A 249,134-nucleotide genomic window follows, 5' to 3' on the forward strand; every position below is an offset into this window, starting at 1 on the left:
AAACCTTTTTACACAAACCAATTTTCTCTAAAGGGAGTAATGGAATATGAGTAACTTTGTATGCTTGTTTCACTTGAAGTGTGTACGATCTCACAGGAGCCACTGGCCCTCGGGCAGCGGAAGTGCGTGATGCAATCTCGCAGCTTCCGCCCGGCATTGACTCCAAGCTTCATTTGCAGCGAGGCCGACCAGACGTGTTGTCACTTTCGACGTTCACCGTCAAATAGACCTTAAGCACTAGGAAGAAAATTTACTGTATATTTAATAAACATCCATACTATTAATATATAGCCAGCGGATGTCCGTAACCAAAAAAATATAGTCGATTTTTTTCTCCGCATCACCTCTAAATACAACTAAGTCCCATCACGTATTGCACGATCTAAGAGAATACCGGCTAAAAGCGCATAAAAATCTACCTACTAAGTAGTTTCGGAGGTTAGAGAGAAGACCGTGAAGTGGATCACATTAAGATTCTAAGATTTTAAACGACTTCCAAAAAGTAGGAGGTACTACGCTACTAGCTAATATAAAGCGTGTAAAAACAATTTTCATGATATAATTATATTCTGAACTGCATCAGATTTAAACAAGTTTTTTTTTTAAACTCTTGAAACTTGTTTATGGAAATTCGATTAACAGCACCAGCAATTTAATACATTTTATACTTACCAAGGTTTTTCTCGTGTTTTTATATTGAAGTTTACCATGGATATGACATTCATAAGGAATGTACAAGTCGATCAATGTTTAATTAGGGCAAGTTTACTTACCATTTACTAAACCATATATTTTATTAATATAAAGTAAGTATAAAGTAAGCATCAGTGGTTTGTATCTCTATGTTGTGTCTATGTATGTTTGTCTATGATATTGAGGCCCCAAAATAGATGAATCCATTTGGATTCCATTTTTAAACGAAAATTTATCATATTAAGAATCTCGTGTTTAAAAGGAGGATCGAACCATTTCGAATTGTTTCATTATCAGTGTTTTTCCACTATAATTAATGTTATTTATTGGTGACACAAAAGTTATCATTCCCGGCTAAGTATTATTACCATTTTTATGGTATGATTATTTAAATTTTTTTCGCCTCACGTATGTAATTATTAATAAAATTTTCTCTGGGCAACCGACAGCCCGAATTATTAAATAGATAATAGATACCTAAAAGTTGCTTTTGCGATTGCGGATTCTACACGACATCGTACCAGCACGCTAAATCGCCTAGCGATACGTCTTTGCCGGTGGGGTGGTCACTACCCACGGCCGAAGTAGAACTTATTTATTATCCATAAAGTACTGTTTTGAATACTTTCACCATCATTCAATGTTTCAAACAAGTATTTTCGTCTACATCGTACATCCCGTATGGTCTAGTGGCTAGGATACCTGGCTTTCACCCAGGAGGCTCGGGTTCGATTCCCGGTACGGGAATATCCTTTTATCATACTGTATTTATATTTCACAGTACCTACAGCAATTTATATTTGTTATATAAAAGATTTTTATATAAAATTCAAGGCACGTTTTTTATATAACGTTGGAAAAGTGCAACTATGTGGTGGATGATGCATTTATAAGTGACAATTCAAAGTTCAGCAGCGTGCCTAACAGGATACTGCTTTTAAGACGAGGAAGTGGGCTTTAGTACACCAAGTAGCGTTGCGGTACAGTTGCATCCCTCGCTGCGTTGAATGTTAATAAATAACGAGAAATTATACACACCAGAGGGCCTAGTGGCAGTTTGATAATGTTACTGTCACGTAACGTCAACGAATTTCTAAAGAATTGAAACAGCGCCATCTAGTGGCACTACTGCACAACTGTTTCAATTCCATATTGCGTTTACGTCAACGTGATAGTAACTGTATGAAAATATTAAAAACTCCCACTAGGCACACTGATAACGTTGCATTCGAGTATACGTAGACGTACTTATTTTACGTAGAGAACACCCATTTTGGAGTCTTTCACGGTGTGGTGCGATGCCGTGAAGGTGGTCTCCGGTTTGTAGATTGATACTCAACTTACCGTGGAGCTTTTTTTGGCTTTTTCTAATTTGGGTTTAAATTAGTTAACCACCAGTGACTCTACTCTTCGACATGACGCATTGCCATTCACAAAAGCAATTGGTACTTACCTATAACTATTACAGATTTTAAAAGGAAATTAAGAAGCAGTTGTTACAATAAATGGCATATCCGTAACTAGCTGGTATAATCACCACTCATGATCGATTACTCATTAATTACTGGTCATAAAATATTTGTAACATGACTAACGTAATATCAAGGCCTGGTTTTTTTGGACTTATGTAGGTATTTGGATCAATTTGATAACCAAGGTCGATTGTTTGTCAATTAATCATTATTATACATTCGTTTTACGTAACGATGCACAGTAATGATTTTGATGAAATTATGTCTTCAACGCTTTTGGAAAAATTAACAACTTTTATATAATAGTTTACTAAAACCTTCCGTAATTAAAATCGAATTTTTAATTTTTGAGAAATATACAAAAATCCATAATAACTCCTAATTCATCCTGCATAGATAATATGGAATGCTTATCCTGCTTCCATTCTCCCCTACCGCACTTATGACGTTGGTTAAAAGCAAACTGCATCTTATTTATATACTGTAATATAATAAGGTAATATATAGTCTGTAGTCTTTGACTTAATGGCGAAGAGACAGACAATGAAAGGGAGAGGAAGACTTTGTTTTACCTATAATAGTAGATACTCGTATGTATTGTTAATTGCAGATATTAGACCAACACCAAGCGATTGTTATTCTGTAAACCTAGGCGTTATCCAAAAACTAGTTAGAGAGCTGTTTGAAACGGAGAAAGTCGTTCGCGAACTGCGAAAACTGGAGGTATTACAGAAGGATTTATCTGTCGGTACATAATGTAGTGATAGTGAAACTTATTTGCTTAAATAAGATCTCCAAAGTCATATTCTAAAATACTAAATATCAATACAGTCATATTGTAAAACATAATCTTCTGCCACGTCTGTCCGTCTGTTTGCGATGAACTCGAAAACTATCGAACAGATTTTCATGCGGTTTCACCAATAGATAGGTAGATGCGGAATGTTATATAAGGTTTTGTGTAAATTGGCCTAAAATATTATGATGATAATTGGTGGAAGTATCTGAAAAATCAATTTGTCTGGGAGCTTTAGGTAATTGAAAACGATGCCTAATCCCTTTGAGATATAAATAACAACACATGGTGGAATATTTTTCATTTGTTAAAAATTGCGCGATGGCGTAAATCTGTATTTTTAGGACATTTTATATTCTATTGAAAAGCAGACCAGCTCTGTCACAAAAAGCTCATATAATACGAGTAGGTCAGTACAATCACACTTTTTTTTTTATTCTTTACAAGTTAGCCCTTGACTACAATCTCACCTGATGGTAAGTGATGATGCAGTCTAAGATGGAAGCGGGTTAACTTGTTAGGTGGAGGATGAAAATCCACACCCCTTTCGGTTTCAACACTACAGTAGGGTGGTAACTAGCCACGGCCGAAGCCTCCCACCAGCCAGACCTGGACAAATTAAGAAAATCTCAATCTGCCCAGCCGGGGATCGAACCCAGGACCTCCGTCTTGTAAATCGGAGGCTGTCAATATATATTATAAAGGCGAAAGTTTGTGTGTGTGTGTGTGGGTAAATGTGTGTGTTTGTTTTTCCTTTGTGCTGCGGCTACTCAAGCGATAAGGCTGAAATTTTAAATGAAAATAGATTTTTTTCTGGATTTACACATAGCCTAATTTTAATCCCGGAAAAATTAATGGTTCCCGCGGAAATTGTAAAAAATTGCAAGCGGAAAAAGTCACGGGCGTCCGCTACTCAATTCATAAAATGCAGCATAAATATATACTGCATTTTATGCGATTTTCACCGATAGATAGAATGATTTGTGAGGAATAATTTTTCAAGATTTTGTGTAAATTATTTGAAATATGAAGCGAATTGTTGAAAGCGTCAGAGAAAGCCAATCTGTTGGAGCTATAACAAAAACGTGCATGTTGGGATATTTCTGTTATATAGACCCATTTTAATTTCTAAATAATGTCATGTGTAAAGAAAGTTTATTGTTCGAAAATTACAAAAGTGAGTAGACATAAAGTGTACGAAAATTTTCATTCTTCATCTCCTATATATAAATTTATTATATACCTATGTATAAAACATGAATTGTTATTCGATGATCACGCTGAAACTCAAAAAACAGCTAGATCTATTTAATTTTTTTTTGTTTTACTTGCACTTAAATATAATAGAATTGGTTAATTCAATCATAAAACAAATAAGAAAAAGCCGACGGAACGAAATAATGACAATTAGACAATTTTTTACAATAAAACGAAGTGAACCGTTTCAAAACAGTAAAAGAAAACTTTGTATTAAATCTTTTGTGTCCCTTAGAGGAAACTCACTAATTTAATAACTACTGAGTTAATAAATATTAATATTAGTTTAATTATTCACTACAGTCACCTACAGTCTTATAATCAACTACGAAAGAATAGGTAAAATGAAATGTAACTGTTCAAAGCGCCTTCGTTTATTAACGAGCAATTGCATGTTGGACTACTACACAATCCAATTTTTTATTCGACATAATAAATATTGACTGTTTCTCGGCATTAGGTATAATATTACTATAATGAGTATTCTAAATAATATAATTATGTGCCGATAAGACTAGCATGGAAAAGTGCAAACCCGTTATAAAAGCTTAGAACCAATTTTAAATGCAATATCTCATTAAATATCTAAAGATAATCAAAAAGCTTTACGTACCTACAAATACCGGTTCTACCATTATATTATACTAGATTTTTTAATTCAATTACAAGTTAGTCCTTGACTCGGAACTTACCTAATGTTAAGTGACAATGCAGTCTAAGAGAGGGACAACTTGGAGGAGGTACCTACTTTATTCTATCTATGAGTAGATTATAGCTGACGCCGCGCGGTTTCACATGCGTGGTTCCCGTTCCCGTAAGAATACGGGGATATTATATAGTTTATAGCCTTCCTCGATAAGTGGGCTATCTAACACTAAAATATTTTTTTTAATTGGACCAGTAGTTCCTGATATTAACGCGTTCAATCAAACAAACTCTTCAGCTTTATACTCGTAATATTAGTATAGATTGGCGGCTTCTACTCGGCTATGAAATCTATTTACATGACGGAGGTCCTGGGTTCGATCCCCGGCTGGACCGATTGAGGTTTTCTTAAATGGTCCAAGTCTAGCTGGTGGGAGGCTTCGCCTGTGGCTAGTTACCACCCTACCGACAAAGACGTAGCGCCAAGCAATTTAGCGTTTCGGTACGATGTCGCGTAGAAACCGAAAAGTTAGCCCATGACTACAATCTCACCTGACGGTAAGTGATGTTGCAATCTAAGATGGAAATAGGCTAACTTTTTTTGTGGAGTATGATTTTCATACTCCTTTCAAGAACAAATTGTGTTGTGTGGCATAATTCACTAATAAAACATTTTTCTTTCTTTCTTTCTTTTCTATTGGTTCCACACCCCTATTGGTTTCTACACAACGTAGTACCGGAACGCTTATAAAAAGAAATCAGCTAATGTAAGTAGATACATAATAATATTACGTTTACTCAAGTGTATAGTGATTAGTGATATTTCATTCAGTAATATTGTTCTACAATAAATCTAACAGCAGCAGAGAACGCCACAGCAGCCACGGCAGTCGTATGTTCAACGCATCCGCCTTTCAGGATATTCTTGAAATTATACACTCGAGTCCATACGAGTGATCGGCGTATATCCTCTATGTTCTCCTTTTTATAATATACTTCTTGGAAACAACCATCTGGTGTTTGAAATGTCATCATATTATCTAGCCAAATACGATGAAGAAATTGGGCGTGACCGTCGATAGAGCAGAGACCAACTGAAACAATATTGTTTTAAGGTCATTACTCATTTTCAATGTTAAGATGTCAATGCCTTGATAAGGTAGTAGTAAGCTCATTATTCGCAGGGGATACGTTCTCTAAATGTGTCGCGAATACAGAAACCGTGAATATGGAATGGTATTTTATATGGAATTCTATGGGATATGTTCTTGGGTGACAAAATAAAAAACAAATATTATTGAAGTTATTCATTAACTATTATCTTCAGTCTTAGACAATGATTTGAAGAGTTTGAAATTTTTTCTTGCTTGACATTTTTTAAAAGCTTCTATTCAGAGTGATTTTAAGCAGTGGCATTCTTAAACCATCCATTCGCAATTTCGGCAATAGGTATTTGCAAGTTAAAGTTTAAATTTGCAGATTTTACGTCAGTTTCGTCAGTCAGATGCGCGAATAACGAAATATTTAGCCGCGAGTATAGGTATTGGGACGCAACATTTTAATCCGCGAGTAGTGAAAACGTAAATAAAGGAAGCGCGAATAAGGAGCTTTTACTGTACTATACTTCGTCATCAGTATCTGACTATTTTAACGGTTCACAAAAGGCCAGCCCCTGTAGCCAAGTGGCCCGACAATTCTCTTTCTACGATCGCAAACGCTTCGACAACTAGAAAAATGTATGGGAATGACAGATCTTAACTTTTTTCACGTGACATGTCGATATCAAATGTCTTTCTAATCACTGGACCTCTGACTGATATCAGCAGTTATCACTAGTTAGTAATAACTAAGCAGTTATCACTAGTTAGTAACCAGAAGGTAAGTAGGTAAGTAAGTCCTTTCCCGAGTGTGAAAAATATTCGTCAATAACAGAGCATCAACGGACGGGAAATATACCCTAAAATGCGTTACTTTACGCCTGTCACGACTTTATTTACCATCACCACCATTATTAGTCGATGAACAGACTGCCGGACACAGGCCTCTTCTAAGAACGTCCAAACACAACAATCTTGAGCCGCCTGCATCCAGCGGCTCCCTGTAACCTGCTTGATGTCGTCTACCAAGTAGGGGTCGACCAACATTCAAAGAAATCTAAATCAAAATTCATTTATTTCAAATAGGCTTAGTTTACAAGTTTGACTATTTGTAAAAACTCTACCACCGATTCGAAAGGCACGCTTCCAGTGCAGGGTCGCCATTCCACCTTGGGACCCCATCGTCCAACGGCTCTTTAAAATATATGCTGCGGCATGGTTATCACTTTATCTTTCTTAATAAATAATGAAGCCTTTTCTGATTTAATCTAATATTATGAAGCTGAAGAATTCGTTTGTTATTTATTTGTTTGTTTAAATCTCAGAAATCAGGGTTGGTCATAGACGTGGAGAATCAATGAAAATGTGGGAAAATCGGCAAAATTGAGAGATTTGAGAGCTTCCGTTGCGTGCGCTGCATTTGTGCGCGAAGACATTGGGTTATCTAGTATATAAAATCTACTTACTGATTTCCATAAATAGATCGATAAATCCGTAGTTATTTTCAGCAATGTAAGCCGCTTCAGCATGGGCCATAGAACAGAACTGTTTTACCAGTGCTCTATCTTCGTGCTGAGAGAAAACTGTGCAACCGCGCCCAAGACGAGCAGCTAGTAAGATCAAGAGTCTGGAATATATGGGCTTTAAGTAATTAATCTAATTATTAAGTGGATATGGAGGGTATGGGTTCGAATCCGGTCCGGGGCATGCACCTCCAACTTTTCAGTTGTGTGCATTTTAAGAAATTGAATATCACGTGTCTCAATCGGTGAAGGAAAACATCGTGAGGAAAACTGCATACCCGAGAATTATCTTAATTCTCTGCGTGTGTGAAGTCTGCCAATCCGCATAGGGCCAGCGTGGTGGACTATTGGCCTTACCCCTCTCTTTCTGAGAGGAGACTCAGCAGTGAGCCGAATATGGGTTGATGACGACGAATATTTTGACAGTTGTCAAACAATATTACGAGGTATTTTAATGTGTAACTATTTTTTTAAGTTATTGACTTCTCTAGCGCAGTTTAGGTTGGGTAGGCAGTGTTGTGGTTCTCAGCAGGGAGGTCGTGGGTTCGATACCCGGCTTGAGTCAGTTTAGGATATTTAATTTTTATTTTTTGTACATATTCCATTTACCGCGCGCTTATTACAGGACGCTAATGTATTGATTACACCCAGGCGCTATTATGTTACAGATGCATCTGATGTGTACAATAAACTTGTACCTCTTCCAAGTATGTCCACTACCATCCTTGACTGCATCGTCACACACACAATAAGCCCTCATTCGCACGGGAGCTTTTTTAAAGGACGTTAAAAAAGCGTTTAAATACAGCAAATGCGTTACTAAGTATAAGTTCACACAACGCATTTTTTCGAGCAGTGTTGCATTTTTAATTTTGGGCGTTGGAAATAGACTTTCATTTAACTTTATATTATATTGAACGTCCGTTAAAAAACTATCGCAATGCGAATGAGGGCTAACATTTAGGGCTAGTACTATACAAAGCCAAGCCGTCTTTCAAAAATATAATAAAATATTCTGTTTTCAAAAACTTAATAATTTTAATTACTAAAAGATTATCTAATTCTTTTAGTTTTACCTGTGTGCTAAAGCATAACCAAAGTCCGTCCCTCTCTTTACAATATCGTAACAAGACTTCCTGATGTCACATCTCTTGGAAAAAGGACTCCGATTTGTTGGGTTTTTAGCCAGAGACTCCATACACTCATCTGAAATTTATGCAAAAAAACATATATTAATAATCAGTAGGTAGACCATAAAAATTTCGTGCAGCGAAAATCCTATTTTAACGGCCCATTATAGGGCCTTCCTTGTGGGAGAGGGAATATGGAATTAGGTTTGGGTTAGGTTGATAGTGTTAAATTCATTAACGCCTACTATTAGATGTTAATGATAATGATCGGGACCGGCGGCTTATCGTGCTCTGAGGGAAGGCTTCCAAACTACGGGCTGAAAATTTCAGTCAAATTCTTAGCTCAGCAGAAATAAAAACTCAGTATCTCATATTGAAGGCCATTCAAAATCAGGGTCTCGTGATCCGAAACCACATAGGCTAACCACTGGATCCTACTGAAAGAACTATTACTATTACGTAGGTAAATAATGTAACCCTAAATAAAGAGGCTAATATATTGGGTTCAGATGCAAAAAGCTTCTCTTAAACGGTAAACCCCTCCCACACTTTCTCTGTATTATAGTAATTAAGCTATAGAACTTACCTGTTTTTTTTTTAATTCTTTTACAAGTTACGTAAGACCACAATCTTACCTGATGCTGGTAAGTGATGATACAACCTAAGCTGGAAGCGGGCTAACTTGTTAGGAGGAGGATGAAAATCCAAATGAAAATCCCCTTTCTGTTTCTACGTGGCAATCGTTTGGCGACGGATTTTGACGGTAAGGTTGTAACTATAGCCACGGCCGAAGTCTCCCACCAGCCAGACCTGGACCAAAGAAGAAACCTCAATCGGTTCAGCCGGGGCTCGAACCCAGGCCTTGTAAAACCACCGCGCACCAGCGAAAGTTAACTTAGTAATTAAATAATAATTACTCACCAGAAGATTCAGGAGACGGGACCCACATAAAATATTTGTCTGCTTTTTCCAAGTACAGATTAAAAGGGGAATACATTTCTTCTAATTGGGCAAGTGGATATTGCATTTCTACCGTATAGTCAAATTTGGAAAGGTTTTCACCCCAATTTGTTGCATTGTTGAATAGACTCATTAAATTCAATGCTGAAATGTGTTAACTAGAATTATATACAGAATTAGCGGACGCCCGCGACTTCGTCCGCGTAAAAATCGATGTCAACTTTCAACCCCTATTTCACAACCTTCTATTTATATTTTTGCAAGTTTTATAACGTATACCTAATAAATAATCCACTAATCATTTTACATTTATCTACAAAGGTACCTAGGAAATCGAAAGACTTTTCATACAAACTTTCTTCGAGTGTCATAGGCTATGTTTTATCCCCATATTCACACGGAAACGCGAACTACGTAATTGAAACCGCGGGGCGTCATATAGCAGCATTGTATTATCTCCGAAACTATATAACTAATTAATATACTGTAAAGGGAAAATCTTATATTAAAAGAGCGGACCAATATTAAAAGAGCTTGTTTGTGTTTTAGTATTGTTTAAATAACTATATGCATAGTTATATTTAAAATCTCGGACAGGAATTTCAATTTTATTCATATATATTGATAAAGTAAAATATGTACTTAATCTTCTACTACTAGGTAATAGTTCGACTTACCCCTGACCTTTCTACTCACTTCATATTTCCTCTTGATTACATTCAAAATCTCATCGGTTTTCAGTGTAAGTGTTATTAGTCTTTTATCCATATTTTTTGGAAGATCTCTTCCCTTTCGACGAACATGAGCCAGATTTACTATAATAAAAAAAAATTAGCGCATAGATACTAGAGCTTGTCCATAGCGTTTGTGGAGGATTTTGGAGAGTCCAAACCACAGGGAGACGCGTATAAATAAAACACGTAATTTCTTGATAATCGAGTAGATGCGTTCGCTTGTCGCTTCGAGAGAGAAGTGGCGTACAAAGGCTCGGTTTGGCCGTGTTTTATAAGCTTCGAAGCGCTCGCATTCTCTTACGTTTATTAGAGCATTATACAACGAAGTGAAAGGGATGGACTTATGAGTAAGACAGAGATAGTTATAGAAAAGGAAAGCAAATCAGATAGAGATAGCAATAATCTAAGCTTATTATTTACATGGGTGTTGAGCCGTATAGAGCTAACAAATATGTGTATGAGCTTATAGCTAAAGGAAGTAAAACTCTAATAATGTAAACGTTTATTTGCTACTTATTAGTAAAGACGTGATTTGAAAGGTTTTAATTACGATTGTTGTACATTACTCGCGCAAATATACTCATTATCTAAGTGTAATTGTTTACGCTAACTTAATTAATACATTATATTAATTACCTAACTTATACTAAAACAATCTTCAACAGTCTCCCCCTCGTGCGAAGCTGTAGTCTGAAGCACTCAATTCAGGAATGAAGATTGTTGTTTTCATCAGGCAGGAAGCGGAAGTCTTCTAGGATTCTGGCGATAGTCCGAATCTTTCGTCTTGACCGTATTCTTGCTAGGATTCGCCGATTTAGTCTTTCGGCTAAGTTCCGTAAACTAAGTCGTAATCCTTTATCTACCCTTATATAGTTAGAGTGCATGTTTCTTAGTTTCACATAGCATTCCATCGTTTTTCTAAGCATGAATGTAGGTAATAAGGATTTAATGTAATATAAAATAGCGCTAATGAAAGGATGTTGTTTAGTCTGAAGCCGTTCTGTTGGTGAATTTCCAAGGGATATACAAATTATTTTGTGTGTTATATGCCGGTGAACTTTCATCGATATGATCTTGACTGTGCATCGTAAAGGTGCGACATCGTATTTCTGGCACATATATTTCTTGTAGTGATGGTATTTTTTGTATTTGGCGACGGGTAGTCGACCTTTTGAGTGAATCATTTTGTTATTAGATTTACGGGCTTGATTCATGTCCTTTTTTGCTGCTTCAGCAATTTCGTTTAGTTTTGCAGTTGATGTCTTGAAGCACAAACTGATTTGTAGAGAATGGACTGATGCTAGTAGGTAAAAGACCCAAGACGAAAATCTTCTTGTGTATTGTGGTATTGCAGAATTAATTAAATGGGCAATTGGCGTGCTTTCTTTGCTTGTATGTTCTGAAGGCCGCAGTCTATGAGCTACTGGCCAATCGTTAGGTTCATATTTTATGGAGTTTGAACCATTAAACCATCGATTGTTATAGTTGAAGTTTCGCGATGGACTTGTTGCCATGATTAGTTTTATATTTACAAGACCGTTATAAGTTGTTTTCCAATTATTGGTAGCGGTGTAGTTAATTTTGCTCACATCGACGTAGGCGTTTAACTTCCCCTCGTTGCGGAGATCAATGCAGCGTGGTACGTCGGGTTCTTGAATGTGATGTGTATTTGTTAACCATTGTTTCTTTAACCTTATAGGTATGTTATCAATGCGCTTTGTTTTATCTTGCCATAATTGTTGCGCGAGCGCTTTTCTTTGTATCAAGATTTGAGCGTCTGAGCTTAAAAGCTTGAGTTGTATTTTACGTAATAGTCGTGCTTCTTTGAAGATTTCTTGCAGCGTATTTTGATCATTAACATTGAATCGTGTAGAGTAATAATTTGTTTGGTAAATTAGTTTCAAAGCTTTCTCTAATTTATATTGTTCTCCTCGTATCTTATCTTTGTGGCGGCGGTCACTTTCCAGGTTATATATGACGTCGGGGATGTCAGAGGTCCTTTGTTTTAATTTTAATCCTTCGTTTTTTTGTGTGATATCTATTTCGAGGCGGAGTTTTATGACTTCCTTTGTTGTTGTGGATTTTTGTAAGTCACAATCGGAGATTATAGCGACACTATCATTATCCGGTTTTTGTTTCCAAGAAGGTATAATTTCGTGATGTAGGTAACATATTCTTGGCCTAGTAGGTTTTATGGTTTTCGTGTATTCACTGGTTAATAAACTTCTTGTCAAGTCCGTGTATATAATATTTAATATATTTTTATGGTTGAATTCTATTTTTAGCTCTTTTGAATGCCGCAAGACATTGTCTTTGTAGATCAAGACATTGTCTATGAGCTTTGTTTCGCCATCTGTTTTGTGTAAAAGACCATAATTAAATCTTCCGTCGGATAAGTGGTGAGATGTTTTATTTAAGATGCTTAACGCTCTTTGTTTTGGATCGTTAGCGGTTATTTTTTGTATTATGTTAATAGATTCTAGACTTTTATGAGTTGTTGTTATGTTGTTTATCTTATCTTTCGATATTTCCTTTATGTGATTTGTAAATAAGACAGGCTTTGGTTTTTCAGATTTACGTCCGTGCAGTATCCAGCCAAGGCGAGTTAACGATGCCGCTGGCTTTGTTGAGTTGCCGGCTTTCAATTCTCTTGTGACGATTAAATGCCAATTATCTTGCCCAATGATAAGTGAAGGTGGAGTTCCGTCGAACTCGTCATAAATTAATTGTTCAGCTATGTCGTCTAAGTGAGGGCAATCTTCTAAGTCTTCTTGTTTAATTGATTGGGATGCAACGTCAAGTTGTTCGATAGTATGAGCTTGAAGAGTTTGGAATTGTCTTGAGAATAAGCCTTTAATTTTGACTTTGATATGCATTGACTGATCGGCTTTTGTTGGTTTTCCGCTTATGCCTTCGATTAATAAGTTTCTCTTAGCTCCTTTGGCTCCTATGCGTTCAGCTACTTCGTCTTTTAATAAAGTTGCAGATGATCCTTCATCCAACAACGCCATTACAGTCTCTGTGCCATGTGGTCCATATAGTTCAACTGGAACTATCTTTAAATAGGTTTCTGAGGAGCCGATGTGATTAACTGATAATACTTTGTTTGGTTCTGATTTAAATATATCTTCATGTAAAAGCTTGTGATGTGTTCTGACGCAACCTTCTTTGCCGCATAGTTTTCTTTTACACTTTATGTGTTTATGGCTAGTTTTTAGACATTTGAAACATAACTTATGTTGTTTTACTATTTCCCACCGTTTTTCAACTTTTTCTTCTGTGAATTGCTGGCATTTACTTAAGTCGTGTGTTTGATTACAGACGAAACATATATCATTATCTTCAATGGTAGAGGCGGCTAAGACAAATCTCATTTCCTCTTCAAATTCTCGATCGTAATTGGAGTCACTGTCGCTTTCGTGATTCAATTCGCGATAAGTTGTATTGACTCTTTTCTCATTGGCTGGCTGTGTTTCGAGTTTACTTTTAAGACGTAGATCAGGCTCGTCGAATTGGTCAGAGATCATATTTAGGAATTCGGAGAGCACACTGAGTGTGGGTTCCTCTATTCTATTGTATTTGTATTCTTGCCATCTAAATCTGACTATTGTGCTCATTTTGTTGATTATCCTGTCTGCTATGTCGGTGGAGTATAGGTATTCCGTTCTACGAAGTTGTTTTATTGTATTTACGCTATTGAATACAGCGCTCGCAAAGGCGCCTATGCCTTTGATATCTTCCGACATTCGTGGCAATCGGTCGAGGGCCGCTATTTCGCTTTTAATGATGTAGGTAGGTCGGCCAAATCTTCTCTCTAATTCTTTTAATATAATTTCAGGTGCAGTGCTTGTGTATAACAAAGATTTGACGGTTTCTTTTGCGAGTCCTTTTAATGAAATTCGTATCCGGGCAACATTTTCTATATCGCTGAAGAATGTTGCGGTATCTCTGTAATGGCTGATAAATGGTATCCAGTTTATGGGATCTCCATCGAATGAACATAAGTCGCTCATGTATGTTGGCGGTTTCTTTGGAGGGGTTTCCAAGTTTTCTGCATGTAACATTGCTTGCGATAACAATTTTGAAAGAGCGTTGATACCTTGGGTGACTTTAGCATCGTTTATATTTGCGGTACTTGGTGCTTTATTCATCCAATTATTAATTAAATCGACTTTTACATCTTCTTGCTCTTGGTCAGAGTTTTCGGCTAGTTGTGATAACTCTAACTTCGTACGTGCTATTGCTTCGTCAGCAATCACTCGCTCTCTTACTTTTTGTTGCAGTTCCCAGCGAGCTTGTAATTCAGCGCGTTTAGTTTGCGAAGCACAAGATCCTGTTTCTTGTTTCTTTTCTTTGATTGATAGGTCTCCTGACTCATCATTCGTGTCTTCCTTCGTCTTCTTGCTTCGAGTAAAACTCATCTTGATTCTTCAGTCTTTCTGACCCTATGTCCTAACACCCTACTGCCCTATCAATCCTAACATTAACCCTAAATAAAATAATGATATAATAAAATAATTATATATAATAATAAATTAATTAATACCCTAATAAACCTACCGTCCCTAATATCCTAACTGCCCTACCAGCCCTAACGCCCTAGCAGTCCTGTTTGAGGGTCTCGAAAGACACACTCTCCCAGGGATGGAATAATAGGTGAGGTGAGGTGGGAATCGCCCGACAGAGGGTAACACGTGAGGGTTAGAGTGCTCAGGTATCGGGAGGAACGCCCGACACCCTCGGCTGTGCCTACTAAGAGGACCCCTATCTCACGTGAACCGTATTGGCGCGATCAGACTGTTACAGCTGCCGGTTAAGGCAAGCTGGCAGTATCGTCTGGTATACTGCTCCCGCCGTTAGGCGTTAACTCACTGTTCACCGTTTGACACCGTTAGGTGGTGAACAGATGAGGCGCGGTAAACCGCTTAGAGTCTTCTCCAACGCGACGAAGCGATCTTCCCAACAGCCTCGCGGTCTTCAGCAGCTACTCCGAGCTTCACCTCAATGCACCCGCAGCGAAGGTGGATTCCTCTTCGGTTTGTTGAAGGTGACTCCCTTGAAGCCTTCTCCAACGCGACGAAGCGATCTTCCCAAAAGCCTCGCGGTCTTCAGCAGCTACTCGGAGCTTCGCCTCAATGCACCCGCAGCGAAGGTGGATTCCTCTTCGTTTTGTTGAAGGTGTGACTCCTTTGAAGGTCTTCTACAGCGCGACGAAACGATCTTCCCCACAGCCTCGCGGTCTTTGGCAGCTACTACTGAGCTTCGCCTCAATGCACCCGCAGCGAAGGTGGATTCCTTTTCGTGGATGCGTCGTAGATCTTCAGTTGGTCTGTAGCTCGATGAAACGATCTTCTCCACAAGCCTCGCGGTCTTCGGCAGCTACTACTGAGCTTCGCCTCAATGCACCCGCAGCGAGGGGTCGATGCCTTTTCTTCGGTCTAGGCAGACTTCGATGACGTCACTTCAGTTCCGTGGCCCAACTGAACGATCTTCCAAGCCCGCGGAACCCTGTTCTGCGGCGATAGGTTGATTCCTCTTCAGTTCTTCCACGGAGACGCTCTCTTACCTGAGCTTATCTTCAAGATGTATGCCGGCTCGGTGAATCCGGCTCGAAGGACCATGCACTGTGGAGGATTTTGGAGAGTCCAAACCACAGGGAGACGCGTATAAATAAAACACGTAATTTCTTGATAATCGAGTAGATGCGTTCGCTTGTCGCTTCGAGAGAGAAGTGGCGTACAAAGGCTCGGTTTGGCCGTGTTTTATAAGCTTCGAAGCGCTCGCATTCTCTTACGTTTATTAGAGCATTATACAACGAAGTGAAAGGGATGGACTTATGAGTAAGACAGAGATAGTTATAGAAAAGGAAAGCAAATCAGATAGAGATAGCAATAATCTAAGCTTATTATTTACATGGGTGTTGAGCCGTATAGAGCTAACAAATATGTGTATGAGCTTATAGCTAAAGGAAGTAAAACTCTAATAATGTAAACGTTTATTTGCTACTTATTAGTAAAGACGTGATTTGAAAGGTTTTAATTACGATTGTTGTACATTACTCGCGCAAATATACTCATTATCTAAGTGTAATTGTTTACGCTAACTTAATTAATACATTATATTAATTACCTAACTTATACTAAAACAATCTTCAACAGCGTTATTACATTTAATTAGAAGCGGAGTAGTTATTTAGTGGATGTGATTATTAAGACTTTTTTATTCAATACAGTTCTAAACAATACGATTTCTACGCAGCATTACACATTATTTAGGCTATGTTTCCGATTATAAGCCGTGGCGAAAGCCATCTGGTACCACCAGAGCAGAACATACTCGTATGAGATACCTACTCTTAATTTAATAGAGCTGATAATCGAATCACATTTACAATTGCGCTAAGTTCGTTGATAATGACATCCGGACAACAGATATATGTAGTACTTTTAGTTTAGTTACCTATAAAATACTAGATTTCTCCGCGTGATCGAATCAGAAATTAGGAGATCCGCAGAAGAAACAAAGTCTTAGCTCGGCGAGTCGCAAAGCTAAAGTGGCAATGGACAGGACATATAGTTAGACGAGCCGATGGACGTTGGGATCCCAGGGTGCTGGAATGGCGACCCCGCACCGGAATGCTCAGTGTTGGTCGACCTCCACTAGTTGGACTGAGGACATCAAGCGGGTTGCAGGGTGCCGCTGGATGCTGGAAGCTCAAGACCTTGTTTTTTGGAAGTCCATGCAAGAGTCCTATGTCCAGCAGTGGACGTCCATCGACTGATGAAAATACTATACCTATCTATAGAAACGGCAAAAAAATCACGTTTCTTGTATGGGAGCCTCGTTTAATATTTATTTTATTCTGTTTTTTGTTATAGCAGCAACAGAAATACATCATCTGTGAACTTTATTTAACTGTCTCACAATCCCGGTTCATGAGAAAACCAACAGCCAGACGGACGAACGGACGGACACCGGAAAAAAGGAATAAACCGCTTTCGAATGATTAAGCAGTTTTAAAACAAGCTAAACTTACCTATCATTATCAACCTGAGCTCGATTCTCCTCTCAGAATGAGAGGGGTTAAGCCAATAGTCCTCCAGTCTGGCCCAATGCAGATTAGCAAACTTCACACACGCAGAGAATTATAAAAATTCTCTGGTATGCAGGTTTCCTCACGATGTTTTTCTTTCTTAAAATGCACACAACTGAAAAGTTGGAGTGGAGGTAAATGCCCCGGACCGGATTCGAACCACTAGACGATCATGGCTCTCCTTAACTTACCTTTAGCCATGAATAAACCAAATGCAGAATTAATATCTGTTTTATTTTTATTTCTATAACAATAATCGACGGTATCTTCAACGACACTCAAATATTTGTTCAGTTCCACCTCAGTCGGCATATCCCACTCTGGATCAAAAAACTTAGCACTTGTCAAGTAAAACTGAACAATTACAACTACACAATAGCGTAAACATAACATCTTTATATTTATATAACAAATGAAATAAAAAACAAAGCGTCTCCGTCGGAATACAAAGATCAAATGGCGGTTTTTCTCAAATTGGATCCGTTTTTATCCGCTGCCGAGGAAAATTAATACGGTACTGCGACCAGTTTCGTGATAAAACTGTGGATTATGAACATTTCTTTTTTTATTCATCAAATTAATATTTTCAAACCCGATGAGCCTGTGTTGTGCCGTGCTATTATCTCACCGATTAAGTCAGTGTGTGAAATGATTTTACATTACAACACGAACCGCACCAATCGGAAGCACCGTAATTAAAGCGTTTCAGTAATGCGTTTCAAACAAAGGCTTTAGTTCTATTAACAATAGATATACGATAATTAGGTATGTACGTAGATTAGTAAAAACATTTTTAGATTATTTATAAAAAATAGATTTTTTTTTATTTTAAGATAGACTTTTGATTTTAAGTTAAACATTATCATTATGTTTATCATTAAACACGTTGAAGAGGTATACAACGAACGTCATAACGATCGCATGCTGTTGACCGAATTCGCAGCTTTTTTTCACGCTTTTGTACATTATCAAAACTAGGTGTTGAGCTTTCAAATGCGGGAGTGTTCAGAGATTGATAAGCAATAGTTGCTTCTAAACTTGGTAGAGGTAGGTACTCTATGCTGGAATTCTACTCCGTCACATACTGGACAGAAATATCAACTTCAAAGTAGTTACGAATACATAGGTATACCCAAGGTAAGCATTTGTATTTCTGCTTAACAGTTCGTGTTCTGGAGAGATCAATCACATAATTACTGGAAAAAAAATCAAGTAGAACGACTTATGCGGCGAGTAAACTGTCGTTTCACCAATGTGCAATCAGCATTATCAGAGATTATGTTCATTTCTATATACAGGCGACAATATTTATAATCAGGCATTCGATTGTTTATTTCTTATCTTTCTATTAAATACTTATAAACAAGACCAATTCAATAAAACTAATTCAATACCTACTTAAATATTCATTGGACAGGTACAAGTTTTAAAGCTACGTACTTAGCAAGCAATATAATAAGCAACAGCAATATAATCTCGTAAATGTCTGCGAGCGAACCAGACATGTTTTTTTTATTTATATTTATAAAAAAAATATTATGGTAATTTTAAGGACCGGCCCTGTCGGTGCAGACTGACTAAACTTACCTACTATGTAAAAATGTCCAAGTTATATTTAGGTAGACTAACAACATTTTGTTCTAAGTAGATAGGTTATGGGCCCAGTTACCTAGTAGGCAAATACCTACATACAAAAGAATTTATGGCTAAAGTAAAAAGTTTCGTAAATACGCTGATTGGATTAAAACTCTCTTTTGAAGTCGGCTAATAACAATTTTATTCAAATCAATGGGCCTTGTACCTAATTTGTAACACTAATTATTTACACATGGATTTAATTAGCGTTTACAAAATTTTTATAATTGCTTATTTAAAAACGTAAAGGTACGCTGCTGTTGATTGCCTTTATGTAACTATTATTTTCTTACCTGTTGTGCTTGTTCATTTGATACCACTTTCGTGTAGTCATCAAACCAGAATCATCAAGTTACCCCGACAATCCCAGCTTTAACCTGTGATTTAAAGAAATTAGGGTAAAAAAAAAGATGTTTACTTTCGTGTATAGTTTTAAATATTAAATTATTCACTCTCGTTTCCCCCCATTGTAAATGGCTGAAACAAATTTATGAGCTTTCGATAAAAAACCAGCTTTCAAATAACCGCATCCAAATCCGTTCACTTGTCTATGACCACAGATACATATAGAATCAAAGTTATAACACCTCTCTTTTTGCGTTGTGTGTTAAAAAACAAGCTTTATTTAGAAAAATAGATGTCCATTTACAAGTCTCAACATAAATGATTGCGGAGATAAGTCGCGCTACAGGCGTTTCAGCCATTGTCATTTGCTTCGAGCCTCGAGCTGTAATCTCTGCCAATTTGTTTCGAGATCAGAGAATTAATTGTTTGTATTTTTCAGTAGATTATTAATTTCCATCCCAGGAAAAAAAATGTTTAAATATTTACAAAATTAAATGTAATAAAGTATCGATATGTTTAAATAGGCATTTAGATGTTTTCTGTGGTCCTACTAGACAGAGAGCCAGCGACAGCCAGACCTTTGTCATTTTGTAAAAGCTGAAAGTTCGTCAGCTCATGGTCCTACAAAAAATCCATAAGTAAGTACGGTTAACGGTAGCCAATTATGGAGTTTGGACCATGGTGACGGATGGTGGTGGTGGAGATAGATTTTAAGGATCCAGACCCTCAAGCGCCTAAGTATAAAGTATATTTTTTTTATATGCTTATCAGGTATGAGAAGTTATCCCCAAATTAAATAGTGTTTTTCGAAGGGTTGCCGCGAACCTAAGTGGATGGCGACTGGGAATATAAAGGGTCTAAGAGGATCTGAGGTTTTCTTTATTCTAAGAAATTTTCAGTTAAACTCAGCCCGGAGATAGGAAGTTGGTAGTGTAAGGTGTTACACTCCCGTAGCCGTCGAGTCGATTCATTGTCATCAACACAAAACAGCACGTAAAGCTGTTTGCTTCATATGTCCGTGGTCAGTGGCGTGCACTTCATAGATGCAGAAATGCGTAGCCTACCCTGAGGACTCATTGCGAACCAGTACATATTGGAGAAGGAATTTCCTATTTTGTACAATAAGTGTATAAGTAGAATGCCTACCCCAGTTACCCTATGTACGCCACTGTACGTGGTCATTAACATTTGATATTGGCCGTTAATGAATTTAACATTATCACCTCAAGACCGCCACACCCACCCTTATTGGTCGGTTTTGGTTTCGGTTTTGAGGTCCGACGAGGTCATGGAGCTGGAAGAAGCTATGAGCAAGTTCCGGTGGGATACTATAGGATTATCGGAAGTCCGTAGAGTGGGGGAGGGCTCGATAATCCTCGAATCCGGCAACTTGTTCTACTACCGGGAGGGCGACCACCAGTCCCAGGATGGTGTCGGTTTATCGTTCACAATATCAAGAATCAAGATGTTATCCGCTGTCAGGATTTGCTTGTCAATACTATTAGAATTTACCAAAATGGTCGACTCAAAATCTATATTTTTTTATGTTTTAATAATCAGGTGAAGGTGGTTTCGATAGTCTACCGTACCCCTTGACAAAATTATTAATGAAGATTTAACGGATAGGGGATGGATAGGGGAGATTAAAAACGTGATCACCACAAACGGCTATGTGAGGACGACGACAAGTATCCATAAACAACCGTTTAGCTTTTTTTATGTACAAAAAAGCTAGAACTCAGATTCGTATTTTGTAAAACCAAACTAAAATAGTCTATGGTTTATGTGACATCTACTTAATAATCTGTGGTGACAACCATTTTGATTTTTGAAATTTGAAGTATCATTGTTGTCGTTCCTGTTTTGCATTTTGTTAATTATTGTTAAAACTATACAATGGGTGCAACAGTGATCGAAAATGAAGCTCATTTCCAATCGGAAATGGCTAATGCCGGCACAAAGTTAGTTGTTGTCGACTTTACAGCGACATGGTACGTATAACCTGGGTCCCGTTTTAGTTTTCTTGTCATCGTACAGCTAGATTTTATAGATTTTATTGTAAACTTTCACAGGTGTCCACCGTGCCAGCGTATTTCGCCGTTCTTTGAGCAACTACCGGCAAAGTTTCCTCGTGCTGTGTTCCTCAAAGTCGACGTAGATAGGTGCGCCGAAACAGCCAGTGCTCAAGGAATAAGTGCTATGCCCACATTCATATTTTTCAGAAATAGAGTAAGTTATCTTCCTATTGATAAAGTATAACGAATTTTTCGTAAACGATACTTATACTGGCCAAGTTTCTTAGCTAAGGCTATTGTTGTACTGTGCATCATGATGATTAGTCATATGACTAAAAACCTGTTTGGAAAATGTTCTTACATTTGTCATAATAATAAAATTGTATGTGTAACTTGAAATTTTTAAAGAACTAGTGTTACACACATTAATATTTAGGGATAGAAAGGGATATAGGGACAAATTTTTGTTCCAAATAAATCCTCTAAAATAGCAACATTTTTGCAGTTTTCAATACTAAACATCATCATAATTAATAAATAATTTCCAGACAAGGATTGACCGGCTACAAGGTGCAGACACTGCATCCCTAGAGAACAAAGTGCGACAGTATTATGGTACTGAAGACTCTGGAGATGACGACAACTCTGTTGCTGGCCATGTAAGTTACAAGCCTTAAACATATACTATACTCAGAGGCACAATTATCCACCCACTTATGCTCGCGTCATATTAAAGAGAGCGGATAATTGTGCCTCTGAGTATATTTTTCTAAAACAAGGAGAAAGCTTGTCTTTTTTGAGCACATGCAAAGAGAAGCCCAGTTTTAATTTACTCCTGTTTGATACAATATTTCCATTCCAGATGGATCTAACGACATTCATCACTAAGAGTGAATGTGAATGTCTGAATGAGGCAGATGATCATCCTCTAGCACAAGCATTGACCAGCGGAGGAGGCTACCTCGCCAGCGATTGTGATGAGCAGCTCATCATAAATTTATCCTTCAATCAGGTAAATTTTTGTTTGATCATTAATTTATCTGTATTAAAAAGTAATAGGTACTTTTTAATTTAATAGATAATAGGAATACAGATGTTACCACAAATTAGTATATCCTAGTTTAATCCCAATCCAATGGGATTATTGGTATTGAATGAAGCTTTAATTCTATGCCAGCCTGAATATATATTAGTGTCAAACTTTTTATAGATCTGTTCATCACCACTTCAATATGTATTTAAGGTTGATTTTTCTGAGTACTATGAATTCAATTCATGAGAAATTTAACTCCTGGATTTGATGTCAAAAGCATTTGACCTTCATTATTCCATATTCAATAATATATATTACAGATAGTCTAATACTATCACTATAAATCTGCAAATCCACATTAGAGCATAGTTGTGGGTTAAAATTAAAGCTATTTATGATATTAAATATATTGTACTATTTATTCACAGCTGGTAAAAATACACTCTGTGAAAATCAAGGCTCCTCTTGACAAGGGGCCCAAGTTTGTGAAGCTCTTCATCAACCAACCAAGAACTCTGGATTTTGATCAGGCATCAGGAAATGCATCTATTCAAGATTTGGAGTAAGTTTACTTTACACATTTCTGTAGATTTCCTTATATGTAATAACTTCTCAGTCTTACTCAGTAAGGCAATATGTTTAGTTCAATTGAATTTGATTAAAAATATTACTAGAAATTAAGTGAATCCATGTTATATGTTTTATGTTACTAATAACACACATAACTGTTCAAGTTATAAAAAGGCTTTTGTTACGGTAATGTTGAAAATTAAAAAAAAAATCACTTCTTTGTCTCATATCCCTTCTTTTTACCATCTTCTACAGTAATGTTTTATGTTGCAGATTGACTCCAAGTGACTTGGAAGGGAATCCTGTTCCCCTGAAGTTTGTCAAATTCCAGAGTGTTCAAAACATTCAATTGTTCATAAAAGATAATCAATCAGGTGGCGAAGTGACACAAATCGACCACCTTGTGCTGTACGGCTCACCCATCTCCACCACAAACATGGGTGAATTTAAACGGGTAGCAGGGAAAAGGGGTGAAAGTCACTAGCCCAGACTTTTGCAGTGTTGTCATTAGTTCCATTGGATTCAAAGTGAAAGTGCTATTTTATTTGAACATTGATTTTTATATACAGTGCAACATGAAAGAGTAGAAGTCAATAAAAATAGAACTAATAAACTCGCTGTGTGGCAACACATTTACTGTATTTATAACAAAGATCTGTCATTATAGAGCAACCAATTATTATTGATAGTTTTATCAGATTATTTGAACCATAGTGGAAATTCCCATAATTACCAGATGAAGATCATAATATTATTATTTTCAACAGATCATAATATTTAAAATGAGAACATAATTTTATCTACATATAGTTAACATATCAATCACTATCAAGTATCAAAGTAGTTGCAATCCCAAGTGGTGTCATCCACTAATACAGGGTTACCCTCTATGAGTGACAATAAGTGACTACAGCATCCTTATTATTTTCTACTCTTTTGTGGCACACTATAGCTTGACTTTTGTTATAAAATCTAAACATGGAAATATTGATTTAATTTGTAGATTATAACATTTTCTTTAATCACAACTTCCACTATCCAAAGAACTATGACAGCATGTTGCAAAACAAAGTGAAAGACTACTACATGTGTGGTAGGTTAATATTTAAGGCTAAGTGATCTATGTCATAATATGTGTTTAGAATAATTTATGTACAACATAATATATGTTAATCTGTATTAACTGTAATATATAACAAAATATTCAATGTCATAAAGTGAAGTTAATATATTATTTTCCTACATTTCAAATTTACGACAATTATTCATTGAAAATGTACTGGGTGTTAGAGAAATTTTTATTAATATTAATAGGGAGATCCCTTTGAAAATTTGTATGTTGTGAATTAAAACATATAATGTGTAGCAATTTATTTTATTTAAATTAACATCAGTCCTGCTTTAATTCATAAATTTGTATGTAAGCTTCTGTTAGGGTAATCATCTGTGGTAGAATACTTGTAACGTGTAGATCTTGCATTTCATACCTGAAACAAACATTGTAAATTATTTACAACATGTGACTACATCTGGTGCATTTGCGAATGATTTCTCATTCAGAGCTTCTGGGTTTGTTCCCATCATATATAAATGTAACAAATATTTTTGAGTGGTTTAGATGAAATCTGGTGACCGACAGTTGAGGTGTGGATTTGATTTGTTACAATGCGTCTATGCTATACTTACAAACATTTACATATAATTACTAGCGGATGCCCGCGACTTCGTCCGCGTGAAACTCGATGTAAACTTTCAACTACCGCTACCCTACCCCTACCCTACCTCTACCCTACTCCTACCCTACCCTACCCCAACCCTACCCCTCCCCTACCCTACCCCTACCACTACCCTACCCCTACCCCGTTTTCTAATTATTATTAATATGAACTTTATACAATAACAATAAAGCTCAAATTGACTACGTTTTAGTTACAAATCATTTGTATGGGAAAAAGAAAAGGGCTATTTTAGGGTTTTTGGCAAAAAATTAAAGTTTATAATTAACAAATAAAAAATAGGGGTTGATCGTAGAGGGGTGAAAAATTGAAAGTATTATGAGATTTTTTATTGTAAGTCATCAAAAAATAAAAAAAAAATTTACCAAAAAAAATTAGTTTTTAATTAACAAATAAAATATAAGGGTTGATCGTAGAGGGGTGAAAATTTAGGGTTGTCTGTATTTTTGTATGCTGTGTCATAAAAAAATAAAAACAAAAAATTTTGCCTAAAAAATAAAAAAAAAATTTAGGGGTGGACTACCCTTAACATTTAGGGGGATGAAAAATAGATGATGGCCGATTCTCCACCCTGGTCGACAATCACGCTAAGGATCACAAAAATCGGTCGAGCCGTTTCGGAGGAGTTCAAGTTCGAACACCGCGACACGAGAATTTTATATATTAGACTAGAATGCCTGTATAGTGATGTCAATGAAGTTGAATACAGACACAGGAGTCATCATGATCATATCAGCGAATGGACATCCACTGCAGGATATAGGCCTTTTGTAGGGAATTCCAAACATCACGATCCTGAGCTGCTTGCTTCCAGCAAATCCCTGAGACTCACTTGATAATGTCAGTTCACCTGGTGGGGAGTCTACCAACACTGCGCTTTCTAGTGCGGGGTCACCATTCCAGTACCTTGGGATCTCAACAACCATCGGCTGTTTATACTATGAGCTAGGTCGGTGACTTTGGTTCTGCAGATCTATTCATTTCTGATTCAATCACGCAGAGATATATACACACAGTACAATCTGGTGTATAATTTATTACAATATTCCAACGAGTACAGGTACAATATACAAGAGAAACTGCAGGTTACAGTTATATTCATAAAAATGATCAATTTACCATTGTTGTGTGGGTGTATGTAACACATGGGCTCTGTATGTGCCCTTCTCTGGAGTTCCGTCGTGAACTATGTTTCCGACTAGCTCGTATGTTGTCTTTCCGTTGTGCTTTGCTTTAATTTCTGGTGTGAGGATGTCACCAAAATCTACATTCCTGTAAAACCATCAAAACCATTATCCTATAATATTATAAACTCAAAAGTTTGTGTGGATATTTGTTACTCTTACACAAAAACTTGAATGGATTTAGCTGAAGTTGGAATGAAGATTATACCCAGTATTAATATTTGTCGGCCAGTTGGTTAAGCATCGGTTTACAATAGAAAGGTTCTGGGTTTGATTTCCTTGTTACTCAAAAAACAGATTAATACCCAGTTAGGGCCATTGAAAATATCTAAATTGGTTAAAACCCAAGAAAGAGTTCTGGTACTGTCATATAGAACTCTTGAGTGTTGTGGTAAATAAGCAGTATTTCCGAGGTAAGTAACCATCTTTGCGATTTAGGTAGTCTTGTAAAGCAATCTGCAGTGGCGAATAAACTTGCCAACTTAGTACCTACTACAACAATGCTACCATTTTATGCTGCGCCAGCACTTAACAGCAAGTAAAACAGTGAAGCCTATTGTTTTATAAAAACACTAGGCGAAGCCCAGCGGTTTCACCCGCGTAGTTCTCGTTCCCTTGAGAAGACGGAGTTACAATATACTATGACACTCACAAATAACGTAGCTGTCTAGTGGTAAAAGATTTTTTTCAAATCGGTTCAGTACATCCAGAGATTACCCCCTACAATACCACAAACTTTTACTTTGTAAACTATATAATATACGAGTATAAAAATCAATGCCACTTTTTGTTGAAATTGTATAACTCAAGAACAGGCTCACCTTTTCAAAAATAAACATTAGCTTTGTTCAGACTATTGAGTAGATGGTTTATGTAGTTTGCACAAAATCGGTCCAGCAGTTCTTCATTAATCAAATTTTTTGTAACATATGAATTCAGAGGTAAGGGTAGTAGAAGTAGGGATAGGAAAGAAGTCTATTGAAAAAAAATATTACTTACTTGACTGGAAAGTTTACTACTGTGGGATTTTTCTCAACAAAGAATGTATTCTTTGTAAACCGCTTGATATACAAAATTAAATATGGCGGCAACTGCGTAATTTCGAACCTTTTCAGAAAGTTCTCTTTGTAGGTTTTGTATTCTTTTGATGTCTGGCCGTTGAACTTTGATAGAAGTTGATATAGATTTACCTGCAAATATATTTTTCTATACATATAATTCTTCTGTAAAGTCCTTTTCATGAAAGAAGTCCCCCAGACGCGGAGCTAATGTCTCAGGTTTTAGCCGCGGGAGTTCTTTCTTGAAAAGGACTTTACTGAAGTGTTCACTCAAATTTCAAACACATCCCACACTTTCTTATGGCAAGACCGGTTTTGAAAACATTTTTTGTGATTTCATTGGTTATAGTAGGCCTAAGATGCGCGCCAATAGAAATCTTGTGACTAGAGATGAACATAATATATTGTCGACCACCAATATATCGGCGGAAACGAAAATATAGCTCTTCCGTCCCATCTAACGAAAGATACAGCAATATTTTCGCTATTGGTCGACAATGTCTCGTTGTGCGTGTCCTAGGCCTACTGGATGATCTAGATTTATAAGTGAGCCTTGTAGGTAGAGTTTTAAAACAATCTATTTTTCGTATCATTTCATTACATTTAGATTATTCTCAACACATTCCATGACAACATATATATACTGTCACCACAGTATAACAATTTAAAAAATGTCTGCTTTCAGTTTCGTGGTAAAAATAGATTATACTATACCTGGGGGATAATATTTTCCCTGAATTCATCAGTAAACAGAGGAGTTGGGGGTAAATCGCAAGTCAAGTATAGGAACGGCGACTCGGTTATCATTTCATTGTACTCTTCACTGCTCAAATCTACTTTAGCCGCGTCGTCCGCATCTGGTGGCGGTAACTTTCTGAAAATAAACGTACACTATATTGTGACTTTATTGCTATTAAGTACGCGTATATTTGGTAGCTGACTAGACATTTTGCTATATTCTTTTAAGTTGCTTGGCACATTTATAGTAAATAGGACCACTCAGTTATAGCACACGCAACTATCACATTAATTTCACAGACAAATAGATCTGTATTATCAAAGTCATCCTCATCATCATTATCAGAGACTGAGAAGCAAAACCTAGTGACAGAAACATAAATTGAATACTGACCTTGTGTATATCCTCATATGTCCAAGAAAAGATTTGTATATTATGGAGCTGTTAGGCTTTTTAGTACCATTCAGAGCTAAGTGAAGGGAATTCAGGAACCATGACATGAAGTCAATTGGGTCATCTGTAACAATTCAATAGCATTTAGAGATTTATGAGAAATATGTAGTTGGTAAAAAAAAACAAAAAAAACAATAGATGTCATTATATACCTCACTTTCTCTCTCTCTCTCTCTCTATCTCTCACTCATTTAGAGTTTTAAAAATATCCTAGAAATTAGACAACACATTCGAGAAACTATCACATTGTAACTTATATCAATCAAGGTCAATTCACATTCATAAATTTAGTACATCGATTTCTAGTAGAATTCTAACTTAGATAAGGTATACATACTCTGTTTAATGAATTGAAACCGTTTCTTGGACCACAGCACGACCGCTTGCAGCATCTCATGTGGAGACACATGTGCTTTGAACGCTCGAGGGTTCCACAGCTTCCGGATGAGCTCCCCAAATCTTTGCACTAACAAGAAAGAAGAATCTCCCGGTGGTCTTTTCACTTGGGCGTAGTTCTCTTCGCGTAAGAAATAGTTACGAAGGGGCCTCACTTGAGATAAACACTGTAAAAAAATATTATGATTCTTAATAAAATGAATTTTAAAGAATCTTTGACTTGACTAAAAATCCCTGCTTAAAAATCTATGTAAACTTAAATTGTAGGTATGTAATCATTATGAAGATTAATAGATTGAGCTGTGTATCTATGACATAGTGGACTTTTTTCGGATCTATTAAAGAGAGATATTTACTAGCGGACGCCCGCGACTTTATCTGCGTGGATTTCAGTTTTTCACAAATCCCGCGGGAACCATGGATTTTTCTGGGATGAAAAGTAGCCTACATGTTAATCCAGAGTAAAATCTATTTACATTCCAAATTTCAGCAAAATCGCTTCAGTAGCCACAGCACAAAGGAGGAACAAACATAGACACATACACACACAAACTTCTGCAGTTATAATATTAGTGTGATGCATGTTTTTGTATTATATAGGTACCAAAACCTTTCCAAAACACTCCTGTGCTCACTACTGTATACACATAGCAAAAAAAAATTTCTTACTTGTAAAATGACATTGCAGTAATCATTAGCCTTGATATTGTTAAGTCCAACAATACCTGGCATGTACATGGTTCCATCTATGGCTCTTGACATCTTAGTATTTTCATCTAACTGCTTAATTTGTTCCGGTGTGAAGATGGGGTTAAGAACATATTTGATGTCATTTAGTGAAGAATCTAAAATTAATTGGATGTTATTAATATATTGTTCTAATTCTATTTTCTAGGCAAGAGCACTTCATCTTAGACATCATCATTGCTTTCCATCAGGCTTGATTGTAGTCAAGCATAACCCTCATACTACATTTAAGTTAGCCCTTGACTAAAATCTCACCTGATGGTAAGTGATGATGTAGTCTAAGATGGAAGCGGGCTAACTTGTTAGGAGAAGGATGAAAATCCACACCCCTCTCGGCTTCTACACGGCATTGTACCGGAACGCTAAATCACTTGGCGGTACGTCTTTATCGCTAGGGTGGTAACTAGCTACAGTCGAAGCTTTCCACCAGGACCTGGATCTATTAAGAAACCCTCAATTGGTCCAGCCTGGACTCAAACCTAGGACCTCCATCTTGTAAATCCACCGTGCATACCACTGCATCACAGAGGCTGTCAAATCAGAAATTACCTCAGATTTTAAGGTGAAAGTAGAGTCCTGTACAAGATTGTGTACTATAATCATTATCATTTACCCTGACCCTTACCGGCATAAGATTTATAAACATTATTTATTAATCCAATTGTAATACATTACCAATAACTTCATAATTATCAGGCAAACAATAGAATTTCAATGTCAGCAGGTTAAGAAAGACATGATGGCTCTCTGAGACAGAATGAGTATATGCATGGGTATTAGTTCCTCGACCCTGAAATATATAACATTTTTAAAAATATAGATATCATCAATTTGACACTATGATATTATCTTACGTAGCATCGTCTTTGACAACCCATATTTGGATCTCTGTTGAGAACGAGTCTCCCTTCAGAATGAGAGAGGTTAGGCTATCAGTCCACCTCACTGGTCTAATACTGATTGACTCCACATACATAATAAATTAAAATTCAAGTTTCCTCACAATCATTTTCCTTCATTGTTTGAGACATGTGATATGCACGTAAAATTTAGTATTTCACAAACCCCTCAGGAACCATAGATGGATGAAAAGTAGCCTATGTGTTCAACCAGAGTAAAATCTTTTTCCATTCCAAATTTCAGCTACATTGGTTCAGTAGTAGGGGTGTTAAAGAGTAACAAACATCCATACAAACTTTAATGTTTATAATATTAGTAGGATTGTTGGTGGCCTGGTGGGTCCATTGCTGAAGTTTAAAGACACTTTAAACACATACAACCCTAGGGCAAAATATAATATTAAATTGCTGGTGAGTCCTTGGTAATAAACACACTTTAGAGACATACAAACTATATGTAAATGTAATTATTAACAAACTGTATGTAAGTGTAATATAATAATTTATTTTTACCTGAAAGTATTTTCCACACACCAAGCAAGCATAAACATTTATTCTTGTTAGAGAAACAGAACATAACTTTTCAAAATCAAAATCCAACACATGACGATTGATTGTGTCCAGATAAGGACACTGTATTTGAGGAGTCCTAGCAAATTTTACTGCTGAGGCTGTAATCAGATGTTTTATTGATAGAATTAATCATTTAACTATTATTACATTGATGTTTTGACTATACATTAAGTGGATTGTGGATACTATGATAACAAAATATCAGTAATTTAGCAATTAACTTAAAGCATTCCGTTAAAAAAATTTCAATTTTGAATAATGATCTATAAGAGTAATGATAGTATGAAAAATAAAAATTGAAAAAGTTAGGTTATAAACTTATTTACCTGACGATTCGCTACCGTTATGTTCGTTTATTTTACGTTTTTTGCTGATTTCGTTACTCATTCTGCGTGTACTTACAATTTTAATAGTATAACTACAAATTACATATTATTATAGATAATTTATTGTAAATTAATTTCATCGAGATTCAAGAATATAAATTCTCAAGAATTGGCATCACCACAGACAACTGACAAGATAATAGATATCAGTCATAGAGTAGAATATAATCAGCAAAGAATGACAAATCACAGATTAGTTAACGACAATGACAAATCGAAATCCCTCAACGTCAAAGTCAATAAGAATCTATTACTGTCAAAAATCGATCACAGAGTTCATAAGTAGCCAAACGAATCAGCTCTACATTCTCGTGCGGACTGCATGCGAATTCGCGAGTACGGCACGGAACTTGAGTGTCATGACGTTAGGGTTTGGCCATAGAGGAATTAGATAATGGAGATGCATCGCACTCGTCATCTCAAATTCACCAACAAAAGTGTCTGACGTTTTTTGAGGAGGACGAGGTAAACTCACACATCGAAAATATTATTTAGTAGGGGAGGCCCGCGACTTCGTCCGCGTGATATTTAGTTTTTCACAAATCCCACGGGAACCATGATTTATTCCGGGATGTAAAAGTAACTCCAGAGGAAAATCCATTTCTATTCCAAATTTCAGCTAAATCGGTTTAAAATTGACAAAGTTTTATACAAACTTTCATCTCCTATTTTATCTCCTTGGGGGTAGAATTGATCAAAATCCTTTCTTAGCGGATGCCTACGTCATAAAATCTACCTGCATGGCAAATTTCAGCCTGGTGGTTTAGACTGTGCGTTGATAGATCACTATGTCAGTCAGTCACCTTTGAGTTCATATTATATTTAGATTGTATGTGGTAAAGTTTGTGTGGTTGTAGGGGGTAATCTCTGGATCTACTTAACCGATTTTGAAAGTCACATTATTTGCGAGTGTCTTATGCTATGTTTTTACCCTGTATTCTGACGGAAACGGGAACTACGCGGGTGAATGCGATGCGTCCTATAGCGGCATTTTTGCGTCTTTTGGAAATTTTGTATTATTTCCGAAACTATATAACTAATTAACATACTGTAAAGGGCAAATTTTATCTCTATAATATCCTTTTGATTATTAAGTAATTCATTTTGATAAGGATTTAAGTTTAGTTGTATAAATGATGACGAGAACCTTAGTATGTGATTTAAATAATTTATTAACGTACTAAAGCTACTAAAATATAAAAGACGAGCGGACGCCCGCGACTTCGTCCGCGTAAAAATTGATGTAAACTTCTCTACCTCTACCTTACCCTGCTCGTAAACCTACCCAACCCTACCCTACCCTACCCTACCCCTACCTTACGCCTACCCTACCGCTAACGCTAACCCTTCCCTCCCCCACCTTACCCTACCCTAACCCTACCCGTAACCTATCCATACCCTATCCTACCCTACCCCTAATCTACCCCTACCCTACCCCTACCTTACGCCTACCCTACCGCTAACCCTAACCCTTCCCTACCCCTACCTTATCCCTACCCTAACCCTACACTACCCGTACCCTACCCCTACCCTACCCTACCCCTATCCTACTCCCTACCCTATACGTTCCATATCCTTCCCCTACCTCTACCTTGCCCCTACCCTACACTACCCCTACCTTATCCGTACCCTACCCTACCCTACCCTACCCTACACTTTCCCTAAATTACCCCTACCCTACCTCTATCCTACCCCTTCCCTACCTCTACCCTATCCCTACCCTCAGCAAAATTGGTCCAGCCTTTTGTGCGTGGTGCAATGACCAAAAGACTATAATTTCCCAAGCGACTTCTATGCTAATACTATAAAGAGATAAAGTTTGTGTGGTTGTCGAGGGTAATCTCTGGATCTACTGGACCGATTTGGAAAATTCTTTTACCAATAGAAAGCTACATTATTTGCAAGTGTCATAGGCTATGTTTGGTCCTCATATTCATACGGGAACGGGAACCACGTAATTGAAACCGCGGGGCGTCATATAGCGGCATTTCTGCGACTTTCAGAAATTTTTTATTATCTCCGAAACTATATAACTAACATACTGTAAAGGGCAAATCTTATCTCTATAATGTTCTTGTGATTATTAAATCATTTATTTTGATAAGGATTTAAGTTTAGTTGTGTAAATAATGACGTAAACCTTAGTTTAAAATTTAAATAATTTATTAAAGTACTAAAGGTACTATATCTGCTAAAATATAAAAGATAGATATATGGTGTCGCGGACTTTTTTGTACAAATTTTAAAGGTTCTAAAAGCCTCCATACATTTATTTCAGTTATACGCAATGGTTGAGGCAGCGCATGCGAATAAGTAAGTTTTCGGTTTGACCTGTAAGAGAAAACCCGCGATATCTCAGTGGTTATATATGATAGAAATATAAAATATAGCCTATAGCACTCCCCGATAACGTCATTCTACTGGTGAAAGAATTTTTAAAATCGGTCCAGTAGTTCCGAAGATTACCCCATTTCAAAAAATTGTTACAAACTTACAAACTTACAAACTTTACCTCTTTATAATATTATATATGATTGGATGTGAGCATTGACAACATTATAAAAAATTAATATAAAAACAGTGATTGTGTTATATTTTGTCATGAATTCTCATTACCATTTAAAGGTCAATTGTAAAATCACACTCTCTCCAAGCTTTTTTTAAAGGTATATCAAACAATGATTGAAAAATTGTTTTTAAAATTTCTTGCTATGAAACGCCACAGATCAAAGTATAAAAAAGCACCAGCTGGTGGCGCCATCTGCGATTAGCTTTCACCGGCCAATCCCATTCGCATTCGCGACAAAAACTAGAATTCGCACAAGAGTATGGAGCGGCTTTTTACCAAAGAATTTAAGCCTGTTTGTTTATGAGTGCTGAGCCTGAAGACTGAATTGTCATTTATTTTGACATTTCACGAAAGGTCATTCTCGAAAATGGCCGCTTCGGGAGGAAATATTGAGTGGTCTACTACAGTTAAACCAATATTAACGGCTCTGTATGGCCCATTTTTCGACAAAAATGACGCTGTTGAAATAATACAAGCCATCATTAAAAGGTTAGCTACTTTCTGGTAAACTATTTACAATTTTAAAAATATATTGTGATACATAGTCATCCTTCCAAAATTTTCATTTATTTATTTATTTGGAATTATTATTTGGGACACAAGTGCGCAGACTACGTAAATTAGATCATTTAATTTGCTACTACAGGAGTTATACCTAAGAAAATTAAATAAGTTAATTAACCACCTACCCACATTTATCAAAAAATAAATCAAAAATCAAAAAATATAAATATATTGTTTATAGATTTTTAATTATAAATATTTAACATGTTGAAAACTTGAATAAGATGTATCTGTCTATCTGCAGTCCTATAATGAACAAGTGGAAAAAGTGTCCTTATTATTAGTACACACACATATTCCGAGAATCGAATAAAAATTTTGGGTCTTCTCTGAAATTGTAACATGCTAAATTGCACATCTATACTCAGAGGTACAATTATCCGCCCACGTTAATATGTCGCGACTATATTAAAGTGGGTGGATAATTGTGCCTCTGATTATATTACAATCCCCACAGGGATAATTTTGTTTTTAAATACTACACAGTTTGCCTTGTGTTTAGAGCAGACTTAAAGTTTGGCACATACTCTACCTACAGTTAGGAATATTTCCATGTGATTATTTAATTTTTTTTATTTGTAAAACAGTGAAAGCGAGTTCCAAAACCATGACGATGCCAATGACTTATTCTACACATGCTTTGCATGTCTCTCGGCACATTTTATTAGCATCAATGCAAACAATTGTAAGTATAATTAACCCTTGCTAGGCTTAGACCCTCTCATAAATCCTCATTTGTACCAGAGTATTTTAACGGGCATTAAAAAAGTGTTTAAATACAACAAGCACATTCCCAAGTATATGTTAACACAGCAGCATTTTTAAAACACAACACTTTTTTTTCGAGCAGTGTTGCATTTTAAATTTTGGGCATTGCAAATAGACCTTCATATAACTTCATACTATAATTGAATGCTTTTTATCATCTGTTAAAAAAACTCTTGTGCAAATGAGGGCTAAAAGGAATGAGACACAGTATATGGAACAAGCATTGGCCCATGCTCAATTCTATAAATGTAAGCAAAGGCTGGCAATGGTTTCAGTATGACTTTGCTAATATATTGGTTAACTTAATTGAGTACCTTGGGCTTTTTGTGAGCTTTATAAACAATAAGAGGTTGGATTAAACTTTAAAGGCAGTTTTCTTAATGTCAACTTCATAAGCAAGACAACACTGCATAAAAAATCCAGTAACAACAAAACTGTTGTGTTTTATTTTATCGTAACTCTTCCTTACAACAAAGTTAAGGGTATAGTGCTATTGCACAATGTTGTGACAACATTGTTTTTTAATTTAGCAACAGTACATATTTAGTACTAATAATTGACTAATATATTTTTTTCAAATTATTATTGTCAAAACTAGTTAAAGTAGTATATTGGCATATCATAATATTTGGTTTCTGTACAGTGCCAGCTGATCAACTTGGAACAGCTCGTGATGCATTCAGAATCATACTCGGACAAATTCTTAAGAAGCTCTCTGAAGCTGGATTGAGCTATGACGACACCACCAATACTGCTGCACCAAATGTATCTGTTAAGCAGGTAAATATCAGTTTTTATTATTTCTATTCCTACATAATTTTTTTTATCAAATAAGACAATACATTTTTTTATTCTTTACAAGTTAGCCCTTGACTACAATCTCACCTGAAGTTAAGTGATGATGCAATCTAAGATGGAAGCAGGCTAACTTGTTAGGAGGAGGATAAAAGTCCACACCCCTTTTGGTTTCTATATGATATTGCACCAGAATGCTGAAACGCTAGGCGGTAAATCTTCACCAGGGTGGTAACTAGCCACGGCCGAAACCTCCCACCAGTCAAACCTGGACCAATTAAGAAAACCTGAATTGGAACAGCCGGGGATCTAACCCAGGGCCTCCGTCTTGAAAATCAATGGTCCAATGCTACAGAAGCTGTCATAACCAATAAATAGAAATATTTTTTTCCCAATATTATTAATTATAAAGCTTAGCTAAGATGAACTGTTAAGTGAAGATGCAGTTAGGGAAAGCATACAGATTTGACAGGGTATAGTACACTATCATTGCCCTGCCTGATCAAGTTGATCAATTTTGGCTCTGTAAGTTAAAATTTTTTAAATTGTTTCAGCTTCTCCTCCCAATTGTGGGCTTGTGTGGGATTGACGGAGGAGGCCTTCCACAATCTGACCTTGTAATATTGACATCTCTGCTTAAAAGTGCGAAGTTGCCTTCTAATGTCAACACTCCTGGTAATACTATTAATTTATTTTGATATGGGTTTTTATTTTTTATTTAAATCTTTGATGTCAAGTTTTTATATTCAAGTTATTGTTAAAGAAAATAAAAAAATATGTGAACCTGGCACCAGTGCTTGTGTATTTGTACAGTGTATTGTTTATGAAATGAAAGATGTGACATTAGGACTGAAAAGTGACTGAAAATTGCATCTATAAATAATTAATGAACAATGTATAAAGTGTCAACTAAACATAATTTTGATATTGTATGCCAATTTGCTAAGTGCGCAAGGCAAATGTTGCGACTGGCCAGATATCTAATTCATAATAAATTATGCATATAATGCAAATTATAGATAAAACCTATGTAAAAAAAACAATTGACTGAAAATGTTATATAAATATGATAAATATGAATTTTAAATCAATAGTATAGATCTTGTTATATATTTGTAGATACACAAGTTGCAAAATCATCAGTTATACCAAGCCCCATTTTGGCTTCACAATCGAGTACCAATGCACCGACGAATACTCAGCGCAGATCAGATGCACTGCTCGAACAATTGACAATGCCTTTGAGGAATCCAGTCTCCTCGACAGCTCAAACACACCCCGTGCCAGGGGTCATGACTCCCGGAAGTAAAGATACCATGGACAGCGCTAAGGACGGGAATGGTTCCCAACAAGCTTCCATAGACATGAAGGTAAAGTTTATAGTACTTGTTAATGGGAAATAAATGAGATTGTCATCAAGGTCTATTTGAATTTTTTGTTGAGAATCTATACCTACTTTAATTTTTATAATTTACTAATGGCAAAGTTATTTTTACATACCAATTTTTTTTAAAATGTTACTTGAAAAATGAAAGACTTATCATACAAACTTACACACCTATTTCATCCCTTTTTGGTTTAATTTTAGCGTCAAAAAGTATCCTATACCTGTATGTACCTACGTATTTTGGTCTCAAATCGTGCCAAGTTTCATTTAAATTCATTCATTAGTTTTAGTGTGAGGATTGTATAATGTTAAAATTAAATTTTTCAAAATATCTTCAATGTACAGAATTTGACCTGTTACAGTTTCATTTTAACTAAAGATAATAAAGTATATATTAAATATTAATATTAAAATGTTTCTTACAGAAGTGGGTGGCATCTACGTGTGCATCATTGCTGATGGAGCTCCGAGCTGGCTCCGTGGTGCTCAAGGTGTGCTCCTCGCTGCCCTGCCTGCAGAGATACCTCAACCGCTGGCAGAACGCCAAGGAGAGCGCCGTAGCGCCACAGTTTAACTCTGATGTCACACTGTAAGCTGGATTTTATTATTGTTAATCTTTGGCAGCACTTATCACGGGGTCATATATAGGTCCAAGGTTACTATAGCTTGGCAAATTCGTTCGTAACACTCCCGATGGTCCGCGGGGGCCGGGAGCACCCCACTTCCAGCCTCTGCCCCGCAGAGGCTAAATTTCATTTCAATTTCATGTTTAATACTTTTTATCCTGCAAATATCCATGGTTACTGCGGGATATAAGAAAAACTGAATTTCAAGACGCAAGAGAGACGAATATCTTAGCATTCCATGGATTCACCGTGCAGATGCCGGGTTCATCGCGTAGTAGAGAGAAAAACTGCGAGCAGAGTCCTGGACTTGTGACTACTGGATGTAGGGTTAAGGAATTCCTTGACAATCGAATAACACTCCTCCGCTCGTGTTGTTATCCCTGTCTAGCCAAATTTGGTAAGACTAAAAAGTCTTAAAGTCTTTAGTAAAAGACTAAAGACGTAAATGGTTGCAGCCTTCATTTCCTGGTGAACGAAGTGCACGTGTGCCGTCTCGCGCTGTCGCTGCCCTGCCTCGAGCCCTTCACGCCGGAGCGCATCGCCGCGCTCAGCGACGTGGCCACCGCTTGGCTACTGTGCTGTGCCACGGCCCAGGTACCTCACTATTTATCTAATTTATTTGTGTATGACAATGTCCTCTGTGATACTTCATAGCTTCTCTGGAATTACCTTCTTTTCTTCTTTGTCAAAAAGGGATTCTGAGCTTAGACCTCGCTGCTCAAAACGACAACTATCTCTTCTAATTGTGAATCTAAACAGCAGAGTCTCGTTAAAACACACGAAAAAAAATATTAATAGTTCCGAAATGATGCGTGTACGTCATTTTCTTGCCGTATATACCGAATAACTGTACTGGTGTAATGTGTATACACCACATCAAACTTCAAGTCCGCTCAGAACACGAGGCGCAGGGCTGCGCAGTGAATGAATACATATTCCAGCTATACTAAAACCATACTCGAGGAGTACTGTTTACTAACAAACAAATTAGAAATGCTTTAGTATAGGTTAATTTAACTGCACCGGTCAGAGCGTCGCAATGTCAGAACTGCCTTGAAGTTTGACGGATGTAATAACAGACAGATTTTATTCAATATCTATTTACAAAAAAATGATTAATGTTAATATTGTTACGTCAGGCCTCCCTCCACCCGAAGGACGAGGAGAGTGAGCAACAGACGGCGGCACTAGTGGAGAGTGCGCTCAGTCTTTACAACACCGTTGGAGACACATTCAAACAGTCTACGCGCGCGGGTGGCTACGTAAGTATTTGGCATAAGGATCACGATTCTTTTGATCGATCCTTTTTGAGGACAATTGGCAAGATAAAAATAATTAAAATAGATGAAAGATGGACGATGCTACTGTAGCAGGCCTAACGTGCGTCAATGACGTCTCGTCATATCTCGTGATATATTTGTTGCTTGCTAATAGCGTAGGCCTCTTAAAGGGAGTGGTTTAGAATCCCACTTCTGACACCATGTCGTATTATAGGTTTTTTTTATTGGTTTATTTGCACAAAGGACAAATGACTTTTGACTTATGACATAGACAGAATATAAACTAGAGTTCAGGATATTTACACATTATATAACACTGGGCACAGTGCTGGATTGATCATCAACATTGAAATGGGCTAGAAGAACACAACTGGGTAATATTATTTATCCTCGACATATCCAGGTCAGGTAGGTAGGTCATGTAGATATAGCTTGCGGTTTGTACCTCTTCCAGATCTTCCGCAGTATCGTTATCGACCGCCAAAATACCGAGGCAACGAAGTTCCTTTAGTGACAAAGAAGTTGAAAACTTGTTTTTGACCTTCATTTTGGTGCATACCAACTCATACAGTACGAATTCTTGTAAACTAACCAAACTAACACTATCTTGTTCAACTTAGTTATTTGCGACATTAAATGAATTAGCGGTTTCTAAGCTGTCGGCAGCAACCATCCATGATCACGATTAAAATTCGGTTGACGACTGATTTATATTGCTTCACGTATCTTAAGAGGCACTAGAAACTTTTCCCTTGACAATACAAAAGCTTTATCGAAACGTATATTATGACTCGTAACCAAAGCTTGAACATGTTTGACTATTGCTGACCCACCTGTGTCCACATTCTTCATACTATACTACAGCCTTTCTTGACGAGTACAGTTTACCAACAAAGAAATAAAAAAACTGGGTTTAAATCACTAGTCATTTCACACCTAATAATAATTATAATTAATTGTTCTTAATAATGAAAATAATAAGCTTAGAAACAAACAATACATAATTTAAAATACATAAGTTATGAAATGATTGAGAGCCTCAATAGCTCAACGGTAAGAGCGGTCGGATTCATCACCGAGGGGTGGTGGTTCGATCCCCGCCCCGTTGGACTATTGTCGTACCCACTCCTAATTACAGTCTTTCTCGACTAGTTGGAGGGGAATGGGAATATTGGTCATATTTAAAAAAATATGGCAAATATTCTTTTAAAAAAAAAAAAAAAAATTTTCTACCTTCATTTCTAATTTATTTGTTGGTAAACAGTATTCATCAAGAAAGGCTGTAGTATATGTATAATATGTTCTCTCACGCTGTAGTAATGTTACGGCAAACTCCGACGTTGCATCACCTGGCGATCTCACCCCATTGGCTAGTCCAGTTACGAAAGCAACCAAAAGCAAAAGCTATCGGCGAAAAACATACAAACCTTCCGAGATTCGGTCATTAACTTCACGCATATGCGAGTACTAAAGATTTGCCTGGTGATGGTGTGCAGGTGTACCAGAACCACCTGATGATCGGCGCGTGGGTGCTGCTCTGCGGGCTGCATCACGCGCTGGCAGGCGCGCCCGGCCCCGCCGCGCCCAACAGCCCTGCCAAGGTGCCCTCCAGGCCCTACAACCTTACCAAGATGTTAGTATTATTACTCTGGTTTAAGATTTTTATTTTCTCAAAGAATTACATTAAATTCGCCTATATGAGAAATTCAATTAACTCACTAAGGTAATTCACACGTGTTCATACTAATTAGACTTAAATCCTACATACAAAAAATCTAAATAAATAATTGCTAAAAAATGCAGGTAGATTTTAAATTACATGTTTGTTACGTAGAATACTCGACTAGTTTTAATAGAACAAAGATTAGAGCTTACTGGATGCGGCATGGATATTCAATAAATAAAATTTTCATTTCTTTTTGTAAATAAACATAGATTTAGCTTCTTATAAATCAGATGGTAATTTATTGTAGATCTGTGCTCGTCATTCACTATTCACTACACTTAAAAAAAGTAATAACTTTGCTGTAATCTTTATAACAAGATTTGAAAATCACTTCAAACTGTAGATTCAATTCAAACTGTAGACCAGTTGCAGATGAATACTTAATCTTCTACCCATGCTCATGAAGAGCATGGGTAGAAGATTAAACACAATTATTAGGAATATTGCTAGTATGCCATAATTTTTACATTGTCAGTAATGATCAGGTAAACGAAACCATATTACTTGATCAACTATGACATCTCCACATTTGTTTGGGTCGTTATCAACCCATATTCGGCTCACTGCTGAGCTCGAGTCTCTTTTCAGAATGAGAGGGGTTAGACCAAAAGTCCACCACGCTGGCCCAATGCGGATTTGCAGACTTCACACACGCAGAGAATTAAGAAAATTCTCTGGTATGCAGGTTTCCTCACGATGTTTTCCTTCACCGTTTGAGACACGTGATATTTAATTTACTTAAAATGCACACAACTGAAAAGTTGGAGGTGCATGCCCCAGACCGGATTCGAACTCACCACCCTCCGGAATCGGAGGCAGAGGTCATGTCCACTGGGTTAACACGTATCTTATTTGTTTGGGTATTGCGCCAAAAAAAATCTTTTTTGTGTGCATGACTTGTTAATTTGTTTGTAACTGCAACGCTAAAGCATCCATTCACACTACAGGCAACAAGGCCTAAGCGTAGTGTGGGTGGCGCTGGGCGGACGTTGTCTCGCGTGGACGAGCGCGCTGCTGTCGGACGCGCGGCTCGAGGCGCTGAGCGCGTCCAGCGTGCCGACGTCCACGTCCGCGGCGCCTGCGCCGTTGCAGATCCTGGCGCACCACACCGCGCACCAGAGGGAGCTGCGGATTGCGGCCGCCGCGCCGTTGCATCAGGTGATTACATGTTGCGTAGTGTGGGTGGCGCTGGGCGGACGCTGTCTCGCGTGGATGAGAGCGCTGCCATAGGACGCGTAACTTAAGCGTCCAGCCTAATAGCTTTCCTTGCAATCTGTGGCAGTGATTTAGTGAAAAGAGACCATAGTCAAAGTCAAAGTAAAAATTCCTTTATAGTTCAGTTGATATACAGGGTGCTGGGGAGTATTTCCCATCTGGGGTTATATTCGTTACCGAAAATTAATTAAAAATGTTCAAAGAATAGGTGTTCTAAAATTAATATTTTCGGGTTAAATAATATTTCTTTTGTAAATGGATCTTAATATGTGTGCTTTATATCCATCCTTATAATTATGACGTAGCCAAGTTTTATGGATTTAAAATACAAGGTGCGTGTTACATGGATAGTCGGAATTATTTGAATCACCTACTTTATATGAAGACATAATTTTTTTTTATTTTTTAGTTAAAAAAAAATTAATAATTATGCAGTTCGGCTCCTATAAGTGGACCTTGAAGTTATGAGAAATACTCCAGAGCACCCTGATACTATTTGAGAATCGTGTGATTATAAAATACTGAATTCCACCCTTTTTTTAAGATGGCGGAAAATTCACATAGGAAATCCAGGTCGAGAATTTAAAGTTAAGCTTATCGGCTACTCCCACGTCATTCAAAACACAGCTTTCTCGGTTCTTTTGCATTTCTAGGTCGAATTTTCCGACCTATCGACTGTAGTACTATTCTCTTTTCTCTAATACGTTGACGCATGCTAGGCGTGCTGAAAGTTATTTATACTATCTATACTAATGTTATAAAGCTGAAAATTCTTTCAGTGGCTATATATTATCCCATATTCCTACAGGAATACGGGGCTGGCTCAGTATGGCTCAGTATCGTGATGTTTGGACAAAAGGCCTATGTCCTGCAGTGGATGTCCATCGGCTGACATGATGATGATGATTCCTACAGGAACGGGAACCACGCGGATGAAACTGCGCGGCGTCAGCTTGTTAATAATGTTACGTAACTCTGCTGTGAACAGTTGCTGGTGGCGTTGGGCGTGGTGTGCTACCGCAAGGCGACGCACCTGAAGCGCGCGGTGCAGAAGCAGCACACGGACGCCGACCCGGAACGCTCCGACTCCACTGTCTACTTCCAGGACATGATACTCTGCTCTGAAGACTCCGAAACTGACGATGGTAACTTTATGCCTTCAGTGTTGCCATGTTTATAATTAAATAATTGTAAATTTTTAAAAATGTAGAATGGTACAGTTAAAATGCCTTATTCATTATTATTTTGTGTTTGGTTGATAACTGTAGCTGACATAAAAAGGTTCAAGTTACTCTGCGAGTGATATAGAGCAAGATATGCTTGGAATATCTCTGTGTAATCATATCAGAAATGCAGAAATCTGCTAAAGAATCAAAGTCACATATCTCAACAATTAGCGAAGCGAAAATGGCAATGGGTGAGGCAAAGAGCGTTATGCATAGTGTTAGTCGACCTTCAACTAGGTCACACATATTTAGCGGTTAACAGGAAGCAGTTGGATGTAAGCGTCTCAAGACATGTTTGAAATTTCTTACAAGATGTCTATTTTTTGTAGTGCACGTCCATTGTCACTAAAACAGTTTTACTAGCTAATGTCATCTTAGCCGCCAATAAAATTTAAAAAACCTTTATTTTTAACAAACTCAATATTCGATTTATTAATTATATTAATTTCTCTGTATAGAAGACAGCGAACCACTGTTCGGGCTTTGGTTCGAATCAACGCTGGTCGCGCCCGACGCACTCGACAACTGCTTGACCCGAGCAGGCGCCAACGACAACAACGATGCTAATGACGCCAACGCGCGCTCGCAGCAGGCCATCGTGCCTGACAAAGCTGAACCTTATTCTGTGAGTAATAGGACATTAAATTGAACTGTCTAGTGGATAGAACAAGTCTGGAAACCTGAGTGATACTTTGTACAAATCGCTGGTCGCGCCCGACGCTCTCGACAACTGCTTGACCCGATCAGGCGCCAACGACAACAACGACCCTGGTGAAACCAACGCGCGCTCGCAGTAAAGCTGACCTAATTCTGTGAGTTTTAGGGTTTTAAATTGTTGTTGAAAAACAACAGAAGACTGCAAAGTGCTAACCTAGTGGATGCTTTATCTCCCATAATATACGTTCTCCTACTATATTAAGAATTATTTCTGAAAATGAGGGTATGCTGACTTTCTAGCCAATTATCAGCAAATCAGTAAAGTTGTATTTCGAAGCAGTGATATAGTTACTAAACAGACTTCATTTCTCAAAAGTGTTTATGAAGTAAACTAATCAAATAAGTCTACAATAAACCATTCAAAACAGATTGATTAAATTAATTACTTTGTTAAATCCTTATATTTACTACCTTACCCTAACTTGGATGGATACCTAAAATGGACAACACACTTATAGAACAACTTTTTTCAGTACATAACATTAGCGACAGAGGTGTTCAACCTTTTGACGGAGGAGATAATCTGCGAAGACTCTGAGAGGCTGGGGCCGACGGCGCAGCAGCTGCACGAGTCGCACACGGCGCTGCTCGCCGCGCTCGCTAAGGACTTGGATAGAGAGACCGCTAGGACTGACACTGGTAAGAAATATCATTTGACGAGAAATAGTAGAGAAGATTTACATAACAGTGAACAAGCAATTTTCATCCTACTAATATTATAAACGCGAAAGTTTGTATGGATGTTTTTTTACTCTTTAACGCCGCCGATTTGGCTGAAATATGGAATGGAAATAGGTTTTACTCTGGATTAACACATTTGGGATATAGGGATTTGTAAAAAACGTCCGCTAGTATTAAATAATCATGTGTATGTGTAGTTGATATGATTCTGTTTAACATTCGATTAATAATCGGAAGTAATCGAAACAATTGTGAGGACAACACTACTTGTGTTAAGCTGTCCCCATTATTTTTACGTTTGACATTTTTACTTGTCATTTTAGTCTCTCTAAATAAGAAATAGGCTATAGCTACTACTTTTAAACAACCCTTTACTTACCTTTTTTATTAAAACGTGTGCATCTCGGTATGTTCGACAGAAGTGGTAACTTAAACCTGCTGCCGTATGCGTGAGAGAAAGGGAAGCCAGTAAAGACAGAGTTGCGTCGTAACGCGTTACGTTACGATTTACCCTCCAATAAGAAGTTATCACTTCAATATTAAAATTTGCCGTATCTTTTTTTTTTTTTCAATATGACCAATTCGCCTCCCAATTCGTCGGAATAAATTGCGGATGGAAATTGCGTTATTCCTTGTTATCCAGGAACAATATCTTCGTGCTTCGGAGCCCGTTTGGGCTCATTGTACGCATCGTTCAGCTCTGCGCTGGTGCGGTACTTGCACAACCTGAGCGGCGCGCCCGCGTTCGCGTCGCTCCAGCCAGCGTTACAGCAACAGTTGCTCGCCACTGGCTCCGAGAGGAACAACACTTCGAGCTACTCCTCGCCGTTGCAGGTTTGTCTGCCTCAAATACACTAATCGTTTTGACACTAACTAAATCGTAAAGCGAGCCGCTTCGTGTTCAAAGCTCGGATCGCTTAAAGTCCTTGGACGCGGTCGCAAAAACCGACAACGGGAACGAGGTGGTTGCACAACCTAATCGGCACGGTAGCAATAGTTGCTCGCCACTGGCTCAGAGAGGCTCACTTCGAGCTACTCCTCGCCGTTACAGGTTTGTAAAGCCTCAAATACACTAATTGCTTTGACACTAACTAACTCGTGAAGTGAGCCGCTTCGTGTTCAAAGCTCGGATGGCTTAAAGTCCTTTGACTCGGTCGCAAAAACCGACAACGATCGGAAGGGAACGAGGTGATACAACGTCAGAAAAAGCTGCTCGCGAACGGCTCCGAGAGGAACACCACTTCGAACTATTCCTCGCCGTTAGAACTGTAGATAGTTAATACTCAGAACGTAAGAACTGTAGATACAATGATCGCTCAAAAACGTCGCCGATCAGTGATCGCTGAACAAGTAGTCTGATCTAACATGAGGCGTACGAGTATTTATTTAGCGATCACGGTACACGATAATGTTGAAATATTAAATAATGTTCATAAAAAACATTTATGAACATTATGTCACATAGTGTAACAATCATTACAAATAAACTTGAAAAGGTCGCATCAATTCAAAGTAATTTTTCCCATGTTTCTATTAAGGTTGGTCCACGCGTAGTCAAACTGCTCGGCAGCATGGTCCTCAGTAAACCAGCCTCAGAGAGAGAGAACAGCATACTAGTGATGTGGCACAAGATCATTAACACGCTGCAAGAGTGTGCTTTGCAGCTGCAGCCCAGCCAGGATCATGACTATGAAGGTATTTTTTTTTTGGTTGAACACCCATATAAATCATACGACATAATGATATATTATATATATTACATACTGATATATTATATATATTAGTTAGACATAATGATATATTATATATATTAGTTTATTTTATGATATTTATAATTATTATATAATTTGTGTATTATGGTTTATGTATTAGTGTGTAGTTATTTGTATGTATGTATATGTACAATATTATTACGTACACACCACCTACAGTTGTCCTAATAAGTTCCTAAGCCTAAGGTTGCCTGGAAGAGATCGCTACTAAGCGATAAGGCCGCCTTTTGTATTTTACTTTTTCTTGTGTTTCTGTTTTGCTTGTTTTCTTTTATTTTTGTGGTGTACAAATAAAGAGTATTAAATAAAAATAAATAAATAAATAAATCTGACGATTGTTATGTACCTACGACGTCATTAATTCGTACCATTTTGTATGGGGCGTTTTTCAGGTATCCGTGGCAGCGCCGCAAATCTGACCCTTTAAATCCCTGTAGCTCCGAAAGTAATGATCCCAGATATCCTGTTACTTTTACAAAATTGCTTTACTATTAGCAAACTTTTAATTTAGATACAATTTAAAAAACTGTCATCATCCCCATTCTAGAATACACCTTGATAGCTCTGTGGAATGCTCCATTAACCTTCTAAGCAAGGACTTCTCTACTTAACCTCAATATGTTATTTTGTTGCAGATTTGAATGTTGAACATGCCCAACTCCTTGTGTATTTATTCCATTCGCTGAACTTGATGCAAAAGAAGTCTGTATTGCTTTTGACAGCAAATGCAATTATCAAGGTAAAAAATAAACTATTCTTTAGTCTCATTCAATATTATTTATATTTCAATATTAATTTATTATTTCAATATTAATAAATTTATTATTTCAATATTAATATTTAAAATTTATAAACAAATATCCATACCTCCCATTGAAAGGTTTTTGAGTGCTCAAACAACTGGTGGTCAAGGCTCCAGAGTGAGGAACTTCTTCTAAATACGTGCCATCTCAAGAATTAGTTCTTCTGATTATTCCCACCCTCGATCCAACAGTCAAGCTTCTTAAGGCGGTCAAAAATTTTCTCTATAAGGCCATTGACTGAAACGGTTATCGGAACTACAATATATTACTCAATATAACTATTATTAGAAAAAATAATAATATACTCAGAGGCCGGCCACTTTAATATGACGCGAGTATACTAAAGTGAGCGGATAATTATGCCTCTGAGTATATATATATTTAACAGCTACTGACCATGATGATGTTTTAGGTAGTGGACACTCTGGGCATCAGCGACAGGAAGCGAGCGTTGAACTTAGCGCCGCACCAACTGATGCTGACCACGAGGATTATGCTACTATTGGAGTATCTGATGAGGCACCTTTACGACGCTCCACAGGCCTTGTTGCAGCAGGTATGATAAATAATATGTATTTAAATGTAGATTTCTATTTTTGTTATTCTATGATTTGAGTTTTACGTATGTAAAGCTAACTAACTAGGACTAAAACACATGAACAGGGTACGTATTACAAAATTTCAGCCTTCGCTACTGATACAAATTTCATGTCCACTGTATAATCTATGGTTTTTGAAGTGATAACTTCTTATGGGAGGGTTAACCGCTTCTTAACGTAACGCGTTACGGTTTACGGCGATAGTCTGTTTTCCCTTTCTTTCACGCATACGGCAGCTGCTTTAAGTTATCACTTCTGTAGAGATGCACATGTTTTTTAGCCAACATCACAAATCACGCGGGAACCCGGAGGAATCCCAAGATAAAAAGTAGCTCAATATAAAAAATATGTTGCTCAATAATCAAAATAAAAATATCTTCCAATGAAAGTCCCGTTGAAATCGTTTCAGCTCTTTTATAGATTAGCTCGGACAAATAGACGAATTTTTAAGAAAAGTTTTTGTTTTAGTATCATGTAAATAAATAACTATAAGCACTTAAGAAAATAGTTCATTTAAAAACAAGTAGATTTAAATTTTATATGTATTGATACATAATTTTTTTTCTTGATAAAACAGATCGAATGGAACTTGGTGATAGCACCAGGCTTGGCACAACCTTCCCCTGATACTAACAACGCAGGCGCGAAGACCACGACAGACAACGGACAGTTGAAGTCCCGCATCTACTGCGAAGTGCCGTACGTGGAGGAGGCCTACAGGCTGCTGACGCAAGACGAGACCTCCATGAGACCGAAGTTCTACGCGCTCACTAATGCTGAGATTAATAACCAGGTAATGATCCCGGAAAAGACTTGGTCGCTGACTATGGGCCTTATTAGAAGGCTCAAAGTCACTCAGCGGGCGATGGGGCGAGCTATGCTTGGGGTTTCTCTGCGTGATCGAATCAGGAATGAGGAGATCCGCAGACGAACCAAAGTCACTGACATAGCTCAGCGAGTCGCGAAACTGAAGTGGCAATGGGCAGGCCACATAGTTCGAAAAGCCGATGGACGTTGGGGTCCCAAAGTGCTGAAATGGTGACCCCGCACCGGAAAGCACAGTATTGGTCGGCCCCTTACTAGGTGGACCGAGGATATCAAGCGGGTTGTAGGAAGCCGCTGGATGCTGGCGGTTCGAGATCGTTGTGCTTGGAGGTCCATGCAAGAGGCCTATGTCCAGCAGTGGCAAGGTTCCCGGAAAATAAGTCGAACCAGAATGACTGTTGTCTCTGCAGGTAAATTAACAAACTAGTCGAAATTCTACTTCCTCTATCCTCCTTCTACTACAGAACATCGAATCGTCGTGATAAATGGCACCCCTTTGTTATCGACGTCTAGTCGACTGGCACAAAACGTTTTGCATCAACGTTAAAACTAGAACTGCTAATATGTGGAATGCCCATCCGGGGTCTGTGTTTCCTGACACATACAATTTGAGTTCCTTCAAGGCATAAGTGAATAGGCATCTTCTAGGCAAGCATGCTTTATCTTAGACCTCAATGTTGAATTTCATCAGGCATGATTGTAGTCAAGCGCACCGCACCACCACAAACTTTATCTCTTATAGATACAACCCTAGTACAAACTATAAAAATAAAAAATAACTTAATATGCGAGTAAATAAATAAGTATTAATGTTTGTTCGTAGGAAAACCCTAAACTTGATGGTCTAGCTTCGAACTTCGTGTTGGGTACCCCTCACAAGCTCAAGTACCCGCTGCTGGTGGACGCTCTACTGTCGCTGCTGAACTCCGCCTGCATCTGCGACAACCCGCAGTACACCGCGGCCACGCCCGCGCTCGCCGCCGCGCACTACTGCTTCCAGACCGCTTGGCGGTGAGTGCACAAACGTTTCATATGTTGAACCCTCATTTATTTTCTACTCTTTTGTGTCGTACTATAGTCCCATAGTCAACCAAGCCTGTTTAAAAATACTGTAAAAATAGTACATTATGATATAAGTGCGGAAAGTTGAAAAATACAGCCGAAACGATATTGCAAGCTCGAGCCATAGGCGGCAGCTATAGTAAGGAAGCAGAGGCTGTAATTATCAAAGCGCAAATATGTCATAAGACGTTTTATAACACATTTGCGAGGAAACACTTTCTGAAAATGAATTTACATCTTTGCCTGTTATCTATATGATGACATTATCATACGCTTGTCATTTTTGCACAGATAGCGAAGTGCATGCATTTTTCTAATAAAGTAAATTGATATTTTTGTGTTTCTGTTAAAGATAAATTGTTGCCGTTTATTGTTAAAATTATAAAAAATTAAATGTTTTTTTTAATTATATTTTATCTCACAAAGTAAATTTTAGCCATAATATGTTGAGCACTTTTATGCCATAAACACTTCGTAAAAAAAGTACCTTTCGTTTTTAAACGGATGATAAACGTTTTATATTAACAGCACATGTGCGTTTTACTTTACATTACAGCACATGTGCGTAATGAGATACATTGCAATATTGAAATAGGTGAAATAAGAGATACTTTACGAGCAAATGTGTTATAATTTTCCTTTTGCACAGGTTGGTTATAAGCATGCCCCCCGCCACTCCACACATGGACAAGCTACAAGCGGGCATAGCGGCCGAGCTACCGTCGCCTCTGCCGTTGCACGCGCTCATCTGGGCGCCGCGCGCTGACAACAAGAAGGTGTTCAACCCCTGGCTCAAGGACGCGCTCGTTAAACAGGGCATGTATACACAGGTGAGTGTTATTCATCATCATCATTATCATCATCATCATAAGATTTGTAAGTCTTTACAAGAGGGCTACTTCCCTCTTGTAAAGACTTACAAACACCACAGTCCTTAGCCGTCAGCATTCTGCGATTTCAAAAACCGCTCCAGAGGGTTGCTGAATACTGCGCTGTGTGGGGTTGCCAATAACGTGGCATCCCAATGTCCGTCGGCAAATCAGTCCTTGGCATTTACGAGTATAGTCATTTATTGAAACAATGGTATGTTCAAGTACTGTCAAATCAGCCCTTTCAATGGACAAGCTACAAGCGATTATAATAAGCTGCCGACTGTTCTGCCGGTTCACGAGCTCATCTAAAGGCCACGCAAGTAGGTTAAGGACTCAAGGACACACTTGTTAAATAGGGAATGTATACACAGTTTAGTGCGATTTCTAGGACTTCGTTTCTATGGCAACTCCGTTGTTAGTGATATTTTGAATTTGGTATCCTATAAATAAAGTTCAAATTCGAATGAGACGTGTTATAGGAGAAAAGTTCGTTTACGAGTGTAAAATAGCGGATTCGTACTGTATGTTCTTCTTATTCTCAGCCTGGCTTGTCAGTACTTGAACCACTTGTAGGTTAACTTTTAAACCCTATGTCGAAATATAGAGGACCCCTGGTAATCCGACAAATATTTTAAAGGGTTGTTGGACTATCCAAATCGCATTATTACACTAACAGTATTATGGATACTAAGTTAGTCCAATGCTCGTTTCACTAACCATTGCAATTGTGGAAGATGCTTCGAACTAACCAAAGAAATTGAATTATTTAAAGAATTGGAGTGCATAACCGATTTAACTGATTTCCAAAAAGGAGGAGGTTCTACGTTCGGCTGTATGTATGTTTTTTAAATATTTACATAATTTGCAGTATGCAGAAAACCTTCTAGCTGGAGTGAGTGCGTCGTGTGACAACATCAAGTACACGGCCTGGCTTGCTTCAGAGACTATCAAACATTTGAAGCAAAACATTAACGGTAAATAATAATTTGCAATACATAATAACTTACCTGCGATATTTGCAAACTCGGGTCATCATCATTTACAGCCCATATTCGGCCCACTGTTGAGCACGCGTCTCCTCTTAGAATGAGAGAGGTTAGGCTATAGTCTACCACGTCGGCCGCATGCGACATTGGCAGACTTCACAAAAAGAGAATAAAGAAAATTCTCAGGGATGCAGATTTCCCCACTACGTTATTCCTTCACTGTTTGAGACACGTGATATTTAATTTCTTAAAATGTGCTTATCTGAAAAGTTGGAAGGTGCATGCCCCAGTCCGGAATCCTCCAACCAACAATTTCTGCTACCAAGGTAGAGGAAATATCTAATAGGCTATCATGGCTCCGAAAATGAAAGTCTTAGTGGATTTCTTATAGGTATCGTTATACGTTAATCTTATAAAGAAGTAAAGTTTGTGGTATTGTAGGCGTAATCTCTTGATCTACTGAACCGTTTTTAAAAATTCTTTTACCACTTGAAAGTCACTTTATTTGTGAGTGACATAGGGAGTAATTGCGCGCAGCGCGAGGTCCACCAAGTGGGGGTCGACCAACACTTCCCTTTCCGGTGCGGAATCGCCATTCCAGTACCTTGGGACCCCAACGTATAAATTCTTTTGTTACAGAAAATGGTCTACCGTCACTGCTTGACGTAATATCGTGTGACTCGGCCTTAGTGAGGCTGAAAGTGTGCCTCGTAGACTCCTCGTCCGCGTCCGAGGCGCATCAGTTCATGCCAGATTTGTTGGAGCTGCTTTCAACTGTGCTGGATTGCTGCTGGTAAGTATGTTTTGTTCACGATAGGGATGATGACAAGGTTTCAATATATTGATTTTTATGAGACATTCGGGTAAATAAGGTCAATATTACTAATTAATACGTAATGTTGATGTAAAAAGTGGAATTATAAAATTTCAAAGTCAATTATTTTTTTTTAATGTAATTTGATTTTAAGTTGAAAATCCATATATTTTTAGCTTCCTTACATTCGATGTGAAATTATTTATTATTTGCAGACACACACAAGTATTAGATAGATATATTATGTAATTTTATTTTAACGCCCATACAAATCTAACGATCACTTAGATCTATGACGTCATTCATTTGTGCCATTTAGTATGGGGCGTATTTGAGCGATCCGCGACAGTGCCGCAAATATGACTCTTTAAATTCCTTTAGCTCCGAAAATAATGATGACAGATAGGGTATCAGTTACTTCTACAAAGTCGCTTTACTCCTAGTATACTCTTAATTTATATACAATTTAAAAAATCCTTATTCTTATTAACAATACCTTAGGCCTAAACATAAATTTAAACTGATGAGTACTTTTTGACAATTGCGTACTTAAATACGAATATAATTTGAATACAGAACCTTTTTTTGTCTATCATAAAAGGCAGAATTCTACAGTTCATCTTTACACTATTGTTTACTACTTCCAGCCTTAGCGCCGGTTTGGAGATGGGCATGCAGAATTTGACCAACGCGTCGGACATCGCGGTCGCCACTGTACAGCTGCAAGTGTGCGCCACCATGGGCCCATCGCTGGCCGTCGGCTCTGACGACGCTCCCCCCGTGTTGGGCACGTCGCTAAAGGCACATTTGCCGTCTAACATAGCCACCGTGATTACTATATTCTCGCCTGCCCCGCTCGCTTGTATTGACCAGGTAAATATCGATACGTAATCCGAGGGAAAACGAAATACTGGCAAATCGAAACAATATTTTGACAAGATAAGACTGGATATTTTTTAGGGCTCCATAGTCCACAAGGAACCCTTATAGTTTTGCCATGTCCTGTCTCTCTGTACCGTCCGTCCGTCTATCCGCAGTTTAGCGAAGAGCCTATTACTATTAGAAAGAGTTATTTAGCAAGAGTATGAACATTAAAAATATGAACAAAGTCGTAAGATAATTTGAAAAATGTTTTTTAGGGCACCTTCCCCTACATGTAAAGTAGGGATGAATTATTTTTCAATTATTTATCTAATAGTGTGAGGAATCGTTGAATAGCTCTTTAAAATATACTCAGAGGCACAATTACTCGCCCTCTTTAATATGACGCGAGTATATTAAAATGGAAGGATAAATAATAGTTGTGCCTGCCTCTGAGTATATATGAGGGGTCTTCCACCACAACTTTTTCGTTTTAGGTATTAGGTTTAAAATGTTTTAGGAGCTACTTTTTGTGTGTTTGTAGTCAACCAGTGTACAAAGAAACAGACGTACGCGATTTTTATTTAAAAATCTTATTTATTTACAGTCATTCTACGCGTCCCACATCATACCATCAGAGAGCGCAGTACTAAGCCTCATATCGTCTCACTGCGAGCTCATGAGCAGTATGCGTAAATACTCCATGGGGACATCGCTCATGATGCTCGCGTACTCTGCGGCGAAGCTTCTAGAAGTAGGTGCTAGCAAGCTGGCGGATAACCCGACTCTTACGCATAAGGCCTTGGATTTGGTCGTTCCGGCTTTGGTGAGTACATTCTTCTTCTTCGTCGTCGTTACACCCTTGACAGAGTGGTCGTGGTCGTCATTTGGGCGCGGTGGCAAGCCTCACTATCCGTCGCCATTCCTCCCGCAGTGAGGCTCTCCTAGAACATTCGTGGAGCGATCCATGGAGAGCAGTTTTTACTTATGTACTCACCTGGTCAGTCCAGCGCATAAACTGCGCTGGACTGACCAGGTGAGTACATCGCTTGATGTTATATTCGTAGACAGAAAAAGTAATAGACGCACTGACTATCATTATATCTCAAAGATCTGTCATTATAGAGCAACCAATCATTTTTGATAGTTTTATTAGATTATTACAATCATAGTGGAAATTCGGATAATTAGACGAATCAATCAGACGAATTACAATAAATATAATTTATTTAGATGTGATTGATTTTAATTTATTAAATGTTTAGCAACTGTTGTAGTCTCCCCCATCTCTGTAACCCCTACAAATGTAAATGATACTTCGGGACTAGATAGTATTTTCCTAACATATTTATAAATTTATTTATAGCCGATGGAACCCCAACGTCCATAGGCTCTTCGAACTATGTGGCCTGCCCATTGCCACTTCAGCTTTGCGACTCGCTGAGCTATTTCTGTGACTTTGGTTTGGTTTTTGATGACTTTGGTTAATGATGAATGTATTTTTATGCAGACGGATGGGCGTCTAGAGTTCCTCGTGGAGCCGATGAGCGACACGCTAGTCGCGCTGGTGCCGCATTCCAACAAAGCGGAGCAGCTTATACACGAGCACATACTGACGACTACGTACGCAGTGCTCGTTGACCATCTGCAGCCTTCCACGGAGAAAGTTTTAGGGGAGATGGTAAGTTTTTTTTTTGTTTTTTTTTTAGGAGGAGGATGAAAATCCACACCCCTTTCGGTTTCTACACGGCATCGTACCGGAACGCTAAATCGCTTGGCGGTACGTCTTTGCCGGTAGGGTGGTAACTAGCCACGGCCGAAGCCTCCCACCAGCCAGACCTGGACAAATTAAGAAAATCCTAATCTGCCCAGCCGGGGATCGAACCCAGGACCTCCGTTTTGTAAATCCACCGCGCATACCACTGCGCCACGGAGGCCGTCAAAACTTTTGTAACTAGCCGATACGATTGGTTTCCAGGGGCGTAGCTACCGCCGTTTCAGCCGTATCAATAATACGGGGCCTCCGGACTACAGGGGCCCTTTACGTGTGAATGTAAAAATTAGTAAAGTGTTATCCACAATCTCACTTAATTTTGTGCTTTCCGAAAACTGCCTATAGAGTTTCACTTCCAAAATTACAAAATTTGCACCCAAAATTTGAAAACATCCTACTTAGGTTAAGTCACTGTACTATTTATTTTAAGCATGCATTTTTGGTTATTTCTTGAGAAATTTTTAGCCTTCGTTTGGGCCCAAACTAATTTTGATACAGGGCCCCTCAAAGGCACGCTACACTACTGGTGTCTGGTGCTGAAATTAAAATTCGTTTATTTCTTGAAAGCTTGTCTATTTATTATTATCAGCCTATTTTAAGTTCCTACTTCAGGCCAAATCTATCTCCTTACAGGAGAGGGGACATAGAACTTCTCAGAATGGAGAAGATGTCCCAATCGTTAAAATACTTTAGATAACTTCCTTGCCCGGCATACATTGCAACATAACAAACAATCATTGTTTATGATGCCTTGAACCAATAGACAATACAAATTATATTTTAATCCTTATAGGTGAAGTACTGGGAGGAGATTCTCGATCGACCAGCGGGACGGGCGGCGTACGAGAATGTATTCGGCGACAAGACCAGCTTCTCTCTTGGCAAGATTTTACTGTCCGCTCCTAATGCAAGGAATTCTTACACGGAACGAGTTATCAAGTAAGAACTATAACTATAAAAGGGTACTAAATAAGTCTCCGAAATAAATCGAGATTAATAGTTAATAAAAGTTAAGTATTTCTTATAAAACTTAATTTAGAAATCATGTTTTTTTTAAATTTTCCAAGCGTCAAAAACGCTGTCCTCAATTTTGTGACGTCACAATGTATTGAACGTCAAATTAATTGTTAACTAATATATTTGTCAAACGCTCCGTTTGTAAGGGATTTGTTATAGTGACGTCATGTAACAGTTGAAATACAGACCATCATGGCTTACAGGGTTTTTGGCTCGTATTGTCAAAACATATTTAAAAACTAAATTTTTTATGTAATCTCGTCTCGAAAAAAATATGAAAAAAAATATTTTCAATATAGTAGAACGATAATGAACTATTTAAGACCATTAAAAAAGTGTCAAATAGCCTATTCTTTAATGCTAATCGTGTTTTTGGAATTTTACTATTTTGAGATTGCCATTTTTGATATTGAATATTGATTTTTTTTGTAGATTATTTATCAAGATATTCTCCGGATGTGACGAATCGGACCAGACCAACCCACTTTGTGTGTCCGTGTGTACGTTCCTCGGTGTCGCAGAACAACAGAAACTGCTAAATCTGCTCGCCCACGTTTGTTTGGTTACACCAGGTAAAGTAACAACATAAGTATTTACATCGTCAGATGTTCCCAACTTACCTAACAAAAAAGGACTAAGTCGGGACCCACCTGTTGACATATTTGTTGTTATGTTGTAGGTGGCATATATTGGTAACGCTCAGATTACCCAGTTTAGAGAAAAAAATTCGCTGATGAACCAATTTTTTTCTATATTATAAATAGTGTAACTTTCCAACAGTGAAAGAATTTTTCAAATCGGTTCAGTAGTTTGAGAGCCTATTCGATGCAAACAAACCAACATACAAATAAACGAACAAAAAACAAACAAATCTTTGTTCTTTGTAATATTAGTATAGATTAACATAATAATTATGCTTAATAAAAATTTTGCACTTATTAAGATATACATGCCTGTGATTTCATGTGGCAGTTTATTATTAAAGACGTATGCAATTACTTTTATACAAATGTTTTGTAAGCTAGTGTGATAAGCAACAATTATGTTGTTATCTCTTAACTAGCGGACGCTCGCGACTTCGACCGCCCTAAGACCTCCTTAATCCAGCCCTTACAGTAGTATCGCTGTAAAAATGGAGTAACTTCTCCCGTTTTCCCAACATTTCCCTTCACTGCTCTGCTCCTATTGATCGTAGCGTGATGAAAAGTATACTATAACCTGCCCAGGGGTATGAGGAATAACTGTACCAAGTTAAAATCCGTCGAGTAGTTTTTGTTTCTATAACGAACAGACAGACACACAAAAATTTTACTGATTTTATTCTTGGCGTCAGTATCGATCACTAATCATCCCCTGATAGTTATTTTAGAAGTATATTTCATGTACAGAATTGACCTCACTATAGATTTATTATAAGTATAGATAAGTATAGATATCATTACAGTCACACCTTCTTTCGAAGAAATCAATTATAAATTAATAAAAACACAAATAATGTAAACTTACACAATCGTTATACTCTAGCAAAATCAATAAACGGTAACGTGGGCTCGGCTAGCGGAACGCCGACGGAGGCCGAGCTGCCGACGCCGACGTCGTCCGCGCCCGACGCCGGCGGCGCGCCGGCGCACGCCGTGCGGTACGCCATGCGGTCCATCTTCCGCAACAACAACGAGCCCGCCAGGAACGACAACGCGAACCGCAGCGAACAGGACCTACCCGTATTTGATGCGCCGTGAGTATTTCAATACACTATGCTAGCAAACGCTCGGGACTTAATCTGAATTTAGACCTCCTTAATCTGGCGCTGACGTCTACTAACTATAAACTATCTCCCTGCCAAGTTTGATCTTTGTACAGCCAAGTGGGTTTCTAGATTTTGTGATGCGTGACCTTTCGCGTTTATATACTCAGAGGCACAATTATCTGCCCTTAAAGTGAACGGATAACTGTGTCTCTGAGTCTCTGAGTATATATTAAGATTTTGATCACACTAATATTTTAAGGCGAAAGTTTGTGTGTAAATGTGTATGTTTGTTAAGCTTTTCCGCCGTAGCTTATGAACCGATTCGGCTGAACCTGAATACATAGGCTACTTTTATCTCAGGAATAGTCCCTGTGGTATGTGAAGTGTATATTTGTGAATACCAGAATTTACCAGAGTCGCAGGCGCCCTCTATACTGCTCGGCCTATACACATACAGTCTTTCTTGATGAGTACTGTTTACCAACAAAGAAATTAAAAATGAAGGTAGAAAATGCATATCATTTCATATCTTATTTATTTGAAATTATGTATTGTTTGTTTATAAAATGTAATTTAAAATATATTAACCATATCTAATGGTTCTAAGCTTATTAATCAAATTTATTTTCATTAATTTAAGAACAAGCTACATAAAATTATTATTAGTTGTGAAATGACTAGTGATTTATACCCTCATTTTTAATTTGTTTGTTGGTAAACAGTACTCATCAAGAAAGGCTGTAGTATAGTTTATAATATGTACAAAAACAAACTTATTGGAAAAACCAAATTTTTTGATTGATTGTGAATTAGTTAAGAACCTCCGCCGAGAAAGGCATCTATTGGCATAGTCTGCAGACCGAAAAAAATGCGAGCCAAGATCAAGATCTGATTTATTACACATTTATTTGTTCCACCAACGAATCTTCTTCTTTTCTATTCACTAATGAAGAAAATTCTATTCTAAATGTATGTATTTTAGTTATGATCCAAACTATAACTATTCAAGCGATCTTAATTAAATTTCGGTTTAACTTATGCGGTCTTTTTCCCAAAGGGCACCGGCTCCGAGAGTTCAGTCAGATACTGTGCAGCCATCAGGAAACTCTAAAGGTAATATTAATTTTAATATTGACAATCGAAGTTTCAGAATAAGTGACGTGAAGGACCGACTAACATGAGTTTACTGGCCTACATATGATATAACACTTCGCAAGGGCTTGCCAAAATTATTACTAACTAAGAAAGACATAATTTAGACTTACTAGACTTACTATGTAATGTACTTATGTATTACAATGAACTGATAACTTGTTAGGAGGAGTATGACAATCCCGACCCCTTTCGGTTTTTACATGACATCGTACGCTAAATCGCTTGGCGGTACGTCTTTGTATATACCTACTATAGCTTTCGTTGTGATTGGAAGATTACAATGTTTGCATACAATGTAAAGTGTTGCTCTATTATATAGATTTGTAACCATTTAACATTCGGTGGGTCACTGAATTGTTCCGTTAAGTTATGCTGTAAAATTAATTAATATTCCATTTTAGCGGAAACTAGTAGCTGGCCGGAAGCTAGCAGCAAGGAGAGCAGCGCTGCGCCGCCGCCAGTCGACAATATCAACATTACATCTGTAGACAACAGCAATGACAATGCGACCCTGCTCACTTTGCTTTGCAAGCATATTGTGTTACATGGGTGAGTAATATTTAGATTTTTTTCTGTGGACTCCTTGATTGAATTCGTCTTGACTTGAACTCTACCTAAATCTATGTAATGCGTTCACTTAAATCTAAGTAATGTTTTCATTAGAGTGCCCAAGCAACCGGTGTTCAGGGCTTGAGAGTGACAAACATGCTCAAATTAGGCGCTATCACCAACAATCAGTGATGCAAAACAGTCCACCGAAAGCTTCAAATGGTGTCGGTCAAAGCTTTTGCTCTTAGACCATTGATTGAAAGGACTATTGTAATAATAACGAATCACTGGACGTCACACATTTATTTTCAACTTTCATCAGATTATTGTCACGTGGAAAAGTAATATCTACAAAATTGCACAGAGAACTGACCGATCGACGACTGTGTTACACCAACCACTCGCGAAGTTAATAAAGTTAGTATAGACACTAAGTTGGTTTCGCTTCGTTCAAGCTCACCTAGCTCAACTTGGTTGTCGGTAGAATAGTTTTTTGCGAACGAGTCAAAGGATTCGAATACAAAGTTCAAATACAAAGCGTATTGCTACACTACTCGGCTCACTTCAGGACTTGGTCGAAGCGAGGAATGTGTTTGAGGGTTGATGTCTATTAATTTAACATTTGCAGAGGAGAGAAAGTGTGCGAGCGCATGGTGGGCGCACTGATCAGCGTCAGCGGGGACACGTGCACGCCGCTGCTGCTGCGCGAGCTGTGTCGCTTGGCCGACGCGCACTCGGGCTCGGACCACCGCCATCTCTTCCCCGCCGCCATAGCATGGCTGTCCACGTGGTATGTATACTAATAGTCAGTGATTTCTTCCCCATCTATCAGAATATAATTGACCCACCGTGGTGAAACGTCCGTCGGCTGGTACCACAAAGATGGAAAAATAACTTACTCAAATGTAAAAAAATATTTCACGACATATGTCCACATAATAACCTCAAAATCTAAATATATAAAACTCAAAGGACTGTCATAGTGATCTATCAACGCACAGCCCAAACCACTGGACGGATCGGGCTGAAATTTGGCATGCAGGTAGATGTTATGACGTTGGCTAAGAAAGGATTTTGATCATTTCTACCCCTAAGGAGATAAAATAGGGGGTAGAAGTTTGTATGAAACTTTGTAAATTTTTCGGGGATTTGGCTAAAATATGCAATGAAAATAAATTTTACTCTGGATTAACACATAGGCTAATTTTCATCCCGGAAAAATTCATGGTTCCCGCAAGATTTGTGAAAAACTTACGGACGAAGTAGCAGTCGCCCGCTAGTCCCTATATAAAACTCTTCAGCATCATTTAGCAGCGTAATATTTTCCGAAATCCGGCCATAAGCTGATATTAACAATTTTTCATTTCCAACAGTGTGGAGAACTTGAGCAGTGCAGATGTTTTGGAGAAGTTGGAAGAAGGACAATTGGACAGCAACCTCACGTCGCAGATTGAGTCGGCGTGCGTCCTGCTCTCCTACTTGACCGACGCGTTGCACGCTATCGGCACCGCACAACCACATAGTAAGTATACTATGACTAAAACTACTGTTTCAACTGCTGTTTGCTGTGTTCCGGACCAAAAGGGTATGGTTGCCGGCGTAATTACGAGTGCATTAGTGGTCTGAGATCTGAAGAAACTCTTTGGGTAGGTATTTGATTCTCACAGAAATGTCAGATAGCCTCAAGGATTTTTTTGAAGTAAAACTACTTTACACACGTTTTACTTGGGGAGTATGCTGGTGAATGCGTTACGAAAAGTGAAATCAATGAGGCTTTTAAGATATCTGCTGCCATCTACAGTCATAGTGAAACAGTGTTTGTTATTTTAAACAACCAGAAGATGGCGCTTTTTTTTTAATTCTTGAAAGAAGTTTTACTTCAGTGTGGTCTAAACACTCAACTCACTCGCTTTTGCAAATAAAAAGTACTTTACTCTGCAGTCAGATCTCCAGTTGGGTTACGGTAGGGTATGTTAGAAATACAGGATGAATGTTCGCTAGCTCTCGGAATATCACAGGAGGTAGATATCACACAGTGCAGATGTTATATTATGTTGTAAAACTCAGGGTGGCACTTTCTAGTTTGTTGATTCGAGTATTGCCTGCGAAATGTTGCTATGCTTTTGTTTGTTATTTTAATTTTATTAGGCTATGGTTCTACTTGCCATATGATTACCTTCAGTTTGGTCAGTCAGTTATAAGTTTTTAAAATGTGGTTATTAATTTTAATTGATTATCACGAATCAAAGATAATAAAAGACCATATAATGGTCTTTTGATGATTGTCAATGCTACTTTTGTTCCAGCTTGGCGATCAGTCAGCCCGACTTGGGAGGCACCATCCGATCTCGGTTTTGATTTTGACTACACTGATGAGCAGCAAGATGATGATGATACCAGCGCTGATGACTCTGTAAGTATTTGTCACTTGCTATTGTATCTAACATTGGTATTTCTATTAATTTACTTTGTAATTTTATTTCTAGCTGACGCCCGCGACTTCATCCGCCTTTAGACCAATAATCTGGCCATCTCGCAAAATTAGTTATAACAGATGTCTATTAACTACTTTCCTGCCCAATTTCAACTTTGTAACGTCAAGCGGTTTTCAAGATATTTTCGCTTTTATATAAATTGAAGATGGATTTCTTCATATTGACACCAATAAAATAACTTTGAGTTTAACATATCACACATTACTTACAAATTATTCTGTTGATAGAAGTGACTATGGATTCTGATGGTCTTTTATAACCTAAAATGTTTGTAGGACGAGGACGCCATGCTGCAGTACCGGCTGTGCACTTTCACTGTGACGCAGCGCGAGTTCATGAACCAGCACTGGTACCACTGCCACACGTGCAAGATGGTGGACGGCGTCGGCGTGTGCACGGTGTGCGCGCGCGTCTGCCACCGCGGACACGACGTGTCGTACGCCAAGTTCGGCAACTTCTTCTGCGACTGCGGCGCCAAGCCCGACTCGAGGTAACTCCAATACTGTTGCATACCGTCATTTGTATTACACTTTTTGTGCCCTCTTACAATACCATCGTTAGATCGACAAGTGAACTTTGGAATGGTCGCTGTGGAAGTTGCGGAACTGCCACGACTGCCATTATGCGCTTCTAGCGCTAGTTTGTCTCAGGTCATTGAGTGTTTTTAGGAATAATCTTGTTTGTTACGGCATTTCCAACCCTCAAAGCTTTAGTTTGAGGTTAAAGAATTTAGTGTACTCATACTGTAATAAAAGATAAAAATAGAATGTGCCGTATATGACGAAAAAAAGCGAATAAATTATTGTAGAATACTTTGCACTTTTTAAATAGTTTTTTTTTTATTTGCTTTGTACAGTTGTCAAGCTCTAGTGAAACGCTCCGCTACGCTGGGCGGTGCTCGGGGAGGTGCCGGCGGGTCCGAGGAGACGCCCCCCGCGCCCTCCCTCCGCCGTCGCCCGTCGAGCCCGACCCCGCCTGCTTTGCTTGCACCTCCGCGCCGCCCTGTGTTGGCTCACAACATTCAAGGTGGGTTTTAAAACTGCATTGCATTGCATCGCGAAATTATAATCTTGTGATTTAAGTCCAGTCCTTTAACTGTTGTATTATGTTTTAACAGGATGCCGCTCGTTCCTTCTCTCGTACAACAACTGGGGGCCTTGTCTCGAACGAGTTCGTCGTCTGCTGGCGGCTCTGGCGGGACCGGTGCGCGCGGCGTGCGAGCGCGGTGCGGCTGTCGGCGCGCACGGACGGGCTCAGCGCGCGCTCGCTCAGCTGCACCTGGGGGAAAAGCGCTTCACGCACATCGACTCGCTCATGGTGCCCACTCTCGGTGAGTACTGTGGCAATGTGCGTATGCTGCCGGCGCTAGCGAGCACGTGATGGACGTAACTAAGTATATTCTTAAGAATTCTTTGATTTAAAAATAAACGAATATAGAACTAAAACTTTTATGCGCACGCTTGACTTGGGGAGTGAGCTGGTAAATGCGTTATGAAAAGTTATTACGCGAGGGTTTTAAGATGTGTGCTGCCATCTACAGGCATAGCGAAACAGCGTTTGTTATTTTAAACTACCAGTAGATGGCGTTCTTAGAGAACTTTGAAACAATACCTTTTTGAACACTTCAAGAACCTGTTATGCCTGACGCTTATAGGTGGCGCTTTATTTTTTTATTTTCGAAAGAAGTTTTACTTCATATTAATTGATTATGAAACACGGCTAAAACTCACGTGATATTAGGTCGGAGTATGCCCGACTAGTATAAAGTATAAAGTTTTACTTCAGTCGTGTGGTCTAAAAGCACATTCGTTTTTGACGTGACAACGTCTTATAATTCGATGGAGCCGCTGCACACTTGACAAAAAATAACGTCATGCGTTGTTCCCTCGCTCTAGGGTTGCCAACTTTTTTTACAAGAAATATTTTGTTCTATGAAGATAATTAAACAGTTAAACGAACATTTTCTTTTGAAAAATGCAACCATTCCATCTGTATTTTCTTATAACGTTGTCACGTTTAACTATCGTCAGTAAACCGACTTTACAGACAACCGTCTTTTTTATTCCTACAGGATCTCAGGAGGGCGCGTTCGAGAACGTGCGCATGTCTTACACGGGCGAGAACGGGCAGACAATCCGCCAGCTGATGTCCGCGCACAAGCTGCGCCGCGTCGCCATGTGCTGCCTCGCCTCGCCGCAGGGCCGCCGCCAGCACCTCGCCGTGTCACACGAGAAAGGTAACTTGAGCTTCTAAGGGTCATAGCACACATATCAACTCGATACCAATTTTACGGCTCACAGACCGCAGGTTGATGGATAACGTCAAACACTAGTTCAACCAGTTTGAATCCATACGTAAAATATCATCATCATCATCATCATTGTCAGCCGATGGACGTCCACTGCTGGACATAGGCCTCTTGCATGGACTTCCAAACAAAACGGTCTCGAGCCGCCAGCATCCAGCGGCTCCCTGCAACCCGCTTGATGTCTTCGGTCCACCTAGTGGGGGGTCGACCAACACTGCGCTTTCCGGTGCGGGGTCGCCATTCCAGCACCTTGGGACCCCAACGTCCATCGGCTCTTCGAACTATGTGGCCTGCCCACTGCCACTTCAGCTTCGCGACTCGCTGAGCTATGTCAGTGACTTTAGTTTGTCTGCGGATCTCCTCATTTCTACATTTCACGTAAAATATAGCAAACTGTTAATGTCCCAGTTAACAAAACAGAAGAGGGTTAATATAGCACTTGATGAAGAGGAAAAATAATATTGAAAAATCAGAAGAAAAGATACATAAGATAGTTGAGAACATACAAATCTACCAATCATAATACTCGCAATTCAAAATGGAGGGTGTTTTACCTACCAAGTATACAAAAAGAAATTTATAATAATCGGTAGAGCCTTTTGGATTGTAAGTCACAATTTTGAAAATCATTTTTATTTTCAGGAAAAATCACAGTACTCCAACTATCTACGTTACTCAAGCAAGCTGATTCATCGAAACACAAGTTGACTCTCACCCGACTGTCCTCTGCACCAATCTCCTTTACTGTTCTGAGTCTCAGCGGGAATCCATGGAATGAAGATCTGTTAGCTGTGTGTGGTTTGAAGGAGTGCCATGTGCTTACTTTCAACAGCGGTGGTGAGTATCATGAAATAGTATCATTGGAGAAAGCCCTACAACAAGCTCTAGCCATTTAGTCTGAAGGCGTATAATAATCTGCCGTGCTTATTATTCTGTGACTTGTTGAACCACAGTCAATTATAAAAGTCCTTAACACTAATTTGAATTTATTTTACTGAGATTTATCACTTATTGTTCTTCCTTAATTATTCAATAGATATAAATAAAATTTAAATGCCTGTCTGTGATTTGACAATTGAAATGGTACTTTAAATGGTAGTGGCCAACGTGGTTTACGCGAGATTTATGAAAAACTGAATTTCACTTTAAGTAAATTTGACTTTATAAAATGACATAGCCCTTTAAAAACAAAAGGGTTGAAAATTGTGTACTTATACCCATATCTTATAAATGTTGTACCCAACTCACACTCTTCTTGTATATGTATAATATATATCTTCGACTGGTAACGAAGTTGTGTATTTCGAATAGCAAAACAAAATTTGTTGAATAATGAATTTCTACAAATTAATGTGTCCACATTATTTTTCATTAGGCGCTGTGGCCGACCACCTGGTGTTGAACGCAGCTTTGGAAGCAAACAACTACGTCATCAAAGCAATATGGCTGCCGGGCTCGCAGACGCAGCTGGCACTGGTGACGTCAGACTTTGTCAAGATATTCGACCTCAGCAAAGACCTCAACAATCCCATGCACTACTTCCTCGTACCCAGCGGAAAGGTATTAAACACTGTATTGGTAGTTTAAAAAGGATTCCATGATCCTCCAAATCATGATCTTCCAAAATTTGGAGGATATTTTTAATCCTGCACTAAAAAACTGAGTGCACTAAAGGGTAGTAGAGTAGTTCTCATATGTATGAGGAATGTAAACACAGCCTTAACATTTTGTGACAATGTTTGTATTTTTTCATAAAATAGTTTATTTTTTTATGTAAAACTAAAGTAGCTTTAGGCAAAAAATGTTTATAGAACAGATTTTTTCATCAATTACTTTGAATTTTTATAGAATAGAAATTTTGAATGTATTTCATGAGATTTTTAGAACTTGTGAAACGTTACATTATTTCAATATGTAGGCCTTAAATGCGCACCACAACAATATCTCGAGACGAGAAAAAGACAAAATATGTTTGCAAAATCAGCAGAGTCGAAAATATCGCCCTCCCTGTTTGTTGCGGTAGGACGAAAGAGAAAGCGATATTTGAACTCCGATACCTATTCTCTTCACGAGATATGGTGTTGACAACAGATCTAGGTCCATATTTAACCATCCAACTGTCTTTCCAAGTTTGTTGACAGCAATACTGATAAAAATAATTGTCGATGTCCTTGGCAGCAATACTGATTTGATACGTGACGATGTCCAGGTCCGGGACGTGACGTTCGTGAACCAAGAGGACGTGATGCACATGCTGTGCATGAGCTCCGCCGGCCACATCTACTGGCAGCCGATGACGGAGGAGTCGCGCGCCACGCTCGGCACCTTCTATGTCACCAACACGCTTGAAGTTCTACACCCGGAGATACAGGTATGTTGTACGTAAGAGTAACATAAGTGGTCTTACTTGGCATGTCAAAACCCATATTCGGCACAATGCTGAGCACGAGTCTCCTCTCGAAATGAAGGGGTTAGGCCAATAGTACACCACGCTGGCATAATGCGAATTGGCAGACTTCACACACCTAGATAATTAAGCAAATTCTCAGGTATGCAGGTTTCCTCACGATTTTCACCGTACAGTTCCTTAACTACTATCTCACTTGATTTAAAGTGTCGATCCAATCTAAGGCAAGGGATTGACGGACGTGAGGAAAGGGGGGAGGGTGCGCTGTCAGAGCTTAGGTTCAATAACAGATAGTACTCCATTTTTTTATATGCATTTTGCGTTGCGATTTAATAAGTCATCGATACGCAGATGTGGCATACAATGCGTTGATGTGTTGCGACGACGCAACACAATGCACTACCATAAGGCATCGCCCTATGGCAGTGCCTTAAGGAACTTCAAAAAAGTACAAAAAAACGGTTTAATCTATGTGTAGGCGCCATCATTCTATAAGGTGGGTAGAAACTAGTTTTCGGGACACTTAACAATTAATTAATATTTTTTTATTTTTTGTAGGACGTAGCTGGTTTAGTCGGCAGTGGTGGCGTATCGATATACTATTCGCACACACTCAAGATGCTGTTCTTCTCCTACGCACAAGGAAAGAGCTTCCTCGCCCCGCTGAATACTGTTGAAGACAGTGTCAAAGGTATTATTTTGTTTGTTGTTTCGAGTAATAATAATCAAAAGTCTCAATAGCTCAAGGGTAAAAAAACCGTACTAGCGCTGGACTATTGTCGTACCCACTCCTAACACGTTTTTTTATGAATAATTGGAGGGGATCAGGTAAGGTGGCAAATATTCTTTAAAAAAAAATCGTTTTCACCGTAACAGTTTGTGGGTATCTTTCACAGGTGTATGGTCATTATTAAAAGATATGGCCAATATTCTTTTAAAAAAAATTGTTTTCACATAATAGTTGTGGGTTATCGTTCAGAAACTCTGTGGCTTTAAATAAAGCTTCTAACTTACAACAAAGTATCAAAAAGGGTTATGATGCTTCAGTTGAAGTGGGTGTATAACTGACACATAGTTTTATGGTAGAAACAATGGAGAGGAACTAAATAAGTTCTTGAGTACACACTTCAAAGTATACCAGCTATAAAATCTATTAACAAGCGATGTTAAGATGGCATTGTAGAATTTGTATTCCAAGATACCAGTGGGATTTGAAAAACCAAAAATAACTGCCGTTAACAAGTAAATAATATATATCAATCAATCAATGATTTTAAGCTTATTTCGTGGTTATTCATTATGAATATTATTAAAACGGGTACATACCACGATAAAATGACGAGATTTTTAATGTCGATATTTCGACCCAGTTGCATGGATCGTGGTCACGACGGGACTGAAGTTGCGAGATGCGAAGTTGACATCAGCTGTTAGGGGCAGAATCGATCTACCCTTTTTCATTAAAAATCTCGTCGTTTTATCGTGGTATGTACCCGTTTAAATAATATTCATCAATCAATCGATCCGCTATTCAGGTACGGCGATGATAACGCTGTCGGCGAGCAGCTCGCAGAAGGAGAGCGGGCGTGGCAAGCAGGGCGTGCAGTCGCTGTGCCAGTGGGCGGAGGTGCCCGGCCACCCCGGCCTCGTCACCGCCGTCATGCAGGCCTCCAACAACCCCGTCGTGCTCATGCTCACGCCGAACAACATCCACGTGCAGGAGATCAAGGTAAATGTAATAAAAGGGATTTACCTTACCCTTACCTTACCAGCCGATGGACGTTCACTGCTGGACATAGGCCTCTTGCATGGAACTCCAAGCACAACGATCTCGAGCCGCCAGCATCCAGCGGCTCCCTGCAACCCGCTTGATGTCCTCGGTCCACCTAGTCGGAGGTCGACCAACATTGCGCTTTTCGGTGCGGAGTCGCCACTCCAGCACCTTGGGACCCCAACGTCCATCGGCTCTTCGAATTATTCCTGCCAATTGCCAATTCAGATTCGCGACTCACTGAGCTATGTCAGTGACGGTTCGTCTGCGGATCTCCTCATTCCTGATTCGATCACGCAGAGAAACTCCAAGCATAGCTCGCTCCATCGCCCGCTGAGTGTCTTTGAGCCTTCTAATAAGGCCCATATTTTTTTTTTCTTAAAGTGATTTAGGATAAGATTATTCTATGAAAATTGTTAAAAGTGTAAAATTGTCTAAGTCACCTTGACTAATATTATAAACGCAAATGGTAATTTGTTTATTGGAATTCATTTACGGCTAAAATGTTCTACCAAACACCATGAAATCTACAAGAAGAATAAAAAAAAAGATTATTTTGTGACAGATCTTTGTCAAAGAGCATCATTGCAATTCATAGCAAAGCCAAGAGGTAAAATATTAGCGGTCTATGTAAGCTTGTATGTAAGTATATTCGAACGCAAAGCCTAAACTATTAAGTCTATTTTGGTGAATGGAAGTTGTCAATCAATTCTTAATCATCAGGTGGTGCCAGCGAAGGCTAAGATAACAGACATGGTAGCGGTCCGCCATTGGTGCGGCGGCGGCGGCGAACAGAAGAGCACGCTCATCTTGCTGTGTGAGGACGGCAGCCTGCGAATGTACGCTGCTAACGCCGAGCACACCGGCTACTGGCTGTCGCCCGCCATACAGCCGGTACACGCGCCTAGGCGCAGGCCAAGGCTGCTCACCCACCATTCTAAAGGGAAAACGCAACAGGTAACTTCATAATTATTATCAATAATAATAATCGTTTATTTGCAAGAATTACTGTTCTTTACAACATTCAACTAAATTAATAGTGTGAAAAATATGGTGGTTTATGGTGAAAAATAAAAAATAAAATACAAACAGTCACTATTACTAAATGAAATTACAAACAAAAAAAAAAGAAAAAATAACAACAGTCATAATTACCAAATGGGGATGATGACTAGGTTTGAATAAATTGATTTTTATGATACATTCGGGTAAATAAGGTCAATGTTAACTAATTTATACAAAAAAAAGCAAAGAATGTTTGGATATTTGCAAAATAAATAAGATCATAAAATTTCAAAATCTATCAAATTTTTTTTATCGTAATTAGATAAAAATTCATACAGTTTTAGCTTCCTTACATTAAATGTGACATTTTTCAATAAATAAACTATAAATATAAACGCACAAATAACAAAGATATTAGTGATTTTGTTTGAACGCCCACACAAATCTAACGATCAGCGAGCCAACGACGTCACTAGTTCCTGCTATTTTGTATGGAGCGTTTTTCAGGTATCCGTGGCAGCGCCGCAAAACTGACCCTTTAAATCCCTGTAGCTCCGAAAGCAATTATCGCAGATACCCTGTTCCTATTACAAAATTGCTTTACTATTAGCATACTCTTAATTTATATACAATTTAAAAAACTGTCATCATCCCTATTAAATGAAAAATAAAATAAAGTTACAATTGCAATATAATACACAAAATTCATTATTTTTATAATTAACATTTTTAAAATTATTATTTTAGTAGTCATATAATTTTCTTTTGAATTGTGCCATAGGTAACGCTTTTTACTTGAAGACTAAAGGCCTATTACACCACCTATTAATAAGTTTTGGATAGCCTAACCGTAAGAGTGTCCTCTGATCTTCGACGGGGCCTGGATTATACGTGCTTCGATGACTAATCCGTGCTTCGTTCTGTACACTCTGTCACAACTTTCTTATTGTGTCAAATGACAAAGACAATACTTGTGATTAAGCTATCAGACACCTATCAGAAGGTGGTGAAACCCGTCAAATTAAAAAATATTACCATAACGTGATATGATTGTCTAACTAGCTTGTATTAGAAGTAGTAGCGACAATATTTTGGTTTTTAAAACTTCGCGATATTTAATCAACCCCAGAAATGTTGAATTCGCATTAAGGTTGCCTTGCACAATGCTAACACTTCAAAAGCATTCATATTAGAGCATTAAACTGGACCTTAGAGTGGTTTATTTCTGTAGGCTTAAGATATGTCAACCACATAATATATCGTGACGAAATAAAGACATTTCGTCAACAAATTGCGGCGGAATCGAAAATATAATTTTTTGTCTCATCCTATCGCGACACGAGAAATCACGTGGGCTACTGAAAGGTAGGCCACGTGGTCTGATTCGAACACTACTGAAGGATTTCTCTGAAAAATGTGAATTTATTTTATTTTAGCTCGGTAAAATCGGTAAGTTTAGCTAGGACCATGTTAATTCCTTACTGTTGTTTTAGGCTGTTATTAAATCGAACTCGAACGGAACGCCACAGTTTCCGATCGACTTCTTCGAGCACTGTGTCGCGATGAGCGACATAGAGTTCGGCGGCAACGACCTGCTCCAAGTTTACAACACGGCACAGATAAAACATAGACTCAACACAACAAGTAAGTGTTAAGTTACATATTTCATGAGGTGGTAACTTTTTTAAGATCATTCATAGATAGACACAGAAAAAAATCGTCAGAATGAGCCTTTTTACTCGAACGGTTTTTAAAAAACCGCTGGGATCAGCACCAGCGGGAGATACAAATCGACATATGACCGTCAAATTATAGTAAGCGATGCTTTCATGGCAAGTGGAAAGTTTTGTATACTTAACATTTTAAAAGGGTAAAATTTAAAATTAATTTTACTTACTATAACAATTTTAGTGGGGAAGGTAAAATGGATCGATACAAACTGCTTAGTTTTCATCGTTAGTAAAACTTTTTTCAACATTTTAGTGTAAGTAACATGACATGACAGTAACATCTTTATCGTAAGTATTTTAAAGCAAAAAAACAGTAATTTCTTATCGTAAGCAAAATCGCAAACGCCTAAACATAATAAGATAACTTGAATTAAGACAGCAAAATTGTGGTAAAAAAAATTACCAAGGTCAATAGCACAAAAAATCTTCTGTAAAGGTCGATTTGTTTTGAATTTGAATTCTCCATTGACAATGACAAAAGTATATAATTATAATAGAATTTACGGAAAATGATGTAACTAAAAAAAATAATAAATTGAAAAATGCATTACAAACAGTAATTAGAAAACAATTTCATTGGAATTGATGGTGATTTTTCCTATATAAATTGTTTTTCCTTTCAGATCTATACGTAGTATCAACTAAGATGAGTGGATTTGTTATGGAAATAACGAATTCTGATCCGAACATGGTGATGTGCGGTATACGAGTATTGCTCGGCACTCAGGATGTTGCCAGGACACCCGCTTACGTTGTGGTACATTTCTTCATACCTACTTCACTCCCCAAATATTTTTAAATTAATATTGTTCTTTATATTTTTAAAGTCTGCTTTTATCGGTAGAGTCATTTAACAGAGTAAAGTTGATATCTCATTTATTGGTAAAGAGTTTTTGTTGAAATGAAAGAAATTAAAACAATATCAATATTGATCATTGACCTCTTACTTATAATAAAAGCAGAATCAAGTAGAAAATTTCACTTAAAAACTGGCCAATTTTTGGCCTTTGACAGTTTTAGAATTATTGGTAAAGAAAATTATACCTAAAGGCCTTTAAATATAGTCCAATATTCAATAAAATCCCAAATTCATTAGTTTATTTGATTGAATTTGCAAATGTGTGTGAAAGAAGTTGTGTTTGGCACTCACTGAGTGGGGATGTTTTTTGGTCGTTGATTGTGCACCCACTAATAGAAGATTGATGATATTGATAACTAAAAAGATAGCACCAAATTACTAATATAAGTTGTCATTTATTTTAACTCCAATTATATTATTGCTATTTAGATACATGGAAGATCAATTCAAACGGCTGTGGTCAGAAATCGTTGGTTCGACATACCTCTGACGCGTGAAGAATCACTGCAGTCTGATAAGAAGCTGGCTATTACCTTTGGACCCTCTCAAGACCCTGACGGCGTTACCATGATAGACTCTGTGAAAGTGAGTATCTGTTTCTGTTTTATTTATATATCTAATACCTCAACAGCACAAATTGGGAGACCGGAAACAACGTTGAGTGTTCAGGGGTTGGATTTTCTCGCTATTGTCGTGCCCAATTTTTAAGACTTGATGGAGGGGGGAAAGTGACATTTTGAAAAACTATGACTATAATTTTTTCTCTTGTTATCTAACAAATAAACTAATATCTCCATTTTATGAATGAATGATTGATGATGATTGATTATGAATGAATGAATGAATGATTGATTGATTGATGGCAACACATTCATATTCATTGCCAATAAATTGGAAAGAGTCTGTCTATATGGTAAAGTGTAGTTGGAAACTGTATATAAATATAATGTTTCTTACAGGTGTATGGCAAGAATAAAGAACAGTTCGGATGGCCTGAAGAAAATGAAGATCCATCATCTTGCCCTTCATCTAGCAAAGTTACACAGGTAATAAAACTTAGACTTATATTATAGAGACCTTAATAAATTCACGTTTAAGGGCCTGAAAATAGATCTGAGCAGGGTGTTTGCTAATTTACAGGAAATTATGTTATATTTTTTATGTTATTGAATGCAGTGGAATACTCAATATGCACATTTTGTGAGTTTATTCATTTACTAGAACGCCCGTGCCTGTTTGGGGACACTGAACACCTATATTTTTGAGCATTAAAATCCGTTACGGAGTTTAGCGTAATTTATATATGGTCGAAATTTTCTTAGAAGTCTTATGAACAAAACAAACCCGTCTTGTCACTAAAATCACATATTTCACTTACGTTATACGTAATTTCTAAAGAACAAAGTGTCTAAATCCTTTATTATACGCGTACAGTACGAATTACACCAAAAACTACACCGAATTTACGATTTATTCACATTTATTTTCTGAAAAACAAAATCATAACGAGATTAATTTGCACAGCTTAACTACGATTACGGCAATTTGACATTTCGTAACGCTAGATTGTCTATGAAAAGCAAGGATGGGTAAATAACATCGAGCGTTAACTTATCGATAAATGATAATGAATGATTCTTTAATAATTGATATGTTGTTAGTTTAAAGATGGAAAATTGATATTTTATAATCATTTTATTTTAAAAAATAGTTTTTTAATGAAAATGTTATACAATAAATATGCTCACGTTATTCTATAGCGTAAAAGATATCTTACGAATAGTAGCATTATTCAAACACTGGCATGGATAACATTAAGTTGTAGCTGTAGAGTAATAATTATGAAGAAGGGTAAATGAGTTTTTTTTTCATTAACTAATTACAGCTTAGAAGTACTTATTTCATCTATCTCAATACGATTTTTAATAAAAATCGTCAAATCAAGATTTTTAACAAAAACTAGCAATGTAAATTTTATTTGCAAAATGCGCGCGATCAGCTGTTTTCCAAGAGGTCAAATAGACAGGTCACGACTAATAGGTATATATACAAAGTCACAAACAAACTGCGCGACGTTGTATTGCCGACCGCCGCCGGTGCCAAGGAAAATAATTGCTATCTCTCTCTAACCTAAGCCACGCGGCGCGGTTAATAGGTATTTTCAAAATATTGAAACTAGGTCCTTTCGTTAGACGCTGCGCTATTTTTTCTTTAGTTCGTGTTCGGCGGTCTGTTGACAAACAAACCAAAATTCAAAAACTTTTGTGTATGTTTTATGTTCTGTTAGTAGTGATTTTCTGTAACGAATACTCATACAATTGTGTCGTTTGTATTGTGTGTGTTTGTGTGTGTTGACTGAGAAGTCTTGAAATGCTTAGATCAAATCAATTTAGTACTCATGAATATCGTACCTACTACGACGACATAACGTCTCGTAAACGAGAAACAACCTGAAGTAAGTTAACTACCTGTACCTAGTTAAAAACTTGTAAAGTATAAAAAATAGGTATTAGATAGGTAAGTGTAGCCAGCCGATTTGCTGTCGATGCGTACGTACCTACGTGTACGTACGCAGTAGATTGCGGAGCGTTGTTATCGCATTATTCGCTGTACATTGCGTGCTCAAAATAAAAACGTAATTGGTATTTAAAATATCGTTGTGGAAACTAAACTTCATGCAGTTTTCGGTATCATGTCCCTTACACCCAGTATGTACGTGGATACGTGCACACTTTTTTGAAGTATAAGCAAATCTTGGACGTTAGTACGTCCCCAAAAGATTAAAGAAAGAGACGGCCGCGTGGCGCAGTGGGTAGTGACCCTGCTTTCTGCATCCACGGCTGTGGGTTCGATTCCCACAACTGGAAAATATTTGTGTGATGAGATTGAGATTTTTGAAGTGTCTGTGTGTATATTTATACATTATATAAGTGTATATGTAGCGTATTTATACATTATATATTTATATGTAGTATATAATTGTATATTAATATTATAATATCAATTATCTTAGCACCCATAACACAAGCTACTCTGTATGCTTACTTTGAGGCTAGATAGTGATGTGTATTGTTTAAGTATATTTATAATAATAATAAAAAAAAGATTACCCCATTTCTTAACCACGCGTACCCATAGGCATAAACCGTGCACCGTTCACCGTTTGTGACACGTGATATTTAATTTCTTAAAATGCACACAAGCGAAAAACGTTACTATACGTTCCCTTTTAAGATAACGTAGTATAGTAACGGATATTTTAGTTTAGGTATTTCAGTTATAACGATACCTACTTGATATCGTTCCGATGCCCGCCGTTAACTTCTCAACCCTACTGATTGTCTTTGATTCATAGTCGGCCATTATTGTTGTGTAAAAAAGTCATCTAAGAAAATTTCGACCATACGTAGTATTGATTACTGGCCAGGATATGTTTGTTAATTTAATGTTGCTAAGAAATGCCGTTTTATTTTATACGAGGAGTCAGACAGCAGCACCGGTGCATGGAAGCCGAGTTCTCTCGAACGTCTAGCGTGCTCGGCTCTAGAGGCGCTGGAGCTGGGAGCCAACGCGCCGGCCACCACGGGCGCGGCGGCGGGCGCTGAGGCGGGCACCGAGGCCGCACGCAAGCTGCTCTGCGCGCCCTCGTCTGCGCACTTGCACGCACGAGCGCAGTGCCTCCTGCGCGCTGTTCACCAGTCGCAGTACCATCAATTCAAGGTCAGTGAGTGTTGTATAGTAAATCTTGCTAGGTCGGGCTATAAAGTATTCCTGCTTCCGAGAAATTTTATGTAGTCACCCATCTTTATTAGCCTTACATTTTTTTATTATAAGGCCAGGCCTTCCTCCTTGTAATAGTTTGGATATGCTTATAGCCATCACATTGCTCCAATAAAAATTGGCAGGCAGGAATTTAGAAAATTGTGTGTGCCTTGCCAGTTTCAATTCCAGTGCCTTGGAAACCATATTTACACCAGTACTTTGTATGTGGTCAATAAAATCATGGACATAGTGATTGTTACAAAGTAAAGAGTTTTGGGGCTTATTGTCTCTCCTCGAAATCCTCTTTTAAAGCTCAGTTTGTATTGGGCTTTGAACCTGACGATGACAACGATCGGTATGCTTTGACAGGACCAAGCGATCCTCAAGTACGTGTGCACGTCGCTGCGCGAGTTGCGCGACACGGCGGACGCGCGCAACATCGACCCCGAGGCGTACTTCCGCCTGTTGCTGCTCGCGCGCGGCGTGGCCGTGGCGCGCCCGCAGCACCTCGTCAAGTTCAGCGCGCCCACGCCGACCAAACCTGACAGTGGTGAGTGAATGTACAATCAATGATGAGTGAATGATTATAAGAATGAATGATGTACTTGGAGCGATTACGCATTGCCCCAGATACAAATCTGTGAAAATACGGATGTAAATAATTAGGAATTGGGTGCGAGAGGAATACCAACAAAATGTCTCTATAGCTGCTTAAATGCTGCATGAATTATCAGAATCGCAGAATGTTCTACTAACGATATCCAAAGCTTCTTCACCAAATCTAGTTGGGCAGGAGAACAATACAAACAGGAAGAATTAACATGTTAGAAAGGATTTTTTGAACCCTACGTCTGTGGTTGTGTTCTGGGCTCTACTCGGAGTTTTTCTCTCTGCCATACGATGAACGTATGGCAGAGAGAAAAACCAGCGTTCGCACGGTGAATCCAAGGAATGCTGTATATTTGTCTCATATTGTATTCATACAATAGGTGACTGGTCAGTGCTATGGAAGGGCGACCAACAAGAGGAAGAAGACAAGGAGCCCCATCTCTGCGCTCTGCTGATCAGCGTGCTGTGGAAGCTGGCGGGCTGCCGCAGCCACACGGCGGGCCCGCCCGGCATCCTGTCGTACGGCCTGCGCCACGTGGAGCACACGCTGCACGCGCTCGCCGACACCATACACGCGTTCCAGTTGAACTCTGACCCTGAATGTGTAAGTGGCACTAAATTATCCTCATGGATCCTCCTTTCTGTGCTCTGCTGAACAGCGTTCTGTGGAAAGTTGGCGGACTGCCGCAGTAACACGATCAGCCTACCTGGAATCATAACTAAATGCGTAAATTCTCGCTCATTGTGAGGAGCAGACAGGGAGCCCCCTGTAAGGGCTCTGCTGAACAGCGTTCTGTGACCGTCCACGCGTTGATTTGAAATACGCAAGTGGACATATTTGAACTTGTCGAACTTCTCTGGTCTTGTTTATTTTGTTGAGCTGTCAAAGAGCAATATCTAGTTGTGACTGTCAGACAAATGCATATGCGTAAATGCGTAAATGATTTGTTTTGAAATTGCCTGAATGTTTTGGTCTCTAGCTATTCTTGGAAAGCTCTTTCGGAAGTATCTAACTCATAAACGTAAACAGAAATTTAGGCTGTTTATTTTATGGTAACGCAAAAATACCAGACTTTTTAATTTTTTTAATACTTTTTTAGTATTTATGACTATAAGGTAGCTTAATAAAAATAATTTATTTATTGTTTAAGATCGATTTTGGCAATCAAATCTATCTATCGCTGCTGTTAGCGGAAGACCAGATCATCAGCTTCGGCGCCAAGGCGGCGTTGATGAGAGTGCTACGTCCTCGAGTTAAGAGGCGACGCGTATACATACCGTCTCCTCCGAACACTCCAGGTAATTTTCAAACAAACACACTTATGAAAAACGCTACATTATCAGCGAGTCATCCTTAACTTAATAGAAAGACTTAATAGAAAGAACGAAGTGTAGGCCTTGTTAAGAGAAATAGACAAATGTCAACCAATAGCATCGCAACTCATAATGAGGCTATCTTTTCGTTGCTTTGGGCGAAAGAGATGAGAAGAGAGAAGAGAGAGAGACATTTTGTCTATTTCTTTTTACGAGTTATGTTGTTGGTCGTATGCTAGGCATACTGGTAACGGGATATGGAGCTGTGACCAATATTTAGCGATTACTTTCAGATGCTAACGGTGATGTCCGGGACCGAAGGCGTTTTGCATTGCATGCATTTTTAGTTTTTATAATATTTTATGAATAAATAAGTTTTTGTAACAATTCTATGGTCTTCAGTTTATAAATTCATGTATTTTAGGCGCTGCATCGTCAGTAACAACTGCACAGCCGGCGAGCTCTATAACTGAGGCCGCAGTTTCGGAGTCCGACCTCAGCACCAACCGCGACGAGCAGCAAGAACAATACATGGACGTTGATGACTCCCTCGAACCAATGGTGTTGCTCGCACCTGATGGAGGTAAGCATTAATATAACCACCGATCATTGATTAATTTAATTGTTGTTATGTCAAACTAAAGGGTTGGGTTGGGTTCCTAAAGCGAAGTTGTTATTCATCATCACCATCATTATTATTAACCCATAATTGGCTCACTTTTGAGCTCAAGTCTCCGCTCAGAATGAGAGGGGTTAGGCCAATAGTCCACCACGCTAGCAAAATGCGGATTGGCAGACTTCACAAACGCAGAGTATTGATAAAATTCGCTGGTATGCAGGTTTCCTCACAAAATATCCTTCACTGTTTGAGACACGTGATATTTAATTTCTTAAAATGCACACAACTGAAAAGTTGGAGTTGCATGCAAGGCTCATGGCTCTTAAAGTTGTTACTGGAAAACGATAATATGACTAAAACTCTTTCTGTGGAAATTTCATTGAGTCTTACTTAGAGGAGAGAGTTATGATAATGCGAAAACATATTCAATTATTCATTATAAAATGTATACAATGTCAATGTATATTTAAAGATATAATGTTTTTTTTTGTGACAAGAGTATGTTAGTTTTGGTAAATTTTGTTTATAACATAAAACCTCTTGTCGCAGGTTTGGAAGCTCTGTTAGATATACCGGCAGACGCAGACGACGAAACAATGGTGGAGCTAGCCATCGCACTGTCTCTCCAAGAGCAAGGCAGACGCGCGCCGCACGCGCCCGCGCCGCCTCCCCCCGCGCAGCCCGCGCAGCCGCCCGCGCACGCGTCGCACTCCGCGCCCGCGTACAGCGACGCTACTGCGTCGCCTAATGGGTGAGTTGTAAAGTTTTGTTTAATACACCGCGTATTTACCGTTCCTGTGGAAAATACGGAGATAAATTTCTAATTAAATCCCAGCGGATGTCACTATTACGAGATCTAGACCAGACATTTTCCTTTTGTCCAAACAAACTAAGCGAATAGTACTTGTAGAGATTACGTACCGTGGGAGACTAACATGACGAAAGACCACAGTATAAAAGTGAATAAATATATAATGACCTAACAAATGAACTAACTAAAAATGGCTATGTGGTTAGTCTGTACGCCGTAGAAGTAGGTGCGAGAGGATTACCAGCAAAATCTCTCTATAACTTGCTTAAAGACCTGGCCCCTCTAGAAGTGCAGCTAGTTCTATATTAGAACGAGTATTGTAGCGTGCCTTATATTCAATCACAAATACCGTTTGCAGTGAACCCTAAGCAGGCAAACTGCTAGGTAAACATTTTCTGTAAGAACGTTCGCTTCGATGTGAAGTTAAGGCAGTCGTTCCTAACTCGTCCCCACCAACGCTCGTGTTCTAGTATTCATTAACCAGTCCGCTTAAGTAAGACATTTTATATACTTTAAATTTATATTATTCGTGTGTATCAATAAACGTTAATTAGTTCGTCTACTTGATTTATTATTTCCTGACAGAGGCACGCAATAACCTTCTTTAGCCCATCAATCTATCAAATCAATTCCCACATAATCATCTCCTACAGTATCCAAAACTGCTCTAATAGAATCTTACCAAATTTGGCTAGGCAGGGAGAACAACACGAGTAGAGAATGGGGAGTGTTGATCAATCGTCAAGGAATTCCTTAACCCTACATCCTGTAGTTACAAGTTCAGGACTCTGCTCGGAGTTTTTCTCTCTATCACGCGATGGACCCGGCACCCGCAAGTTGAATCCATGGAATGCTAAGATATTCGTCTCAGAATTTTCAAAATCGATTCGGTAGATCCAGAAATTACCCCCTACAATACCACAAACTTTACCTCTTTATAATATTAGTATAGAAGTATAGTTATCAAATCACACTTCCTATCCTACTAATATTATAAACGCAAAAGTTTCAATGGATGTTGTTTGGAGTTTGTTACTCTGTAACGCCGCTACTGCTGAATCGATTTGGCTGAAATTTGAAATGGGAATAGATTATAGTCTGGATTAACACATAGGATTAATACTTTGTATCCCGGATTTGTATTTGTTGCCGAGCAAATTCATTGTTGCCGAGGGATTTGTGAAAAACTAAACTCCACACGGACGAAGTCGCGGGCGTAATATAATGATATGTATGTGGGGCGTAAAGGGTAAGCCCTATCAACTCCAACGCCAAAGGAGGTTTATATATTTTCGAACATTTGTCACATTTAAATCTATCTGTCTCTTCGTCCATCTACCACAAATATAGAAGATAGATCTTACATTTTAATATTTAATATGTTAATACTTTAGCTGAAATATTTTTCAATGTTTCTACTGTTTTAGATCTGATGACGAAGGCAGCACAGCCGCCACGGACGGGAGCACCTTGCGTACGTCGCCGGCCGAGGCAGGAGGATCGGCCGCCTCAGACAGCGGAGGCTCTGCCGCCGAGAGTATTGGCGGAGTGTCAGGACGGAGCAGTGCTTATGGTAAGTAATATAAAGACTATGTTGATGGCCCACTTCAGTGCCATTATAGATTGTGTAAGTCTCGAAGTAACTATCTTTGTCTAACTCTTTACTATAGATAGAGCGAGAAAGAGTCTAATTCGAAATACACTGCCGATATTATAGAAATATCATTATTAAATGACACTACAGGTCTCTCTCCTTATTGGAAGGGATTTTTAGCTTTTTGTAGTGCCGAACCCGCATGGAGCCCTTCGCCAATGTTGAGTTTTTAAGAGGAGAAGTTTGAGCTTAGATTTGACACGCTGCTCTAATGCTTTTCAGGTTGGAAGTTTCGAATTCACCTCTACCTTTCTCTTTCTATAGTATCGTGTTAAACAGAGAGAGATAGAGATGAATTCGAAACTTGAACTTGTGAGTTATACAAAACATTACAGCATAGCCGCCCAGATGTTAACGATGATGAACGAGACCGAGACACAAACATGATCCTGGCTTATGCCGTAAAAGCTATTTTGCTGTAAAATTAAAGTAGGCGATTTTTGCGGAACTTAATTTTGAATAGTGAGTAAAATAACATTTTGCTACAATCCTCGAAAAACCGATGATCGCTGTTGTTATGATGTCTACTCGTAGATCCGAAGAAAATACCTCAATGTATGTTTCACTCCAAAACTATAGGATCCTTAGTTAGTAGGATGCGCAACACGAGACATCTCGTGAACAGAAACACGCATATTGTCGACTAATAGCAGCAGCATTGTAGATATCGCTCTCTTTCGTCTCATCTCAACAAAAGAGAGAGCGATATTTTGATTCTGCATCTATTGGTCGACAATACGTCTTTTTAGACATAATATCGTTCGACTCGTTGATTTTACATCTAAATCTAACAGACGTTAAGTTATCTGTGACATCTGTGACGCTAACATGCAAAATAATGAATGAAGAGAAAAAGACTTTTCAACCAATCGCGGCGTAACCGGAAATACCGCTATCTCTTTCATTGCGTTGGTACGAAAGAGATGGGGCTGGGACAACTCCGACGCCATTGGACGAAATTTTGTCTGTATTTCTCTTCAAGTACTCAATTTAAGTAATTAGATATTAGTTATTAAAAGTGAGTGTTTTATATTTATGCTATTTAGTTGGTCAATATTATTATTATATGTATATAAAAAAAAATGTACGCAGAACACGTTTGATAGTGTTCGTATGAGTGAGCATAGTGTGTGTTGTAGGCGAGATGGTGTCAGCGCCAACCGGCACAGCCTGCACCACCGCCATGGAAGTGTCCTCTGCTGTTGCAGGCTAGTATTATCTGTTAACGACGTAAGAACATTTTTCTCTAAATAAACTTCCTTCTACCAACAATCTTGAATGTTGTTTTAACATGTTCATTCAAATATATTTCAACAAGTAGACCTAGGCATTATATTTCGTGAAGCGAAAAATACATATTGTCGACCAATAGCGGCGGAGTTGTAATATCGTTCTATCTTTCATCCTAGCGCAACGTTAGAGCGAGCGATATTTTCGATTCTAAATCTATGTGTCGACATTTGTCTTTCTCTCGTCTCGAGATATGTCACGGGCCTACAGAAGTGGTTATTATTCGGTTTTGCCAATAAATCCCTGATTCCTGAATATAGGTATCTTCTATGCAAATTTTACCATAGACTGCACCATTGCTTATACGGCATGATTGTAGTCAAGTGATAGCTTATTTAAGAGTTCACTAAGCTAAACCGCATTCATCTTTAAATATTTCACCATGATTTCGTATTCCAAACTTAAATTTGAAGAATGCGACCGATCCGTAAAACGGGTCCTTAGTAAACGCTAATACAAAGTGTTCTAAATTATACACTTTACTATTTTTATAGTCTAATAAAAATGTTCTTACGTCTTAAGTTAGTGTATTTTCAATCCATCCACATGTGACATTATGTTTCACAAAGTTAAATAAACATCTGAGACTACTTATACTTCGACTTCAAGCATGTTGCACTATTTCCTAAAAATCTATGTATTTGATTTTTAAACTTCATAGTACCTTTAAATTGGAACTGTGACATGTTCTAAGTTTAGCCAAACGCCTCTGATCCCTTCCATTAATTCATTATTTCGATATTCCTCCACCTATCGTAACTTTTTTATCAACGTCATTGCTAACTACGCACTATATAACTCTGTACACATGACTCTGTCATATGAAATATGTCCACAAAAGGTAACGGTAAATGCCTCAAAGCATTATGTTTCGCTTACTTATATGTTACAATAAAAAAAATAAAACGAACAAATAATGTAAATATGTATATTCTATGTGGCATGTTTTCCTGCCTGATGGTATCTTGATGTATTTAGAACTGTTCATATTGTGTTACTTTAATTTAATTGTCTGGACATTTCATTAAGATCACTCGTAACAACATGTACCTACTAAAACAAAATGTACAGAAAAGCACCTGCTTTTCTATACATCTGCTTTTCTTAAAATTTAAAAAAATCTTATACAAATAACTAATTGATGTCCTTCTTCACAGTAAAATTTGAAAACGATGAAATAATTATAGTTATTTTACTTAAACTATCCTCACATATATTTGTGATAGTCACCAATTATCGTTTCATCGTTAAATATACAACAGATATTAGAAGCAGCTATTTAATCTGCTTGCTATTTGATATAGGAGAATAGTAAAATATGAAATCGTACCTGCAAAATAGTCACCTACTATAACCAGCTTATATCACGATTCATATATCAACGTCATAAAATCATTACTTATAAAATATTAAATAGTATAGTTTGTCTACTTTTGGAAGTCCGTTTAGCTTTGAATGTATAAGTAAAGTGTACAGACAATCCTTTGACAGAAGACAATAATTAAAAGACAGCGTTATTGTGTAAAATTAAGGAACGTTTTTTTAACGAAACAATCCTTGCGAACGAACGACGAATCCTTCACAAACGCGTTTGTATTGCCACCTGACAACAAATATCCAGAGTAAACTATACTTCCAGTAATAGATTAACTATACTACCTATATCCATACTCTATTATTTTGATTGTATGTGTTTGCAAAAATGGTATTATTTATAATGTTATATGATTTATATTTTACGCTGTGCCGTGTACATCAGTAAACGCTAAAATAAAGTCGCGTGAGGTGACTTCGGGTGAGTGGGAGGTGCGCGGAGGGTGATGCTCTGCTGCCCTGCCCCTTCATAACCAGTGATACCTAAAATCATGTATTACGCAGCTTAACGCACTATGTTCCTCATAAAGATTGCATCCGAGTATATCCAAGGGTCGACAACGGCTTAAAAGTATCTCGAATTGTGAATTAATAAATAATAAGGAGTCCTTCAAATATAAAGGTTTTTTCGCGCTACACTTTTTTACACCTTGAAATTAGATAACATCACATTGCAAGTTCATCAACTACCTACCTAAAACCGAGGAAGTGGTCCGAGATAAAATGTTTTGGGGGACTTCTGATGTACATGCTACTGACAAAATAAACATTTCCCATTCAGAATAACCTATGAAAACAATTAAAAACAACTCATTATATCTTCTTTTGACAAACAGCAGGACCATCAGGATCATCTCAACCCGTGGCGTCGACATCCCGAACGGTTGAAGTGGAGAACGAGACGCGCAAACTGCACGCGTTACGTCTATCCCTGTTATCGGCGGCGCTCGAAACTTTGCCGACTCTAAGACGGCTGCCCGGCGTGCGGGCTATACCGTTTGTACAGGTCAGTGATACTTGGATCCAGAACTAACATTTCCATTCTCAGGAAACTAAAGATAAAATAAAGACTTTCGTCGACTGTGCTTTACGGATTTTAAAGTTCTTTGATTGGTTGGTAGAGCAGGGCCAAGTCCAAGGCAAAAGATCCAGAGGCTGATCTCTAATCCGCTGGAAGGATTAAGGCTGCCACACAATTATCCATGATGGAATGTTTTCATAATGCAGCCAATCGCCAAAAGTGGAGGAGCATTGCACAGAAAGCCACGGTCATCGCTGCAACCACGACCTCTGCCAGGATTGACTCATTAAGAAGAAGAATACGGCTAGACCTAGCTAGGTCTAGACGGCTAGACCTAGGTAGGCCTATGTGCTACTCTAGACAATGCTCTGCCATCATAATCATCGGCCACGGGGATATACCCCATTGTTAGACAAAGGCCTTTCTGAGAGCGCGTTACCACACACAATCCTCCGCCTTTCTCATCCAGCCACTTATATAGGGTAGTACCTAAACTCTGAGTGTGTGTATGTGTGCCAAATTTTATCTAGATCCGTTCAGCTGTATTGAAGCTATATATGGAACTAAATCTGAAATTGGAAAAGTCAGGTCAGCCATCACTTAGGTATAGTGCAAAACTCTGAAAATCCGTTCCAGAACTTACTTCTATGTCGTAAAGGAATTCATTAACACTACATCCGGATCATAGGTCCTGGGCTCTGCTTGGAGTTTTTCACTTTGCCGCTTTGTAAATCCATGGAATGTTTAGATTTTTATCACTCTATATATATAGCCGTGATAGCCCAGTGGATAGCCGTGATAGCCCAGTGGATAGCCGTGATAGCCCAGTGGATATGACCCCTGCTTCCGAATCCGGAGGGTGTGGGTTCGAATCCGGTCCGGGGCATGCACCTCCAACTTTTCAGTTGTGTGCATTTTAAGAAATTAAATATCACGTGTCTTAATCGGTGAAGGAAAACATCGTGAGGAAACCTGCATACCAGAGAATTATCTTAATTCTCTGCGTATGTGAAGTCTGCCAATCCGCACTGGGCCAGCGTGGTGGACTATTGGCCTAACCCCTCTCATTCTGAGAGGAGACTCGAGCTCAGCAGTGAGCCGAATATGGGTTGATGACGAAGCTTGCGCTTTGTTATAAAAGTGTTGTATCTAGAAACACTTCATAGAGTTAATGCCACCTCACCAACAGGTCGTGCTGATGCTCGCTGGTGACCTGGACTCCAGCGTGGAGACCGACCGCGTCGTACTCGAGCGTCTATTGGACGTGTTAGTGGCGGAGCTAGACATCCGACCCGAGGAGGGCTACCCCACTGGAGAGACCGCCGAGCGCCGCGAGCTGCAGCTGGCGATCATGCGGCTCGAGCTGTTGGTGTGCGAGCTGGACTCGCAGGCCGAGGAGCCGTCCCCGCCCGTGCACGAGCGCACCAATAGGAGGGAGCTGCAGCTGGTCATCATGCGGCTTCTCAGTAAGTTGTTTATAGTGTTTGTTTCTCCTCCGGCCTCCGTGACGGCCTCCGTGGCGCAGTGGTTTGCGCGGTGGATTTACAAAACGGAGCTCCTGGGTTCGATCCCCGGCTGGGCAGATTGAGATTTTCTTAATTTGTCCAGGTCTGGCTGGTGGGAGGCTTCTGCCGTGGCTAGTTACCACCCTACCGGCAAAGACGTACCGCCAAGCGATTTAGCGTTCCGGTACGATGTCGTTTAGAAACCGAAAGGAGTGTGGATTTTCATCCTCCTCCTAACAAGTTAGCCCGCTTCCATCTTAGACTGCATCATCACTTACCATCAGGTGAGATTGTAGTCAAGGGCTAACTTGTAAAGAATAAAAAAAAAAAGTGTTGACGGAACAAGCAGATGTTCTATGTCAGTGGCGGAGTTAGACATCCAACCCGAGCTATAGCTGCCGATTAATATGTTTCCATTTAGTTATCAACTTTAACACTCGTATATTCAGTATAAAGAGTAAAGATACGACCACGATACGACACGACAGATGTAAGACAGAGAGGCATCAACAAGAGCTATTGAAATTGACTACATTAAGACGAATATTCAAAGCTGCTCTATAGTATGATCTTACCAAAGAGGGAGAACAACTCAAACAGAAAAGGGTTGTGTTAACGTGATATGAAAGATTTTCTTAAACACAACTTGTGGTCACAAGTCCCAGAGTCAGCTTGGATTTTTTCCACACGATGGACCCGGAACTCCTCCACGATGGAACTTTTCGTATCGCCGTCGTGTAGAAACCGAAAGGGGTGTAGATTTTCATCCTCCTCCTAACAAGCCCGCTTCCATCTTAGATTGCATCATCAGGCGAGATTGTAGTCAAGGGCTAACTTGTAAAGAATAATAATAATAAAAAAAAACTTTAAACCCACGGAATGCTAACATATTCGTTTTATTTGACCACCAGGCGTACTAATGGCGCGGTGGAAGAATGGCAGCTCGAGCGGCACTGGCAGCGCGAGCAACACAGCCACGCGTGGCGACTCCGGCTCGGGCTGCGCGGCGCAGGTGTCGCGCCTGGCAGCCGCCGCGCTGGTGAAGGCTGGCGCGCCGAAACATTGCTACAACGTGCTCGCCGCGCTGCTGCCCTACTGGAAAGAGAAGACTGCCAGTATGTTATGTGTCATCAAAAATTAGTCTTAAACCTTTAAACGATGTCTTTATTCGTTTCTAGAAGCCTGTAACCAGCTTTTCACAAAACTTGGTTTTTTCTGGAATGAAAAGTAGCTCATGTGTATCCAGGGTATAATTTATCTCCATTCCAAATTTTAACTAAATCTATTCATTACTATTTGCGTGAAAAAGTATGAAATTACCAATCCATCCATACAAACAAAATAATATTAAATTCTTTTGTTATGGTAGTGTTGAATATTTTTGTAAAATAATTAGATTTAGCAATTACTTTTAAATATAATTGGAAAAATGAGCGTGAATTCGCCAACCAACTGCCTTTACAGTTTGGCGAGAGAATAGAATATGATAAAAAATTGTTAAATCTTTTCAATAAAAAGAAAATATAGTGTAGTAGATATTTATTATCAAAAACTCAATTTTTACTGTGGATTAACTTGATTTTTTTAAATTATCGTTCATATTTGACTTAGCCACTAAAGGCTAACTAAACTCTATTTTTGCCTGTGCCTTAGGAAATATTTAACGTTTCTGCATAAGATATCTTTGAAATGATAGTACAAACATATTCAAACAACAATTCAACATCTTGTTTAAAGGTACAGTTCCAAATACAACGGGTCAGCAACTACTGAAACCTCAACCTCTGCAACCTTTGCCGGACATGCAACCGTTCTTTGTTAAAGAATATGTTAAAAGTAAGTAATTAAATACTTCATACTATCAGTAAACATATATCTAGAAATTATTATTCGTTGAAATAAAATGTACATCCATTATTTGTACGATAGGCTAGTTGACACTTTTTTTTAAATGGTCTTAAATAGTTCATTATCCTTCTACTAGATTGAAAATATCTTTTTCATAATTTTATGAGATGTGATTACATGAAAATATTAGTTTTCAAATATGTTTTAAACAATACGAGCCAAAGCCATGACGGTTTCATGACGTCACTATAACAAATCACTTACAAACGGAGCTTGAGACAAAATATAAGTTAACAATTAGTTTGACGTTTAGTACATCAAGTAAAATTGTGACGTCAAAAAATAGACAAAATATTAATAAATACATGATTTTTAAATTAAGTTTTCTAAGAAATCCTCAACTTTTATTAATTAATGTCGATATATATCGGACCCTTATTCCATGTACTATGCGAGATTAATATTGTTTATATTAAATTTGATGTATCAATCCTATTCTGTCATCCTATTGAATAAAAATTTTCAATCGGCCCCGGCCAAAACCCACGCTATGCCACTGGTTCGAACAACAAATGTACATTCGACAACACCTCTGTCGTAATAGATAATGATTATTATTATTAAGAGTAATCAAAAATTTAAAAAAAATACTTTGAAAGATTTCTTGTGTTTACTGTCATAGGCCACGCTCTAGACGTGTTTGACAACTATCCGCAACTGGTGATGGAGATGGCGCTTCGGCTGCCGTGTCAGATCTACAAGCACTGCGACCCGATGCACTTCGACAACCAGTGGCGTACTCTGCTCTGCGAGTACATGATAAACCAGCAGACTCCGCTCAGGTAACACTGTCATAATAAATGTTACAGTAGTCTCAATTATGAGAATTTTTTTTCTCTCATTTATTCATTACTTCTTTTTTTTATTTTTTAACAATGTCAATATAAGTATAAAATACAAAATATTATTAAAAATTATTATTACTGACTTGTAATATGAGCTTTTTCTTATTTCATGTCTATTTAATCTAACTCTACTCATCTTATCATTCATTTAACTCTTCTCATCTTATCATCTTATGGTTTCCGTTCCCGTAGAAATACGGAGATAATATATTATAGCCTTCCTCGATAAATGAGCTTTCTTACACTGAAAGAATTTTTCAAATTGGTTCCTGAGATTAGTGCGTTCAAACAAACAAACAAACAAACTCTTTAGCTTTGTAATATTAATTTAGATTACGCACCTGGCGAAATATGTGTGAATCTCAGACTTGACCTAAGCACTCTTTTCGCCAGGATGCGCAACACGAGATATCTCGTAAACAGGACAAGACATTTCGAACGATAGCAGCAGCATCGAAAATATCGCTCTTTCTCTCTTTGTCACTCTTTTTCTGCTTTTTATTGTATACTAGCGGACCCGGTCAAGCTTTGCTTTGACTTATGTACGTTTCTTTCCTACCTTCTCTACCCCCTACCCTACAAATGCGCCATACAAACTTTCACCCCCTCCCATTTTAGGGAAGTGAGGGGTTAGAAAGAAAAAAGTAGCCCATGTATCCTTCAACTATTTCTATTTAAAAATTCACGTCAATTCGTCGCTCCGTTTTGTCGTAAAACACGAACAACCAGGCAGATCGACACACACTTTCACATTTATAATATTAGTATGGATGAATGTTCCTTAGGAAACAAGTGCGCAAGTTGCTGCTTCTGCTGTGCGGCACACGCGACCGCTACCGGCAGCTGCGCGACGTGCACGCACTGGACACCAACCTGAACGCCGCGCGCGCGCTGCTCGGCACCGACCCGGCGTACGACAAGCTGGTGCGGCTCATGGACCATTTGAAGGTAACAACAACTAACTGTCACATCCTGACCGCTGCATAAATACCTTTTTAGTGTCTTACAGGTTGTTAAAATTTTGTGTAGCTCTTCATCATCTTCACATCAGCCGCTGTAGGACATGGGCCTTTTGTAGGGACTTCCAAACGTAATGATCCTAAGCCGCCTGACTCCAGCGAATCGCTTGATGTCGTCAGTCCACCTAGTGAGGGTTCAACCAACACTGCGCTTTCTAGTGCGGGGTCGCCATTCCAGCACCTTAGGACCCTAACATATATCGGCTGTTCAAATTGTGTGCCCCGCCCGCCACTTCAGACTAATGCCGACTTTGGTTGTTATGCGGATCTCCTCATTTATGATTCGATCGCAGAGACTCCGAGCCATCGATATTAATCATTATATCTCCATACTAAAAAACGCACAATTTTATGTCATTACCAAAAAACGTGCACGCACATCTTATCTTAGTACGTAACAAGCGCATGCTGTGAATATTTACAGTTTTTTTATTTTATTTTCTTAATTATGCCTTCGTGTTCATTTTGGAAGTGTAAAAAAACACGCCACAACATAAAATGTGTTACGAGTGATGACGTACTCAATGTGCGAAACCAATGACAATTCCGCGACGCTTTGAGGCCCATCTAACGATCTACGATCGATGCTCCGTGCATAGCTAGTCGTCTATCGCCCGCTGTGTGTTCCCGAGCCTTCCTATGTGGCCCTTAGTTAGTGACTAAGTCTCGTATATCGTATATTATGTGTAGCTCTTACGTATATTGTTTGCGTAGGCGTGCGCAGAGATAGTGTCGGCGCGCACGGGCAATTGGCAGCACACTTGCTGCTCGGAGCGGCGCGAGACGCTCGGCTGGCTGGTGCGGTCGGCGCGCCGCCTGCACCCGCACGTGGCGCCCACCGTGCTGCAGCTGCTGCAGGCTGCGCTGTGCGCGCCGCCGCCCAGCGCGCCCGCCGCGCCGCCCTCCACCACCCCGCCCACGCCCGCGCCGCAGAGACCTGCGCAGGACAAGGTGACTAGAAAGAAAGAAAAGAAAATATCTTTATTGCCACCATTATGCCACACATCACAATTATCGTAGAATAATAAATACCCTGCGATATGTGGCATAACCTAGAAAAAGGTCCCAGCTCAGCATATTACTGTATGCTCCCCATATGCAAAGAAGCATACAGCGCTGATTTTCAGCTAGGACCCCATAACAAATGCAACCACGAAAACAGGTAACATAAACCCGTATTTAAGGCTTTAACTACATTAAAACTTATATGTAACTTTAACTACATTAAAACTTATAACTAGTTAAAATAATAATAAAAAATGAAATTACTAACTTGTACTTGTATATCCACTTTGTACAATTTATATATACAATTTATATACGTATAGAGCGTACCCTAGTCAAAAAACACGACACTGCTGCCATCAGAACATCCACAGACTCCTCGAATCATAAAATCAAATGTGGATATTATTACTTTATATTTATTTATTTATTATTCTACAAAAAAACACAAATCAAGCCTAAACATAGTGCAACACAAACCACGGTTGGTTTTACTGTGCACTGGTTATTATTACATAATACAATATTTAAGAACAAAAATAATTAACAAACAAAAGAGAAGAAAACCTAGAACAATCATTTGCGGGTAGTTAAATAAATGTCGTATATATAGTTTCAATAATTGTTGCAGAACTCATCGGAATGGCCGGAACGCGAGCGCAGTACTGAAAGTGACGCCTTCTCGTCTGATATCTCCAAGTTCCAGGAGCATAGAGTGCCGCAACTGGTGCAGCAAATACTGCAGCAGGTAGAATATTCGATACTTCAATAATTATAATTCCTTCAAAGTCTCTTTAATCATTTTAGTAAGCTGTATATTTAAATTATTTTATTTTATTTATAGGTTCCCAAAGACGAGTTGAATTTGTTCGTTAAAGTTTTCCTCCTGGAAACTAATTCCACTGCAGTGCGCTGGCAAGCACACGCGTTGCTTCTCGCCATTTATAAGTAAGTGCTCTATTGTTTTTTTTGGAATAACGTGCATTAAATAGTCTATGTCTGAAATTAAGTTTAAGTTATATGTGCTTATTGTACTTTTATGGAAATGATATTATTCTAGACTCTCCTAAAAGGGAATGCCAATTTCCGGCCCTGGCTTACCTTAACCACCCGCAATTTACTAATTTAAAAAAAAATCTGGATAACTCTATGTTAATAATAAAATTCATTACTTTATCAAAAAAAAGTTTGCTACTATTTTTTACGAGATTTTAAAGTCATCTTTAATTTGACTCCAATTGGGACAACTTAAGATCGTTGATCACCCTGACTTTAACGTCATTTTTTGAAGACTTATGATTGGTTTATTAACAAGATAATTACTTTCTTCAAGCAAATTATTTAACCATTATATACATTATAATATTATCATCTCCATATACTTTTATACGGGGGTATACCTGGGTTCCCGGGGCCGACGTTGTATTGGTATGTGGACATTCACTTTTATAACTTGTTTGTTTCTAGCAATTGTTCGCAAACCGAACAAGCGGAGCTGGTGTCACTTCTATGGGGCCTGTGGCCCACGCTGCCGCAGTACGGACGCAAGGCGGCGCAATTTGTGGACTTGCTGGGCTATTTCACGCTCAAGACGCCCAATATTGAGACAGAGGTAATTCTCGACACATCGTCCTTTAGTAGTCTGACGCGAAGACGTGACGTCACACACGAAGCTGACTGAGTTGAACTGATTCTTATACAATACACAAACTGTTTAAAAATGTTCAGTGTCCTGAACCTCATAGATGCAACAACAATCCTCTTGCCCTCAGACCAATTATTTTATAGGACCTGCCTCGCTTGACGTTTTTTTTTCTGTCAAAGTATATGATCAACGATCTAACGCGATTATAAAAACTGTCTCTATAGTATCGATGTTAAATAGTTGTTATCGTGTTCGTCGGTTAAAGAGTCCCGTCAAAATACCTTTCTGTGTAATTGAATTGTGTAAAAAACGGGCAAAAACTTCTAGTTTAGTACAAGATATACACCAAATCTAAGCTCGTTTTCCTCAGAAAATGATAGACAATTTTGTTCGTCACTATGAGTGCGATACAGGTCCTTCTATAAATGGTCTGAGCTCTTGCCCCAAGCAACCCTAGTTAAAGAACTTGTGCACATCACTAATTAATGTGTTGTAGATATCATCATCATTATCATCTCAGCCGATGGAAGTCCACTGCAGGACATAGGCCTTTTGTAGGGACTACTAAATATCACGATCCTGATCGATTGGTGAGGGAGGATCAACCAACACTGCGCTTTCTAATGCTGCTCTCCATTCCAGCACCTTGGGACTCCAACGTCCATCAGCTTTTCGAACTGTGTCCTGAAATTGCCACTTCAGCTTCGCGACTCGTTGAGCTATGTGGCTTTTGTTCTACTGCGGATATCCTCATTTCTGATGCGATCACGCAGAGATACTCAGAGCTTGGCTCGTTCTATCGCCCGCTGTGTGATTTAGAGCCTTCCTATGGCCTGTAGTAAGCGACAAGGAACCATAGGTTATACTTATCACAGTAGATATCATTATCAACCCATATTCGGCTCACTGCTGAGCTCGAATCTCTCAGAATGAGAGGGGTTAGGCCAATAGTCCTGCTCGCTGGCCTAATGCAGATTGGCAGACTACGCAGAGAATAAAGAAAATTCTCTGGTATGCAGGTTTCCTCAGGATGTTTTTCCTTCACTGTTTGAGTCACGTCATATTTAATTTCTTAAAATGCACACAACTGTAAAGTTGGAGGAGCCTGCCCCGGACCGGATTCGAACCCACATCCTCCGGAATCGAAGGCAGAGGTCATATCCACTAGGCTATCACAGTAGATATAACCACACATATTTTTATAGAACTACATAGGCAGCGCGGTAGAACTCCTCCGCAACCAGAACCAGCTGTTGTCATCCCACGGCAACGCGGCGCTGTACGCGGCTCTCGGCGCGTACGTTGAACTGGACGGGTACTACCTGGAGTCAGAGCCTTGTCTTGTTTGTAACAACCCCGAAGTGCCCATGGCGACCATCAAGTTGCCCACCATAAAGGTTTGTCTTCGTTTGCTTGTCATCATGATCAGTAGAGACTAGAGTTGTCCTATTTTGGTTTTAGTTTGATTATTGTGACACGGATTTTGTGATTACACGTATTTAAAACTTTCCACAAAATGCAGTTTTCAATAATTTAATTGTTTTTTGTACATTTTTTTAAAGTAAAAAATGTATTGTTATTTGTTGGGAACGTAAAGTATTGGCTGCCGTAAATGTACGCAATATGTCGTAGTTAGCTATTGAGAAATGGTATACATATGTTGTTAATTTCGCATGCCTTTTGATGTATTGCCTTTGGGTCTATATAGTGTATAAAAAGTTATTGTCTCTCTTCTTAAATATTGTATAAATCATGACTTTCATGTCTGCTAGATACAGCATAATAATGAATATGTTGGGCATAAATGGCTTCATATAAAAATTTGAGTATTACTATACTCCACCATATTTTAAATTTGACTTTTCAGTCCTGGACGGACCTCCATCAAATAATATTTTATTAGATGGACAATTAATATTCAATTGTGCTTCTTGGCAGAAAAGAACCATACAAAAGCAAAAATTAACTTTTTGATAATCCCACAATTTGTAGACCTTACAGAGTAGAAGCTCTTTGTCTTATTTCATCTTTTTAAAGGATTTTGGGACTCTACTTTTTTTATAAATGCAATCATCTAGAGCTGAAACCAAAATGAAAAATGTCAAAATAGGCCCCTAGTCTTTAGAGCCGTAGACAATCATGACCTTGCCCCAACCAAATAAGAGCTAATCGCATATAACTGACGCAGATCGACTCGAAGTTCACCACTACGACTCAGATCGTCAAGCTGGTTAACAGTCACATGATCAGTCGCATCAACCTGCGCATCGGAGACATCAAGCGCAGCAAGATGGTGCGCACCATCAACTTCTACTACAACAACAGAACTGTGCAGGCTGTTCAAGAACTTAAGAACAAACCTGGTGAGTTTTACATTTCAATAAGTACTAATTAATATTTGTTCGGTTCATACAAAGTTTTGCCCGATACTGACCACGCTGGGCGTGCGGGTTGGTCAGCTCAGTGCTAGATTACTCGCGCCGCTGTGACGATGACAACGACCTGAGACATTATTAGTTGGAATGGCGGCCCCGCACCAGAAAGCGCAGTGTTGTTCGACCCCCCATCAGGTGGACTGACGACAAGCGAGTCGCAGGGATTCGCTGGATGTAGGTGGCTCGGTATGGTGATGTTTGGAAGTCCATACAAAAGGCCTATGTCCTTCAGTGGACGTCCATCGGCTGATGTGATGAAGTACTAATTAGTCGCTTAGACGCAACGAAAGTTATTTAAATACCTAAATATTGTCTACAATATCGAGTTGTGTGTTTCGAAAATGTAAAAACTACATATACATAAATATTTAACGTAAGTAAACACTAAATTGTGCATGTGTGCGCTCACTTTTTGCGGTGATTTTGTAGGCACGTAACATATCTATAGTTAAAGTGATCATTGTTCACAGGCATGTGGCACAAAGCTAAACGCGTACAACTTCAGTCCAACCAGTCGGAAGTGCGTGTAGAGTTCCCTCTGCCCATCGTCGCCTGTAACCTCATGATGGAATACGCTGACTTCTACGAAAACCAACAAGCTACAGGTTACATTTTATTTTATGAATCACAATCTAACGGACAAAAAATCATTTATCACAGGCAAGTCGATTCAGTCATCATCATTATCAACTCATATTTGGTTCACTGCTGAGCTCGAGTCTCCTCTCAGAATAAGAGGGGTTAGGCCAAAAGTCCACCACGCTGGTCCAATGCGGATTGGCAGACTTCACACACGCATAGAATTGAAAAGTTTCCTCACGATGTTTTCCTTCACCGTATGAGACACGTGATACTGAACCCACACCCTCCGGAATCGGAGGCAGAGGTCATATCCGCTGGGATATCACGACTCGATTCAGTACTACTACGTAATTGAAGAGTAACAAATATTATCATAGTGATTTAAGAGTAGATTAAAAAATACTAAATAATTCTTTTTTTAATTTTTAATCAAAAATTATTCTGTGGTAAAATAAATAAATTAAAAAAGTCTCTTTTGAGTAATAAATTGTAAAACTGTAAACAGCCATAACTTAAAAACATTTCACTTTTAAAGTCACAAATGTAAAAAATTCAACAAATTTTGCCCCTTAGTAACACACGAATGAGGCATAAATAGGTTTATTTTGGCCATAGAAGTTTAACTAGTTATACAAATTTGTCTTATTACCAATCTCATTGCAATATATCTATTTATAGGCGAATCCCTGCAATGTCCGCGATGCAGCCAGTCGGTGCCGGCGAATCCTGGCGTATGTGGCAACTGCGGTGAGAACGTGTTCCAGTGTCACAAGTGCCGGTGAGTTACACGTTACGTGTTACGTTTCTCAAACATCCTAAATTACACGATTGCCTTCGATATGTACTTTTTAGATATATTTATATAAAAAAATATAAAGATAGCTTTCCGTTCTTGGCGACCGCGACGCGCAGCTGCGACCGATTCGCACGACTCACTTCTTAAGGTAGCCTTCCTTTCTTGGCGACCGAGACGCGCGACCGCGACCTGTCGGGCGCCAAGAACGGAAGGCTACCTTAAGCAGTGAGTCGTGCGACCCGGTCGCGGTCGCCAAGTACGGAATGTTACCTTTTTTTTTTTTAAAAAGCGGGCTAACTTGTTAGGAGGAGGATGAAAATCCACAACCATTTCGGTTACTACACGGCATCGTACCGGAACGCTAAATCGCTTGGCGGTACGTCTTTGTCGGTAGGGTGGTAACTAGCCACGGCCGAAGCCTCCCACCAGCCAGACCTGGACAAATTAAGAAAACCTTTCCAGTCCACAAGTTACTCTTGCTAAATTTTTCTCAAAAGAAAATAATGTAACTTGAAATTCTAAATACACATATCTCATTTCAAAACAAAATGTTCTCCTTTCTTCTGTAAGCGAAATGGCGATGGGGACATGGTAATAATGCACCGGGTGGGGGATTGGATCAAGGTCTCCTGTGACAGATTTCAGTTGAACCATTATGGCTGTTAAGTGCACTGTAATATTATTCTTTTATATACAAACGAAAAGCAAGTAGGTCTATGTTTTACGACATAGAGAGCGATGTTTTCGATCAAAACACTTGTTGTAATAGCTATGTTTTTGATGAAAACACAAAGTAGATACACCAATGTTTCAAATGGTGAAAATTCATCGTAGGTCTTTAGGGCGTACAGTTCAATTATTTAATATTGACTTTTGTCACCATGAGGATCATTTTTGACATGAAAATACGTCCTTTCACAGGGCCATAAATTACGACGAGAAAGACCCGTTCCTGTGCCACGCGTGCGGCTTCTGCAAGTACGCCAAGTTCGACTACACGCTGGTCGCGCGTCCGTGCTGCGCGGTAGACACCATAGAGAACGACGAGGAGCGCAAGAAGATGGTGCAGACCATCGGCGCGCTGCTCGACAAGGCTGATCGCGTCTACCGGCAGCTCATCGCCAACAAGCCCGTGCTCGAGGTAGGTTCGAACTTTGATCATACGAAGCTATATAGAAGCGACAGAACTGTTGTTGGCTTTGAACGTGGTATGTGGTTTGCTCTGGTGGCAAATACGCCAAGTTCGACTACACGCTGGTCGCGCGTCCGTGCTGCGCGGTCGACACCATAGAGAACGACGAGGAGCGCAAGAAGATGGTTCAGACCATCGGCGCGCTGCTCGACAAGGCTGATCGCGTCTACCGGCAGCTCATTGCCAACAAACCCGTGCTCGAGGTAGGTTCGAACTTTGATCATACGAAGCTATATAGAAGCGACAGAACTGTTGTTGGCTTTCGAACGTGCTATGTGGTTTTGTCTGGTAGCAAATACGCCAAGTTCGACTACACGCTAGTCGCGCGTCTGTGCTGCGTGGTCGACACCATAGGGAACGATGAGGAGCGCAAGAAGATGGTGCAGATCGCGTCTACCGGCAGCTCATCGCCAACAAGCCCGTGCTCGAGGTAGGTTCTAACTTTGATCATACGCAGCTATAGAAGCGACAGAATTGTTGTTTGGTCTCGGACAAACGGCTCTGGCGACAAATACCCCAAGCTCGACTAAACGCACGGACGTGCAAGCAACGTCCGTGCTGCGCAGTCGACACCATAGAGAACGTCGAGGAACTGAAGTAGATGGTCATCATCATCATATCAGCCGATGGACGTCCACTGCAGGACATAAGCCTTTTGTAACTTCTTCGACTTCGACTTCGACTTAAACATCACGATACTGAGCCACCTGCATCCAGCGAATCCCTGCGACTCGCTGGCTTTACTCTGGATTAACACATAGGCTACTTTATATCCCTAAAAAATCCATGGTTTCCCGAGATTTGTGAAAATTGATGATATTGATGTTATGAATGTTTGTTACTCTTTCACGTCTCGACTACTGAACTGAATTAGCTAAAATTAGCTAAAATTTGGTATTGAGATATATTATAGTCTGGATTAACACATAGGCTACTTTTTATCCCAGTTCCATTTTATCCATGGTTCCCGAGGGATATGTGAAAAACTAAATTCTACGCGGACGAAGTCGCGGGCGTCCGCTAGTCTATACTTCTATACTAATATTATAAAGAGGAAAACTTTGTTTGTATGTTTGTTTGTTTGATTGTAATGAATAGGCTCAAAAACTACTGGACCGATTTTAAAAATTCTTTCACCATTCGAAAGCTACATTATTCAAAAGTAACATAGGCTAAATTTTATTTTGGAAAAAAATAGGGTCCCGTAAGATATTTGGGTTTTTCTGACACAAGGTGTAAAAAATCAACCAGAAAAGTAGGGTAGGAGTAGGGTAGGGGTAGGGGTAGTCTAGGGGTGGGATAGGGGTAGGGTAGGTGTAGGAAAGGGGTAGTTGAAGGTTTACATCGAGTTTCACGCGGACAAAGTCGCGGGCGTCCGCTAGTAGATGATATAGATGTTTTTTTTTGTGTCTGTCAGTCGCTAGTGCACAAGATAAGCGAGCACCGGGTGGAGGGGCGCGCGGACGAGAACAGCAACGGCGGCGGCGGCGCGTTCGGCGGCGCGCAGATCAACCGCGTCATACAGACGCTGGCGCACAAGTACGCCGTCGAGAGCAAGGGCCACTTCGAGGACCTGTCCAAGATCATACAGAAGGTGTTGGCTTGCAGGTGAATGCATATCATATCGAGCAATCTTTATGATGTTTCCCAACATCGTGGGTTAAGCTTCGCAAATAAAAATTTTAGGTGTCAGTCGCAACGTAGAAGGGGCCTCTTCAAATCAAATCAAAAATCATTTATTTCAAGTAGGCTCAGTTTACAAGCACTTTTGACACGTCAGTTGACTATTTGTAAAGATTCTACCGCCGGTTCGGAAGGCAGGTTCTGCTCAGAAGATACCGGCAAGAAACTCAACAGTTGCTCTTTTGAAAAAGTCATACAGTATTATAATTTACAATTGATAACAATTACAATTTCTTATAGTTTTATAGTTTTATTTCCTGTGTGAAGGTGAAAGCTGATCCAATGGCCTCCAAGCGCTTTTATTCAGGGCATCAGTTCACGTGCGGCTCTCTCCCGCTATCATCTCACACGGCTTGACTTTATGGCCTGCGCGTAACGACTACCGCGGAGTTACTAATTTCGGAGACAGAAAGATTGCATCCGATTACTCGTATACCAGCCAGCTTATTATAGCTTGGCTAATTCGTAACACTCCCGATGGTCCGTGCGGGCCGGGAGGGGGGTAGCGATGCCCCGCGCGCTGGACTTCATACCCGCGCAGTCCATCCCTCACACCCGCGCAGTCTTTCCCCCGTCCCCCCGTATATCATAGGAGTGTCATCAACGAGCTTGCCATGCTATAGTAACTAGCCTAGTTCCTTAGTAGTATATTTTTTGTAAGAGCCGTGATAGCCCAGTGGATATGACCTCTGCCTCCGATTCTAGAGGGCGTAGGTTCTAATCCGGTCCGGGGCGTGCACTTCCAACTTTTCAGTTGTGTGCATTTTAAGAAATAAATATCACGTGTCTCAAACGGTGAAGGAAAACATCGTGAGGAAACCTGCATACCAGAGAATTTTCTTAATTCTCTGCGTGTGTGAAGTCTGCCAATCCGCATTGGGCCAGCGTGGTGGACTATTGGCCTAACCCCTCTCATTCTGAGAGGAGACTCGAGCTCAGCAGTGAGCCGAATATGGGTTGTTTATGATGATATTTTTTGTAACTTTGATGTTTTTTTTTTATACAGGAAAGAACTAGTGGCATACGACAGGTCACAAAGTGAACAACTGAAAGGAGACACGTTGCCGGTTTACGCCGGTCTACTACAAAATTACGACGGCGATGTCACTAAAGGTAAACTATACACAAATGTGACTTGAGATTCAGTAGTGTGGGTAACAAATGCAACACAACATTGACAGTTGCTACCTTAGCCATGTTGTATTTATATTGTATATTTTTATGTTCAGACAGTGGCGGAGCCTGCTACGGATGTTCTCTTGCGTGCGCCGAGCAATGCCTCACCCTGCTGCGTGCGCTTGCGTCGCAGCGCGAGCATCGCGCGCGTCTGTGCCGCTTCGGACTCGTGCACGAGCTCGTGCACCACAACCTGCACCGCGGTACTCCACAGGTAACTATACAGACAGTGGCGGAGCCTGCTACGGATGTTCGTTTGCATGCGCCCAGCAATGCCTCACCCTTTTACATATTATTTTAATCTATAGGTATCTGAATTATTATTCCTTTCTTAATAAATACTGTTTACCAACAAAAAAATTAGAAATGAAGGTAGAAACGCATGTCATTTTATTTTATTATTTTTTATTAAATTATGTATGGTTTGTTTATAAAATGTTCTTAAAATATATCAGCCATATCTAATTGTTCTAAGCTTATTATTCTAATTTATTTTCATTAATTTAAGAACAAGTTGATTATAATTATTATTAGTTACGAAATGACTAGTGAATTATACCCTCATTTGTAATTTGTTTGTTGGTAAACAGTACTCATCAAGAAAGGCTGTAGTAAAGGTATGATAGTATAAATAACGGTGTTTTCAGAGAAGTGTATTTTTTGCACGCATACGGTCGTTTTAGCATACGCGCTCGCGGATTCGCGTAAACGGGCATATTTCGGCGTGTACGCTCGAGCCGGTGGTGTCGCTTTAGTATCGACATAACATATACGAGCTTAGAAGAGCGTTAACGCTCGTACGAGTTGAGCGTGTTCGCGCCTATACGCGCATACATGCGCTTCAAAAAATGAGCTCATACGCGCGTATAAAACGCTAGTCTAAACCGCTCTTAAGGATTCATAGGTATTATTTAACAGGGCAGTCTTATTTAACATACGATATGCCTTATTTATTTTAGTGTCAAGAAGAAGTCCGCTCTCTGATCTGCCTGGTGACGCGTGACAACCTGCCGGAGACGGAGCAGCTGTGCACGCTGTTGTCGCAGAGGATTACTCTGTCGCTTATGGGCCACGCGGCGTCGCAGGACCACAATAATTCCGTATGTATTTACTTCAATCAGTCAATCAATCAATCAAATAATTTATTTCCTAGAATGTGGTACTTATTATATCTTAATTAGTATCTTAAAATTATTGAGTTACCTAGACATTCAACTAATTACAGTATGTAATTTTTTTTCATTATTTGTCTTTCTAAGCAAAATAAAGTAAGAAAGAAAGAAGTTCTTTATTTTTCTATATCATTTTATCGTCATTATCTGCTCGGTACAACAGTGCCAGATCCTTATAAGAGAGGGATTATGGAACTTATACCCGCCACGCTGACGCTACTCCAATGAACCGACCCAGGAAAATGAAAATTTCAAAATTTTTATGATTTCAGGTACGACCTCTTGTTCTACTTCTGGGATCTTTAGTCCACGTGCAAGACTCTATCGAGTGTTGGGAGGTTCGTCTGCGGTGTACTGTGAAGCTGTGGGTTTGGTTAGTATAATATTTATATATTTTTTATTTTTCTACCGACGCCCCGCAGGAATACTGTGAAATATAGCCTATAGCACTTGGGTATAGTGTAGCTTCCCAACAGTGGATTTTTAAATCGGTTTAGTTGATTCAGAGCTTATTCAATGCAAACAAACAAACAAACAAACGATGAAATCTTTTATCTGTAACATTTATTTATTTATTTTTTATTAATTTTTTATTGCACAAAACAAAAACAATAACAAAGTAAAACATAAAAAATAAGTATGTGCAAAGGCGGTCTTATTGCTTATAGCTATATCTACCAGACAAGCTTTGGATAAAGGAATTAATGTAAATAAATGTGGGATAGTGCAGAAAAAAGTATATTCATATATACATGTATAAATATAAAATATACATATAATATTGTATATATATATATATATACATATATATATATTATGTATGTACTAGATCTCTAATATTGGCCGTGTTGTTGTACGTTATTCAGTGTATGTACTGGCGTGTGTTGATTTGCTCGGTTTTATTTTATACACATTCCTGGCTCTTTCATTGCTCTGTATAATCTTTTTAACCATATTACAGCCGGCTAGTACAAGTACAGCCTTATTCATACAATGTATATATACAGGTGCTGCCCTCAGCTGACGGAAGTGGTGGGCATACCCCCCGCTGCTAACGCCATTCTGAAACCCGAAGTTCTGGCCGGCATACCGGGCATCAATACCTCTTCACCCAATTGTGAGTGTTTTACTTAAATATTGTCAATAATCAGTTTATTTGTTCACTTACGACTAGGATTTGCATGTTGACATTTTTTGACTCTACCACCGGTTCGGAAGACAGGATCTCGCTTAGGAGAGGCAACAATACACTCAGCAGTTGTTATTATGATTGGTCTTTGGCAGACCAACTTTGCGTGTTAGGAGTATAAGTGACACGGGGTTTACACGGTTTTGTATTATATAATAATGGCATGCTTTAAACAAATCTTAAGATCTCATACACTACTTAACTCTATACAAATTAAGAGATTGATTTGCGTTATACTTGAATCTGCTGATAAATATCTAAGCCGTAAACGCGGAACGTAAAATGACATATAAACACTTATACACTATATATGATATTACCTCGGTTTGCTTATGATTTATTTTTACTATTTATACCTTATGTTTCTATGGACTGTCTTTTATAAGAAATCATATAATTATTATCTTAATTTACAATTATTGTTACAATCATAACAATTTCTTTTACTTTTACTAGTTGTCTAGATGATCCAATGGCATCCAAGCGTCTTTATCATTCTATTTCTTGTATGTTTTAGTCCTCTATTTACTGATTTTTTAAAATAGTTCAAGTCGAAGAAAAAACAAACAGTATCAATGATATGTTGCAATAATATTATGTAAAAAAATCAGTAATTACAGACTTTGTTATTATGTGTTGTCCAGCTCACCAGTTCGCGCTGCAGCAAGTGGCGCTGCCGTGTCTGCGCTACATGCAGCAGCTGATGGGGTCGGCGACCGCGGCCGCGCCCGTGCCCATCCCCGCGCCCACCACTGAAGAACAGGCCAAGGACAACACTAAGGTTTATAACGCCTGTATTGATTTCAGGGGGGGACTTGGCGAGGTCAACAAGGAAAGTTATTGAACATTTGCATTTTAATCTAAATAGGAAAATTGAAAATCGTTTACAATGTCCGTGAAAAGGGTGTGAATGCATATTATTGACAAAACATACATATCCATAGCCATATCATTTGGCTGGTGGGAGGCTTCGGCCGTGGCTAGTTACCACCCTACCGGCAAAGACGTACCGCCAAGCGATTTAGCGTTCCGGTACGATGCCGTGTAGAAACCGAAAGGGGTGTGGATTTTCTAACTTGTAAAGAATAAAAAAAAAAAAATCCTCGCGCCCTCTACTGAAGAACAAGCGAAGGGCAACACTAACAGTGGAATTCATAAATAGACGAATAGACGTTGTGGGGGACCCCCCAGAGGCGTTTGAGAATTTGACACTCAGCGGGTGAATAGTCCTTGCCTTGGGGTGCCCCTGCAACGTCTATGAATTCCACTGTAAGTTTATTATGCCTATATGTATTTCAAGAGAAGACGTCAGACGCGTGATCATGGTCAGTCCTAAATAGCGACTATTCCACCCAATTGCCTTGGTTTTTGACACAGGTTGACTGATGTCTTGACATTCTTCCATCCCTTAGACCTTCCAGTAGGCTCACAAAGAGCTTAACAATGTCACCTATGGTGAGCTTCATTTACTTAGGATGGATGTAGGACTTGTATACTTAGCTAATAACTTTCATCTTACCCACTATTATAACACTAATTTGTATATAGTGACATCGCTCTCCGCTCTTGCTTGCTTTGCATCAAAAGAGAGATATTTTTGATTTTGCCCCAAATAGTCTTTCACTTGTCATTAGATAATATTGTTGATGTAATGTTAGGCAACAAAAGAATTAGTAGTTTGCGTTATATAAACTTTTCTTTTATAGAATTGGATTACAATGTAGCAATCAAAATACAATTAAAAACAGTCTTATAATAGTTTATTTTTTGTTATTATTTGTTATATATTTGTTTCTTTTAATAAACTATAAGAAATTGTAATTGTTATCAATTGTAAATTATAGTACTGTATGACTTTTTCATTTCAAAAGAGCAACTGTTGAGTTTCTTGCCGGTGTCTTCTCAGCAGAACCTGCCTTCCGAACCGGTGGTAGAATCTTTACAAATAGTCAACTGACGTGTCAAAATTGAGCCTACTTGAAATAAATGAATTTTGATTTGATTTGATTTAATTGAACAGCAAGAGAGCCCACCGGCAGCACCCCCCGCGCCGGTGCTGCCCCCCACGACGGGCAACCTGGTGGTGGACCTGTCGGCGTGGCTGGCGGGTCGCGTGCCGCACCAGCAGTGGCGCAAGCTGGTCGCGCGCAGCGAGACGCCGCCCGCCGACACCACGCTGCCGCCGCGCGACCTGCACCTGGCGCACAAGTACCTCGGCAAGTGGAAGGAGAAGGTACTTCTTACTTTGTATCACAGATTAATCAATAATAGGCAGATGGAGAGCACGGAACACTACGGTGTCGTATCCGTCACAAATACAAAATTCAGTCAGTCAGTACGAAGCTCCGCATCAGTAATTTTCAATATCATTCAAGAAAAATGGCGTCTTATGTTTTTCAATGTTTTAAAAACTGTTCTCAAAAAGTAAAGATATAAGATGGAGTATTTTTTATTGGCTATCATTGATTATTATATTAATTTACGTAATTTTTGTTAGTGTTAAATTTTGAAATACAAATTATGAAAAAAGTTTGTAAAAGCGGATGTCAAGGAGATGCGTGACTTTTTGTATTTTTAATGGGTTTCACCGGCTTCAGCACGCAGTTTGTAAACTCACTCTGGTAACTCTGTGCTTAAAATCATAAGAAGTAAAGTTCAAATGCAATATTTTTTTAAACAAAGATTCTACACCAAAGTTCAAGCAGTTCGACGTACGCGCTAGCTGCGCCGCTCTATACGTGCTAAGCATCAAATTTACCGTTACACGGGAGCGTCGATTTAGTACCGTTACACGTTATAATATCTATACAGCTGCCATTCTGTCTAGCTATCTATATAGGTATACATAATGGCAGCTGGCTTACCGCCTCAGCGTGTGTGGCCATCTGTAGCGCCGTAATTAGTTCACTTTTGTTTATATATCTTCAAGAGATTATCTCGTTGGTCGTATGTTACCGCCACAGGCGACAATAGACGGGCATTTTTTTTTTCTATATTTTTAGTTTTGTTTATTTCTTGTGCAATCTGTTGACGTGACCATTTTTTCAGATGCTCCTCTCTAACGGCATGCGCCCGCTGGCGTTAGACGAGGGCGGCTGGCTGCGCCCCGTCATGTTCGACCCGAGCTCGCGCATCGCCCGCTTCACCGCCTGCCAGATGGTCAACTCTCTGTGTGACTCTTACGAGAGAACCAAAGCGGTAAGACAAAAGTTGTAATGAAAGTATACAATAGAACTTATATCATACTTACTTTAATGTTTTCATTTATTTTTGCGTGCAATAAAGTATTTCTTCTGTAAAATTTAGAATTTCGTGTCTTTTTCTCTTTTATCTAAGTAATGTCTTAATTTCAAATATTAGTACATTTTAATCACGCTGCATTTCGTTTAGGTCCTGATACTGCTGACAAGCTTCTTGCCGGAAGTTGGAGCCGCAGGGGAAGCCAGTGAACAGTTCCTCGATCTATATAAAAGTATGTTATTTTTTTGTTCATAAATACATAACCTAAATACATACCTATCTGAGCCAATTTAAAAATTATTACTTAAGTAAAACTTCAATCGCACGCACTTGGCTTGAGCAGTAATTTGGTGAATGCGTTCTGAAAAGTGTAATCGACTGAGACTTTTAAGATGTGTGCTGTCATCTAGAGCTATGTTGGAACAGTTTTTGTTTTTTCCTGAACCAGTAGATGGCATTCTTAGAGAACTTTGAAACAATCCCTTTTTTGTACACTTCAAGAACCTGTTGCGATGCAGTTATGCCTGAGGCTAATAGATGGCGCTTTTATTTTCATTTTTGAAAGAAGTTTTAATTCAGTCCTGAGGTCTAAAGCCCACTCGTATTTAATTCCTCCGTTTATAATGCAATTCATTCACCACCTTAACACGATCTTGTTTTTAAATTTAAAAGTGACTTTGTTTTTAAATGTCTTGTTGAACTTATTGTTTTTCTTACTTTTCCACGATTGTCTACAGGTTTAGCGTCTGAAGCGCCTTGGAAGCAATTCCTGGCGTTGCGCGGAGTGCTGCAACAAATAGCCGATCTCATGACCAAAGAAATTGATCAGTTGCACCATCTGGAGGAGACCACGCTCACATCAGACTTGGCTCAAGGTAATTTAATCGCTTACATTTGACTTTTAAGTTTAAGCCAAAATTAAATACTTTTTTGTCAAAATTTATATCATAAATATATATAAAAGACTGGACCGTTGTATCCCCAAAAGGCCCGTGTCTAACTGTACGAGTAGATGTCCCTCGGCTGGTACGATGACGAAGATCTAAAACCCTTGTGCAGGTTACGCAATGAAACGTCTGACGGAACTGCTGGCAATGTTCTTGGAGCACGTACCGGGCGCACGGCGCGCGTACAAGGGGCGTCTCGTGGGCGCCGTGCTGGGCGGCTACTTGTCGCTGCGCCGCCTTGTGGTGCAGCGCACGCGCCTCACCGACGACACGCAGGAGAAACTGCTCGAGCTGCTCGAGGAGATGACCACAGGTGGGTGTCGAGCTGACGAAGTACTGGCGATATGGTACAAGGGACCACTGGTGGTCCTTGTGCTGAGTGGGCTATCTGTGCTTACACTAGCTAAAATTTATAATCTTATGTTACAAAAATCATCATAATTATCTTGTAGAGCTGAAGTCAATCACAGGTACAATCTTGTATCGCTGAAAGTCTTCTGTTACAGTACGATGCAAAGTTTATGACGTTGCGGAAAATCGTGCGTTAAGATGGGCAGTACAAAAAATGTTAGGTGTCACCGGTACCACTGGGGCGACACCCGGAACTAATTTCCAACACATCATAATGTGTAACAAGTACTGAAATTTTGTCTGAAGATCTCGCTCTTTCCACAGTTATCATGATTTTTTCTAACCAAAATATTTCAATATAAACGTTACAAATTAAAATTTCTGTATAATAATAATTATTAATTGTTTTTAAAGGCACGGAGACAGAGACCGCGGAGTTCATGGCGGTGTGCATCGAGACGGTGCAGAAGTACCCGCTGCACGACTACCGCACGCCCGTGTTCATCTTCGAGCGGCTCTGCTCCATCATCTACCCGGAGGAGAACGACGTCGGCGAGTTCTTCCTCACGCTGGAGAAGGACCCGCAGCAAGAGGACTTCTTGCAGGTACAGTTGAACGAACTTACATTTCGAAGAGAGTGTATCTTACAGAGGAAAGATTTGATTGTGTTATTGAATAGTTTTGTAAAACCCACTATAAATAAGGTTTGCAACAAATGATTTCTTCGCAGTTGATTGATAAATTCATTTAGGGCGTAAAAGCGGTTGTCATCATAACTTACCCACCATAAGCTATGATTGCGATTCATTTTTATAAAACGATTTAGCATTGAAACAAACGACTGAAATAAAACTTCTTTCAAAAATAAAAAATAAAAAATAAAGCGCCATCTATGGCCTCAGGCGTAACTGCACCGCAACAAGTTAAAGTGTACAAAAAATATTGTTTCAAAATTCCGATAGTACGCCATCTACTGGTAGTTTATAATAACAAACACTGTTTCACTATGCCTGTAGATGGCAGCACGCATCTTAAAAGCCTCGCCTGATTATACTTTTTATTATAACGCATTCACCAACATACTCCCCAAATCAAGAGTGCGTAAAGAAGCCTTACTTCATAAAAACAATATATTGTGTTGTCAGGGCCGCATGTTGGGTAACCCGTACTCGTCCGTGGAGCCGGGCATGGGTCCTCTAATGCGCGACGTCAAGAACAAGATATGCACGGACTGCGAACTCGTCGCGCTACTGGAAGACGACAATGGAATGGAACTACTCGTCTGCAACAAGATTATGTCCCTCGATCTGCCCGTCAAAGACGTTTATAAAAAGGTAAATACTATAATCCTTGGAACCCTCGTAACATTAATTTTAAGGTTTTGACCAATTATTATAGCCATTATCTAATAATATCTAATAACCTGACGTTTCTCAAGTGCTTGTAAACTAACCCGAATAGACATACATCGCCCTCTTTCGTCCCGTTGCAATGAAATAGAGAAATATTTTAGATTCCGCCACCATCGGTCGACATTTGTATTCCTCTCGTCTCGAGATTAGTCTTGGTGCTCGTTTTAGGCCTACAGATTGCAACAAAATTTGTTTATTTCTTAAATTCTTCCTTAAAATTTAGTGGAAAAGTTTAATATTTCTAGTCTAGGACACTAGGCCTAAGATGCGTTTTTCTCGTGAAGAGAAACGACCGTTGTTGATCAGTGGCTGAATCTAAAATATCGCTCTTTTTTTATTGTGATGGTACGAAAGAGAGCGATATGTTCGATCCACCGCTATTGGTTACAATATGGCGTTTGTCTTTACAATATTTCTCGTGGCGCGCATATTAGGCCTATTTCATAATACAAAGCTGCATAAGGCCAACCTCTGGACCTAAGGCACTGTTAAACAGTGGTTTAAAAATTGGTATATTGTCAGGTTTGGTGCACGTCCGGCGAGAGCGTCGACGCCATGCGCGTGGTGTATCGGATGCGCGGCCTGCTGGGAGACGCCACCGAGGAGTTCGTGGAGGTGCTCACTCAGACCAATGCGGAGACGGTGGACGACGAACAAGTGTACCGCATGGCCAATGTTCTTGCTGACTGTGGTACGTGCTTCGAAAGTTACTTTTGGTATCATGAATTACTGGCTAACTGAAAGGCCAGGAGGACGAGTGGATTTAAACTTGCCCCTATGTGTGTAAACCCATAGTGTGCTCGTCGGCCGTGATTGGTATATTGATAGTATCATTTGATTGGTCTGTTGGAAAACATTAAAAACAAAAAAAAAAGCATTAAATGTCAAAAAATACAAAAGTGTCTATTGGAATATGTGACATGGTCATGGTGCGTACTAATGACGCGCTATGCGATCACACAATCGCGTATATTTTGTAGCAAATGATAATGTCTCTTTTCATGATTTAACATAGTTTTGCAATGCTAGAAATTGATTAAAAATATGAAAAATACATGCATATTCTTTATTGGAATTAATATATTATTAAAGTGGACACATATACACTTCGTGAATTTATACTTCTTATATTTATTATTACTTAAAATTCTAATACAGAACTGTTACTAGAAATATGATATCGTTTTGCGCAGGTGGTCTGGAAGTAATGCTGCAGCGGTTAGCGGCGATCGGTCGCGTAGGCTGCGCGCGTGCGCTAGCGGGCACGCTGCTACGGCTGCTGTCGCTGTGCGCACGTGTGCGCCGATGCGTGCAAGTGCTCACTCAGCCCTCTGCGCGTGCTCTGCCCGTGCTCTTGCACGCTTTGAGTCTGGCCGCCTCGGACGAGAAGGAAATGCAGCGTGCTCCACTAGTATACCAACTTTTGGAGGTAAGCTAGATAAAGATCCGTTTGTTAATTTCGTAGATTAGTATGAACAGTTATTTTTTTTTATAGTTTTTCCTATCTTAACCCCGCTGAAATGTTATGTATCTCCATGTCCAATTAATATGCGATAGAATTTCTAGATTTTAGAAGTATATTTTGATGTTGAAGTGCATTTTTTAGATAATGGAGCGCATCCTGTCTGTCGCTTCGAGTGAAAGCCTCGAGTCGTTCCTTCAGTTCTCACTCACGTTTGGCGGTCCAGAACATGTGCAAGCTCTTCTTAATTGTACTGAATGTCCAGGTGCGTTAATCTAACTTACATGATTACTAGTTGAGGCGGTGAATTTCGTATCACCAGTGCGATTCAGATTCAGATTCGATTTACCGAATTTGACAATCGCAGGACGTAACGTGTTAGTCAACGAAACAAGACTGCTAGTACATGCGCGGATAGGCTTGCGAAGTTCCGCAAACCCGGGTGTAAGCGGGCCACGCCCCTATGCTACTTCTATTGCTAAAAGCGTCAGCTTTTAGCGATGTCTGTTCTGTGGGAAACAAACGCCGTAAGGAAGATCAATAAAAGAAGAACTTTCCCAAAATGGAATCGAAAGGGACGTGGCAGCTTTTTTATGAAAGCTTACAGGTGAATTGAGTTTTTCTGACTCCTTCAACAATTATCGTCATATTTTAATAAATTTACACAAAATCTTCTATATTAATATACTAAATAAATAAAAAAATAAATAAATTATATACTAAAATCTTTCCCATGAATCACGTGTCTATTAGTGAAAACCGCATTAAAATCTGTTCTGTAGCCTTTGACTTTATTTTATGATTGTACAGGTATCCGCAACAACTCGATCGCTCTGGGCCACCTCACCCGCGTGCTGGCCGCACTGGTGTACGGCAATGATCTCAAGATGGCGATGCTGGTGGACCATTTCAAGCCCGTGCTGGACTTCGATCGCTTGGACTCTGAGCAGTGGACCGAGGAGGAGTTCCGTATGGAACTGTTCTGCGTCCTCTGCGCCAACATAGAGAAGAACACCATCGGAGGAACGCTTAAGGACTATCTGATATCTCTAGGAGTTGTTCGAGATGCGTTGGAGTATATTGTTGTGAGTATTCCTTTTAGTAATTTTGTTTGTTTGGTTGAGTTACTACTGAAGTAAAACTTCTTTACGCCCTCTCGACTTGGGGGAGCAAGTCAGTGAATGCGTTACGAAAAGTGTGATCGGGCGAAGCTTTTAATATACGTGCTGCCATCTACAGGCATAGTGAAACAGTGTTTGTTATTTTAAAATATCAGTAGATGGCGTTCTTAGAGAACTTTGAAACAATCCCATTTTGTACTGGTACATTTCAAGAACCTGTTGCGATCCGGTTATGCTTGAGACTCATAGATGGCGCTTTGTTTTAATGTTTTTAATTTGAATCCAGAGAAGTAATGTTGCTGAATAACTAATAAAAGACGAGACCGATGCCGTGGGCGATTGCGAATAAATAAATATGTTCGCTACTATGGAGCTAAGCAATGAGACACTGGAGTATCTCTGCGTGATCGAATCCGAAATATGGGATCCACAAAAGAACCTAAGTTACCCACATAGCTCAGCGACTAGTAACTACTGCGGTGTTGGTCGACCGCCAGTAGGTGGACTGACAACATTAAACATCGCAGGCAACTGCTGATCACAGACAGTTCAGGACCGTAATGTTTGGAACTCCATTCTACAGGCATATGATTGTATGGTGATTAAAATATGGAAACCATTTATTTCCAATTAATTGATTACTCATCATCATCTCCTTACCCTTATCCCACTTAAGTGGGGTCGGAAAATCTTTTCCATTCGTCTCTATTACTCGTCAACTCATCATCCACTCCTTTTACACACATGTCCTCTTTCACACAATCCAACCATCTCTTCTTTGGCCTTCCTCACTTCTTATGTCCTTCCACTTTTTGTATAATTTTTCAATACTTGATTATTCGTCGACAGAAACACGCGCCGTGCGTAAAGCCGACGCTGGTGTGCACGGACTCGGACGAGCTCAAGGAGTTTATCAGCCGGCCCGCGCTCAAGTACATCCTGCGCTTCCTCACCGGGCTCGCCGCCGAGCACGAGGCCACTCAGGTATTTATTGTAACAACTATTGAAGTGATAACTTCTTATGGGAGGGTAAACTTCGTAACGTAACGCGTTACGGCGCCACTCAGTCGGCTTGTCTTTCTCTCACGCATACGTCAGCAGGTTTAAGTTCTCTTCTGTTTAGCATCCCGAGATGCATACGTTTCTTTTTCTTATTTAGTACGTTAGTAAGTATTTAATAATCGCATGTACCATCATTTGATTATTACTTACTAACGTCTGCTTGTTGAATGTTTCGAACACAAACCTTTTCCACGATGTTGATGTGAAAAATCTCACTAACTCTGAAACTATTTACTTGGTGGGCGAGCAAGCAAAAGTCCATTTTATTTACTTTAGGTTAGACGAAAGTTTTATGTTGCGCGTTGTAAAATTTCCACGTCCTTCGTGACGCTTAGGTCTTTTTATCTCCTGCTTGCAATTTTATAATTCTCCGCTTTCTCGATGCTCACTCGCAGCAAAACAATAATATTATGCGGCCAAGCATAACAAGTAAGTATTGTTTCAGATGTTAGTATGCGAGAAAGTGATACCGATAGTGCACCGCTTGGAGCAAGTGTCGTCTGGCGAGCACGTGGGCTCGCTGGCCGAGAACCTGCTGGAGGCGCTGCGCTCTCAGCCGCAGTGCGCCGCCAAGGTGCAGCAAGTGCGGGACTTCACCAGACAGGTAAGTGTGTTACTTGTTACCTATCAGCCATGTCCAATCACTAGTATGTGAGAAGGTGGTAACAATAGTTCACCGCCCTAAGACCTACTCAATTCGGTCCTGTCGCAAAATACGAAGTGTAAATAACCTCTCTGCCAATTTGTATCTATGCCTATCATCCTGTTTTCGATATATTCTGATGAGTGAGCTTTCGCTTTTTTTTATTCTTTATAAGTTAGCCCTTGACTACGATCTCACCTGATGGTAAGTGATGATGCTGTCTAAGATGGAAGCGGGCTAACTTGTTAGGAGGAGGATGAAAATCCACACCCCTTTCGGTTTTTACACGGCGTCGTACCGGAATGCTAAATCGCTTGGCGGTACGTCTTGGCCGGTAGGGTGGTAACTAGCCATGGCCGAAGCCTCTCACCAATCAGACCTGGACTAATTAAGAAAATCTCAATATGCCCAGCCGGGGATCGAACCCAGGACCTCCGTCTGGTAAATCCACTGCGCATACCAATGCACAATGGAAGTCGTCAATGTGAGAAGGTGGTAACGATTATTCACCGCCCTAAGACCTTCTTAATTCGGTCCTGACGCAAAATACGAAGTGTAAATTACCTCTCTGCCAATTTGTATCTATGACCATCATGGTGTTTTCGATATCTTCTGATGAGTGAGCTTTCGCTTTTCTCTGTAGTAGCGGACCCATTCAAGCTTCACTTTGACAGGTGACCAACCAATCGCAAGTAAGCTATCGGCGACAAATAGAGTTTTTATTCGATTATTTATTAGATATAGAAGATAAATCTACAATGGGTATCTCTGTTTCAGGAGAAGAAACGGCTGGCCATGGCGGTGCGCGAGCGGCAGCTGGGCGCGCTGGGCATGCGCAGCAACGAGCGCGGCCAGGTGACGGCGCAGTGCTCGCTCACGCAGCAGGTGGCCGAGCTGGCGGAGGAGGCGGGCGCCGTGTGCTGCATCTGCCGCGAGGGCTACAAGTACCAGCCCACCAAGGTGACCACCTCCACTGTCTGTCTAATAACTGACGTCATCGTCTTTTATAAGAAAGGTCAAGGTCATTTGGCGGGCGATGAAATAAGCTATGCTACAAGCACCAGTCCGCCCACGTGAACACATCCGTTGTCTGTCTAATAACTGACGTCATCGACTTGGTCGCTAACTACGTTATAAGAAAGGTCAAGGTCATTTGGCGGGCGATGTAATGAGCTATGCTGCAAGCACCAGTCCACCCAGGTGAACACATCCGTTGTCTGTCTAATAACTGACGCCAACGACTTGATCGCTAAATAGGGATGTCATAAAGAAGTTCAAATACACTTAGCGAGCGATAAGCCACCATTATCTGTTTATTAATTGACGACACCGAATTTGTCACTAACTATATGGGCATGACATTCATTCTCGTACTTGTGCACGTCATGAAAAAGATCAATCGGTGGGCGATGGGAGAACTGTCTATGCTCAATGTGATGGAATCAGAAAAAAGGGAGAGCCGATGAAGCGTTGGGGTTCTCAGGTGGATGCAATTCTGCGGCGTATTTTTAGTTGACATATCATACCGCATAAGGTAGAGGGATGACATCGACCAGATCGTAGGGAGTAGCTGAATTCAAGCTCCTGTGCTATAATATATAATGTTGACCGACTAATATGCATGATATTTAAAGACTTGTAATAAATCATGATAGTAGATCAGCGTTTTTCTAGGACAATATAATTAATAGTTTGTGTGACCGTAGGTTCTCGGCATCTACACGTTCACGAAGCGCTGTCCGGTGGAGGAGTACGAGGTGCGCGCGCGAAAGACGCTCGGCTACACCACCGTGTCGCACTACAACATCGTGCACGTCGAGTGCCACATGGCCGCCGTCCGGCTCGCTAGGACCAGGTACCCACTTCTCTTCTGGGCCTTTCCCGTACTTGGCCACTAGGGGTTGGCCGTTATGCGTAGATCCTTCTGGTGCTGGTCCCCGCCGGAGTCACTCCAGCCAGCCGAGCTCGCTCCAGAAGCTTAGCAGGCCGCCCAGGTCGCAGAACGCCTAATGGAGTGTTGCTGGGGAGCCAATGTGTGCTGCGCGTTGTTCAGATACACCTCTGCATCTAAGCATAACATGTATCGGGGTTTCTTCTTCCTCCATGCATGCTCTGCAAAGAGGACGGTTATACCTAGAACCGAAAAGTGTTTATTTAGTGAACAGTGCCCTGTTATTAGTTCTGTTACTGTTTCAAGTTTGCTACGTTTAAGTTTTAGTAGTTTTGTCGTTAGACGTGGGTTGAGGCTTGGTAATGCCTCTTTATTCAGACACCCACATACAGAACATAGAGAAGAGACATTTTAGTCGGGCAGAAATAGCAAACAAATGTGGAAGTGTACTTTGTTATGTATTCTAATTGATTATTATTACCTGCAGAGACGAATGGGAGAGCGCCGCGCTTCAAAATGCGTCGACGCGATGCAACGGACTGCTGCCTTTGTGGGGGCCGCACGTACCCGAGTCCGCGTTTGCTTCGTGTCTAGCGCGACATACTACTTACATACAGGTATATGTATTGCATTGCAAATGTGAATGTCTAAAGGGGCGGCAGGGTCTGCCTCTGCTACCCCTTTACATATTAGGGGCACTCTTTGCCCCTCTTTCCTACGCCCTTTTTTTATTTTTGCTAAAAAATTGATTGATCCATACGTCACGTAATCAGCTGATCACGTAACCTGTGACAGCGGTAACATTATTTAATTATATTATGAGTTATAATCATAGTTAACTTCATTTGTTTATTAAAATGTGACTTCACAGCTTACACATGCAACGTGATCAGCTGTTTTCGCGCTAATTTGATATTAATGGATGAAAATCATTTAAATTTGCTGTTAAACAACATATTTTTGAAATGCTTAAATTGAATTTATGACGTGATAACATCTTATACATAAACGAACGCCGGCTGCAGCTGTCAAAGGTTCGTCTTATCACGATTCTACGTATTCTTGTGATGTTAACACATAAAACTATCGTCCGTGAACTGACTATAAAGACAACCAGATTTGTTTTAACTATCAAAGTAGCTAATTATTTCTTTACATGTGCAGGAGTGCACCGGCCACCGCGACATCGGGCACACGTGCAATGCTCATGATCTGAAACTGCTGCTGCTGCGGTTCGCGCGCGAGCGCAGCTTCCACGACGACACAGGCGGCGGCGGCCCGCTCTCCAACATGCAGCTGGTGCCCGCCATCGCGCACATGGCGCTATACGTCATCAACACGTACGTTAGCCGTAACAAACACTGCCTTTACTTTACAGTGAGTTACAGAAGCCCACCGACTCGCATTGTAGCAGTATGCTTGTTGAAAGCTCCCTAACCTGTCTGCTATAGAGGGCGTAGCTCTCTAGTGGGTCATTTAATTAGTCTTAATATTAATAATGGTTTTAGTCAAGTTTATTTCTGGAGTAAAACTTCTTTACGCACATTTGACTTGTGGTGTAATGCGTTGCGAAAAGTAATCAGGTGAGGCTTTCGATGCGTGCTGCCATCTACTGGCATAGTGAAGCAGTGTTTGTTATTTTAAACTATCAGTAGATGGCGTTGTTAGAAAACTTTGAAACAATCCCTTTTTGTACACTTCAATCCATTTTTATTTTTTATTTCAAGTGTTGTACAATACGAAGGCAAGAAGGCGCTAAGTAATCGTTGTTTGCAGCACTCGTGTGGCGGCGCGCGAGATGACCGCGCTGGAGGCCAGCCTGGCGTGGGCGGCGCCGCGTGTGATGGAGTCCGCACACGACGCCGAGGGCCCGCTCTACTACCTCACCATGATGCTGCTCCTCTACCCGCACACGAGGTGACTGCTGCTGCTCCTATTCATACCCACAACTTGACAGTTCCTGCCCCGACTTTGCACTACTGCTGTGTAGACACCAGCGGCGAAAAATCCATTCAGGCCGATTACCACCGGGTTACCTTTTAAAAAGAGAGCCGTGATAGCCCAGTGGATATGACCTCTGCATCCGATTCCGGAAGGTGTGGGTTCGAATCCGGTCCGGGGCATGCACCTCAAACTTTTCAGTTGTGTGCATTTTAAGAAATTAAATATCACGTGTCTCAAACGGTGAGGGAAAACATCGTGAGGAAAACTGCATACCAGAGAATTCTCTTAATTCTCTGCGTGTGTGAAGTCTGCCAATCCGCATTGGGCCAGCGTGGTGGACTATTGGCCTAACTCCTCTCATTCTGAGAGGAGACTCGAGCTCAGCAGTGAGCCGAATATGGGTTGATAACGACCTTTTAAAATCCATACATACACATTCAGTTCGGCCCGGCAGCCGCTGTGTCTCCGCATTTTAAATCTCTGATATATTTGTTGTATTACAATATATAAAGTCCATTCTACGAGAGCTTTCCTTTCATGTCAACAAAGGGATCATTTACAACATTTCAGTTTAGGGATCAAAATTTTTACTGTTTCATAAAACAAATCACTCACATAGATCTAAATTATTATAGTATAACATTTAAACTTTATAATATACACAATAGTAATGCAATTTAAGCAGTTTTAAATAATATTTTATCAGAAATAAAAACAGTATATAATTTTTTTTTTATTTTTTTTTAATACTCTTTATTTGTACACCACAAAAAATAAAAGAAAACAAGCAAAACAGAAACATAAGAAAAAGTAGAATACAAAAGGCGGCCTTATCGCTTAGTAGCGATCTCTTCCAGGCAACCTTAGGCTTAGGAACTTATTAGGACAACTGTAGGTGGTGTGTACGTAATTTTATACTATGTAAAGAGATATTATTGATTGTATGCTGGGGACCTTAAAACTTGAATATGAATGTGTTGTCCGTGTGTGCAGATGGCGCACCGTGCGCGTGGACATGCTAGCGCGGCTGCTGATCGTGGCGCACGTGCGCGCGGTGGCGCCTGTGGGGCCAGCGCTGCGCGCGCTGCCCGCCGACCAGCGCGCGCCGCGCCCGTGGCCCGACTACAAGCCCTACGCGGTGTTCGTGGCGCTCATCAACCTGCTCTACATCGTCATGTTCAAGGTGAGCATGCTCAGCATTATAGTTATCATCATTAACGACACATATTCTGCTCACTGTTGAGCACGAATCTCCTGTCAAATCAGCAGAATGGGCCGTGATAGCCTTAGATATGACCTCTGCCTTCAATTCGAATGGCATTGGCTCGGATCTAGTCCGGGGCTTGCACCTCCAACTTTTCATTTATGTACATTTAAAGAATTAAATATCCACGCAGTCTCAAACGGATGGACGTCTCCTGAGTAAACATGAGAATTTTCTTAATTCTGTATATGAAGTCTACCAATATGCATTGGGCCAGCGTGGTGAACCGTTAGCCTAACTCTTCTCATTCTGAGTGGAGAACTCTTCATTAATACTTAATTTAGTGGTATAGTCTATACTCAACTCAATGGAAAAAATTCGAATCTACTTTGTGCGATTATAAACCACGAGCGAAATGAGTAGTTGAAAAATAGAATCCTTAACTTAGCGTGGGATTTAACGTTATGATATTTGTTTTATGTACGAAATGCTCAATGACTCGATACTATACTTTAGCTTGGCAACTTCGTTCGTAATACTCCAGATATTGCGCGCGGGGCGAGAGGTGTGTAGCGATGAAAGAAACCTCACACCCGCGCAGTCTTTCCGCCCGTCGCCCGCATATCATGGGAGTGTTATCAACGACCTTACCAGACTATAGAAATAACAATAACATTATCCCACAGAACGTAATGCCGACACCAACGACTGAGCAATGGCCGATCAAGCTGGCCAACTACATTCGCTACAACGACGAGGCGAACGCCAAAGCCGCCGAGCGTATCGTCCTCACTCTATACGACGAGCTGCTGCCTTGCTCCTCCTTCGCGGAGTTCTGTGACGCTGCCGGCTTCCTCGAAGACATCCCCGACCCGGATGCCTTCCTGCAGAACGTCATCGAGCAGCTGCCTTGAGAGCGGCCTCACGCGCCCTACTGTCTCAGCTACAACGGGTGCATGGCCTGTTGAATGGCGCCGAAACTAATTTTATTTATTAAACCCTCAGACCAATTAGAGAAGGACCAGTATCGCACCCAAATTTACGAAAATTGTCTGTCATTTTCTGAGGAAAACGAGCTTAGATTTCGTATCTTACACTAAACTAGAAGTTTTTGGCCGTTTTTAATTTACAGCATTTAACTACACAAAACGGTATTTTTACGGAACTCTTTAACATCGATTACTTTATAGACAGTTTGTATAATTTAACAAGATCGTTGATCATATACTTTGACAGAAAAGTAACGTCTAGCGAGACAGGTCCTATACAATAATTGGTCTGAGATTAAACCCTATAGAACTCTAAAGCCGCAGTGTCTACACCCCGTCGAGGTGTTTTATATCGATATGTTTGTTGTTCCATATTCCATTTAACGTATTACAATTTTTGGCGCTTAAAATGTATCCCGCTTTGTGTTGCTTCAATAAAGGTATTCAATTCTGAATGTTGTCTTACTTATATGCGTATCCTGCCCAAAACGTTAAATTTAAGAAATGTAGTGAAAGTTCTCGAACTTTCGGGATATCATCTACAAAGCCATTCAGTACAAAATATACGAGGAACCGTTTTATTCATGTATATTTATTTAATAGTTATGCTATTCGGAACAGACGAACCCGACAAAAATCATAAAAATAGATCAGCCATTCGAGTTATAAATAGTATTAGTTACACCATTTATATAGTTATTTATTGTTGGTTGTTATATAACTGCATTTTAAAAGTTATTTCACATGTACTAATTGTACCAAAATTATAAACTAAAAGGTGCGTCACCTGAAGACGTGACGAAGCGGCGTTATTGAAAGACTCATCATGATTTTGTATATTAGCTGTAAATTGAACACATAATAAAGAATGTCTAGAATGAGTTTAAAAGCAGCGTGGTGAAGCCGGTGAAACCGGTGAAACCCATTAAAAAAAGACGCGCCTCGTAGATATCCGTATAAACAAACTTTTTTCATAATTTGTATTTCAAAATTTAAAAATAACAACAATTAAGTAAATTAATATTATTATATTAATTTACTTAATTGTTGTTATTTTTAAATTTTGAAATACAAATTATGAAAAAAGTCTATAATACCCATAAATTCTCTATCTTATTTCTTCAGTTTTAGTTTTAAAAATAATTAAAAATATAAGACGCCATTTTTCTTGAATAATATCGAAAACTACTGATGCGACGCTTCGTGTCGTACTGACTCACGTACTGACGGAGCGGTCACCGTCGTGTTCCGATCGCTCAATCTGCCTATTATTCCTTAATCTGTGCTATTAAATAAACAAATGGCTGTGTACAGCTAGCATTACACGAAAACCTATTCCAAATTCAGTTTGACTGATAGACCTTGACATAAGCGACACATTTTGAGTAGGATCGGGCCAGAGGCGATATGTCGCTAAGCAGTCACGAGTATTGCGCTAACGCTGCAGATTGTGACGAGTCGTGATGAGATATTGGCAGATAACTGGCGAATTGGGTCTAGGTGCCTCTACTGTACTATTCAACAGTCATATAAATTGAACTCTCTATATGATTTCAAAATACCTGTTTTGTAAGTGCTCAAAAAGCTAAAAAAAAATTACTTGAAAATGTTGTTTGTCTGTTTCGGGCTAATCTGAGGAATGGCTGGACCGATTTTAATGTGTCTTACACTAGAAGTGGCTATTGAGGAACGTATAGGCTACTTTTTATCGAAGAAAAATACTAGTAAATAAAATAAGATATCGTTCACAACTAACGTAGAGTAAGCTGTCGTATGTTCTTGCCAAAATAGTCGTCTTTAAAAGATGTGTATGGCATGTGCAGTGTACAAAAAAAACATACATACAGCCGAACGCAAAACCTCCTTTTTAGAAGTCGGTTAAAAATGTATCTCTGCGGGGTTATTATACCTGAGCAATTCAGCATATTGCAACTTCAGAGACGAATATTTTGACTTTGAGTTTAAAAAAGTTAAATTACGTATAACAAACCTCGAACACAATGGTACACATGCGAACCTTTAGTGTAAACGTTAACTATAAGTACACTAGCTGACGCCGCGCGGTTTCACCCGCGACCGCGTGGTTTCAGTTCGCGTAGGAATACGGGGATAATATACTTATAGCTTTCCTCGATAAATTGACTATTTAACACTGAAAGAATTTTTCAAATCGGACCAGTAGGTCCTGAGATTTGCGCGTTCAAGCAAACAAACAACTCTTCAGCTTTATAATATTAGTATAGATATTATGATACCATGTACTGATAAAAATGCGGTGAATGTTGAAGATAAACGTCGTATCGAATACTTTACCCAATGACAACTAAGCAGACCCATAATTTGGTTTAAGAATAAGTTGCAGAGACAATTGGCTCAACGAATGTAATAAGTTAAGATTACACTTGTAAATGCTGCATTTCCATTCTCAAACACAGCCTTCGCAAATAATACACTGCGTAGGTATATAGGTACGAGTAAGTACCTGAGTATCTACGTGTTATTAACATGACGTCATTAGAAGAACTCTGTTGACCTGTTGTAGTGACTTTTGTTTACCTTAGAATTAAAAAAATCTTGGCTTTCTATGCCCTATCGTGGGATGGAAGCAGCAATATGTAGTAAGCCATTGACATGGGTTGATATTGATTATGGTGGGTGTATAATTATTTAATTCAAATAGAAATTGTTTGTCTTATCTTATAGTACCTAACTATGGGTGCACAAAATGTGCAAAACTGGGACCCTAATTTTAACAGTCCAATTTTACCTATACTATAGGAAAGGAAGTATGGAGATTTGAGACCGACCATGCTTCTCTAATCCAGAGCTTAGAGTCTGTTTGATTCTGTAACGATTAGGTATACCTACCTACCTACAAACTATCAAATGATAAACTATCAATAGCATAAGCGTATTGTCCTCTCCAAGGATGAGGAACAGTGAAAATGGGAAGTGTGGAACAGAGGGACTCCACTAACTTTCCAACTCCGGGCTGAGAATTTCTTGGAAGAAAGAACTGCCCTATAGTCCCTATACGCCGCTTCCTCCAACAAGTGTCAATTAATTACCTAAAGGAGAGGATAAAAAAAACAATACAATAAAATAGTCATCATTTGTATTTATTTCGCTATAAACAAATTGTGTGTGTTTTCACATACAAACAAATTGCAGCTCACGTCAAAACTGACATTCGAATTTGACATTGAATGTTGAATTCTTGCTTAACTTATTTATACTTATTTTATTCACATAACATAAATAGACTTAATACTTTTGTAAACCCTATCTTATATAACTAAATAATATAACTTATCTCACAATCAATCATCGTGGTCTTTGCGTGATGTAAATTAATGAGGCATGAAGACGTTAGATGCAACTACTCGTAATTAGGAGTAGGTAAATCGAGATAAAAATCAGGCAGCGATGTAGGTTTGAGATTAAGCCTGCATAAAACAACAGGCGATCCATAATAAACACGCGAACCAAATGTGGTAGGTACCTATAGGTATTTAAACATAGAAGATCATATTATGGACTACATTTCGCTTGCAATTATGGTTCTGCTTTCAGCGTAAGAGACATATGACACTAAATATGTTTTAGTGAAAGGAGATGATCCATTTGGTCCACTATTATACCTAATATCATTAAAATTTAAAAAATCCAAGGAATTTATTAAAATCTAAATAAATGAATAAATCTAACTAAATAAAAAGAAGTGAATAAAATTACAACCCAAGTTTTTGAGTTATATCAAGATGGCGCTCATAAAGCAACTATGACATGACAAATAAAACATCATCAATCCGCCATTATTACCCATAAAAGTGTTGTATTTCATGGGAGACAATAAATATTATTTCGAAAGAATTAAAGTGAATTCGTAGATTTGTATAATCAAACATAGTTAAAAAAAATATTTTCTTTTATTTCCACCAGAGTATAATGACTGATCCTATGCTCTATACAATGTTGGACCATCTCCTTTACCTAAAGTAAAGATTATCTACGTGTCCTTCACAAAAATAGATACCTAAACGTCTTTTTCTGGTCCTGAAATTTTCAAATGTATTGCCTCCTTTGTACAGTAATTTAATCATTCAATTTAAAGACTTTGGAATTTAAAATCATTATAACATACACAATAAATGTATAAAAAAATAACATAAGCCCATTAATAAACCTTATACGAAACTATGATTATATATAACAACGAACAAAATAAGTTTGTATCAATGAGCTTACGACTGTCCCTCGTGTAAACATTGCATTCTTATAAAAAAAATGTGTTAACAGCATTTACTTTTGCATTATGTATTTAATGCTAACAAATATGATGAAAATATAGGTAGGTTTAAGGACGTAATCAAAATTATTTTGATCAGGGATAAATAATTACCATTTTTTTACGTTATCTCTTGTACTATTTTGTATTTGAATTTCACTGGCACAATAAAACAATGCGTTTTTATTCACCAAGTTAGCCCTAGACTGCGATCGGTCACCACCTTATGTGCAGTCTAGTCACGATTATAGACATGCTTTAGCAATAAATATTTGTATTAGGCATCGCACTATCTAAAACTGTTAATAGGGTTGTCACTGGGGGTAATAACCACCGAAGTCTTCCCCCGGCTGATATCTATATCTACACATCTAACACGAGGAACAGCATAAATAAGGCACATGGTGTGTTTAGGCGTAGTTATGTGCTAGTCGCTAAGCTTATAGATCGTAGGAGCCGCTGTCGCCGGGCTTGCCGATGCGTAGGATGAACCTGTACACTAGGCCCGCGACCACGCCGCCCGCGATCGGTCCCACCCAATAAACCTGGGAACAAAAGTTGTTGTTTATAAATAACTATATCTTTCCCATAGTTCACTATAGTCTGGCAAGTTTGTTGACACTCCCATCTTATGCGGGGGACAGACTGCGCGGGTGTGATACCGCGCGTGCGGGGAAGAATACTAGCATCGCTACACGCCCCCTGGCCTGCGTGAACCATCGGGAGTGTTACGAACGAAGTTGCCAAGCTTAGACGTTTTTCAGATTCCGTAGACAGAGAAGACAATAGACAACTAGGTAATTGACGTGACGTTGTAAGTAAATAAAAAAGGAATATTTACTGAATACTCTTGCACATTGTTAAATTATAAGAAAATGATAACATGTTAAAAACCTTAAGTTTGTGGTATTGTAAGGTAATCTACAGAACCGATTTTGAAAAATTCTTTTACCACTAGAAATCCACGTTATTTGTGAGTACTATATTTCATCCCCGTATTCTCACAGAAATGGGAACTACGCGGGTATAACCACAGGACGTCGGCTAATAAGACCAGTACATAATCTTGTAAGTTGTGATTGAGGAAAATAACGGGTTTACGAAAAAAGCACATCTATTTACTACTAGTCTTCTCCGTCGACGTACACCTAGATACTCGTGCTGGGCTGAGTAGTTAGAATTTTGGTACCGGGTTACTGATTAGAGATGTATTTTGCGGTAGTGTTTACTTAAAACCTAATAAGGTACAAGTAAAACTTGATTTTTTTTCATTATTTTATAAAAAAAATATCTATTTAAGGTTTTTGTCCTTAAATAAATATTTTTAATCGTCAACACAAAACGGCGTCAACGAATTTGACCTTCCAAACTATTTGCGAGCAAACTAATCGTAATGGGATGAACTAACACATTGTTATTTAACAACTTGTATAATATTTGTTTAGTGGAAATTTTCCGGACCCATTCCCACTGTCACGGTCTAGTACGAACTGACACTCGTGCTAGATACTCGTTCATTTCGTTCGTTCATAGCGACACGTTCATTACATCGGCGGTACAACCACATGATATCAATTAAGTTGCCTACACAATACACATCAAACCTGTAATAAAATTGTTATTCCTCATTGTCCAGTGGTTGGCTTAAGTGGCTTTTATCTTTCTTTTAAGAATTTTCGAGTGAAAATTAATCAGCCGCGAGTTAGGAAGTTTGTGGTACGACAGCCTCGTGCCTCGGAGAGCACGTTATAGAAGCCATCGGTCCCATGTCATAAATTATTATTAAACGTGAAACGTCATCACTTTAAGCCTGCCTGCATCGGGGCAACCATATCCCCTCTCCTAAAAGAAGAAAGGGTGGCTCTGTAGTAAGCCTTTAAAGAATAGACTGATGATGAGATTCTGAAAGTTATATCTCTTTCATCATCATCATTAACACCGATGGACGTCTACTGCTGGACATAGGCCTCTTGCATGGACTTCCAAAAACCTAGTGAGGGGTCGACCAACACTGCGCTTTTCGGTGCGGGATTGTCCATCGGCTTTTCGGACTATATGCTCTACCTATTGCCTATTGACGTCCAAGTTAGTGAGTTTGGTTCTTATCTGAGTCTCTTCATCATTCTATAATAGATAATTAGAATAAGTTATTTAGCAAATTTTACTATAACGGTTATCGTTTGAATGTAATATTTCTGTGATGAAACTATTTGGGCAAGACGAAATGTATTGCGGGTAAAGGTAAAAGATTTTTGTGATACCCCTAGTGGTTTACGTAAAAGAATTTTACAAATAAAGAACGTTATGAAAAGCCAGTAAAATTAATGTCTAATTATAACAGAACACCATTATTTGACGGGGATTTAAAGGAAAGAATATACATTTTATCGGTACTTTTACTTGGTCCATGCGGACCATGAAACTGTAGGCGAGAGTCGACTCTCCGCCTCTACCATTGCCTTTACATAATAATAAATGTATGCCGTTGCGCATCAAAATAATACAACACTTACGATCAGTATCTAGTATCTACATACAACATAATCTGTTCGCCGACACGTGACGATGTGAAAGTGACTCTCAACAGGTTAAAGATTAGGTTAACTGGACTTATACGTTTATTGCTTCCCATTCGCTTCTCATATGACTCTGTGATTAATTAGTTTCCTACTTCTATCGCAGGTTACGTGTTCTTGTGTTACAATATTTTGTTTTTATTAACTATATAGAGTGTTATATTTATGACACTAATTAATCTTTGTTAAACATGATTTATTTTTGTGTTATATCAAAATTTAAATTGCTTGTTAGATGACTGCAAATTGCAAAATTGTTTATACATTAATATGACCGAAAGGATAGCCAGACACAGATAGGTAATTACAGATAGGTAGTTACTTCATTTTTGGAAAGCTGAAAGTTTGTCAGCTTATGCTCCAAGTATAAATATACGAATACTTGGACGGTCTAGGTCTCTAGGGTAGGGTGTGAACCCTTGAAACCTGCTTGCTATCGTCCAAACTCCTTGGTTGTCGTCTAGCCGTTTAATCACCAAGAATTAAGTTTTTCAGACAGTTATTTTTGATGAGTTATGACAGTTCTGTCAGAAACAGCTTCAATTAACACACTACTGGCTTGGCACTACCTATAAACTGATCAGACGGTAGCATATACTATAAAATAATTCGCTTAGATGTGAGTACATTTTTGTGATGGAACTGGAAGTCAGTCACTTTTTATAGCTTTAGCTGAGCTTCTATACGCTCGCCAAAACTCTCCAGTGACACTGTCCTATTGTGGAGGCGACAGAAATTATTAAAAAGTATACCTAATAAACTAGGCTCACTGGATGTTTATAACAGAGCTTTACTTCTAGGATCGTTGCGGAATATAAAAGTGCATATATATTATACAATGTAGTGATAAGGAGTAGAACAATTATGAATTAGTATAATAAATACATACCCAGTGAGAAGTCCATACCCCCATGACGAGGGCGGGGCCGAAGGATCGCGCGGGGTTCATGCTCGAGCCGGTGAAAGGTATCTGTTGAATAACAAAGCACAGGGTTATTATTGCCTCGTTAGTCCTGTATGGCTGTAGGTGGTCTTTGGTTTGAGTCATAGGTCGGAAATATTCGATATTAGGCCTACGAAATAGGTTTCTTCCTTTATATAGGTATTTGGAAAGTTTGTGGTGTAACATCCCCTTATCTTGGTCATTATCCTTATATTTAACAGTAATTATAGATTTAAGATTTAGCTTTAAGAATCAAAAAAATATCGTTAGTCAGTAAGAACATTTTGTCCATTTCCTATCGCTCTAACCCCGCGAACTCACATTGACGGAGCTGTAAGGTGCATCTAAATCTCATAATAAGAGGAGGCTTGAATAAAATTGTAAGAATTTAGATGAGATTTTCAGAAAAGTTTTTTTTATCTAAATGGAAATCCCCTGACATCTTCGAATTATCTAATCTTCATACATAGGTAAAAATGTAGGTAGGTACTTGTACATGAAAAAACCGAAAATTACGTATAGTAAACGAAACCGCGTCTATATCTTTTGAGCTATAATGCTTGAGAGACATTAACATTTTAAATGATTAATAGTTTTGCGCTTGCCTACAATCATGACGGATGGAAAGCAATGATCCTCATCATTGCTTTCCATCTAAGATGGAACGTTCTTGATTAGAAAATGGCTATTAAGTACCTACTCTTGACTTGAAAGTGTTTAACTGATAGATGGCAGGAAACACAGAAGACGCCGGAAGGGCAGTTAACTCTTTAGCTGTTAGTATTAGAAATGTTGAAATGAAATTTTTAATTCTTGTCGCTAGAATGTCAACCAAGAAGGAATGCCACCGTAGACGGTGTCTACGAGTACCTACTGTTCTGAGGTACCTGCTTTGTAGATAGGCAAGAAAAATACCGTAGAATTTCTGCACGCGATAACCAAAGTACCTACTTATCTATATCTATCTATACTAATATTATAAAGAGGAAATATTTGTATTTTCATATGTTCGTTACATACAAAAATACATATCTTGATTGAAATGAACTCAAAAAACACTGGACCGATTTAATTTTTTTTAAACCAATATAAAGCTACATTGTGGTAGTAACTATTTTAACCCAGTATTCCCAATGGAGTGGAAACTATACGTGGATGAAACAGCGAGGTTTTGCTAGTATTCTAGCGTTAGCGTAGGCGTTCTTAGCTAAACCGGCTTGGCGGTACGCCTTTGCCGGTAGGGCGGTAAGGTTAACTAACCACGGCCTCCCACCAGCCAGAGCTGGATCAATCAAGAAAACCTCAATCGGCCCGGCCGAAGATCGAGCCGAGGACTTCTTGTAAATCCACCGCGCATACTGCGTCACGGAGGCCGTCATAATGATGAATGGAGAGACTCACGCAAGCCGCGTGGCAGGCGGTGATGCTGAGGCCGATGGCCAGCGGCGCGGAGCCCTTGACGTCGCTGCGGCCGCCGTCGCAGACGCCCTGCACCACCAGCACCAGCACGAACGTGATCAGCGCCTCCACCAGCACCGCCTGCAGCACATCGCAATATCACACTATGCTACTTAGCCCCGTATTGATAGAAATTGTAGAGAAAAAATTTTTTTTTATTTTTATTCTTTACAAGTTAGCCCTTGACTACAATCTCACCTGATGGTAAGTGATGATGTAATCTAAGATGGAAGCGGGCTAACTTGTTAGGTTGAGGATGAAAATCCACGCTCCTATCGGTTTCTACAAGACATCGTACCGGAACGCTAAATCGCTTGGCGGTACATCTTTGTCGGTAGGGTGGTAACTAGCCACGTCCGAAGCCTCCCACCAGCTAGACCTGGACCAATTAAGTAAACCTCAATCGGCCCAGCCGGGGATCGAACCCAGGACCTCCGTCATTAAATCTACCGCGCATACCACTGCGCTACGGAGGCCGTCAATATTACTCAACTTAAGCTTAACTTAACCGTCCATGTAGCAAGGTGGCACGTCGATTCTTTTTCTACGATCGCAAACGCTTCGAAAAGTAGAAAAATGTATGGGAATGACCGATCTTGATCACGTGACCTGTCGATAACAAATGTCATTCCCATACATTTTTCTAGTTTTCGAAGCGTTTGCGATGATAGAAAGAGAATTGACGATTGGTGCAGAAAGGTAAATCTCTTCTTAGTTTTACATAATTGCAGTTTTATCAACTAAGACTTTGAGTTACTACGAATTCTACGACGCCTGAGCCTTTAGATATAATTTAAATTTAGTATATTTTCTTTTTAATTTTTATAATATGTAGTTATAGATATTTAGGTACGTAGTTTTAATATTATTGTAAAACTTTATAAAATTGAATAAATAAAAAATAAAGGTAAAAAAATAAAAAATCTCCAATAAAGACTTTGAACATAACATAAAAACGTTTTAATTGATAAAAGTTTATGAGTAATTTTTTCCATACCTGTCCATCAGTCACTCCTGTGCCAGGAAGAGTTACTCCGAATGAGTTCACTCTATTTTCAGGTACGGCTAGCTGTAACAACAAAAATACAAAAATAGGTAAATCTAATAATAAAAGTACTGGACAGTAATTATTATTATAAGAAAGATAGAAAGAAAAATATATTGAGAATACATATGTTCTGGATCTCAGATTCTGGAAAAGTTAGGAGCCTGATATTTGGATAAATGATATTTCAAAGTGTTAGCTTCGTTATGACTATACAAAATACACAATTTGTAAAACTTTTCTCGATAGTTTATTTTTTTGAAAAATACATGTTTTGCTCACATTTTGCTTTCAATCTCGGGAAAAGCAAACTTATTCTCTTAAATTTTTGTTTTGTATAGAAAATTAGGTATATATCTTGAACATGGCCATTTTGTTTTTCGTTATGTTGTTTAATTTACTTGCAATTAGGTAAAAATGGTTTTAGCGCTCACGTCATAAAATTTGCGTCGCGCGTCAATCGCTCCGTGCTTTTCACTCACGTGAAAGCCATAATTCGGCGTCTCGTTTGCGCTTCGAATTTTATCCATATCGTACCGACGCGTTGCGCGCTCTTAAAAACGTTTTTTCGAAGGTTGTTGAGCTTAGGAAATTGTTGGTTTGTTAAGTTTTTACTTAATTTTAAGTAGTAGTAGTAGGCTAACAGTAGTAACTTTTTTATACAAATAGATGTTAATATTATTGTATTAGCTACATATTAATAGATCTCGTACCTAGGACATATTTTGCGGTACGGTACGATAGATACCGTTTGCAAGATTGCAGGTAAAAGAGGAGAAGGAAGAAGGGAGAAATCTTAACTACGAAACATAGGGGAGTGGGCTGACATAAAAACAGTCAAAGAACTTTTACCCCAAGCCATGGACATGGACAAAGAGAAATTTAGAATGCTGACCGCCGACCTTCATTAATGGAAAGGCACATAAAGAAGAATAGTAATATAAAAATATATTATTATATAATGATTTATTTATTTTGCTATCATCCGCGAAAAGTCGACGAACCCATGCGACAACGTCACCCAGGTCCGGCAAAATACTCTCTACGTACGTTTCACCCCGAAACCGGAGCATCCTCAGGAGATGTTGACTCTACAACGTGCAATTGCAAATTGTGTTACAATATTTTGTTTTTATTAACTATACAGAGTGTTATATTTATGACACTAATTAATCTTTGTTAAACATGAGTTATTTTTGTGTTATATCAAAATTTAAATTGCTTGTCAGATGGTTGCGAATTGCAAAATTGTTTAAACTTTAATAGCCGACCGAGAGGATAGCCAGATCATCATCATCATCATCATCATATCAGCCGATGGACGTCCACTGCAGGACATAGGCCTTTTGTAGGGACTTCCAAACATCACGATACTGAGCCGCCTGCATCCAGCGAATCCCTGCGACTCGCTTGATGTCGTCAGTCCACCTGGTGGGGTGTCGGCCAACACTGCGCTTACTAGTGCGGGGTCGCCATTCCAGCACTTTGGGACCCCAACGTCCATCGGCTCTTCGAACTATGTGCCCCGCCCATTGCCACTTCAGCTTCGCAACTCGTTGAGCTATGTCGGTGACTTTGGTTCTTCTGCGGATCTCCTCATTTCTGATTCGATCACGCAGAGATACTCCTAACATAGCTCGTTCCATCGCCCGCTGTGTGACTCTAAGCCTTCTTATGAGGCCCATAGTTAGCGACCAAGTCTCGGAACCATAGGTCATCACTGGCAACACGCACTGTTCGAAGACTTTTGTCTTCAGGCACTGAGGAATTTCGGACGAAAAGATGTCGCGAAGCTTCCCGAATGCAGCCCAGCCGAGTTGGATTCGACGGTTCACCTCTTTCTCGAAATTGGACCTACCTAACTGGATCATATGTCCTAGGTATATGTATTCGTCTACAATTTCGAGTGCAGCGTTCTCAACTATAACTGGGTGGAGCGATACATGAGCATTACACATTATTTTTGTTTTGCCCATGTTCATTTTCAGGCCCACCTGTTGAGAAACGCTGCTGAGGTCATTGAGCATGGTACTAAGGTCATCCAGAGTCTGTGCCATGATGACTACATCATCCGCGAACCGCAGTTGAGTGATGTACTCGCCATTGATGTTGATGCCAAGTCCGCTCCAGTCCAGAAGCTTAAAGACGTCTTCCAGTGCGGCGGTAAATAGCTTCGGAGAGATCACATCTCCCTGACGCACTCCTCGCTGCAACTGGATTGGCCTCGTAGTCTGATCCTGAATACGGACTGACATAGTGGCGTTTTCGTACAAGCACTTCAACGCTTGGATATACCTGTAATCAATTCGGCATCTCTGCAATGACCTTAGCACAGCCCAGGTTTCCACCGAATCAAAGGCTTTCTCATAGTCCACAAACGCTAAGCAAAGTGGCTGGTTATACTCGTGAGTCTTCTGTATAACCTGCCGCAGCGTATGGATGTGGTCTATGGTACTAAAGCCTTTTCGGAAACCGGCTTGTTCGGGAGGTTAAGAATCTCCGGCAGAGATTCCGCTGCCAACCCCGACGACTAGACCTGGCAACATACAACGCACGCACTTTGAGGTCCGACGAAAAGGTCATCGAGCTGGAAGAAGTTATGAGCAAGTTGCACTGGGATATCATAGGATTGTCTGAAGTCCGAAGAGAGGGGGAGGGCTCGATAATCCTTGAATCCGGCAACATGCTCTACTACCGGGAGGGCGACCAACAGTCCCAGGGTGGTGTCGGATTTATCGTTCACAAGTCCCTCGTGAACAATGTTGTAAAAGTCGAGAGTGTGTCGAGCAGGGTAGCGTTCCTGGTCCTCCGAATTACCAAACGGTATTCGTTGAAGGATAGCCAGATATAGATAGGTAATTACAGTTACTTCATTTTAGGAAAGCTGAAAGTTTGTCAGCTTGTGCCCAAGTATAAATGAACGAGTACTTGGACGGTCTAGACCTCTAGGGTAGGGTGTTAACCCTTGAAACCTGCTTGCTATCGTCCAAACTCCTTGGCTGTCGTCTAGCCGTTTAAACACAAAGATTTAGGTTTTCAGAGAGTTATTTTTTGTGGTTCTGTCAGAAACAGCTTCTATTAACACGCCACTGGCTTAGCACCGCCATCAAACTGATCAGACGGCAGAACTGATCAGAGCACATACTATGAAATTTTTCGCTTTGATGTGGGTACATTTTTACATGGGATGTGGGTACTTTGCAATTGCACGTTGTAGAGTCAACATCTCCTGAGGATGCTCCGGTTTCGGGGTGAAACGTACGTAGAGAGTATTTTGTCGGACCTGGGTGACGTTGTCGCATGGGTTCGTCGACTTTTCGCAGATGATAGCAAAATAAATAAATCATTATATAATCATGATGAACTTCCGCAAAGTAACGCCTGCTTCTTTCCAAAATATATTATATTACTAAATATTTTTTATACTAATACTAGCGGAAGCCCGCGACTTCGTGAAATTCAGTTTATCACAAATCCCACGGGAACCATGGATTTTCCGGAATGAAAAGTAAGTAAGAACTTTGTGCCAATCCAGAATGAATTTATATTCTAATAAAATATATAATAAATCGCTTCAGTAGCCGCAGCGTAAAGGAGGAACAAACACACACACAAAATTTCGCTTTTATAATATTAGTGTGACATATAAAAAAATTGTATTTTTAAGCATTACTTAGGTACTCTAGTCGAAAACCCTACGCACTTCATTGTATGTACCTATGCTATGTGTATGTAGGAATTTTATATATTCTAACATACGTTGGACAGGTTTAGGTCATGATAAGAGAATGTAATGGCGAAATCGTTTAAACCATATAAGGCAATTTGGTTTGGCCCACTCAAATGTATTACGAATAGCTTTTAAGAGAATAAGTGGATATGGCTTAGCTTAGCACTAATGCCTAGTTAAACAGCTTTGTCGCAGCTTTCTTGAAACTTTTGTACCAAAAGCGTTTTTAAGATAGCATGGGTACGGTGACAGTCGCCTGTACGACATTCATAATACGTACTATTATCGTGAATCGCGGCAAATTTTCAAGTGTGAAACGAACTGTCACCCGCACCATTCCAACTGCAGTACATGTATCGATTTACACAAAAGTAGAAGTGATTTAAAAAAAAATTAGTTTGTTTTGGTGACGAATGAACCCTAATTCAAATCAAATAATTAAATAATTTATTATAATATTATTGGAAAAGCATCATTGTTATCATCATCACACCAGTCGATAGACGTTCACTGCATGATTGCCTTTTGTGGGGACTCCCAAACACCACGATTCTGAAATGCCTGTCCAGCGACTCTGAGAACCGGAGAGCACAGTGTAAGTCGAATCACCAGGTGGACTGACGACATCAAGCCACAAGGCGCCATAACGCAGACCCGTGAAGAGCCAGTTATAAAAAAATATCTGAAATCAACGTGGCCTGTACTAAAAATCTACGAGCACGTATAGATTGAATTGCTAGTTTAAATATTACAGATATTATTTATCTAATATGGCTCTCCCAACAGTTTTGCTTTAATTATTAAGACATTTAGTAGTAATTAAGTATAAACATTGCTCAAACAAATCGTGATGTGTTAAGTCGATGCTCTTTACAATTATAATGTCGCATCTAGAACATCTAATGTGAGGTCACGGTGCAAATTCTAAAGTAATTACATAACTGCCTGAAGGGTATCTACCTAATATTTTAGGCAAACGTTATATAATTTATGACAGACTATTAATTCTTCATACACACTAATTTCTTAATTGGTCCAGGTCTGGCTGGTGGCTGGTGGAAGACTTCGACCGTGGCTAGTTACCATCCTACCGGTAAAGACGTACCGCCAAGTTATTCGGCGTTCCGGTACGATGTCGTGTAGAAACCGAAAGGGGTGTGGATTTTCATCCTTCTCCTAACAAGTTAGCCCGCTTCCATCCTAGATTGCATCATCATTTACCATCAGGTGAGATTGTAATCAAGGGCGAACTTGTAAAGAACTAAAAAATAAATATGTAGTTTGGACTGTGGTGGGTTTAAAAGATAACATTTCAAGGGGTCCAGACCCTCAACCGTCCAAGTATAAAACGCTTTTCAAACCTTCCGAAGCCATCATGATCCAGTGGCGAATTAACAAATATGCCGCCAGAAGGCTATTAAATTTTTGCCGCCCCTAATGTACTCTGAAATTCGACACTATTGTTCGCAAACATTTTTATTACATTTGATCTGTCGGAAAAGTTAATATTTTTAGTACGTACAGTAGGACTAAAATATAATAAAGAGGTTTTGTATTTCTATAATAAAAACTATTTGGGCGTAATTTGCCGCCCTAGGTTGCAGCTTACTTACCCTACTGACAAATCCACCACTATCCAAACTCTTACTTTCATAAAATGAAGTACTGCTGTCGTTTCAAATGAAGTAAGTAAGTAGGTGTTAACGTTTTGTATTCTTCTTTCTTCAGACTATGGCTCGCTAAAGCAATGCGTATCGTGATTCGTGACGCTACGTATAATAGCTTATTGTGATAGTTTATGAGTGATCCAATGCGAGTGTTTACACATCTCATTTGGTATACGGTTTCATCACGCCGAGTTGTCAAACCGACTATATCTGTCTGTAGATGGAGATACTGATTTAGGTTTTTGAAAAATTACCCGCTAACGTTGTGATAAAGGGGATGAAACTTTATAGGGAAAAACTACACTGCCTACTAAGTGGCAAGCTTCCAATCGTTTACGAGTATATCCGATCAAAAAGCGCCATAAAAATTATGAGAAATGGTAGTTCCTACTTATTTGAAACACTTATATTACCATAAAACTACTGTTGGAGATGTAGTCTGGGACGGATATGACGTCACTCGATTTCGTGTTGGCTCGTGCCGATGCTAGGTGGCGCGACTTGTTTCACAAAGAGTTAGGATTTAGAGAGGGGTAGCGATCAGTTGGCGAAAACGACTTGCTATTTATGGCGCTCGTCGTCCGGTCGGCTTCAGTGTGCTCGTAGCGTTCAAGCCCTCCACATTACTTGTTGTGTAATTCTTTATGGGTTACTTGGGATATGCGGGGAGAGAGACTTGAGTGGAAAAGGGGAGTGTTGTTTAACTATCAAAGACGTCTTTAACCCTACACACAACGTTCACAAGTGCGTGACTTCACTCATTCTCTGCCATTCTAGGGTCTTATTTTGGTTAAAGTTTTATTTGTTAATTAAGTTGTCATGACAAATATTGCGAATCATAACCTCTGTTCGACATTAGTTTTCTTATTGTTAGTAAAACACTTCTGAGTCTGCTAAAACTACAATATTATAGTGTCTAAGAAACACAAGAGTTTATAAAATTAATAAATATAGTACGCGATGAGTTTAATATTGAAAACTCTTGGTGAAAAAGGGCAAGTAAAGTCACGGCAGATTAGTAACCAAAAGCTATGCCAAAAGCGTGAGAGTCTCTTGCTAGCGAAGGTCGCTCCAGTTTTCCTTTATTCTAACATCATCAGTGTCAGGGCGAGCGACAATGTTTTCATACCATCACTTCGCATGTGAGCTTATATGGCGATTAGAACACAGATGTGTTCGCCATATTCGGATGGGAAATTGTTAATTATCATGCGGTTATGTAAAAAACAGTTTAAAATAGCACGCTTTTATGTAATAACTATTAATTAGTGAGAAAAATGTTTAAAGTTGTTGTTTATTTAATTTTAGTTAGTAGTTGATTACAATTATTTAATTTACAATAATTAAGTCAGTACCTACAAATATTTTGTTAAATGAATTAGGAATGCTACTTTTAAAAATGTTTAATTCTACGTATGCTATTTATCTTAAAGAGAGCTGTACACTATTACATGATAGATGTTACTACACATGAGAACCTATACTTTACTCATGTGTAATCCTGGCGCTTTATCGAAAACGCAGGACACTGCTTAGCTATTCCCTTGATGGTCTAAGAGAAATAAGTTCTCTTCACTATCGGAGATTAAAGCCCGGGGTCAGACCTCAGACCCCGTGCTCTAAATACAGTGTAGTAAGAATTAATAAAGAGAAACGTCCAATTTTTTTAAATCTTGAACTCTAAGAGCTCATGATTCCTACACTGGTCTGATGTTTGGATGGATGAGTTAGCACAAAAACTTTCATAGTTACGAATAAACTCTTTACATACATAAGTACATCAGTGTTGTCGACGTCAACACTTGTGACGTCGACAACACTGATGACTATGAATAAAGTACACAAAGCTCTTACCCTAATAAAAGCAGCACCAGCAGTGGCTCCTAGAGCTTGTACCACGATGTAGAAGATTGCTTTGAGCACTTTGATGTCTCCCGACGCGAAGAGTCCGCACGTCACCGCAGGGTTTATGTGACCGCCTGACACGTGACCGATGCCCTGGAACAAAGAAATATACAAATTATTATCCAATTTGTTTTGTAACCGCGCGCAATTTATAAGTGTTAGATTTGAATACGAAAGCCCAAAAATACGGGCCTTTCAATGTAAACATTTTTGTTCTATTTATTTAAACATACAAAAAGGTATGTGGGTATCTATTTTTTGGGTGTGTTTCTTCTACTCTTTTGTCTCCAACTTAGCGAAAATATTCTGTAAACAGTGGGAAGATACGAAGAAGAGGCAACCGGGCGAAGAGAGTTCTTTCGGATTTGATTATAGACTCAAACCCTTCTCGTCTATTGACCGGATGTTTTGTGGCTCATGTCAAGAGTTTGAATTCTTGTCATGAGCCTTAAAATGCAGCCTAACTTAAAACGAATATCATCTGTATTTTTTTCGATTTTTAAGGCCAAGGTTAACCTATGTTACCATAGTCATAAGGACTTGCATAAACAAGTGCTGGGTTTATCTGTAGTGAATAGTATCAATATTAATCTCTAAAATCTGTAAACAATATGCCCAAATTGAGTAAGTAAATACAGGCGGCACGGTTAAACAAAGATGGGCAATAAATCAATCCTCAGTCAGTCCTAAACCCATACGAGTCATATAAATCGCGTTCTGACATTTAGCGCGGCACTCAGGACTTCAGAAGCAATTAAATGTGCCGTCAGCTATCAAACTGGTGAAGCTTAGTGTAAACTCGTGTCAGACTATCAGCTTATGTCAGTTGTAAATCTATTAATGGATCTAGCTTATGTCCTATGGAAATATGAAACAAGTTGGTTGATTGGTTACTCATTGCGAATCATAACCGTTTATCTTCGATGCAATAAAGACTTAAAGTATTTAACTAAGATTTTGCTATTAAATTAATTTGATAATAAAAAACGCGACAAAAAGAAGCAAAACGTATATTTCACTAGCTGACGCCGCGCGGTTTCACCCGCGTGGTTCCTGTTCCCGTAGGAATATGGGGATAATATACAGACTATAGCCTTCCTCGATAAATGGGCTATCTAACACTAAAAGAATTTTTCAAATCGTACCAGTAGTTCCTGAGATTAGCGCGTTCAATCAAACAAACTAACTCTTCAGCTTTATAATATTAGTATAGATTTAAAACTCACCTATCTCTACCATGTAACAGGGAGGAGCTTTAAGCAAGCAGGTACACCTTACCTACCTAATAGTAAGTACCTACATAATAACAAATAGTTTAAAATACCTAACACGCTACCTAACTACACTAAAAACACGCTTGATACCCATATCATGGGGGCACATTTCAAATATCCTGTTAACTATTTTCTCCGTATTCCTGACAGCAAACCCTTTCGTTTGATATCCATATCATGGAGGTGGATTTCAAACAGCCAGTCCGCCATCTTGGGTAGGCCGCCATATTGGATTTGTAATGACGTTTCTTAGCTAGTCATATATTGTCATCAGAACTCTGCGTGAGCAAAATTTTATACTAATCAAAGACCGGGAAGTGGGTCAAATTAAGATTCCAAGATTTTCTTACATACATAGTTAGTTACAACTGGAGCTACTATAAACGTCTTAAAAAAGCATTAAAAGATGCTCTTTGGATGTTAAATGGCTGAAATTGTTTTTATGATGTTTGAATGAAAATTGACGCACAGAGAAGAGTATTTTTATTTAATATATCTATTTACGTTAATCTCCGAATTTACAAAACGGATTTTATTTTTACAAATACTTTATGGTTAATTTTAAGCCATTTAAGTAAATAGTTTTGTGTCACTGAGATCGTAAATGCAATATATTGTAATATCACTGATATTATTACGTAAGCTCTATATATATCTTGCATAATATCGTCCTTATTGTAATGATACAATCACTCATAGTGCCGACCTATGACATAGCAGTACAGAGGAAGTCAGAGGTGCGGTGTCGCTCATACAGCCTGAGCTTTTGAGTCACGACTCAGCATAGCACTAGCTGAATGTGTCATGTCCTCATATACACAAGCGGATTCGAAATCCGCGTGAAATTCGGGGTTTTCAGTAATTTCGAGGTCAGGCTAGGTAGGTAGATATTTTTTATTATACGTTTTATATACGCAGTAGGTTTTAGAAATTTCATTTTAGTGGGGAGAAATGGGAGAATGAGAGATGCTATTTTATGTTGCTTGATATTCTTCAACATTATTTATAAACTTGAATTATAAATTTTAAATAAATCAAGTTCTTATGGAAGTCACATAGAGGCAATAGAACGTAAACTTAAAAATTGGAATTATACTTAATAATTAGGTAGATTTTGGCTATTGAAAGTAGAGACTGAAATCGCGCATTTCAAAAAAATCAGAGTAAATTCTCAATATTATAGTGCAAATATTGGAATAACTGATGATGATAATGATGTTTTTTATTTTGATTAAATGATTTTTAAATTTTCGCGGGCTATTTCAATCCTTACTTTCATTAGCCAAACTCTACCTACATTATCAAAAATATCATGTCGTGGTTCTATATTTTTAAATTTTAGATTTTAATGAATGGCAATGGCATATCGGTATATATAGTTATCCAAATAACGAATTCGATGGCAACATACACGCAGGCGTCTGCTAGTATAATTATTTTATTTGCATGTTAGATATTAATTCTAAATACAATTCAATTAACAACAGCATTAATTAATTATTAACATTTAAACAATTTCAATCGTTCCATTCGTTCATTTCGTTAATGGGTTTCGGAAATAATAAAGATATTTGGAGCAATTAATATTGATAACAAGCATTGACCTGTCAAGCACACCAATGCAATGATACAGGTACATTCAAATGAGACACGACAGATTAGACGCATTTACAACCTAAAGCTTTATTTGATAAACAACCAAAGAGCCCACACTCGATTTAATCCAATAAAGGTTATTAAACAATTATTAACATAATTTTAAGTTATTTAACAGAATTTCTAATTAAATCTTAGAAAAATTTTATGTACACTGCACTCTTTATGTATATCCCATTTATTTCATAAGAAATCCAATAATACTTGACCATATATTAATTAGTTGCTCGAGGAAGAATTAATTGTTATGATTTTTGTGATATCCACAAGTAGGGGAGACCGGGGCTGGTTCTATCAATTTTGAAACTTACTTCCTTAGCTATTAAAACTTTAGGGACATGGTAGTTACATGGCTTTAAATTATTTACCTGAATTGGTAATCATATCAAAATAGTTGTTACATTTCACTTTTTTATTAATGACAGAGTTTGCAAAGAAATTCACATGTTAAAACAGCCGTGCCCCTGTAGTCAAGTGGCACGTCGATTTTTGTTCTACGATCGCAAACGCTTCGAAAACTAGAGAAATGTATTGGAATGACATTTGCTATCGAAATGTCACGTGATCAAGATTTGTTATTCCCATACATTTTTCTAGTTTTCGAAGCGTTGGCGATCGTAGAAAGAGAATCGTCGTGCCACTTGGCTAGAGGGACTGGACTAACCGGAGCCAAAAATAAGCCAAACTATTACAACAACCTTTGTTGTCTCGGGCATCAACCCTATGTTTCGGGTAAGAGCATAATATTATATTCCGAAGAATATATTTCCTGCTAAATTCACACTAATGCAAGTGACGATGAACGTCTTCACACTTTAAAGATACTCGACAGTAGAGAAATCGAAAGCTGTAAAGCTGTATTATTAGAAACGAGGAAGTGAAGGATATCTATGGGAAATCATTTTATATGAGCGCTGCCGGTCCCTTACAAAGTTGAAGATGGAATGGAAAATTTTGCTTCGTGGACTCTTTGATTATACCTACTACGAATTATAACAAGATCCGTATTAGAAACGATCTTCACCCATCTGTTTATTGGACGAAAAAGGTTTTATAAAAAATTTAGTAGGTAAGTTTAGTACAAAGCGGATAAATTTATTAGTTTCATGTTTGTTTAATGTTATGTTAACTGTATGTTATATAAATAAAAACATACATGTGTATAATATTTCTGCTTAATAAAGTATTTTGAAAAAAAAAGTAGGTAAGTTAAAAAATATTAATTCGAGTAGGTTGCCTAAAAATTTCCGGGCGTAACTATTATTAACTATCATTAATGATAGTTTGGCCAGGAGTTTTTTAGGCAAGCCACTCGTAATAGATTTTATAATGTACTAAATCTGATATTAAAAAAATTCATCCTTTAAACAAATGGGTGAAGGTCGTTTCTAATACGGATCTTACACTATATCGATAGTATATCAGTAAAGATCAATGACACCGCAGAGGTGAACCGTTAGTCTAGCCGTGACACTGGGAATACGGATTATATAATATTTTTTGAATAAATTAGCCATTAAACAAATTAACATAGTAATTAAAAGGTAGACGTGAGCCTTCAATAAACTTGATTTGCCATTCAGAGCTTTTATTTTTATAAATAAATATCGAACTACCTAAAATATAAACCATAAAGTTGTCACAGTTGATTAAGTAGGTCACAAGTTAACGTACATATTGCTTATAGTAAACGAATATACTAGAATGATCGAGTATGTTTGTTTGTAGAAATTATAAATTAAAATACAGATTGAAGAAACAGTAATTTTGACTGCGTTTTATTATAGCATCAGAGCCGTGATAGCCCAGTGGATATGACTTCTGTCTCAAATTCCGGAGGGTGAGGGTTCGAATCCGGTCCGAGGACTCCGAGGCATGCACCTTCAACTTTTCAGTTGTGTGTATTTTAAGAAATTAATTAACACTTGTCTCTAACGGTGAAGGAAAAACATCGTAAGGAAACCTGCATACCAGAGAATTTTCTTAATTCTCTGCGTGTGTGAAGTTTGCATATCCGCATTGGGCCAGCGTGGTAAACTATTGGCCTAACCCCTGTCATTCTGAGAGGAGACTCGAGCTCAGCAGTGAGCCGAATATGGGTTGATAATGATGATCATGATGAATATAGCATCATCATCAATATCATCGATGGATATCCACTGTTGGACATGGACCCCTCAAACACTCCGGTGCCAGTCCCATGGGCCAGTGTAAGGCCTTCCAAACAAGGTCTTGAGTGGGGGTCGACCAACTACGCTTTCTGATGCGGGGTCACAAATCCAGAACCTTGGATCTCCAACGTCCATCGGCTCTTGTAACTATATGTCTCACCCTTTGTCACGTCAGCTTTGCGTCTCTTTGAGCGATAAAGGTATAATAACTTTGGTTCTTCTGCGAATCACATTTCTTATTCGATTATGCGGAGGTAGTCCGTGTATAGCTCGCTCCATCGCTAATTTGTTCTGAGCTTTTTATTAGGCCCATAAAAAGTGGTAAAAGAAAAGTTCACTCATACTTATTTTTCAATTTAACATACCAGTAATAGGGAAACCCTGGGCACAATCAAAACGAGTCGCTACTCGCTAGTAATATGTCATATAACAGTAATTTTACTGTAAGAGCTATAAGGTTCGAATCATTATCAAATCTCATATGTAATAAATTGCGTGGTCTCGTAACGGTTTCTCATGTCATACGCGCAGTGCGTATGAGTATGCGCCGCGGTCACCGTACGATCAAGGGCGTCTACAATCCCTACACTTGACGCGGTACAAGTCATAAGCGAGGAGAGGCAAGACACTTTTTAGAGTGAGTTTTTATCGTACTAGAGTAGTGGTATTTTTACTACTTATAGCCCGCTCCATACGATACGTTTCTAATAAGAACAGCGAAGATGTGGAATGCCCTTCCGGCTTCTGTGTTTCCTAACACTTATCATTTGTGCACCTTCAAGACAAGAGTGAATAGGCATTTTCTAGGCAAGCGCGCTCCAACCTAGACCTCATCATTGCTTTCCACTAGGCATGATTGTAGTCAAGCGCAAGCCTATTATGAATATTAAAAAAAAATACTTAGTATTATAAATGCTACTCGTGGTCACACTTTGCATTTGCAAAGAAATGCTCTTTCTTCTTCAAAAGAACGATAATGAATGGATGGGATGGAGGATGGTGTGAAAATCAGTTTCCTGTTGATAATATTATGTTAGCCGTCCCTTGGAGGATAAGTTAAGCAATCGTTACTCGTCACAAGCAACTGGTGGTCAGGGCTCCAGATTAAGGAATCTCCTTACAATAGACGCCGTATCAAGGATTACTGACTCCTGTACCCGACAATATTTATCCAACAGACAAGCGAAAGCTTCTCAAGGTATTGATCGAAGCTTTCCGTTAAGAAACCATTGCCTTAAGCGACTTCTTACCGTTGCGCGGTCGTGATCTTTAGGACGTGTTGGAGATACAAGATGTAATACGCCTTACGAACATTCGCCACTTCTCCGTGTGTTTAGTAAGTCGTGTATATTCATGCATACATGGTCGGTTCATTCCATCGCATAGGTGATCTTCCGCGTGGCTTAGTTCCCTCCACCTTCCCTTCCCTTAACTAACTATCGACCGTCGATCGACGTAATCCTCTCTGACCCCTCAAAAGACTACTAAATTACTAACGCTTCATAATATTACTATAGGTAGAAAAGCTCGTAACTTGCGTCTCTCGACAACGGTAACACACATTACACGCCCGCGTCGGTCCGGGTGTCCGACACGCGCCGGATGTATTTATCAGTTCTTACCGAATACCGACCCCTACCACAATAACTCATTAATTCGCTTCGTTAATTTTCGATAATAAATGTTTACAAGCCCAATGAAATATATGACATAGAAATCAAAATAATTATCTTTTACTACACCATTTTAATAAGTTACAGTGGTAATTATACTACATTAATAGCTAGTCTATTAATTTTATCGATGTAGATTAACTTCATACGACTAAAGAAAGTATAAAGGATTTTTTGTACCTTCTTTAGTCGTATGAAGTTGTAAATGATGTAATTTTATAATGGCAGTGTGTTAATTATAGTAAGAGCAAAGAATACATAACATGTTAGAGGTATAATTTATTTTACCAAAATTTTCCGAAGCAGGAATTGTTCCTAGTTTTTATCGTCTGGGTAACAACATTTAAACTCATTAAAAGGTAAACTCATTTTATTTTTTATTTATTTTATTTATACTTTATTGCACAAAACAAAAACATTGACAAAGAAAACAAAGGAAAACATAGAAAACAAGTATGTGCAAAGGCGGTCTTATTGCTTATAGCAATATCTACCAGACAACCTTTGGATAAAGGATTTAATGTAATTAAATGCGGGATAGTGCAACAAAAAAATATATATATATAATAATAAAAATAGTATATTTATATATACTACATGTATAAATATAAAATATACATAATATATAATAAAATTATATAGGTATACAATTTTTTTAATGATCAGGAATTCCATTATTTTCTATAACAGAACAGAACGCCGGAAAATGTAGCATCCTTACATGGCTGTTATTAAAAATACCGAAAATGACGCATTTAAGTTTCTAATATGTTGAATATCATTCCGACATCTGAAAACGTAGTGTTAAACGACCCCCAACCAGGTGGGCTGGCGACATCAACCGACTCGCAGGAGTTCGCTGGATGCAGGCGGCTCAAGATCGTGATGTTTGGAAGTCCCTATGTCGTGCAGTGGACGTCCATCGGCTGATACGATAATGATGATCTGTTTCTGTAAGCACCTTTAAGGCAAGAGTGAATAGGCTCCCTTAGGCGTTGCAACTCATACCTCATCTTAGATCACTTAGAACAGCTTTTATGTATCAAAGATACACAGAACGTTGTCAATGACAGTCCTACTTACCTACAAATGTATTTAGATAAGCAGTGCCTTTTTTGCGTACAGGTAAGTAGGACTGTCCTAGATCATTCTAATTATTATGTACATAAAAAATGGACAGATCCACATACATACTCGCAAGGTTTAGTGTCACATGCTTAATTAGCATCCGTTACATTGACCAGTTTCTATTATAATTCGCATTACTTCAGAAAAAACGGATTGGTGAATTTATCTTCATACGTGCGTGAGAAGCCGAATGTGTGTTTTCATTTAGATCATTGATTCCCAAAGTGCCTGGGGGTCCACGGAAGACTCGGAGGGGGTCTACGTTGACGTGACATAAAAATGGGTTTACGATTCGTAAGCGGGTGTCAACGAAAATTTATCTGGTTTCATACCAAATGAGGAGTTTTCTAAAAAAATAATTGTGAATTGATTGCTTCCTTGTGCTGTGAGTAGATATCAAAAAGTAAAATTAGCTGAAATAACTATTTTTTTTATATGTTTTGATATCTGATTTCATGGTGACTGTCGATTCAGCTGCTACGAAAAACTGCAAGCTGCAGCCATAGATGAATCTAATCACATTTTTAATCGAATTTTGGTTAGAGATTTAGCAGAGTGGTCACCGGAACCACATAAATTTGAAAGTGTGTATAAGAAAAAAGTTTGGGAACCTCTGATTTAGATGAACAGTTAACCGTATATCATTCATGTACAGTTAACTTTGAATGCTCTACATTATTGACCCCACGCAAAGCAAACATACAAATTACATTTTTTGTCTTCACTTAGTCTGTAGTTGCGTAAATTATACGAGTGATCAACGGTACTTTAATTTATAATAAAACAGATATCTAAAATTGCAAGCCGTTTTTCTTATGTTATGATATTCTGTCGTAGGCGGCTTCTGCATAAACTTTAAACTCTCATCCGCGGTATGGACCTTAGAAGAGAGTTTAAGAGTTTTTGTAGAGCCTAGCCAGTCATTTCAATCATGACAAATATCGCCTTCCTCTCCTACGATAGATATGATTTCTTTTTCTAGGAATGTTTATGGCCAGTTCTGTTTAATGTTTTTTGTAGCCCGCAAAGCATCAATGCCAATAACGTTCGATTCTGACATAACTTCTGCGTTAGTCCAAACCCCTCCGGTACTGCTATCCGTTTTATAGCTTACAGCAAAAAATCATACACTAAAAATTTTCATCTAGATTTTCTAGAATTTTCCCATAATTTTAATTAGACTTGTCTTTTAGTCTTGATGGGGCAGATTTTTAGTTATGTCAATTTAGTTTTAAATTTTATAGCGACATCCAGTATTACATCGTTTGATTAATATGTATATCTTCTTCATTATTATTAATATACATATATTCATAATATATGAATGATGTAACTAACTGAACGCAAATTGAGTTGAATGAGTTAGCGTTGTCATCCGTTAATTAACTGAGTTATACGGTCACGTCCTTTGTTGCCACCTCTAACGATATATTTTCATGTTAATTGTTACATTTACAACAATTTATTTTATTTACTTGAATTTTTATATTGTAGTTTTAATTTTTATGAGGCGAAACTAAGGCGAAGTAAGGCGGCTAATTGTCTTAATTTCATTTAGTCGCCTATTAAACAATGTAAGTTATTTAAACAAACAAATCGAGTTGTGTGTTCAGAAAGTGTAAAAACTATAAATATACATAAATATATAATGTAATTAATTTTTTCTCAAATATATAAAAAAAAAAATTAGTTCAAAATTAAGTAGGTAACTAGGTAGCTAGTTATTTTGTTTAAATCTTTATCTTTTTTTTATCTTCCATGTAAATACAGTTTTTTATTTTTAAATAATTAAAAAAATCATCATTTTAGATGTCTGTTAAAAAGATGGCGTTCCTCGTATCTGTTTGTTTCTGTATTTGTTAAGGCATTGAAGTTTAATTATAAGTTTGTATTAGGTATTGAATGTTAGTTATCCCTTCTAATATGTCAAATGGACTGATATATCCATAATATATGTAGATCTTTATCTTATAATAACAGTCTACTGCACTTTGATACAAATACAACTGATAAATATCTCACATATACGTTATATATAGCAATCCGTAAAGTTTATGCCCTTTAACATGATGCATCAAATACCATCTGAACTTGTCTTCTCACGTTCCGGCATTTTATGAATGTAATCGTTATCTCGAGTCGTAGGTAGGTTTTGTAAGTAGATTTAAACTAAACGGTATGGCTCTTTGCTCCTAATACGCACTGCGAAGACCAGGGATTGCTCTTGCAGCTTCCGTTTTCCTCTCACTAATAACATGGTTACCTTCTTATACATACTACTACTCTTACTCTATGTAATTACATAATATAGAGTTTCGAGGGGTCGACGGAAGACTCGGCGGTGGTCTTCGTTGACCTGACATAAAAATGGGGGTTCACGATTAGTAAGCGGGGGTCCATGAAAATTTATCTGGTTTAATACCGAATGGGGAGTTTTATACATGAAATAATTTGTGAATTGATTACTTCCTTGTGCTGTGAGTATTAATCAAGAATTAAAGTTCGTTGAAATAACTTGTTCCCTGGACAATTTTACTTTTTCTAATCCACTCACAGCACAATCTATTAATTAACTAAGTAATAAATTCTCACTATTTTATTTTTTAAACTGTTATTTCGAGGTGGCTGCAACGAAAATTGTTGTCGAATTTTGGATAGAAATTTAGAAGAGATACTGGAACCAGTTAAATTAGAAAGTTGTTTATGAGAATATAGTTTGGGAACCTCTGCTCTAGAGCTTCCGCTATAGCCAAGATTCTCTTTCTGCGATTGTAAACGCTTCGAAAAGTAGAAAAATGTATGGGGATGACAGATTTTGATCACATGACCTGTCGATAGCAAATGTCATTCTCATACATTTTTCTAGTTTTCGAAGAATCGACGTGCCATTTGGCTACAAGGGCTTGACTGCATTTACGCCTGATGAAGCGAATATTCTGTCTTTGTCTGGAAGTTGAGAGGGGGTGGTTTAGGCACGATCACCTGAACAACTTTCTTAACTAATATAGAAATGTAAGCTTTTTTTATAACATCATAATAATATCTCTTTCAGTAGGTAAAAACCTACGACTTTAATAAATAAAACATTAACTAACTTATACATTAACTTACTTGACTAACAAGTTTTCAAGAAGATTGTCAAATCTCCTATTTATTTCATTTCAAAAAGATAAGATTGAGATAAAAACCCATAGAGCCATAAGTTTTAATATATGAGTATTATTACTTCAGTATCTCCGTGTGTCAGTTGGTAAGTAATGGTGTAAAGTTATCAGCTATTAGTTGGGGCTCGTAAATCCAGCTTGTCAGCTGCAGCTACGACTAGAGCTTATACTAATAGCATTAACAACTGAGTCTTAGGGCCATAAATCATTTCTCTATATCTATCTCGCTTGCACTTATGGGTCTTATGGAGCCGTCTAGTGAAGGGTGTAACAATGAAAGACATATTATCGATAAGTAAAGTTTATTATCGTATCTTGTTCACAAAATTAAAAAAATTAACAATATTTGATTTAATATAATACATATTTCATATTATATAATTATTAACTAAATAAAATTAATCTTCATCTGAGTCTTCATCATCAGAATCTTCGTCTTCTGCCAAATTTATTATATATTAGTATCCATAGTGCGCAACGAGTAACACATGAATGTATTTATTTAATTGCAGTAAACACATTTATAGCAAAAAAAATACGCAATGCAATTACATTAGAAACCGACCAATCAGAATCGTCCAAATCATTATTGACTCATCATTAGCACGTGCGCAGGTAGCCGTTTATCGATAATTAGGGTGCGCAGGTAGGCGCGCTGCACATTCCTATCTTTTTTGACTTTTATGACCGGACGACTCAGATGATAATGCGCATACTATAGTATATTTACATATCACTGTAAACTGTGGAGTTAATGTACTTATGCGTACTTACATGTTGATATTTCAATGATCGAAGCCTTTGATTGTGATTCGTAAGTACTTTCATAGCGGCATAATGTTTAAACGACCTTAATGTTTTACTTTTTTTTAAACAGAATAATTAAAAATCTGTAGAGATGTAGGTAAGTGTGTTCTACGTATAAAGAAAGAAGAAAGATAATATCTTTATGTTTAGGTTACATATTACAATATTAATTACATTCTAAATATACAGCTTATAGCTAGATCAATAAAAGAAGAACGCCCTGCAATATGTGGCATAACCTAGAAAAAGGCCCCAACTCAGCATTTTGCCACATACTTTCCATACAAAAAAAAGTATGCAGCACTGATTTTCATGTAAACAAACAAACAGAATGTCAAACACCATTAGACGCCATATAAAAGCTCACCCAAAGACAAGGTGCCCAACGCTCTAGCGCTATTAGGTAGCCATTGAGAGTAATCTCGTATCATATTATTTATTGATAAATATTTATTTTATGTAAATTATAACGATATATGGCAGACAGTACTCTAAGTTATATCTAGTTTTGTGTAAACCGTTTATCGAGAGTATAAACTCTCCTACTGGGCAATAAAAACGATAGTTTAAATGAGCATTATGATCTTAAGGTACATTTTTCTGAACTTGAGGTTGACATAACGACTGCATTCTTAGTTTTATGTTGGTTTTATGTTAGCATTTATCGTTAAATGTATTAAGTAAGCCAATGAACTTACAAATGCTCGTCGTAAAGATATAAAAGTAGGTACTGGTCACTTGAATACTGGTACCTTATTCTATTTAAAGAAATATAAAGAACGATTGTACTATTTATTTTAAAACGTTGCAAGAGACATTAACCAAATTTTCCAAGAGAATTTTTAAGGGTTCATTAATTTTGTTTTGTCTTTATTTTTAGGCGTGTAGAAACAGAAATGGTTGTGGATTTTTATTCTCCTTCTAACAAGTTAGCCCGCTTCCATCTTTAGATTGCATCATCACTTACCATCAGGTGAGATTGTAGTCAAAGGCTAACTTGTAAGGCTAGATTAGATTTTATTTATAATACTTTATATATATTTTTTATTATAATTCTTACTAAGTTTTTTTTTATTAGGAGTATTTTTTCAAGATATCTGAAACCATTTGCGTAGAACGAATGCATTCCTCAAACAACTTCATTTTTAAAAGATGTCTTATTTTAAAATTGCACAGCTATACCTTATAGGTACAATATTACAGATTTAAAAATTGCGGGACCGTAGCGTTTGCGGCGGTACCAGCCGGCCAGGGCGGCGGGAGTTTACAGTTTTTCTGTAGTGTATTTAGTATCAAGAGCCGTGATAGCCCAATGGTTATGGCCTCTGCCTCCGATCCTGGAGGGTGTTGTGGGTTTGAATCCGGTCCGAGGCATGCACCTCCAACTTTGCAGTTGTGAGCATTTTAAGAAATTAAATATCACATGTCTCAAACGGTGAAGGAAAACATCGTGAGGAAACATGCATACCAGAGATTTTTCTTAATTCTCTGCGTGTGTGAAGTCTGCCAATCCGCACTGGGCCAGCGTGGTGGACTATTGGCCTAACCCCTCTCATTCTGAGAGGAGATTCGAGCTCAGCAGTGAGCCGAATATGGGTTGATAATGATGATGATATGTAGCTACATATACTCGTACAATACATAAAAGTACAACAGATAGCTGCATAATATAATTAATGAAGACATAATCAAAGCAAACCGCTTGCATGTGCAACGGTTCAAGTTTTGCCCTCAGCCAGCTTGACGCCTTTCTGCAGTGCATTGTGCAATAATTGAAGTTATTCTACACAAAACTGGTCTGCATGTGTGCCCTACTTCTATAATATGTTGGTGTATTTATCGAGATAAGTACACCAATATATTTAGTAAATATTATTTCTATTTACGGTTTTTTTTATTTTACAAGGACACTTCTTCAAGGTCTTTCTTTCTTTTTTCGAATATAAGTCCTTATGTCTGAACTGAATGAAACAATACCGTTTACGTACATATTATGAAAACCGCATATTTATTGTTACTTAGGTTATCAAAAGACAAGAAAAACATAAAAAGTTATTTCCTATCAAATTAAATAATTGTTTAGCTATAATTTTTTCCCTTCTTCCTTGAAAAATAAGCAAAGTAGAAGTTATATAGAAGTATATAACTCTAGGTCATTATTTTTTACCCCCTTATTCCCACAGGATCGGGAACCATGCGGGTGACACCGCGCTATCGCGCTATCTATACCTACTAATATTATATAGAGGTAAAGTTTGTGACGTATTGTACAACCTATAACACAATACGCCTAATCTAAGATAGATAGTTAAAAATGTGACTTGAAAGCCACTAGTTATTTGTGGCTATTTATTCCCGAATACTCACGGAAACGGCTAATAGGTTTGACGACTTCCAGCCTCCCGAACAAGCCGGTTTCCGAAAAGGCTTTAGTACCATAGACCACATCCATACGCTGCGGCAGGTTATACAGAAGACTCACGAGTATAACCAGCCACTTTGCTTAGCGTTTGTGATGTGATCTCTCCGAAGCTATTTACCGCCGCATTGGAAGACGTCTTTAAGCTTCTGGACTGGGGCGGACTTGGCATCAACATCAATGGCGAGTACATCACACAACTGCGGTTCGCGGACGATGTAGTCATCATGGCACAGACTCTGGATGACCTTAGTACCATGCTCAATGACCTCAGCAGCGTTTCTCTACAGGTGGGCCTGAAAATGAACATGGGCAAAACAAAAATAATGTGTAATGCTCATGTATCGCTCCACCCAGTTATAGTTGAGAACGCTGCACTCGAAATTGTAGACGAATACATATACCTAGGACATATGATCCAGTTAGGTAGGTCCAATTTCGAGAAAGAGGTGAACCGTCGAATCCAACTCGGCTGGGCTGCATTCGGGAAACTTCGCGACATCTTTTCGTCCGAAATTCCTCAGTGAAGGTCGCAGGGATTCGCTGGATGCAGGTGGCTCAGTATGATGTTTGGAAGTCCCTACAAAAGGCCTATGTCCTGCAGTGGACGTCCATCGGCTGATATGATGATGATGATGATGACTCACGGAAACCGAAACTACGCGGGTGCAACCGCGGGGCGCCAGTTATTTAATTAATAAACAGAAATAGGGTGTTATCTACTAAAATATAGTCAATTCAATTCAATCATTGATAGTTGGTCAAACACGTTAAATACATTTACGTAAAATAAACATTATCACGAGGTATGTCTTCTGGGAACAAATTAAAATGGAAATGCACTTAAATACCGTTACGACGAGCACAAAGCGATATGTCATAACACAAACAGTTATGGCGGCGGAAGGTCACGGTCGCCGCGAACGATGCCAAGTGCGAACTGAAAGCTGGCGCATATCGAGTGGTTTCGATGAAAAACAACAAAATGGAATAAACAACCATAAACAATGCAGAAATCAATGATTTTTACAAGTAATTGTTGCGATGAAAAGCGTTAAAACAGACGTGACTATATAATTTAAGACATCAAGCGGGTTGCAGGGAGCCGCTGGATGCTGGCGGCTCGAGACCGTAGTGGTTGGAAGTTTATGCAAGAGGCATATGTCCAGCAGCGGACGTCCATCGGCTGTTGTTGATGATGATGATGATATACTTTCTATGAAATACAACACAGTTGAGTAAACGACGAAGAAAACAATCATTTTACGAGAGGTTTTGATGAAAACCGACTAAACAGACGTGGAATATCACATTATTTCAAGTCTAGATTCTATGAAAAGCAATAAAATGGAATAAACGATGCGGAAAGCAATGATATTACTAGTAATAGTTGCGATGAAAAGTATGACATTAGTTCAACTATAGAAGAGTTGATAATTTTTATTAATATTTGTCAACCAAAAAAAATTTAACAATAATATTAAAACTACGTACACATCTATAACTACATATTATTAAAATTAAAACGTACACATCTATAACTACATATTAAAAAAAAAAAAAAGGAAATATACTAAATTTAAATTAGAAGAGTTTATATTAAAATGGAGAAAATGTAAGAAAAAATGCGCAATAAACCACGATTATGAAAAGCAACAAAACAAAATAAGCGACGCGGTTTTAATTCCGATTATACGTACATAACTGTAAAAAACAAATTATTGGGAAAAGAGTATTAATTATTGAAAAACAAAAGAAAAACGTCTAAAAACTGAAAATCTGGTTCAAAACGAACTAATCGTTTCTATTAAAGACGCTGACATACAAGCATAAGAATTAAGAATATCTTTATTGAAAGTATCTTCACAAAATATCTTCATTAAAATGTCAACGAGAGTAATGGAAAACTGAAATTAAGATTTCATTTGGACACTTTTATAAGCAGGTTTCGATTATATATTACAAGACATTTATTCAAGTGCCCGAGGAGTTATCATGAACATTGGTTATAAATTAGATATATTTACATGTAAACCAGTTAATGCTTCGGTTAATGGTTATTTATAGGCTCAGTTATTAGAAGACGGATAAAATATTTTAGAATTTAAACTATCGTGAGTGTTATTCATATTAATTGATTATGAAACACGGCTAAAACTCACGTGATATTAGGTCGGAGTATGCCCGACTAGTTTTTTGTTTGTTAGTTTGGATCGTGCCACGATGCAAGAACCAGCTCATGACTAAGGGCCCCGTATGGGTTCGAAACTAGTCGGGCATACTCCGACGTAATATCACGTGAGTTTTAGCCGTGTTTCATAATCAATTAATGATGGATAAAATAGTTACGTAAATGTTACCACGCGTTGGTCGTGATATTTGAATTTAATTTTATTTATAGCAGTAATTATTATATTACACGATAATATTTGTCAAATGTGTCATCCGCTTGACCAAAATAAACCGTTAAATTAAACAAACTGTTGAATAGTTTTTGTCTCAACTTAAAAATAGGTATGTATAATATAAAAAATTAAACTCAAATTATCTGTGAATACCACATGAAAATTGTTATTCTTCAGTTCAGTATCTCCGTAGTTAATTCTCCGTACTTATAGCCTACAGGTAAAGGATATAATTCAGGTATGTTCTTTCTAAAATAAAACGATAATTATGATGATGATGATGCATCAGCGTCAGTCATCGGATGAGATCACGTGTTATTATTATTTTCAATAAAATATCAATTTAAAAAGTTAGATCATTGTCTTTTATAGCGATTTTGTATCTTTTTGGGATAAGGACACAGCGGCAAGTTGCATACAGAATATTTCGTCTTTCTTTTACAAGTTTTATTAGAAACTGAACCTTATTTCTATGGGATGCCAAAAATAAAATGTTACAAACAACGAATTTGCAATGGAAACCAACGATGTCACATCGCTGTAACTTAACAGAATACGGCGGCTCAAGCTAAAGTGACAATGACCCTAAGCATAAATCAATGTTTGATGATTCATGAGGAAAGCTTTTTTGTATTAAATTCCCAAAGTATTTATGAAAACTGGCATGCTGATGGTAAATAATCAAGATAAAAACGAACCATCGATTTTTAATAGTAAAGTAACTTTGGGTTAGTTTTCTAGACATGTTAGTTTAGTTATCTCGTTTTGGTAAGTAAGTAGATATACTCAGCTCCATGATTCTGCTAAAAAAGGTCCGATGTTTGAGGGATCGCAAAAACGGATAGATAATGATTCCAAACCTGATAGAGACAATACTGTCTGAGAGCTTGGATATCGATCTATTGAGAACCATACAACAATGGGTTCCATGTGAAGCAATGGCCGATATTGAATCATTTACATATTAATTTACTGATTGTTCGACCCACCGGGCGGTGCAGGTGTCAGTTATATTAGTTATTGTTCTGTTTTTATTCTGATTCTCATTATCAGCGAAGCAGCGAAGATATCCAACAAAAACTAGAGCTTATCTGTAGTCTTATTTTTGTCAGATATCTTTGCAGCTTACACGATACATTGAAATTGACTAAAAAGTATCTTGATCACGATTTGTCGTTCTCAATTCTATTATATTTTTGTCATTTATGATTTTTTTCGGAAAAACCCTGAAACACGGTGTAGTCAATTTATTTATCCATTTCGTTGTAATCCAAATTTTCATGTTTCTACCTTCAAAACATAGGTACGGACTTACATAATTGTAAAGTTCACCATCTCATTTTCCGCCTTAAAAGTTGTTCCATATTTCGAGAATAATCAATACTCATTTAAAATTATAATCCAAGTTTTACGAGTAGCTTAGTCTAGATTTCACAGTATTCACTTTCCAGTTGAAAGTTTTTCGAATACAGTATGGCTTTTCCCTGGGAACATTTTTCTACATGAAAAGTACATCATCTCTTTTGTATCCCTATAAATAGGTATACAAAACGTCATTAGTTCCACATCGTGATTAAAACAAGTCTATTTGAAAATGATCCAAACGGAACATTGCGACAGTTAGACTCGGATGGAGAAAGTGCACGATTATTACTTTCACTACAATAAAAGTTAAAGAGTCTGTTGTTTTTTATCTGTAGCTTATAAAAAGTGGGGTCATTTGATGGCAATAGGAAGAGTTCGGTCGCGGCTAGCTGGCAGACCGGTCCCAAGGGGGTCAAGTGTACACTCATGGTGGGTCTTAAATTACGTCATGCGCTCGAAGCTTTACTTTTCAAAAATAGAATAATAAATAAATAATAAGTCTTCATTAACTCAGTCATATAGGTTAATATAATTTATTTAATAATATATAGCCAGTAATTAACATTTTGAAATTTATTTTTTAATCACGCTTACCTTGTCACTTTAAGTATCGATAAATAAGAACACGTATAATATTATATGTAGTATATTTTTATTTTCTTTTATACCTTTTAAAATGTTTTTGAAATTTTACAAACATGTTGATGAAAGGCGTGAGAAAAAATCTAGAAAAATGTTTTTTTGCGCAAAGGTATCAGGATCAGCCTGGCTGTCCAACGCGAAAGAGCAGCCAGTATTTTTGGCACCATTCCACGTGGACATGATTTGTATTTGGATAAGGTAGCTTAAGTTTCTTATTTAGCTAAGTTAATTAGGTTAGCTTAAGTTGTGTTCTTTCTCAAAAAATTAGATAACACATTAATATTAAATGTAATTATGTAGAGTATATTGTGCACATGAAGAAAATTAAGTTGCATTATCAAAAATTTTCACTTTTCTTATAAAACTGAAAGTAGATAGTGTTTTAGACTAGGAATAGAATCTGCAGTAAGTAGGTATAGTATAAGTAATCTCAGATCGTTTATAAATAAATCCTCACCTCTTTATTTTCATTTTGCAACTGTATTGAGCTTTTTAAGCTAAAGTTAATCCCGAGGCTGCCGTTTATTATAAGCGTACTGATTATCTTTTCAGACATTTAATAAATACACTTAATCAAGGCTGAAATTATCTAATTGGCGAATGTACTTAATTCAATATTAATTGGATTGGACATTTCGAGAGATGAAAAGAATCGAATTTAATGCTGCAACTGTTAATGAGGTCCGAAACTGGGCTTTTGACCGATGTGAACGTCGAGCCTTCACCTATATCACGTGTTTACATACAGACGTGCGTTGCGACTGACCTGCTATTGAATGTAATGCATTCTCAACTTTTTTGATAGATCGCTCGATCATAATCGCAGGTGATTGAAAACGGCGATTTAAGGGCCCTTCTAAGTATTTTTATTTTGTTTCTCTTAATCTCGTATATGGTTTACGAAACGTAATGAATTTAACCAAACGTCAGAGCTTTACTAATCGTTAAATTGAAATATTTCCTCTTCCGTTGAAATACTTCCTTCTTCACATCACAGTGAAAACTCTTCAGTGTGATAATATTTGAACTTATAACTATTACCAATCCACATTGGGCCAGCGTGGTAGACTATTGGCCTAACTCCTCTAATTCTGAGAGGAGACTCGAGCTCAGCAGTGAGCCGAATATGGGTTGATAATGATGATGATGATGAACTACCACTATAAGATTTTGGTAATCTTAACAAGGATTGAAAGGTGCTAAGAAAAGGAGTGTAGTGCCACGTAGACTTTTCAACTATTTACGAAGAAAAAAGCATCCAACAGTAGGCATTCATATTTCTTTTATTTTTCTCTTTAACCAACATTAAATAGCGACACCAACTTTATTCTTACACAAATCATTAAAGTTATCATAGAACATGAAGGCGAAGTTCGGCCCTTAATGTTGGAAACGTATAGAAAAACTGATGAAGCTACGTAGAAATTGTAATTTGTGTCATAATTATGGTAATCTTGTGAAGATCGCCTCCATCAATCTTACTATACAAGCTCTATCTATACTAATATTATAAAGAGGTAAAGTTTGTAAGTTTGTAAGTTTGTCACATTTTTTAAATGGGGTAATCTTCGGAACTACTAGTCCGATTTTAAAAATTCTTTCACCAGTAGAATGCTACATTATCGGGGAGTGCTATAGGCTATATTTTATATTGGTACCATATATATTAGCCGAGTTATCACAGTTTTTATCAAACAGGTCGGACTGAAAATCCTCTTAAACAGACTTATTCGCATGCGCTGCCTTAACTATTGTGTAAAATTAAAATTAATGTATGGAGACTTTATGTATCTTTAAAAATTCTACAAAAAACTCCGCGACACCATATATCTATCTTCTATATATTAGCAGATATAGTACCTTTTGTGTTTTAAAAATTATTAATTTTATATACTTAGGTTTGCGTCATTATTTATGCTACTTAACTTAAATCCTTATCAAAATAAATTATTTAATAATCACAAGGATATTATGGAGATAAGATTTGCCCTTTACAGTATGTTAATTACTTAAATAGTTTCGGAGATAATACAAAATTTCTAAAAGACGGAGAAATTCCGCTATATGACGCCCGGCGCTTTCATTTACGTAGTTCCCGTTCCCGTGTGAATATGGGGATCAAACATAGCCTATGACACTCGCAAGTAACGTAGCTTTCTATTGGTAAAACAATTTTCTAAATCGATCCAGTAGATCCAGAGATTACCTCCTACAACCACACGAACTTTACCTCTTTATATTATTAGCATAGAAGTCTCTATTTCTTTTGGTCATACCATCACTCTCGAAGGACTGGACCGATTTAGCTAAGGGTAGGAGTAAGATAGAGAAGTTACAGGGTAGGGTAGGGTACGGGTAGGGAAGCGTAGGGGTAGGGTAGGTTTAGGGCCAGGATTAGGGTAGTGGTAGGGTAGGGGTAGTGGTAGGGTAGAGGTACGGGTAGGATAGGGAAGTGGTAGGGTAGGGGTAGAATAGGCGTGAGATAGGGGTACGGGTGGGATAGGGGTAGGAAAGGGATAGGGTACGGCGAGGGTAGGGGTAGGATGGGGGTAGGGTGTAGGTAAGGTAGGGGTTGGGTAGGGTAGGGTTGGGGTAGTGGTAGGGTAGGGTAGGGATAGTAGTAAAGTTGACATCGAAATGTACGCGGACGAAGTCGCGGGCGTCCGCTAGTTAGATATATGTCGATTGTATTGCTGTAATCAAGGAACGGCTTCGGAAGGGCGTCTAATATTAAATATCTACAACAATAAAGTAGCTTGAGTTCATTTTATATTGTAACTAGCGGACGCCCGTAACTTCGTCCGCGTGGAAATCGATGTAAACTTTCAACCCCTATTTCACCACTTTAGCGGTTGAATTTTAAAAATTCTTGAATCACATTAGTATATTTCGTTTTTTTTATGATTTATGAACAAAATTTTTAAAACTGTAAATCTAAAAATTAAGGACTTTGCATACAAACTTTTTGATTGGTTTAGCCGTGAAAATGTAACAGACGACAGACTTACTTTCGAAAAGAGTTTTTATTTCTTGAATGTTTTTTAATTCATACTAAAATTTACGTGTGAAACGTGGCTGAGTAATAAGTTAAGTAATATGGCTGTGCTAGCATGTCTAATATTGTATTTTAAATATATTTTTATATCTTGAAAGTAAAATCGTAACCTATTGCCTCGAAAAATGATTATGTTATGTTATGCTTCTTTTTTAAATATTGTAAATGCCAGAATTTGGCACGCTAGATGGTAAGCGAAGATGCATCCTAAGGTGGTACGCACTTTCCGAATAGAAGCTGTCTATGTACTCTTGACTTGATAACCACCTAGAAGGTTGTAGGGTAGGGTAGAGTAGGTAGGAAAAGTTCCCAGTCAAAGCGAATCAAGAACGAAAAGCCAATGCATTTCGTACTAGTCCAAGGGATATCGACTTCGTATGTAAACACTTTTTACCGACGACATTTTAATCTATACTAATGTATTACCTATAAAGCTGAAAAGTTTGATTGTTTGTTTGAACGTGCTAATCTCACTAACTACTGGTCCGATTTGAAAAATTCTTTCAGTGTTAGATAACCCATTTATCGAGGAAGGCTCTAGGCTATATATTATCCCCGTATTCCTACGGGACACCACGCGGTTTCATCCGCGTGGTGTCAGCTAGTATGATATAAAATTACAGTTTCTAATTATATTCTATTTTAAATTGTCTTTACAATCAAGTTCTATATTAATCTGTTTGGTTTATCTCATAATACTAGTTGGTACATTCTTAACAGTAGGTAAGTATTGAAAGATGTATTAAAAAAATAACTATCAATCAACGTTTCACGCCTGACCGCCAGTGTATAACTAATTACTGACATGCTCTGTGTTCGTGTATCGGTGTTTTTGAGTTCGAAGGGGACAACCCTGACTTTCAATTTATTTCTATTAACTAGAAGATTGGTGGGTATTGCCTTTTTTAGAAGTATGTCGCTAAATGAATGGCTATTTATATGATCTCCACGTGACCCCGTTTACAAAATGTGTAGCTCTATACCTAAAATGCCTTCTTACTAACAGGCTATAAGTTATACTCTATGCCCGTATTTCCACGCGGACGGGAACTATGGTGAAACCATGGCGTGCCGGCTGGTATGTATATGATACAACAAGAAAATGACACACTATTGACCAAACTAAACGATTTTTCACCCAAGGATGACCTATACTGGCCGTTTCTAATAATCATGCTCTACTGCCCTACAGTACGCTGTTCTGCGCTAGTCAATTTAAGGGTGGTTAAAGTTAAGCATCAGATAAAGACAACATATGCTAGTTAGCCTCTTTTAGTTTTTTTTTTAGTTATTTGACGGCCTCCGTGGCGCAATGGTATGCGCGGTGGATTTACAAGACGGAGGTCCTGGATTCGATCCCCGGCTGGGCAGATTGAGATTGTCTTAATTTGTCCAGGTCTGGCTGGTGGGAGGCTTCGGCCGTGGCTAGTTACCACCCTACCGGCAAAGGCGTACCGCCAAGCGATTTAGCGTTCCGGTACGATGCCGTGTAGAAACCGAAAGGTGTGTGGATTTTCATCCTCCTCCTAACAAGTTAGCCCGCTTCCATCTTGTAGTCAAGGGCTAACTTGTAAAGAATAAAAAAAAGGCACGGGACTGTGAATGTCTACAGAATATTTCTTAGAAGAAAGAAAAGGTCTGTGTGCGAACCACAGAGTTCAGACCTAATCGTGGTCAAGCGCGAGCTTATTTATATACGAATTTTATAAAGAGATAATCTCTATATCTACTAAACCGATTTTGAAAATTCGCGAAGAACTGAGAGAGAGAGAGAGAATTACGCGGGTGAAACCGCGGTGTATCTTTCGATATAAAAAAAACATGAACTTCTAAAAACAATAATTTTGTCGCATACCAAGTTTTAGTATAGCCTAGATCACACACGGAAATGTCGTGTTGCTCAACAGTTGGCGGTGCAACTCAATCACTAATCGATTAGCGGTGCATTCGCTATGTGTTACTAATTTTATCGCTTAGTTAACATTTTTAGCTCAATTATTACTCAAAAATGTAGAAATTTATTTCGTAGTTCGCTAAACTACGATCATTACAGCATTAGCTGCATTTTTTTTTTTAATTTTATTAATTATTGACAAGAGTTGGGAACAAGTGTCATTATTTTTAATGAAAATATGATATATTTATATTTTTTATAGATAAAGAATCAAAACTATGGGTGTGTATATTTTTTGGAAAAATCAAGGTTCTAAAATACTATTGTTATAAAAATATGGCTTAACTTTTTGTGGTGTTTCGTTAATATATTTTCATATCTAAAAATCTTTTAGTTGCTATTAGAAAAAACTTAAAAGTAGCGGCAGTTTTTTGTTTCACAAATCTCACGAAAACCATTTTCCCGGGATAATTTGCTTGTGTGATAATCTAAATTATATTATCGTTATTCAAAATTTCAGCCAAATCGGTTTAGTAGCTGCAGCTTCAAGGAGTAACAAACATACACACTCATCATACTACACCATTATATAAGTATTTATATGTAGTATATAAATGTATATGAATATTATAATATCAACTATCTTAGCACCCATAACACAAGCAACTCTGTATACTTACTTTGGAGCTAGATAGTGATGTGTATTGTTTAAGTATATTTATTTATATTTATTTATACTAGCAAGTTATCGCCTTTAGAATTTTATATGTTCTGTGCAAGAAATCATAAGTAGTATTTATTATGATTTATCACAGAACATAATAAATTCTAAAGCTTTAGCTGGTTATAATGATTAAATAAATAAATAAATTAAATAAATAAAAAAAATATATTTATTTGTGTTTGATCTTGGTTTACGAATTTATCTCTCTTGTTTTGCCTACTACAGTTTATTTTAATTTTAATAAGTAACACTAATGGGAATCCACTGGCTTCCAAGATACAGTTACAGCTAGTTTGGGAATCAGGGATCCACTCTATTATCGTATTAGTAATTTGTTACTGTGTGTTTAATTAACAAATCTTTATTTATTTATTTATAACGATTGCATATCGTCCCCTTCACGTCATCTACAAATACTCGGCTCGTCGTCATCAACCCATATTCGGTTCACTGCTGAGCTTGAGTCTCCTCTCAGAATATGAGGGGTAAGGCCAATAGTCCACCACGCTGGCCCAATGCGGATTGGTAGACTTTACACACGCAGAGAATTAAGATAATTCTCTGGTATGCAGGTTTCCTCACGATGTTTTCCATCACCGATTGAGACACGTGATATTTAATTTCTTAAAATGCACACAACTGAAAAGTTGGAGGTCCATGCCCCGGACCGGATTCGAACCCACACCCTCCGGAATCGGAGGCGGAGGTCATATCCAGTGGGCTATCAAAGCTCTTATATATATATTCAATATTTGGCTCGTATGTGTTCAAATGTATATCGGCACGTTACAATAAACTCATAATTATTATAACTATAACACAGAGAAAGAAAACCGCGTATCTAGGTAACCCACTCTTGTTAACTGAAGCGGAATTGACAACTTTGATGATAGGTAAAAAACCGCAAACCATTTGAAGGTTTTTATCTTCTCTATAATAATTGGAAACGCGATACCAATCGGTTGACAATGTGAACAAGATGATTCGGCATTAAATGATGATTTTCGAGTGTTGAATTTTGTGCTGTATGATAAAGCACGCAATATATATATAGATTACTAGCGACTTCGTCACCGTGAAATTCCGTTTTCCAAAATTCCGCGGGAACCGTGGCTTTCCGGGATGAATATGTGCCAATCCAGAGTAAAATCTATTTCCATTCCAAATTTCAGCCAAATCGGTTCAATATAGCCACAGCGTAAAGGAGGAACAAACATACACACTTACACACACACACAAACTTTCGCCTTTAGTATGATAGGTGGGTACCACGAGTATAATTGTGTTGAGTAGGCAAGTGTTCCATCTTTAAAATATCATTTGATGTTTCAAAATTCCTAGAGAACCGTCTAAATATAGCTCTACCAGCGTGGACAAAGTCTAATTCATTCAGTTACAATTTTTAAAAGTTATATTGGAAGGTGTAAAAAAGTTTGAGTAAGTTAAAATGGTGTTTAAAAAAATGCATACATTAAAAAAAAATAAACACTGAAATATTTACTGGTAATGCTATCATTGCTATAATACCGCACAGTTAGTTTAGATTAACAGACCTTAGAAAATCAAAACTTTAAAGATTTTTGAAGCTATATCTGAAAAATCTATATACGCTACGAACCCACCCGCGATTTTAACGTCATGGTATATATCAACGTCAAACCATTTAGAATTTAGATTGTAAAACATAAGGAAAACTTAAATATATAAACAGTCCGAAGTTGTTTAAGAGTGTGCAATATGTAATTTGGTGGTTACAAATGGTTCTGGATCTCAGATTCTGGAAAATTTAGGAGCCTGATATTTGGATAAATGATATTTCAAAGTGTTAGCTTCGTTATGACTATACCAAATACACAATTTGTAGAACTTTTCTTGATAGTTTATTTTTTTGAAAAATACATGTTTTGCTCACATTTTGCTTTCAATCTCAGGAAAAGCAAACTTATTTTCTTAAATTTTTGTTTTGTATAGAAAATTAGGTATATGGCCATGGCCATTTTGTTTTTCGTTATGTTGTTTAATTTACTTGCAATTAGGTAAAAATGGTTTTGGCGCTCACGTCATAAAATTTGCGTCGCGCGTCAATCGCTCCGTGCTATTCACTCACGTGAAAGTCGTAATTCGGCGTCTCGTTTGCGCATCGAATTTTATCCACATCGTACCGACGCGCTGCGCGCTCTTAACAATGACTGTTTAAAACTTAAAAGCTCAACCCACAAACCAGCCAGCAACAGTCTTCAACACGTGTGCAATATTTCAACAAATCAAGACATTACCGCAGTTGCAGTTGAAAAAGACAATGTTTACGTTCTACAGCAGTCGTAATGAAAGGGTTTTATGAGAAAATTCAATACAGCTTACAGCTGAGTTGTCACGTTTTATTACTGTATTGTAGCGGAATCAAGATAATAATATTTGGTGAAGTTAATTAATTTTGAAACGTTAATTAATTAATACCTTATTATAACGAATTCAGGGGTGTGATTCCGCTATTTTATATTGCTATTTTATATTCGCCTATCATCATCATCATCATCAACCCATATTCGGCTCACTGCTGAGCTCGAGTCTCCTCTCAGAATGAGAGGGGTTAGGCCAATAGTCCACCACGTTGGCAAAATGCGGATTGGCAGACTTCACACACGCAGAGAATTATTCGCCTATTAACAAGTTTTATTAGAATTTAAACTTTATACAAATAAATGGGATGCCAAAAATTAAATGTCATTATCTACGAAATTGCTATGGAAATGAGCGATGTCACATCGCTGTAACTTTGAACAATTTGGCTGTAGTTGGTTATTGACAGAATTCGTCTGCATCCTGCTGTCAAATACTGCGAAGCTGCATAGGATTTCGACAAGAATGTTAAAGTATGATGCTTTTTTTTTATTTGCCATATCTTTTTTATGACATGACCAATATTCCCGTTTCCCTCCAACTAGTCAGAAAAGACTGTGCTAGGAGTGGGTACGACAGTAGACCAACGGGGTGGGGATCGAAAAACCACCCCTCGGTGATGAGTCCAACCACTCTTACCTTTGAGCTATTGAGGCTTTATAACTTTGTAAAAAAAATCACAGACATGGCATTCATGTTCATGCAAGTGATACTCAATAATAGACATATTACAGCAATAACTATCAGTTTCTATTAATTCGAAGATTTACCATACTTAGTATTATTATTTCTATTTGCTCGATAATTTCATATTAAAAAGATATTATGGAAACATTACAAAAAACATTTTTTTTAGAAAACAAATAGCATGTGGACAAGCAAACTCTACCAGTGAAATGTGACAAAAACAAATAACAAGAGTGAATAGGCATTTTCTAGGCAATCGCGCTCCAACCTAGACCTCATCATTGCTTTCCACCAGGCATGATTGTATTCAAGCGCAAGTCTATTATGAATAAAAAAAAACTAAACCTCAACATATACTTCCTTAGCGCGCTAAGAGATGGACTCAAATCTGGAATCACATAGATTCAATCCCTACGCGTTGTACCTACCTACTCTTGTTGTAATCTACTTGTTTAAAAACATGGCTATCATTATTTTTATAATAGTGGAGTGCATTGAAATTAAAAAACAAATATCGTATTTGGCCACGCACGATGGACGGTAGGTATCTATAAGTGTAAGTGTGTTGCAATCATTGGTTTATTTATCTCATACGTCCAAAGTCTTATTAATTTAAAGATATAGGCAGGTCGGTGAGTAAAAGAGGGCCAGATTTGCAAGCAATCATTAAGATTGTGACGAAACCGGAGCGCTATAGGGTTTAATAATAATATGCGAATTTTAAACTTCAATTTTGCGAAGGAATCTTGCGAAAGGTGGAAAAATGTCACGGCCAGTTATCAAAATTATTCGGTGGGTGCGTAGGTACTAAAGGGCATTTTGAATACAAGCTGTTGTCTGTGGTATTGTTAATATCGTTACATTATGAAAACTGTTAATTTGTTTTACATGTAAGAAATGAATAAGAGTTTCTTAACATTTAAATTTCTTCAAGGTTCTAATATAACTTCGAAATTAAATACGAATTGGAAAAACTTGGATTTAAAGATTTACATGTCTTTAAATCCAAGTTTTTTCAATTCGTATTTAATTTACAAATAGATCGTTTATCTACTATCTATATCGAAGAAAAAATACCTAACAATACGAGTTTGCAAAAGGAATATTAAAAAACATTTTTAATTTTATTTTTTTCCCTACAACCATATTATCAAAATTCAAAATTTATTTATTTCAATTAGGGTTAGGTTACAAGCACTTATAAAACGTCAAGTTATGTCATGATTGGTGGTAAGTTAAGTCGAAAACTTAAAATTAAAGTTACGAGGGCTCCAAATGCGCCTTGGTCCGAGAAGAGCCTACAACAAACTCAGCCAGTGGTTGTTGAAGAACTCTTTAAACTCTAAACTCAAATTGCATAATGTACCTACAGTGCAGAGCTTTTGTAAGCTTGTAGTGGCAACCATCAATATCAAGTATCTGAAAGTTTTATAAGAAAGTATTCCAAAAACGTATAAGCTATTACATAAATATATTTTTTTAATTTTATTAAAATAATCGTTAGAAGGACAAAACGAAATGTCAAGTTACATCGCGCTATTTGTAATTAGGTATTTACGAGTATAATGTCACGATCTCCAAGCTCTCAGTAGCACTCAAGGTATCTGAGATCTTAATATTGAATCGTTAATTAATATGATTGATATCATCTCTATGAATGAAGTTTGCTATTTTAACAGACGGCGCGGAGCCTCCACGATCGAGTGAGCATGCGGTATGGTGCAATCGGCCACTTCGAATTTAATTAACCGGAAAATACTTACGTTATATAAAATGTGCTTAAAATTTTCGTAGTTATAGGGCTTGTGTCAGAACTTGTCCGGATAGTAGTACCCAGCGGCGTGAGTAAAGATGTTGATCAGGGTATGCACTAGTAAGAAAATCTAACCGAACCGGAAAATTCTGCACTTTATAAGCATCAAAAAACATCTCTTAGGGTATGCAGAACTTTAATGCATGTATGAAATGCACGCACTGGTAGTACCGTAGATATGTCAATAGAGTATAGACAACTGATGTGCGTGTCATTGTAAGTCAACCCAGAAAGGGGTTAGAAATGCTTACCGGGGGAGCACGATCCCCCGCGACGTACTTGAGTGAGGAGGCAAAGCCTCAAGGCCCCACCCGTTTCACGGGAGGGGAAGACCCGCACATAATGTGAGTCAATAGATATACCATTGTGACACCCTAAACTGTAATATATAAACGCAACCTCCATCTAAGGCTTTTCATCGTAAGTACGGAGGAGGCTTTTGGCTAGTGGGAAGCTTCGTTTATTAAAGCCGTGGCTAGTTAACACCCTACCGGCAAAGACGTACCGCCAAGCGACTTAGCGTTCCGGTACGATGTCGTATAGGATCCGAAAAAGGTATGGACTTTCATCCTCCTCCTAACAAGTTAGCCCGCTTATATCTTAGATTGCATCATCACTTACGATCAGGCGAGATTGGAATATAGGGCTAACTTGTAAAGAATAAAAAAAGGTAAAACACATCCCTACTATCGCTGTGATTTAGTCTGCAGGGTTGTTAGTGAGATTATGAACATTGCCTTGCCAGTTCTGATAAGATAATGCTTTTATACTTAAGACCAACTTGTTTCAAAATTTTGAAAATTTTGAAAAAAAAATCAAATATTGGTATTTAAAAAAAATTGTAAAAAAGAAATGGAAAATTTCGAGGTATTCTCGATACCTAACTTTAACACCCTTTCAACGTAATTTTCTAAATTTATTACAGCAATACTTATAGATATAAAAGCCTTAAAAAGCGAAAACACATCATCGTAAATATATTTAGGAAGGCAATTGTTTTTTTCGAAATAATTCACACGTTTCACAGCCACGACACCAGTGGGACAGGTTACGGCAGCAATCAGAGTCAAGGTCGTCGTGATCCGAGACCTTATCGACAACGATCTATTCGTGCGTATGTAGAACAATCGCACCGAACAGATGTGAACACATTTCTCCGTCAACTGATCTATGTGCATATGCATATGCATGCATGCATATCACATCGCTGTAACTTTACAGAATTCAGCGGCTGGAGTCATAAGTCACAAATGCGGAACTTCTGAAATGCGTCAATCAGAAGCGTGAACTTGTACTTACTGTCAAGATGAGAAAAGTATTTGAGATACAGCTCCTACAACTCATCGCTAAAATAAGACCTGGCTGAAGAACATCAGAGAGCTGACCGGAATTCCGAGCGCCGCACAAAGATTTCTCCTCGCCGCAAATAAAGAAGAATACGAAGCTGACTGACAATGGCAAAAAAAAATTGAATCATATAGTTTTTTTTTTTAAATCGGTACTATAATCGGAGAACGACGCTAGGGTGAAGCGTGACATACTGATGCTTCAGATACACAAAAGGAATTTTCTCCAAATAATATTTCCTGGTGATACTCTTGTATTGGAGAGAAATGAACCTTTCTTTGAAGGTGCATTGCACCACACATATTATTTAAGTTTTCGAGGAATAACAGCAAAATGTATTTTATCATCAATATAGAATGAGTCTATCTGCCGCTCTATTTAATATTTAGTAACATGATATTTTCATTTGTTTCATAAATCTAACTTACATACATACGTGACTAAGAAGTACGAACATTATTACGTCTCACATTGGTTCTTCTTTATATTCAAAAGGCTGATTAAACACAACTGTGCAAATGTATATTTTCAATGGAAATATACCTAATATATTTTCAACAGGCGCTATTGACTTTGCGATGTCAAGCAGTTTGATACTCCTAATACAGTAAGAGACATTATATTCGAATAAAGTATCCGAGCAGGGAGGTCATCTGGCGCCTGATAAGTTTCTATCAAAATGACTCCTAGTTAACTTTCACGATAGAATTCATAGCCACAAAAGTTCCTTCACCACAACCTTCTGACATTGTAGTTCGTACTCTACAGAGTTGAGTTTGTACTTCATTTCCATGCGTTTGTTAACCGACTTCCAAAAAAGAGTAGTTTCTATGTTCGGCTACATGTATATTTTTTAATTCATCGCATAAACTAGCGTTTGCAGCGACTTCGCCAGACAGTGAGTCAATAGAATGAGTGTCATAAGGTCGTCGAAGTTTTTCAACTGTATTTTATGACACTTCTGTACTAGTCTACAGTACTTTACAATTTGTATAGGTAATTTACAAGACGGAGGTCCTGGGTTCGATCCCCAGCTGGGCCAATTGAGGTTTTCTTAATTGGTCCAGGTCTAGCTGGTGGGAGGCTTTGGCCGTTGCTAGTTACCACCCTACCGACAAAGACGTACCGCCAAGCGATTTAGCGTTCCGGTACGATGTCGTGTAGAAACCGAAAGGGGTGTGGATTTTCGTTCTCCTCCAAACAAGTTAGGCCGCTTCCATCTTAGATTGCATCATCATTTACCATCAGGTGGGATTGTAATCAAGGGCTAACTTGTAAAGAATAAAAAAAAAAAAAAAGGTAAGTGCAGGTACACGACCTCAAACTTTTTTCCCACATTCATTTGTTTAAGGCCCCGTTACACGACCAACAGCGTAGGTGTAATAAAAAATACGTGTACAAACACTCAAATTAATGAACAGGAAAACATGAATGAAACGATTGTTCGCTCCAATATTGTTTTTAATTGTGCTTTTGTAATGTAACTGTAAATGTAAAAAAGTTATAATTTATTTACGATGAGGATGCGAAATCATAAAATACTAATTGACTAATTTACTTAAATTTATAAAGATGCCGTGAAATCCACTTTATACAAACAAAATAGACAAGCTGCTTCAAAAAAGTCTACTGGTACTAGTATACGTTACTCATAATATAATGTAAAAAAATATGTTAATTGAACTTTCGTTTAAATATACTCATAAAATATTTACGATGTTGTGAAAAATGGTCATTTTTAGCCACAATTTCCGTATATTTTGAATAAATTATGCATTACATAATTATGGAAATCAAGAATTGGGTGTAACTGTTAGATAATACAAACAAATTAATTGATAAAAATAGCATACAACTTATATTTTAATCTTGACACTTATATTTTAAACACCTTCAAAGCAAGAGTGTATAGACATCTTCCAGGCGCGCTCCAACTTAAACAGCATTATTACTTTCCATCAGGCTTAATGTAGTCAAGCGCAAGCCTATATTGCATAAAAAATATCAACCATGAAATTATAAGACCTATAATTGTCTGGTTTTTAAATCATCATCATCATCATCATTATCAGTCGATGAACGTCCACAGCTGGGGGGTTCGGCCAACACTGCGCTTTCTGGTGCGGGGTCGTCATTCCAGCACGTTGGGACCCCAAGGTCTATCGGCTCTTCGAACTATGTGCTCTTTGCTACTTCAGCTTCGCGATTCGCTAAGCTATGTCAGTGACTTTGGTTCGTCTGCGGATCAACTTATTTTTGATTTGATCACGCAGAGAAACTAAATACAAAAAGAAGAGTAGATTTTGTTTAAAAACTCTACTTTAATTAATTTACTAAGGATAATGTTAACAGGCAATTTCTTTAATAATTTTTATTACAGTCTGGTATATACAAAAGCCAAAAAGTCTCTAGTTATGTGCACGAAACCTGACAAAGAACTTAGTAGCAAAAATGTTTGATATTCATTCTTCACAATAATCCCGTACTGAAAACTGGTACGAATATCTGATAAGATGTCTGCGTTTGATTAAGTAAATAGGTCCTATCTAATTCATCTTAGGTATTTAAATTAAAACCTATGCCTAGCATTAATGTGTGACACAATAAACCCGTAGGAGTAGGTAGGTGACATTGGATGTGTACAACTAGGGTTGCCACCTTACAGGTGCCTAATATTATGTTTTAACTTTCAGTAAGATTTAGAAAATCCTTACTGACATTGAGGTCATTTCAGTTGCGGTCACGTTGTATGTTGCATTTTGACGATAAAGCCCTGCTGCAACAACAAATGTTCAGTTCGGTTTGCTAATTTAAGATTATAATGTTTCTCATATTATATATGTACCGAACCAGCCGAAACTGAACTCCTTACGAAACGAGCTTAGACGACAGCTCCTGACGTTACAGGTACAGGCTAACGGTTTAAGCCTGATATGTCTTTTGCCTCTACTATAGACACTACGCCGCTGGCAAAAATATAACATCCACAGCACAGGAATCTCAAAACAGAGGAACATAAATCATAACCATCATATTCCTAAATAATCTGGGGAGAACCTTAATATCATCATTATGCCTACACTTATTTTCAAACTGAAAATACGGCAAAATACTATTTAGATGTTCTATTTAATAACGATAATAAATTTTGCTGAATTTAGCTTTTGCAGTTGATTCAGAAATACCTTTTGAATTTTGTATATGTGGATACAAGACGGAGCGTCCAGTATTCAAATAATTAAAACGAAACAAACCGATCGCACCGATTGAAATTTTGCAAAGATGCGTAGTTGCGACACGAATGTGTTGTCAGGACAATAATTATACATTTTTTACGTGGGAGTTGCTAACCCTACCGTGGGCGAACAGTGCCGCACGACAAATGCCATTTATTCGGATCGTACCATTGTCATGTTAATCCCTGACTGACAGCTTATTCTCTTGCGCAAGTTTAACAGAGTACAACCTGACGCAATTTGATTTGTCTCGGAAACATACTGAACTAGAATAAAGTGTATAAAATGCTTGAAATCGCGTGATGGCCGCTTTTTGTCCGACGCCGTAGCACCGTAATAACATAATAATAATGTGTTTCTGTTTCTGTTTCATGTAAATTGTTTTGTTATGTCATGCCATTGATATTTGTTTCGACGTGTGTAAACGCAATGTAGGGATACATAATATTTAGAGAGAGACCACGTCCTTCCAATCGCTACGATTCTGGAATAGCTCCCTTACTTCATCCATCTGTCTGGGCCTCTATTAAGAATGTCCTATTAGATTTTGTCGAAGAACGCTCGCCTTAGCCTTCCCCTTCCAATGTTTTCTTTGGCCATTGCGTTATAAATCAATTCTGTTAGTCTCCTTTCATTCATCCTCTTCGTTGTCACTACCTCTTCTTTTAAGCCACAACGTTCCACAATATAATATGAGAAGGCGTGCCATTAGTCGCGAGTCACTTGGATTTGTGGCAAACCTTCAAAAAACATTTAACTTCTTCAACTAAAGATCAAACTTTAAGAGCCTATAACTAAACTCTGAACGGGAACAAAATTTCGCATGATTCCGAAGAAAATTTATATTATTTTTTACTTGGACAATTCAGGACTGTATAAATCTCCTCAAAGTATAGTTAAGTTAAGTTACTTTAAAATACATTAAGATGTAGTAGGCAAAGGTTTATACGACTACTAACTTAAAATTTTACAATAATTTGTATCACCTAACGATGGTGTAATTGTTAAAAGGTTTAATTTTTTCGATCATCTTCACGACCGTGGTGTTTGAATTCAAACCCACTGACCTTGACGTAGATTACTTTCTTAACCAACATGAGTACTTATTTGGGCCAAGAGCTTTTCATAATGAAGGGTTCGGTTACAATTTATAAGCATTTGATAATTTTAGAGGCGTTTTGCAATCATATCTCGAAACTGATTTCCATACATAATATCCACGATGTACCTTTATATCGTTATATTTAAGGTCGTCTTACAAAATGAATTTATTTAATTGGTTATTATGATATTAATTTATGTTCTGAGAATTAAGTCGAAGTTACTTTTACTAGTGAGATTAATAGCTCTTGCTCTGTATAAATATAATTCTGTTTCTAAAATATACGTACCTGTGCAGAAGTGATGCGCTCTTTAACAGAAGTTTTTCATGTTTTGAAAAGTTATTTAAATGAATTATCGGAGAATTATATGTTCATGATGTATACTAAGTCTGCTAGTATGGCATATAATGATGTCTGCTAAGTCTGCTAGTATGGCATGTAAAGAAAATGTTATTAAAAATTAAATTACACCTAAAAACACAACCAATGTTCCCTTGCATTTAAGCGAAAAGCTTTAACTAGGATTTTATCATTGACCTCTTATAATAAAAAAATACACAATCATGTAGAAAATGTCACTTACAAACAAGCTAATTTTGCTTTGGCAGTTTTAGAATTATTGGTAAAGAAAATTATACCTAAAGGCCTTTAATATAGTCCAATATTCAATAAAATCCTAAATTCAGAGCAAATTTAACCTTACGGATTGAGTTTAAGGTTGAATTTGCAAATGCGACTACTTGAATTGAGTGCCAAGAAGTAGTGTTTGGCACTCATTGAGTGGGGATGTTTTTTAGTCGCTGATTGTGCATCCACTTTTTAATAGGAGATCGATGGATTTTATACATCAACATAATATTATAGACACTCAGAATACGGAAAACATCAGAAGCCACGCACAGGTGTCATTTTACAGCATAAATTATACCTTTATAGCACGTTACTCAACACATACACAGAGTGATAAATCGCTTGTTCGTGAAATTACACCAAAAAAGAGTAATTTCAACGGCTTCATTCGCGATTTCGCGATTACACCTTCTGGGAGTTTTCTGTATTTTGAGTATAGACAATAGTGGATACCATAGCCACTTACCAACACATAAGTATCAAATCGATTTATCTTAACTTTTAACGAGACATTTCCGATATATCTTAACTCTAAGATGCTGGATAGATCGAAATAAATTAGCGGAATTTTATATTTATACTCATCGATGTAATATTAGCCTTTATCAAGTTTTATTAGAATTTGAACTTTATTACTACGGGATGCCAAAAACAAAACATCACTAATAACGAAGTTGTCGTGGAAATGAGCGTTGTTACATCGCTGTAACTTAATAGAATGCAGGGGCTGTTCACGTAAAAAGAAATTTCGTCTTATAAGCAGACGGATTGACATCAAAAAAACCATTCAATTATTTGCAGTTTAGTTTTATTAACTCGCCTCATAGCGGTATTACACAAAATATGCCTTGTCAATGTCTATGAATAAAACCTTTAACCAAACAACAATCCAAAGCCTTAGAACATAAATAAAGACAACAATCAAATTAACAAACTAAGGCCTGCCAATGAGTCAGTATCAGATAAGATTGAAGCGATTAATTGGGATACGGTCCAGCGAGCTGCGTTGCTGCTTCGATAACATCGCTGCTACATGACACCAGAATCCATACAACTAATAGCGAAATTATGAATCTGTTTGTTGTTGTTGTTTTTACATTCTGCAAGAGACCGAAAAGTTTGCAACTTGTTGCAGAAAAAAAAATGACAATAAAATCTTTATTTTATAATAAAAAACAAAAATCACTAAAAATACGCATTATATTTTTAGTGATTTTGGTTTGTTATAAAATAATTCACAGTTGTGAATATTTTTTATAAATGGAATGCCCATCACCGGACCTGACCTACCCTAACCACCGGGCTTTACTTATAATGTGTTTAAATATAATATAAATAAAAGAAATAGAAATAGAAATGTACCATAATCTGGCAAAATAAAAATTGATTGATTGACATATTTAAATAATCTTGATAATTTTACTTAAATAATGAAATCATTAGTTTAACAAATAAAGTTTGCTACAACTATTTACGACATTTTTAGTTCATCTTTAATTTGTCTCCAACGGACAAGCAACGATCGTTGACCATACAGCCTGAATTTTAAAAACGTATGATTAGTTTGGTTTAATGATTTTTTTATTTTCTGGCAATCGTGGTGAAAGCAGAATGTAACACGCGGGGTTAAACCCATAATAACTCGGTTTCTATCTATATTTTAGCGGCACGAGTATATAATGTATATTCTATTTTATATAAAATTCTATATTTTGACGGTATACAATGGTTCTTTTAAGCCCCTTGTAATCTATTATTTTTCGATAGGTACTTGTTTACTGCGAGTCATACACGTGTAATGTCGGGTGATTGGTCTAGTGTTTCTGTAACGTTAATTTGATAGTATCTTAGGCATGTGTATTCAGCTTAATAGTGAGATATTGATTGTCACCTCGCATTTGTTTGTTCATTAATAATAGTGGTTGCTCCATTGCGTTATTTTCACGGCTTGATTGACTACTACAACCTTATTGTGAAATAAATGCTATTGTACTTTGAATAGTTACATTTTACTGCGTATGTCTCGGTGGTAGCAATCATGGGTCCCGGGTTCGAGGCTTGGATCGGACGAAAAAGTTTCTCTTGGGAAATTTTTCAATAGCATCTGAATGTGTAGGGATACCTATATTTTATTGCTTTTTGTTTTTCAGGTTCTTTTAAGGTTTCGGGATGTGTTCTATTGTATCAGTTTTAGAGATTGGCGATGATGATGTCGGTGATGAGGTTGATAATAATGATGGTGAAAGAGTCGTTAACATATGAATGATACTTGATTTTTCAGAGAGATGAACTTTTTCGTGTAAAATAATTTTAATAGTTCTGAAGCGTTAATTTTTTCACGTAGGTAATATTAATTGTCAAGTTTGTGTACGAGCGCAATTAATAAATATTTTTTTTATCACTTAAACTATAGTAGTTTTATATTGAATAAGGAATAAGTTCGCAAGAATTTATTCTTGCGGACTTATTCCTGAATTGTCAAAAAAGCACAACGTTAATGTTCAAGTTTTCACTTCTGCCGGTATACTCCCAAGGTTCAACCAGTTGTTTTTTTTTTTATACAGAAAATTGTCTATATTTTGTCTGTGATCGCACGCAAATTACGTCACGCTTGTTACTTATTATCTTTAATTCAGTAGGTATTTAAATTTTAGTACTTTTAACTTAATTTAACATACTAAAATTTTAAACCGACTGCAATAGCTCAAGTCATAACCTCATGCTCAAGTAATATTATAAGGAAAATGTCAAGAAATAGAATACTAAAATGCACGCAAAATCATGAAGGATATCAAAGGATTTCCGAGAACGAGATGGTTCAGAGCACATTATTAAAACGTCGAGATGCCAGATGTCGATTGGCTTCACCGAATATGATTAATGAGAAGTCGTGAATGGTCTAATCCACTTGTTAACGTGTGTTTCACATGAACCTTATAATAATTACTGGGAATCCACACGAGCGTACCCTCTATTTCAATTAATAACTCAACTATTTATTGGCACTACATTTCGATTCAATTTTAAATAAAAAATAATAAAAAAGTTGATTGTTCTAATATGATATGAACAATTAATGTTGTTACTTAGATATCAGTTTCCGTTATCATGATTCTATGTACCTATTTAGTAAATATATAGAAGTATATGGCCTGGCCATGCAATATTATGATCCAACGTGTGTATCTCTTTTTTAGTTATTTCATGTTATTTCAAAATATTTAACTTAATTAACTTATGTAGGTATCTGTTTTATTTCACGTTTCGTCTTTTATATATCTGAGATACCAGAGATACAAAATTTTTCCATCTTATCTTGAGTTAAATAACAACCAATTATGTTAAATATAACAATAATTACAGTCTCACTTTTTATTTTAGTTATAAAGCTCTTGAAATACGAATCATGGGCAAACGGGCTGTTAAATATTGAGTTTTTCTTCCCTTAAAATCATTGTCACATCTAGAGTAGGAAAGTTGGTGGTGGTCCATTACCTCGGGGAGCACTTTATATCAACGGTCCCAGTTAAAGATGATCTGCGTAAGCCCACATTAGAGAAGTGTGCTGGATCTACGCTTCGAATCGTTGTGGGCTCTTCTTGGACCAAGGCGCGTTTGGAACCCTCGTAACTTTAGTTTTAAGTTTTCGACTATTATTACCACCATTAGATCAAATTAAATTATGACATAATCTTGACCTTTCAAAAGTGCTTGTAAACTAAGCTTAATTGAAATAAATGAATTTTGACTTTGACTTTGAATCCCCTTCTCTTATAAAGAGGATTCAAAATTCCTAAACCTTGCAGTGCGAAACGTAGATTAAAATTCGAAAATGGGAATTTCACGCATTATCCATGACAAGCGCATGTAATTTGCAAATACGTCCTTAATATTTATCAATATATTGATCGCTAAAAATTTCGCAACATCTCGTCACAGTGTTCATGTTGCAGATATTTACTTCCCTTGACTTTTAGCTAGAGAAAAACACTAACAAGATAAAAGTGGAACACGAAGACGCCCATAGTTGCTAAATCGTAGTACAAACGGTACGAAGTACGATGTACTCGATCCAAAACATTTATTTGTGCAGACGATCAAGTTATCGCTGATCCGTACCATTTCGAGCTTTTTGCACGCAGGGTCAAAAACTAATCAAATATGAACAAGCATTTTTTCTTCAAATATGGCAAATTACGAAACAGTTTGGTCCAGAATTAACAGAAAGACTAAGTACACTGAATGATTCTTTCTTTAGAATCCTTTAAAGATTTTCTTTATTTTGCGTAATACTTATCTACTTGTCAATGTATGTTATGTAGTCCTCGTAAAATAATAATCGCTTTGATTATTATTTTACGAGGACTAGCGTGGCTTGGGGGAGCCTCGTATCAAAATCAGTTTAGGGGCCCAAATGAACGGTAAAGAATTCTCACTTGAATTCTCTCTCTCTGAATTCTCAATTAGAAAGCAATGTATGTTTCCAAATTTTGAGAGAACGCGTAACCCGGAAAATAAGAGACTGTTTCTTTTGCTTTTTGCCATTTCTGAACTGAAATCTATAGGCATCTTGTTATGTTTTTTTTTCGGGAAGCTCCAGATTCAGTGAGATTGTGGATAATATTTTCTTATTTTCCTTTCAAACGTAAGGGGCCCCTGTAATCCGGGGGGCCGTATCATTGATACGGTTGATACGGCAGTAGCTATACCTACGCCCCTGATTCAAAGTTGCATAAAACTCCTAATTGGTCATCATTTGGTGCTATAACCCTTGTTTAATTGTCACCGATCTTAAAACTTACATTACACACAGCTGTGTAGCCCGGTCAAAATAAACCAAAAAATAAGAGTAAAGTTACCTAAAAAAATATTCAAGGTCAAAGGCCAAAAAAATTAGTTTGACCTTTGACCTTAAATAATTTTTTTTCCTTACAGGGGAAAGATGGGGAACTTTCAATATTGTTTTTAATGATATTTTAAACAATCTTACCGATTTTCAGCTTGGTGGGAATTTATGTAACTTCGAATGTTTAAATTGACCGGATTATGTGACTGTGTGTGTTTTTATTGATATTATTTGCTATACTTGAATTTAACTTGTTTTTTTTTCTTATCAAGTTTTCAGTTTTTATATTTTACGCAGGGTAATGTTTTTTTTTTAATTTTATAATTTTTAGTACCGATTAGAACATTGTAAACGTATTAATTTGTTACATATTTCATCGTTACATATTTTTATGAGAGTTTTTTTTTATACGAGATACAAATACACAAAAAATTTGTTTACCTTTCAATCTTTGCGTGAGTGTGTCAAATACAAACTAGAAATTTGTAAACATTCAAGAAATTCATTGTCCCGATACACAAATATTTATTTATAGCCCTATAATAATAACACTTAAGAGCATGTAGTAGCAGCTATATCTAACATTCGATCAATTTGCATAATGTCCAGGGCTAAGCACGCGTGACATACAGATGCTTTATTCGTGACCACTTATCTCTAAATCATTTTTCGACAACTGTATGATTTTAAGGGCTTATATTTTGTATTTTAAAGTTCGACAAGTAACTGTGTGTAACGTAAATTTTTTTTTAATATAGTTCAATAATAAAAAAGCTCGCTAAATGTCTTTTTACAATAATTATTGCAGAGGTCATATTTCTTTTCTTTTCTTATATTTATTGTTGTCTATATTTTAGGTTTTCTTATATGGTCTAGGTATGGCTGGTGGGCGGCTTCGGCCATGGCTAATTACCACCCTACCGCAAAGACGTACCGCCAAGCGATTTAGCATTCCGGTACGATGTCGTGATAGAAACCGAAAGGGGTGTGCGTTGTCTTCCTACTATTAACAAGTTAGCCCGCTACCATCTTAGATTACATCATCACTTACCATCAGGTGAGATTGTGGTCAAGGGCTAACTTGTAAAGAATAAAAAAAATAGTGTCTGTAATACTTAAACTAATATGGGCGGGTTTACGATTTAATTTTGTCACGTTTACATATTTTTTTTTTTTTTAATAAATAAATATACTTAAACAATACACATCACTATCTAGCCCCAATGTAAGCATACAGAGTAGCTTGTGTTATGGGTGCTAAGATAGTTGATATTATAATATTAATATACAATTATATACTACATATAAATACTTATATATAATGTATAAATACACAGACACTGGAAAACACTCATGCTCATCACACAAATATTTTCCAGTTGTGGGAATCGAACCCACGGCCGTGGATGCAGAGAGGCAGGGTCACTACCCACTGCGCCACGCGGCCGTCAAATATACACATAACACTAACATAGTGTATTTTACGTTCATAAACGCACTATTAACTAGAAATTTATGGCATCTCGATTGATCGGTTTTAATTATAAGATTATAATACAAACACTTTATCTTATGACACTATTCTGACACACGTAATAATTACATTGTCAGTAAACTGTAACCATAGCTGTCGGTTATATTCACCTCCATTAGTGGAAAGTGGTATAGTACTATTATCGCCAAGGTTCACTAATTCATCTATTTGCATATTGGCCTTTTAATGATATTGAGCGGAACATGTGTAATACATTTAACACATGATCGACCGCGGGTCTGCGACTTCGTGGGAAAGGCCGGACATTGATTGAACTGTCATATTCTGTTGTATTGATAGCTGCATTTATAGATGCGAATTCAATTACTGTATTATTGAAAGAATGTAGGCCGTAAATATTAATCATATTTTTTTGCATTTCTGTTTTATATATAACCTTTATTCCAATACCCTCCAATTAGTCGGAAAGATTTTTTAGATGTAGATAGTGATAGCCCAGTGGATATGACCTCTGCCTCCGATTCCAGAGGGTGCATCGGATCCGGTCCGTGGCATGCACCTCCAACTTTTCAGTTGTGTGCATTTTAAGTAATTAAATAACACGTGTTTCAAACGGTGAAGGAAAACATCGTGAGGAAACCTGCATACCAGAGAATTTTCTCGATTCTCTGCGTGTGTAAAGTCTGCCAATCCGCATTGGGCCAGCGTGGTGGACTATTGGCCTAACCCCTCTCCTTCTGAGAGGAATCCGAATATGGGTCGATAATGATGATATAGACAATAGTTCAGGGGTGGCAGTTCAGGGCATAGAACCCTTGTGGTGTTGAATCCAGCCCTTTTACAGTGGCAACTTCACGGAAAAGGCTTCAATTTTAAATCTGGTTGAATTACGATAAAATTACCTACAGTTCTGCCCATTTGTTGGTTTCTAAGGGCTAAGTTATAATAAATTTTGATGAAATTTAGTACAAAAATAATTTGAACCTAAGGGAAAGGTTACATCGTATCGTCGAAAGGGTATATCGTAGAAAAATGATGATAATCCTAAAATAGCGTTTATGTTGTTGCAAACTAATGATAGTAATTATAAACAATCAAAACATAATAGAACCTCAGTTTCAGTTAGCGAATCACCGAAGCCTGTTATTACGACTATGTACGTGATATAATGTTTATGTACTATTATATCAACCAGATATTAATTGTGTTTATTTGCAAACCCGCTGGTACCCTTGATACGTAACAGAGGTCAAACGGCAAATTAAAACTTGTAACTCAAGTTAGATTTAAATTTGAGGAGGTCCACTTAATATGACGTATGCTTAATAGGAACGTTAATAGCAAACTATTGATGACCTACTGAATAGATTCTTTAAATAAAGCATATAGATTAAAAATTTAAGAAACGTACTGGTCGCCTCCACGATTTTTGAATGTTCCTATCGATTTCTCCAGGATCCCATCATCAGATCCTGGTTTACTTATCACGGTATTACCCTTGAAACATCTCCTTTCAAATAAAAAATGATTCATCAGAATCGGTTCATAAGCGACGAAGTTATCCGCGAAGTCACATGAAACAATGTATGTTTAAATACGGCAGAATTGAGAAACATCCTCCTTTTTTGAACTCGGTTAAATAAATATGTTTATTAACTCGAACTTGTCCTGGAGATGTATGAACAGGTAACATTACCTTATACTAACAGTTTAAGTCGGCTTAGCATGCTTTCAGGAGGGTTGTAATTACAGGGGCATGAGGCTGAGCATCTACAAAAATGAGGAGATCCTTAGAAGAACTAAGATCGCCATAGCTCAACGAATTGTGAAGCTGAAGTGGCAATGAGCGGAACATATAGTTCGAAGAGTCGATGAACATTGGGGTCTCAAGGTGCTAGAGTGGCGACACCGCACCAGGTGTACTGACGACATCAAGCGAGTCGCAGGGATTCGGATATTCGATATCGATATCTGATTTTGGATACAGGTGGCTCAGGATCGTGATGTTTGGAAGCCCCTACAAAAAGCCTATATCCTGCAGTGGACGTCTATCGGCTGATATGATGATGATGATAATGATGAGTCTGAACACCTACACACAGCGCAGCACTACAAATTACTATAAAAAAATCGAATCTACAGAATTCTCACATCGGTGTCCCGATCTGAGTAAATATTGTGCTAACGTAATGTACTGACTTTACGAAATCTTGTAATCCAGTACATCATAATAATATAAGTACATACATAATATTTCCGGCTTAGTCGCTAAACCGAGGTTGACAGAAATTAGCACACAGACAAATTGAAATTTTTATTTTAATATCTGTAATGTTGGTTAATCTCACTAAGAATTGTGACGAGTGTTTAGAAATCTATTCAAAAGATTTATATTATCGAAACGTAGATGTTAACCATGGTCACGTAGGCGTCAGGATAAATCTTATAAAGATCGGTCTCAGGTCATCCAAATCTGACTCTCACAGTGATATGATCCCTTCCCATTATGTTCTTATATCGCTCTAGCTTGACTCTAACAATACTACTACTTTCACCAGTCAGTACTAGTGACAGCAGTAGGTGCAGTCAGTCACCTTTGAAATGGCTCTGCAAAATAATAACTTGATGTTATAAACTTGATAGATCGTTTGAAACAGAAGCATTGGCAATAACCGTTGACGTAAAAGAAATTGCAAACCTAACTGCTACACATCGTCGCAATTTTGCATGTCTATTAGTTTTTTCCGGATACAGTTGTTCATTCCCCTTTCTACCACCGAACAGTTAGGCGCCTTGAAGGATGGCATGAAGGATATCCAGGCAACTCGTACTAAACATTATTGCATTCACATTTTTAATTCGCACAGCAAAACTTTGGAATGCCCTTCTGGCGTCTGTGTTTCCTTCTACAATTTTAATACCTTCAAGGAAAGATAATCTTCTAGCCAAGTGTGCTCGAAGATTATCTTTCCTATCCGGTCTATTTTTCATAAAAAGAAAAAATTGCTTTTACAATCTGCTCTAGTTTAAAACCCCTTTTTATCTGTAGTGGGATAATCCTCATGTATACACGTTTGGGTAGTGCCAGACTCCTACCGGCTAAAAACCCCTTATACCTTCAGAACGATTGAAAGTTTAAACACCCTACAGCGATCCTATTAAGAAGCCCACATCATATACCCAATCAAAAAGACACCACATACCTGCACAATAGAGCCGACGAGTAAACCGAAGCACAATGCGATGCTGGTGACTTTCGGCACATCAGCATTCTCGATGGCGATGCAGGAAGCCACGCCGATGGACGTCAGCAGGAAGGTGCCGACCAGCTCCGCGACCAGCTGCCTCCAGAACAGCTTGTTGTCCGTCACATCGGACACACCGATCAGGGAGCTTGTTTCTGTGTACAACGAAAGGTAACGTCAGTCATGTTAATCAATCAATTAATCAATCAATCAATTTATTTATTTGCAGATACATGCATTATATATATACAGGTGGTCGGTAGATGTAGATGGTAAATGTATCTTGCCAATTTGGCATGCAAATTATTTATTTAACAGGGCTTTAGTCTATTAGTCTTTGGGCACTAATGCCTTTATGACTTAAACCGTGCCCAATTTGTTAAATAAATGGCCGTGATAGCCCAGTGGATGTGACCTCTGCCTTTGATTCCGGAGGGTGTGGGTTTGAATCCGGTCCGGGGCATGCACCTCCAATTTTTCATTCGTGTGCATTTTAAGAAATTAAATATCACGTGTCTCAAACGTTGAAGGAAAAACATCGTGAGGAAACCTGCATACCTGAGAATTTTCTTAATTCTCTGCCTGTCTGTCTGTCAGTCTGCCAAAGGGCCAAGTTGGGCCACCGTGGTGGACTATTGGCCTAACCCGAGACTCAAGATCAGCAGCAAATTTGCAGATTAAAAAAAAAACATTAACAATTTAACAAAAGGACGAGATATACACTTTTAGCAAAATCAACCGCATTTGGTTGTGCAATAGAAAGACGCATTGTAGCATTTTTCAAAGCAATTTTCCTTTTATCTTGGTATTTGTTTTACGCCATTGTTACATATTTTATATATTAATATTAATCCGAGTAGTTTATACTAGTACCTACAATATGAAGAAATTAAAATCGTCGTTGACTGTTCAATATTTATGTTATAATAGCTTTAAATTGATTCTGAGAGCGTAATTATAAAATAGTGTAGAGCCATAAAATTATATTTTGAAATAATGTATTAATTGACTTACGACTTACGTGCGTAGAAAATACCGGCCTATTTAATTTACAGTTAGTATTACAGTTAGTTTTTTTTTTGGAAATTGCAATTTTTATAATTTAATAATTTGTCATTTAAACTAATATTTTTATAATTTTCTAGCTGTTTGCTATATTTTAAACATGAATGTAGCTAAAGCATGAGCAATTCAATGAAGTATTTCAGTAGGTATAGATAGTAGATTACAGTTAATGTTAACCCGAACAGTGAGTAATCCTAACAAAAAATATTGTAAAAAATTACGATTAAAAGCCACAACTTTAAAACCACAAAAAATTGGTGTAGTTGTTTCCTGAGAAACATGAAAAAATGTATCTATTTTTCTTCAGATTTTATATTTTTAAAATAGTGGTGGCCAATGTGGTGGTGGGTTTTTAAAATGGCCTGGTGGGAGGCTTCGGCCGTGGCTAGTTAACACCCTACCGACAAAAACGTATCGCCAAGCGATTTATTGTTCCGGTACGATGTTATGTAGAAACCGAAAGGGGTGTGGATTTTCATCCTCCTCATAACAAGTTAGCCCGCTTCCATCTTAGATTGCATCATCTCTTACCATCAGGTGAGATTGTAGTAAAGGGCTAAGAATAAACTAAAAAAAAAATACATATTAACTAATTTTATTGCAAATGTGTTAGTTTGTAATGTCAGCAACTGACGATCAAGTAAGCTCACATGCCTGCAGCGCTAACGGCTTGACAGCTGATAAAACTGATCGTGTGTTGGTCGCGATGTGCATGACATCATGCTGATCGCGACCAAAACACGATCAGCTTTACCGGACGTCAAGCCGTTAGCGCTGCAAGCATGTGGGCTTATCGGATGGTGAGTGGCAATCATAGTGTCACAAAAAGCTCTACTATATGTTATATTACTTATATCCCATTGTCTCGAAGAGCACTTTAAGTAAAGTCGATCCATGTCGTTATCATCTGAACATTATAACCCTAAGCCTGCCAACCCGCTTTGGAGAAGAATGGTGGGTGTAAACTCCATAGCCTAAGCATAAGGAGGTAGAGGCTACCTTCTGATCAGTTTGAAGGCGGTACCAAGCCAGTGATGTATTAATTCAAGCCGTTTCTGAAAGAACCACAACAATTTTGTAATTTAAGCGGCTTGAATTAAATAATTAATACATCACTGGCTTGACTTCGCCTTCAAACTGATCAGAATCAGAAGATCAAAAGGTAAGCACATACGACGTTATTTTTCGCTCAGATCAGCAGGTAAGCACATACGACGGTATTTTAGTTTAGTGGGTTGGTTAATTTTCGTATTGGAAGTCGGTTTTTATTTTTTATTTTTTGTGTAGATTTATCGACTACAGTTATACATATACAAAGCTGTTAAAATAAGCTGATAATGATGACTACTAAATGTTAAATGTTGTTATTGTTGTTAATGTAAAATGTTACAACAAAATAACAAGCAATAATATATTAGGAACGAATCGCACACATCCGCTAGTTGTTCTGTTATAATAATTTCCGGAACAAAAAACAACATAATAGGTAACTTGTACTACAAAAAAAAATATAAGTATTGTTGTTATTGTCACAAGCTATCATCTTTGCATATTATCGTCTTAACTGCTGATTGTTCTACTCATTTATGGATTGAGATATTAAAATATATGCGCATATTTACAATAACTTTTAATATACTAGCAACAAGCAGTTTATTATCTATTCATACATTTCTAAACTACGCAAATGTTGAATAATTGACCTAGAATTGATAAAAAACTGACAAACTGAACGACAAAATGGCTAAGAAAGAATTAGTAATTGTTATTTTTTATTATTTATAAGTTAGCCCTTGTCTAATTACTAGCATCTATGAGGAAGCTGGCTAACTTGTTAGGAGGAGGATGAAAATTCAAACCAAACGGTTTCTATATGACATCGTACCGAAACACTAAGTCGCTTGGCTGTATGTCTTGCCGGTAGGGTCGGTAACTAGCCACTGCCGAAGCCAACCAACAGCCAAACACAGATACAGGTGACAGTAGATACGTTGTAGTGTGTTGTTTTGTAGTGTACCTTCTCGTACACGTTGAATATCTCCAGTTGTTCCAGTGAATAGTTACCGGAACAACGAGATATTTGCTCCGGATGCATATTATATATGTCGACACAGAACTTGAACCCAGGACCTCGTGTTACAAAGCCACATACTCGTTTACTACTAAACCTGCAGTTAGAACAAAACCTGTAGTTGATACTACATAAAACATAATCTCCCAAGATACTCTACCTACCTGATAGGCAACATATTTGTCGTCGAATTTTGATATTCGACTACTATTGCAATTTCATTCTAATCATTACCTAGATGTAATTAGAACATAAATCATCGAATAATTACAAAATAGTAAGTACTTACAAGAAAACCTACACATATAATTACGACAAACAATTAAAATTTTATTATACGATAAATTATAACACTCAGTTAATACCTGTTTATTAATTATTCATTGTAAAAACTGTGCATATACCTATTTATTCCTATTAACAGTGGCGGATTTACCAGTAGGCTAAGCTTTACGTTCCCGTAAGAATACGGGGATAAAATATGGCCTATGACACTCACAAATAACGTGGCTTTCTATTAGAATTTTTTTTTTCAAAAATATCGGTTCAGTAGATCCAGAGACTATCCCCTGCAACACCATAATTTTAACCTTTATCTCTTTGTAATATTAGTTCTAATTTAAGAATTGGTACATTATTCCATGGATTTAAATGCAATGTTCTAGATGCAATCCTAACCTGTTCAAGTAAGTAATATATATAAAATGGAAACCAAATCGTTCACGACATTTATTAATAAGGGTTCCATTTTTGTACTACGTACGTTCGGAATCATCGATATAAATCTACGATCGATATTCGGAACCCTAAAAAATAAGAACTAATGTAAAGCTTATCGTTTTGCTCACACGAACAGAGTCACGAGTATCCACTAATGACATATAACACTAACATAAGGGCAAAGTTTGTGTGTGTGTGTATGTTTGTACCTCCTTTGCGCTGAACCTATGTTCAATTAAAGCCAAATCGCTTCAGTAGTAACACAGGCTACTATGTTCAATTATAGCCAAATCGCTTCAGTTCATCCCGGAAAAAATCACGCAGACGAAGTCGCGGGTGTTCGCTAGTAGGTCTATAAATAATTAAGTAACCATCGGCTTTAACTACGATTATATTGCGCCGCAAGTGAAATTTACTACATTAGAAATCATGGCTTTCTAGGAAAACCTATCTTTTCATTTCACATGACTATTGACCGAATTACCTATTTCCAATGCTATTTACGACCTTAACCTTTCCATTGTCACCACAGACCCCTATCTATAAAATATAATTAATATCTATTTACATATTATTAACGATATTATCGCAAGGGCATAATAATTAATAGATTAACCTAAATGGATTTTCTTTAGCTGATTATATCTATAACAAAACATCTATAACCATCAACTAAATAATGTTTTTATATCAGTGATTCTCAATTGATTAATATTAACGTACCTACTCATCTATCGCATAATAAGAAAGTAGAATATGTTGAATTAAATTACCAAAAATGCTATTAATAAAAGTAGAATGAAATAAAAACAATTATTCAAAATTTTATCTGCGTCTGTTCGAACTAACCTACGTACTTTCATGGGACTGTCATAGTTCTAAGTCAATTTAATCCAGAATCCAGATTCCCATTTCAAAAAAATCTTGTAAGGAAATTGGCTAAACAAAAGACCAGAATCGCGGGCGTAATTGATATACCTACTCGTAGTAATAAAATTGCAATTTTAATTATAAAACTCGAGAATCGGAAGTTTCTTTAAAATATTATTATTTAAAAAATAATTATACATGCAAGAAGAGATAAGATTAATTATATTGTTTTTATTGTCTTCAATACTTTTTAATTCTATTGTCAATGTTTAGGCCAATTTCCCCAACAAACTTACAACTTTCCATGCGTTGCAATATTTATATCATTCATGAAATTGTGATATTTCAACAAGATACATATTCCTAATAATTAAACCGAAACCAATATACTGTTTTGCACCGATACATCGTGTAACAAATATATATTGTTATTCAGCATACACAATATTGTTTATTCAATAGAGAAAACTTCGATAAAAACAATTTTCACACGAAGACTTTAATGAAATTTTTTTATTGAAGTAATTCTCGAAAGATATGAAAACATAACTCGCTAAAATTCCACAAATACATACATATTATATTTTTTTTTAATATAATTATTGCTTGTTAATTTAATTTTAAGTTTTCGACTAATTATTATCATTAATATCTTATAATATTAATCCCTGTCGTTTCGAAAGTGCTTGTAAACTAATCTTAATTAAAATAAATGAATATTGTCTATTGACTTTTTTCCGAACGAATACTTACTCTTGTGCATTTCATCCATAGGATAATCCGTCTTCATTTTGCACAAAATTTACAGTTACAGTCCAATATCACAATACCCGCACCGCACCGTTGCGATATCACCGCAAGTTGTTTAAATTTAATTGAAAAATTCCTCTCTCGCCGTTCGGAGGAAATGAACAAGTATCGTCGTATACGCACTACCTTTCTGTAACGCTCCGTGTACCTGAGTGCGCTGGGGATGACAACGGACCACCGCACCGGTTGCAGTTTACTTTTTATTCCGTATGTTCTTGTTATGTTTATAAGTTGATCGACAGTTTGGTATTCGTCCGGCGTCGGTGTAACCGAAAATCTGAGCAATTTGCGGACGTTTATGAAGGACGGATGTAAGTTTCGTCGCTGTTTTTCTCTTGACGCAAATGAAGGATGTTATAAGTATCTTTGACAAAATAGATCCAAAACAGATGCAGTTTTTGCATTTTAATCAAATAAACATAAGTTGATTTTTTTGAAGAAGGTTGTATGTTAGCTGAAGTACGATGAACGTCAAAAGACCCTATCCATACAGTTATTTATAAACATATTTCCGTTTTGAAGATAGAAACTTTTAAAACAAAAATCACCATTCTTGCAACATTATCAACTGTTGGGAGTTATTAAAAAATCACTTTATAATGTTTTAATTTAATAAATAATGGATATTGCGATAGCGCTCCATCTTCGCAGTGGAATTGATTATTCAAGCGCGTCTCATCTCTATTCGGCATCGTACCGGAACGCTTACTCTCTTGGTATGCTTTCGTGGTAATACATACGTACCATCAGACCATTGTTTGTGTTGCAGTTGAATTGTACGGCTGAACTACCCTCAAACCAGACCTTATCTAAAATTATTAAATTGACCCCGAAAGCTAAACCCTAAAACCTAACCTCCTTAAAGCAGCAGACTTAGAGCCCCATTGTATCCCGCCTAAGGACCCAGGATCTTCAGATTACGTAAGGTTTAAAACGCCAGAGAGTTCGTTAAACACTTAAATCACTTAACTTTTCAGTAGAAAACACACCACAAATTGAGAATCTCCTCAGTTAAAGTCGATTAAATTTGTATTAAACAGATTTAAAAGGAGGAGCGATGTAAAAATTACAACATTGTCAGCCTGTTATAATTATGAATGAATGCAATACTTAGGTATAATATGTATACGAGCTATTGTATTCATTTGTAACCCTAAAGTTAAACTTTAATTGTGGAAATTTAAATCCCTATTTTCTTTTTCAGATAATTTTCGCAAAAATATTAAAATTAATGTGTTTTTAACATAGTCTACATTTTGTGAAAGCAGGTGACTTTTTTGTTTTTAATTTATTTTATTTAAGGTGACATGTTTAAAGTTATTCCGAAGAAGTTCGTGGACGTAATCAGTTAAACGCAGGTAACCCACTTCCTGATGGTTAGTCATTATAAGAAAACAACAGTAAATCGCGATGTACTCAAAACACAGAATTTGCAGTTGTTTAATATTCCTCTGCGCATCGATAAAGAATGGTAGGAGGCATGGCTAGCTTAGTGTGCATAAACAGATTTTATACGGTTTTCACCAATGGCCGAAGAGTTTCACCATACTAATCAAAGATTTTATATGGTGGCTCCAGCTTCGCTCACTTGGGACAAACGTGGCAACGATGGGAAAGTATATAATAATAATAAAATCCTTTATTCAGCTAAAAAATACAAATTAAAAAAGAAGAAGAAATTACAAACTAATACTAACAGAGCTTACAAACTACTTAAAGATACCTACTTAAATTACAAGGTTCCTCTGTCTGTACTTAGTATAATAATATAATAAAGAAATTCAGCTGAAAGGGGAGCTGCCTTATATCATTGAGACTTTGGTAAGTTTTGGAAATAGAGATTTATTTTAATGGAATCTCTCTTTATGGTGTTACAGAAGATGAACGGTACATCTGGACCTCGGTTTCGCTGATGGAACCTGATAGTGACGTAGTTGTGATGATTTATTTTTCATCTTTTTATGTGTCAGCTGCATAAGGTATTACTAAATGTCAAATTCAGAATCATCTTTATCAGATCCGTCAGAGGTGTCAATCCTTGTTGCAGTTCTAGGCAAGCTGATATTCCCCTACAAATTTATTTAAGTAATTAAATACTTTTGGCCACCGCATCTTTAATATAAATAAATAAATAAAAAGCCTTTTATTATTTCTCATTTACATATGATAATTATTGTAACACCTTTTATACAAAACAAAATAGGTGTTACAGAAGATGTTTTTGACTACAAAATAGGTAATACTTAGTACATTTTCTGCAACATATCCTTTTATTAATATATATGGATCTTTAAAATGATAAATGCATGAACTTAAATCTGGGGTCAAGAGTAGTTGAGTTAGCTAGGATTGAGGAATGCTCTAAAGTATCAAATCTTCTAGTATCTATCATAATCTAGTTATTTTTTAATTCCTTTTTAAATTGAAGTATTATTTCAATTATCAATTGATCAATACTGTGAACAAAATAAAAGGCTTATTTTAATTTTACACGACATGTTAAAAACACATTACGACAAAAAAATCTATGTACCTAATCCAAAATTGCGATTACAAACGCGCCTGGCATCTTTAGGAAGCGTAAACTACCTCCAGCAAATCATCCACCTCACCAGTAAATAAAAAAAAATGAAGTAAACCGTACAAGGAAAATTACGTGCTACGACCCCGCTTGAGTTAAAAATAGAATACTGGGATAAAACTTTACTATACAAGAGTTTACTTTATTTATAAACTAGTTCCCAGTGAGGTTATAAAGCCTGTCCTGAGCGAGTATGGTGCATCTAAGGCTATATAAAGAATCACTATTTTTAACACATAATGGCTTTAAGAACTTTAACTATAATACTAAGATATAGTTCTAACAGTCAGTACTAGTTTTGTCGTATTGTATTGTGTCTGTATTTGTAGATAGCGGACGCCCGTGACTTCGTCTGCCCTTAGACCTCCTTAATCCGGCCTTCTCGCAAAATCCGTTCTTAAATGTCCTATTCTTAATCAACATTATCAGCCAATTGTAACGGGTCAATCCTCCTTTCCTTTTAGGGGAGGGGATATGTGACGCTCACGATATCCCAATGCTGATTGGCGCGCTTAGGGTGGTAATTTTTTGACTAACTATTATTAATTAATGATCACTATATAAGATGTTAATGAATTAATGACAATCATCGGGACCAACGGCTTAATGTGATCTCCGAGGAACAGGGGTGTACCACCACCAACTTCCCAACTCCAGGCTGAGAATTTAGAGACTGAACATTGGTTAAAAGAAATAAAAGGATACATAGGCCGACCTAGACCTCAAACCCAGGACCTTGTGATCCAAAATAACATAGGCTAACCACTGGATCAACGAGGCAACATATAAAAGTAAGTCCACGTCCACTCACAGCATGCGCTTGTTGCGTACTAAGACAAGATATGCGCCTGCACCTCTTTGAGTAATGACATAACATTATGGAGATATCTAACGATTTATATCGATGGTTATCGGTATTTTTGTGTATTACATAGGGGATTAAAGTGTTAACTTAATCTACGGAACCCTACACTGCGCGTGGCCCGACACGCACTTGTTTTTTATTCTAATTTCCATAGATACACTATAATAATGACCAGTTTATAAGGATATAAAATCAAATGCGATTCAGAGAAATGTGCGTAACCTATAAATACCGATGCAGAGAAAGGAAATGTATGACGTAGATAGAATATTATGAATGGAAATAAACCTACTACCTAGAACAGTCTAGCGGAAAGCTTTTGAACTCAATATGGACTTTAACATAAAATCTTAATCACGTTTTATAAGAACTTTACGCTATTGGAAAAACCGAGACAATGCAGACACGGTCTATTAACAAGCGCCTATTTGATCAAAAGTCAATAGAAATTCATTTATTGAGAGATGATCTACTTTTTTAGGCTTTTCACTCAAATCTGTTGTGACCACAGTTTAAGGCAGATTCATTTTTTTTCTTTACAAGTTAGTCCTTGATTACAATCTCACCAATTGATTACAATCTCAACAAGTGATGATGTAGTCTTAGATGGAAGCGGGGTAACTTGTGAGGAGGATGAAAATCCACACACCTTTCGGTTTCTACACGGCATCGTACCGGAACGCTACGTAGCAGTACGTCTTTGCCGGTAGGGTGATAACTAGCCACGGCCGAAGCCTCCCACCAGCCAGACCTGGACCAATTAAGAAAATCTCAATCTGCTCAGCCGGTTATCGAACCCAGGACCTCCGTTTTGTAAATCCACCGCGCTTACCACGGAGGCCGCCATTTAAGGAGAAACAACAATAAGAAACTGAAAATATGCTCTTTTTCACATTATTTGTCATAATTTACAATTAATATCATCATCAGCCTTCTAATAAAGCCCATAGTTAGCGACCAAGTCTAGATCTTACTTTTATTAAATACGCAGTATTTACCACACAACATGGGAAACGCTAAAGATAACGCTTTTATTAAATCTGTGGTATTTGCATTTTCAAAACATTTTCATACGAGTTCAATCAATTATCAAAGTAAGATAGAATAAGGTAAAGTACAAAGTTAGTAAATGTCCACTCCGCATGCTTAAACTAACCCCATTGGCATAGAGTCAAGCCGCAATGCCAAATGCTTTCCCTACTCTGTAAATCACAACATCTCTTGAGGTTACGAAAACAGCCGAGCCTTTTGTTTGAGGAATATTAAATAAGAAGGTAGGTATTAGCCGATGGACGTCCACTGCAGGGCATAGAATTTTTCTAGGGGCTTCCAAACATTCGATCCTGAGCCGCCTTCATCCAGCGAATCCCTACGACAATCTGCGGGATCAACCAACACTGCGCTTTCTAGTGTGGGGACACCAACTTCAACCGGTTCTTCGAATTATGTGCCTCGCTCATTGCCACTACAGCTTCGCAACTCAGTGAGCTATGTCGGTGACTTTGGTTCTTCTACGGATCTCCTCTCTTCTGATTCGATCAAACAAAAATACTCCAAGCATAGCTCGTTCCATCACCCGCTGTGTGACTCTGAGTCTTCTTATGAGGCCCATAGTTAGCGACATTATTGCGAGTGTCATAGGCTATATTTTATTCCCACGGAAACGGGACTAGGCGGGTGAAACTGCTTGCTCGTTGCATGTGTTACGCGAAAATCTCCCCTTTAAAAATTCTAAAAAAAGAGAATAAAGCCGCTGGCGTCCGCTAGTCAGTTCATATAAGAGCTATAAAAATTGCTGGCGTAGTATATTTATCTGAAATCTAAATCATGTTTATTCGGCGTATCTGTTCATATCTACTTAGTTTGTAACATTGTCCTATTTTTTGCGATTGCTACTCGTAAATATTAGCCCGATGCATATCTTCATATCGCAAACACAAGGATTATCTTTTATTTGTCTGGTTGTTATATTTGATTCAATAACTTATTGTTATTACCATTCCAGTCGTAAAAATAAATTCTTGCTACCACCTAGATTTGGTACATTTCATAGTAGGTATATAAGCTTCTACGGTAAGAAAAACAACCATCCAATTATTACTTTGCGCGCACTTATAGTACTGAATTAGCCTATAAGATATTTAAACAATTGCGCGTTTAAATAGCTTATAGGCTAGGCAAAATCCGCGCGTTTTATTACGTTATTGATAAATATTCTACCACGGGCGGGCAGCTTTCTCGCGCAAAGAATTTCTATCGCAATTCAGCGCGGGAATGCTGCCTGCGTGATGGGCACCCTACCAAGGGCGGCAAATTTCGATAATTATTTCTAGGTATTAGTTTTAATTTTAATTTATTTTAATTTTGTAGTTGTAGTTATATTTCCTTATATTTTATTTTTATAATAAGTTTAGCTAATTTAAGTATTATCTTCATTAATAAATACTATTCCTTCTACCACGTATTTACTTAATTCTTTGTAGTTTGTCCACATAAACATAAGGAGAGGGCCCACAGAGGAACATTGCTTAGGCCATTAAGAGACCTTAATGCGGCATTGCGGAGTTCTTATTTGTGGATCCAACTTCCTTTTGCGGTGTAGATACCAACGCATTCGTTAATAAGTGGTTATCTAAAAAGGGGAATACAATGCCCTTATGGGCCAGGACCCAATAGCTGTAGCCATATGTGTTAGAAATGCAAACCATACGCGGTGGTAATGAACTTAACATTAGCTTAACATTAGCAAAATTTACTCCTAAGTGACATTGAAAAATTCGAATATATACGAGTATTATAAGGTTGCGTGACGAATTAGTCTCCTAGTCAAATGTTAAAAGGATAATAATAAACGCAAGTCTGTTAATATACAATTATATGATTAACAAAAGCAAGCATATAAATCATTAAGGCGTGAAGGTCCGTGCATATTATACGAACGCCCATAAAGTGGCTGGATAATTTATTCCGCTCTTATCGGTTGTAAAAATACAGTAGTGGTCACAAGATAAGCCTGCAGGCATTGTTTCAACCTCGCGTTTGGTTGTTTGTCTGACACACTTACGTTAACCGTTTGCCAAATGTTTGGATAGAGACGTAAAGAACATTCAATGTAAAAATTATACTGTTTACTGTACTAATGCACTTGCGTGTAGTTGTGAGTTAATGCATTTGTGGTGATACAACCTCCGTTAACGAAGATCTTCGTCTAATGCAGTGATTCCCAAAGTGGTCTATACCGACCCCTAGAGGTCTATGACAACCTGTAAGGGGTCTACGTCAGAAAAAAAATTTGGAGGTCTCTGAAACGAAAATGGGGGTCCACGATAGTAGATCTCAACACATACACTGATAGCATCTATTTACTTACATCATGCTATCTTATAATATCAAAACATATACATTATTTATAAAAGTACCTATGAAATACAAAAAAAATATTATATATGTTTATAAAATTGTGTAAGTTGTAGGATGTTGGTATTCGCTTTGTGGTCGCAATACATTTTGAACATGTAAAAGTCTGAGAAAAGAAAACCTTTACTTTAAGTTTTTAACACTAAACTTCACTACAGTTTACAAGAAATCAATATCAGGTAAGTAGGGGGTCTACCCAACACGGAAAAACATGGCAAGGGGTCTACGACACAAAAAAGTTTGGGGAACTCTGGTCTAATCAGAGGGTGCAGTCCTCGACCAGTCTCAATCTCGAGTCAGTCTTTTTGTTTTATTATCTTCTGATTTGAATGTATTAGAAGAGTTTTGATTAGTTGTTAATAATAACTGACTGTAACGTCATCTGGGTCTCAACTGAAAATCAGCGCTGGGCATTGCTTTTTTGCTATGATAGGCTAATGCTGAGCTGTAAACCCTTTCTGTTTGGTTCATATAATATCTAAGATATGATGTACTGTTTGTGACACTAAAATGAATAAACTTATTTTCTTTCTTCTCCCCTTAGTCAGTACAATTGATATAGTTACTAACCAGACCCCACTTGTTCCTAGAGCCCTGTGTAGTGAAAAACATTGCAAGGAGGTATAGGATTGGTGCAGTGTACTGGACTTGTGTAAACTAACATGAAGAAGTATAAAATGCAAACAAGTGCGATGCTCGAGTATAGAGAACAGGTTTTTGTATTCTTGTAAGCGCCGATCGCTTCAAGTGATCAGCCTCAATTTCTTTCTTGTAATACAAGTTTATTACGATCATGATTTGCGTTGTTAACCGAAATGACTTAAGTCATAAAGTAACACACATATACGCACAATCAGGACTTATAATTCATAAAGCATCTGACCGTTAAAAATTACCTTGCCAACCGAATACAATAGGGAACTAACAACTTAAGCTAACTTAGCCCACTAACGAAACAAATCATGCCCACGATGGAATGATGACAGGAATATTAGTTTCATATCCGCGTCGGACAGATAGGCTGATCCTTTGCGCAAAAAAGAGCCATTACCCTACTCGTATCTCCGCAACATATACTTCGATTATTGAATGCATCGCCATGTACTTACGACAAAAACCTCACTGCAGTTGGCACAGCACACCCTACTAGCAAAGACGTACCGCCAAGCGATTTAACGTTCCGATTGCCGGTACGTCACCGCGTAGAAACCAGATGTATGCATAGTATATTAACCTCTTCCAAAGAAGCCTGCTTCCATCTTAGACTGCATAGTCACTTAAAATCAGGCGAGATCGCGGTACAAGAGCTAATAATTTAAAAAAAATACATTAGTCGTATAGTACTAGGTATATATCGGCGTGGTAAAGCCAGATAACTATTGGTATATTTGTAGCATAGACACAAATATGCGCAAGATATGAGCCAGCCTTAAGAAAAAACAATAATAGTGTTGTCATAGAAAAAAAAAAAAAACAATTATCTATATTACAATTTATTCAAAAATTACGACCTTCACACCAGTTCACACCTCATTCTGACAACATTAATTATCAGGATATCGAGTCTTCAATTGTCTACTCTGTAGTTATTTGTTTTTAATTTATTTTTAATTGACGCAAGCTATTTTTTCAGACCACTCATGAGTAATTTATCTATTGTTTACTTATTCTCACGTTATAATTGAAAACTGTAATCGTTATGGGCTTTTTATGTGAATTCCTTGCAGCTCATGTATTTTCATTGGGTATTTCCCGGCTGCATATTTTTGTGATTCGTAAAAAAACGAAAATTTAGATGAACGTTGTGAGGTCACAAGGTTAACGAGCGGTAATGAAATCTCAGAAAAGTCTACTAAAGGATTTGTCTGTGGTTTCCTTATAAAAATTAAAATTAGTTTAAATCACATCAATTGATTTAGAACTTTGGACGTTCGTTCATCTGTAGTGACTCTATACGGAAGGCAGATTTTACCACGAGTCGACAAGAGACTCAACAGTTTCTCTTTTAACATTCCTATATTATTTAATCTGAACTAAACTACTGTAATTATTAAAGATAGTCTCAAGAAAACGATCAACAACACAGTCATTCTCCTTATAAGCAATTTAAATAGAACTATTATAAAATTATTAGGTCTAATTATCAGAAGTAAGATTTAACATCGAGGTAATTTCAGCCAAGTTCTTCAAAGCAAACATTTTCATCCTAAATCTTCAGCCATATAAAAATCTACACAGGTCATTTCCAAAAAGTAGTCTCTTATCTAAATGTGCGTCCATATAACATTACTACCGAAAACAAGTGTTATCTGCAGCTGTAAAAGGCTGTTATAAGAGCAATTTGCTACCACAATCACTAGCGCGCTGATGGATCGAAGTATGTCAAGTTTATTGGAACACTGCGGGATGGAATACATTATTTTAGGAGGTTAACTTTTTTTTTGCTCTAAAGAAATGTAAAATATCTTCATATTAAATCATCATTTATTGCACAAAATATGTAGTAAATGGTGACAAACAAAATATTTAAGTACAATGTTTTCGCTTGAAGGGCGTGCTCATTACACAAAATATTACTAAGAAACTATATCATCACAAAATACACAAAAAACAAATATTATAAATGTTATACATATACACATAGTTACAATAATAATATAACCCAAATGTGCGTCTTGAATTGGACCAAATACATTGCATCTTTTTTTCTTGTATTTGTAAAGTTGTTGATGCAAGTTTAAAGGTAAACTTACTGACTGACGCAAATTATATATGTAATGAACGTAGGTACGTGTTACAAATGAAATTCATATTATTATTATTTTATTGAAACTCTTGATTTCATGCATCGGAAATAGTATACACAGACAGACATGAGTTGCAGGGAACTACTGAATTCAGGTGGTTCTAAACTGGTGTGTTTAGAAATACCTTAAAGATATCTTATGTCCAAACAGCCCATAATGATGGATAAATATATCTTTTCCGTTCGATGACTATGATAAGTATTTGCGTAATTCTACCAAATATGTACAAAATACACACCCAATATATAGCCCATGTAGTTAAACCTCAAAAAACTTTTTCATAGAGGAAAATATACGAATTAATCTGCATTTTTCAATATATTGTACAACGGAAAATATATTTTACCGAGAACGGAAACCTGAGCACAATTTTCCTCCGTAAGTATAGATATTAAGTATATTACATCATACATCTTCGTATCTAGTTGCAGTTTTACACAAGCTATCAAGTTAATAAAATCATCTGCAGACTTCAGACTTGTGAACGAAGAACACCACAAGCGCTTTTGGTTACCGCGGATAAAACTAAAACAAAGTTATTGATGTATATGATTCATCTCTTAGGATTCATTATAAGGAATGGCACTAATGGCACACACACAAATATTACAAGGACCAGCACCAAAATGCTACTGTACAAATCATTAGTTCTAAGTATTATGGAGTATGGTAGTATAGCTTGGAGACCTCATGATGCTACTCATATTCTTAGGATTGAACGAGTTCAAAAGCGCTTCCTGTGGCATCTTACTGGGGGGGGCAAATCCTCCCAGTCACAAAGGTAAGAAGTTTAAAGAGTTACAGTGAGCGGTTAAATTTTTTCAATATAGATTCCCTTGAAACTCGTAGAAACAAACTTGACCTAACATTCTTATTTAGAATCTTCAATAATAAAGTCGATTGCCCCTCACTTCTTTAAAGTTTTAATTTTAAAGTTCCTATAAGATGCCCGAGAATATCGAGAAGGAAAGACTTTCTACTTCTTGGTCCCCGCCGATCAACAGTTATGGGTGCAAACTCGCTAATCTCAAGAATATAAAATCATACAATATGTTTTATATGTTAGACATTCATAATGGGTCCCTAGCCAATTTCAAAAAGGAAATGCGTGTAGCTATTAATCTATTTTAGTCCTATTACATTATAATTTATATTTTTTTTTTTTTTTTGTTTATTTAAATGTACTCGTATTTCAATGCATGCGGTTTTTTTTTCTTTTAATATTGTATCTATATTCTTTTACCTATGTATAGCTGTAAAACTGTTTAACTTTAATTAGTATTATAATTATAAAGATAATCTTATTATTTAAGGCATGTAGTGTTAACCTATAAGTGGCCAAACATTTTGCCTTGTTACCTATGTTATTAAAATATTATATAGCTTATAAGAAATGTAAGGTTGTTGGTTAACCAATCCTCATGGTGAGATTAATCATGTACGCAGGAGATATTATAGTGCACAAGTGTATGCGCAAGCACAGGTGCAATCTCTTTTCCCTTACTCTCGAAATCCGATGGGACGGCAGACCGACATGACTGGTGAGAGATCAGGCCCAGGACCGACGGCTTTACGTGCTCTCCGAGGCACGGGGATGTACTAACACCCCCAACTTTCCAACTCCAGGCTACTATTAAGATTTTCCTTGTAAGAAAAATCCCAATAACCTATTTTTTTTAGCCTAACCCGGCATTCAAACCCTGGACTGGCATTTTCCGTAGCTGAACCAGCTAACCACGGGACCAATGAGGCAGTTAAAAGTATACTTCCAGATTTCATTTTCATGAAAATAAGTTCAGTAATTTGTGTTAAAATCAAAATAACTGAAATACATTTTATAAGTCGGTTCCATTTTTAAGTTAAATAGATTTATTTCTTGTTTGTCGCGTGTCTGCATTACCCTGACATTGGCCGTGCAAAGTTCAGAAGGCGACGGAACAAATTGCTACCTTATCCATTTATTTAGATGCGTCACATTATTGTTTACGCTAAAATAAGGCGCTTACCTGTGAGTTGACGTGGTATCAATTATTTAAATTCTATACACACTTATAAGTGTATTCGTTACTGTATATATTTGCCATTGTCCAGCGCGTATCTAGTAATAGATGGCAATAAATCATTGTCACGTAATTTACTTACAAGTAAATTAGTTCCTGTTTTTATAGCTAAGCAAAGAGTTTATAACTAAAAGCAAATTTTACAGCTTTAGCTTATAACTTTACTTTAATATATTTTTTTATTATTAACTAGCAAAACTGTGGCAATACGGGGATAAAATATAGCCTATCTTATTAGATGCTAATGAAGCATTCCATTGGTGAAAGAAGCAACATTTACTGCAACAGCAGGGCATGTAAGGAACACGTAAGGAACTGTCGCCACAGTGTCGCCCTGTGTCTACCAATCTGAGGCGTAGGCAATGGCAATATGCCCTTTCAAACTGAAACACAGCAATGCTGTCTGGTACCACCGGTACCGGGTACAGTCTGGTCTGGTAAAAGTAGCAGTAGCCTTCCCTGAACGAGCTCTATCACAAGAAGCTATTCTACTACAAAATTTTCAGCCACCTAGTAGCATTGTTGGTTAGTCGTATGGAGAGTTAGCCAATGAAATTACCCACATAACACTTGACAAATAATTTATAACACGTCACATTTATAAATAGTTATTTTGTCATCGATTGTCTAAAGAAAATATATAAAGTCAACAATTATGAAGAATGTTTCTGCTGAAAAATGTAAAGCGCAAAGCAGTTAAACAAATAAGCCGTGGAAATTATCACCGGCCGTGACAATGGCGGGACAGTGCTAAACTGCTAACCTAATATAGCATGTCGCAAATCGTTCTTATGCTGTAACTAACTAGGTTATGGGCTGTATCTATTACTAACCTACGCCCTGCGGTTTTATCCTATAAAGCTTATGACACTCACAAATAACATAGCTTTCTGGTGGGTGGTTTTTAAAATCGGTTCAGTAGATCCAAAGATTACCACCACAAACCTCATCATTCTACCTAGCATTGGTTAGACGGCATAACGTGCTCTTCGAGGCACGGGGATGTAACACCACTAACCTGCCAACTCCGGGCTGATTTTATTAGAAAAAATAGGTGAATATGCAATAATCAATAACCAGTCCCAGGAGAGAAAACTATTCATATTCCCACAAGCTGGACCGTTTCCGTTTATCGAAGTCGTTTTTTAGTTTCTATATAACGATAATGTTTGTATTAAATATGAAAATTTTCGTTTGACTTCATAAACTCAATGCATTCTTTAAAGTCATTTGAAAAGCGAAAAACAAAATCATACCTACTGTTAATCGGGTTGAAGACGGTGCAGAAAAAATACAAAATTAAAGAACCTACTTGGCTTGTCACCGCCTTCAAACCCATCACAAGAAAGTTCATAGTTTCAAAAGTTAAATGGATGACTAGTGTGTTCGTATTTTTGTGATTGTAATTAAGAGTCTAGTAATAAAGACATGAAAGAGCACTGTCTAAGATACCTAAACATTTTCAATATTCATTGCTTGAAATAATAGACCATCGGTTCAGTGCCGTCTTTAAATTGATCTTAATGGGTACGTTTTTAGGTTTTGATGTCGGTTGTATTTTTTAAGGTTTTTATTTATTTACTACGCAATCTGTTTTTTTTTTGTTTGTTGAATTATCTATTTTTATCTGTTTAGTTGATCTAATAATGACGCTATACGGTTGTTGTATTTTTAAAACAATAAACGTGAAAGATGAAGTCCACGATATAATCATAGTTGAGTCACGCAAATATTTCTAGAACTTAACTTATAAATGACTGTCAATAATAATTAATAAAAAAAAACACAATAAGGTTTTTCAATAATAGGAAGTAAAGTACACCACAGATGTAATTAAAATATAATTTATCTTTACTGTTATAATAAAAAAAAATACAACATTAACTATTTGTATTATAACCATTATTGTAAATGTAAACAAGTAAATATATATTCTTCTTCTTCTTCTCTTAAATATAAAAAAATCAAGAAAAGATATAAAATAATTGATATATTTCTTTCGCGAAGAAAGTTAGTTTTTAGGTACATAAAAGTAAAATAAACAAAAGTTTCTTTTAAGTTTTTATGTAGTCAACGTATGCCAAGAATTAAGACGTAACCTAAACCTTCAAGGCATTGACGGTGCATGTCAAATGAACATTACACAGCCTTGAATTGTGTCGGGTCAGCCCAAGTTATAGACTATAGCGTTTTTTATTAATATTTTTTTTCTCTAATGACTTTTTGGTTAGATTACATACAGTAACATTTGGGTGATGCAATATCCGCTTTCCTCGTGTACCTAACATATCGAATGTTGGTACTCCTACTACTATTTAGTTTGTTCTACTATTTAGTAATTCCCAGGAAATGTGTTTAATATAATTTATTTCACATATTTCTGGGCTAATTTAAGAGTTATAATAATAATAATACATTTCATATGAATTGTATACAAGAACGGATTATATTGTAGGAAATAGTAGTCTGAGATGGACATGACGTCGTTCAATCTTGTGTTGACCTGTGCCTACGCTAGGTGTTATAACTTGTTTCCGTGAATAGTAGGAGTTAGAGAGGGGGAGAATGACTGGAGCAGTGAATGGTGAGTATTGGCTAGTCGGAAGGGATCCTTTAAACCTGCACCCGGAGTCACAAGTTCCCAGGACTGCTTAAGGTGCTGCTCTGCCATTCTAGGTTCTTATTTCGGTTACAGTTTGATTTGTTAATTAAGTTGTCCTGACTAATATTGTGGATCATAACCTTTTTTCAATATTGGTCTTTCTAATCTTTGTAAATCCACTTCTGAGTTTTTTCCTAAAAATATTATACAGAATGTCCCATAATTAATTGATAAAACGCAATTTGGAGATAAACCACCTAATTATTTAAAACTAATTTGAATAATATTCTAAAAAACGCTAGGGTGACCAAGTTATATTTTTTTTCGGATTTTTCAAATTTTCTATCTAGTATCGGTTTTTTCAATGCAGTAGCTGCCTCTGGTTCTGATTCCGGAGGGTGTGGGTTCAAATCCGGTCCGGGGCATGCACCTCCAACTTTCAGTTATGTGCATTTTAAGAAATTTAATATCACGTTAAACGGTGAAGAAAAAACATTGTGAGGAAACCTGTGCACCTGAGAATTTTCTTAATTCTCTGCGTGTGTGAAGACACGAGCTAATTATACCGACCTATATCGAGAAAATATGGAATGTTGATGATGATGATGATGATGATGATGATGATGATTGTATATCACCAACCAATATCAGAATATTAAAACTGCAAGTAAATTAGCAAAATTGCTAACTCCTAAATTAAGTAGGTTAATTATTACAAGTATGTATTATTTTAGCAAGGTTATGTAGGAGTAAACTCTTTTAATATTGAATTAAAGAAATCGTTTATTTGAGAAAATGTTTATTTTAGAAATAGTTTATTTTAGACACATTTATTCCGATACTCTCCAAGAAAACCTATCAAAGTGCGGCCACAGACAACAGAGGGCCTAGTGGCAGTTTAATACTGTTACTATCGCGTTAACGTAAACGCGAATTTTTAAAGAATTGAAACAGCGCCATCTATTGGCACCACTGCACAACTGTTTCAATTCCATATAAATTCGCGTTGAATTTTAGAATTTAGAATAGAATTTAATTGAATTAAAGAAATCGTTTATTTGAGAAAATGTTTATTTTAGAAATAGTTTATTTTAGACACATTTATTCCGATACTCTCCAAGAAAACCTATCAAAGTGCGGCCACAGACAACAGAGGGCCTAGTGGCAGTTTAATACTTTTACTATCGCGTTAACGTAAACGCGAATTTCTAAAAAATTTAAACAGCGCCATCAAGTGGCACTACTGCACAACTGTTTCAATTCCATATAAATTCGCGTTTACGTCAACGCGATAGTAATATTGAAACCTCCCACACACAGATGGGACTAAATTTCTGGTGTCATTGTCACTCTAACGTCACTTATTCTTTGCTGACTAACAACTGCAAGATATATCTCGAAAATATTCAACTACAATATTTTTTTTTTAGTAAAACGCTTACGTTTATACATTACGTCCATTATTATGATATTCGTAGTATGTCCGGCGGGGCATTACATTAGCGACAAAGACGCCACAATATGCGTACAGAATCATAATCGTCGTCTCACATGTCCTGTTTCCTTACAATGGTGACATTTTACATCTAAAATTATTTGAAACTTAAAAAATCTTTCTAAGTAGTTGCATATGACTGCGCTGGGGTGACCGTTTTAAAAAATTAGCTCAAAATTATATCGAAATTATAATACTTGCTAATACAATTTTTTAATTTTGCTTAAAAATACGACAGACAAATTCAAAACTTACACTGTCGAATATACATACGCTAATCTCAGGAACTACTGGTCCAATTTGAAAAATTATTTCAGTGTTACATAGCCCATTTATCGAGAAAGGCTATAGGCTATATATTATCCCTGTACTCTTACAGTACAGGAACGGGAACCACGCGGGTGCAACCGCGCGGCGTCAGCTAGTGTAGTTATGAAATTATGAAGATTTCTATACACGCATTGGAATCAAAAGCATTCAGCAAGCCTATTTTAATGAAAACATAACCCTTCTTTCAGTCGGGCAAAAAATCTTGACCTAACTTAACTAGATTTGATAGCTTCTATAAAGGAAAATTATTTATGTTGCCTTTTAAAAATGCTAAATATTAACACAATAAGTAAATCCGAAAAAAATTACTAGCAAGACTGTTCTCCTAATGCTTGAGAAATCACAAGAAGTAACTAAATCCGGATAACTTTACTTGCATGACTATTTTCAACCAAAAAAAATAAATAGCTACATAAATCATGTTTTTTTTTACTAGCAAGACTAGTAAGACCCTTAGTGCTAATGAAATTGCATAAAGTAACTAAATTCAAAAACTTTATGAGTACCTGCGAGTACAACTTAGCCCGGAAAACTTTACGAGCAAGACTATTCTCCTAGTGCTAGAGAAATGGCAAGGGAAAAATCCACGAAATTTTACTAGTATATATAATTATATATACTAGTAAAATAAAAAACGATTACTATATATATAATTATATATAATTATATATATAGTAATCGTCAATAATAAAAACATTTAATCTAATTACAACTAACCCAGAAAAAGTTATCTATTTTTATTTCCACACGCTTAATAGTATGTTATGTATGTTGCATCTAAAACTCAGAATATACGAGAAAACAAGAAGTTATCCACTTATTATGCTAACTAGCAATTTTTTATATAACACCGGCAATTTAGCAACAATACGGACATCTTAAATTACCGAAGACGCGAGCTGATTTGCATATGATTGCTATTCTCGAGTGTGTTCCAACAAACAATGGAACATCTACGACAAAATGAAACAATGACATTGCGGTTGGTATTAATGGTATTCGGATGAAGTGTCGTTGCTATTGAGTGGCGTGCAATTCATTTAAGCGTAAAACTACTGCCTACCCCAAAAAAGATTGATTTTATGTATATAGATCTGTTTTCGGAAGACGGTTATCATCTGCCTGTGATAAGAGTAGTTAAGTATCGGTTTGATGGTAAACTGGTTTCTATGCCATGCTCCTCCTCCTCCTCCTCATCATCATCATCATCATCATCATCATCATATCAGCCGATGGACGTCCACTGTAGGACATAGGACTTCCAAACGTCACGATTTTGAGCCGCCTGCATACAGCAAACTGCGACTCGCTTGATGTCGTCAGTCCACCTGGTGGGGGGTCGACCAACAATGATCTTTGGATTGCGGGGTCGCCATTCCAGCACCTTGGGACCCCAACGTCCATCGGCTCTTCGAACTGCTCCTCCTGTATCACTCTAAATATTTCGACAACATATTTCTGTTTTGATGACGTCAGTTGGTCTATATAGGGGAGACCGGGTACAAAAGTAACGGCGGGTCGAAAGTAACAAATGCTCTGTAAGTATATCCAACAGTCCAACACCGCGTCGATGTCGTACGTTAACAGCGGGTCGGTACTCCCCTCCCTTGCGTTCAGTCGCCACGCGCACTTCGCGCTGCTAGGTTATGTGAGAAGACGCTTTGTGAATTTGCACATCAAACGTTAGTATTTTGTTGTTTTTTTATTTAGTGTTTTCGTAGTCTTTTAAAAGTGATACCAATCTGAATATTTGCATGTTAATTCTTGATTAGATAGATTACACAGTATTTTAATTCATTTTTCCCTAGCACGTTTCATTTTAATGTTATCTTTTATATTTGAACAGAAATGTGGTCGGGTACAAAAGTAACATAGCCCTATGGGTACACAAGTAACATTGTAGCCGTACTGATTTGCTAACTTTTTTTGCATATCGTTGTTATGTATATATTTATTTTAACAGGATCGTTTATTACTGATCGGCCTCTACAAATAAACAGTGAAACTCCATCTAATGACGTGTTGACTAGTTTTGATGCAACAACCACCACCCAAGTTAATCTAGATACTCCAGTTGATAATCTTCCACCGTCGAGTGACCAAATTATCGAGCATACAGTTAGCAATGATTTGTCAAATAAATAAATAAATATACTTAAACAATACACATCACTATCTAGCCCTAAAGTAAGCATACAGAGTATTATCTAATCAAATATAGTATTATCTAATCAAGGATCCAATTCGCCTACACCAGGACAGCCATTTGACTTAACACCTAAAGATCTGAATCCCTTACCACAAGCAGGCCCCAGGACTGCAAAAAGCAGAGGACGTAAAAAAACGCAAGACAGCAATATTGACGGACACGTCCAAAAAAACGCAGTTGAGGAAGAACACGCAGAAATAATTAAAACTAAGAGAAGGATTTTACCACCTGATACTGGAAATGGCAAGAAAAAGTTGATATCTAAGAAAGGCAAGGGGATAGGAAAAAAGACAAAGAAGGCAGCTGAAGAGATGGAAAACAATTCAGACTACCAATATTGCTATTGCCTCGTTTGTTGACCCAAGTCGGCAATAGCCAGCTAAGTGAATAGTGGGTTCAGTGTCTCTCGTGCAAAATGTGGTCACATCATGTGAGTCCATGATGATGCTAATTATATATCTCACAATTGTGAGTCTGAATAAAATACATAAAGTTTAAAAAATACTGATCTCATTACTAGAACAAATAATAATTTGTTTTGTTTTCTTAAAATATTTTTTTTTTAGTTTTTAAGCATTTTGAATGCAAATTCTTTCAATACAAAGGCTCTAAATAAATAATATGTTGATTTAGTATGTCATATTGTTTTCTTTACGAACCCTTTTAGCCTGTTACTTTTGACCCACAATGTGTTACTTTCGTCCTGCCTACGTGGTCGGAAGTAACAACTTCCCATTTTTTTTCGAGTCTCTGTGATTCATATCAAATGATCAATATAAAGCAAAATTGTGATACCGATATAAAGACCATGAATGGAATGTTTAAATGGTTTAATCCATTTCTATAAAATAATCATCCATAACCAGAAATCAATGTAAATGTTCAAAATGTTACTTTTGTACCCGGTCTCCCCTACACACAAAGGCATAGTTGTCAAAAGTCAACCCGACTTCCTGAAGTAGATTATCTATAGCTTTTTGTATAGAATGTTGTACGTAAATGTCAACTATCTATCTAACTATTCCATGATTCATTACCCCAAGTGTAGCAAAATAAATTCGAGTCACGTTTACATTTGTCGAAAAATAAAACAACAAGGTCTCGATTCTCAGTACTGGTTTTCGTCAGAGCAATTTGATATAAAGATTGGTAAAAAAAATGTATTCAAGCAGAAAGCTACATAGTACTATCGTCAAAGACTTCCCAGAACCTTTCTCACTAACGCTTTTTGTAAAACCACATGTGTTGTCTTGCAACATAGGTCGAATGTCTAAGTACAAACAATAATAAACTTCATGATAATGTGCTTTAGGTTGATTTTGCAGTGAGTTTGTTAGCGTATTAGTAAATTAGTTTCTAGTGATTTGAATGAGATAAAACTTGGCACAAAATGTTGGCGGTTCCTTTAGTGTTGATATATTATATGTGAGTCACAGAAGACGCCAAAAGCGACGTAATTATTCTGTTGGGAAATCTCATTTACAAACAAATTTAGGTACTATTAATAATTTCTGTAACGAATTTCCGTTATATATTTACTCTACATAGCAAACTTTGACTTAATTTTGGATAGTTTAAAAAGATAAACTTTAAACCGTGGAAATCCATTGTAATATTTTGGCACCCAAAAAGGGCAGTCTTTATTACCAAACTAGTGGACGCCCGCGACGTCGTCTGCGTGGAATTCAGTTTTTCACAAATCCCGCGGGAACCATGAATTTTTTCGGAATGAAAAGCAGCCTATATGTTAATCCAGAGTAAAATCTATTTCCATTTTAATTCAATACCCGCAGCGTAAAGGAGGAACAAATATACACACTTACACAAAAACTTTCGCCTTTATAATATTAGTGTGATATTGTTATCTAAGATAAATTCTACAAATACGAGTAGGTATAATTCTATGAGGGCGATCCTCTAACATTCTTTAATTTTTTTATACCGTGAGATGATTAAAATATACAGAAAATTGAGACTCCAAAATATATATTAACAACTAACTAAAGATTTTTATACAAATTATATAAACTTGTTTTTGGGGAATATAAAAGACTATAAGTATCTACTATCGTATGCAACTAATTTGGTCAAGATTTTATGAATGGCTTAACATTACGCAAAACAAACACGTTAAAGATTATTTTGTTTGCTTTTCAAATTTTCAATACCTAATGCATTGGCAAAGTGTTTCTTCACGATGGTTATCTACTTAACCAAATAAACAGATTAAAATTCCTTTAACCTATATAAGACTAATGCGTTTCCTTCTGGTGATGCAATTTAATGAGTTGAAAGAGGATCTACAATTTCATCATCAATGACAACCCATATTGGGCTCACTGTTGACAACGAGTCTCCTCTCAGAATGAGAAGGGAAGACTCGTAAATTAAAGTGTACATTGTGACGTCACGAAATGTACGACATACGTTTGAAAAGTTTGAAAAAATACATGATATTAAATTAAGTTTTATAGGAAATACCTAACTTTTATTAATTAATATCGATATATTTCACATCCCTATTCCATGCAGTACACGAAATTAATATTGTCAATATTAAATTTGATATGAATCAACTACTCTATTTTACAGTTTTGAAGAGAGTTCAACTGATAATTCTTGCACGTTAAATCCTTTCAGCATTGCTTATCTATAAGACATTGTTTAAGCAATAACTTAGTACATCCTTATAAAGTTTTGTAAACAAGTAAATTGGACGCGAGCAATTGAATTGTTACAAAATGCTTTCCGAATACCCTTTCACTGACTTTATAGTAGCAATGGTTTACCGTAGACACACCATAACGTAACCAAGACAATGGGCAGTTAAGATAAACTTTAAACATCTGATGATCAATCCATCAATATTACGTATCCGAAGTGATCTAACTCCTTTCAATAACATTCGCTCGTAAGTCGTTACGTTACAAAAATATTATAAGAGTTACCTACTCTTATAATGATATCAAATGTTTAAATAAGAGCAAATCAGAGCCATCCATTAAATAGAGAGCATTCACTTTGGACCATAGAAATAACATGGTATAATTTGTATTACATCGTGAGGAAACCTGCACGCCAGAGAATTTCTTAATTCTCGGCGTGTGTGAATGTCTGCCAATCCGCATTGTGCCAGCGTGGTGGACTATTGGCCTAACCCCTCTCATTCTGAGAGGAGACTCGAGCTCAGCAGTGAGCCGTATATGGGTTGATAACGACGAATTTGTATTAGTGTATAAGTGTATGAAAAAGTTAGTATCGAGAAAATTAAGTACGTTAAAGAATAGTTAAATGGCCGGTAGAAAGCTTTTAACCTAACTAACATATAATTATCTTCAGACACGATGCAACGGTAAGCAGAAACGTTGAAGGATTGCTAAAATACCATTCGATGGATTAGTATGGAAAACATACACGAGAGGGCATTGGCACAGTTTTTGTACTCTACACGGTAACCATACTGATCTTAACTTTCAGAACCTATATTATTTATAGCGACTTTGGCTTTGCCAATAAATTGTTTAAACGTACGTTTTTAGAAATTCAATCAATTACAGATTGCAATTATTAGGTATCTTTCATTTTTGAAGTTACTTTTTGAACTAAATGATCTTCTAAGTTCACTCACGTCTCTAGGCCAAAGCGAGCCAAAAGAGAAAGAGATAATTTTGTCTAAATGTCGCTGCCTCATTCTTTATGAAAGGGAGTGCGATATTTATGCTCTCATTTTTGTTGCCATTGACAAAATTATGTCGTTATCTCTAGTCACGCATCCTAGGCCTGATAGTCTCCTCTAGGCCTTAGACTAGCTACCTCACTGTTAATAAAGATTTACCGCCAAGTTGCCAAAAAATATGTACTCATATATAAATAATCAATGTCCCTACTGATCACATTACATTAGGTCACCCTAGTTCTACATCTGAATATAATACGAGTGCCTTTGTAAGTGCTAGCCTATCATTACATTAATGATTGAAATAAATTGCGTTTTAGAGGTTATTGACTTGCATGAATAGTTTTACGTAACGGCGGCGTAGGATGAACGGATACTCGAAACCTGTGGGGTCTAACTGTGGACTATTTGTCACAACAAATGGATTTAGATATAGATGGCTTTCTTATTTTATCTATTTGTGTACACCTATTGTTTGGATCAGGATATTGACCTTTTGCTGGAGTGGCAATGGGTAACAAACGGGTTTTGGAGTGAGGACAACTTAGTGTAGGACGCCCTGCAATCCAAGAAGTTAGTGGGAAGTAGCTGGTTGAGGAAGGTTGATTATGTGTGGTGGCGCAATGTCAGAAAGATGTCCAGCAGTGGATAGTTACAGGCTTATGATGATGACTTTGTATTGAAATATCCGATGCCTCAATGTAAGCATCTCAAGCTGATCAATCATTAACACCATAGTGATAGAAATACCGTATAGCCGTGATAGCCCAGTTGATATGACCTCTGCCTCCGATTCCGGAGGGTGTGGGTTTGATTCCGGTCCGGGGCATGCACCTCCAACATTTCAGTTGTGTGCATTTTAAGAATTTAAATATCACGTGTCTCAAACGGTGAAGGAAAACATCGTGAGGAAACCTGCATACCAGAGAATTTCCTTAATTCTCGAGCTCAGCAGTGAGCCGAATATGGGTTGATAATGATGATGATGATGATAGAAATACGTGATTTACCTACTCTGTTGTAGCGTCGGTATCCAAGCAATTCATTCTAACCGTCCGTATAAAATATAGTTAACTAAACCACAATTGGTTACAATTGTTCTGAACGCGTGGGTCTCTTCCTCCATTTCGAGAGCCACATGACCTAACCGGACAATTTGACTGATTGCGGCTGACGAAAATAGACGGTTATATTCATAACAACTCTAAAACTGAACGGATTAGCGGCAATCTACTGAAGTGATCTTATAGTAGCAATCTAGTGACAGAATAATCGTATATATGATGGATAATGGATATTGATATTGACTGGGGAGGTCAGACATTTGATTACACTGAAATACTAAAATAAATGTGTCCTGAATCTTAACCTCAGAGGCAGCTGACGCGTTTGAAGACCGAACACGGTAATCTAATTTCTTCCAAGCCCGAGTTATTAAGTGAGGTCGAGAAGTTCTATGGACAGCTATACACGACTACTCAGCAGCCTGTTGCCAATTTGGCTAAAGACCCCAGAGCCAAGTTGACCCGACACTATACCGAAGATATCCCGGACGTCAGCCTATACGAGATTAGTGTGGCTCTCAAACACCTGAAGAACAATAAGGCGCCAGGTGAGGACGGAATCACAGCAGAACTCCTGAAAGCGGGTGGAAAACCGATACTTAAAGTCCTTCAGCGATTGTTCAATTCCGTCATTCACGAGGGCACGACGCCTGAGGCGTGGCATAGGAGCGTGGTGGTTCTGTTCTTCAAAAAAGGTGACAACACCTTACTGAAGAATTACAGACCCATCTCGCTGCTAAGCCATGTTTACAAATTGTTCTCGAGAGTCATTACGAATCGTCTCGCTAATAGGTTTGACGACTTCCAGCCTCCCGAACAAGCCGGTTTCCGAAAAGGCTTTAGTACCATAGACCACATCCATACGCTGCGGCAGGTTATACAGAAGACTCACGAGTATAACCAGCCACTTTGCTTAGCGTTTGTGGACTATGAGAAAGCCTTCGATTCGGTGGAAACCTGGGCTGTGCTAAGGTCATTGCAGAGATGCCGAATTGATTACAGGTATATCCAAGCGTTGAAGTGCTTGTACGAAAACGCCACTATGTCAGTCCGTATTCAGGATCAGACTACGAGGCCAATCCAGTTGCAGCGAGGAGTGCGTCAGGGAGATGTGATCTCTCCGAAGCTATTTACCGCCGCACTGGAAGACGTCTTTAAGCTTCTGGACTGGAGCGGACTTGGCATCAACATCAATGGCGAGTACATCACTCAACTGCGGTTCGCGGATGATGTAGTCATCATGGCACAGACTCTGGATGACCTTAGTACCATGCTCAATGACCTCAGCAGCGTTTCTCAACAGGTGGGCCTGAAAATGAACATGGGCAAAACAAAAATAATGTGTAATGCTCATGTATCGCTCCACCCAGTTATAGTTGAGAACGCTGCACTCGAAATTGTAGACGAATACATATACCTAGGACATATGATCCAGTTAGGTAGGTCCAATTTCGAGAAAGAGGTGAACCGTCGAATCCAACTCGGCTGGGCTGCATTCGGGAAGCTTCGCGACATCTTTTCGTCCGAAATTCCTCAGTGCCTGAAGACAAAAGTCTTCGAACAGTGCGTGTTGCCAGTGATGACCTATGGTTCCGAGACTTGGTCGCTAACTATGGGCCTCATAAGAAGGCTTAGAGTCACACAGAGGGCGATGGAACGAGCTATGTTAGGAGTATCTCTGCGTGATCGAATCAGAAATGAGGAGATCCGCAGAAGAACCAAAGTCACCGACATAGCTCAACGAGTTGCGAAGCTGAAGTGGCAATGGGCGGGGCACATAGTTCGAAGAGCCGATGGACGTTGGGGTCCCAAAGTGCTGGAATGGCGACCCCGCACTAGTAAGCGCAGTGTTGGCCGACCCCCCACCAGGTGGACTGACGACATCAAGCGAGTCGCAGGGATTCGCTGGATGCAGGCGGCTCAGTATCGTGATGTTTGGAAGTCCCTACAAAAGGCCTATGTCCTGCAGTGGACGTCCATCGGCTGATATGATGATGATGATGATGATGAATCTTAACCGGAGTCAACCAATCTCAATCACACCGGAGACACCGGTTTCATTGGTCAAGTGGATCGGCTCACGAGTCCTAAGACAGGCTTAGCTTTTCGTGCAAATATCCAGCCCAGAGTTAGGAAGTTAGCAGTATTACACCCCGTGCCTCGATGTTTTTTTTTTATTCTTTACAAGTTAGCCCTTGATTACAATCTTACCTGATGGTAAGTGAAGATGCAGTCTGACTTGTTAGGAGGAGGATGAAAATCCACACCCCTATCGGTTTCTACACGACATCGTACCGGAACGCTAAATCGCTTGGCGGTACGTCTTTCTCGGTAGGGTGGGAACTAGCCACGGCCGAAGCCCACCAGCCAGACCTGGACCAATTAAGAAAACCTCAATCGGCCCAGCCGGGGATCGAACCCAGGACCTCCATCTTGTAAATCCACCGCGCATACCACTACGCCACGGAGGCCGTCAGAAATGAGCATGAGCAATGAGCAATGAGAATTTCTACGATCGCAAAAATGTATGGGAATGACAGATCTTGATCACGTGACCTGTCGATAGCAAATGTCATTCTCGTACATTCTTCTAGTTTTCGAAGCGTTTGCGATCGTAGAAAGAGAATCGACGTGCCACTTGGCTATAGAGGCTGGTCTTTAACCCGTACTAGAGCAGCAAGGTGGGTCAATATTGTCTCTCATTTAAGGAAAGCGGTTTGTTCCTGTGATGGGCCGTTAAAATAGTTTAATAGACATTTAGATGGTAAATCCACAGACCACAGTTTTAAATTCTAAAGAATCACGAGAAAATACGAGATTTGTGCGAATTTCGAAAAGAGAGGGATTGATGAAAGCAAAATTAAAATGTTATTCAATATACATTGTAGGTACACAGATCACTATTTGATTATTTATACAAAGTTATTACTGAAATGTAGTTTTAAAAATGCATGTCTCTCAGGTTTTCAAGAAAATCAACAAAATATGGTAAATACGTATACCTTTACAATTCCGTAAAGTAATGATGGCTCTTATAAAATAATTTTACGATTGAGTAACCGATTAAACAAAATAAAGGTACCTACTTTAGTTTCATTAAAATAATGTAAGCACTTTAAAAAACAGTAGAAAGTTAAGATAACATCCAGTTATATATTTAAACTAAATAACTGACCACGAGCACTAGACACTACATTATATAAAGCCATTCAACCTTTTTACTTGTTCATAGAGAAAAAAAAACCAAAACACTTGATTTACATGGAACTTTCACGATAAACCCACTTAGTGGTCAAATATACGAAGTAGATTACGTAAACAGAATTGCAGATGACATTTTTAATGTTAAAAATAAATATAGACTAAAAGAAACCAAACATAGGTACATGCATCTACAATAAATGTTTTTCATCATTGAATATGACAACAACTAGTAACAACATAGTAGACTTGTTGTATTAATAAAATTATCCATCTTCCAATAATATAAATAAATATCTATCGCATAATAATCTATGAAATATACTGTCGAGAGTGTCTCTCCCATCTATCAAGGGAAAAGGTATCCTTTCACTATTCTTGAGACCCGTCATTTGTAATTTCTATATCTACTACTGGTCTAAGATCCGACATTAGAAATATATACCCTCATCTGTTATTCATTAATAATAAGAAATAAATGCTTGGTGTGGACATTTAATGCGTAGGGAGGAAAGTCATATTAGAAAAATGTTGAATGTGCAAGTGAAAAGACATAAGAGGAAAGGAAGACCAAAGAAAATATGGTTGGAGTGTGTGAAAGAGGACATGTGTGTAAAAGGATTGGATGATGAGTTGACAGGTAATAGAGACGAATGGAAAAGATTGACATATTTTTCTGAACCCACTTAAGTGGGATAAGGGTAAGGAGATGATGATGAATGTTCACAGAGACACATTATTTATCGGATGCCTGGTTAAATTACGGCCAGACACATTCTTCATACAAAATCTAGGAAACCATGAACTAGATCAAAGGCAATATAGATAAATTAATCATAAAATAAACTTTCGTTTGACATATAAGACGACTAAATAACTGACAAGAGTATATAAATAAAATTACTTAACTGTTTATATCTGGCAACTCCACAGTTGCAGTGTGAAAGCAGGCAATATTTACTTTTTCAATTCGTTGGGTATATCCTCTTAACTAGTGTACGCATTTTTTAAATAAACCAATGAGGTAAGGAGATTAAATAAATTAAGAAAAAATAATCATTAATTACTATCCGGCCTCAATTTTACTAGACAACATATGTGCAATGTGTCAATGTAAATATTTTCTATTTTATTCTTATCCCAATTAAATAACAGATGAGAGTATATATTCCATATGCCGGATCTCGGACTAAACACACTTACTTTCGGTACGTTTATGAATGAGTAGAAATATATAATCTAATAGCAGTGGGTTATTATTTATAACGATCTCCTGTTGAATAGTGGCTGATTAGAATACAATGGGTGTTAATGTTGACTATAGCTGTAATGAGTGTTGACGTGTGAACGTTACAAAAACCTGCACCTCTCATAACAATAAGAAAACTATTAAAAAAACTTTGTGAGTAAGTAAAAACCGGTGGTACAGCGGGCGGGAATCGAACCCATTACTAGTATAATAGGTGAGCCTTATTACCGTTGAGACATCGAGGCATTATTTTGACCACAAGTTTAGCCTAGCCTAATAATATTATAACCGCGGAAGTGTGTATGGATGTTTGTTACTCTTTAACGCCGCTACTACTGCAGCGATTTGGCTGAAATTTAGAATGGAAATAGATTTTACTCTTAATTATGGTTCCCGCGGGATTTGTGAAGAACTAAAGTCGCGGGCGGCGCTAATTCGAAATAAATTTTCATTAACTTTAGCTAAAGCGTCTGTAGTAATGAAAGTTCAATTGTTACAAGCAACGATATTTTATACTATTAGATATGTTACAAAATCGCCGCAAATAGTGTGCCAAATTTAGCTACTCCACTGAGTGCACACATGCATAATTTTGTGTTTACTTACTTTATATATTTATGCACATATAGGTATAGGTATACAGTTTCTACACTTCCTGAACACACAACTCGGCATTGAAGACAATATTTATTATCATGTTTAAATAACTCTAGTTGTTTACTTACTTTGCGACTAAATGAATAAAGACAATATAATGACGGTTTTTTAAATTGTATATAAATTAGGAGTATGCTAATAGTAAAGCAATTTTGTAAAAGTAACAGCGTATCTGCGATTATTACTTTCGGAGCTACAGAGATTTAAAGAGTCAGATTTGCGGCGTTGCCACAGATCCCTGAAAAACACCCCATACAAAATGGTACGATTTAATGACATCGTAGGTCCATAATGATCGTTAGATTTGTATGGGCGTTCGAACAAAATTACTAATATGTTTGTTATTTGCGCGTTTATATTTATAGTTCATGTAAGCTAAAACTGTATGAATTATTATCTAATTACGATTTTGATTTTGAAATTTTCTCTTCTTAAATCTTATTTATTTTGATAATATCCAGACAATCTTTGCTTTTTATGTATAAATTAGTTAACAATGAGCTTATTTACCCGAATATATCATAAAAACCAATATATTTGAAAAGTCATCATCCCCATTGGGGGGATTCTGTGAGGTAAACAGACGACGTTTCGAAGCGTTAGTGTCATGTCTAATAGTATAAAAAATCGTTGGTTACAACTATATTATATTTAACGAAACTTATTAACTTTCGATATTTATCATACTGCGTATATAAACTGCAAGTTGAGATTTAATTACTCAATACAAGTTTAACTGGTCAATAACATAGTAGGATAATGGATACACACGTGGAGCAGAATCTTCAACGTAAATAAATCAAAACTCATTATTAATATTATCCTTTCATTGTAACGTGGGACTTTGCAGCTATTTAGTTATTAAATATGCAATTGTCATTGCGGGATATTTTTTAAAACTACATCTTTTGTTAGAGCCGTGTTAAGTTTAATTATGAACTCTGCCTCTGATTCCGAGGGGTGTGGGTTCGAATCCGGCCCCGGGCGTGCACCTCCAACTTTTGAGTTGTGTGTATTTTAAGAAATTAAATATCAGTTGTTTCAAACGGTGAAGGAAAAACTGTGATGAAACATGTATACCTGAAAATTTACTGAATTCTTGTGTGAAGTCTGATAATCCACATTGGGAAAGCGTGGTGGACTATTGGCCTAACCACTCTCATTCTAAAGAGACTGGTGCTCAGCAGTGAGCCGAATATGGTTGATAGCACACACACCTTTTGTACAAAATGGGTTTCTTAATTCGTTCGTTGCAGTAATATAGAAATAAATGTAGTAGATAAATTAGATGTATAATTCGACTGCGTTTTATTTTGTACATCGCTCGATAGCAATTTAAATTGTACAACAGAGTGAATATTTAATTCTAAATGGTCTCTCATTCCGTTGGATTAGGTAAAATTTATGGTCTGTCTATAAAATGTATATACAAGTACTAGCGTATTCCCGCGACTTCGTACAACCTTACTCTTACACCGGCCCTGTCACAATATCCGCTCTTAACGGACGTCTACTAACTATAAACTAGGTAGGTACATCTCTGCCAAATTTCAACTACGTGACCACAGTAAAACCAGTAGTTGGACTTCATACTAGAGGTCGAAACGCGAGCTATACCTACGCACCTCGAACGTGGGGTGATCGTGGGGTGGTGACGAACGCACCGTGTATTAGCAGAGTAAAGTGTATTAATAGTATTAGATTTTATTAATTATGACCACTTGAAAATACTGTGCCGTTTTTGGATGCATGAATTCAAAATTATCCCATCCAGAGATAACTTTTTTTAAGTTACCTGGAAACTCTGAAAGGTAAGACTTTAAAATAAATTTACTTACTAGTAGGTAGGTACATAACCTTGTCTTTTTTAAAGGTATTTCCTTTTATCTCCAGATAAAAGGTAGGTATCTGGATTAGTAAATAAAGTGAATAGAGTTAAGGAAAGTGGGTATTTATTTCAAAAATACGACCGAGTTACTTTTTAATATCATTACTGTGACGTGAATGTGATATGTTTGCTTATAAATGTATGTTTAGATTGAAGACAATTAAATGTGAACTCTAACTACGGAAAAACTAACTATAAACTACGTTCTTGCGAAATTACATTTTTCTACGTCAAGCGGTTTATGAGATTTTGAAATGTGACCTTTCGCTGGACCAAGAGTCTACTTTTAAATTTTTGTTTTATTTAGAATCTATCTAAATATGGCTATATTTAGATAGATTAGAGTAAAACAAAAATTTAAAAGTAGACTCTTAGCTTAACTCTTGAATATAAAACGATTTTCTAGTCGTTATCGTAGGTACTCATTTTAGGCTATGAAGACTTCAGGGTTCACGCTATAAGTGAAAGTCTTGAATTGAAGCCATAAATTCATCTTGATATTAATTGACTTATTCAAATAACTGGTACATAAACATTTACAGACGATCAAGTATGGAAAGTACGAGTAAGATTTATTGCTGGAAGCTTTTAGACATGATTTTGGAATGATAAAGTAGATATATTAATGCAAGTCTGTGCAATATACATTTCACGCGTCAAACCGTCGATCAGACTAAGATTTATTTGATAATGCTAATGTTTAATTGTATCGATGTAAAGGATAGCTTTAACATTCCGTGCTGTGAAAATAAACAAATAAAAGCTTTAGTCCTACGGAAAGGGGCCGGACTTGATCAGGGATTCGATGCCAGCCTGTTGGCCTCATTCGCCCTCGTAGCCACTCAAATTACAGCATTGCGACCGGTCATATCCTTAGCTGCTTTTGTGCGTGACTATCGCGTCCCAGGCATGACGTCCGGACGTAGGCTCTCTCCCAATCGATTTACAATTTAAGGAGGAAGCCTGGAACTGGTGCCAGATACTAAAAAGTTTCGGAGTAAAATAGTCATTACAACTAACTATACCTATTGGGCATACTTATTAAAAAAAAAAGAATGTTTGCCAATTCTTTTTAGTTTAGCTGAGGTATTAGGACTTAAAAATATCTTCGAAAGATATGGTATATGGTAAATATTCTTTTCAAAAAGCACTAAAGCACAACAGTGAGATGCTTACTAGGTTCTCAAAGATATATAAAAACATAATTAATATAAAAAATAAATAAATATAAATAAATAAATAAATAAAAGTGCCGTTCCTAATATAATTTGGTGGTTAAGTGTTCGTTTAATTTTAAGTGCATGCGGGATATACTGTGTATATATTAGATTATAATACATCCAAATATTATTTTCTATCTTAGTAGATCTAAGGGATACCTATGTATAGTTTCCCTGAAAGAAGCTTGAAATGAGACGATCCGGATACGGGATAAAAATAGTAGATATCTGGTGGATGCTCTGATAGGTTCTAGGTCTCAAGAAGTCTGCGTTAATATAGTGAATTCAATGTTTGAGAGAATCATTGAATGAAATGAAAAAAATTGCAGTAATTAGTGATTATTGCATATATTTTGCTAGAAGCAACTAAACCGCCACGCAAACTTTATAAGACAGAAATCAAATATAATAGGCAGAAATATCATCATGCTACATGATTAGCATGCTTTACAATTTATATTTATATAGTGCATAATTGTGCATAATGCGTGCATGCAACTGTGCATATATTATTATCCCAAGTGCTCGATGCCATGCATCCTTACCGAGCAGGCGGGACACTTTGCTACGGTTAGCTTGCGCCTCGGCTTCCGGCGCGGTGGTAGAGTTGCCGCTCTCTACATCTGCAACCATATTAACTGCTGAGTCAACTACTCCTCTTAAAGTTTTCGTGAGCGTTTTCGATCGTAGAAAGTCAACTTGGCTAGGCCGGCTGTTAACATCGTCACCACTCTATTTTTTATAGCTCACAAAACCTCTACTCTGTACTGAGTTTGAAATGTATAATTTTTTTTTTTTATTCTTTACAAGTTAGCCCTTGACTACAATCTCACCTGATGGTAAGTGATGATGCAGTCTATGATGGAAGCGGGCTAACTTGTTAGAAGGATGAAAATCCACACCCCTTTCGGTTTCTACACGGCATCGTACCGGAACGCTAAATCGCTTGGCGGTACGTCTTAGCCGGTAGGGTGGTAACTAGCCACGGCCGAAGCCTCCCACCAGCCACAAATTAAGAAAATCTCAATCTGCCCAGCCGGGGATCGAACCCAGGACCTCCGTCTTGTATATCCACCGCGCAAACCACTGCGCCACGGAGGCCGCCGTAAGTAGGTAAGTGTAAGTTTTTGGAATCAGTAAGTATGCAAGATGTAATCTTACTTGATGATAGATAGATAGATATATATCATCTTAGAATCGATCTATGATCATTAGTAGGTCCAGCATGATAGACTAGCACCCGATTTCTTGCTTGTTTTTTACGACGTATAAGCCAGCGCTCTAGCCTCTTATAGTTTGTGATAAACAATGATGCAGACTATGGTGAAACGCGCTTGTTTAGAAGGCTTTTTTCACAGTACTTACGTTGCCGTTCTTAAGAAACTAATCCTAATCAGAATTACATATCATGAGTTTTTTACAAATTTCCCTTTCATCACCATTAAATGGACACATCATTAAATGGTATATAAAGTACCTACACTAATATTAACCATTTCTTGTTACTAGTTCTTCATAGCTTTGCAATTATAATTAAAATGATTGTGTTAATATAAACTCACTGCAAAATGTTCACAAGACGTGGGCAGTAGAAACATTTAAATGAAATAGCTATTCATTCCAATTGATCAGTTATCTTGAAGTAGGCCGTAATAATAAAGTTTATTGATAATATTTTACTGGCAAATAAAAATTTTACGACAAATAAAATAGACTACTAGACGAAAATAGACAAAACAAATAGAATTAAACAATCGCGTCATGAAAAACGAACGAAGTAAATTTTTCTTTATTTATGTACATGTTTTGCTTGGATTTATTCGATTTATTTAGGTAACTTCTTCCGACTAAGTGGTATATCTATATGTATCTATCTTCTATTTATCTATGTCTATACTTATAATAAAACTGGTCGAATTCTATAAATTTATTCGCAATTTGAGACTTTACTTATACCATTTCTAACACCAAACGTTACCGTGGCATAACGGATGCCAGCGCCATCTAGAATCTGTACTTATAATACTAATTCTGTACATTTTGTACATTGAAGATATTTTGAAATTTTTTTATAATCGATAATGAAGCTAAAAATATTTTTTTTCGATTTTTTGTCTGTCTGTCGTACATCACACTAAAACTACTAAATGAATTCGAATGAAACTTGGCACGGTTTAAGACCATAATACGGAGAAGGTTATGGGATATTTTTTATTGCGAAAATAAAACAAAAAGGGGGTGAAATAGGGGTTGAAAGTTTGCATAGAAAGTCCTACATTTTTAGTGATACAGTTTTAAAATTTTGTTCATATATCATAAAAAATACGAAATATAATGAGATGGTAAATACTAACTAGCTACGTTCGAAGCCTACCGCCAAATTTTATAAGATCATCTAATAAAACACCAAGTAATGTTGATCAGTCTATTATATATCGCGTATACATATACATTGTGCGTAGTTTGGACAAATCGCCCGTATGCAAACGGCATACAGAGTGATTCAATTTGCGTGCCGTTCATATCATGCATTATTTACTATTGCTCTCAATATATTTACATTTTAATTATGTTTTGTAGAGCTGCGTGATCGTTTAATCCTTCTTATATACTTGTGTATTCGAGCAACGATTCGAGTAAATACGGATTTGAAAATTGTTATATGGACTGAGAGACATACCTACTTCATTTTGTTAGTTGGCTGGTGGGAGGCTTCAGCCGTGGCTATTTACATACCGGGAAAGCGGAAGCGGACGTCGTATAGAAACCGAAATGGGTGTGGATTTTCATTCCACTCCTAACAAATTATCCCGCTTCCATTTAAGACTGCATCATCACATACGATCAGGTGAGATTGTAGTCAAGGGCTAACTTGTAGAGAATAAATATTAAAAAAAAATAAGGATAAAAGTTTGTTAATCTATACTCCTACCATAAGTAGGTAATTAATGGCCAATGGAGTTTGGACTGAAGTAGGTTTTAAGGGCTCAATCATCATAAAGTGTATATGTTAATATTTGCTTCAGCATTACAATTTACAATATCTGAAACCATCCACATTCGTCAGACATTTCGCGGCAACCATTCGAAAAACACCGTTAAAGATTTTTTGAAAGGACTTTAAGGGTCTCTAGCGAATCTTAGACTATCCAGTGACAAGGCAGCCTCTGTAGCCAAGATTCTCTTTCTACGATCGCAAACGCTTCGAAAACTAAAAAATGTATGAGAATGACAGATCTTGATCACGTGACCTGTCGGTAACAAATGTCATTCCAATACATTTTTCTAGTTTTCGAAGCGTTTGCGACCTTAGAAAGAAAATCAACTTATTTCTTGGCTACTAGGGGCAGGTTAGTACCCCGGCCTGTTTTATCAGATATCTCGAATTAAATATATTTATTTCAGCTATTAAATACAACATAATCTACGCGGTCACGTCTCGTTAACACGTAATCGTACTAAAACGACAGTGGAATGTTAAACCGCAGCCAAAATAACAAATAATTGGTGCAACGCTCTTTGCGATTTCATATTAAGCTGCGTGTACACACTACTAGATACCTACCATGAAAAAATAGTATAATTAGTCGCATTTGATGGTTCCCAAAAAATAATCGATGTTTTTTTTATTTATTTATAATGCTATAATATATAACTAATAATTATAAACCTTAAACTAATCTCTCGCCAAACTATACAACGTGCATACAGTTTTTTGGTGAACAAATGCAGACAATATTCTATTGCGTATATTCTCTGTAACCTGTTCTATAACATATAGAAGGAATCTTAAATCCGATCTGACAAAGGCTGCCTCAAACTTAGTCTATTCACAAAGATCGCAATGCAAAATGGTAAATTCAAAAATTAAGTATATCAACGAATAACTTGCATAAAAATGTGAAAGTTTTAAAAACAACTGTTTAGGGGTTTGTTTGTTGTATCACTAACATAATTTTTTCAAAAATATTTAGGTACTGTATCTATTTGGCTTGCTTAGCCTTGGCTTTATTACATGTATATGATTTTCAGATTTTCTAGATTTTTACATGTATATGATTTTTAGATGACCAAATCTAATTTGTCCACCAACCAACAAATTTGTTGACCAAATCTAAAGAGGAAGACCTAGAAGTAGATGGGCAGACGACATTGAAAGGACGGCTGGAAAACAGTGGAGGAAAAAAGCCACAGATAGAGAGTACTGGTCATCTCTGGAGGAGGCCTTCACCCTCAAATAGAGGGGTTCGCACTAAATTTTTTAAACTTTATAAATAAGTATTAAAGTAGTTACTTTACTCAAACTCAAGTTTGAGTTTGTACTTACAAAAATTTAAAAATTGTAATTTATTTTTATAAATTTTATTAACACTATGTATATGTGCTGACTTATGTGCGAAATAAAAGGCTTTTTATTTTATATTTTATTATTTATTTAAATCTAATTTGTTTCAGATTTTCTGTAACAAATTAGATTTGGTCATCATAGATTCTATAAAAATGCGATATTATATCACTCAGCATAGTAAAGTTTATCTAATCACCAAAAACATAATTATTATATAATCACATAACGATAGAAGGTATCTGTGTATTATGTAATTATGTTTTACTACTTTGCAAAAGTAGTGGATTAAATACCGGAAAATATATTATGTATACAGTAGTTTTATTGTTTTATTTGGTTATTGTGTAGTAAATTAGAATCAATTAAAGTTTATTTGGTGTAGAAACTGTTGCAATAAATACGATTAGATAGATATTAACCGGTGGTAAAAAATACTGTTAAGATGATGTTTGAATATAATTTTGAAAGTAACAGTATTGCAATGTTTTTTTTTTTTCTAATTTTAATAAAAATATTTGTAAATAAACCAAAATATATAATCTACTTGTAAATTATATACATATAATTAAAATAACTTTTTCCGTATTAATTGTAACTTGAAACAAAGATTAAACTAGCGGATGTCCACGACTTAGTTCGCGTGGAAATAAATGTAAACTTTACTTTATTTCACCACTTGTATTTAAAAAAAATTTTGTATATCAATATATTTCGTATTTTTTTTATTGTTTATGAACAAATTTTAAAAACTGTAACTGAAGTAAATGGAGTACTTTCCATATCAAATTTCAATCTCTATTTCAGCCCTTTCTATTTTTTTTTAGGATCAAAAAGTACCCTATGTTTTGCTTCAAGGTCCCATTTACCAAAACTATTATCATACCAAAATTCATCTTGATTGATTCAGCCGTTTAGCCATATTACGTTAGTAATGAATCTATGGTTAAATATTGCTGGTTTTTCTGGTTTATACCGATATAGTAACACTTTCTAAATAAAAAGGAACTGGGGGAGGCCTATACCCTGTAAGGGGATCCTTATGATTAAAACAATTGGACTATTATATTAGATTAGATTATAAAGAAAAAAAATTGTAATTTGTAACGATTTTGTAACGCTAAGGATCAATAAAAAGGCTTTATTATAATATATATACACATATATATATATATATATATATATATATATATATGTATATATTATTATAATGAATCTATGGACACTGTTTATGTTTATTTTTTTGTAAATTACGCATGTGTACAACTAGCGTAACGTGGTCAACGAACTGTTACGGTTCAAGAGCGGTAATACACTGAGATATTTTAGGCACACTCTTGCACTATTATGTATTCGGTGGCACACTGCGGATTAAATAACAGAAGACGTCCGTTTGGTGCAATTAGAATGGACACAACCGTGTCTGGTTCTGATCAATAAAGCCTCAATAGCTTAACGGTAAGAGCGGTCGGACTCATCACCGAGGGGTGGTGGTTTAAACCCCGCTCCGTTGGTTTTTTGTCGTACCCACTTCTAATACAGTATTTCCTGACTAGTTGGAGGGATATGGGAGTATTGGTCATAATATATAAAAGATATGGCAAATATTCTTAAAAAAAAATAAGATAAATAAAAAAAAATCATGACTTATCTCGCAGTAACGCTAACGCTGTTAAGGGCTGTTGTTAGGTGGCTTCCGATTGTAGTCAACTTCTCAATCCTCGCAAAAAGCCTTTAGACTTTCTTGTTTCATTTCGTTCATCAAATAAAATGAACTGCCACGATTTCATGCCTTCGTGCACATCTTGTGCGTTAGTGTCATACTCATCTTATTTGAAAGCTTGAAAGCTTATTGAAGTATGAAAGGTTAAGACACAAACAAACATGTCCCCTTAGACAAGACGTCGATTCTCTTTCTACGATCGCTAACGCTTCGAAAACTAGAAAAATGTATGGGAATTACAGATCTTGATCACGTGAACTGTCGATATCAAATGTCATTTCCATACATCGTTCTAGTTTTCGAAGCGTTAGCGATCGTAGAAAGAGAATCGACGTGCCACTTGGCTAGGGGGGATGGTATTGAAGCTTGCTGTCTCGGATTTTTTATTGTTATAAAGTAAAAATAGCAATCGCTTTCAATGTTCTTTAAAAAAACAATATTTTTTGTTTGATATTTCTCTAATAAAATCGGGAGTTCCTGGAGAAATATTGAGTAAACTTAATAAATTAATAAATCCGTACAGCTTTCTAATATTAAAGTAGATAGAGAATGTCTGGGTCTATTATATTATACATTATATGATAATTGCGTCACGTTTTTGGTAAATTATTTCCAATAATTGCAAAGACGTGTAAATTGACATAAAAAATATGAATAAATTAATCAAATATTATATTCAATTGAATATTTTATATTATACTAAAATATTTTTGAATAGCTAGACCTATGTCGAGATAAAATAAAGTATGCAGATAATGATTTCTGGGATTAGAATTTAGGATTAAGATAAATTATGTATTATCTACATAATAAACGTATCTACTAAACATTCCAAAATATAAATTATTATTAATATTATGGATAACTCACATTATTTATGATTGATTAAATGATTTAAGGAAATCCTGTTTAAATTAAAAAAAAAAATAATGAAAATATTTTATATCAATATTAATTAAATATAATTAAATATGTTAACGGAGGTGTTAGTGAAATACTTAATTCTGCTTAAACCTATGAAAGGATCGACGATTAAGAAAAACGTTTCTCAATTAATAGTTCTCCATAGCTGACTTTTTACACGTTTATTAGATACAAGGTTGTGATTCAACATACAAAAAATAGGTAATTATAAAAAGGATTAATAATTGCGATAAGCAACAGCAACAAATTTTATATATTTTAAGACAGATTTAGATAAGTGTCACATTCATCATCATCATCATCATATCAGCCGATGGACGTCCACTGCAGGACATAGGCCTTTTGTAGGGACTTCCAAACATCACGATACTGAGCCAACTGCATCCAGCGAATCCCTGCGACTCGCTTGATGTCGTCAGTCCACCTGGTGGGGGGTCGGCCAACACTGCGCTTACTAGTGCGGGGTCGCCATTCCAGCACTTTGGGACCCCAACGTCCATCGGCTCTTCGCACTATGTGCCCCGCCCATTGCCACTTCAGCTTCGCAACTCGTTGAGCTATGTCGGTGACTTTGGTTCTTCTGCGGATCTCCTCATTTCTGATTCGATCACGCAGAGATACTCCAGTACACAGTACACAGTAGACAGATCTCTAAGTCGCAAACCAGCGAAACTTCAATACCGAGTGTCACATTAAGTTGATATTAATATTACAAATATAGGCTTTGGAAGTCAGGTTTAAAGTTTCCTTCATGGCAACCCATCAAAAAACACCGTGAAAGATTAATTTTAATGGTCTTTAGCAAAGTGTAAACACAAAGCAATATTGACTGGCGACTAGAGACATGAATTCCCATGTTATTTCAGAGAAAATATCACAAAAATACGCTTTATAATTTCAAAATTCAAGGTCTGGACGTATGGAACCTGCTACATCCTAAAACTAGTCCAAACTCCATAGTCGTATAGTCTGCAGGCTAATTCACTAACTTTGACGTATGATAGTTGACATCAATTACCTTATCAAGCAGAAATTTTTAGATTGCGTTTAATCTATTACACATTTACTATAAAATAGATAATGTTACTGTTGTTACAAGGTCGCCCTGTATCTTATCATTTTCAATTCGGGAATCACGTGACTAATTCTGAGAGCGTAATTAATTGTTCATATCACAGTTCTCGCTTAAATTGCGATTATTATGTAGTTGTTCGGACGTAAGATGTATACAGAAAAGTCATATGCAGGGATTTTCATAGTCCACGACAATTTAATAACAATGTTTTTTTCACTACCCTTGCTCAAAAACACTGTCATATTACCACTCCACAGCGGGGCTAAACATAAAGGGGCATTTTAGCCTCTAGGGGCTAAAGTAATTTTGTTTTTTTAATTCTTGTCTGTTACGAGTACTAGCCAAGTACTAGCCTACTATAAAACGGAGGAGGTTTTATTCGAAAATAGAATCATTATAGGTAAGGCCCTGATTGTTTTGAAAAATAAATAAAAAACTTTAAATTGGAATGAAATGCAGCGTTCTTGTCTGTGGAATGCGTTCATTTTTTTATTTAATTTTTATTGAATTGCGAATAGAGCGAGATTTGAAGACATGGGACATCCTTTACGGTGTAATTACCTTTGCCTTTTTCTCATGTGAAAAAAATAAAATTATAAAGCGAGAATTTAAGAAAAAATTGATGTGAATAATACACACTTGATTTTTTTCAGAAATTCATTTTAAATTTGTGACCGTAACTTACATATTTTTCAAAAATAATTGTTATTTTTGTCTTCATCTGGTGAGAATGGTGATCTTAATTGGGAGATGGATGAAATTTTCAATCTGTTACCATCAAAGTCGAGACGCATTTACTTAAATACTTACCTACGAAAAATTTAATAAATGGAGAAAATAACAACGAATGGATTCACTTACGAAAGGAGTTTTTTAAACTATTATCTCCCACGTTTACCTCACATACTCATTATTCATCTTCACAGTAGTCGGAAATTATGTTACCGGGTAAAAGCATCTCCTTTAATATCCAAAATTGTAGACTTTGTACATTTAATTTTCAATTAAAATAAATCATTGAATATTGTACTAAACTATTTTATTTTCTCGCAATCGTAGTGAAAAGCAGAGTGTAACACGTGGGGCTAAACCCATTATAAACTCGGTTTCTATTTAGGCGGCCCTCGCCTTACGTCTCGGGCCCTAAAAATACCTCGTATATAATGGGTCTTTTTAGCCCCTTGTATAACAATCTACTATTTAATCAAAATACTTGGACCTTGCTCACGAGATTACCTCCATCTGGAATGTTGAGTCAACTATTACTGTTCCGATAGTTGTTTCAGTCAATGGTCTTATAGCGAAAAGCTTCGCCCAACACCTTAAGAAGCTTTCGCTTAACTGTTGGATTAAGAGTCGGATACAGAAGGCAGTGATTCTTGAGACGGCGCGTATTGTGAGGAGGTACTCTGGAGCCCTGACCACCGATTGCTTAGGCACTCAAATTACCCGCAGCGGGAGGGTTAAATTTTTTTTATAAGTTTTTAATAGTGTTTTATATATTTTGTATGTATAACATTGTAAAATTGTATATAAAAGGAGAAATAAATAAATGAGAAATAAGTCAATAATAAAAAAAAATAATAAAGAAATGTCAAACAATTTACATTTTACATCTCTTATTTACCCCCACAACAAATATTGATATTCAACTAAGCAGAAGACGTTGAAATCGAATTTAAAAATGATTGTTGATTGAGTTTTCATTATTAGAAGATCCAATCTATATTTACAGTTGGCAATACGCCTATAAAAATCTTTTGCGCGATAAGATGCGTTGATAGCGACTAGGAATGCACTTCCATCAATATTATTTTAATCGTTAACATTGTCGTCAGCACTTTATAATTCAGTATACTGGGAAAATAGAACCATTGTCGAAACAGGTTATGATAAAAACAATTTTGTTACTGAATTAAATAATTACTACGTCCTTGAGACGGAAATACCCAATTGTTTATCGGTGCATCCGTCTATGTAAAACAAACTGAATTATATTTTATTTAAATATACCAATCGGCTTTTTGTTTTTAATAAAATTATCGTGTAATATTAAATACTTAAAAGGTCTATGTGCTGTTTTCTATTTAAACAAGTGTTTAATATTTTACACAGTTCTGCATATGCATCGGACCGAAGATATCATGTAGTAGTAGGAGTAGTAGTTGATAAGATGCGTTACTCTACTACTCATTTGTATGTTGTCAGGAATTGGGAAATAACTACTATCTTTAGGGAGTCAGGGTTCCAGATGGCGCATAAGATTAGATAGTTGACAATACTCTACTCATTTGCGACTTGTCAACTACTATGCTTTGGCTAGAGCGAAATACCCTTCTGAAGTGGTTACTTCCCATTTCTTGCAAATCTGTAAATTGGCATCTTCATACAAGAGCGTCCCATCTTAGGCCACATCCACCATTACCAGCACAAAATACAAAAGCCCTAGTGCTTTAATGCGTATTGCTTGTAATGCGTACAATACAATGATGCATTTCGAATCTTGATGGGTCTGCCTAGATATTGCAGTGCCACTGGCATGTTTGCCGAGTCGAGAGTGCCTGACTTTTATGCTGTTATGAGAACACGCGTGGCCTCCTTCTGGGAGAGACTCAGAACAGCGCGTAACAGCATCCTCAGGACAGTTTGTGACGGGATGCCCAGCCCTTTGTTTACATATTGGCTATCTGTGCATCAAGACAATAATAAGAAATAGTTTATACGCCTGACTAGAATGACGCCTGGGAAGTCTTTTAACCTTCCCAGTTAGTGTAAGTAAGTAATGTAAGTTTTATGCCTATTTGTATTATTAATTATTATTATTTTATATCACTATGTAATATGTATACTGGGTGCTTTTACCTTTAATAAAAATTATTATTATTATATTATTTATTGTAAAAGCATCTAATGATCTAGCATAAAAAATATAGCGGTAAAGTAACGGTCCAAAAACTAGCTAGTTTTAGTACACATGACAACTCCAACAAAGTGAAAGATGTCCGCGAGCATATCACCGGCACTGATAAAGCGATAATAGCACACGCTTGCTTACAGAGGGCACGTATTCGCTGAGTTTGTGCTAGATTATGCGAAACAATTCGCTTAAATATTTATATTATATGGCGCCGTACTGATAACATGTCCGAACTGTTATATAATGTTGATTTTTAATTATTGTACTTTGTACCAAATGTCAACACATCACTTCTACATTGTATAAAATTGCATCTCGCGTTTGTACCATTACGTTTAGATTTTTTTAAACTACGCAATGGATTTTAAAAACGAATAGATAGAGTGATTCAAAAAGAATGTCTATACTACATAGTAGTAGATAGAATAAAAATTAGGGTTCGGGAAAATTAGGGTTTCCACAAGGACGAAGTCGTAGGCGTCCTTTAATTTTAAAATAAGTGTACATCTAATATTTTAAAAATCTAGAGACCCTTTATAACCTAACAAATTCATGCACAACCTCAAAATGTTTGTATAGGTTGTATCAAATGTATTTTATACGTAAAGTATGATAATAATTGGTAAAGGTATAAACCATCGATCTCCTATTAAACAGTGGATGCACAATCAGCGACCAAAAAACGTCCCCGCTCAATGAGTGCCAAACACAACTTCTTGGCACTCAATTCAAGTAGCCGCATTTGCAAATTCAACCATAAACTCAATTCTTAAGGTTGAATTTGCTCTGAATTTGGGATTTTATTGAATATTGGGCTATATTTAAGGCCTTTAGGTGTAATTTTTTTTACCAATAATTTTAAAACTGTTAAATTAAAATTGGCCAGTGTTCAAGTGAAATTTTCTACATGATTGTGCGTCCTTTTATTATAAGAGGTCAATGGTAAAACCTCTCAAACTTGTCATCGTTACTACAATATTACTGTCACTCGAGATGTTGAAGATATCGTGAATTCCTTCTGCCGTCACCGCCGACCAATATGTTTGATAAACAGATGACAGATGTGAGTTAGGCATTTCGATAAGTGGCTATTAGTTATCAAAACAATTCACGTGTATCCAGTCTGCCATTAGATAGACATCATCAATTTTGATAATAAAATTAGGAAATCTTTGGACACCTCATAAGTACTTAATCCTTTCTCTTATAAAAATTATAGTCTAAGATCCAGCATTAGAAATATATACTCTCATCTGTTATTTATTCGTGATAAGAAATAAATGACAGATACTCGTAGTATTCACAGTGACATATTCCAATTAGTTTAAATTGCGGCAAGACACATTTTTTCATACAATATCTAGGAAACCATGAACCATGATCAAAGGCAACTTAATACAGTTAAATTAAGCATATAATAAGCTTTCGTTTGACATATGAGACGACTAAATAACTAATGAGGGTATTTAAATAACATTAATTAATCTGGCAACCTCATGGTTGCAATGTGAAAGCAACCTTTACGTTTTCAATTCTGTTGGGTATATTCTTTTAAGGATTAATTTAAATGTCAGCTCAACTGACATCATCATCATCATATCAGCCGATGGACGTCCACTGCAGGACATAATCCTTTTGTAGGGACTTCCAAACATCACGATACTGAGCCACCTGCATCCAGCGAATCCCTGCGACTCGCTTGATGTAGTCAGTCCACCTGGTGGGGGTCAGCCAACACTGCGCTTACTAGTGCGGGCTCGCCATTCCAGCACTTTGGGACCCCAACGTCCATCGGCTTTTTTTTTAATTAATTTCTAATAATTATTCATTATGCCAGCGGCATATATTGCTGAAATAGGAGATAATAATGGAAAAATTTGAGTATAACCAGCTCATTATTTCGTATTCTTTATAAACAAGTTTCATATCTCATTTTAAGTGTATACACAAGCATAGTAAGTATTATTTTTGTTTTAATTTGGACCATTATTACCATATTATCGCGACTATATAAGTTTAATTACCTCGTTAATTAGTTTGAGTCGATCAGCCATGAAGGTAACGAATTTCTTTTATGTAATACATTCAGGTAGACTTTTCCGAAAAGTTGAATGAAATGGCAATTTGTAATATGTATGTACTTTAGTGCCTAAATAATTTACTCAGAATAACACATACAAATATTTCATTATACTATATGCGCTGTAGCACGGTGCGGTTGACAGTTGCCTTGTGACGTTCATAACACGTACTATTACCGTGAATCGCGACAAACTTTAAAGTGTGAAACGAACTGTCACCCGCACCATGCTATAGCGCACGAACTGTAGTTATATTTTTTTATTTAATTTTGAACTTATATAAAATTATGTGAAGGATTCCTAAAACTTTCTAAAATTCTGTAAAAAGCACAGAGGTAATTTTTGCTTCATCTATATTTTATTGTATTGCGTCCTAATCAATTGATGTTCGTTTGTCTTGCTAGAACTAAAACGACTTGACCTATTTATATGTTATTTTATTTTGTTTGCCCTAATACAGAAATGGCTTGAAAAAAATACGAAAACCTAAAGAGACAGTCAATAACCCGTAATAATCGAAATTGGAAAAGTTTTTACAGGACGATATTAACTCTGTCCTTTATGAAAATGGAAGCTATCGGTCTCTTTTAATATTTTTCCATGGAAAATAGAAAAAAAAAGTTATAACTTTAAACGGTCTGATATCCAACATGTGAACTAATTACAGGTATTTTTTTTAATTATTGGAAAACAACCCACACATCAGGCAGTTAGCTAATGATAAATTGCAGAATAATATTTTACATAAATCTGAATAGTACTGAAAACTTACTCTGTACGTTTTTGGTAGCCATTGTGGTGAAAACGCTTCTAACGGTATCCGAACGCACTGCGTACGCGCACGCAACTGCTAAGTCTGCGAAACTCGTAGACGGCCGCTACGTGTCTTGCTACGGGACTATTATTAACCGATATACCGTAATTACACTGTAATAATGTTATCGAAATAATAATATTATTTTCGAAACGCGTCCGGACCGCGCAATGATCAAACTGAGAATGACATCCCGCCCTGTTTTCGTTTGGCTTGATAAAGTGGTAAATTATAGAACAAATAACGTCGCACACGGTCGTCTGGTTAATCTAACTCGCTTAGTTCACTGCCTGGAATAACACTAATCCAGGTTGCATTCACAGAACCGGCTTTATCTAAGATGCGCCTACATAAAAATCAAATCCAACCGCAGTATGATAATAATGCATCGCTGATAAGTTATTGTCATCACTATCTTATATTTAATAACATAACAACAATTATTTTATTATAAATCAAAGTTTTATTATAGAAAAATATTTCAAAATACATTTTTATTATTACCGGTAATATTTTTTACAGTTTATCTCTCATATATTTATTACTTTTACAATTAATTTTTAACAATGTTGGTATAAAAATAAAATATAAGACACTATTAAAACATAAAAAAAAACAACCCTCTGCGGGACATTTGAGTGCCCAAGCAACATTTTTTTTATTATTACCAGAATATAAATGCAGGCTTTAAGAAAAATGTTAATAATTTACAAGGATTTCATAAGTTTCGTAGAGAGTTCCGCTACGTACTGAGAGAGTCTTCATTTCTTTTTGCACTGTTTTTTACGTATACAGTTACATGTGCAGTTATACTTCACATAATAAATGTTTTGCTTATTTCGTAAAAGGCAGGCAGAGATTTACCCTACGTTCGTCCTTTATTTTACTAAAATTATCGAAATAGTAAACGTATCTATTGCGAATCAATCGGTAAAAAATGTGTATAAAAAAGATAAGATTTCATAAGAGACCTTTAATCGAATAGGTATTAAAAAGACCAAACCTTCATCATTTTTGACACATACCGGCTTTTTTTTGCGTATCGTGTTTGAACATTATCACAATAAATGATTGACGCAAACTAACGTTATTATAAATCGAAATTTGAGTTTGTTTGTATTATCTTTAAGCTACTGAAACGCTCAGCATACATGTGCACCTACAGGAATATTGAAAAAACAGTAGGTACCTTTTATGCTGAAAAATGTATTAATCCCAAGGATTAGAAATATAGAGGTATCCGAAGCTGTGTGCATGGTCTAAAAGACTATTAAAAAGCTTCAAGAGCTCCACGGTTTAAAAAAGTTCGAACTGAAATCCGAAATATCATGGATTCAAATCTCATGTCGTGCCCACTCCAAGCAAGATTTCGTTAGGTTGGACAGAAAAGTGGGATGTTGTTCATCTTATATATAAATGTGAAAGGTTTCGCCGCTGACGTACAAAGATGAAATTTGGCAGGGAGGTAGTTTTTTTTAATAGATAGTAGAGGTAAGAACAGATTTTACGACAGGGCCGGACAAAGGGCGGATGAAGTCCCGGGCGTCCGCTAGTGTTGAATATATGAAGCTTATTATTTGTTTTATCGACAGAATATGTCCGACTAGTGTAGATACAAAGCAAAACACAAATAGAAGCCAAAAGTTCGGATATTTTCGTCTTAGTCATTATGCGGTTGATTTTTTGCTCAGTTCAGTTTGCAAGGTGAGGACCTAAATAAAGGGCGGAAATCGTAATTAGCTATAAATACTTAACCACAATATCGAATGGAACAATCTAGAAACTACGTGATTTTGTCGACTGATCTAGAATTATTTGTTAAAAGGGTTCATACAATTCGATCTAAAATCTAGTGTTTTATTTTACTTGAGTATATAATTGGGTAGTAAAATAAGGAGCGGAATTATCTGGGAAAATTCAGTTCTCTATTTGTAAAAAAACCGTTTATATGCAAATAATTTTTAATGTTAAATACGTTTCTAAAATTTGCCAAAAGATAGAAAGATTCAAGAAATGATCAAGAGATTGGAAGTAGAATAAAATAAGTAAAAAATTTTTAATAAAAAAATACAACCGACTTCAAAACCTAAAAACGTACCCACTAAACTAAAAAGTGAAAAATAACATCATAATATGTTCTACCTGCTGATCAGTATGAAGGCGGTGCTAAGCCGGTGATGTATTACTTCAAGCCATCTGAGAATATTTTATAGCTTTAGATTTTGCAGACAGTTTTGTTTCATGTGGTCCTGTCAGAAATGGCTTAAATTAAGACAACACTGGCTAAGCACTGCCTTCATACTGATCAGCAGGTAGAACATATTATGATGTTATTTTTCACTTTTTAGTTTAGTGGGTACGTTTTTAGGTTTTGAAGTCGGTTGTATTATTTATTAAAATTTTTATTATTTTTTCCATTTTTAGTGTAAACTTTCATCTCAAACGAATACATCAGACCCCTAATGACAGTCACAACCCATCTTGGTACAAAATTCTCAGCAATACAAATTAATCAAGGCCAAACACAAGGTAGTACAAGGTAGTTACTGTAAACAATTTCTCCAGGATTCCATCATCAGATCCTGACATCATGGCAATGGGACTAAATAGGGACTTTACAGTTTCAAACAAAAAAAGAATTTTTGAAATCAGTCCAGACGTCTTTGAGTAATCGGTGTACATACATAAAAAAAAAATACCGACCGAATTGAGAACGTCCTCCTTTTTGAAGTCGGTTAAAAATATTCACAATCAAAGTCCGTTATCCAGTGATTTTACGTACCTATTAATTGTTATATTATCACAGGTCATCATTTATTTTATTATCAGGTTATCATCAAACATTCTGTGATTATGATAAAAACGGACAATCAATGTTTTGATAACATCACAAGAATGTGGAGTAAAATTAAAAATCATACACTACATCATCATGAGCATATTTTTAACTGCCCACTGCATGAGGAGTTTTGGCGCTAACTTACTAATGGTAGCCACTGACGATCAAGTAAGCACACATGCCTGCAGGGCTAGCTAGCTTGACAGCCGATAAATTTAATCGTGTGTTGGTCGCGATCGTCATGATGTCATGAAAATCGCGACCAACATAAAAATTATATTTAAATAAAATCTTTAAACTATAAACTGACTTGGTCGACGGATCTCTACCTACTTGGTCGCTAACTATGAGCCTCAGAAGACTGAAGTTCTTTTAGCGGGCGCTGGTGTGAGTTATCTCAAGTGAGAGTATCTCAACGTGATCGAATCAGAAATGTGATAATCCACAAAATATTAAAAGTTGACGATATTAGTTCCAAGAACCGATGGACGTAAGAATGACGACTCCACACCGGAAAGCGAAGTTGGTCGACCCCCCACTAAGTGGGCCGACGACATTAAACGGCTTACAGGGAATCGCTCAATTCAGCTTGAGAGCTGGTCGACATTATTGAGTAGGTTTCTGAGGTTCTAAATACATTCTGAGGTGGTACTGCATACCATTTATCCTTTATATTCTCTCCCAATTTAATCTAACCTAGCATTTGACGGCCTCCGTGGCGCAGTGGTATGCGCGGTGGATTTACAAGACGGAGGTCCTGGGTTCGATCCCCGGCTGGGCAGACTGAGATTTTCTTAATTTGTCCAGGTCTGGCTGGTGGGAGGCTTCGGCCGAAGCTAGTTACCACCCTACCGACAAAGACGTACCGCCAAGCGATTTAGCGTTCCGGTAGACTGCATCATCACTTACCATCACAGATTGTAGTCAATGGCTAACTTGTAAAGAATAAAAAAAAAAAATTCAAACCCGTTCGTTTTGTAATACCAAAATAACTGTTATGTTATGTATGTTAACTGTATAAGATTTCTTTTTATACAAACTGGTAGATAGAATTCTAGATAGAAGATATATGTGTAGAACTGTACAAGAAGGTCGCAAACTAGTAGCTATAGGCCGAAGTTTTGCCAGACGACGTCATCCAGAGGATAAATAATAGGTCACATCCAATATAATTCAATTTAGTAAGTATTCCAATGTAGGAGTTCTATGAACATAACAACGCAGCATCCGCATATCTAGATATTATCCGCCTACGATATCCATTTGATAAGCGACTGCGCTCCGGAATATGCAGCGTTGGTAGACCCCCCCACAAGTTGATAGATGACATCAAGCATAAAACTAGTTGTAAAAACACGAAGCTGGATAGAAATGGCGGCACCTCTCTATCGGTAGATCTGCCCCTGCAGCCAAGTAGCAAGTCAATTTCCTTTCTACGATCGCTAACGTTTTGGAAACTAGAAAGATGTATGGGAATGACAGATCCGATCGACAACTTGATCACGTGACCTGTCGATAGTGAATGTCATTCCAATACATTTTTAAAAAGCGTTAGCGTTTGTAGAAAGAGTATCGACATGCCACATGGCTACAGGTCCTGGCGTCCTCTCTGGTGGTAGTTCTGTTTTCAACATAAGTATTGGATTCCATTGCCAGCTCCGGTTAATTTAGGATTTGTCATTTTCCAAATTGGCTCAGGTCTGAGCTGGTCTGGAGTACGCAAACATGTAACAGTTACTCCCTCAGCATATTTGGACTGCATCGTTACTTAAATATTTGGTACCATAGTCACTTTACTTATACTTCAAATATACTATAATATATAATATTACTTGAATATTAGTATATTTTGAGAACGAATTTTCCATTTGGTACAATTTGCACAAATAAAGCCTACCCTAATTAAAACCTTGTTCATGCCACATGTGACTGGCAAATTGTCTGCACTGCGACCCAGTTGCGTTGCGCCCTGTACTTAAAAAGTTACTTTACTTAAATTGATAAATAAAATTAACTGCAAAACCGAAATTTTGTTGAACAGTCGATATTAATTTAGAACATGTGTTACTCATTATCTTACTACGTGTATCAATGACATGCCTACCACAGATAATAATACTGTTATGTAAATGTGTAACCAATTCTTATCAGATTCGAGTGACATGTGTGTGCATTGTAATAGGAAATTAATTCAAAATCATTAAAATTTTAGTAGAAGTAGTTGTTAGTGAGTGAACTCTTTGAGATTGGTTCAACCACCAAGCAACATCGATGTTTACCGATTTTTTTTATTCTTAACAGGTTAGCCCTTGACTACAATCTCACCTGGTGGTAAGTGATGATGCAATCTAAGATGAAAGCGGGCTAACTTGTTAGGAGGATGATGAAAATCCACAATTCTTTCGGTTTCTACACGACATCGTACCGGAACGCTAAATCGCTTGGCGGTACGCCACGGTTGAAGCCTCCCAGCAGCCAGACCTGGACCAATTAAGAAAAACTCATTCGGCCCAGCCGGGGATCGAACTCAGGACCTTTGTCTTGTAAATCCACCGCGCATACCGCTGCACCACGGAGGTTGTCAAACCGATCATCAGATCTAACCGGCTGAACTAAACTAAATTGAACTACATGATGATGATGATGATGATGATGATGATGATGATGATGATGATGATGATGATGATGATGATGATGATGGTGATGATGATGATGATGATGATGATGATGATGGTGATGATGATGATGATGATGATGATGATGATTAACGACCTATATTCAGTTCACTGTTGAGCACGAATCTCCTCTCAGATGGAGAGGGGTTAATCCGATTAGGCCTTAGTCCACCAAGTTGGCCTAATGCGGATTGGTAGACTTTAGAGAATTAAGAAAATTCTCTGGTATACAAGTTTCCTCACATTGTTTTTCCTACTTGGTTTGAGTCACGTGATATTTAAATTCTTAAAATGCACAAATTGAAAAGTTGGAGGTGCATGCCCCTGACCGGATTTAAACCTACTCCCTCCGAATTGAAGGCAGAGATCATATCCACTGGGTTATCACAATATAGTATAGATAAATAGAAATATTACAAGTATCTCTTGAGATTGAGACAAATTCAAACTAACTTGTAGGTTACAGGTAACTCCTATAACCTTTGCCTACCACCAGATCATACCTGAGCTAATTTAAAAAATATTACAACTTAAATGGACCCGCGCTGGGAATAAAACCCAGGACTGTGTTGCAAACCAAAGCAATATCAATATCGCCAGAGGTCGTCAAACTTGTAGCACATATGTATTCTGTGCTTAAAGATAAAAGTGTAATATAATTCGTTTAGCGTTCAATAAACAATCGACAATGCGCCATAACTACTGTACCGTTTCAAAAGATAACATTCTAGTTATGGTTTTCACATTTGCACTGAAACCGGAGTTTTTTTAATTGAAAAAAATTCAATAGGTATACATACCTACGTATATAAATACGTCATTCATTTTCACTGACCTTAACTAGTGGCGTGCACAAGGTTTTAAATTAGGGTAAGCATTATACGTATAAATTAATGAAAAATTCCTTCTCAAGTATAGGTTCATAATTTTCTCTCAGGGTAAGCAGTGCAATTTTGAATCTACGGAGTGCGCGCCACAGACCATAATTTATCTATTCTATTACCGTAACAAATCACTAAGTCAAGTCCTTCCTGAAGTAATGCACGTATACTGCGGTTCCCTGAAAGGCTGGAAGGAGATGAAACGAAAAAAAAAAAAACATCACTAAGTCAAACCAGACAGTTGAAGATTTTGAATCATGTTATATTTTAAAAATTATTGAACTTTTCTCAATGTAAAGTCTCCCTTACTTTAATAGGTTTATAATTAATTTATCAAAAATATTTATTTATCTACACTAATATTATAAAGAGAAAAGATGTGATTGTTGGTTTGTTTGCATCAAATAAGCTCCGAAACTATTGAACCTATTTGAAAAATGCTATCACCTTCGGGAAGATACACTATCCCCGGATGCTATAGGCTATATTTTACCCCCGTATGTATGAAACGGGTACTACGCCGATGACACGGCGTGATGCTAGCAAAAAATATTTATTGTATCATAATGACACATTAAAAAGTGATAAACAATGTCATAAGCAAGGTAACCGTGTCAATATTCATCCGGCATCGCACTAAGCGATGTCCCCTAAGGATGCGCGCGCGCGACGCATTGTAATATTTTCATCAAAGTCGACGCACTTCCGGTTTGCATGTTATTTATTAATGATAATTTTAACATAAATATGCGCGTGGATTATCCGCGGAGATCCTTTAATTTATTCATTTGACATTTACAATAGGGAATTGATTGTTAGTTCAAGAGTAGATAAAGGTTGTGTGATTAAATGTTACTTTTTAAAGAATATAGGACGTCTCGGTTCTGTGGCTTTTGACCCCGGTGTACAATAAAGTGCGCGTTTTTTGTGCTTGGGTAAAATGTCCAGCCGTAGCTGCTGTCGAAGGCCCTACCACAAACCGCCGGCCGAAAGCCGGAGTGAAAGTAAGCGCACGGCCTGAGGCCGCACTTTTTTGTGTTTGGGGTAAAATGCTCAGCCATAGTCACGGTCGGAGTCCCCATCATAAGCCCTCGCCCGAAGGCCGGTGTATATGTACTGGCGGTACTGAAAATTTCGGTAATCAAGGAAGTGACACAACATTACTATTTAAAAATGTATTTATTTTGACCAAGGCGTTTTGGAACCCTCGTAAGTTTAATTTTAAGTTTTCGACCAATTATATTATCATAATTATCTAATAATATTAAAACCTGACATTTCGAAAGTGCTTGTAAACTAAGCCTAATTGAAACAAATGAACTTTAACTTTTTGACTTTTACAAAAGGAATTATGCATAAATAGATATTAGTTTTAATTATATCCGCTACAACTGTCATACAACTGTCTTGGAATAGTCTAGGCTGTAGCATTCTGACAGTGTTGACATATTTGTTGTTGTTCACGATGTCCACAAACACCGGAAACGCTTGACACTTCTCAGAGTCGGAGGCCAACGGGAAAAGATGATGAGGACGGCCTAATAATAATTGTATATGTTACATACGCCGAGCATTCGAGAAAAATATTGTAGGAAGGTGAAGGTAAATGTTTGCTGTGTTTACATGACTTCTGTATTAAAATATACGTAACAAGGTAAAACTGTATGGCATATTTTTAAATTTGCTTCGTCTAACAATTTTAATAAACTCAGATGAATTTTGTCATTTGTGTTTTAATCGTCACAAAACATGGTAGTTACTTGTGACCTAAAAACAATCAGTTTTGATTTAAGATTAAACTTTAAGTATATCTAACGAGCTCCAAATCCCCTCTCCCTTAAGGACGGAGTTTTTCATAGGTACATATAGTCATATAGGATGATTGGTTATTATAAAAATAAAAAAAAACTACTCACAGAGTTGGTTTCACAGTTTAACATCTACACACACTGGTTTACACATTTAGTTTACAACAGACAGTATAGATTTAGGACTTTTTAAAAGAATATTATTATTTATTAAGTAATACCGTTAACCTTGTAATGGGATTTTGTTCGTATTCTACAACAAGGTAGGAAAGCTTGCAAATTGTATGATAATGGGAGGTTAAAACCTTTTCCTCATTTTAGCCCAAATTAGCATTCAGCCGAAACATTATTTTCTTTGTAGTGACATTGGCAGTTGACACGTCGCAAATTAATTATATTTTCCACAGATATTTTCCTTGTTTACGTCTTGTCTGACTCCACGAAAATTATGATTAAATAGGTAATAAGGTAACTCACCTACTAAAGGATTTTATAACTAGTCCTATTAGGTCCATGCACCTACCTAAGTAGTACCTAGTATACAATAGGGATGATGACAGTTTTCAGTCATTCCCATACATGTTCATAATTGTCGAAGCGATTGCGATCATAGAAAGAGAATCGACGTGCCACTTATCTACAGGGACAGATTAGATATAACCGGTGGTAGAATCTTTACAAATAGTCAACTGACGTGTCAAAAGTGCTTGTAAACTGAGCCTACTTGAAATAAATGATTTGATTTTATTTTGATTTGATCTGTGGTTCCAGCGGAAAATCAGTACTACTATAAAATATATAAATATATACTATATAATAATATATACTATATTTTAAAAGATCATGAAGCATTATAATGTGCTGGGGAAATTTTCTGGGTTATGTTATGGCATAACCCATCGCGGGGAATATTTTCCTGGGTGTATTGGAGATATTGTGATGTGTAGCATAATGTTAAAAATTGGATAGAAGCAGGCGTTACTTTGCGGAAGTTCATCATGATTATATAATGATTTATTTATTTTGCTATCATCCGCGAAAAGTCGACGAACCCATGCGACAACGTCACCCAGGTCCGACAAAATACTCTCTACGTACGTTTCACACCGAAACCGGAGCATCCTCAGGAGATGTTGACTCTACAACGTGCAATTGCAAACTTTGCAAACGTACGTAGAGAGTATTTTGTCAGACCTGGGTGACGTTGTCGCATGGGTTCGTCGACTTTTCGCGGATGATAGCAAAATAAATAAATCATTATATAGCATAATGTTGAAATAAACGCATTTTTCTTTTTATCTTTCCTTTCTCGCTTTTCGTAGGGAGTTTGTCCGGTAGCATAGATGACGATGTCCCCGCATTTTTCAACACATTTCATTTTGTTTTTTTATTTTTGAGTTCGATTCCCTAGCTGTGGTTAATTGGGAATTTAAACTATTTAATGTGGCCCAAGATTGTTGGTAAGCTTCGGCCAGGGTCAGTGGCGAATTTACCAACAAGTTATGTAGGCAAATCTAGGGCAACAGATTTCAGGACACGGAAAATTTGACCCAAAAACTATTTGTAAAACTTACAGAACTATAGAAAAACATTATTATTTACGAGCGTAGAGAATCTTGAAAAGTTAACGAAAAACCGAGTTGAGAGTGACCTTGAGTGAAATCACGCACTTGTGAACGTTGTGTGTAGGGTTGAAGGATTCTTTGACTGTTAACAAATACTCCCCTTTTCCACACAAGTCACTCTCCCCGCCTATCCCAAGTAACCCATAAAGAATTACACAACAAGAGATGTGGACGGCTCGAACTCCACGAGCACACTGAAGCCGTCCGTACTGCATGTCGTTACAACGCGGCGATAACATGAGGTAATTAAGATGCACAAATAGAGTAGTCGCAATTTTATTGACAGAATAAAATGAAAGGATCGAATGTGCGAAATTAGTAATGATTATACAACATATTAGATATTATATGTAAATCACTTAAGATAGTGGTCATATTGCTCTCCGCTATCAAAGTATTATATTATCTCACGGCCTTCAGGTGCTAAAAGAAATATTTACATTCTTAACATCTGATAACACAACAATGGCGCCGACGCGTTATCTAGCGAACTGGTATTCTTGTATCATGACTATCAGCTTATCGCTTTCACCCTCAGTAGTTAATATGTCTGCTTAGTTTAACGGTGATCTGTTATAACAACAATGTTTTCTTAAAAGATTAAAAAGAAAAATTATGTAATAAAGTATGATCTATATAATATGTTTTGTTGGTCCATCTACAAAGGTTAAAGGTATAGGCTCAGAGTCACACAGCGGGCGATAGAACGAGCCATGCTAGGAGTATCTCTGCGTGATCGAATGAGGAGATCCGCAGAAGATTCAAAGTCACCGAAATAGCTCAACGTGTCGCGAAGCTAAAGTGACCATGGGCGGGCACATAGTTCGAAGAGCCGATGGCCATTGGGGACCCAAGGTGGAATGAAATGGCGGCCTGCGCCAGAAAGCGCAGTGTTGGTCGACCCCCCACCAGATGGACTGACGACATCAAGCGAGTCGCAGGGATTCGCTGGATGCAGGCGGCTCAGTATCGTGATTTTTGCAAGTCTCTACAAAAGGCCAATGTCCTGCAGTAGACGTCCATCGGCTGATATGATGATGATGATGATATTCTATACTAATATTATAAAGTAGGTAGATTGTGAGATTGTACGGCTTAATCTCTGGATCTACTGAACCGATTTTCAAAAAATCTTTTAAGTACCAATAGAAAGCTACGTTATTTGTGAGCATATTTTATCCGCGATTTTATACGAGAAGGGAAACTTCGCGGGTTAAAACAGGGGGCGTCTGACAAGCGATCTTAATAAAACTACAGGAGAGCTCAATTTACGAGTGTCGCTGGCTGGGTTGCGGTAGTTTACGAAATGTTCCCGTGGCTCAGTCATCAGGCGGCGAGTCGGAACACCGTGGGGTTTTAGTCGGTTGAAGTCCGACATAACCTTCTTGCCTCCCCGTGGCGAGAAGGTATCCATGAGGATTTCCCCACGTAAAAAAAAAAAAAAAGGGGGCGTCTGACAGTTAATTTTAGTTAAGTAGTTCCCCGACAGAATTCGGCAATTGCGGCCAATCTTAATTAAGTGTAGCTGCCTTAAGAGAAGCCATTTACACCAAAAATAATATTATAGTACACTAGTACAAGTGTGTGTGCAAACACATATGCCCTCTCTGTTGGGTGTATAGTGAAGGCACTCCTTTAATCTGATGGCACGAGAAAATTTCTAACAGCTCTAAGGCTGTTGGGGCTACTGAGAATGCAAAATATTCTCACTATTTTCGAAAAAGGCTTTTAATCTAGCCGACTTGTATCTCATGTCTCTCCGGCATTAGAGATGTAATGATGATAGTTGGAATAATTAGTGTAAGATCTAAATTAGAAACGACCTTCACCTATCTGTTTATTGGTTGAAAAGTGTTTTATGTTACGTTGCGAGTAGGTTGCCTAAAAACTCAAATGACCTAACTATTAACCATTAATTCATTTATTTTGTTGTTATTGGTAGTTTGAAAGAAAGAAAGAAAATACGTTTATTCATGTTTAGTGTATGTGACACCAAACAAAAAGGGTTTTACAGCGAAAAAGCAAGCTCAACTGATATCCGAGTGACATCATAGCCAGTTAAGATGATTAAATGAGTTTGACCAGTTCTTTAGTCAACCTACGCGCAATATATTTTTAACTAAGCAGATGGGTGAAGTGACCTCTAATTCAGATCTTCTACCATTTAGTATCAGTGCCGGATGAAGGTAACTTGATGCCCTAAGCAAACTTCCCCGTGGGCCCCTCTATCCAACAAATAATCAATTAAATAAAATGTTAATAGGTACGTACCGTAGGTAGATTATTTAAATCAAGGTTTCCCAAAGTGGGGTACGCGAATCCCTAGAGTGTTCGCCGTTCGACGGTAGGGGGTTCGCGACAAGATTTACGTAATTAATTTACGGATGGTGTGATAACTGATACCATGTCAGAATGAAGGTTAAAATTGTCCAAAATTATTCCTAACATTGAAAACTATTCAAAAATATTACAAAGTCATTTCTTTTGGTACTTTATGTGCTACTTTTTATTCAAATAAAAACCTTATTTTCTTCAAATTTATTTTTTGTTGGGTGGTGGGGTTTTCATTAGTAAGCTCGCTTCACTTGAAAATTCTAACAGGGGTTCGTGGAGCCGAAAGTTTGAGAAACCCTGATTTAAATTAATCAACGTCAATGTGCGGATTTTTTTTTACTATTGTTGCTTTTTTTTCGGATATCTCTGATGCCCCTAATAGGCTATAAAGCTAATAGGCTAATCCAGGATTAGTATACAAGAATCTTCTTGTATAACTATAGTATGCACATTATTTAAACAACCTACCACCTACCTAACCTAACCTTTGCACCATAATTACAGCTACTCCACACACATATGCCATTGTAATCATAAAGTGCTCATTTTATATGATTCACCGAGATTTATCTCGCAATGCGTTATTCTTTGTGACATATAATGATCCCGGAAGATTTTAAAATGGTCACACCGAAGAAAATTGCGTATTAATGCGTGCTTAGCCTTTACTTGAGATATTTTTACATTCTTTACCTTCTGGACATAATCTATGGCTGATTGCATATTGTACCATCTTCCTATATGTTAACCATTCCATAAGATATAATAGGATGGTACTTTTTTAACTAGGTATTATATTTAGTCAAAGCAAATGGCCTACCTACCTGATGTTGAGTGGTAAACCACCAGTCATGCAGTTCTCAAACTGCGACATAAATAAGCTTAATGTATCTGTAATTACACCTTAGACACCTATACCCTTTAATAAATAAAATAAAAAATAAAAATTATTTATTAATTACACAGTAATAGCGTAGATCCCTGGCTCCCAAACTAGCTGTAACTTACATTAATACATTGATTGAAAGGTAAGGTACCTCTTACTGCTAGGCTATTCTGTAACGGTTTTTTTTAAACTCGCAAATGCGGTCGATTTCACCTCCATCTCTCTCTGTTTACTATAGAATAAGAAAGATAGCGGTGAATTCGAAACTCGTATTTGCGAGATAGACAAAACATCGTTAGAGAATAGCCGTGATCTGTTATAGAACTTTTTTGATAAATTCGTACGAATGACAATGATACAGAGACACTTGGATAGGTTTTTCCATTCACATAAGAAGTAGAAGTAGATAATAATAAGTACGTAATTGGTAATTTGTCTATAATAAAATTAATAATTTGAAAAAATTAAATGCCAATAACTGAAGGGTTTAAAAAAGGTACCCATGTCGCGGGATTCCAAACATCACGATCCTGAGCCGCCTGCATCCAGGGAATACCTGCGACTCGCTTGATGTCGTCAGTCCACCTGGTAAAACACTGCGCTTTTCCACCACCACCACCACCACCACCATTCCATCACCTTGGGACCCCAACGCCCATCGGCTCTTCGAACTATTGAACATTGCCACTTCAGCTTGTCGACTTGTTATCTCGCGGGATACACGGAAGCTAAACTAACAAACCGCGCAAAAGGTTTCCTGTAATTTCAATTGCATTCTCTAATTTACGTGCCACTACTTTTGCCCATGTTAAATTTAATGCTAGTGCTTCCATATAATTATCTCCTAATTAATCTAAAACATTAGCACCTTAACTTAACACCCGCACTTTTAAATAGTCCAATAAAATCCTAACAATAAAATTAAATAATACACCTTACTAGCCTGTACATAAGATTCAGATTGAGATACTCGGTTAGTAATGATGATAATTGGTCATAGACTTACAAGTCACGACTTTAGGAATATTCTAGTCACAAATGGTGATTGTTATGCGCGTTAGATATGGGCAAAATGAGACGTTAATGTGATCCGGAATACTTCCACGTGGGGGTAATCCGTAATCGTGCATTGATTCATGATTTGTGCATCATTCTATAACTGGTAGCGCCTTATTCTTTGACATAGCAATAATTCTGCTTTGTTCAGGGAATAAAGTAGATGGCCCAAAATTGTATGGAGCGCAGGATCAGTCATTATACCCTGACGGAAATAAAAGAACTATTTTTGATTAGGTATACAAATCTACGAATTTACTTTAATTCCTTCGAAATAATATTCATTCTCTCCCAAGAAATGCAACTCTAAGATGGGTTAGTGTCGGATTGATGACGTTTTCAATGCAGTAGTTGATTTGACGTTTGCTGTCAATTGTCATGACATAGTTGCTTTGGGCGCCATCTTGATTTAACTCAAAAACGTTGAGGTTCTGGGTTCGATCCCCGGCTGAGTCGATTGAAGTTTTCTTAATTGATCCAGGTCTGGCTGGTGGGAGGCTTCGGCAGTGGCTAGTTACCATTCTACCGGCAAAGACGTACCGCCAAGCGATTTAGCGTTCCGGTACGATGTCATGTAAATACGATGCCATTAAAAATGTTCAATGTTCAAGTACCTAATTCACCCTCCCTAACCTTTGAGAACCTCGAAAAGTTTTTCTTGGAATTTGTACAGTGCATACTTTTGTCTAGAGATTCATAGGAAACCTAATAAACTGTTAGGTACTTGATAGAGTTTCTCATTTCTTCTTGGCCCACAATAGCAAGTTGTTTACATAATATCGTCTCATTGGTTGGCCATCGGTTTCAAATATCGTTGCGGTTAATTCCTTGTTGCTCTGTAACGCATTATTCAATCATGCGTTTTGTGGAAAATTTTATTCGAACCGCTGTAGGATGAAGAATACAATATGGAACTTAAGCTAACTTATCCTAATAACTATACAAATCATGCCCACGTGGAATGGTGGCAAGAATACTGGCTGCATTTCCGCGCTGGATAGCCAGGCTGATCCTTTGCGCAAAAAATGAGCGGATTATAATTTTTGATGTAAAATATCTATAGCCGCACGTAAAACCGATTTCTGACGTGGCGACGCATGCCGTGTCGACGCGTCGCCATCACGCTATATGATGGTATATATATACAGTCTATATGCAGTAGTGTGTACGGTGTGGCGACGCGTCGCCATGCGCAATCGACTGTGCGATTCTCTCCCATTTGATCCGGCGTTAAGCCATCTCTGTCGCTACACTGAGCTCGGATACCTATAGTGTATACTCCGTAGTGATGTTTAACTTTTACAAAATAATGTCGATGTTTCACATCTGCCAGGCGTCTCGTGACGGCTCACATTTTTTTTTATTTGTCGTAGTCATCATCGTCATCTTCGTTGAAATATCTGAAGAAACGTAGGCCTTTTGAAAAGATTTTTATATAGGTACTGTTACATCTAGCTCAATTTAAACCCAGGTACTGCTAACTAAGCTAAGTATTTTTTGCTAAAATTATCGTACCTCTCTGGATTCTTCGAGACAACTTTGAATAAAATAAATTAATATCTATTATTTTATTCTTACTTTTAATAATATTAAAGTATATAACTTTTTATAGACATATTACTTACAATGTGATAAAATGGTGGTAGGTATTATAAAATGACGTCTTAAGACAAAAAATACATAAATGGTTATTATCTTATTTTGGTCCTGCAATTACGTGCATCTTAACTTTAATTCCATCAACGTCAGGGGTTTTTCCTGCTATAGCTTCGCTGTAGGGCTATCAGTGTGAGTCAGTTTTGGAAAAGTATGGAAGGATCGTGCGTACGAACTGCACTACGACTCTGTCCAGGGGCGGTCATTTACCCAAACAAAAACTTGCGTGTGCCGTAATTTTTTGTTACATGACTACTTAGAATTCTTTAGGGTGTCCATAACTAGAGCACAAAAAAAATATATATTCATTTAAGAGCATAATATAGAATAGTACGTTTTTATAACAAACTTCCAAATGAAGGGATGGATAAGTATACTTACCGAATTTCAGACTAAGGCACGATCATGGAAAAAAAATATAATTTGAACATTTCTTTTCGGTTGAATAATCAGATTAAAATAAACCCAGTATATTGAAAAATATAGTCAGCTGCAGATTGAAAATAAATAAAAAACCTAAGTAAGTAAGTATTAAGTAGGTAGGTACTCGTATCTAGTACAAAATACTAGGTACAAATTTCAGCATGCATTTTTAACAGAGCAGGCGGTATTTTAAAATTTTCGTATATAGAACAGTCTTCTGGAACTGGAAACCTAAATAATACTGGAATACTTCAGTATACTTACTGAAATATTCCAGTGTTATTTAGGTGTCTACTTGAAAATAGAACTTATGGTGTCTCTAGTTCTTGATTCAGCGATGCGCCGGATTTATGGATGGATGGTCGTGACCTTCGGAAAATTCTACGTATTCGCCCCGCTAAGACAATTAGCGCTATAA

At 37.4% G+C, this 249,134-nt stretch overlaps 5 protein-coding genes and 1 non-coding gene across 12 annotated transcripts; 3 read left to right on the plus strand and 3 right to left on the minus strand.

Annotated features, from left to right (window-relative positions):
- The first annotated feature begins 1,368 nt into the window (after positions 1-1,368).
- Trnae-uuc (transfer RNA glutamic acid (anticodon UUC)) lies at positions 1,369-1,440 on the plus strand. Its single transcript has one exon. It is a non-coding gene; the product is annotated as a tRNA-Glu (tRNA).
- A 4,086-nt stretch (positions 1,441-5,526) lies between these two features.
- LOC112045830 (uncharacterized) lies at positions 5,527-17,845 on the minus strand. The gene is made up of 6 exons (XM_052881405.1): positions 17,592-17,845; positions 10,251-10,388; positions 9,535-9,717; positions 8,560-8,689; positions 7,427-7,587; positions 5,527-5,957 (listed from the first exon to the last, which is right to left on the minus strand). The coding sequence occupies exons 1-6, from the start codon at positions 17,791-17,793 to the stop codon at positions 5,692-5,694; spliced, it is 1,080 nt and encodes a 359-aa protein (XP_052737365.1). The 5' UTR covers positions 17,794-17,845; the 3' UTR covers positions 5,527-5,691.
- Positions 17,846-21,165: 3,320 nt separating this feature from the next.
- LOC112045823 (thioredoxin-like protein 1) lies at positions 21,166-24,363 on the plus strand. The gene is made up of 6 exons (XM_024082173.2): positions 21,166-21,371; positions 21,453-21,609; positions 21,944-22,054; positions 22,258-22,407; positions 22,857-22,990; positions 23,272-24,363. The coding sequence occupies exons 1-6, from the start codon at positions 21,277-21,279 to the stop codon at positions 23,480-23,482; spliced, it is 858 nt and encodes a 285-aa protein (XP_023937941.1). The 5' UTR covers positions 21,166-21,276; the 3' UTR covers positions 23,483-24,363.
- Positions 23,551-31,303, minus strand: LOC112045822 (U4/U6.U5 tri-snRNP-associated protein 2). Its single transcript, XM_024082172.2, has 10 exons — positions 31,110-31,303; positions 30,724-30,881; positions 29,987-30,101; positions 29,234-29,409; positions 28,506-28,731; positions 28,109-28,232; positions 27,691-27,850; positions 26,918-27,108; positions 25,854-26,006; positions 23,551-24,485 (listed from the first exon to the last, which is right to left on the minus strand). The coding sequence occupies exons 1-10, from the start codon at positions 31,168-31,170 to the stop codon at positions 24,389-24,391; spliced, it is 1,461 nt and encodes a 486-aa protein (XP_023937940.1). The 5' UTR covers positions 31,171-31,303; the 3' UTR covers positions 23,551-24,388.
- Positions 31,304-34,066: 2,763 nt separating this feature from the next.
- On the plus strand, positions 34,067-119,461 carry LOC112054600 (protein purity of essence). Of its 5 annotated transcripts, XM_052881404.1 has the most exons (97): positions 34,067-34,227; positions 34,890-34,987; positions 35,714-35,850; positions 36,420-36,540; positions 36,985-37,235; positions 37,678-37,841; positions 38,334-38,472; positions 39,018-39,140; positions 40,655-40,791; positions 41,832-42,042; positions 43,088-43,244; positions 43,784-43,950; positions 44,516-44,681; positions 45,367-45,557; positions 46,262-46,418; positions 47,131-47,234; positions 47,711-47,854; positions 48,475-48,690; positions 49,546-49,733; positions 50,434-50,614; positions 51,525-51,630; positions 52,282-52,435; positions 53,104-53,329; positions 53,925-54,143; positions 54,828-54,998; positions 55,885-56,030; positions 56,541-56,680; positions 57,633-57,843; positions 58,913-58,968; positions 59,412-59,559; positions 60,188-60,349; positions 60,933-61,081; positions 61,866-61,972; positions 62,330-62,544; positions 62,911-63,080; positions 63,172-63,384; positions 64,126-64,290; positions 65,005-65,199; positions 65,738-65,922; positions 66,572-66,733; positions 67,328-67,460; positions 68,305-68,498; positions 69,264-69,497; positions 71,039-71,189; positions 71,899-72,032; positions 72,564-72,719; positions 73,094-73,180; positions 75,615-75,854; positions 76,266-76,446; positions 76,886-77,109; positions 77,657-77,804; positions 78,244-78,402; positions 78,988-79,189; positions 80,677-80,822; positions 82,043-82,111; positions 84,404-84,573; positions 85,778-86,054; positions 87,005-87,208; positions 87,831-87,929; positions 88,624-88,783; positions 89,632-89,794; positions 90,580-90,816; positions 91,502-91,618; positions 91,715-91,818; positions 92,338-92,482; positions 93,721-93,912; positions 94,704-94,878; positions 95,421-95,555; positions 96,211-96,310; positions 97,250-97,469; positions 98,938-99,128; positions 100,210-100,316; positions 100,433-100,593; positions 101,339-101,479; positions 101,824-101,924; positions 102,559-102,668; positions 103,385-103,521; positions 104,761-104,973; positions 105,789-105,938; positions 106,131-106,212; positions 106,718-106,855; positions 107,040-107,240; positions 107,693-107,883; positions 108,424-108,612; positions 109,213-109,381; positions 109,884-110,119; positions 110,297-110,417; positions 110,963-111,237; positions 112,123-112,257; positions 112,781-112,939; positions 113,756-113,938; positions 114,685-114,833; positions 115,357-115,486; positions 116,034-116,209; positions 116,646-116,786; positions 117,807-117,996; positions 118,704-119,461. In XM_052881404.1, the coding sequence occupies exons 1-97, from the start codon at positions 34,106-34,108 to the stop codon at positions 118,929-118,931; spliced, it is 15,834 nt and encodes a 5,277-aa protein (XP_052737364.1). In that variant the 5' UTR covers positions 34,067-34,105; the 3' UTR covers positions 118,932-119,461. The 5 variants fall into 5 exon arrangements, with proteins under 5 accessions (XP_052737364.1, XP_052737361.1, XP_052737360.1 ...); XM_052881401.1 differs by lacking the exons at positions 34,067-34,227; positions 34,890-34,987; positions 35,714-35,850; ... (12 more) ...; positions 47,131-47,234; positions 47,711-47,854 and having other exon boundaries at positions 48,501-48,690; positions 94,716-94,878; XM_052881400.1 differs by lacking the exons at positions 34,067-34,227; positions 34,890-34,987; positions 35,714-35,850; ... (12 more) ...; positions 47,131-47,234; positions 47,711-47,854 and having other exon boundaries at positions 48,501-48,690; positions 84,407-84,573.
- A 2,643-nt stretch (positions 119,462-122,104) lies between these two features.
- On the minus strand, positions 122,105-232,725 carry LOC112056350 (aquaporin AQPAe.a). 3 transcript variants are annotated; one of them, XM_052891568.1, is made up of 8 exons: positions 232,492-232,725; positions 219,200-219,277; positions 181,756-181,952; positions 136,568-136,711; positions 129,269-129,340; positions 128,215-128,352; positions 126,760-126,840; positions 122,105-123,839 (listed from the first exon to the last, which is right to left on the minus strand). In XM_052891568.1, exons 1-8 carry the CDS (start codon positions 232,511-232,513, stop codon positions 123,735-123,737), a joined length of 837 nt encoding a protein of 278 aa, XP_052747528.1. In that variant the 5' UTR covers positions 232,514-232,725; the 3' UTR covers positions 122,105-123,734. The 3 variants fall into 3 exon arrangements, with proteins under 3 accessions (XP_052747528.1, XP_052747530.1, XP_052747529.1); XM_052891570.1 differs by lacking the exon at positions 219,200-219,277; XM_052891569.1 differs by lacking the exons at positions 219,200-219,277; positions 232,492-232,725 and adding an exon at positions 187,277-187,500.
- Positions 232,726-249,134: the final 16,409 nt, after the last annotated feature.

This window comes from Bicyclus anynana, chromosome 4 (assembly GCF_947172395.1).
Source record: "Bicyclus anynana chromosome 4, ilBicAnyn1.1, whole genome shotgun sequence".
Taxonomy (NCBI): domain Eukaryota; kingdom Metazoa; phylum Arthropoda; class Insecta; order Lepidoptera; family Nymphalidae; genus Bicyclus; species Bicyclus anynana.

Coding starts and splice junctions, on each gene's coding strand:
- LOC112045822 (XM_024082172.2), bottom strand. CDS start 31,170: ATGAGTAACGAAATCAGCAAAAAACGTAAAATAAACGAACATAACGGT. Junction 27,851..28,108: donor CATATGAGGATATACACAAG/GTCAGTATTCAA, acceptor GTTTATTTTCAG/AAAGTTACCGCCACCAGATG. Junction 24,486..25,853: donor CATACACCCACACAACAATG/GTAAATTGATCA, acceptor TGTTTGTTTCAG/GTATGAAATGCAAGATCTAC.
- LOC112054600 (XM_052881404.1), top strand. CDS start 34,106: ATGGCCGCTTCGGGAGGAAATATTGAGTGGTCTACTACAGTTAAACCA. Junction 68,499..69,263: donor TCCACGTGCAGGAGATCAAG/GTAAATGTAATA, acceptor CTTAATCATCAG/GTGGTGCCAGCGAAGGCTAA. Junction 110,418..110,962: donor TAATTGTACTGAATGTCCAG/GTGCGTTAATCT, acceptor ATGATTGTACAG/GTATCCGCAACAACTCGATC.
- LOC112045823 (XM_024082173.2), top strand. CDS start 21,277: ATGGGTGCAACAGTGATCGAAAATGAAGCTCATTTCCAATCGGAAATG. Junction 21,610..21,943: donor TCATATTTTTCAGAAATAGA/GTAAGTTATCTT, acceptor AATAATTTCCAG/ACAAGGATTGACCGGCTACA. Junction 22,408..22,856: donor TAAATTTATCCTTCAATCAG/GTAAATTTTTGT, acceptor ATTTATTCACAG/CTGGTAAAAATACACTCTGT.
- LOC112056350 (XM_052891568.1), bottom strand. CDS start 232,513: ATGGCTACCAAAAACGTACAGA. Junction 129,341..136,567: donor CTGGTGCTGCTTTTATTAGG/GTAAGAGCTTTG, acceptor TTGTTGTTACAG/CTAGCCGTACCTGAAAATAG. Junction 123,840..126,759: donor GGGTATGGACTTCTCACTGG/GTATGTATTTAT, acceptor TTTTGTTCCCAG/GTTTATTGGGTGGGACCGAT.
- LOC112045830 (XM_052881405.1), bottom strand. CDS start 17,793: ATGTTATGTTTACGCTATTGTGTAGTTGTAATTGTTCAGTTTTACTTG. Junction 7,588..8,559: donor GGTTATGCTTTAGCACACAG/GTAAAACTAAAA, acceptor CATATATTCCAG/ACTCTTGATCTTACTAGCTG. Junction 5,958..7,426: donor CGATCTATTTATGGAAATCA/GTAAGTAGATTT, acceptor ATATTGTTTCAG/TTGGTCTCTGCTCTATCGAC.